At 46.7% G+C, this 288,358-nt stretch overlaps 2 protein-coding genes and 1 long non-coding RNA gene across 7 annotated transcripts; 1 reads left to right on the forward strand and 2 right to left on the reverse strand.

The window, feature by feature from the left end:
• Nucleotides 1–2,335: 2,335 nt before the first annotated feature.
• PLCG1 (phospholipase C gamma 1) lies at nucleotides 2,336–39,781 on the reverse strand. Of its 4 annotated transcripts, none has more exons than XM_070420962.1 (33): nucleotides 39,708–39,781; nucleotides 39,025–39,354; nucleotides 17,801–17,953; nucleotides 17,591–17,684; nucleotides 17,401–17,448; nucleotides 15,256–15,340; nucleotides 15,077–15,160; nucleotides 14,816–14,850; nucleotides 14,554–14,626; nucleotides 14,340–14,441; nucleotides 14,001–14,119; nucleotides 13,832–13,917; nucleotides 13,638–13,758; nucleotides 12,672–12,840; nucleotides 12,411–12,533; nucleotides 12,221–12,322; nucleotides 11,948–12,135; nucleotides 11,516–11,716; nucleotides 11,320–11,439; nucleotides 11,059–11,239; nucleotides 10,224–10,301; nucleotides 9,407–9,510; nucleotides 9,146–9,242; nucleotides 8,804–8,873; nucleotides 8,212–8,369; nucleotides 6,881–6,977; nucleotides 6,515–6,739; nucleotides 6,293–6,441; nucleotides 5,464–5,578; nucleotides 5,200–5,361; nucleotides 5,024–5,112; nucleotides 4,749–4,933; nucleotides 2,336–4,565 (listed from the first exon to the last, which is right to left on the reverse strand). In XM_070420962.1, the coding sequence occupies exons 2-33, from the start codon at nucleotides 39,239–39,241 to the stop codon at nucleotides 4,523–4,525; spliced, it is 3,873 nt and encodes a 1,290-aa protein (XP_070277063.1). In that variant the 5' UTR covers nucleotides 39,242–39,354; nucleotides 39,708–39,781; the 3' UTR covers nucleotides 2,336–4,522. The 4 variants fall into 4 exon arrangements, with proteins under 4 accessions (XP_070277063.1, XP_070277062.1, XP_070277064.1 ...); XM_070420961.1 differs by having other exon boundaries at nucleotides 4,749–4,936; nucleotides 39,708–39,780; XM_070420963.1 differs by lacking the exons at nucleotides 39,025–39,354; nucleotides 39,708–39,781 and adding an exon at nucleotides 20,389–20,503 and having other exon boundaries at nucleotides 4,749–4,936.
• LOC139014152 (uncharacterized) lies at nucleotides 39,584–46,590 on the forward strand. Of its 2 annotated transcripts, XR_011472199.1 has the most exons (6): nucleotides 39,584–39,748; nucleotides 40,220–40,376; nucleotides 41,067–41,148; nucleotides 41,260–41,395; nucleotides 41,575–43,424; nucleotides 45,280–46,590. It is a non-coding gene; the product is annotated as an uncharacterized lncRNA (long non-coding RNA). The 2 variants fall into 2 exon arrangements; XR_011472198.1 differs by having other exon boundaries at nucleotides 41,575–46,590.
• Nucleotides 46,591–48,631: 2,041 nt separating this feature from the next.
• Nucleotides 48,632–134,760, reverse strand: TOP1 (DNA topoisomerase I). Its single transcript, XM_070420972.1, has 21 exons — nucleotides 134,482–134,760; nucleotides 134,158–134,182; nucleotides 104,944–105,046; nucleotides 89,921–90,044; nucleotides 88,252–88,307; nucleotides 85,470–85,565; nucleotides 84,390–84,465; nucleotides 80,913–81,019; nucleotides 74,075–74,190; nucleotides 70,600–70,721; nucleotides 66,754–66,876; nucleotides 65,240–65,427; nucleotides 64,829–64,973; nucleotides 58,782–58,925; nucleotides 57,647–57,832; nucleotides 56,651–56,719; nucleotides 56,004–56,118; nucleotides 54,908–55,035; nucleotides 51,441–51,535; nucleotides 51,063–51,212; nucleotides 48,632–49,930 (listed from the first exon to the last, which is right to left on the reverse strand). The coding sequence occupies exons 1-21, from the start codon at nucleotides 134,512–134,514 to the stop codon at nucleotides 49,828–49,830; spliced, it is 2,304 nt and encodes a 767-aa protein (XP_070277073.1). The 5' UTR covers nucleotides 134,515–134,760; the 3' UTR covers nucleotides 48,632–49,827.
• Between the last annotated feature and the right edge of the window lie 153,598 nt (nucleotides 134,761–288,358).

Raw genomic sequence — 288,358 nt, forward strand, 5'->3', positions numbered from 1 at the left:
CATGCTGTCACAAAAGGTAAGATTTCATTCTTTTATTTTTTTGTCTGAGTCATATTCCATTGTGTAAATGTACCACTGCCTTTTAATCCACTCATCTACTGATGGGCACTTGGGCTGATTCCAAAGCTTGGCTTTGTAAAAAGTACTGCAATGAACATAGGGGTGCATGTATTCTTTCCAACGAGTGTCTCAGGTTTCTTCGGATACATGCCCAGAAATGGAATCACTGTGTCATAAGGCAGTTCCATTTTGAATTTTTTGAGGAAACTCCATATTGCTTTCCACAGTGGCTACACCAGTCTGCATTCCCTGCAACAGTGCACTAGGGTTCCCTTGTCTCCACATCCTCTCCAGCACTTGCTTATTGATGATAGCCATTCTGACAGGGGTGAGGTGATATCTTATTGTGGTTTCTAATTTGCATTTCTCTGAAAAGATGTTGAGCATCTTTTCATATGCCTATTGGTCATCTGTATGTCCTCTTTAGAAAAATGTCTATTTGGATTCTCCGCCCATTTTTTAATTGAATTTTTAAAAAAGGTTGAGTTGTATGAGTTCCTTATAAATTTTGGATGTTAATTCCTTATCAGATGTATCATTGGTGACTATGTTCTACCACTCAGTGGATTGTCTTTTCATTTTGTTGATGGTTCCCTTTTGCTATGCAAAAACTTCTTAGTTTGATGTAGTCCCAATTTGTTTATTTTTCCTTTTGTTTCCTGTGGCAGAGGAGATACGTCAGAAAAAAATATTGCTAATGGAAATGTCAGATATTTTACTGCTTATGTTTTCTCTAGTTTTATGGTTTCAAGTTTTACATTTAAGTCTTTAATCCATTTGGAGTTTATTCTTGCATATAGTGTAAGAAGGCAGTCTAGTTTCATTTTTTTGTACGTATCTGTACAATTTTCCCAACACCTCTTATTGAATAGACAAGCGATTTTCAACTTTTCCATCCCATGACAGACATAAACTAATTACTAAAATTCTGTGGTATAGCAAAAAATATATTTATTGGTGATCTGACAAAAAATATAGATATAATTTTGACAGATTTACCAAATTACGGACCCTTTTATCTCTGAAGTGAATTTGTAAAAAACCAAGTGCCTATACTTGAATATATGATTTCTGGTACTAAGAATTAACCAATTGGACGCAACCTTATGCAGTGTGACCAATAAGATGCAATCTATTATATGAGCTATATGTTATGGTTCAAGGCAGCGTATTCAGACCTGATGGCTATTGTGTTGGCTGTTGTCATTTTTTTATTTGACAATCTAAGGGAAGAGGTCAGTGCCCCTGAATAGTCAGGTATTGCATATTTTAAAAATAATTCTTGTGGCATACCGGTTGAAAATTGCTAGAATACCGTCTTTACCCCATTGTATGTTTTCCTCCTTTGTCAAATATTGACCATAAAGGCATGGGCTTATTTCTGGGCTATCACCCACTACCCTCCTTCCTCTGAGAAGTACCAGGAAGCTCTAGTAGGCGAGCAAGAACCTGAGCAGTGGCAGTTGGGTACTGGCTATCATACCTCGTTCAGTGAATGACAGGAAATAGTTCAAATGATGAGCCCAGTTCTTCAAGTGGGTGATACTCAGAGGGGCCTACAATGAACCAGGACTGACCCCACATCTGTGAACTTGAGAAATGTATGTCTTTGGTCTGACCTGTCAAATAGGAAAGGGATGTTTTGAACCTACAACTCTAAATCCACATTGGGCTTGTCTTAAAACAATCTTGGTCCAAAGCCACCAACCATGCTTTGGTCTATGCAGCAGGGGATGCTAATTACCATCCTAAGAACCAACTAATTACACTTACCTGTCTGTATCCCTTCGATGACAGGTCTTCTCGGGCTCCCTGGGATGTCTTCATATGCCTGTCTCCACCCATCCACCCACCAGGCAGGCAGGCACTCTGTATGGTATGATTTTTTCTCCCCACCAGCACAGACCATGATAAAAGCAGCCACAGGAGGGGAAGGGGAGGAAAGGGCCTTTTCATCCATATTCTGAGCAGATTTTGGTTGCATGCTCCAGAGGCAACCAGCATGGCACCTAGCACCCTACGTTTAACACTGTCTTTTTTGAAAGGAGAGGTTTCTGTGGAACTGCCCACTGCCATAGCTGGCTGGCCACACTCCACCCATCAACACCCTAGGTGAGAGGGTGGCCTCATCCTCCTTGTAGCCCAGAGGAGGCAAGTTCTGCTTGACTGGGAACTTCCCACCTGCTTCTACTGCAGAAAAAATACCAGGCGATTGTCCCTTGTCAACAAGCCTCCAGAAACCTGGCTTTGCTAAGCCCACAAAAGAACACACAAGTTAAAGGAGAAAGGAGACAAGGATGATTTATTTGGTAGTCAGATCTTAAGAGAGCAGCAGAACTAGCAATGGCTAAACCTGAGCCCAAATGCAGGCAATGGGGTTGCGTGTGTGAGGCACCTAAGCACCCTCGGGACTGGCCCCAACCTGCCCTTCGGGATGGGGCTGCCTTCCATCTCCTTCCTTGGACCTTTCAACCAGCTAGACAGAAGCTGCCATCAGCTCAGAGGCTTCATTCAGCACCTGATTGCCTGTCCTGTCCCCCCACCTCCCACAAGGCAGGCAACTCCTTGATCCCTCTTCCAGTCCTAAGGGAAAGCATATTAAGTCTTTTTCACCTTAAAAAAAAACCACCTCACCAGAATAAGCTTTGCTATTTCCTCTCTTCCCACCCACTTCCTGTCAGTGCCTTAACACCCCAAATTGAACCCCCAATAGGGCAGGCCACCCCCTGCTGCTCTCCCTCAGAGGCTTCTCCATGGTGAGGAGTAGGAGGAGTAAGTTAGTTACACCATCGAGAAAAAAAAAATGCCTTTTTAAAAAGTCCTTTTTAGAAGGAAAGCTTTCCCAATAAAATTTAAAATTTTTAATATTTATATTATAATATTATAAACCAAATGTTGGCAACCATATATAGACATGTTTGCTATGGACAAATCAGGATTTGAGGTCATCCTTTCTACATTTCCTCAGAAATTGTATGATTTCCTTCAGTTTACAATTCATGATAAGGAGAGTTTAACATAATGTTAAATAATTGACCACCTACCCTAAAAGTAAGCTATAGAAACTGAATCAATATTGGGACCAAATAATAGCAAGGCTTTAACGGCTCAGTGGTTTTTCTTAAGAGTAGATATAAATCGTGAAAAAGTCACGCTGTTAGCTGAGCTGGAAAACCCATAAAAATAACAGTTCTGCCACAGTGCACAGCCGAATTCTTTCACTTGGCTTCCCCGATCCCTTCACCAAGCAGCTGTCAGGTTAGACATGGAAGACATAGAAGAATCATACATCCTATGTGAAATAATGAAGATAGTGAGAAATAGTGTGCAAAAAATAAACTTTAAAATTCTATACTCCAACATCATGTATGTCTAATAATAGGGTTTTCAGTTGACTGAACACTTGAGATCATCCCAGGCAGCGCCCTCTGGCAGGGTGGCTGGCACTCAGACCCCAGGGCTTCCACTGTAACAGGGAAAGTGGTCTTCAGGACGGGGTTTCATATCCGATCTGCTGGAGAGCCTTGTTGAAGGAGGGCATGTGAACTGTGTGCAGGAATTTCCTGAATGTGCTAGGCAAAGTCCCTAGCTGGGCCTCTGCCTTAGCGACTTGCTCCTCCATTCTGGCCACACTGGTGCCGATCATCCCGACAAAGGCCTCAAGTATATCCACAAACTTGTCTACCTGGTAAGCAGGTCCTCAGTGATGGGCAGTGGCAGACAGTGTAGCCCAGTGGTGTGGTGCGCCCAGTTCTGGGCCCTTGTCCTTCCATGGCCCTGAGGCGCTGCTGTGGCTCTGGGACACGTTGCTTCAAGTGGTGCCCTGTGGCTCAGCCTCCTCCACTGGCCCCTTACAGGGCATCCTTCCATGGCCTGCGACGCCCAATACTGCTTTTAACATGATCCCCTTATCTTTCAGGCTGGGTCATGTTCCCCGCCATGGGCAATGTGCCCTTGTGCTGTGTCCTCCTCCTCGGGCAGGCCCTGTGCTCCTGTGCCCTAACTCCAAGGCCAAACTGGGGGGCATCCACCCCCCACCCTGCCCGGCTATGGTTTTAAAGCTGCAGGACAATGTAAACTTGGTTTCCCTGGCCCAGCAAGGCTGCTGCTGCTCCTCAGAGCCTCCTGTGATGCCAGCTGAGGCAGCCTCTCTCTCCAAGGGGCTTCGGACATGGTCCTGGCCCCACAAGATGGTAGGATCCACCTCCAGAAGTCAGGCCAGATGTGTGTGCTTAATGCGAGACACAGTACAGTTTTTGCCTCCACTCAGGCTGGGCTGTGGAGGCCCCAAACAGGAATACATCTTAATGGCTTGGTTTTTGTCTAGCATTCTCTGCTGGAATTCAGGCTCCAGGGTGCGAGACCAGGAAGGGTGCCATGGCAGGCCGCTTCCAACGAACCCAGTTCACGGCATTCCAAGAGGCACGCAGCACCTGCTGCTCTCCATGAGGCTGGGGCACAGCTAGAGGCGATTGTCTCCGTTGACCCGAGTCCTTCGTGGGGCCCTGGACAGAAGGGACGAGTGTCCTTACTGGCAGTAGGGCCTTGCAGCCCAGCCCCAGGACAGACAGTTACAATTTTTATACCCAGGAGAAGAGGGTATCAAAGGACGACTGACCGAGCCACTTCCCATCTCTCTAGCACCCCCTCTGCTGAGATGCATAATGGCACCCACCCCCACCCCTCACCTTCTCTCCCGGCTGTCAAAATTGTCTGGGAGATGCTCCTGGGAGATGCGAAAGTCTTCAAATGGCTGCTGGTAGCGCGCTTCAAAGGAGCCTTCGCGGGCCCGGCCATGGAACAGCTGGCCCGAGGCATCGGAGCCCCGCTCCCGCAGGGACGTACCACTGAAGGGACTGAGGTCACCGTTCTCCTGCTTCCATGAGGGAAGTGCACCAGAGGTCAGTGACTCCCCTGCACCTGCGAGGCTGCGCCCGGCCAGGGTCCCACCCCCTGACGTTACCTTGGCAGGGAAAATGTCGACCTTGACCAGCAGGGAAGCCAACTCCAGGTCCTCACTGTAGTTGTTCTTCAAAGGCACTGCTCTGTACCCTGGGAGGAAAGCCTGGCCCTTAGCCTGGGAGGGAGCTGAGGAAGGGCCTCCACCCTCCCACCCCAGATCACAGGCAGGGTCCTCACCTGTCTTCAGGCCTTTCACCGGGAAAGTAGCCTGAGCCAGGAAGTTCTGGTCACTAAACATGTCTTCCTCATACACCACAAAGCGCAGAAAAGCGAATTCAGGGTTACTGATTTGGAAGTGGAAGGGCTTGGCCGGCCACACGGGGTTGAGGCCATTGTCCACTGCGAAAGCAAGGATAAAAGGCCTTAAGCCATCACCTCAAGAGGATAGGGCCGCTGGTGCAGAGGGGAGGATGAGGACAGGAGTGGGGAAGGAAGGCTCACCCACAAACTCTGTCTTCTGCTTGTTGTTGTCATACTCAGCTCCAGCAACCTCAATCTCCACAAAGGGACACACAATGCCTCGGCCATTCTTTGGTAGATGCCGGGCGCCCAGCACCTGTAAGGCAGGCAAAGATGGGCCTGGGATTGTCCTTCCTGCTCCCTCCAAGTCCCCACCATGCAGTGAAGGCAGTGCGCCCTCTGCTGGGCCCCCAGGACACTGCCCCTTAAGTCCCTAGGAGTAGCTGCTGACAGCAAACCTTCATTTGAAGATGTCTTAGCTTTAACCAAAATTTTCATGTGAGTTTTTGCAATCTACTTCACATTAAATCCATGTCTGTTTTAACATAGAAATCTTTCAAATTACCTCTGGGGGGAAAAAGAAATCTCTTCTCTCAGAAGCAAATGCTCACCCCATACTCTCCTCACTCTTCCTCCAAGACTCTGCTCAGGCCCCAAGCACCCTGAACCCCACATCAGCAGGGCAGCAGGGTTGTTCAAGAACTGCTACGAAGGCATGCGAGCCTGGGCCTGGGGCGAGTCACTCTCCTGAGCACCGGGCCCCTGGTTCACCACTGGCACTAGCTTCCTGCCCTTCTCCTTCCAGACAGTGGTTACCCTCGGCTTGGCTTCAGGAGCAGCCTGACTCCTTAGTCAAGAGCCAGCCCCGCTGCTGAGACTGCTATCTGCCTTTCCACCTCAGAGGACAATTATGTCTTCCTCAAGCTCAACAACAGAGCAGTGCCCTTCCCCAGTCTTGTTAATCAGCATCCCATCTTTGACTCCTGAAACGAGCCCAGTGGAGCAGTCCCGTTCCCACTCAGAAGCGCACCTCGATGCAGATGGCACATGGCTCCAGCCCACGGAGGCTGCTCTTGTCAAAGGGGTCGAAGGCCTCGTCCCGCATGGTGCTGGGCTGCAGCACGTAGCCGCAGTGCCCGCCAGTCATGAAGAGGGCCTGGTTCATCTGCATGGGCTTGTCTGCAAAAGCCAGGTGAGTGACCTCCAGCCCCACTGCCCGGGGGCTCCTCCCCACCCCACAGCACCTCCTCACCTGGGGTCTGGAAGTTGAGGGCCACCAGCTGACTGCCACAGATCCACATGGGCAAGGGGTCATAATTGGAGGAGTCTAGCCGCTGGCCCTTGGGGTAGATGCGGGAGAGCTGCAGCCGGTTGTACTGCAGGAACTTCTTGCCTTTGGCCTTGTTCACATACTTCTCCGCCTTGGTTTCCGGGAAGGACGACATATCCCGGTAGCAGGCACGTTCTGTGCCAATCTCTGGGCCAAACAGGGAGGACACTTACAGAGCCTGCCCACCCAGGCATAGCTGGGGGGCCAGCACCCAATCCCTGCATAAAGGGACTAAACACTCCTCCTGCACCCCCCATGGAGAGCACCCCGCTGCGCCTCAGCCCTTACTCTCTTCATCGAAGGGAACAGGCCGGCAGTAGACGACAAGCTCGGAGAGTTCAAGGGCGATCTTCTTCCTCCGCTCCATCATCTTCCCCTCAGTGAGCTGGTGGCACACACAAGGGCGCTATAGCCCCAGGCGGAGCCCCACCGAGAAGAAAGCAGCCCCCGCCAGCCTTGGGCAGTCCACACGGTAGGTCCCCTGCACCTTCCAGACCCCATTGGACCACACACAGAGCCCTCTACTTCGGCCTCAACCCAGAACTGTCCTTCCTCCTCTCTGCCTGAGGAGAGGGTGGGGTCCAGGTTGGCTGCACTACCCAAGGATGCTTTGTCACCATCTGTTACCTAGCTTTTCTCAGGCCAAAGGGCCATCACCTCCTGGTTCCCTGTGACTAAACTGGGAACTTGGGCCTCTGGCTTGGTCTTCTGTACCCCAAGGACCATCCTTCCACCACCCCGAGCCTTACTGCCTCAGCTCCCCCAGTCCAACGCAACATCTACTGCCACAGCCACATTTTGGCGACAGAAGCCCACTCCTGAGATCCCCCATCCTGTCCTCTTACCCCTGGAGGTCCACTTCCACCAGGGGCTCAAGTATTCATAGCCTCTTTCTTCCCCTTTCAGCCTAGACCCTGGGATCCATCCCTCCAACCACCTGCCAGTACCTTATCCCAGGCCACACTTTTGGCACAATCCTCAGACCCGTCCCCACTATGTTCAGCTCACAAATCTGTTTTGAGGCCACTCTACTCCACCCTAAATGACTAGGGCAAATGGTCACCAAGTAGTAACTCCCTTATCCTTGCGAGTACTTCCTTCTCTCCGTTCCCCCAGAAGGCTGATCTTCCAGCCAAGCTCGGGCTCCATCCCGCTGGCTCCTGAGCTGTTGGCATTAATGCCCACCCAAATCCCAGCCCTCTTCTATAGCCAGATCCTAGAGAGCCTGGCCACTGCCATCCAGTACCAGCCCTGACACTGACATGGCTCTTGTTAGTGTCACCAAGGCCAGTATCTGCTGCCAAACCCAACGGGTACTTTCAGATTCTTACCATGCCTGTGGGTGACTCCACAGCCCTGTCCTTCCCAGGCTCCTCTTCCTCCTTTCTGGTCCTCATGCCTCCTGAGCACCCACACCTGCTTCCAGCCCAAGACTTCTCCTCTAACCTCTGCCCTGTGTATCTAATTGCCCCACTGAGAAGACCCACCTGGATGGCCTCACGTATCTCAACACACCCTAACAGGCCACATCGCTAGCTCATGTGGGTTTCCTCCAGATCCTTGCCTAGAGGCTCACATGCTGCCCACCCAGCACCCCGCCGACTCCGGCAGGCACTCACCCTGGCATCTGCGGTCTGGGCCACTTCACGGATCTTTTTCACCCAGTCCTGCAGCTCCTCCTGTGAGTCAGCAGCAACATCCAGGGACCACTGCGCCACCGATGCCATACTGATGGAGAAGACGAATGGCCGATTGTTCTTGCCCTCAGGACGGATGGCTAGGGGGGCAAGAGAAGAGCTTGGTCAGACACTTTTCGGTGCCTTCCTCAAGTTTTCTCATCACCTTTCTTCCTCCCAACACTTGGAGGGAGGCAGCGCTACTCTGCCAGGCCTGGGGAGGCCAGGGCTTGAACCCGGTCTGTCTGATACAGGCCTCAAATCTGGACCCTGGGACCCTCCCCAACCATCTGTCAAACCCTGTGACTCAACCCACTGGAACTGTGGATGTCAGCATCAGCGGCTGTGCCTGGCCCAGGGTGAGCATGCAGAAAGGAGCCTGGGTGGTGTCAGGGGGATGTCTAAGTATGGGAAGAACTCAGAGTGAGGGCAGCCTTTGGGGCCACCACTGCCCCCCCCCCCCCCCCCCCCACTTGGAGCATGGAAAGAGCCTGACTCTGAGGAACAGTGGGTGAGAGAAGAGGATGGGGCTCACCAATCTGACAAGCTGGAACATCCAAGACCCCCCGCAGCAAGTCCCCCAGGGGGCTGTTCTCGTCCAAGTGCTGTGGGAAGCAAAGCCCACAGGTTCGTCAGCAGGCCTCCTGTATACATGCGTGTGAGGGGATGTCTGTTGCATACGACAAATACATCTTATAAGTGTGCACATGATTAAACAGACGTGGCATGTATATGTTGGAGACCATGGACACCACAGCTGTGATGACCACACATGTGGGGTGGCTGTGCATGCGCAGGCACACCTGACTGTGTGATGAGTGTGTGCACAGGGGAGCTGGTGGTGGGACTCCTGTTCTGCCAGCAGTTCTAGCCTCACCTCCCTCTCAGGCTCCAGGACTGCTGGGCTGACCATCTCCTCCACGTAGTTTGACGGGAACCAGAGTTGCTTCTTCCCACCATAGTCTCCCCGCCACCTGTGGAAGCCACAGGCTGCTGACCCCCAGCAATCACCCCAAACTCCCACGATGGGGGTATCCTTTGTCAGGGACCCCACACCTAAGCCAAGGCAGGCACTGCGGAGACACACGTGGGACAGACGGGCACTTGTAGGGCTCTCCAGCCCAGGGACCCAGCTCACCAGCCTCCGTCCTGCTTCTCCACATTCTGGATGATGGCGCTCTTGGTGAAAGTCAGCTCGTCGTCTCTCTGGGCCTTGTAGTCAAAGAGGGCTTTGACTGCACACTGCACGGAGAGAAGCAGTGGTGAGAGCACAGTCCCTGTCCTCCACTCTCCCGACTGCAGCCTCACGTGCACACACTAGCGCCTGGGCTTCCCAGCTGGGGCTCAGGTAGCAGCCCGCCTAGTTACAGTCCTCAACACTCCCTGCAGGAGGCTCCAGGACAGATGTCACTGGGGACAGAGCCACACCTCTACCAGGGAAGCTCCTCGGGGTCCAGGTGAAACCTTGCAGGCCCCTGCCTGGGCCCCTGGAACCACATCATTCCTCATCTGAAAATAAAAAGGAACCTTCTCCCAGGCTCCCTGGCTGCTGAGGAAAAGGGGGTGGGGGTGGGGAAGGGTTAGAGCACAGGTCTTACCCCTTAGAGAAAGATCCTGTATGAAAGATCACGAGGTGAGGGAGTAGCAAAAACAAAGTTTTCTGACAAGTGTGCTCCCCTTCCCCCCACTGCTGCCAAGGAGGAAACCAGGGTTACCCCGGGGAACAGTCAACAGGGTCAGTGCCGACCCCCAGGGACAGGGGCTGGGAGGGGTTGGCCCTGAGAGAGCTGCGGCCACACACCAACCACACATTTCTCATAACCTCTCAGGCCTCAGAAAACCACAAATACCACTTCTCCACAAAGACCACAGATGGGCCCTGAGCAGAGAAATGTAAGCCCTAAGCAGCTGGGGACTCTCCCCAGCTTCCTGTGGCCACAGGCCCGAGGCTGTACCTTAAAAGTCGGCATAGGGTTTGCCTCCACATAAAAGCCAGGGTTGCGTCCCTCATACAAGGCCCCATAGTCAGGCTCCTAGAAAGGGGACAGAATGGGGACATGTTAACACCCAGAGATGAAAGGGGTGCTGGCTGCCACATGCCCCTTTCCTAGGGCAGCTGGTCACTAAGTCTGCCCTCTTCACTGGTGCCTGGTCTTCCTACCTCAGTGGGCATGGCCTCACCCCTTCCTCTCTCCACACTCTTAGTTTGAGACCCACCCCATTAGCAAGCTCACTGCAGTGGAGCTCTGTTTGGCAGTTCACTCACTCACTCGGCTGAGCCTGGCCCCCAGCACGCTCCTTTCCTCCACCCCAGCTCCAGTGGATGGCAGTCTTCTCCCTGGCCATGCCATCTGAGTCACTGATGACAAAAGTCTCAAGTGGCTCTCCCGTCCCAGACTCCTTCCTTTTATCCAGACCCTGGTCCAGAACCCTCACTGTCCTGCCTTTTCACTAGTCTCCTCCCCCTGGAGCTCTGTTCTCCACGATCCACTTCTGTAGCCTACTCTCTCCTGCCCCAGGAACACTCTAGTCCACACCCGTCTGGATAAGCCCCCAGCCTCGGGCCCATCCTCTCCACGTGTGGATTCCAGGACCTCTTCACCCACACCTTGGCCCACAGGGACCACTGCTTGAATGGCTGTCCCCCACCTCATCTGCCTAACTTGTGCCCAGTCCTGCCCCACACATCTGGATTATCCCGACTGGTAGATTCTGGGCCTCCCAGCAGCGAGCCCGGGAGGGTCATGCTGGTCTCTCCCCTGCCTGCTGCACCCCTCAACTGGTCCTCACAGCTGTTCCTATCTTCTCCAGTGCCTCCTCATTGATGGGATAGCGCAGCTTCATCTTTCGATACAATGGATGCTTCTCGTAGTAACTGATGAGGTCGACAAGGCTGTCAAACTCCGAGTTGCCCAGCATCACCGTCTGGCCCTCCTGCTGGACGCGGCAATGCTTGATCTTGCCTTCAGCCCTTGACAAGGACAGAACAGTCACACAGGGGACCAGCTGCAGGCCAGCACCACCTCCAGCATCCCAGGCCACACGCCTCACCGGAAGGAGATGGCGTAGGAGTTGGGCTCATTCCGTTTCCGCACCAGGAAGGCCCCATCACGGGGGACGCGCATCAGCATGTGCTCAGCCTGCGCTCTGGTCAGGCTCGCGTGGTACCATCTGAGGACAGGCCTGAGTCAGGACCCTTCCCTCCATCACCACTCAGGTCCCCACCCGCCCCCATCCCCGCCCTCACTCTTTGCTTTCGTGGGCATTGGTCTGGGGGACAGGCTCCGAGAGGCGCATCTCAAATTCATTGCAGCGCAGGGGCACCTGCTGGTAGTGCGTGATGAGGTCATAGAGTGAGTCAAATACAAGGTTGTCTGTCAAGAAGAACTTGGGGGTCCCAGCATCCTGCCGGGAGTGGATCCGGCAGTGTTGGACCTTCCCGTTCCGCCTGAGGGAAGAGGGGAAAGCAGTGAGCACAGGCCCGAGTCCCACAGAGGCACCAAATCTCAGAGGGGGACAGGGCAGCCCTGCAGGAGGGAGGCCGCTAACTGGGTAAGTGTATGTAAGCTTGTGGGTGAGATTAAATGTTTCCCCTGAAAGCCTGGAAGGAAAGAAAATGGATCACAGCTACCTCAGGGTGGTGCTGCACCCATGTGCACAAGCATAGGGAGTGGGTTACCAGAAAGAGAGGGTGTAGTCGCCAACGAAGGTCTCGCTCTCGCGCACTAGGAAGGAACCATCAGGGGCCCCGGTCTCAATGCAGTACTCAGTCAGCAGGCGCTCGGCGATGTGCCTCCCGTCCCGTCCTGCCCCAAGCTTCCCATGGAACCACTTCTCATTGGAGTGCAGCTCGGTGCTGCCACTGGCCTGCACGGGGGAGGACGATAGCAAAGACACTCAGTGACTCTGAGCCCAGCCCAGCCCAGCCCCCAGCCCTGAGCTGGCCCCTCACCTCCTTGGGCTCTTCCTCATCCTCATTGCCCTGGTCACTGCTGGTCTCCTCAGAGTAGTAGATCTTGCTGCTGGTCAGAACAAAGTAGTGGGGATACCACTCCTGGAAGAGACGGACGTGGGGCCGTGACAGGGTGCTCCCACCACCTGTCCCACCCTGCCCAGTCCGGCCCAGTCAGTTCTGCCCTCACATGGTTCACGGGGTCTTCCAGGTAGAGGATGCCATTCTTGATGGAGTTGCTGATGTCGTTCTCAGAGTACATCACAGACGAAGGCACCTCCTCATAGGCACTGCCCTCAGCCAGCTTCTTGTGCTGTGGGTAGCAGGCCAGGATATGGCAGTGCCAGCCGGAGTCCCAGAGCCCCACTGCCTCACCGAGGCCCCAGACCAGCAGCCGGACCAATGACCATGGAGAGGTCCTGAGCAGGGGGTCCCCAGCCCATCTCCCTACCTTGATAAGGATCTTTCTCTTGAGCTGGTTGGGGGAAGGGAGCCCGTCGGCGGCAATGTCCACGGGCTTGGTGAGGAGTGTGTCCCCGAGCACCTTCTTAAAGTGCTGGGCCATGTTCCTCTGCTGAGCAATGCTGCAGTGGTCCTCGATGGACAGGATGACCGGGTACCTGTAGGGTAGGGGACCACCCTGTCACGGCTCCGCTTCGGACTCTTCCAGAAGTGGTATCCCCACTACTTCGTTCTAACACAGACCCTACGGTTCTGCAGGGTCAAATCTCAGTCCAAACAGCCCTCACCGTGAGGTGTTAGGAGCCAAGGGCCTGGGGTCCCATCTACAGGGAGCTATCCCAGAGAGGAGGCGGGTTCTGGCCACTGGAAGGGTGGAGGGGTGTAAAGGGGCACTTGGAGACTCAGATCTGCTGCAGTCCCATGAGTTGGTTCCACGGTGGAGGCTGCCCCAGCAGGAGAGAGATCCCACACCAAAGAGGTCAGGAAAGAGGAGAAGCAGCCTCCAAATTCAGCTACTGGGGGGCCCTGGTAATCCCTTCAATGAGGCAGCAGAGACCAGTGCCCTGGTCACTGCTGATCTCCTCCCGTCCCACAGTGACCACAGGTGAGGGTGAATAGGAGTTGTAGAATGGGACACGGGACAAAACAATTTTCTGGGCTGTGAAGGGAAGAGTTGGCAGGACAATGGTCAGGGTTAAGGAAGTATTTTTTTTTAAGGACGGGAAGAGCTTGACTGTGTTCCACAACCTAAGGAGAAGGACCCACAAAAGGGGAAACAAGGATGCAGGAAAACAGGGAGTTCTGTGGGAAGCAATGGCTCGCGCAAGCAGCAGGAGAGGAAGGATGAAGATGAAAGGCAGGTGGAATGGGGACAGGGCCTCTGAGGGCGCCCTCTACCTTTTGCCATAGGAGAGAGCTGGAGCCCAGCCGAGCCAGGGTTCCTACCCACACTCACTCTGAGGCCACGAAGGCATGCTCCTTGATGGTGTGCAGGACGTCTGAGAACTTGATCTTGGTCGTAAGGGTGTGTCCATGGTAAATGACTGGCATCCCGTCTGGGCCATCCCAGCAGTCCACTGGGGAACAACATGAGTATGGTCAAGTGGACAGGCCTCCCATCCTCCTCCCCCAGCCCTGGCCCCAACGCACACTCAATACAGCGACAGCCCATGCGCAGGCAGCGAGCATAGGCTTCCAGGGAGGACTCGCTGGAGAACTGGTCCCCAGTTAGGTACCTAGATGGGGAAGGAAAGGCAGGGTGGTCAGGTGAGTCCCTCCCTCCCCAGGTCAGGCTGGGTGGGGTCGAGGGCGCCCTCACGTGTTGTGCGAGGAGGAGATCCAGTAGTGGGAGAGAGGGTTGTTCATGGTGTCCGGGCACACCACATCCAGCTGCGAGTTCCACACACTGTTCTCCTTAGAGAACAGGAAGGTGACAAACTGTCCAGAAACACATGGGGAAGGGAAGAGAAACTGAGCCCCAGGCCTAGCCCACTGGCAGGGGAAGGAGAGAGGGTGCTCAGTCTTAAGTGGGGTGGGCAAGGTAGACAATGAGGGGAACAAGGTGGCACCCCTAAGGCAAATCGGCTCCTGGAAACCTGGTGGGGTTCTGGTCAGCCCGACCCATCTCTCTGACAGAGGGGTGAAAGGCAGGCCTCACCTCATCCAGGGAGAAGTATGGCTCCTCAATCTCTCTCAAGGGGTCTCGGAGGAAGTCGAGCATGAACTCCTGCACCTGGAGTCGGTCGACAGCCCACAGCTCCTGATAGGGGTGGGCAGGGTGGGGGCACATGAGAGACTCCAGTCAGTGATGAGCCCAGCCGCCCTCAGCCGGGAACCCTGGCCCAGTCCCAGCCCAGCCCAGCCCAGCATACCGCCTGGTACTCGAGGAGGAACTGCTGGAACTCCGGAAGGGACATTCGGCAGAGCTCCGGCCGCTCCCCTGCCCTGCAGGAGTGAAGGGAAATGCCTGGCGGCCAGCTGGCTCACATGGTTCACAGACAATAAGAGGCCCCTTGGAAGGCAGAGCCCAGCTCCCAGCCAGCACATTTGCCAAGAATGATCCAATATGGGCTCACCCCCTCCCACTGCCTTCCACTTGCATAAGGAACCCCACCTCCCCATTTCAAACCAAACCTTGGGGCGCAGGCTTCCAAGAAGGGGAGGTCCATCTGCAGGAGACAGAACCTGGTCAGAGCGGGAGCCCTGGGAGGCCATGTGGGAAAGGGGCCCTCAGAAAGAAAGGCTGGGGTGACAGATGGGGGTAGGCTTCAAGAGGAGAAGAGCTGGAGAAATGGCACCCAAAAGCCCCCAAGCAGGGCAGCAGGGCTGACGCAAGCAGGGCTGGGGCAGGAGAGCAGGGGCAAGGGCCGTGGGAGGGCAGGTAGCTTCATGCACCGTCTTCTGGTCGCTGTACATGAGGCTGCGGTACACCTGAGCAAACTGCCCATAGGTGATATCGCTGCTGCGCAGCTCCAGGTCCTGCAAGGTAAACCGCAGGACTCTGGTCAGCCCCACCGGCCATGGGCTCCCGGCCTCCCCGCCCACCTACCGCAGATAGACCAGGAGGCCCTTACCGTCAGCCGCTCTCGGAGGGAGCGCATGTTGGGGACCCGGTAGTTAACCTGGGACAGCATATTCTTCAGGTCCTTGGCTGATATACTGAAGAAACATGAACATCTCCAGTGGCCTCACCCAACCTCTCATGACCTCTGACCTGTAGGCTGAGTCCACCTGGGACTAGACAGGTAAACAGCACTACTCTGAGACTTGAAGTCCTGAGGATGAGGCTGGATCAGAGCCCTTTCTCTCAGTTTGGTTTCCTCATCTGAGCAAAGAAAAGCCCAGGGTTCTGGCAAGGAAGGAGTGACCAGTCTCAGTAAAGTGAGGCCTCCTCCCACCAGCCCTGATCCAGCCCGTACCTCTGGCACCCAGCTCTCTGGCTCCCACCTGGACAGAGGAGAGCAGCCAGATGCTGCAGGTCCAGCTCATGCAGGGCCCACCCACCATTGCCTCTGAGGGGAAGTTCAGCAGTGCCTCCACCACCACCCCAGGGAAGCTGGGAGTTTGGGCCTCCGCACAGGCAATGGGGGGACCAAGTGAGGTCACTCAGTCAAATACCACTGCCGGTGACTTGGCACCCTCCTAGGCCTGATGGGAAGCATTCCCTGCCCTCCAGGGGTGCCCTGCCAGAATGTGGGGCTAGAGGATACTGCTGGGCCTAGCAACAGGATGGAGAAGATGGGGGAAAGGCTTTCTTTCCTGGGAGGTGGTATCAGGGAGGGGAGGATGGGAACCACTACTCTTCCTGCTCAAGAGCCTGGCAGTCAGCACCCAAACTCCTGAGCGGATCCTGCTCTGTATGAGGGGTCGGCCTGCTACCAGCAAGTGCTGTTCAGAAGCACTGGCTCTGTCCAGATGCCAGCTGTCTGACCCTGTCAGCAGGAGGTAGGCCGTCACTTCGCAGGTAAGAAACCTGCTGCATCACTCCACATTCGCTTCGTGGACTCTGCCATCAGCATTGCAAACAGGCTGTTCTCTCTCTCACCCAAAACCTGTCTTGCCCCTGTGTACCTCTCTAGCTACTGCCCACCCACCCCCTTGTCTGCTCCCCTTCACAGCAATGCCTTGAAGGAGCCATCCATTCCCTGAACCCTCTCCACTGCCTGTCTCAAGGTCACCACAACCTCTGTGCTATGAAGTCCAAGGGGCACTTCTCCATCTTCACCACACCTGGAGGCCTGGCACAGCTGACTGCTCCCTCTCCCTGGGCTTCCAGAACAGTGCCCCCTCTTACCTCACAAGCTGCTACATCGCTTGGCAAGTTCCTCATTACCTCTCCAATCCCCAACATCCAAGCAGCCTGGGATCAGCCACTGGCCCTTTTCCCTTTTCTTGTTACGCTTATCCCCAGGTGATTCTAGCCTCATGGCCTTCCTATCATCTAAATGCTCCCCAGGTTAACATCTCCACCCCAACTTCTTCCCTACACTCCATCTGCCCACTTACCTACTAATGTCTCTACCTGAACATCTAAGGGCATCATGAAACTTTAACACACCCCCAAATGAACTGGTAAGCCCCCAGATTGCTCCTCCCAGGCTTCCCATCTGTCAAGGGCAGCTCTGCCTTTCCAGATTCTCAGGCCAAAAAGCTGTCACCCTCGACTCTCTTTTTGTCACACCCACCTCCACCCTGACCCAAGCCCTCCCCCGATCTTTCACCCACATTGCTGGAGTTGCTGTCCTGGACTCTCCACTAGCACCCAGCAAGCCTGGGTAAGTGAAGTCAGGTAGTGTCTCTCTTCCAAACCCTCCCTGGCTTCCCGTCTCTCTCACAGAAAGTCATGACCTGGTCTTTGTCCCCCATCTCTCCGTGGCCCCTCTGGCTATCACACTACAGCTTCAAAGTACCCCCTGCACACATTACAAGCCACCTGGCCTCTTTCCAGGCGCCCAGAGCAAGTTCTGCACTTCCTGTCTCTGAATAAAGCGGCAGGGCACATGGCTTCTTGTCCCTGGCCTCTCTTGCCAGCTTGCACCATGGCCACCAGAGGGCTTTCTGCAGGAAGCTACTTGTGCCAGAACCACCTGTCACCCCAAGTCCCTCGGAAATAGGTCCCCTGAGTCCATTGGTTCTTCAGGCAGCTACCCTGAGGCATGGTTACTGTTATGGGTGCCCCAGCTCACCCTGCTGGGCTAGAGCCAAAGCTCAGAACCTACCGATCCTCACGATTCCGATCCACCGAGTAGAACTGCTTCCGCAGCCACCTGGAGGGAAAAGCCTGCAGTGAGGGCCACTTTTCCAGCCAGGGCCAGGCCCAGGCCCAGGGAGATCAGCATGTTGTCCCTGCCCTGCTCCCTAGATCCCAACACCCCCAACTCTAACCACAGGGTCAGGGGTTGTTCTTACCTCTCAATCTGCAGGGGTGTGGCTGCCTGCAATGTGTCCTCCATCAGCCAAGTCAAGCCCTTGATCCACATGTTCACTTCATCCTCAGATGTAGCTGTGAGTGAGGGGTGAACAGCTGAACTGTGAGGACACACACCACCCACGGAGCCAGAGACCAGGGGACATTCCCCTTAACTATTCCCCTGCCTCCGCCAGCCCCTCGACTCCCACCTTGCAGACTCAGGGTCTTCAGGCGGAATTCCATCCCATACAGGATGACAAAGCAATGTGACTGGTCTGGTCGGAAAGCAGGGTCCTCTTGATAGCGATCAAAGTCCCGTGAAGTCTTCCCTGGGCGGATCTCCTTGATTTCTCGAATGTCAACTAGGAAGGTAGAGAAGAGGTCAAGGTCAGGCTGGGGTCTCTGAGACAGCACTGAAACAAGGGCAACTTGGTTTCCTCACTTAATACCACACTCTCCCTCAGGGAGGGACCACAGAGAGACTCCCCTCCTGGAGGGCAGACAGCTGGGTGACAAGAGAGAGCTGAGGTGCACCTAAGCATACCTCTGTTCAAACCCGAGAGGTCTGAGCGAGCTGTCTGGGGAGAGAGAGCTCTGTCTTGTGTACCTTTCCCTTGCTGAGAATACAGCAGGTTACTCTGACCTGAAAAAAAGCTCGAACCTAGAAAGAGAAACAGGCTGTTCTGTGAGGACCATTTCCTTACACAAAGTACACAAACCAAATTGCACAGTCCCTTGGGGAGGGCAGGGCTGGGCAGGATCAGGCCCAAAGAACTGGTGCAGCCCTGAAATGGCTGACCCTCTGAAGTCACCCACAAGCAAGTGTCAGCAAGAGGCCTCGTCCCCCAAAGCAGCAGCTGTCCATGGGGTGTTTCCTATCCTGGCTATCAGACCTGCGCACGCCCCCTACCCTAACACAGATGGGGAGCACAGGCCTGAATGGCAGACACCTGCCTCGGCCGCTAACTCCAGAGATGATGCTGGGTGACTCGTTTGACTTTCAGTCTCGGTTTCACCATGTATAAAGAAAGGGCTAGACTGTGCTTCTCTAGAAGGCAGGGTGGTAGAAAACCATTCATGGGCTCTTGGCTGGAACCCAGCTCAGGTCATATTAGCTGTGTGACCTCAGCAGAGTGACAACAGCTCTGACCCCACTGCTGCTCCGTTGGGAACACAGTAACCAATAACAGCATCATGAGGATGATGGTAAGATCAAAAGTCTTGAGAGCCAAAGTACCCAGCCCTGTAGGCAACGTGGCAGGAGATCATCCAGTGCCCACTCCTTCACCAAAGTTGGCTCAGGCACACAGGTTCTGAACCCAGGCCTGGAGAAGGCTGCCCAGCCACACTCTCCCCTGGTGTTAGCTGGGATCCTGGACAGAAAGCAGACTTACCAGGCCAGATAAAGGAACTTAGGGAGGATCAGGTCAAATGAAAGAAGCCTGGCTTAGCCATCAGAGACAACCCTCTCTGAGCACTCCCTTAGAGCCCCTCTCTCCAAATGCGCTCAGCCCAGACAGGCCTGGAAGATGTGGGGCCAGGAGCAGTGCCAACATGCTGCCTGGCTGGCCTCCGCCCCAGGAGCCCTCCCAGCCCAAACTGCACACCACCCGGCTGGAATGTCCCAAGGGGCCAAATCCCCAGGCTCTTTCCCTGTCCCTCTAGCCACAGCTGGGATACATCCATCCCACCTTGAACAGTATGGCAAGGCTTCTGACCCCAACCCCAGCTCCCCCTCCACACATTACTGGTTCTACCGGCCCGCTCCATGTCTTCAGCAAGCCCTCGGGCCTGCTTCTAAAGCTAAAAGCCCTGACTTTCCTGCTGGCTGCCCTGCCCCCAGTTCTCACCAATGAGCCATCCTTCCTGAGTCTTCAGAATCTTTACAGAACATTGTTCTCTGGTCCCTCCCCAGGTTGCTCACTAAGGAGAACATGCTTCTTTTCTGGCCTTTAAGGCCCTTCGTGATGGGGCTCAATGATTTACTACCCCCCAGCTTCTGTCCTCCCATCTTCTCTACTCCATCCAAAATAAGCTGGGCCAATGGCAAGAACAGCCAGCATCTTCCTGTCCCCCATTTCATCTTGGTTCCTAGCCTGGGACTGTCTACCTCCTGGACTCCAATTCTACCAAGACCCAACTTGGAAACGCCTTCATGCAGTGGCCATACCCTTGACCCCCAATGGCACTATGCATATACACGCCTCATCTCCCCGTAGGCCAGGCAGTGCTTGCTCAATGACCAAGAGAACAAATGAAAAAGACAGTCACACAGGTGGGGGGAGGGGCAATGGGGGTGGGTTGTTTTTTTTTAATTAGGAGTCATACTCAGGTAGAAACAGGAAGGGGGAAAATTGAGTCACAAAGACCCAGCCCCGAAAGACAGAGTTTCCAGGGATGGAAGGAGGAGCTGAACAGGGGAAATGCCCAGATGAGAAACTGCAGAACCACCACAAAAATCTGCCCTTTGAAATAGAAACCAGCATGCTTTTCCGGTGCAAAGCTGCTGTCATCCTCCCACATCTCTGACAGAGGCACACAACCTCACACACACAAATGCATGTAGGACAAGGCCTGTGTGGTGCATACCTGGGCCCTTCCTCTCAGCCTCTCCCTTCAGCGTGACAGCTGGGAGGTCAGTACGAAGCCTACTGCGGGGCTACACGGAGCCACCCCATACGCATGCACATGTGCACAACACACTGATGGACGGTAGCCCTGAGTGAACTCCAGCCATGCTCTATGCTCCTGGGCTCACTTCCACTGAGACCAGACTGGAGGCAGAACAGGCTCTCACCCAAGACAGGTAGGCACAGAGCAGCTCCAGGCCAGGCGTCCAAGTCTCCCAAGCTCCTGTTGGCACATCTGGTCCCTCGTACTTCCCTCATAAGGAAGTGCCAGCCTGATGCCCTCCAAGGCCATCCAGCCAACAGCAGGCTGAAAGGACACAACACTAGAGTGAGGCACCCTTCTAGGTTCTTCAAAGCCACATCCTGTGCGATCTCGTGCCTCCCTTCCTTCTGCCTCCCAGAACAAATAGAGCTGGGTCCCCTTTCTTGAGAGAACCAGGTCCGGTCCCCCAGGGACTATCATCATTAGAGGAGACTCCCTGGGTCGGACACAGCCTTGGCCCTACTTGGGGGGCTGGGGGCTCGGGCCACAGTCAGTCTGGGTCACACCTGCAGTGGGACAGGAAGGACAGGAAGAGAGACCCTAACAGGGGTCAGGAGGGGAATTGCTTAGAGGAGCAGGAGAGCAGCAGCACCCTGTTCCCAGAGACCCATAACCCAGCATTCATACCCACTCAGAACCACAGGAGAACACGCTCAGGGAAACACGAGGGAAAAGAAAAGCCAAAGACACGCAGAGGTCCCTGCTAGGCTGGAGATGGGAGGGAGACCGGTATCTCTGTCAGGACAAGAGCTCTAAGTTCAGATCAGTGCATGCAGACGTGGCCCAGGCCAGAAGCTGCTTCCTGAGCCTGCGGCAGCCACAGCACCCCACCTGCACACGCACCAACAGTCTGAGGCATGTGCACACCACCGCCTCTCATAGGGTGGGGTGCCAGAATGGGAGGCTAACATCTGAAATCACAAAGACCAAGTTTCAAGTCCCATTTCCAAGCTCATAGCTTGGGCCTTAGACACGTCGGCTCTCCTCTCTGGTAAGCCATGGATAAAGGGAAGGCTGTAGTGGGATGGGCCTGCCAAAAACCCTTCACATGCAGACAGACTGCTACACCAAGAGCCACATGGGATAGTCAGCCTTAATCTGCCCTGACTGCCCCAACCTTGGATTGTCTTCTGTTGTGGTCTTTATGCAGAAGGAAGTGGCTCACAGCCTGGCGGCAGGGGCTCTAAGCACTGAATTTGCTTGATGATCAAATAGGGAGATGCTCTCTTCTTTCCTCTCTTGGCCCAGGGACAGGCTCCTTGCCTGAGACCACAGAGACTATAGGCCAGCAGTTACTCAAAGCCCAGTGCCCAGGGCATGCAGACCTGAAGAGCAAATATTTTCTGCATATATAAGCAATGGCAGTCACTTTCTCTTTGAGAGCCTCAGGTTCCTCATCTGAGCCACAGAACTGACCCCAAGCACTCTGGGAGCTGTACCACTAGATAGCAACAAAAGGCAATGCTGCTCAGGACCAGCTTAGAACTTGCCTCCACAAGAGAGCAGGCCTCCACCCCTCAAACAGTACCCGCTGTCCTGGGTGGGGGAGGAGAGGGTGCTGTGAAGGGACAAGCTAACTGGCAGGCAGCCAGTCTGGAGCCTGGGAAGGGTAGAGGACAATGAGCACAGAGGACCTGCCTGTGCTCAGCCCCTCTGAAGGTAGGGCTACTTCCTGTCTTGGAATCCTGCTCCCCACCCACTCCCAGACATTAGGCCAACCCATGAGGGCCCCACCAGTCCTGCTCCTGCCCAGGGCTTCTGGAAGCCACTGCAGGGCTGTGCTGGGGCAGCATTCCTGTTGACCAGGCAGAGTCCCCAGACAAGAATCCCAAGGAAGAGAAAGGGGTGGCAAAAGTGGGACATCAAGATTTTTAGGGCTCCTCAATGAGCATGGCCCAAGAAAGCCAGCCCATGCTCATTGCAGAAACATGGCTTCACCCTGACCATGGTGGGCTCTGGGAGTGGGCGAGGGTGTCCAGAATCACATCCAAGACCCTAAGTTAGATCCCAGTTTCTTGATCAGGAACCCATGTCCTAGGGTCCCCTGCCCTCAATTGAGGCCACTTTCCAAATTGTCCATCAGGCAAGGAAGACATATGAAAAGAGTCATGAGCGAAGCACCACCTCTGAGCCTCTTTCCTCATCTGCAAAATGGGATCAGCACTCCTGGCACCTTCTTTATGGGCTGTGGTGAGATGTCAGTGCGATGACAGACACTAAGTGATCTTACCAGGAAGGGACGGGAGAACATACCGAAAATTGAAACCCCCAAATGAAGGTATTTCCAAGAAAACCACCATGACAGAAAAAACAAAACAACAACAAACAAACAAACAAATAACACACACACACACACACACACGGAAATGGCACAGATTTCTGGACATGAAACATGCTTTTAGTGCAAGTTTCTTAAGTTTTCCCTTTATAAGGTAAAGTAATTTTAACTGTGAGTTAACTGATGTAAACTATAATAGAAACTGTTCACATAAAAATGCATGTAAATATATTTTGCAACTTAAAAATATCACAACTCATGATAAATATGCAGGTTCTTTTTAAAACCTGACTGTCCGACAGAGGTAAGTGAATATTAACCCAGACAGGCCCCTTCACTCTGGGGATTGTCAGTATACCCACCTGTGGGACCTGAACGCCCTGACCAGTCCTGCAGAGGGCACTGGAGGAAAGTGGGGAGAGCCCGGTCCTTCTAAAGAGTGCAAATCCAATCAAGGCAACGAAATGCAGAGCCCAGCCTCACACTGGCTCCCAGCCCTCCTTCTTACCTCTGAGCCTGTGCACGAGCCAGGGCCACCACCTCACCTGACTCTTGCAGGCCCAGGCCAGCACACACTCAGTGCCCGTGACTCTGTCACACCAACTAGTGCTTCCTGGTGTCTGGGCCACAGGCCTGTGTGCTCACCAAGGAATAAACCACTTTGGGCTCTTCCATCCATTCCCCAAACCCAGGTCCTGGTGAAGCCTCAAAATGCTTTGCAGAGTGCTTAGAAGCAAGAATGACACCCTGGGGTTAGATTCCAGAGCTGATTATCTAAGAAGCAGCAGAAGACCCCAGGTACTCAAAGATGGTATAAGGGATGAAGAGGCGGGGGGGGGGGGGGGGGGGGGGGGGGGGGGAAAGCACCAAAGCCTGGGGAGCTACACCAAATAAGCCAATGCAGTGGTCAGTGAGGTGATTCTGGGGGCAGGAAAAAGGACCAGGCACAGGTGGGGGGATGTGGCCTCTGGGGGCCAGTGTAATCTGGAACAATGGGAAGTCCCCGCACAAAGGCTCCTACAGCCAGTGGGAACCATGGGAAGTCAATGGAGCTATGAGGCAGCTGGAACAGAAGAGGCAGGGCTCCTTTTTTTTTTTTTTTAACTTTAGTTCAATATCTTTTTTAAAAAAATTATTTTTATTGATTTCAGCAAGGAAGAGAGAAGGAGAGAAAGAGAAACATCAATGAGAGTCATTGATTGACTGCCTCCTGCATGCCCCATAATGGGGATGGAGCCAGCAACCTGGGCATGTGCACTTGCCTGAAATTGAACCCGAAACCCTTCAGTCCGCAGGCCAACACTCTATCCACTGAGCCAAACCGGCTAGGGCATGGCAGGGCTCCTTGAGCACCACACCCTGCTTAGCTCTAAGCCAAGGCCACCAGGGGATTCAGAAGAGTGGGTCCCAGGGGTCAGGAGAGGTGTGCACATCTTCCCAGAAATGCTCTCATCAATCACCTTCTCCATGCACAGTCTGTGCAAACAGATGGGCCATTCCCAGTACCCCCACCCTTCAAGTCAGCCAACCACTTTATCACCCTCCAAAGAAACTACATGCCAAGGGCCTGAGGGAGCACAAATGGAACTTAGCCTTCTCCCCCAGAGAATGCTGAGATGCAGAAAGGAAGCCTCAAAAGGAAGTGACTGTCCTCTAGCCAATTCCTGGCCCTGCACCTCTGCCATCCCTACACTCAAAGGCTCAAAGGTTCCCTCATGGCGGCTCCCCCAGGGTAGGGCAGGCACCTGAAAGCATCTTCACATGGAACCAGGGGCAAAGGGGCTCTGTACCCCAGGACACCTGTCCTAGCCAGGAATATCAGCTTCAAACAGAGCCTTCACAGCTCTAAAGGCAAAAGATGGAAGTGGCCAAAGAGGACACAGACAGAACCTGGGCATGGGCGAGAAAGGAACCTGATGCTGCAGGCCAGGTGCCTGGGATGGCCAGCAATTTCCCAGATGTCTGCCCACTGAATACCACAGCCTCCAGAAGTATGAGGTCCTCTTCCCTTCCTACCTTACAACACAAACAGAAGCAGCTCCCAGCAAAAGCGGAAGCTATCTACCTCGATTTTACAAATGAGCATCCAGGCTTGGAGACTCAGGATCACAGGGTTGCACAGCAAGAGGAAGGTACAGCAGTTGCCTTCAAAGCCAACTAGCAGGGGTGAGAGGAACAGAGCCCCTCTCCAGGATGCACACAGGAACACCCTAGCTGAACCCTGCAGTCTAGGTATACCAAGGGCAGAGGTCAGCATCTGCCCCTGGCTGGAGTTTCTTCAGTCACTATTCCCTAAACACCTGACTGAGGAGAGCTGCCAGGCCTGACTCAGCATCCGGCTCTCTCCCACCTCGATAAACAGGAAAAGGCCATTCTGTCAGCTGGACAGAGGACTCTGGATCCTTCTACATGGAAACCTGCACCCCTATCTACTAACTGCCTCAGGCCACGGCTGTAAAGGACCCTTACCAGTACAGAATGTTATCTAGAGTCTAGATTCTAGGTGAAGCTCCTCTTTGGAGTCATGAGGAAATGGATACTCCACATGGTAGGTCTTGGCAGAACGGGACCCTCTGAAGTGACTCCACAGCAGCCACCATACCTGAGAAGCAGCAGGACAGCCCCAGCGAGTCTTCACACCTTCCAGGTGGCAGCTCTCTTTCCTAGGATGCTAGATGAAGCCCACCCATTCTGGAAGTAGGCACAGTATGTCCAAGCCCAAAGGAAGGAGGGAAAGGAGCCTCACCCAGAAAACTAAAAGCTAAGAGAGAGAGCTGAGCAGTTGTCTATCAGTATTATTCACTCTTTCCATCATCCGATCAAACATCTACTCACTCTGAGCCAGGCCCTGGGGTGGGTCCTGGCTAAATGGAAATCAATAAGGCACTGCAGTTCCTGCCCCTGAGAAAGCCCATGCCTGGTGGAGGAAACAGGGGAAGCAGATAATTATGATGTCATGCCAAGAGGGGAACAACAGGGAGACCCATGTCTCTGGTGCTGAGAGCAAAGAGAACGTGAGCAGTTCTACTTGCAAAGTCTCAGACTGCTGCAAAGACAGGGTAGAGGGCTGGCCTGCCCACGCCACACAGAGGGAAGCACGGGGCCAGAGCATCAATGCAGTAGTCTGGTTGTTCAGTTCACAGGACGCTTGTTCAGAGTTCTGTGGACGAGAGAGAGAATAAAGGGGCCTACCTGGCCTGCACCACCACCGTAAGGGAAAACACTATAAGGGAAAGTGTAACAAGAATCAAGGACTTGTATGCATGCATATAAGCATAACCAATGGACACAGACACCAGGGTGGTGACGGCATGAACCGGGGGTGGAGGAAGGGGCCAATGGGGGGGATAAGGACACATATGTAATACCTTAATCAATTAAAAAAAGTAAAATTTAAAAAGCAAAAAGAAGGAGCTTGTCCCAATTTTTCTGCCCAAGAGACTAGATGACTCCCCAAGCAGCCCATGGGTCAGCTTCAGGGCAGACAGAGGTCCTGTACACTTTGACCTCTGCCCCCCTGCAGGCTGATGCTGCCTAAAGTCTAAATGGCCTGCCTGCCAGGCCCCCACCAAAGGAGAGAGCCGAGGGCCTAGCAGGGCCAGGTCCCAGAGCTGTCCAGGATCTCAAAGGGCCCAATGAAATGCCAATATACTCAGGCCATCTGAGAACCAGAGTGCTCAGCTTAAGTCACTTTTCTATCCTCTTCTTTCCAAAAACTTAGCACTCAACACGGCTAACTGTGCCTTCCATCTTGCTGGAAGCTCTGCCCTTGACTGCTCTCTCCCTCACAAGCTCTCCTGATTTTTCTGCTTCTCCTTAGGCTCCAGGCCTATCCCCATCACATGCAGGCTTTCAAGGCCAAGGTCGTCTCCTCTCCTGATGCTCTACCTTGTTCCTAGTCAGTGTTACCCACAGCTTTAATTATCTCCTAGCACAAGTAATTCACAAACATGGCTCTATCCTCATCCTGGACTACAAGCTTCAGGCCCTTCCATCTAACTGCCAACTTGCCATCTCCACCTGTTCACCTCAAAGAAACCCCTCTAAACCAGAGGTCGCCAACCTTTCGGACCTCATGGACCACCGGTTGGCAACTGCCACTCTAAACCAAACACTTTTCTCTCACCAAAACCCTCTAGCCACAACTCTTGGGTCAGCTATCAGCATTACTTTCAAACAAGTGCATAAACTTTAAACTTTAGAATCATCCTTAATATCTCCTTTTCTCTCACACTCCTTTCTCCCAATCTAATCTGTGAACAAGTCCAACTGGCTTTATTTATTATTCACAACTATATTTACTGAGCACCAGATGAGTGGTAACCGTACTTTAAGGCAATTTCACTGACAGTCAATACTCTCCATTGGACTGTAAGCTCCTTGAGGGCATGGACCATGCTGTCAGCTGCAATACCCCAGTGCCTAGCAAGAAATGGAATGAGCCCTAACTGGTTTAGCTCAGTTGATAGAGGGTCGGCCTGCGGACTGAAGGGTCCCAGGTTCGATTCCGGTCAAGGGCATGTACCTTGGTTGCGGGCACATCCCCAATAGGGGGTGTGCAGGAGGCAGCTGATTGATGTTTCTCTCTCATCGATGTTTCTAACTCTCTATCCCTCTCCCTTCCTCTGTAAAAAAGTCAATAAAATATATTTTTTTTAAAAAAGAAAAAAAAATGGTATGAGTTAGGAGAAGAAATATCTGGGGCCTCCCTCCTTCAAGGAAACAATAGGGGCCTCTGACTGGGGTCTCAGTGACAGGGACTGACCCGACGTGGGGGGACAGCAGAGGCTTCCTCATGTGGAGCTTGCTGGGCCCAATGCATTCATTCTCAGTACCCAGCCCTGGCTCCCCACCTCTTTGGTTTCTGTGTTACCACCACCATGAGCCCTGCTCCTTCTTGAGGGGAGATGTGAGGCAGCCTTTAAACCCCAACAGAGTCAAACTTGACTAGGAAACTGGAGATGTTCTAAGTCAGGGGTGGGGAACGACTAGCCTGCAGGCTGAATAAAGCCAGTGAAATCATTTGGTCAGGCCCTGCCAAGGCATTAGGGGTGAATTAATTAAATATTTGACCAAATACAGCAAGCTAATTTTTAAGTTCATAATTTTATATGGTCTGAGAACCCTATATAATGAAACTCTAATATGCAAATTGACTGAACAGCGGAATGATCCGTCACTATGACATGAACTGGCCACCAGGGGGCAGATGCTCAATGCAGGAGCTGCCCCCTGGTGGTCAGTGTGCTCCCACAGGGGCCTCCGTGGCAGCACTAAGGACCCCTTGGGGGATGTCCCACATGAGGGAGTGGGCCTAAGCTGGCATTTGGACATCCCCCAAGGGGTCCTGGACTGCAAAAGGGCTCAGTCGGGCTGAGGGACACCCCCCCCACCCCCCCACCCCCGCTGCACAAATGTCATGCACCGGGCCTCTAGTGATGTTATAAATATCCAAATGACCCGTGACAGAAAAAAGGTTTCCCAACCCTGTAATCTATATATATAAAAAGCCAGCGACCGGAACATTGTAACAACTGGTGGCTATGATGCCCACTGTGGCCAGTGAACCTGCCCGATGGGGGGTGGGGTTAGCTAGCCAAACTCCTGCGGCCCCTCCCCGCCAGCCGGCCCTGCTCCCAATTGGCCTCTCCCACCCCGATCAAGGGCGGGGCAGCGGCCAACACCCACACGGCCCCTCCCCTCAACCGGTCCTGCCCCCAATCGCCCTCCTTACCCCAATAGGGGGCGGGGCTGGCTAACCAACCTCCTGAAGCCCCTCCCCCTGCCCAGTCCCACCCCAGATAGCCCCCCACCCTGATTAGGGGAGGGGCCAGTCAGCCAACCACCTGTGGCCCCTCCCCCCCAGCCAGCCCCACCCCTAATCATCCCCCACCACCCCGATCAGGGGCAAAGCTGGCAAGGCTGGCGGCTACCACCCACGGCCCCCCCACCAGCTGACCCCGCCCCCAATTGGCGCCCACCCCCCACTGTCTCCTCCTCCCGACAGGCCCGGCCTCAATCTGCCCTGATCATCTAAGTAATAAAAGGAGTCACCCTCAGAGGTCTGCCACTAGGACATCCACTCCTGCCACCCCAGTAGCCTCTTCCAGAGCTGCTTGGCCCAGCCTCTTCTCAGCATCTGGCCACACTCCCTTGGGCCATGCCAGACAAAGTCAAGCCACTCTCCTTGTCCTCCTTTTGCTTCCGGGGGAGGCGAGGCCCCAGTGCTTGTCTAGACTCTGACCTCATTCTAATGTGACAGGGAACCCACCTACCCACTCATTGCCTCTCTCCCCAGGAAGCCCAGCTCTGATTCTTAGGGATGACCTCCCCTTCCTTATTTTAAGACAGCATTTGATCTCACTTCTACTAGCATGAATCCTAGACAGCTGCCTCTCTGCCTCCCACCACCACCTGCAGAGCCTCACCCTTCCAGTGTGGGCCAATCTCAGGCCAGGGACTAGGACAACCTTGAGAGAGCAGTACAGGCCCCAGACACTCTGTTCTCACTGGATGGGGTACTCTCTATATGTCACTGCTGGCCTCGAGGCCCTGAGGAACACCCCTCATCAAGTGACATGTGCTCCCTTTTCTAATCTCCTTGGTAGATATGTTAAGAGCTCCCAAGAAAAGTCACAGTCCCATTTAGGAACCGACAAGTGAACATAAAGCATTTTATACCCAAATACTGTTGTGGGTAGAGGAAGTGACTAGGGTAAGAAGAACACTGCCTCCAGCTGGACTACCAGGTGCAACGAGGGGAAGTGGTCTGCAGAGCCTCAGAGAGAGACCACCACCCCCACCACACCCTTGTCACTGCCCAATTTCCCAGCTGACCTCCTGCCCCCAAGTGGGCTCAGAAGCCTTTTAGACCTGTGGCCAACTCCTCGCCTCCTTCCTAGGATTAGTCACTCCATGAACACTCTGGGCCTGAGGCTAGAGTCAATCAATCCCATGGGGTTAGAATTCCCCCACCACACACCCACCCACACCACCAGGGTCCCAGTGTGGCCAATGCCTTACTCCCCCCACTGACAAGGCCAAGCCAAGGACACTGTGACCTGGTGGCATCCCTTAAACAACTACTTCCCTCAGGACATTTCAGCTCAGCCATATCCCCAGGTGTCCAAGAAAACAGGAAGCCAACCCCAAAGTAGACGTCCCACCCCGACTGAGTTAGAATTAGATCTCACACAAACAAGTGGTCAAGCTCGCTGTGGCCCAACCCCTCACCAGTCTGGTCAGTTGTTTGCTGCCAGGCCCTGAGTTTCGGTCAGACCATTCACTCCTCATCGTGCCCACGTGCCCACGCCTTGCTCCCAGGCCCCTCACGACCTTTGCAAAGATCCTCTAATTGACACTGGTGTGCCAGCCAGTAGGGGAAAGAGCCTCCAGGGCAGGATGGGCTGCTGCAGAGAGAACAGATTCCGTCTGGACCCTTGGGCTCAGCCATAGCACTTCAGGCATGACTGCCTCCCGCCAGCCCTGGGCTTTCATGGTTTTTTGCTTGTTCCAGATCTAAGCTTCCCAGGATCAAGGACTGGGTCACCTCCTTTTCTTGCTTCCTAATCTCAGCCTCCTCTGTGCCAGGCCTGGGCTCAGCAAAGGAGATGCCCGTCTTTTGCAAGAGAAGAGCCCCGCCCCATTTATTCTGCATCCTGAGTCTTGCGAGGCCAGGGCCACCTGCCAACACCGGGAAGGGCCCGGAAGGAAGCAGCAGAGCCTATACACAAAGCCTACATGTGGGCTATAAAAAGGAGCCCTCCCTGCTTCCCCCAGAATGGGCCCGGTTCCTAGGAGGTGATGAGTGGGGAGAGCGCTAGTACTTGGGCCTGGGCACACAGCCACTGCAGCCTCTCAAAGGCTGGCCAAGCACCACCTCGAAAGGAATGAGTCTTACAAGGAGGGAGGAAGAATATTAAGAGCCGAGCCAGGAACGCAAGCAGAGATTCTCTGAGCCCCATCTCATGGGATCACAGCCTCCCCCCAAAGTAACTAACTCCACCTTCCCTATTGCCCCCCGCCCCAGAGTATTCTGGGACCAGGCCTTCTCATGCCTCTTTCCCTCTCCTCTGGGGACTGAAGTTCCCTCTGAGGTTCCAACACACCAGCAAAGGAGCTCTGGGAGCTATGATCAGAGGTTGTAATTCTGGGGTGATAGCAGGGCGATGTGGCCACAACTGACTAGGCTCAGGGGCAGCTCAATAGGGGCACATGTGTTGGGTTGAATGTAGGGAGGTGACAGGCAAGGGCACAGGTATAATACCTAAGCCTGAACAGAAGATACCTATTTCAAAGACCCCAGCCAAAGCAGCCTCTTGACCTACACAAGCAGCCGTCTCCTCTGCCACAGCAGCATCGCTGCCCTCACGGCACCCTGGCACAGTCACAGAAATTCATCCCTCTCCAGCCTAGTCTGCCCAGGTGTGCAGGGTGGTCAGGCTCTGCACCAGAGGGTTGACCCAGAGCTACTGAGACCGCTCTCAGGGACAGTGGTGTGGCTTGTCATGGACAAGCAGCAAAAGGGACAAATGAGCCCTGGTTGCTGTCACCCCAAGATTTGAGGCTGTGCTTTATCCCAGCACACCCTCACCTCTCCTGACTGACAAAGGCCTCTGGCTTGTCCCCTTCAGAGCACTCCCCACACCCTGGAATTATTTTTTCCACCTGGCTGTTTGTCCTTTCTGGCTGCATCCACCATAACCTTTTTATGGTCACTACTGTGTGGCATGTCAGCAAATGCCAGAGTCCAAAGCTAGAGAAGCACAAGTGGGGGTCTCGCTTGTTCAGTGTGCCACGGAGGCACAAGAGAGCTGGGTTGTTCTCTCTTTCTTTTTTACAGAAAGCATGCTAGGATAGAGATCTACGGCCACCAACAAGTCATAAGACAGAGTAATAATGTCCACACCAGAGGCTAAACCAGGGGTGGGCAAACTTTTTGACTCGAGGGCCACAATGGGTTCTTAAACTGGACCAGAGGGCCGGAACAAAAGCATGGATGGAGTGTTTGTGTGAACTAATATAAATTCAAAGTAAACATCATTACATAAAAGGGTATGGTCTTTTTTTTTTTAGTTTTATTCATTTCAAACGGGCCGGATTCGGCCCGTGGGCCGTAGTTTGCCCACGGCTGATCTAGACAGAAGCACGGAGTCCAGTTTGTCCAGAGAAGCCTAAGCTGGTCAAACCCATCTGACTGGAGGGCAGAATAGATATCAGTTCTGTCTACATTAAAAAACAAATAAAAAACAAACAAAAAACCACACAAAACTCTGGCCCAGCCGGTGTGGCTCAGTGGTTGAGTGTCAACCTAAGAGCCAGGAGATCACAGTTTGGTTTCCAGTCAAGGCACATGCCTGGGATATGGGCTCAATCCCCAGTAGGGGGCGTGCAGGAGGCAGCCAATCAATGATTCTCTCTCATCATTGATGTTTTAATCTTTCCCTCTCCCTTCATCCCTAAAAATCAATAAAAAATATATTTAAAAAACAAAATCTCTGGTCCCATAGAACAGCCCATCTTATTGTCACTTTCTCCAGAGAGGGAGAATTAACTGAATATTGTAGCTGGAATCAGAAATGCTAGGCTCTGGACCCAGCACCGCATGAACTTGCTGTATGATCTTAACCTTGGTGCCCTGGTTTCCTCATCTAGAAGAGAGCTAATCATTCCTGCCCTCCCTCAATTCATGGAGCCAAATAACACAGTAGATGAGAAAATGGTCCAGAACTCTAATGCACTATTTAAATACCCGATTTTTCTCATGTCCCAGGCGTCTGTGTCCAGACTCAAAGCGGGAACACAGAAATCAAAGCAGCACTGGTGGCCAAAGTTTGGTGATGGAACTGGAGCTGTCACTAAAGTGAAAGCAAAGGAAACAAACTCTTATTAAGTGACCCAAAGTGCCAATGCTGTGCTGAGCACTTTCACATAAAACCTTACTCTCATATAATCTCATTCGACAATGGGTAATACACTCTGTTAGAAAGGAATTACTTTTACAGCTGAAGATCCGTTTCAAGCAGTTTAATGTAGCTTGCCCAAGGTCACAGGAAGAGCTGAGACTCAAACCCAAATCTAACTGATTCTAGCCACAAATCTCTGGTCACTGCAGCCCAATTAGCAACTGCTGCTGGAGACCACTCCTCATCCTAGTCATCTGTTACCTTGCTGCTCTCAAAGATCCCCCAGGAAGCACGGGTGCCATGCTTCTCTGAACAAAGCACTCTTCAAGAGGAACCAGAACAGTCCCCTCCTATCCCACACCCATTTCTCCTAGGACTCTCCTCAAAATCCCCACAGACTTCTCCAGTTCTGAGAGAGGGAGTGGAGAGGGGGGAAAGTCTCTTATCCTTTACTAACAGGTCTTGCGACATTATCTCTCTCTGGCTTCCTTGAAGCCATGTCCCAGAGGAAAGGGTACAGAGTGGGAAGAGATGCTATGAGTTAATGGAGACAGGCAGGGACAGTGACAGTAGATGGCACAGGCAGGCTCTACCACAATGAGGCGGTGGCATTAGAGCACTTCCTGGAAAACAGAGGTCTCACACTATGGGCTCTGGGATGGGCACTTAGAAATAGGCCAATCTGATACCTTCAGATGATACCAAAGCAGATGCTTCCAGCCAACTGCCCAACCACCCTACAAAAGTCAGCAGTGGGGAACAACCCCGACCAACAGAGGAATGCTGAGAGCTTGGAGAGAGAAGATGGGTGGGCCTCCCTGTCTCCGAATCAAAGGGCTTAGTGGCCAGGCACCAGCCCCCTCTACACAGCTGTGGGATTTGCTCCCGTCTGCTATCAAGTCCTCCTGGGGAATTTCTCCCTCATCTTCCTCCTTGTAAGAGTTCCCACACATTAAGCACTTACGTTGTGCCACACTCGATGCAAGCACTTTACACATATTCTCATCAAATCCTCACAAAAACCTTATGAAATAAATGTAGTTTGCTACTATCTCACTTTTATAGATGAGGAGCCCAGAGAGGCAAATCCATATGCTCAAGGTCACAGAGCAAGTTGCAGACAGGGTTTTTAACGTAGGCCGTCTGAGTTCGGAGCCCAAATCCCAGACTGCAGTTGATCCTTGAACGATAGGGCCCCTGCACCACCTCGCCCCATGCTGTTGAAAATCCGTGTATAACTTTTGACTCCCCAGCCATCCCTCACTAACCTGAACATTCCAGGACCCCACCCCACATAGATGCCCAAATTCAAGGATGCTCAGGTCCCTTATATGAAATGGCATAGAACAATACATACAACCTGCCCTGAAAATACTATTTTCAATCTGTGGTTTGTTGAACCCAAAGGACCTAGGGATACAGAGGAATAATTGCATATATTTTTTAAAGATCCAAGTATAAAGTGGACCAGAGCAGTTCAAATCCATGTTGTTCAAGAGTTATCTATCACTGTCTCATTCCTCCAGGCCCAGCCCCATTCCTCCATCACCACTGCATCTCTCCCCTGCCTCAGCGAGGAGGTCTTGCTTTGCTCATCCACTGTCTCCTGTGAATTGCAGTAGCTCACTGGTCTCCCTCCTCAACCTCTCCCAGGCAAGCTCAGAGAGACAGACTGCAGGACAGACTGCAGCCCATGAACACAGCACACCAAAGTCCTCCCTGAGCTGCCCCCACCAGCCCTGGCCTCATCTCTACCACACCTAACACATTCCCAACCCTGGCACATGACTTCTAGTGCCTCAACCAGGGCATGGGCAAGTTCCCCAATCACTCAAGGCCCAGTGCACAGGTCACCTCCTGCTCTCTCCCCTCAACCCCCAGCTTGCTAAGCAGAGCTCTCGGTACAGACCTTTATCATAGTATGCATCACTCAGGGTTATAATTACATGTTCCCAAGTCTGTCTTCTCCAAGGGTCTGGGATTTCCTCAATAACACAGACCATGTCTCACTCATCTCTGAACCCTCAGTGGAAAACTAGATGTTCAAATAATACTTACTGAATAAATAAATGCCCCTCATTCCAAGGGGCTACCCAAAATAAGGCTAGTAGCCAATATCTCTAACTGATGACACACACGAGAAGCTGGAGGTGTTGGGTGTGTGCTCAGCTCCTCCAGCCAGCTATGCAGCAGGCCCCTTTCCTAGGTTCACAGGAAAGAGAGAGCCCCAGATGGACAGGAGGCTTGGCAGGGCTGGTCTGAAACCCACACATCAGCGCAAGCCTGGGGTGCTGAGGAAACACTAAGAGGTCTCACTTCCCCTGGAAAAACTATAGTCAGACAGGAAACACAGGCAGGGATGGCTAGCTCTGGAGATTCAGACATGTGCTCTTGCCTCTCTCCCATTGGGAGCAGGCAGCCAGCACAAAGAAAACCCCTGATGACACCAGGCCTGAGCAGGCGCCTTGGGCCTAGCCGTTAGTGCAGGCCTCGTGGTCTGTCTCCTCGCTAGTCTGACAGTCATAGGGGTCAAGCTCCAGATAGCTGTCCCAACATCATCTCTTGTCTGAGCCTGACTGCCTTGTCCAGACTGTTTGCTTTCTTCTGCCACCCCCAACCCTTGGCATCAAAGATACCACTAGGAATTGTCATTGTCTATTTCAGTTTCCTTGAGGGCAAGAATCTGTTTCCATTCACTACAAGGGGGCCTAGCATCTAGAACAGTGGTTCTCAACCTTGGCTGCACATTAGAATCACCTGGGAATCTTTTTAAAATCCTGATTTCTGGCCCTCATCCTCCGGAAATTCTGTTTCTTTGTTATGGGGTGGGGCCACAACATTAGTAACAAAGAGAGAATTTCTGGAGGATGAGGCCCAGAAATCAGGATTTTAAAAAGATTCCCAGGTGATTCTAATGTGCAGCCAAGGTTGAGAACCTCTGATCTAGAAGATTAGCTCCAGAAAAATCAAAGACAAAAGCCTAGGGCTCCAAAATCCCCACAGATGTGCTTGACCGGCATGCAGAGCTCTCCAGGGAGCCTCCACCTGGGTCACTTGCCCATAACCTCCCTTCATTGAACCATCTCATCCAGAAGACACCAGAAGAAAAGTATGCAGCCAGAGCCTAGAGAGGCTGAGGCTGTCTGTCACCTAAGGTCTGAGCACAAAGGTTTCTCCTTAGAGGAGAAACAAAGATCACAATGACATGGGCCTGAGGCCCATTTGCAGCATAAACCTAAGGCTTAGAGTCCTCTTGGGATTGGCTAGCCAGCCACTGCCTGGAGAGTTGGGTAAACTGAGGCTGTCCCACACCAGCACTATCACCCACAGCAAAATTCAATCCCTGCATTTCTATTTCCTTATCTGTAAAATGGAATGGTACTCCAAACTATTCCCTAGAGCCCTTGTGAGGATTAGCCAAGAAAACATGATGAAAAGTGTCTGTAGCACTCAGCAGGAAGTCTGTAACTGCTTTGTATTCACTTATGTCAGTATCTGGAAAAAAAAAGTATAAACATCACCCTGGTTCCTGTCATACCACCATGACAACTGGCACCAAAGCACTTCTCCACCCCTCTTAGGGCCAAACTACCACCCTAAAAACCAGCCCTACTTCACAAGTGGTGAAGTGAGAGGGCATTGCTAGGCCAGAAGGAGGTCTACGAGAGTGCTGTGCACTTCCCTGAACCACAGCATTGTTCCTTTAGGGCCAAGGACACCCGAGGGTAACAAATGTGTGTGTCTCTCTCTCTCTCTGGCCCAGCTACAGGCACTGCATGGTATCCTGGCAAGGCCAGACACCTGAGGCACGGGCAAGAGGCCAGGTGGCAGGGGACCCAGCTGGCAGCCCAACCTTCCCCAGAGTCCACAGAGCGGGGCTGCAGGGATCAGAACCCATCAATGAGGTGCACCCATGAATGGGCAGAAGTGGGCCAGCTTCAGTAGGGGGCTCCATTTACAAGATCTGAACTCCACACAAGTGTCTACTAGTCTTTTTACCCAGACTCATTCAGTCCTGGTCTCCAAAATCAAATGGCCAGGGCCCCTTCTCTGTCTTTTACCTTTGCTCCAGGCCTCTCAAATCCCAGCTACTTAATGAGATCTGGCTGACCCACCCTCAGGGGCTAGGGTTATCAGGTCCTCAGCATTCCTGCCTCCATCCTTCAAAGACCTGAGACACCATGGACTAGGCTCTTGCCTTTACACACCACTTCCTTCTGCTCAGGACCCAACTTACAAACAAGAAGTCAGGCATCAGATGTGCAAATCTCCATATACTTATTCTATGCACTGTTCTACACGGTAGGAGGGTGGGTGAGTTAAGTGGGTTGGAGCAAAAAAAAAAAAAAAACACACCAAAAAACAACAACAACAGAAAAACATTTCTTCCCCTTTTCCAGGTAGTGACCTAAAAAAAAAATTTTTTTAATCCTCACCAGAGGATATGTTTTGTTTTTTTAAAATTGAGTTTAGAGAGAGAAAAAAGGGAGAGAGAAACATTAGTGTGAGAGAGAAACATCAATTTGTTGCCTCCCATATGCGCCCCACTGGGTATATGCCCTGACCAGGAATTGAACCCACCACCTTTTGGTGCACAGAATGACACTCCAACCCGGCCAGAGGTTGGGTAGTGATCTAAGTGAAATGTTAACTCGGTCTGGTCCCCATCCTCCTCTCTTCCTGCACCCTCACCCTCTCCTATAGCCACATTCCACCTCTACAACATTCACAGTTCAGGGCCTAGGCGGACAGTCATAATCTATTGTTATTAATAACAGTTCACATTTATTAAACGTTCATGTGTCAGACACTGTGCTAAATGTTTCACATAAATTGCCTCATTTAATCTTCATAGCAACCATACAGTATATATATTGGATATATTATTACTCCCATTTTAAAGATGATGAAAACGAAGGCTCAGAGAAGATAAGTAAGGGGAGGGGGGTGTCCACACACAACTAAACCGTGGGCTTCAAAGCCTTCAATTAGTGCTGCCTTTATTGCCTGCTGGTCACATGAATGGTTAAAATGCAGCCTGTTACCCAGGAGATCTCTATCTGGGAACCTCCAGCCAGTGCCACAAATTCACAGGGAGCACCACAGAAGCAAGGACGGCACCACAGAAGCAAGGACGGGGCTGTGCCTACTAGAGTCTGACACCTAGGTGATGCTCCCAGAACTATTTCAACCCTTAGCAATGTCGGTCCTTTCTCCACTCTGAAATCCTGTCTCTCAAATCACTAACATTTTCACCCAATGGCTGACAGGACCCATGGGGGCATGTGGGAAGGCGGCTGCCGTTTCTAAGTTCAGCAGCTGTATCAGATCTGGAGTTTGTAGTTGAGGATGGCTGCCTCACCACAAGATTTCCTTCCTCCCCATCCCCTCACCCCTCTCCGAGCACATACGCCCAAGGAGGTCTGCAGGACCTTCCCCTGGGGGTGTCACTTCCTGACCACCCTCCTCCACATGGACCTAGTTCTGAGCCTGGCTCCCTCTAACACTAGTGGGGGCAGGGAGGGGGCACGGGGAAACTTGCAGGAAGCAACCCACAGCACAGGGCTGCAGACACATCATCTCTCACACTTGGAGGCGGGGAACGGAGAACAGAGCTGGGTGCCCGTCGGGCCACAGCACAGGCATGCACCAAGTGGAATAATGCTCTGACTGATCTGCGATTTTTCAAAATCTCCCAACTCCCTCCTCCCACTGAGACCGGTGCAAAATCAGCCCTGCACAGGCCTGGGAGGGCAAAGCAGCAGGAAATCAAGAGGAGTTGTCCCTGGTTCCCTGCAGCCCCAGGAGAGGACACAAAGACCCCAAACTGGCGGCCCATTCTTGAAAAGCGGACCTGACTCCGAGGCTGGCCATGCTGGAGCCAAGCTTTCAGAAGGCGCTTCCAGGGGCCGGGGGGGGGGGGGGGGGGGGGGGGGGGGGGGGCTGAGGGCTCTTCACCTCCCACACAGACCTCCACAATCCAGCTTCAGAACAAAAGCAGCCGCAGGAAAAAGCAGCCACTGCCTTCTCGCAGGCTGTGCCCAACCAAACGGGACCACCAAGAGGGAGATGAGCGGACTAGGTTCTGCTCCAGAACAGCCTGACCCCCACACCTACCCAAGTTCTCCTTAGAGCACCCCAAGGTTCCTTTGCAAGGAAGAGTCCAGCCCGGGGGCCCGAGAGTTTCACCACGACTGCTCTTTGGGGAGAAAGGGTTTGGGGAGGCGACAGGCCTCGGGTTCAGGGGCTGGGTGGAGGCTCTGCCTCGGCTCCCCGCACCCCCGAGACCACCAGCATCCCCGGTGTCGGGGGGACCCGATGCCTGCTCCGCCGGCCTCCCACCCACCAGGGCTCTGAGGCCTCCGGGCCAAACGCCAGAACACTCCCCCCGGCTGGGGGAAGGGGTGTCTGCCAGGCGACCGAGGGCCCGGATGCCCCCACCGGGGTGACCCCCGGGGCCGAGGCGGGGGCGGGGCCCGGAGGGGGTGGGGAGGCCCGGAAAGTTTGCCGGAGTGGCGCCCGGGCCCGGGCCCCCGGGTCCCCGCGTGCGGCAGGCCCCGGGCGGGGGCGCACTTACTGGCCCCCTCGATCTTGTCGGCGCCGCGGCTCCACGTGATCTGCCGAGTCTCCAGCTTGACCTGGAAGGTCTTCCGCTCGGGCCGCTGCGACTTCTTGGAGTAGAACAAAGTCATGACGGTGCCCACCTCGAGGCTGCGGCAGAGGTGCAGCACCTCGGCGTCGGAGGGCGCGCCGGGCCCGCAGCCGTTGGCGCAGGGGGACGCGGCGCCCGCCATGGCTTCGGCGCTGGGGCGGCGGAGGCGGCGGCGCGGGCTCGGCCGGCGAGACGAGGCGGCGGCGGCGGGGGGCTGAGGCTGGGGCGGCCGGCGAGTGGGCCCGGCGACGGCTCCTGCGGGCGGAGACAGGGCGGGGCCTGAGGGGAGGGCGGGCGGCTCTGCAGGCCCCGCCCCGGCCCGCGCGCCGGGAACAAAGACGCCCGCGATCCCGTGGGGAGGACCCCCGCCCGCCGCCCGCCGCGCCTGCGCCCCGCGACCCCCGACAGGCCCGGGCGGGGACAGAGGCGCCGCGGCGGCGGCGGGGCGCGCGCGCCGCTCGCGGTCCAGCCCGCGGTCCCCGTCCCGCAGCTGCCTCACGCGGCCACGACCGATCTCGTCACGCGCGGCAGCCGCGCGTCGGCCCGGCAGTCGGCCGCAGCCGCCCCGTCCCTGTCCCGCACAGGCCCGGCCGCAGCCGTGTCCTCACCCCCGCTCCTCGCGCGCCGCCCGCGAAGCCACCGGAGAGAGGTGAGGGCGCTGAGCGGCCCCCGCGCCAGCCAGTCAAACCTAGTCGCTGGGCGGGCTGCCCGGCGCGGTGAGCCAGGCGGGCCGCCTCTCCCGGCGGCTGCGGGTCCTCCCGCCCCCTCTCCCGGGAGGGGTGGGCGGGGCCGCCTGCGGATTGGCCGCCGGGCTCTGATGGACAGCAGGGCTGTCCCGCCCCGCCTTTCTGGCCGCGCAGGGCTGGCCCACAGGCCGCAGACCCACGCTTGTCCCGCCCCTGCGGCCAGTGGGTCCGACCTGCAAGGGTCTGGCCGTGGGGAGAAGCATCCCAGGACGAGCAGCCCCTACGGGGCCTTTGCATCCGGTCTCCTGGGATGTGTGTGTGTAGCAGTGACCGCTCAGGCAGTCCACCCAGCTGGGTGGTGATGGTGGCGCGCTGTCTCTGTGTCTTGTAGTAGTAACGTGTGTGTATGTGTGTTTTGATTCCCTCGAATGCAGCCCCTAATGAAGCTGAGTATTCAGCCTGACGTCCAGTGCCTGGTGCTAGGAGGCTTCAGCCACCTGAGGAGGAGGCAAGCTGCTGAGATGGACTGCCACCTTGGCATCAGCCGCTGCCCGCCACCCCGCGCTCTCCGCGTCCGCGCGGTAGCACACGGTACAGGTCCTCCTTTAAGGCGCCCCTCCTGCAAATGCTCCCCTGCGCCTTGGCCTTCCCGGCCTGACTCCCTTGTTGTCCTCCTCTCACTCCGGCCGCTGCCTTTCAACCTCAGAAGCCTCCTGCGGGCCGGGTCCTGAGCCAGTTCCCAAGACGCCCTGACCTTCCCCGAGGCTTCGCAGCCCGCCCCCGCCCTGGCCCTGGCCCCCGCAGCGCCCCATCTGTGTCTCCCCTGCATCCCACTGCCTGCTCCACGTCCCCACTTAACAGGCACCTCGCTCCCTCCTCAAACTGCTCCTCTTACAGTCTCCACTTTCTTAGCACATGGCACGAAACTCTAAGGTGCTTAGGCCAAAACCCTTGGGGGTGTTCTTGATTCCTCTCTGCCTCAACCCCACAGCAGTTCATCGAGTCCAGTTCATTCTGCTCTCAGGTATCTCCACTCCACCCATAAGCCCAAGGCCCATCTTTTCTCACCCAAATTTGACCCTCTTTGGTCTTCTAAAGGAAATTAAATGATTTCCTAGCTCCAGCCTCAAACCCTCTGTGACTTCTCATTGCTCCTAAAATCCACACTCCCTACCTGGCCCAGCAAGTTCTGTGTGGCCCGGTCCCTTGCTCTCCCACTTCCTCTCTCACCACCTCCCCTTCACTCTCCATCTCCAGCCACAAGGCCTTTTTGTGTTACAGGTGGACCTCATCTTAGTGCACTTGACTTCATTGTGCTTCACAGGTGTTGTGATTTTTTTACAAACCGAAGGCAAGACCCTCGGTGAGTCACTTTATCATGATACCTGCTTTATTAAGGTGGTCTGGACCGGAACCTGCAATATCTCTGAGATATACCTGTATCTGAATAATTCATACTCTTTGTCTTCCTGAGGCCATTCTCTAGATTCGCCCCTGCAGTCTAGCTGCCCCTGTCCCAGAGAACTGCCCAAACCAAAGACATCTGAGATCACAGTGGAGCCGGACAACCAGAGATTGAGCCAAGCAGGATTATTTACCACATTTCAGAGGTGAGGCCCAGCAGAGCGTGCAGCAGATGCCAGAGAAAGATCCCGGTCTCCTGGGATGTGTGTGTGTAGCAGTGACCGCTCAGGCAGCCCACCCAGCTGGGTGGTGATGGTGGCGCGCTGTCTCTGTGTCTTGTAGTAGTAACGTGTGTGTATGTGTGTTTTGATTCCCTCGAATGCAGCCCCTAATGAAGCTGAGTATTCAGCCTGACGTCCAGTGCCTGGTGCTAGGAGGCTTCAGCCACCTGAGGAGGAGGCAAGCTGCTGAGATGGACTGCCACCTAGCGACAAGCCTTTAAAGTGGGAGGGAGGGAACTGAAGTTGACCTAATGCCGGACCCAGTGCAGCAGTGCTTTCACACGTGTCTCACCTGATCCTCATAATTACCTTTTAATCAGGGATTATTGTCCCCAGTTTAATGATGAGGAAACTGAGACTCGGAGTTCTGTAACTTGCCCCAAGGCCACACAACTAACAAGAGGTAATTTGAACCCAAGTCTGTCTGACTCCATGCATTTGCGGCCTCAAAGAGAGCCACTGGCTTAAGTAAGTCAGTAGTCAGTGGGCATGGAGGCTAGCTGGCTAATCGGTGTAGGTGAGGGGAGGCCTTGGGTATGGCTGGCCCAGGGCACATAGAACTCAGAAAACATAAGTGCTCATAAAGTGTGGCTTGAGGTAGCTTGGGTTTAAGATGGTGCTGCCCCTGTCTGCAGCCCCTGAGCTTCCCTGTGTGGCCCTTGGTGGCATAAGTTGGGAAAAGAAGAGAAACCCAGCACCAGCCCTCCAGGAATTCATAGGCATTAAACAGACAAACACTTGTTATGTAAGGTAAATTGGGATGAGAGTTACAGAGGAAAAGAGCAGAGGGCTATGAGATAAACATTAGAGAGCCCTACTTCAGATCTAGTAGGTAAGGAGGACCTCTCTAGGACTGAACAAAGGCCCAAAGGATGTGAGTAGATGGCCAGGTGAATTTTTAGGGGTAAGAAAGTACTTTCTAGAGGTAACAGCATGTACAAAGGCCCTGAGGTTAGAAAGAGCTTAGTGGATTGAGGAATAGAAAGAAGGCAAGAGTTTACTAAGTAATGGGGGAGCACTTGGCGAGCATTTGAAGTAAGGAAGACAGGTGCGGGCTGAATGGGGACCCTCCCTGCCTATCTGACTTTGTCCATTTTTCTAGGAGGACCCCTCCTAAGTGCTGCAGCTCTCCTCGAGCTTCTTATGCCAACTTGGCAGCCTGTGGGCTGTGATGTACTTTTAAAGTCGGCTTTTCTGTTTTCTGACGCTTCCATAATGCAGCTCATGCTTCCTCGCTTTTACTTGTGTTTTGGTCTCTGGGGCCGGGCCCCCAGGGGCTTCAGAAATGCCTGCCAACAGAAGCTCATATTTTCAGTCGGCTGCTAGGCCCTCCTTCAGGAAACAGGGCCCCACTTCCTCCTGGGACTTCTGAGCCAGCATCCCAGGCCTCAGGTGCCTCCCTCCACCAAAGCAGTTTCAGGAAAATCAGGGCGCTCAAAGGGTGTGGCTGATATGGGCTTTCCCCAGCTCAGCATATACTAGTATATGGGTACGTGGGTGTCATTGGCAATGCTTGCAGCTGCGCTGGCTGGGAGGGAGCAGCCTAGCACCCACTCAAGGCACATGCCCGTGACATCACCCAGGCTAGTCCTGCTTGGGCCTGTTTCTGCCAACACTCATGCTTCAATATGCCCGGCCCCCACCAATACCTGTGCCTGAGGTTTGGGGAGGTGTCTCAACCCACATGACCCTCTGGCGTTGTGGGCCTGACCTCCCAGGTATTCACTTACTAAACATTTAGAACAGTACTTAGCATATAGTAAGCCTAATAGAACAGCTGTACTCACATTGTCTCATTTACTCCTCATTGAGGTAAGTACTCTCATTATCCCCATCCTACAGATGAAAAACCAACACACGGAGAGACATGTCCACAAACACAGCTAGGTGGCAGAGATGGGATTCAAACCCAGGCAGCCTGGCTCGAGTCAATTATGTGTTACCTCCCATGTAGGTATGAACATTCTATTATATATCCTCACCCCTTTGCATAATACCCATACCCGCTGTTTTCTATTTTTAGTTATTTGGTGAAGTGCTGTCACAGGTTGGGTTTCTTTGGGAAGCAGATTCTACAGAGGTTAGTGTGCAGAATGTTTATTAGGGAGTGCCCTTGGCTGGGATCAGCACTCTGGAATGGAGCTCCAGTGGCGCAGTTGGTTAGCGCGCGGTACTGATACCACACTGTGGAAGGAAGAGGCACAGGGAGAGTCCCCAGGGAGCCCTGGCCAAATGGCTCTCTGCTGCTGAGGTGACCTTAGGGAGCTGACAGCACTCTCAGCAGTTGGAGCAATAAGTGCTTCCTTGTTGGGGAGTCTGGGTGGTACACATCACTGTGCCCACCACAAATGTATTCTTTTCCAGCCCTTTAAAAAAATTTAGGGTACTTAAAGGGCAAAAATATTGTAGTACAGAAATGGGGTTTGCAGTTATAAAAGGAGAACTATAGTATGGTTAATATGGGTTAACATAGCTGCTGTGACTGAGAATCAGATGTAGCTGAGCTTCCTCGTAGCCAAAGCAAAAATTCTTTCTATTCTGATAACTTAGGGGAGAAAAATTCTCCTAGGGATAAACTATAAAAGAAGTTTCTCATATGGACACTTATTTGTTTGAAATAGTGGAGAATGTTCTCAACAAATTTACAGCAAATGCTGCCAGTTTGTTTCTGGTAATAACCTTGAATAAATATAGAAGGTATAATATAACGGTATAGCTTAGTGGAGCCCCTTCCACCATTGATTTATAGATTGGCAGTGACTAATTTGATCCATACATAAAACTTTATCCCTTTTCTTTAAAGTAATCTTTAAATTTTACTCAGTAGTTTGTTAGATGTCTAACCAGCCCTTCTCAAGGGTTTTTGAGCCAGCCTGCACCTTGGTGTACAGCCAGTACTTACTTAGTACGTACTCACCTCAGTGCACCTTGAGCTCCAGCCCACCTTTGGTCTAGGCTCCTTGACCTCTGGCCCCAATATCTATCTATGCCTCCTACTTAGTCGTTGGACCTGACACTTCTTCGGTGATGTCCTGCTTTCCTCCTCACCTGGAATGTACTCTCAGCCCCTTAAGAACCTCATGTTTTCCATCATTCAAGGCAAAACGAGGCCTGGCCCAGCCACTTCCAGGGACTCTGTTCTCTCTGCAGACCCTTCGTTGCCTCTGCTGATGGGTCTCTATACTGGGACCCAGAGAGGCAGGAGAACTGGGCTCCAGATGTACCTTCTTCAGGGAGGTGGCAGGGATATGTAATTGCTTCACTAAAGGAAGAGAAGGGGAGAGTCCTTGCTAGCCACTGGCCCAGGCCAGGGCAGACCTATTTTTCTGCTTTTCTCCTAACAAATACTCCTGGTGCCTCCTCTATAGCAGTAACACAGCAGAGATGGATCAGACTAAGTTTCCACTCCAGTAGAGTCACAGAAATGCCAAACAGGACAGTTCATTGTGATAAAGGCCCCTGGAACCTTGAGAAGGGACACAGATCTTACCTGACCTAGCCCTTTTATGGCTGAGGGGTTGGAGAAAAGTGAGAGACAGAGTATATGCCTGAATATATGGCCGGTCCAAATATAAGGTGATCACTTGTTTTTCCAAAAATGTCACTTCAGGTGTTCTGTGGCTTTTTTGCAACTAAAATATAAACATTTTTAGAGATGCAGGATTCAAATGACCACATATAAGTTTTAGTTACACATATCTTAAATCACATATTATTTGAAACAATATATTGTGAATGTTACTTTCTTGCTCTTATTTTTGCAGTAATAATGTTCGAACTCTTTATATGAATCTTTCATTTCTTTGTAGAAATCACTAGAGCCACTTTTGAGTCATCTAATTTCTGAAAGCACATCACTTTGCTGCCTTCTAAGTTGAGAGAGAGCACTTTTGAAAAATCAACTTTACTGAGAAATAATTTACCTATAATAAAATGCATCCATTTCAAGTGTAAAGTTTGGTGAGCTTTGGCAAATGTATACCACCCAATCAAGATGTAGAACATTCCTCTGCCCCGATTTGGCCATCACTAATCTACTTTCTGTTACTACAGATTAGTTTTGCCCATTCTAGAATTTCATATACATGAAATCCTTAGTATATGCACCATTGTGTCTAAGTCCAGCATAAAGTTTTTGAGATTTGTCCACATTGATGTAGAGAGAATACTTTTTGAATTATGTGATGCTATCACTGGGAATTTTAACTAAGCCTTTTTGTATAGCATTTGTACAAAACAGGTTTTTTTTCCATCCTCCCATAGCTATATATTAGTATTCAGTTGGTCAGACTACCCACAGACCCCTTCTATAATGTTTTAACACAAATTTTAACTCTATGTTATCCATAAATATTTCAGTGCTTTTTTTCTAAGAGTTTTTAAAAAACTATATATAGAACTATAGTACTATTATCAAACCTAAAAAAAATCAACACCATATTGCTATTTAAAATGACCGTTGAGAGGTTTGTTTACACGTAATACTTATGATTGTGAGAAATAATTACTAAGTGTGTGGTCAATTTCTTTGCCTCCTTGTTTACTGATTCCGTCATGGGACTACTTATAATTATCCAAAAGTAGCTTGGCTGAGGTCATTTCAGGGTAATGTGTTTTCTCCAAAAAAGTGCTTTTTGGTTCACAACAAGTTTAGAGAGCATCCTATTATAGGAGGGATTTTGTAAGGACCCAAATGTAAGTAAACTCTTTTCTCAGATGATTTCAGAGTCATTAATTTATTGGACTTGTGAGAAAGGAATGAAGGGTGATGGCTCCCCTGGGTTCCGGTTGAGGGACAGTGGATGGGTTTCACCATCCGGCTTGTAGTAGGTACTGAGCTCAGTTCTAGAGATTTGAGATTGAGTAGCCCGTGACACCCCCGCAAAGATGTAGTTGGCAATGTGTCTGGAGCTCAGGAAAGGGGTCTAGGCTGGAGCCTTCACTTTCAGGTGTGAATGAAACCAGGCCGTGTGAGAAGAGGAGTAACTGAGAAGCAACAGCCTGATAGAGGTAGGAGCAAAACCAGAAGATCGTGTTGTGGAAGCCAGAGAGAAGTGCTTTAAAGGGGGGTGGTCACGTATTGTATAATTTCACATTATGTGAGATGTCCAGTAAAGATAATTTACAGAGAAAGTAGACTAGTGAAGGTTGGAGGTGGCGGGAGGGGAGGGATCTTATTGGGCAGATATTCGAAAACTGATTTATAGTGATGTCTGCACCACTCATTTGAAATAGGTGTATTTGGTGTTTTTATGATACGTAAAATATACTTCAATAGAGCAGTTTAAAAAATAGTAGTCAACTGCCCATTTACTGGTTTGGTCCCTTATTCATTGGTGAATGTGGTCAGATGGAGAGGGGAATTGGGGGCAAGATGGAGCAGAAGCTAGTTGCAGTGGGTGGGGAATGACAGGGTTGTGTCCATGACTCATTCCAGGTGCTTGTTTATGAAATGGAGAGGGAGGAGGTGGTAGCTGGAAAGGGCTGGGAGTTGTGGTTTCTTTTTTCATGTTTTAAATGTGTAAGAGGCCTCAGGTAGATTTGGCAGGGAGAATGGACAGGACCTGCTGACCAGATGTGGGGGGTAAGAGGGAGAGTAGCCAAGGAAGCACCAAGCTGTCTGGCGCGGGAAACACAGCACATAAACGCAATCTCCCTTTGCTCACAGCCGGACTCAAGCATCACAGAAAGGCCTGACAGGAGGAAGTTGTTATAAAAAAACATAACTGGGAGGAGGGAACCAATCAGTGGGTAAACAGGCAAGGGAGGCAGTCTCCCGACTCCATGCTCAAGCATCCTTCAGGGCCCTTCACATCTGGCCTTTCCCTACCTGTTCAGCCTCTTCCCTCATGCCCAGTAGCCAGGCCAGCTTCCCATTCTCTGGCTTCCTCTTTGAGGCCTGTTGCCACCATTCAGGATGCTCTTCACAGTTGTTCTTAACCAGCACCTAGTTGCCCTGCACCTGCCCTCAGAAGACTGGAAAAGGTAGGCACAAGTTCCTGCTCATTAATAAAATCTTCTGCCTGCAAGGCCTCCTGTCCCTGATTTCTGGTTGTGGACCAAAGTTTGTGTCCTAGTTGTGGCAGGTCCTGCTCAAATCCCAAACTTGAGGTCTACTTTCTCATTACCCACCCACCAGTCATAAAGCTTAAAGCTTATCAGTTGGGCACTGAAAGATCCTCTCTGTTGCTGTTCCTTACACTCAGTGGTCTAGCTACACCGCCAAATTAAAAAATACCTGGCTGGAAAAACAAACAAAAAACCTGGCTGCAATCTCTAGCTCCAAAGCCATGGTGGCTACTTAACCTCCTTTATTCCCTGGGGTGAATGCTACTCCGGCCCTCCCCCCCCCCCCCCCCCCCACTGGCCAATGAAATGCAGGCCGACAAAAAAGGAGCCCCGCCCTCCCCCAATTATCTGCAGTGGGCCCAGCCCCTGGGAGTTGAGAGACTATCAAGGAGATGGCTCTGCTCCAGAACATACTTGCACTTGCTAGCAGGAGGGCATACAGCTAAGTGACCAATTCTGACCACTCTGGCCTTCCTGCTCCATTGGACCCAGAGATCTCATCCTTCACCCTGAATTCCAGACTTCGCTGTAACCTAGGATGAGGAAAGGAACAATTTTTGTAGGGTCCCTGGTCAGCCTGGGTACCAGAGCACTGGGAAATGGTCACAGATCACTCTGTCTTTCAATCAATCAATCAATCAATGCAGGGAGAAGTCTGCATTCCACCAGGGAGAGGGCTTCTGGGATCCAGTGTCCTAACTGGCTTAGTACCCTCAATTCCTGCCTTCCTGTTAAGTCTAGCCACACAAGCAAACGCAAAGCTCTCTACTGCTTCTGGCCAGCACACATGGAAAGTATTCCCAAAATCTGCCTCCCAAATACACTTGCTCTAGCCTTCTAATACAGTCCCTGCACCCCATCTGTTCTTGTAAACTTTCTGCACTCTCCCTCACTTCCTGGGCCTGCCTTCATTCTAAGGGTGTGGACTTTGACTCTCCTTTGACCTACACCCATGGCAGCAGGACTCCTGGGGAGGGACCCACCCTTGCTGACCAGAGTAGCCAGACCAGACCACTTCCGTACCAAGTAAGTCCCAACCCCAGAGTCCCACTCTGGCCTGGAGCCCTAGGTAACAAAGAGGCAGACACTTAGTTTCCGTTAGGTTGTAGGAATTTATTTTAAATAACCTACAGTTGATTAAAAGGGAATTCATGATAAAAATAGAAGATACTTGAGGAGAGATGTGGGAAATGACTCTGCACGCACACTAAACTAACAATGCCTCTAAAACTAATGATTATAGCAAAAAATGTTTTCACATTAAAATTCTGCTTTTTATGTGTTCTTTTTTTCCATTTTTTTTACACAATTACAAAAGAAAAAAATAAAAGCCCTAAAATCTTGATTATTTTTCTTTTTTTGGACCAAATACTCATTTTCCTCTAGACTTATTGACCTGTGACACTTTTTATACAATAAAATCTTTCAGGTGAAAGACTGGGGTTTAAAATGAAAAAGATGTTATCTGAAAGGGTACAGAAAATGCTCAGAACAAAGGATGATGGGAAAATGGTTTCAGTCACTGATTATTTCATTATCCTTAGACTCACTCACCCCTCATCCCTCCCCGACCCCAATCTACACGATCTTTAAGATCAAGAAAAAGGTTTAAATATTTTAAAATAATTAAAAAGAAATAAAAATTCACATTTAAAAAGGAACACTCAAGTCAGGAAATATTTTCCCATCATGCTTTTCTGTGAACAGGTGTCTGAACCAAAACACTGCCGATGTCACAACTGCTTCAAGTTTAATGAAAATTGATTCCCATGACAATAGATATTGACAACTCTTAACAGGTGCGCCGGGTTTTTGTTCTACTTAATTTTAAATTCCTGAAATGGGGGAGAGGGGAGGGAGTTTAGGAATTCATTTCTATTAAAATATAGAAGTTATTGCAAAACCCTAACTGTAAAAACGCACCAATATAATCGGATTTTGTATACAGTAGCTAAGAGAATCCAAATGTGTCAGTGAAACAGTGAATTTGCCTAGCAGAACTCTGACAAATTCCCATCCACTTGCCCTCTTGAAAATAAAAACAAAATTCAAAACAAATCATACAGCTAGAATTTTGATATCTGAAATATTTTTAAATAAGTTGTCCATAGGACAACTGGCTCAGCTCTCCCTTATAATATCTTCAGGTTTATCTTTTCTCAAAGATGTTGGTTTGTTAAGACTTGCTGCCTCTCCCCCATCAGGTGTGAGGGCAAGCGAGGCTCACAGTTTATCCATCTTCTCCAAACCACACTGTTCCTTTTCACAGAACTGCTCCTCAAGACTGGCTAGAACTCATAGTCCTCGTCAGCCATGTCGATAGCCCAGGCAAACTTCTCCCGCTGGGTTTTGTTGTAAATTTTCTCAATTGGGACCCCCCACTTCTTGCACCTGCAAACAAGGGAGAAAAAGGGGGGTTTAGTGTCTCTGGGAGCAATAGCCCAGACCTGGGGCCAAGGCTTGGATGTGCTGCCTTCTCCTTCACATGCATCTGATGAGAACGAGAAAGTAGCTGCTACTACAAATGCACAAATGAGAAAGATACAGATAAAAAGACCAAGGTAGAACAATTATGTTCTCATGCAGCAAATGAGCACAGAGCTGAAAACTGAACCCAAGCATCTGGCTCAAGTCCATAGTGCCTTGCAAACTAACCAATCCCCTGACACCAAACAGGGCAAAAGAGTAGATAGGGTACAAGAGTAGGATGGAAAAAGGCCTAGAAGAGTAGGTGCCACAAGGGATGATTCTTCTACCTAGTCCCAGAACTTAGCAATTCAAGGTAACTAATAAGCATCTTCATAAAAGCCACTTATTTGGGGATATTATTTTATGAGTGAGTGAGTGAGTGTGTGTGTGTGTGTGTGTGTGTGTGTGTGTGTGTGTGGTAGGGGATGGAGGAAGTGAGCAAACCATAGAAAATTTATCTGCCTTTGTTAAAAGGTCCCTCTAACTCTTTGTATAGGTTGCTCAAATCTGTGTTCTCATTTTTGTTTTTTCTCCTTGTTCCTACCTTTCTTCCTTCACTTGTAAATTATTTTATTGAAACACTAGCTGCCCAGTGCATGAAATTTGTGCCCGAGTAGGGTCCCTAGGCTTGGCGGACAAGCAGGGCCGATCGGGGCCTTGCCTTCCTTTGTTCCACGCCGCCCCCTGGTGGTCAGCGCACATCATAGCGAGCAATTGAACTCCGGGTAGAACTCCTGAGGGAACACTTTTTATATTAGCCTTTTATATATATGAGATTTTGTTGAAGTGAGGGGCTCTTTTATATTTTTCCTTCAATACAGGTGAAGAGTTTCTATTCTTATCTAGGATGGGGACTGCACCTGCCTTTTTAAAACATACGTAAATACACTCAAAGGCACTGTAACAGCATTGACCACTGAAGTCCATCCAGAATGTTCTGATGCCTTTGCAGTATGCACAGGCTGGCAGAGGTTTCCCAGAGCACTAGAAGTGCACAGTTCTCTCATAATCCCGCCACCCTTCTCAAGCCAGTAGCAAAGGGCTCAATGCTTACCAAGCCACTGAGATCCTTGGGTCCAGATAATTGAGTTTGGAGGTTCCCAAAGCAATCTGTTTATTCTCCTCTCGGTCTGTGGCCTGAACTTCAAGCTTCATCAACTGTTCCTCCAGTCTCTGCACAGCCTTCTTCTTTGACTCTACCACCCTGGGAGAATGGATGTCATCAAGAACCAGACCTGGCCTCTGGCAAGAACACTGCAACCCCACCCTGCCACTTAGGGGGCAGTAAAAGCAGAAAAGTCCCAAGTACAGAGATTTCCAAAAAGCATCATTCTGAAACCCTAGAAAAGCTGGAGCCCAGAAACCTGGCCCATATTACACATGCTTTTTTCTCTCAACCAACCCCCAGCTTTGCACACCACCAGGCACATACTTTTTGGTCTTTGTATCCTTCATGACCTTGGCATCAGCTTTAGCACTTTTCAGGTCTCTCCGGGCATCTGCCAGCTGTTCCTTCTTGGCATCAATCTGGGTGGGGGAAAAACATCAATCAGTTTTAGGAATACAAGACGCCTAGAGAGAAGAAAAGAACTACTGTATCACAGAAGATGAAACCTAGACGTCTCTACCAGGCAGGCAGTCTCTCTTGGTGGTCTGCCAGGTAAAAACACCCAAGGGTGGCTTCATGAAAGCACAGAGTAGGTGCACAGTGACTGCTGAATTCGACTGCTACTTGGCCATTTATGTTCTTCAGTGACCCACCAAGAAATGAGCATTCTATAAGCAGAGATCCAGGGCTCCATTAATCCAGATGTTCAGGAAGAGAACCAGCTGGGGCTAGGAATGTGGGTGCTAATCTTTTAGATGAATGTGGCCATAGACACCTGACAAGAGGGCTATAGACAAGCTGTTTATCCAATGGAACCTGAGCCAGGCCCCAGCCTTCATTCCAAGAATGCTGCAGCTGAGACAGAATCCTTGCATTGACTGAGCCCACTTCATTTCTTAGATTCTGCCAGCACTCTGGGAAGGAGCTGTCAGCTTCTAGAGAAAAAGGATGTGTGGCCGAAGCCGGTTTGGCTCAGTGGATAGAGCGTCAGCCTGCAGACTGAAAGGCCCCAGGTTCGATTCCGGTCAAGGGCATGTACCTGGGTTGCGGGCACATCCCCAGTAGGAGATGTGCAGGAGGCAGCTGATCGATGTTTCTCTCTCGTCAATATTTCTAACTCTCTATCTCTCTCCCTTCTTCTCTGTAAAAAATCAATAAAATATATTTAAAGAAAAAAAAAAAAGGATGTGTGAAGAGAATATCCAAGGGACTAAAAAATGGCAACTAAAAGGTCAGCTAGTCCATTCCAAGCTGATATATGGCATGTCCTGCCTTTGGCATTCTGTTTTCAAAAGGAGAGGGAGCTGAGCCCTGGCCAGGTGGCTCAGTTGGTTGGGGCGTTGTCCCATACATCAAAAGGTCACGGGTGCAATTCCAAGTCAGGGCACAAACCTAGGTTGCAGGTTCAGGGCCTATACTGGAGGCAACCAATAGATTTTTCTCACATTGATGTTTCTCTCTCTCCCCTCTTTAAAATCAATAAACATATCCTCTGGTTAAGATTTGTAAAAAAAGACAGAGGGAGCTGAGACGGGAAGACAAAGTAGTATTTCCGCAGAAACAGAGATTTGAAAACATTTTTAGCAGTGGACCTCTTTTTCTAAATGAATCTCATGGAGTCCCAGTCAATAAAAAGACCAGGCAGTTGCAACTTTTCTTGCTTGATAGAGCCCTTGAAAAACACCTCGAGAACCTAAGCTTTTCTCTGAGTTCCTATTTGAGGATGGCAGAAGGCAACACCATGGAACTAGAACCCAAACCTGTGAGCTCTCGCTGCTGAGGGCAGGTACCCGAGACCTGCTCACCTTGCTTACCTGGAGGTCGAGGGGACCGCTGCAGAGTAAATGCATGCCTGATTCAAACACACTGGGCTGTTGCTCTCAGCCTAGAATTGCCTATTAGATGCACATACACAGCCCCAGATTGGAAACAGAGGCTACCATTGTGAGACAATCATTAAATGCATTTTACTATGAATGGCTTACTTCCAACATTTATGTTGTCCAAAGGCAAGCTGAAGGAACTGATTCTATACACAAAAGCATCACAGACACCATTAGCCAGATTCTTCTTAGGCTAAAAATGCCACACACCACAATCTTTTAACCATTTCTGTGAATGCTAAGTTGGCAGACTATGTCAAATTCTCTCAAAGCATCAAAGACTCCATTGATTCACTTGGCAAAGGGGCGTGTGTTTGCTTTGTGGGCACACAGGAGAGGGTTCCTGGGCTTGGAGGGCTCGTCTGGCAGGCAGCCTGGGCTGCCCAAGCAGTGGTTCCAGAGTGAGGTCAACAAAAGACCTCCTCATACTCCAGGGAGGGGTCTCCTGAATTAGGTAAACACCTGAATATTCATGCTTTTATTTCTGGCTCAGAACAACATGAGGAGAGTAAATGATACCAGGTGACAGCCATTTAACAGAGTGGCAGGAAACGGGAGCTGCTAGGAAGGGTGGTCTGTAGGCTTCTTTGCCTGCCAACCATATGGTCCAAGGATTTGAGAGCTCTGTGGACACATTAATTTACTGTGGACGTATGCATCCCTTCAGGTAAGCTAGATAGGACCATTGGTTGTGAGTATCTTTTGACTCAAATGTACTACTACTAGGTATTTATCTTGAAGACATTTCAACAGAACAAAACTTCATGATGGGCCTGAAAATATGTATGTGGTCTCACTCTATAGCAGTTTTTAAACTCCACTTGTCCAAGTACAGAATTCTGTGAACATGAATGGAAAAATATCACATCTGTAATTTCATCACCTCTAGTTGAAATTCATCATTTCTCCTCCAATTATGTGGGCAACAAACTATAGTGATGTGATACAAGTAGTATCTATGATTTTATCAGCAAGAGATAGTACAGATATTTTCATATCAATAATTATTGCAGATCTCTTAGTATCATTTATATTCATGACTACCTTGAAATTTATAGGTTATTAGAACCACCTTATGATTTTAATAAGTTAATAAGGAAGCACATTTATTACTATATCAGACTTTAAAATATATTTGGTAAGTATATTTCATGATAGTTGGTTTCCTTTATAACCCTATGTGTCTGTCAGCAATGAAAATTCTCACTGTGGGTTAGTACATAAGAATGAATTAGATCTGCAACCACTGCTCACACAAAAAAGCTCATCATCAAATGTGCAGTGTGTCTTGTGGCTTAAAAGCTCAGTACCAGGCAGAGTCAGAGGAAGGAGAAAGGCACATAGAAGAGAAACAGTATCTATTTGTTTGCATGTCAGTTTCTCCCTAGCATTCAAAAGATGTTTGAAGAAGAGCTACATAAAATATGATTCCCTGTGGAATGTGCAAAAATAAAAATCGTTGTGCTGGAATTGGGGGGAAACTAACTATCATTGTTTCATCTTTTCAATTTGATACAATCTAATTTGGAAATAATTGTATTTCTGGGCTGTGGCAAGGAATTGTGAAGACTTTATCTATTATCCTCGTGTATAATACAGACAATTAGCAATATTTCAACCTGAGCTTTTCAAAATGGGAAGTGGCCAATGCAGAACTTGTGCACACAGAATGAGCACCTTCTGAACAGTGGGTACCAGGCACTCAGTGTCTTCCTCAGGGATGACTGCTATCAGTAGTTCCATTTGTTTAGCTCTAGTGTAGACCTTTCTTCCAGAACAGACCCAGAACTGGCCTTCTGATATCCCAGCCTGGAAGGCTGAATTAAAAATGCCTTTTGTTTTCAGAATATCAACTCATGGCAGACAGTTCTCTTCATTTTGCTACTCCACCATCCAGATTCAAAATACCTTAGATTGCAAGTTCATCATGGACTTCTCAAAAGTTTTTGGTGGTGCCCTCTGATGGTTACAAAGAATTGCAACAGCTCGGTTGGCACGGTTATAAGATAGGATCTTTGCTGGGATGTTCTCATCCGCTGTACAGAAAGAAACGTGACAGTAAAAAAGAGTGAATTTGTACAACCAGAGAAAATACCCATGTGCCTTCCCTAGTGCTCCATCCTCATGATTTTACTGGCTCTCATGTCACTCCAATGATCAAGTTTCCCCAAACCACCAATCAGTTCAAAATCAAAAGTCTACACACTCATCTGCTTGCTGCAATGCCCGCTTCCCAACCTACCCCACCCAATGTAACCTGAAGAAAATAGGGACTTGGGACAGAAAGAAGCCAAGGTAGAGAAGACAAAGGGACCATAAATTTTACATTTTAAAACCCCAAGGCAATATATTTTTTTAAGTACAATAAAAAGTGTTAGCCAAGGAATTTTCTTACTTGTGTCATTCTTTATCCTGACCTAAAATACTGACCTTCTACATATCCATCTTTGGCTTTTCTGGCTCATATTCTAAAACCATTGAACATATTTATAGAGGACAGTAGGAATTTAGCAGTGACTGGGCTCCAGGAAAAAAGCTTGCAGAATGTGGTGATACCTTCTGCAGCTGGTTTTTAGAATTCAACCTACTCATAAGGGAAAAAATTGACAGAAACCTCAAGGAAAGGATTTGCTCTGATATTATTTTTAGTAACCATGACAACCTACTCTCCAATTTAACAGAACATTACAACACTATGTCTTTTCTCTGTGAGCTTTAAAATAACATACATATAAAACAGAAAGTGCAGGCATTTTCAGAGCAGATAGAAAGCCCCTGTCAGCATTCCATAAATTGAAACTAGAAGCTGGGGTAGGAATGGGGGAAATGGCACTGGTCTTATGTTTATACAGACTAAGCCTTAGCTCTCTACTGGAGGGATGGAGGGAAAGGTTTCCAGTCACAATGTTAAGAGAAAATGTGGAACAGACCTAGGATTTAGTGGGACAAGGGCACTGGACATCACCAGCAGGGTGTGGGACCTGGGTGGCCAAGCAGTACTTACGGGCTGTGAGTTCTTTTAGCTGCTGCTGTAGCGTGATGGAGGCATTGTAGGTACGGAACACCTTGGCAGTCAAGCCCTCCATGAGATCCTGAAGATGCTTATTTAAAATAGCAGTCTGGATGAGATAAAGCAACGAGGATGTTGGAATTTATGGTAAAAGCCACACAACCCCACCCATTCTGGCAAGCTCGAGGACACTGATGCCAGTGCATCACGACCTTGCCAAGTTTACTGCTCTGCCAGACGGAAGGTAGGAAAAGTGAAATAGAATTCTGGAATGTAGAGTTCATGATACCTCCTTAAGATGTACTTCAATCTTAAGCAGGCCCATAAAGCAAATGTGTCCTTCCTTGTTAACATCTTCCCTGATAGGATATGAAGGACAGGTCTGGGGTCTCCAGAGGTGGCTGGCATCTAGCCAAGGGAAGGCTTGCAGGAATCAGAGGAGGATAAAAGCAGGGTCTGTTTACCCTCATCTTAGGGCTTTGGCCCTGGATTCACTGTATGCCCCGAGGGAGGAAGAGCATAGAGGACGCCACAGGATAAGCTGAGGGGAGAGCCCAAGTCACCCCAGGCAAACCTCTCCTTTAGGAGCTTGTGGGCTCTGGCTGGGCCCCTCTTCAACCCAGTGCACTTTGTCCACTCACATTGAGTCTATCAAAAAGATCATCCTCAGGCTGTTTGTTCTCCATAAATAGTTGTAAGTTCTTAAAAACCTACAAGAAATAATAATTTTTAAGACCTTTACTTTGGAAACAATTATAACTTTAAAAAAAACCCACAAAGCACTAGGGGCACCACATTCTTTACCCAAACTCATTTACCATTTGTGCAGTGTGCATGTCTGCTGGCTCCTTCTCTCTACGTGTGCGCTAATTATCTGTTTTGAACAATCTGTGGGTACTTACACAGGATGGAGGTTCACAGTATTTATCAGCTTCATAAATTTAGTGATACCTTTTTATCTAATCTACTGTTCATACTCCAATTCTTTCAGCTGACCTAATGATATCCTCACCCTCCAACCACTCCCAATGTGGAATCCAATCTAAGCTCAGGATTTACATTTAACGGCCAGGTCCCTTTAGCTTTATTTCATCTGGAGCATTGCAACCGCCAGTAAAGCCCACATTACTGATGAAACCTCAGCCCGAAGGGCTGTATTACTTGGATCCTACACTCTAGGTCTCTGGTTAAAGCCCAATATGGGGGGAGGGGAGGTGCACTGAGCTGCAATACCTCTTCAGCTATAGGCTTAGAGATCTAAGCACCAAAAGGCTACTTTTTCACTCAATCAGGACCTGGGGAGAAGTTGAGCCAAGCAACAAATAACAAATGTGCAACATGACCAAGGGATATGGAAATGTGGTTACATCATTAAAATGACATCGTGGGTTCAATCTTATGCTGAGTTTGTTGTGAGGGCCAACCTCTACAGCATACTCTATTGAATACTGCTATGGGAGATGGCCCTCATTCCCAGGAATTGGGGGTGAGGGCAGGGACACCAAACAATACCTCTCTCCTCTCTTTTGAGTGTTTTTCTAGTGCCCAGCAAAGCACAGAGCACACAAAAAGCACTCAACAAAAATGCTTGTTGAATGGATGGATGAACGAATAAAAAATAGGCCACATTAACTTACTCGTTTCTCAACAGGGACTTTGTTATAGTATCTGATTGAGTCCTTCCCAAGGAAGTCAAACTCGACCACATATTCCTGGCCATCCAACTCCGGGTGCAGATTGATATGCTCCACGCGCAGCGAGCAGCAACCCACAGTGTCCGCTGTTTCTCCTTCCTCTTTCTCATTGCCTGCTCTCAGAGCAAGCTGTCCCAGGAGGAGAAAGTGAGAGAAGATGTAAAGATTAGCATGAATGAAGAAACTTCAGTCTCACAGGATCTCTATGAAACCAAAATCAGAATCCTCTCAATTCTATTTGGGGACAGAGCATTATTCTGCAAGGCCTGGGAATTCTGGATTCTGCATTGTTGCTTCTTTCCCTATAAAATGAAGTATGAAGAGTCACGGGGATATTAAACTTCCCTATAAATCCAACCTCTTTACTGTGTCTTCTCAACTGGGAATGGAGGAAAGGAAGGACTTTTTTTTTTTTTTTAAGCAGCAACTGAGGGAGTGTTTCTAGTCTTGGCAATCAGACTCAAAAAGTTAGTTTCTTAATTTTGCTTAATTTTTGAGACAATTTAGAATTTGTGCTCAAATATATAAAGTATAAAACTTGTGGGGAAAAACATGGAATCTTTTCTTCTGAAGAATACTGAGAAACTGATCTCTAGAACAGTCTCTCAAACTGTAGTTGTGACATATTAGCAGAATTTTAACCCATTTTAAGGGTTATAATCTTATTTTTTTACAAGAAACAGGAAAATATCAAAATTCATTGCTCATAGGACAGCAAAAGCATTGCTTTGTGCAACTTTTGTTTCAGTTACACAAACACAAATATAATTGTGTTGGGATGTGATGCCAATTATTTTTGGTGGCTCATAGAAAGAGTTTGAGAATGTCACAGCATTTCTGGCATAGTCAGGTTCAGGCAAACTCTCCTATCAGGCAGACTGTTCAGACAGCACCAGACATGGACTGACTCTCTCTCTCCATTTCTACCCTCCCTATTGGACCAGAGACTGGATGAGCAGGACCCCGGGTGTTGGCTTGTCACTCTCCAGTACTTAGCATGGGGCCCAGAGGAGTAAACGCTCCCTACATCTTTGTTAAGCTGAACACATCAGGCAATGTGACAGGCAGATGCTCTCACCTTGTCGATGAAGTACAGGGCAACAGCTCTCTGCCTGACTTTCATCTCTTTGGACTTCCAGTCTTCTCGATACTGGTTCCGGATCTTGTCCACACACTTCTTCAGCCTCCGAGCGGTCTCATATTTCTGCCAGTCTTTCTCACCCTGCAAAGACCCAACCCCAAAGGTGGATTGCTTAGGGATGGTGAGTAATGATAGACTGTAAATACCAAGTTCAGGGCTCTGCACCAAAGAGAAGAAACTTGAGATTTTAAGCAAGGGAGAAAAGCAGGGTACTAAAGAAAAATTTTCAGGCCTTTAACCTGATGGGAACTCATGCGGTCCCGTTTTACTATCAAGCTCAACTGACTCCTAATTACTAAGGAAGCCTCTGGCTTTCACTTTTTGAAATGTTTACATTCTTGGGAAAGGCCCACATGGCATGTCCCCAAACTGACTTCTGTCAACACAAAGGGTATAAACACCCCCATCACAGCTTTACTGTGGAATCTGTGACCCAACAGCAGTTTTCCACTGGAACTGAATTTCATTAAATTCAAGACAACCATTTAATTTGATGGAAGAGACTGTGAAGGAAGCAGAACCAAAGATTACAACATGTAATTATGAAGGAACACAATGATTTCTAGGAAGAGCCGTAATTAAGCACCATTTTCTAACTTCTGCATTTAAAAGTATTCTTGATTAGACTGAGGGAAATAATGTTACTGGGAAGTCTTTTCTTTGTAAACATTAGAGCTTTTGTGGAAGGTTTAAAAATTGAATTCTAAAGCAAATTAAAGACTTTTAAAAGGGTGTGAAAAGGCTGAAATCTTGCATCAATTAGTATCAAGTCAGAAAGGTAAGGAGAGGAGGAGACCAAGATGGCGGCGTAGGTAAACACCAGAGACCGCTGCCGCAAACAACCATTTCAAAAATACAACTAAAAGACTGAACGGACATCACCCAGAACCACAGGAAGGCTGGCTGAAGAGAGACTCTACAACTAGAAGGAAAGAGAACAGCAAATCGAGGCTCAGAGGCGGCGCAGTGTGGAAAATACAAAGGTACCGAGGTGCGCGCGCAAAGCGGGCTGGTGGCTGAGGGCGCGGTTGTCGTTTTCTGTCGGGAGTGAGTCTCAGACTCTGGGCTCCGGATCCGGGCGAGACTCTAGGGACCCAGACTCAAACGGGAGAAGCGGGATTATCCGGCATCAGTTGGAACCTGAGGGCAGCTTTCTCTCTGAGGTTTGCAGCGGCTGCCGGGGTTCTGAGAAGCAGAGCCTCTGGGAACGGGACTGAGCGCGGCCATAACTGCTCCCTCCGCCTGCCCTGTTGATCCCGCCCCGCCCAGGCCCTGCGCACAGCCATTTGCCGATCGCCTCAGGCAAAGGCTGGATTAGCGCCTCCCCAGAAGGCAGACGTTTTCCATACAGCTGATTCCTATAGCCAGTCGGCCTGGAGGTCAAATCCCTCTAGTGTTAACTACAACAATTAAGGCTTGGCTAGAACAAGACTGTGCACCGAGACCACAAAGGGGTGCACCAAGAAAGCATAAAAGATGCGGAGACAAAAAAACATGACAGAAATGGAGGATATGGAGCTAAGAATCGCAATTTTGAGGGCTTGCCATAAATTTGTGCAGAGCCTCACGAAAACTAATGAGACCCTCGATGCTACGATAAAGAAATTAGAAAGTAAGCATACACGGACTGAAATAAAGAATATTATACCCAATAGCAGACCAGAGGAGCACAATAATCAAACCAAAGATTCCACAAAAAACACCCAATTGGAAAAGCAAAATGAAAAAAGAATCCGAAAGTGTGAAGATAGTGTAAGGAGCCTCTGGGACAGCTTTAAGCGGTCTAATATCAGAATTATTGGAGTGCCAGAAGATGAGACACAGCAAGATATTGAAAACCTATTTCAAGAAATAATGGCAGAAAACTTCCCCCATCTGGAGAAAGAAATGGACTTACAGGTCCAAGAAGCGCAGAGAACCCCAAACAAAAGGAATCCAAAGAGGACCACACCAAGACACATCATCATTAAGATGCCAAGAGCAAAAGACAAAGAGAAAATCTTAAAAGCAGCAAGAGAAAGAGGCTCAATTACCTACAAGGGAATACCCATACGACTGTCAGCTGATTTCTCAACAGAAACTTTGCAGGCCAGAAGGGAATGGCAAGAAATATTCAAAGTGCTGAATACCAAGAACCTACAACCAAGATTACTTTATCCAGCAAAGCTATCATTCAGAATTGAAGGTCAGATAAAGAGCTTCACAGATAAGGAAAAGCTAAAGGAGTTCATCACCGCCAAACCAGTATTATATGAAATACTGAAAGGTATCCTTTAAGAAGAGGAAGAAGAAGAAAAAGGTAAAGATACAAATTATGAACAACAAACATGCATCTATCAACAAATGAATCTAAGAATCAAGTGAATAAATAACCTGATGTACAGAATGAACTGGTGATTATAATAGAATCAGGGACATAGAAAGGGAATAGAATGACTATTCTTGGGGGGAAAAGGGGTGTAGGAGATGCGGGAAGTGACTGGACAAAAATCATGCACCTATGGATGAACACAGTGGGTGGGGAGTGAGGGTGGAGGGTGGGGTGGGAGCTGGAAGGAGGGGAGTTATTGGGGGAAAAAAGAGGAACAAATGTAATAATCTGAACAATAAAGATTTAATAAAAAAAAAAAAAAAAAAGAAAGGTAAGGAGAGAAAAAATATCCAAGAAATCTAAGAGCATCAGAAGTATTACCAGGCCTAAAACACACTATATGGACATGAATGCAAGGATGGAATTTCAGAACCCAAGAATATGCTCTTAATTCCCCTACCCCACAACAAAAGAGGAGTAGTGATTTTAAACCACATATGCCTGCTTCCTGCCTATGACACGTGGTCCTTGAGATGTAAGAACTGTGATCAATGTAACTGGCCCGAGCACGTAGGAATGTGAGGTACATAGAACAAGAAATGTCTTCTACTTCTCCTAACAAACACTCAGAAATGAAAGCTCACTCAAGTATACTAAGGAGTTGTCAGCACCCTCCCACACTGAGTGTGGACTAGCTATATGTATTTGTTTGGCAATAAAACAAGAGGTTAGTAGCTATATGTTGTTGTGGGTGGGTGATTTAGTCGTTTGGTGATACAGAAGAAATATCTAAGTTCTATTTCCAGACAATGGAAAGCTGAAAATTTCTCACAGATTTTTCTCAGTACACTTTGACATTTAAGAATAAGAACAGGTGTGATAAAAGCTGTCCTTGTGAACAAGTCAGTAATACATCTCCGTGACATAACACATAAGATTAGACATGTAAGGCTCATCTACAACAATACAGTCTCCAGCTCAGAAGTGGGCTTCTCTCCCCATACTCTAAAAGGCACAGAGGCCCACCACAGCCTGACTCTGACTCTTCCAAGTCCTGTAGAATTTATTTCCTCAGTCCCTTAGTCATGCCACTGAAACAAGGTTTAGAAAACCCAACAAATAATTCATTCACAGAGGCTACCACAAGACCAACTTTTCCTCATATGTTGGTTGGGCTTCTGGTACAGGGATCCAGGATTCTCTCAAATAAGGACCCAGCGATGGGGATGAGGCAGAAGCCACCTTGTCTAGGTCCAGCAGGGGAGGGCGGGCCTCCAGGAAGTATGTTTATACTTGCTGCCTTCAGTGTCCCTGAACAGAATCCAGAGTAAAATGCACTTGAGCAAGTTTCAGAATACTTGTAAAAAATAAAGTATCTATTTTGGTCTTCCAAGCCAAGGTTTTTATCAAAACCATCTCAGTAAAACAAGGTATCCACTGTAGAGGGGCTGCCTTTAACCCCCTGTCCTCTTCCCCTACTCAGTCAACCCTCTGTAATGGAAAAGAATCCATTGCCCAGCTGGTGTAGCTCAGTGGCTGAACACTGACATATGAACCATGAGGTCACAGTTCAATTCCTGGTCAGTGCACGGGCCTAGGTTGCAGGCTTGATCCCATCTGGGGCATGCAGGAGGCAGCCTATCAATGAGTCTCTTTCATCACTGATGTTTTTCTCTCTCTCTCCCTCTCCCTTCCTCTCTGAAATCAATCCTATCCTATATAATAAAAGGCTAATATGTAAATCAACCTAATGGCAAAACGACCAGTAGCTATGACGTGCACTGACCACCAGCGGGCAGACGCTCAACGCAGGAGCTGCCCCCTGGTGGTCAGTGCGCTCCAATAGGGGGAGCACCGCTCAGCAAGAAGCTGGGCTCATGGCTGGCGAGCGCAGCAACAGTGGTGGGAGCCTCTCCCGCCTCCACGGCAGCTGACCATCAGTCGGACATCCCCCGAGGACTCCCAGACTGCGAGAGGGTGGGCTGAGGGACACCTCCCCCCATCCCCAGTGTACACATTTCGTGCAATGGGCCTCTTGTAAAAGCTGAAGGATTCACATTTCTTTTCCCCTCAACAAATACCACTTGCCAAGTCTTTAACCATCTTCTTGACTCTTAGGATCACAACCCAGCTGACTAGAGTCAGCCACTGGATATAAGGTTCTAGGCAGGACCTACATGGGGGTGACTTCTAGGTTCACTGCCATAACCATCATCCAGAAACCTGCACAAATCTCTGCCCTTGAAGTACTGCCATCACTTATTTTAGGTCATCACCATTTCTTGCCTGGAATACTAAAGAGTCTCCCTACTTGTTTGCATCTAATCCATAGAGCAGCAGTCAGAATGATCAATTATGTCACAGGTTCCTAAAACACAAACCTGGTATTACTCACCCTCTTTAAGACCCATTGGCCTCCTATTGGACTTAGGATAATATAAAAAACCTTCAGGAAATGTCTGAAGATTTGGCCTGCATCCCTCTCTAGCCTTCCTTGAATATCCTTCATAAAGTTGTTCCTGGCCTCTTAACTGCTGAGAATAACTGCTCTATTTATCTAAAGCATTTAATATATGCCTTTCTTCTAGTATAACTGAATTCTTACTGAATTTGCCCACCAGACCACAAGTTCTTTGAGGGCTAAAACCGCTGTTTATCCACCTGTGTGGGATTTCAAAAGGGAATACAATATAATACATTTTACATGAATTCACTTTTGCTCACCATGAGGTTCTCTTTCTGATTCTCTACTTACTCTAAACTAGAAAAAGTGACATTTTCAAAATGAAGAAAACATAAATGGGCAATTTTCATTAGAACACAGGATTATGAGCTAAAAACGGTGCAGTTTAGTCTAAGATACATGGCCTTTTGAGCTATGGCCTTACTGGTTAAACAAACGTTTAATGACCTATAAACCAAGATTAAGAAGGTCTTTAGTCCCAGTCCCCTGCATGTAAACAGTCACAGTCTACATGGAACTAATTCCTTGACTGTTTTCTTATGGAGCTCATCTCTCTTTCAGTCTGCTGATCACATTTCCATAGTATATCTAAGGAAGGAAGTTTGTGGGACTCTCCCAAGCAGGGTATTCCTGCTGGCTAACAAGAACTGACTGCCCTTCCCAGTTTTCCCCTTTCAATAACAGCATGTGCGTGTTCAGCAGTTGGTGACAGGCTTTCATATGCATTATCCCACTTGGTCCTGGTGGAACCTACTCACCTGAAACCTTGACAAGTCAGATTATGTAAGATTTTACAACTTTTTTTGGATTCAGAGCAATTACATTCCCTTCTTCAGAGCCAGGAAAGGTGAGGAAAAGGAAAGGAGCTGTAGAAGCCCATATACATGTACATTCTGAACACTGGCTAGCAGGCAATGTGAAGGCAGCTACCTTGTTTACTAATACCATTCCTAGCACCATGTACATACTGTGTCAGGCACATACTGGGATTTCAGCAAATATTTGTGAATAAATGAGCAAGATTACAATGTGATGCAAAAATGGATACATGTTAGGGAGGTCACTGGATAATGCTAACCATGAAAGTACTTGCTTTCTTTTTGTGGGGAGGGTTTTTAATTTGTCCAAGTGATTCTAAAGTCTGAAAACATTACATTTCAACAAAAAGAAACTACCCACTAACTGGGGCAGCTCTGAGCCACCCCTTACCTTAATTCTTGAACTGGGGTTCAACATGATGTATTTAATGGAACCCTGGATGTTCTCTGTCCAGGAGACCAGCCAAGTAACCTTATTATCATGTCGGACTTCTTTCCATTTATGACCTGGAGGAGGAGAAGGAACCTTGGCATCTCTGTGGAAATAACAAAACAGGAGGGCAGTGAAATGAGGACACATGAGGAACAATTTCACCTTTCTTGACCTAATGTGGATTAATCTGCTGAGCATATACGTCCAAGTTTCTTCCTCACCAATCAATACATTAAACACACTTGGAGATGTACACATGGAAATACTGAGCTGCCCTAATCAGTTCTCTAACGTGGGAAATATTCCCAACTACTAAGAACAAAGGAAGCCCCCACTTCATTTCTGGCCCAAAAGATGAACCGGGCTCACTTGCTACAGTTGATGATTATGTCCTCAGGCATGATCCGTCTCTTCAACATGCCCATCTTGGGGTGGTTGCCACGGCCACGGAAAAGCCCAGGCGGTTCTATCTTGAAGTTGGCAATTCTCTCTCTGTGGTTATCCATAATACAGAAACCATATTCTTTTAGTATTTTTTCATTCTCCTCTTTGATTTTCTGGAAGACAGAAAGAAAATACTCAAAATGGGTTCAAATGGCTGTTCTCTACTTATTCTAATCTCTTGTGTGAGAACAGGTCAAAGTAAAGTCTAAAAGTTGCTAAGAAATGAATTCAATTATGGAAAAACCTCTAATAGAATTTTCAAACTTAAATACAATAAAATTTCTCTAAATATCTACCTATAAGGACTAATTCAACTGTAAATTCAAAACTGATTCTGTCATCTTTAAGGATATATGTTTATAAATATACCAGAGGCCAGATGCATGAAATTCATGCAAGAGTAGGCCTTCCTTCCCCTGGCTGCTGGCACCGGCTTCCCTCTGACACCCAGGACCGGGGCTTCCCTTCGACCACTGGCTGGCACTTGCAGCCCCAGCTTTGTCAGGAAGGTTGTCCAGAAGGACATCCGGTCTAATTAGCATATTACTCTTTTATATATATAGATTACCTTGGTACTTTGTTGTTGTTGTTGTTAATCCTCACAGAAGGATATTTTTCCATTGATTTTTAGAGAGAGTGAAAAGGAGGGGGAGAGACGCACATCAATTGGTTGCTTCCCGCATGCACCCCAACTAGGGCTGAGATGGAGCCTGCAACTGAAGTAGGTGCCCTTGACCAGAATCTAACCTGTGACCCTTCAGTCCACAGGCCGACACTCTATCCACTGAACCTATGAACTCATTTTTTTGGTTGATTTTTCTTTGTTAAATGGCATTTAAAAATATAAATATAAAAAATATCTTTGTTTTACTATGGTTGCAAATATCAAAAAATTTCTACATGTGACACTGCACCATAGTTAAGTTAGGGTTTTTCAAAATGCTGACACGCCGAGCTCAACAGGTTCGCCATCACTGCTCTAGAAAAAAATGACATCCCAGCTGGATACTGAAAAGATCCTTCAGGAAAAAGGATGGTCAAGGCTGGAAGATGCATATAAATAAGCATGGCTAGATTCCAGCGTAAAGTAGATCAGAGAAGAGGGAGGTACATGGCCAGTAGTATTTGATCTATCATAGCTCTCTAACATCCAGAAGCCACTGTGAGTGAGACAGATCTGTCAATCCTTAAAAACTATATTGTTGGGAGTTTTTAGGTCAGCAGCACCAGGGTTTTTATACTGAACCATCAAAGTGCTTATTCACATCAGTCTACACAAAACCCTGAAGAAAATCTACTCCATTAGGTTGAGAATCCTAAATCTTTAGTACAGAGCCATGTGAGATTACTCAAGTCAAAGCTGTCTTATAAGAACCAAGAAGAAAAATGGCTGAACCAATCCCTATTCCAAACTCCTCAGAAATTTTAAAAAATGGTACCAGTTTCTCTTCCTTGCTCATCTGTTTCCGAGCTTCTGATTGGGCTTTGAAATACTGGCTCATCTGCGTAAAATCACATTTGCTTAGGTTGGTGATAATATTCTTCTCTTCATTAGTCATTTCCTAGTCAAAAGAAAACGGGGAGATAGAAAAAGGTAAATACTCTAATAAGCCCTCAGATTTCCCTGCAATTATAGCAAAGCATCATTTCTTCAGTCAAAGATGTCTGGATAGGTAGTCGATCTAAATTAGTGAGATTTGAAAAAAATATATAATTTTATTATTTCCTTTTATTATAAAACTAGAGGCCCAGTGCACGAAATTCGTGCACTGGGGCGTGGGGGTCCCTCAGCCCAGCCGGCCCCTCTCACAGTCTGGGAGCCCTCAGTGGATGTCCTACTGACGGCCACAGTCTGGCAGCAGAGGCTCGGAGCAGGCGCCCCATGTGTGTGTGTGTGTGTGTGTGTGTGTGTGTGTGTGTGCATCTGCTGGGGACATGCCCCCAGCCACACTGTGGAGGCTCGGAGCAGGCGCCCCTCTGTGTTGATCTCTCAGGCTCCTGACCTCGCCTGCCTGTTGTTCTCTCCCTTGAGCTGTGGCCAGGGTGGGGTGGTGCCTGCAGGCCGTGCTTGCCTGCTCGCAGATCGCGGCAACGACCCGGGAGCAAGCCCTGCTGGGGGATGCCTGTGGGCAGCGCTTTCCTGCTCATGGATCGCCACGGCAACCCGGGAGTAGGCCCTGCTGGGGGCTGCCTGCAGTCGTGCTTGCCTGCTCGTAGGTCGCCGACGCAATGCCTGCTGGGTTCACGTTGCCAGGGTGATGCCACCAGTGTCCTGCCCCGCCGCTATGGGTGCCGCCATCTTTGTCGCAGAGTTACGTTTAATTTGCATATTACTCTTTTATTAGATAGGACTAGAGGCCCAGTGCACAGATTCATGCACATTGAAAAAAAAGTTAATTAGAAGGTGGCCAGCGGGCCAGGGCTGGGTGAGACGGGCCTGACACACCCTGGAGCCAACCTCCCACGGTCTCTCCCTGGCCTGCCACAACTGGGGTGGCGCTGGGGCTTGAAGGGCATCTATGGAGTGAGTGGGGTCCCTCAGGCAGGTGGGGTCCCTTGGCCTGGACTGCAGGAATTGGACCAAAACTGGCAGTCCGACATCCCCCGAGGGGTCCCAGAGTGCAAGAGGGCACTCTGCAAAGTTGCTGTCGCTCGGCAGCTCCTGCATTGGTCATTGCACATCATAGCTACCAGACGGTCGCTTAGGCTTTTATATATATACTAGAGGCCCGGTGCACAAAAATTTGTGCACTCGGGGAGGGAGGGGGGTCCCTCAGCCCGGCCTGTGCCCTCTCGCAGTCTGGGACCCCTCAGGAGATAACGACCTGCTGGCTTAGGCCTGCTCCTGGGTGGCAGAGGGCAGGCCCAATCCCTAGGTGCAGCCCCTGGTTGGGCTCAGAGCAGGGCTGATTGGGGAGTTGGGGCGCCGCCTCCTGTCATGCACAGAGCAGGGCGGATTGGGAGGTTGTGATGCTACCCTCAGTCACACTCAGGGTAGGGCCGATTGGGGGGTTGGGGCACCGCCCCCTGTCACACTCAAGGCAGGGTCGATGGGGAGGTTGTGGCGCCACCCCCTGTCACGCACAGAGCAGGGCCAATCAGGGGGTTGGGGCGCTGCCCCCTGTCACGCACAGAGCAGGGCCCATCAGGGGGTTGGGCGCTGCCCCCTGTCATGCACAGAGCAGGGCCGATCAGGGGGTTTTAGGAGCTCCCCCGTGTCACGCACAGAGTAGGGCTGATAGGGGAGTTAGGGCACCGCCCCCTGTCACACACAGAGCAGGGCGGATCAGGGGGTTGGGGCGCCGCCCTCTATCACCCACAGAGCAGGGCCGATCAGGGGGTTGGGGCGCCGCCACTGTCACACTCAGGGCAGGGCCGATGGGGAGGTTATGGCTCTACCCTGTCACACACAGAACAGGGCCTGTGTGTGGGGGGGGGGGGTGGCGCGGTTGGGGCGCGGCACCCTGTCACACACAGAGCTGCAGGGCGATCAGGGGGTTTGGGCGCTGCCCCCTGTCATGCTGATCCAGTGCCAGGAGGCCTCGCTGCTCCGCTGATCCCGGTGCTGGGAGGCATATTACCCTTTTACTATATAAGATAGAGGCTTGGGGGCCGGCTTGTTTGCCCTGAAGGGTGTCCTGGATCAGGGTGGGGGTCCCTACTGGGGTGCCTGACCAGCCCGGATGAGGGGATGATGGCTGTTTGCAGCTGGTCACACACCCTTCAGGGTGAGGGTCCCCACTGGGGTGCCTGGCCAGTCTGGGTGAGGGGCTGAGGGCTGCTTTCAGGCTGGCGGTTGTTGACTGAAGCTCCCAACCACTCCTTTTTTTTTTTTTTATTCTGGGCCAGCTTTAGCTCTGGCTCTAGCTCTGAGGCTTCTGCTGCTGATTGCATTCTATAATCGAAACAATGTATAACTCCAGCTCTGAGATCCCGGCTGGCTGAAAGCTGGTTTCTGGAGTTTTGTTTAGCTTCTATATTTGTTACAAAGTTTCTTAGAGTTGCAGCTCAGAGGCCGGCAAGTCAGGGGGGGAACGTTGGAGTCTGCAGTCACTGGAGCAAGCAAGCCTCATGTTAGCTTCCAGCTGCCTGGCTGCCGGCCGCCATCTTGGCTAACAGTTAATCTGCATAAGGATATGCTGATTAGCCAATGGGAAGGGTAGCGGTCGTACGCTAATTACCATGTTTCTCTTTTATTAGTGTAGATGTATACTAGAGGCCCGGTGCACAAAATACGTGCACTGGGGTGGGGGGTGTCCCTCAGCCCAGCCTGCACCCTCTCCAATCTGGGACCGCTCGAGGGATATCCGACTGCCCCTTTAAACGGGCAGTCAGACATCCCTCTCTCAATCCAGGACTGCAGCTCCCAACTGCTCGCCTGCCTGCCTGATTGCCCCTAACTGCTCCTGCCTGCCGGCCCGATGGCCCCCAACTGCCCTCCCCTGCCAACCATCTTGTGGCCACATGGGGGCAGCCATCTTGTGTGTTGGAGTGCTAGTCAATTTGCATACACAACTAATTAGCATATCCAGGCTAATTAGCATATCCCTCTCTTATTATATAGGAAGGAAGGAGGAGGATATAGATAAATATTTATCTGATAGTAAAATGTTTAAAATCAGTTATCATTAAAAAAGGTAACTCTTATGTAGTATCTTGGACTCCTTGGCACATCGCCACAATCCTTTCTAGGCATATGAATACCACAGTTGAAAAAACAGAAATGAAGAACTATTCCCATACCCAGTCTCCTTTAGAAACATTATCCCTACTCTATTCACTTATTAAACCTTATTTCCAGAGCTATTCAGAATGTAAACTTCAGCTCGGCCTCTGCCTACATTATCCAAATTGAGAATAAGATTGTTTAAAATCACCTAGGCAGATACAGGATACATGGTTTTAAGAGCGGAAAGTACCTAACGCAAATAAGAATCAAGAAGGATGGGGCATCACACTAACATCTCTCTGCAACAGCAGACAGAATGCAAGCCTCTGAGACAAATTCTCCCTTGCACAACTGGAGCTGAGGTTTCTTTTGGCCAAATCCAATTAACTCCCTCCTGCAGCCATATGACAGTGGGAGGGAAGAAATGTAAGCATTCTTGTTGGATAGAAATCCTATATAATAAAGTAAATGAGTAGAAAAAAAAAAACCTTTAACATAATACAATTCATAAACTCAAATGTTATATCCAGGGATGTGCTGTAAAATTAGTTTCTTACTTAGTATTTGATCAATATTTTTGCAAGATGCTAGGATATTAATACATGAACTACAATACCTTTCTCCAGTCTTTAAAGAAATTTTTCCTAAATATTTCCTTAGTAGTATATTCATGGTCGAGCATTTTTGCAAAGAATGTAGCTACTTCTTCTGCTTTGGGGCTCAGCTTCATGACTTTACCTAGAAAAAAAAGTGGTTCCAAAAAATAAGGTATAACATTCATGTTCTGAGTATAAACACTGAGCTCTGGAGAAATCTACTTTAATAAGGGTTTACCTTCCCAAGATATCTAGAGGTCTGGTGACACATGGAACAACAACAACAAAGATAATATTCTGACTTATATCTACTTGTATAAATGTTCCTTCTCTTTAGCAGATATTTACCTGAGTCATTTTTCTGGAGACTATGTCAGTCAGTAAATTGTTCCCAGGGGCCTGCTCAAGACTGGGATGACCTGGGGGAGGCCCAGTCACTCTTCCTTTTCCTTTCAGCAACCAGGGTCCTTTACACCTCTTCAATGATTTTTTAAAAACGAAATCCTCAAGGGATACCTGCCACTGCTAAGCTAAGCAGCTTCTGTTCAAGAAGGGGAGGAAAGGATAGGGCAGGGAGCAGAAGAAAGGAATTGTGGAGAAAAGAAATAGGCTGCTTTCTTCTTTCAAGTTAAGTGGGTGGAATATGAATAAAGAAATATATCCATAGCAGGCAAGCTCACAGACCTACAGCATTGGCATCAAGTGGAAGTTTGTTAGAAATACAGAATCTTAGGCCCCACACCAGACCTACTGAATTAGTAAGTGCATTTTAACGAGACCCAAGTGGCTTGTGTGCACAGCAGAGTTTGAGATGCATTGCCCTGGAACAGGCCTTATGAGGTTGCCTCATTCAGGGCATTAGGACTCAGTGAGAATACAAGGGATGACTGGGTCCTCGGCATATTGCCCACGTTTAATAAAAGCCCTTCTAAAGGAGTCCTGATGTTATACAGCGTAGAGTAAATCTGAATGGGTTCTTGGGGTTTTGTGGACCTCAAGTAGTTAATAAAAGTACTTGGGAGTTTAATCTACTTTTAAAATAGAGTACTTTTAACAGTACTCTTAGGGCCCATTTCCATTTTCTCCCTTGAAAATCCAACTTTACAATGCTATCCATGGCATAATTTGGCTATACTTAAAAATTGAGTTAAATACCATACCACTACGTTACTACTACATAAGTACTAATAATTCACCAGGGTTTTTACATGTATTATAGAAAACTAACTTAACTAGAAATCCAGTCATTTCAAAAGTCAGAAGACATCTCATCTCATGATGATTGGCAGGTTATTGTTCCTGATTGTAGGGATACAAGGAATCATAGCACAAAATTGAAACTGCCATGGTAGACAGAACCTACTTGGAATCTGTAACTTAAAAGGCCGACAGGTGGCGCTGCTTCCCCATCAACCTCCCAAGCTCCAGCCTTTGGAAGAGAGACTGAGGGCAACAAATAGGCTGGCTTTCAAGGGTTTCCTGCACTTCTTCAGAACTCCCCCATTCAGGTCTGAACCAGATTTGCCAGTAAAGGTGTAACATGCTTCCAATATAAAGGAAAACATTAAGTCACTAAAAATAAAATAAATGGCAAGAAAGAATGTGAACTGTTCTCTCGGGTCTGTTTGGTATAAACTAAACAAACAACAGTATTTTCTGTTAAATGAAGACTGAACAATTTTATTGAATTCTATCTCATTAGAGAAAGCAATTTTGACACCTCCTGTTTTAGATGAGCTGTCAAAAGATGAAATGACAGCTTCCAGCAGCAGGTGGTGGAGGATGACTCGAAGGTTCCTGGCAATGACAGCGCTTTGTGGAAGAGGCTGAGCTCCAGGAAGAAGAAATTGCTGAGTCAGAGCTGAAAACGAGGTTCTTAGAGGCAATTCACTGCTTCAGCCAGCCCATGCTCCACCTCCCTGGCAGGCTAAAAGAATCTGAGAATTCTCTTCCCTAGAGAGTAGGCAGGACTTACAGAATCAATTTGGACTAGCAAGAGAACTGTGACTTCCTGGCTTACTGCAGTGGGAGCTTACGTAATCAAAGGAAAGAATTCCAGAGAAAGACCAACTGAGAAAATATTATAGCCCTGGAACTGGAGCTCCTATAACGGAGAACTGGGCAAGAGGTGGGGGAGGGACATGGTTACAAGTGATGACTGTTCAGGCCCTGGCTTCCAGTCCTGAGAAAAGAAACACAAAGACTAAGGAATCTAGCTTCCCTCAAATCACTGTGAATCTCAAAGTGAGGCTTTACCAGTTGGCCCTTCTAAAGCCCTTGGTAAACCCAGACTAGGGCTACAGAATAACTATTTTTATGACGGTCTTTTTCAAGGTCATTGGCTCTTTCTTTCCTTTGTATTTTTGGCTTTGAGTCACATTTAAGAATCTCCAGAAATGACCCACTGTGAGGGCTAACAGAACTTTGTCCTGTGCTCTCTGGTGAACATAGGTCAGAATGTTTATTTGAAGTAAGCATTTGTCATTGAGGCTATGAGGTCCCAGTAGACTGCATACACTACGCGATCGAGGAATAGTCAATACTGGCCACTGCTGATCTCGGTATCTGAACACAGACACATTGAAGAAACATAGCTTTTAAAAACAAATTCCAGTTTACCAAGTTACTTACTTGCAAGACCCAGCCTTTCCATATAATCTACTGCCCTGACCTGTAAGCATCCATGGCCCTGAGGCCACTGCTAGTAGAAAGAGATGCATAAGAACTTTGAGTGTTCACTACCGATGCTTTCAGTTCTTCTGCTGAGTGTTTCTCAAAGTTTGGTCAGCAGACCAACTGCTTCAGAAGCACCCAATACTACTTTCACACCTATTTAATGGCCCAGATCCACCTGGGGTCAAGCACATAAGGGTTTGAAAAATAATGCTCTAGCCACTTCTGGATATAAATCTTGGAATCAGGGAAATCAATTGAACATTATTATCTTCATACTGCTATACTGCCAATAGAAGGAGAGTCAAAGACTATTCTCAAATTCTTCAACCAAAGGACAGAAATATCTATGAGAGTCAACAGACACTTCTAAGGGTTCTATGAGAACTAGGCAAGGCATTTTTTCAAAGCAGCTCATCAGACTAGAATGCACATATAGCAAAGGCATAGTGTTCTGCTATGTAGAATGAATGACAGACACCTACCAGGCCTACACCTAGAGGTTGATGACACACTAATCCTCAACCAAATATTAGTACTATTTCCAGTGATGCACAGCTTGTCAAGTTTGCATTATATTGCTAAAATAAAACACTATCATTCAAGTAAGGCTTTTCTAATAATTTTTGCAGAGTGGCTCTTTAGAAATAAAGTTCAGATAAAAGGTCAGACTGTGGGCCCAGTGCTGTGAGCTATGTAGAGAATAAAACACAATGAAATACACAAAAGGATATACAGCACAGGATCCTTCCTCACTTTCTATTCCTAAATAGAATCAGTCTCTTTTCTTGTCCAAGAATTGGATAACCTGGAACAACTCACCATCATAGTAAAACTTGACACTCTCTGGAAGAGGCTCATATGGTGGAGCAAATACAGGACCTTTATGTTCTAGGAATTTCCACTTGATGCCCTCAGGATAACGCTCTTCTTCCCACCTTTAGAAGACAAGGTACAACCTCATTTAGTGGCCACTTTATCTATTATAGAGATTATCACCTATTAAAAAACAAAAGTATTATCTGCTCAATTGACTGGTGCTTTAGAATGACTCGGAGCCCTATATTCAAGGCCTAGATTAAAATAACCAGTGTCTTTCACTTTGAAAAACCCAATACAACAAATAAGATGAAATAGAGGAAAATATATTTCAACAGTTCAGTTTAAAGATATTAGATACAAGAGGTCATCAATAAAGAAGCTTGGCAACAAGTGGGGAAATGGAAATAAAACCGTTGTTTTATCACTATGGTATGAAAGTAAGTAACAATGAAATATATAACATTTATGCTGCTGGTACATAGGAAAAGGCCTCCTGGGAGTGGAGATGCCAGTTGGAGGTTTAGGGGAAAACAACCATAAGAGAAAATACATAATGGAATAGAAGACTGGGAAATAATAGTTCAGTTGGGTTATACTGGATTGGCATTGGATTATCTAGAGCAGCTGTCGCCAACCTTTCAGACCTCACGGACCACCAGTGGTCCGTGGACTACCGGTTGGTGACCGCTGATCTAGAGCTATCTCGCAGACAATGATAACTAAAATGTAAAACTTAGTGGAAACAGCTTTTAAAAACCTTATTTTAAAAACGATCAAACATGGGGGGAAAACAGAATATATAGAACACCATATACCATCACCTATGTAGAACTGTTAATATTATACTAAATTTTCATTATTTTGCTGAACCCTTTCAAAATAAATTGCAGATATACCACCTCACCCCTAAATATTTCAACAAACATCTCTATAAAAATAAGGATGTTCTCTTATTTAGCTATAAAACAGTTACTACAAGTAACAAAATTAATAATTCCCTAGTAGCATTCTACTATCTGGATCATATTATAAATTTCCCAATTAAATCTAAAATATATTTTATAAACTTGAATCTAATTAAGGGCCAGGTACTGCAATTGGTTGTTTATGTCTCCAAGTCTTTCCTTCTCGAGAATTAGACAGACCTCACACTATCACTCTGTTTAAGAGTCACTCAGTTGTCCTACAGAGAGAATATTTTAAAACTTCATATTTTAATCTTCACTATTTCTACCTTAAGTAAAAAGCCCTACAGTTCTACAGAATCATTCCAAAGGCCAATTATTCACATTCTATTACTTCCTATTATCTTCCAACTCCAATATTTTAAATGAAGATTAGAAATATCAAATAAAAATTACATGTATCAAACCGTGCTGTAATAGTAGTATACTATATAACCAAAGTCAACATATATGGTCAAATGATTTGTGATAAGGGTACCAAGACCATTCAATGGAGAAAGGACAGTGTTTTCAGCAAGTGGTTTTGGGAAAACTGGATATTCACACCAAAAGAATGAAGTTGGTTTCTTGTCTTATACTATATACAAAAATAAACTCAAATTGTATCAAAGACCCAATGTAAGACCTAAAATTATAAAACGCTGTAAGAAAACATAAAGCAAAAGCTTCATAACATTGGATATAGCAATGATTTCTTAGATATGACACAAAAATACAGACAAGAGAAAAATTAGGTAAACTGGACTACAAAATTTAGGACACAACCAACAGAGGGAAAAACCAACCCATGCATTGACAAATAACTTGCAGAGCAAAAATTTTGATAAGGAGATAATATCCAGAATATATAAAGAACCACAAACTCAACAACAACAAAATAAACAACCCAATTAAAAAACAGGCAAAGGACATGAAGAGACATTTCTCCAAAGATACACAAGTGCTCAATGAGCATCTGAAAAAATACTCAACATTACCTATAATTAGGAAAATATAAGTCAGAGCCATGAGATACTGCTCACATCCATTAGGATGGCTTTATTTATTTATTTTTTTTAAAAAAACAACTACAAATAGTAAGTGTGCACGAGGATGTGGAGATATTGAAACTATTGTGCCCTGGTAGGAATGTGAACACGTAGAGCTACTGTGGAGAACAGCATGGCAGGTCCTCAAAAGTTAAAAAAAAATTACCACGTGATCCAGCAATTTCACTCCTAGGAATATACCCAAAATACTTGAAAGCAGGTATTCAAGCAAATACTTGTACATGAACATTCATAGCAGCACTGAACTGCCAAGAAGTAGAAACAAGTTAAGTATCCATCAGTAGATGAATGGATGAACAAAGTGTAGTATATACTAAAATTAATTATTTTTCAGCCTTATAAAGGAAAGAAATTCTGACACATGTACAACATGGATGAACTTCAAAGACAAGCTAAGTGAAATAAGCTTGTCGCAAAAGGACAGAAACAGTATAGTTCCACTTATATGAGGTACCCTAGACTAACCAACTCAGAAAGACAGAAAGTAGAACGGTGGTTACCAACAGCTAGGGGGAAAGGGTCACATGAGGGAGAGTTATTGTTTAACAGTTTCAGTTTTGTGAGATGAAGAGAGTTCTGGAGATGGATGGTGGTGGTGACGGTTGTACAACAATGGGAATGTACAACCACTCAACTGAACACTTAAAAAATAGTTAAGATGATACATTTTATGTTATTTTACTGCAATTAAAGATAATTAAAAAAATAAAAGTCAAGGTCAAGATGTAATAAAATGTTAGACCTAGAAGGAACATTAAAGATCCTCTATGACCAACCTACCACTTTTATAGATGTGAAACTGGCAGGATCTCCCAACTCTTCGTTGGCATAGAAGCCGAACCCGTCCAAACCGCCAAGTCTATTACTCTCCAGATAGAACGTATACTCCCAAAGGCTGATATTATTAGATCAGCAACTCACCTTGTCCAAAATGTCTCTGACACTACTGATGCCCTTTATTCCCTAATCAGTGGTTCATCATCAGAATTAAGAAAGACATGTAGGCCCGGCCAGCATGGCTCAGTGGCTGAGTATCAACCTATGAACCAGGAGGTCACAGTTCGAGTCCCAGTCAGGGCACATGCCTGAATTGCCTGCTCAATCCCCAGTGTGAGGCATGTAGGAGGCAGCCAATCGATGATTCTCTCTCATCAATGATGTTTCTATCTCTCTCCCTTCCTCTCTGAAATAAATAAAAATATATTTTTAAAAAATAAAGAGGAAAACATGTAGACATCGAAATGACTTCTCTATGGCAGACTTAATTTACTAACTCGTTAGGTATATATGTGACAATAAAATGTGCTTGAGTAAACAAAATGGAAAAGTGCTAAAAATGTAAGACAGGAAAGTAAACATCCACATATTCTCTAAAATCATATTCCCTTATAGTTAACGAACACCTCATAGTACACTGTAAAATGAACATTTAACTTTTAAATGTCAGAAATAAAGGTCACATGCTACAGCTTTCTGGAAGCTAATCTATGGAATCAAGGACAGTTTCTATGGTTTGAGGATAATGTCAATCCATATTTCATAAATTTCTTATCATTAATACTGATTGTATTCATGAGTCCCAGTCTTTCAACACAAATTCCCTATATTATAATCTTTTGAGTTTCTTTGCTAAAAAACCCCTCAAAACTCCATTTAAAGTCACACCTAACACCAGCAACAAACTCCAGTCTCAGGTCTTCTGGTGAAGTCTTCTTTGTAGTATAAACATGGGACCGATGTTTCAACAGGTCAGCCCTGACACAAAAGTGTACTTAACTGAGGACAAGCTGAAATCCTATACAGCTACAATGGGTACCAGTTAAAATAGGGGGATCTGGGTTAAGAGATCCTCATGGAACTAAGCCTGAGCATATCGCCCCCACTTGTAACATTTTTTCTATGGGGGAAATGCAATACAGTGAAGAAACCTAGAGGGATCCTGACCATTTCCCCATCACAATTACCAAAGAGAGGGAAATAGGGATCAAAGTTTGTTTTCAGCAAGATGAACAAGTCTGTAGGCTCTGGGTGGAAACAAAAGATCTGGACACAAGCCAAGCTGGTAAAGTGTGTAATTCTTTTAGTGGAATATCAAGAGGATAGTACAAGTGAGAGTATCTGTCATCAAAGTTCCCTGACTACGCTGTGAGAGGTCTGAACCACTAACTTCAGGGTGTAATAGAAGCCAATAGTTACAGAAGGAAAAGGCAACCTCTCAGGTAAGAAACTAATCATTCCTGTTCTCTACTTCTAAAACTTACACTGCACCACCATAAAGCATTGTGCTTAAGAATGGGCAGGACTTAACAATCAGACTTGAGAAAAGCATGCAAGGAGACTATAGCAAACATTGCTTTCCTCCAAACCAACCATCTTCAGTTCAAGACTAACCAGTCCCACTCTTGAACAAACAAACAAACAAACAAACACAGAAGCTAGTCTCTCAGAATTAATGTGTGGCAACACCAATAAGGATTTCAACCATGGAAGCAAAATTAGGCTATTAGACTTTTCCAGGGTACACACACACACACACACACACAAGGCTGAGCCAGGAAAAGAATACATTAGGGCCCAATAAGAACATTAGGGCCAAGTAAGGGTGAAGACAGCAAGGAGCTAGTTATGACAAGGAACTTGTTCATTCAACAAATACGAGCTCCCATCACAGAACCTGGAGAGACAACAGACTGATGAATCACTAACCCTTCTTCACAATTCCCAATAATAACCCCCGATTTACAAAATCGCTTTATTTTATCTAAAAAAAAATCATTTTATTGAAGGTCATAAAACCTTTTCAATATTCTATCACTGAAAATTTTCAATTAGCTCCAAAGAAAAAAATGAAAAGAGCAAAAATACATATTTTGCTTTCTGACTCTGACCTCTGCACAGGCCCAGGATTTCTTGACTCTAATTTTTTCCTACATTTTCCTTTTACTGCCATGTTTTCACACCCACAATTACATAGCAGCAGTTCTGCTACTGCAGCTCTGCTCCTCTCCGCCACCACCTAATCACTGATACTTCCCCATCTCTCAGGTTCAGAGGATATTATTTTTCTAAGTCATAAAAGCCATAGAGTAAATGCATATAAATGGGTCTGGAACTCTACACACCAAACTACAAACAGTGGTTGTCCCAAAGCTGGAAAGGACAAATGGAAACAGGAGAGAGGGAAAGAGAACTGTCATTTTTTTCTGACTCCTATGCCTCTGGATCATTTGAATTTTTCAACATAAATACAAATCATATACTACTGATGTAGAAGTTAAATATACAAAGTTTTGCCCTGGCCAATGTGGCTCAATGGTGAGAGCGTTGGCCTACGCACTAAAGCAGAGGTTCTCAACCTGTGGGTCGAGACCCCTTTGGCGGTCGAACGACCCTTTCACAGGGGTCGCCTAAGGCCATCCTGCATATCAGATATTTACATTACGATTCATAACAGTAGCAAAATTACAGTTATGAAGTAGCAACGAAAATAATTTTATGGTTGGGGGTCACAACATGAGGAACTGTTTTAAAGGGCCAGAAGGTTGAGAACCATTGCACTAAAGGGTCGTCACCGGTTTGATTCCCGGTCAAGGGCACATACCTGGGTTGCAGGTTTGATCCCCATCCCTGTTGGGGCATACTCAGAAGGCAATCAATCAATGTGTCTCTCTCACATCAATGTTTCTCTCTCTTTCTCTACCTCTCCCCTTTGCTTTCTCCCTCCCTTCCACTCTCTCTGAAGAGCAATAGGAAAAATATCCTCGGGTAAAGATTAATTGGAAAACAAAACAATACACCCAAAACCAAGTTTTAAGTAAAATCAGTATTAAAAATACATGTTTATTTCAAAATTATAAATGCCCAAACTTATTAAGTAGAAAATGAAATTTCCCATTTAAATACACTTTTCAAAAGTAACCTGTTATTGCTAAATTGTCCTCCATAAGACTGCGTGGTTCTTTATCCATAGTGAAGGGGAATGCCTGTTTTCTCATACTCTCAACCCTAGATATTTTGATACTTACTAATCTTTCCCAGTCTGAGACATTAAATAAAAAGATGTATCACTGATTATTTCTCTTTGTGCCTTTGTTACTTGTATGGTTGACCATATTTTAAGACATTTACTAATCATTTATTTTTTTTAAAATGTTTTTATTGACTTCAGAGAGAGGAAAAGAGAGGGAGAGTTAGAAACATCAACAGTGAGCGAGAATCATTGACCAGCTGCACGCTACTGAGGATCGAGCCCACACCTGGGCATGTGCCCTGACCAGGAATCGGACCTGCAACCTTTTGGTGTATCAACTGAGCCACCCAGCCAGGGTAGATTTAACTTTGATGTATCAAATTTATAAAGCTTTTCCTTATGGCTCTGATTATGACATGCTTTAAAGGGACTTTACTATTCTATAATTATAAAAATATTCGCCCAGGTTTTCTTGGGGAGATTATTTTTTTTTAAACAGGCAGTTTCACCGGCACTATTTATGTAATAATGCATCTTATTTAAAATAATCCCTATCATTTTAAATGCAGTATTCTTCATATGCTAAGTTCCCATATATGCATAAGTCTACTTCTATAGTTCATTCTGTTCAATAGACTGGGACCTAAGTTTTGAGATTCAATAGGTTAAGAGCTAGTTAATGCTTTCACTAGGACCTGGGAAACTTATTTCAGAATGTTATTCTAGAGAGATTCTTTTAAGTACTTCCCTCTTCCCTCAGATATCAAGGTATTAATTTTAATAACTCAACACTATTGCTTAATTAGGCTGTGGAATCAAAGAGCTGACATTTTAACCCCGTGCTGAGATCTTACCATTTCCACTTCTGCTCCTCTTCTTTCTTCGGCTTCTTTTTCTTGCTATCTGGCTCAGGAACTTTTTTATCTTTATCTTTATTCTTGGGCTTTTTCAATTTACCATCCTACAAAGAAACATGGTGACAAAGCACTTAAAAAAGGAAAGGACTAGCTGCTTTTCTAGAAGAAGTTTTGGGGGACCATTAGAAAGAAAACTGGAATCATAGAACATTAGAACTAGAGACTTTCTTAGGTCCAATCCCCCCAATAAAAATTTACTAGTACTTTTCTCTAGAGCAGTAATTCCCAAATCTCCGACATATAATTGCTCAAGAAAGCAGTTAAAAACATTCATTCTGTGGAGGAAGAGCCTAGGAAAGTGAATTTTTTAACCTCAGGAAAGACTGGGAAAGTACTGCTTCTGTACAGAGTAATCCCAGTGTTCATCCTCACTTAGTTTTAATCGACTCATCTTTAAACCTCTTCTAACACCATCAAATAATGAGTACATGAAGCTATTAGGTGCTTAATATACAAATGGAAAGGAAATTCCTGATTGAGTCTAGTGGGGAAATTTCTATTACTACTGTTTGCATACACACAGTCACAAAACAGTAAGCAAGTATTTGGAAGGTCCTAAAATGATTACTGCTTCTTATGGTGGCATTTCTTTATGGCTCTGACCCTAGATGACTATCACAGTATCACAGAAAAAGATCATCAAACATAAACAAGGGCAATTCACCAATACAGGAGGAGATAAATATCAAAACATACACACATCAGGCAAATATGTACTGTTCAAGGTGGGGCTACCACTCAAGAGAATTGAAACTCTTCTGAAGAAAAATGTTCCTTTGTTCTACTATTCAAGATAATTTAAGTCAACACATTTTATATGTAGCTCTGAAAGGTGGTTTTGCACTATCTTAAAAGCAATTACAGAATGGGAGAGCGTGAAAGAGCTCTATAGACAGTTTGGTTTGACCTCTTCCAGTTATTATTAAGGAAAGTCTGAAACAGAGGTTTTGTTACTTCCTCAACGTCATATTACTAATATTGACCATGATGGAAGCCCAAGTTGACCAGAAAAATAAAAGAATGTGACTCATGGGAATGACTGGAATAGATACTATTCCGGGACCATGTGATAAGATGGAAATCAAGACAAACTCAGCATCGCTAAGCAAATGACCTTTGGGGTAGAAGAAAAGAAAGACTACACACCATATATATTTGAAAATAGGAATGTATGTTTGTGAGTAGAAAGTACTGGAGGATCACATAATTCAGAGAATATTCACTATTTAGGCTGAAACACACCACAGGAAAGGGAAATGTTTTTCAGTGAAGACATTCTCTGAATAGTTTCTGAACAGGCATGCACATCTGAACAGGCAGGTCCCATCGGTGAACTACTGTCTACTGTATGCGCTTCAAGCCTTACAATGGGATAATCAGAGACTTCGGACCAATTCCCAGAAATGAAAAAAACATAGCCAGCAAATGGTTTCATGACCGGTCTTGCCATTTGGGGTCCTTGCCACAGTAAGACTGTATTACTTCAGTCTTTCAGCCTGAAATTGTTTTCTCCCCGTGTAGAGAGAGGGGTTGCTAAAAAACAATTTTAAAAAAGAAGGGGAGAGGAGGAGTCAATTGTTCTTTTTTTCAAATGGCCTAACAGTTATGACTAACCTCTTCCAAGCTCCAAGAAAGGTACTACTGTGCATAAATGCAATATCAGCATTAAGGCAATACAGAAAGCACAGAGAGCTAAGTTTTACAACTCTTTATTGACTAGTCTAATGATCTACACCAGGGGTGGGAAATGTCTGGCCTGCACTGTATAAGGCCCATGAAATCATTTGGTCTGGCACTGAAAAGGTATTAGGGGTGAGTTAATTAAATGACCAAATATAGCAGGCTAATTTTTTAACTTGATAATTTTGTGTGGCCCTCAACTGATGTTATAAATATCCAAATGGCCTTTGACAGAAAAAAACGTTCCCCACCTGATCTACACGAAAGTGGAGTGACTACCATAATCACTATTCAACACCTCGCTCTTAATTCCTTGAGTTGGCTCTAAACTTCAACTTCTGCCAAGAACAGATTGTCAGAAAAACTACAATACCCTAAAAATCCAGGACCCAATCATCTCTCTATGGCTCACTTACTCATTAATATTCTTAATATGATTTCATTAAAGACGTTTCTTCTCCTTTCTTGTGGGGAAAAAAAGTCCCGCAAGAGGCCGGATAATATGGTAGCTATTGTGCTGGCTCTGGAATCATACTGCATGGGATCAAATCCGGCTTTACCACTTAGTAGTTGGGTGAACTTAGGCAAATGATTTGACCTCTCTATACTTCAGTTTCTGCATCTGTAAAATGGAGCTAATAGTAGCAATATTTATCTCTAAGGGTTTTTCTTAGGATTAAATGAAATATCTAAAGAACAGTGTCTGACACATAGTAAGCACCTATTGCATTTAACTTTAATTATTACTTTTATTCTTATTGCTATGATAGATTACACTCTGAAGAGTCATTGACCCTCACTATCACTATCTTTACTGGTGATGCTTAAAGCTATTGTCTTTACACTTGTGAATCCATTCTGCCTAAGACAATGGCTAACGTCAAATGCAGCATAAAAGTGAAAAACCACTCACCTCCTTCTTATAGGAGAGTGGAGGATTAAGACCCCTGTGAAATGCTGGCAGGTTTTACTTGAATTACTTGCTAACCACTTTTTAGTATAAGAAATACAAAGTGTCAAAAGAAGGAACCATAACATCATATGTTTAATCTACCACAAACATCAATGGAACCCTTAGAAAAGTATTTGAACTGAGATTTTTAGGGGAGGTTTATAAGTCAGGAGAAGAAGGGAGGATGAGCATTGGTGTTCCTGTCACAGGGAACAGTAGATGCTACAGAAAGCTCCAAAGCACAAAAACTGTGTGGAAAAGAAACACAAGAGATCAGTGTGGCTGGAACAAAGCAAATGAGGGAAGAGGAACAAGATGAACAGAGGCACAAGATGCAAGAGCCAGACTGGGTGGAACTATGGTAAAGAGCCTGGATTTCATCCTACATCCAAGCGGCACCAATTAAACGTCGCTAAATAGCAATGGTTACCCAAAGTGAAGAGATGAGCAAGCCTTGTTATATATAGGAGAGCACTAAGAAACATTCTTAGGGAAAAACTATTCTGGGTTGTAAGCAAATATGATTTCTTGTTTACACCTCCCTCCGTATGTATGATGAGGGTAGTTTCCCTAAAAGGGTCAGTTGGCACCATAGCTATGGACAGACACCCAGGAAGGCTAGGAGAGATCTTCACACCAACAGTGCACAGTCACTGTACACATGTAAGAGTTTTTCCTCTACAGACCAATTAAATCCCTAAAACCCATTTGCCTTCAAAAGTTTTATGTAAAACTCCCTATTCCAAACTCAAGCCCCAAAGGGCCTAAGTCTCTTTACTAACCTCTTCTTCCTCTAGTTTTCGTTTCTTCTCTTTCTTGATATCTTCTGTTTTAATTTTCTTAGGTTTAAAATCAGCACTAGAAAGGGGAACATGAATATGCAATTAACACAACTGTGACTCAATAGTTCTTACCAATAGGATTAGGACCTCTTAACTCCTCCTGGAGGCTTCCAAGGTAGGAGTGTTTGCTATTATTCTAGGCTGAGCATTCTTATCAAGAATGGGACAGAGAAAGAAGGCCAGACCAAGGCCCAATTATTATAGCCCTAGATAGAACAAAACAAACAACCATATACTACACGCAGGCCTGGGAGGGAAGTGGAATGGAGGGACATATGCATAAATGACAGCACTAGAAGATGGAAATCTGGGAACCTACAGTGCAACAATGACTGCCACAAAGTAATGACTGGCTCAAAAGGACAGAAAAGAAATTCTGTATGAATTCTGAATGAACACAAATGAGTTCACTAAATATTTCCTCCTTCTCTTCCCACCTACAACTTTCTACCATAAATCCTTTGTAGATTCCTGGAACATAATAAGCTATACAAGATCGAAAATAATGAACAGAATTTAACATCACTGATTGAATCTGAGAAAGAGGTACCTGTAAGTCTCAAATACCTGTCTTAATTCAGAGCAAAATCCTACACACGGAAACTTCACTTAGAATGTATTGACAGGAACAGATCCCAGGAGGAATTGGTTTACCAGTGAAAACTTATCTGTGATAAGTGATGATAAACCTAAATTAATTTAAATAATTTAAATATTCTTTATGAATTCTGTTTTATTTGACATTCCTACAATATGCACTCCCTTTTTAATAAGAAAAATAGAAATATATATTCTCCATTTAAGCCTCAGGTACACTACTTATTTGCTCAGCAAACCCTACTTCTCATAATTCAAACAGAAATCAGTCACCCAGTCAGTCCATTAATCACAAATTCCAAATGAGTAAAAGTCAATTAATGCAGTTTCTCTGTGTACTGCAGAGACATACATCACATTTATCCTTTAAACAACTCCTTTTTTGTTTAAAAAAACAAAAACAAAGTAATGAGATATACTCACTCATCCTCATCTCTAGGTCTCTTCAACGGCTTAATATCTTCTTTAGGAGGAGCAAAATAGCCATCATCTTCAGGTTCATCTTTAATTCGTGGTGGACTAGAGAGAAAAAAATTGTTAATGAGTGTTGGAACATCTACACATCAAGTAATCCAAAGCAGGGATAAATTACTGCACTGACAAGCAGCTAATATAAGAACAACAACATACACTTGTATCTATTATAAAGGTTTTCCATGAGCACTTTTCTCACTTAATTCTCACTTCAACCCTGTGAAGTAGATAGTATTGTCCTCACTTTACAGATGAACAGGCACATCAAGATCTGGGATCAGGACTCCTTACTCTAAGTAAGTCTTCATCTCCCCTACGTCTTAGCTGTCTTTGCCAGCATGACCCAAACCATAACAGGAACAAACTTAAACTGAATTGTTTCCTCACTTCATATGAAGGATAGACTATGTATCTGATTCTAGGAATGATTCGAACTGATCATTCTAGTGCTCCAAAACCTAATATATAGTTTTTATAAGGAAAGGAATAAAATTTTATTTCCCAAACTTGGTACCTTAAAGGTCTAAGGAAAATAACCTTAGTTACATGGGAAAACAACCAAGATGACATCACAACAAAAGAAGGGCACATGCTAAATGAGAGGCCCAGGACAAATTCAATTCATTCTAAGCCAAGTTTAGACATTTTTCAATGTCCTCCTTAGTTTTATTTACTTGACATAAAGAAGAGTGCCTTGCCTTATCTTTATTAAGATTTTGTCTTTTGAATATAAAAAGATAATTCTGTTAGACAACTATGTTGGACCAAAAAGCAGAAGGAAGAAGAGAGAAAGCCATGAAACCAACAATCACCACAGCCTTGGGATGTTCCCTGGCTTAACACATCTAATCAGAACCTCACTGCTTACAGCCAGAAGCACACAGAGCTAACTAACTTGGTACAGGGAATGGTCTCTGGACATGAAGCTTCATCTCTAAGACACCCAGGGGATAAGCTTACACAGACTCAGCTGCAAAGAAAAGTCAGGATATTCACAGGGTTTTAAGAGTAGATAATGCCACCTCCACATTACCTCAACCCCTTAAGCATACTGGATCGCCTTGCTTGCAGAAGAATTTGAATGTTTAAAGCAATTAGCTTTCCTTCCTTATTTCTGCACACTCCCCAAATGCCAGCCTTTAAAGCTGTTCCACCCAACTACAAAAGTGACTAACATAGATCCAAGAGTCCAAAATCTCCACAGGCTTTGTGCCAGAAAGAAAGAAACACTGCCATTTACCCAGCCAGTAAATGCTAGATCCTATTATCATCACAGGTGAAGTTAAAAATAATGTCTCAGAAAACTGGGTTCCATCCAGTGATTCTCTGCAGATACAAATGCAAGCAAATAAGCAGTCCAGCAAAGCGAATGCAGAGCCCACTGCCTGAAAAGGTGTGTTCCTAACCTTCTAACCCAGAAAGTCTGAAACTGAACCCAAGTTTCAAAGAATCCATTATTTTCTTAGTACGTATTAGTTTAATAAAAATCCACTCAGTCAGTTTCTTGGCAGAAAATAGCCTCCCTGTGCTCAGTCACTTTATCTAAGAAATCAGAATGCCTAGGGTAGCTTATAGTGAATTGTATTATTCAGCATTCCTAGAACAGTTATAAAACATGCCTGAAGAGGGCTCCTGTTGCTCCTAGTCTAAAGGACCTCGAGGACATGCCACAGTTTTCAAAAATGTTCTCAAACGAATTGGAAGTTCGAAGTTTCAAAGCAGCAAAACTCTCAAAACACTTTGTCCAAGTCAATAATGTTTACTTCCAACAACTCCTAGTAAATCCATTCTGATGTTTTGTGGAGGCGAATGAGAATATATGACCATAAATTTGTAGGGTTTTTTTTGGGTGTTTTTTAAAAAAATATATATTTTATTGATTTTTTACAGAGAGGAAGGGAGAGAGATAGAGAGTTAGAAATATCGATGAGAGAGAAACATCGATCAGCCGCCTCCTGCACACCTCCTACTGGGGATGTGCCCGCAACCCAGGTACATGCCCTTGACCGGAATCGAACCTGGGACCTTTGGGTCCGCAGGCCGATGCTCTATCCACTAAGCCAAACCAGTTACGGCAAATTTGTAGTTTTTTGAAGCTAGAGGGAATTCTTAGACTTATTTTAAAAAGTTGAGGTTGATAAGGAAAACAGAATCATAACAACAAAATAGCACAGGAAAAGTGACCTCTAGACTGTGCAGATTGTATTTCCAGTACTCACAACTGTACATCTACTTTTGCCACACCCTGTATCTACTCAAGTCTGCACCCATTCCTAAAATGTAGGTCAAGAAGGCATCTATATATGAACCTCAGAATACTATTAATTACTACTGATTAAGTATGGCGTTTCTTTTGGGCTGTTGAAAAGGTTCAGAAATCAGATAGTGCAATAGTGGGAAAGATGCACAACTCTGTGAATATACTAAAACCCAATAAACTATACACTTTAAAAGGGTGAGTTTTATGGTATGTAAATTATATCGCAATTTAAAAAAATTTCTTCCTGTCAACCTTCTCCACTCAAAATAACTTCTGGAAAATATCCTGGTCAGACTCACTAAAGGGCACTCTGGAAATGCTCAGAGGACTTCGGCCAAGTCCTCTCACTGCCAACTTCCTGGGAAACCTGGAGGTGGCCAGATCAGTGTGTGTTAGGTACAGGCACACTTCTGCAGCAGACACATGGGCAGCTGGCCTGCAGGGCACCCACAGGAAGCAGAGGACTCTTACCTCGAGAAGCCATTTTCCTTCTCCTTCTTTACTTTTGCATCCCCAGAGGCTCTAACCTGAAAGGTCAAACAACAGTAACTGATTAGTACCTTGAAAACTACATTTGACTCTAATAAAGAAGCCTCTCTCTTTATTAGAGAACATTTGACTTCAGTCCTTGGGGCACCCTGATCACAGATGGACTTCTTCTTTTTTTTTTTTTTTTTAAATATATTTTATTGAATTTTTACAGCGAGGAAGGGAGAGAGATAGAGAGTTAGAAACATCGATGAGAGAGAAACATCGACCAGCTGCCTCCTGCACATCTCCTACTGGGGATGTGCCCGCAACCCAGGTACATGCCCTTGACCGGAATCGAACCTGGGACCTTTCAGTCCGCAGGCCGACGCTCTATCCACTGAGCCAAACCGGTTTCGGCAGATGGACTTCTTCTTGCTGACCAGGTGAACTGAAGGTCTTCATATTTTTCTAAGACTCATTTTATACAATTCTTCAGGATAAACTGTCCAATACACTGAGAAAAGTTTCCGTGCAAAATAACAGCTTTTTACCTTTAAATTATGGCAGGGCCCCCTCCCTCAGTAAATATACTCCACCTCTCAAGGATTTGCCCTTCGCAGTGCAGAGAGGAAATAAAAAGCAAAACAAAATGAGCCTGGCCTGTGTGGCTCAGTGGTTGAACATTGACCTATGAACCAGGAGGCCATGGTTTGATTCCTGGTCAGGGCACATGCCCAGGTTGAGGGTTCCAACTCCAGGAGGGGGTATGTGGGAGGCAGCCGATCAATGATTCTTTCTCATCATTGATGTTTCTATCTCTCTTTTCCTCTCCCTTCCTCTCTGAAATAAATAAAAAAATATTTTTTAAAAAATAGTCTATTTCCTGCTTTCTCTGGTTTGGAAAAGTGTATTCACATTCCCCTTCTTCAAATTCCCATTTTCTAGACTTGTCAGAGGGGTATTTCAAAAATCTTCACACACACACACACACACACACACACACACACATACACACACACATCTCTGGAAAAATACAAAAGAATAGTTGGCATTGGGGCTGCCTCCAGAAAAGGAAAGATGGAGGCTAGTGAGCCATAGATAGAAGGGAAATGTATTTTTCACTATATTCGCTATTTCACTTGTCTGAATTTACCAAATATAAATGTTACTTTTTTAAAACCTAAAATTAAAACAATTTTTAAAAAGTCTATGCACAGCACTACTCATCTGCAGCCAGAGGAGGCCAGCTGTTTCAAGACGGCTACACTGGTTCTGCTAGAACCAAAAGTCAGCAAAGGCACCAGCATCACCACATTTTCACTCAAGAACTTTCATCCACCAGAGGACCAAGGTAGCATTAAGCCCTTCCCCCAAAACAGAATTAATTTTCCCCATGAAGGAAAACTGACATCTCCAGAACACTACATCTTCAATTTATCCACCTGCCATATAAAATAATGACCTGAATAGATATGCTATACAGTGGCAACAGACCTTGTTTTCATAGTTTAAGACTATAATGGACTCTAAAGTCTCCTGACTGAGACCTTTTCACTCAAAGGCCATGGGATCTTTCTACACAATGAAGGTACTTTCATTATCTGTTTAAAAGGTAAACAAAATGAAAAGTACATCCCATCTCTTCCTCTCTCACTGGAAAGTTGGGTACCTTTTCCTCCTTTCGTTTTTCCTTGTCTCTGTCTTTATGTTTGTCTTTATGTTTTTCTGAACTTCCATCTTTGTGCTTGGTTTTTTCCTTCTCTTTGTGTTTCTTTTCAGAATCTTTATGTTCACTGTGAAAAACAAGACACAAATGGTTAGCCCAGAGGAGGGAACAGAGAGGGTTCATTTCACAAGATAAACTCACAAGATAACTTAAGGTCATATGAACCATGGAAACTTACAATGGTTAAGTAAACAGTCCTGACAGAAGGTTCAAGTAGATGCTTTTGTCTACACGGGACTTTATTCTGATATTTTTATTTTTTCAAAAGAGCAAAGGAACCATATAGAGAAATACAGTCATTCTAAACAAACCAGGACATTTTTTTTTTACCAGTGACTAAAAATACACAGCAAGCTCCTTTGTACTTCTACAATATTCTACCAGCAAAAAACCTATAATGAAAACTTCAACTTGAGCATTCACATCTGATGTGAGGAGTAAAGACAATTCACCAAATATGCACTTGGTAGCTCTGAGCCAGACTTAAGATATATCAGATATGTAGCCAAGCCAGGGCTTTGTGCAGTGAGCAGTCCAACAAAATAGATCAGTGGTTCTCAACCTTGGCTGCACATTAGAATCGCCTGGGTATCTTGTTAAAATCCTGATTTCTGGGTCTCATCCTCCAAAAATTCTGTTTCTTTGTTACTAATGATGAGGCCCAGAAATCAGGATTTTAACAAGATTCCCAGGTGATTCTAATGTGCAGCCAAGATTGAGAATCACTGCAATAGATGTTTCCTGCTAGTTTTTACTAGAAAAAGTTAGCTACTACTAGATGGAGCTGCTTGGTCCATTCTTTACAATAAGAAAAGACGCATCTAAAAGCAAGGCATGAAAAACGTTTAAAAGCCTTGCTTTTAAAAGGGGTTGTAAACACACTGGCAGCCGTGTAGAAAGGCACTGAGCCTCTGGAAAACAAAATACGACATCACAAAGCAAGAGCCATTACAATGTCCACACCCTGACATCTAGCTCCTGGAAATTTCTCTTTGGAAAATAACATTACAAAACGATGTTTATTTTGATGCTTCCCATAACAAGAAACAAATAAAAATAAACAAACCACCAAAAAACTACATATAACCTTAGTGAGTAATAACAGGAAAAAACTGTGATATATCAAATTAGGTAGCTAATATGCTATAATTTATGAGTCCTACAAATATACATGGGAAATGTTTATGACACAAATGGAAAAAAGGGATACAGTCGTCCCTCAGTATCCAAGGGCGACTGGTTCCAGGAACACCATCTCTTCCAGGCACAGATACCAATCCTGCAGATGCTCAAGTCCCTATATTAAAGGTATAGAACAATACATACATACACATATAAAATGACTGCAACAACATAAAAAGCATGATGTGAACAAAGACAGACGGGCAAAAAGCAAAAACCACATGCTGTAGTTTAAGGTGGAAGAACACTGGATGACTGTTTTTTTCAGTGCACCAGGCAGATGATTTAGGATCCTTGCTTACATCACCAATATATTCCACAAGTTAACAAAAGGAAGTTTGAACTCAAGTGCTATGAATTGGTGGGGTTCATCCCACACACAAAACAGCTGACAGGGACAATCAGGCCTATGGGCACCTTGCCTTTCCCACCACAGACTGCATTTCCCATCTGTCACATTTAACACCTTCAGCCCAGAAAAAAAGATTTTACCAGCAATGGGCTCATTAGGTTATTTATGTTCACCCCATGAATTTTGTCCTAAAGAGATTCGGCCAGCTTACTTAGCTACACTGAAGGCCAAAAATGGATAAACAAATGATAGCATCTAGTGAGGTGAGAGCCAAAGAACCTGGGTCAGGAGAGCATCTGCTGTCACATACATTTCTGTACACAAAAGGAGCCCCAAATGGATATAGGGGGTCGAGTAATAAGGAGAAACTATGAAATCTAGCCAGAGGATATGGGGCCTAATAGAAACACACAACTACAGGATAGGGAAGATCTAGGATATGTCTGGGGGGAAAAAGTCCATTTTCCCTTGTTTATATACTATGCCCTCCTTAGGTTATTCAGAGGTGCCACATATTGAAATAACAAGTTTCCACCTGAGCAAACTTTTCTTTTGAACTCATAACAGCTGAGTCTAGTTCCTGTGTGCCTAGAGGCACATGGCAACCAAGCTTTCCCACCGGGCTTTTTATTCTCAGCATCATTATGATGTCACTCTCTATGCACTGTGCTCTCATAATCTGTTTTTACCAAAATGCAATGTTTTATCAAAAAATTTATTCTTTACTCTGTACAAAAATAGCTCTCAATTGCATAACACTCCAGCTTTAGAATGACGGGTAAAATTGCAAAGTTGCCAAAATTGCAACTGATCCACTTCAGGAGTTTACACATGATTTTAATATTATCAGCAAAATGTATGGTAATTATCACTATTCTATTCTACAGGCATTGTAGTTTTAGTTGTCTGTGTGTTTTTTTTTTTTAACATTAACTGTAGGAGATATTTATGGACATCTACACAAGTTTTTGCCTAAAAGCAAAAAATATGCAACAATTACATCCATGATATTACTGGATGAATATACTTCCCCCCACAAAGTGAAAAACTCTAAGCAAGCAATGTGCTTGGTATGTTCACATACATTGTTTCATTCAATCCTCACACACATTGTTTCATTCAATCCCTTCCAGCGGTTCTCAAACTTCTGGCCCTTTAAATACAGTTTCTCATGTTGTGACCCCCAACCATAAAATTATTTCCGTTGCTACTTCGTAACTGTAGTTTTGCTATTGTTATGAATCGTAACGTAAATATCTGATATGCAGGATGGTCTTGGGCGACCCCTGTGAAAGGGTCGTTCAACCGCCAAAGGGGTCGAGACCCACAGGTTGAGAACAGCTGCCTTAGACTGATTTAGAAACAGAGGAGCCTGGAGTTCAGTCTTATTCAAAGTTATATGTTAGAAAGAAGCAAAGTTAAGATTTAAACTCATGTTTCCATCTCCAAGTTCAGAGTGCCTCCCACTAAATCAATACCATTACATTTTCATGAAGTTAATACCTACCACTAAAGGCAGATTAGAGCAGGAGACAAATGCACAGCCAATCTGAGATATATTAAGGGCAAGACTTTATTTTTACCACCAAATAGAAACTTTCTAGAATAGAGATCTTGGATAACTGAAATGATAAAACCTTTTGAGATAGCTGCTCCTCATTTTGTCTTCCCACAAAACTATAAATGGCCAATTCAGGAATCTAAATGTAGAAACACTCTATCCTCCTTTATGTTCCACTGTTCCCCCTTGTTCTCTTCCTCAATGAAGGCATTTCTTAGAACATTACTCTATTTCACTACAAAACTGGCTTTCTGGCCTTTTGGCATTCACAGCACAGGCAATTTGTAAGTGCACACAGCCCTCCAGCTTTCAGCTTTGTTGTTCATTATCACACTGACCAGAGATAAGGGGAAAGAAGGCAACAAATGACAAGACAGTGAGACAGTATGCAGGCCACCCAGGAAAGTGAAAAAAAAAGTCAGATACTTCCTCTGCCTGCTACCCAGAGGGAAATCGATTCAGGAAATTCAAAGTCCCTGTTAGAATAGTAACCCCGTTGTAGTCATAACCAAACACAAAGACCAGAATGAAATGAAACTATCAACTTGACTTTCCAAAGGAAATTCTCTCCCAATGTTTAGATGTAAGAGAACAGGTTTGGATTTTTATATTAAGTGAACTCAGATGATTTAGGAGTAAGGACATCTTGTGGTATACAAGGCATTTCACTGGAACTGTTAGAAATTCGAGTTTGTGGAGCCCTACTAGGCCTCTTAATACAATGTTAATATATCTACTTGTCAGTTGCTGTTCCTGTCTCTATCTCCCGAAATAGAGAGGTCTGAGGTCCTACCCCTCATCCATAACCCCTACAGGGGCAGAAGTGCTGGCAAAGGGCAAACCATGGTGCCAGTGCTTCCTAGGAATCTACCTGAAGGAGCAAATGCATCTGGGAGACAAAGTCCTGTGATAGACACATGTCTAATTAGGGCTGTGCCACAGAAATTAGGAGCAGGATTTGGCCAGTGGTAGAAAATGGAGCAAATCTGGGATCAGGCCAGTGGTCGGCAAACTCATTAGTCAACAGAGCCAAATATCAACAGTACAACGAATGAAGTATCTTTTGAGAGCCAAATTTTTTTACCTTAAACTATATAGGTAGGTACATTGTTAACTTAATTAGGGTACTCCTATGCTGACCTTTGCTAAAAACGTCCTCAATCTGATTGAGGTACGTTCGCTGAGGTTGACCCTTTCCAACTCTCCCATCCACACTCGTCTTTTTTTTTTTTTTAATATATTTTATTGATTTTTTACAGAGAAGAAGGGACAGAGAGAGTTAGAAACATCGATCAGTTGCCTCCTGCACACCCCCCACTGGGGATGTGCCCGCAACCAAGGTACATGCCCTTGACCAGAATCGAACCTGGGACCTTTCAGTTCGCAGGCCGATGCTCTATCCACTGAGCCAAACCAGTTAGGGCCACACTCATCTTGATTGGCTCACTCAACTCGTGCATGAATCGTGCATGCCTCCCCCACGCAGTGTATCCCGCGGCCTGCCTGCCGCTGTGTCTCCCGCCGCCTGACCGACTGACACCCCCACTTCCGAACCAGTTCTTCAAAATAGACTCGCCCAGGCAGAAAACCGATTTCTGCGCATGGGCCACGAAGTTTCAATCGCACTGTATGTGCGCGCCCGCACGTGGTATTTTGTGGAAGAGCCACACTCAAGGGGCCAAAGAGCCGCATGTGGCTCGAGAGCCGCGGTTTGCCAACCACTGAGTTAGGTCAACTCATCATCACTCAGGATTTCCTAGCATGTACCTCTTTTCCAAAATGTTTAGAACTAACTTGGCTTTTATGGTGGCTTAAAGAGCAGCACCTTTCCCACTGATAGATGATGGAAATTTAGACCAGTGCAGGAGTTCATGTGTTGACTGCCTGTTTTAAGAGATGTTACTCTTGCCTTTATACTGATCCACTACTTTTACATATACAATGTCAAACTCACTAAATACCACTGAAGGCTACAAATACCAGCCAGTTCAGAGGCTGTAGAACAGATGTTGGAGAAATTGAAGAAACTTCACAGCAGGGATAAATAAGAAAAATAAACTGGAAGAAAGGCTTAAAACTGGTCATAGTATGGAACCAAAAGATTTGAAGAACATGTATTTTAAAAAATGAATTTAGACTGAGATACACTGAAGGTCAAAGCACTGACGGTAGCTAATATTTCAGAACCTTTGTTATGGTCACACTTTGGGATGAAATAGGAACTTCATCATCAGCAACTCTGAATGAGAAAACACCCAATTAGTGGCTATGCACACATGCTGACTCCTTGGGGCTCAAGGCTCATGTCTGTCTGAGGATAAGATCCACTACACCAGCAGAGTCTGGATAAGCAGAAGTCAATGCCAAAGAGAACAAATGGCAAGAGTCAAAGCCACCTCTCCAAGAGTGTTCATGCCAGTCTTAGGCTTCAATTAGCTAAATTCCACTAAGGAAAAAGTAACCTACACTATTTTTAAAGTGACAACAGTGAAATCTTTGTCTGTGACCCTTGCTGGAGCTGAGCAGACAAGTTTGACCAGGGTTATTACTCTTAGGCACTCGGGCAGAAGATGGAAGGGAGATGCATTTATTTTCCTTCTGCCCCGGGATAGCATTTGCTATCTCTTCAGAAAACAAAACAAAAAGCCCGTGTGTGATATTCTGGGACGCTAGGATGTTGGCTATGGGAAACCATTTAAATCTGTTAAAGAAAACAAACAAACAAAAAAACACCCCAATCTGTCCTCTATCGTCAATAAAAGTATTTAACAGATACTTGAATACCACTAAGTGCCTGGCACTCTTCTAAGCAATTTAATTCCCATAAAAAGACTGAGATAAGTTCTAGTATCTCCATTTTACAGATGTGGAAACTGAGACATGGCAGGTAAGGTTAAGTAACTCACCCAAGGAGACATATCTAAGGTGAGATAAGTAGGATTTAAACTTAGGCAGTGTGGCTCCAGAGTGGACAGCTGTGTTACAATACTTCCCAAATAAAGCAAAAACGCAGCACTGCTAGCCTTAGCCGGTTTGGCTCAGTGGATAGAGCGTTGGCCTGTGGACTGAAAGGTCCTGGGTTCAATTCCGGCTAAGGGCATGTAACTAGGTTGCAGGCTCAATTCCTGGCCCTGGTTAGGGTGCGTGTGAGTGGCAACCAATCAATGTGTCTCTCTCACATCGATATTTCTCTCTCTGTCTCTCCCTTTCCCTTCCACCCTCCCTTCCACTTTCTCTAAAAATCAATGGAAAAATATCAAGTGAGGCAAACAAACAAAAAAATGAGGCACTGCTAGGGGGCAGAAGGAGCCTCTTTATCTTCTGACAGGACTTAGCCACTAATGGCTAAGGGTAGGCACTCATCTCAGCTACCTGACTGCTCAAGGCAGCAAATCCTTCACTGCAGGTCAATAGAATCCCGGTGGATTTCTAAAGGAGAGCTGAGAGCTGAGAGAGAGAGAGCTTCAAGGCTGTGAAAGGAGGAAATACATAGCCCCTTGAAAGCAGACAATTAAAGCTTAAATGTTTGCTAAATAAAAATTCTAGGTAAATTAAGTTGTTGCCTTGGGGGGGAAAAACACAACAGCAGTTTCTGAAAGACTCTTCAGAATTAAAGATTTCTTAATGCTTATCACTAAATGCTCAAAATCACGAGAATTATTGGAACTTTGAGTTGAATGGAATCTCAGAAATTATTTAATTCTTTGTTTGCAGGCCAGAAAGGATAAAGGGATGTGCCAAGCCAATACATACATTCAACTTCCATTTCTCCCCTATCTCTAAGTTCCTTACCTCTATTAATAGGGTAAACAGCCACCCAGTTATCCAAACTAGGAGCCATTTTTCTTAGACCCCTCATGCCATTTGTGGCTAAATTCTTTATCTCCCTTTCTCAACTATTTTCAGTGGCCTCTTGTTCCCTTTAGAATCAAGTCCCGAACTTTTTTTTTTTAATGTCCCAACTTCTTGCCCCAAGTCACTTTTATAGCCTCATTTTCTACCATTCCATCATGTTAATCCAGGCACCCACCCAACTGGAGTCTTCTCAGAGCAAAATATATTACACAATGCTTCCATGTTTTGTTCATGCTTTTCTTATTGTCTGAAATGCCCCTCTTTCTAGCCATCACCTTTCTTTGTCAAGATTTTAACCATCTTGCCCTGGCCGGTTTGGCTCAGTGGATACAGCGTCAGCCTGCGGACTGAAGGGTCCCAGGTTTGATTCTGACCAAGGGCACATGCCCAGGTTTCGGGCTCAATCCCCAGGAGGGGGTGTGCAGGAGGCGGCCAATCAATGATTCTCTCTCATCATTGATTCTTCTATCTCTCTCCCTCTCCTTCTCTCTCTCTCTCTCTCTCTCTCTCTCTCTATATATATATATATATATATAAAAGATTTTAACCATCTTTCAATGACTAACTCAAATGCTGTTTCCACCATGAAATCTTTAATAAGTTAGATTCAACTAACAAAATTGACAGCTCCAATATATCTCATTGATACTCACCAGGCTTTGTGGCAATCATCACTGTCATCACCACCACCACCACCACCACCATCATTTCAATTGTTTAGTACGTTATAACAAACTCGAAAACATGACTGGGCCAGTAATGCTCTCAACACTTGACCAAAATGGAAAATGAGACCCGGAAGTTAAGTGGCGTGGATTAGGACACACAGCTGGTAAATGTGAGGCACACAGGTTAGTAAATGGGAGAACCTGGCCTTGAGTTCTACTTTAGTGTGCTTTTCACTACATCACATTAATTCCCATGTGAATGGTGGTGATGTACTCAGTTTCCTCATTTCTAAAGTACCCAACCCTCTTCTCTACCCACCTATGTTAATTGTTCATTTCCCCCAGACAGGTTGATGATACAGGGACATGCAGATAAATAAAAGGCTTCAGCAAACAGCTCACCAAAAAAACCCAAAAAACAGGAGTAAACATCTCTTTTTAAATTTGATTACCTTCAGCCCGGCCAGTGTGGTTCGGTGGTTGAGCTTCGAATTATAGACCAGGAGGTCACAGTTTGATTCCCGGTCAGGGCACGTGCCCGGTTTCGGGCTCCATCCCCAGTGAGGGGTGTGCAGGAGGCAGCCAATCAATAATTCTCTGTCATCACTGATGTTTCTCTCTCTCTCTCCGTCTCCCTTCCTCTCTGAAATCAATAAAAAAATATATTTTTTAAAAATTTTGATTACCTTCTGAAAAATTTCCCTAATCTGAAATTCCACTAATACAATTGCTTAATTCCAGTACATCTTCCTAAGATCCTACATTCTCTTAATTCTACTTCAAGTAGGATCTGGAACTGAAAGGAAAGCAGAACCCAAAGCATCCTTACTCTCAAATGTCTCTCACACTGACTGTATGGATCAGCAAGGCCAACATGGCGGGAAAAGCACTTGTTTACTATTTCACAGCAGTGCTTTTCTGTCTTCCCTGGCTTTCCAAAATTTGTCACTTCAGCCTAAGTGTCGGGTTAAAAACTGGCAAGAGAGGCACACAGTCAAAAGCCAGCAGGAAGATATTCCTAGAAGTGGTATTACTGGGTCAAATGGCAGTTCCATTTTAAAATTTTTGAGGAAATGCTATACTGTTTTCCACAGTGGCTGCACCAGTCTGCATTCCCACCAGCAGTGGAGGGTTCCTTTTTCTCCTCATCCTCTCCAGCACTTGTCATTTGTTGATTTGATGATACCCATTCTGACAGGTGTGAGGTGGTACCTCATTGTCGTTTTGATTTGCATCTCTCAGATAATTAGTGACTTTGAGTATGTTTTCATGTGTCTCTTGGCTTTCTGAGTGTCCTCTTTTGAAAAGAGGCTATTTAGGTCCTTTACCCATTTTTTGATTGGATTGTTTATTTTCCTTTTGTTGAGTTGTAAGAGTTCCCTGTAAATGTTGGAGATTAAACCCTTATCGGAGATAACATTGGCAAATATGTTCTCCCATGCAGTGGGCTTTCTTGTTGTTTTGTTGATGGTTTCTTTTGCTGTGCATAAGCTTTTTATTTTGATGTAATCCCATTTGTTTATTTTCTCCTTAGTCTCTATTGCCCTAGGACAGGGGTCCTCAAACTTTTTAAACAGGGGGCCAGTTCACTGTCCCTCAGACCGTTGGAGGGTCGGACTATAGTTTAAAAAAAAACTATGAACAAATTCCTATGCACACTGCACATATCTTATTTTGAAGTAAAAAACCAAAACAGGAACAAATACAATATTTGTACTTGCATGTGGCCCGCAGGCCATAGTTTGAGGACCCCTGCCCTAGGATCTATGTCTGTAAAGATATTGCTACAACATATGTCTGCAATTTTGTTGCCTATGGAGTCTTGTAGGATTTTTATGATTTCCCGTCTTATATTCAAGTCCTTTAGCCATTTTGAATTTGTTTTTGTGTGTGGTGTTAAGTTGGTGATTTGGTTTCATTTTTTTGCATGTATCTGACCAAATTTCCCAGCACCATTTATTAAAGAGGCTGTTTTGACTCCATTGTATGCTCTTGCCTCCTCTGTCGAATATTAATTGAGTATAATGGCTTGGGTCAATTTTGGGGCCACTATTCTCTTCCATTGGTCTATATGTCTGTTCTTGTGCCAGTACCAGGCAGTTTTGAGAACCGTGGCATGGTAATATAGTTTGATGTCTGGTATTGTGATCCCTCCAACTTTGTTCTTCTTTCTTAGGATAGCTGTGGCTATTTGGGGTCTTTTTTTATTCCAGATGAATTTTTGGAGAGTTTGTTCTATATCTTTGAAATATGCCATTGGTATTTTAATAGGTATTGCATTGAAGCTATAGATTGCTTTGGGTAGTATGGACATTATAATGATGTTGATTCTACCAATCAATGAACATGGTATGTTCTTCCATTTGTTTATGTCTTCCTCTATCTCTTTTTTCAATGTCCTGTAATTTTCCAAGTACAGGTCTTTTACGTCCTTGGTTAAGTTTATTCCTAGGTATCTTAATTTTTTTGGTGCAATGGTAAATGGGATTGTTTTTTTCATTTCTCTTTCTGTGAGTTCATTATTGGTGTATAAAAAGGCCATAGATTTCTGGGTGTTAATTTTGTATCCTGCTATATTGCCAAATTCATCTCAGAAAGGATATATGCACCCCTATGTTCATAGCAGCACAATTTACAATAGCCAAGATTTGGAAACAGCCTAAATGCCCATCAACAGATGAGTGGATTAGAAAACTATGGTACATCTACACAATGGAATACTACGCTGCTATAAAAAAAAGAAGGAATTCTTACCATTTGCAGCAGCATGGATAGAACTGGAGAGCATTATGCTAAGTGAAATAAGCCAGGAAGTGAAAGAAAACCACCACATGATCTCACTCATTTATGGATAATAAAGAACATTATAACCTGATGAACAAAATGATAGATACAGAGGCAGAGAAGCATTGAACAGACTGTCAAATTACAGTGGGAAGGCTGGGGAGTGTTGGGGGTGGGGGGGGTAGGTAAGAAATCAACTGAAGGACTTGTATGCATGCATATAAGCATAACTAATGGACACAAGACACTGGGGGGGGGGGCGGAGAGGCCGGGGGAAGGTCAATTGGGGGGAAAAAAAGGAGACATATGTACTACTATCTATAAAACTTTAAACAAAATAAAATAAAATAAATAAAAAATAAACCAACAGGAAGAATCTTGTTTTTCACATATGTGATAGCCTTTATTTTCTAATACCACCATCCATTCCCCAATTGCCTTAAAAAAAAAAAAATAGTTTCAAATGGCAAGAATTCCTTCTTTCTTACAGCAGCATGAGTGGGGCGGGGGGCAGGAGTAGGGGGGTAATAAGGACACATATGTAATACCTTACTCAATAAAGAAAAAAATAGTTTGATTTTTAGAGAGAGAGGAAAGGAGAAGAAAGAAACACTAATATGAGAACATAACATCGATTGGCTGCAACCCAGGCATGTGCCCCGACCAGGAATCAAACCAGCAACCTCTTGGTGCACAGACTGACGCCCAACCAAGCCACACTGGCTGGGGCCAAAATTGCTTTTAATAATGTTGTTCACAGAAGAGGTCTAGTATTAAAGATAATTTATGGCTAAGAATGTAACCTTTCACCGTGGGCAGTTGGTTCACTTGATTGGAGTCTCTGCATACCAAAAAGTTGCAGGTTCAATCCCCAGATGAACGTGTGGGAAGCAACCGATTGATGCCCCTTCCTCTCTCTCTAAAAATTAATAAACATAGCCTCAAGTGAGGATAAAAAAAAATAATGCAACCTTTCAAGAGAAGTGTTTGGTGAGAGCCTACAAGCCCAGTGATTCCTTAGCATCTAGTAAGAGTATTCCTGCCCTGGTCAGTGTGGCTCAGTTGGGTAGGGGTGTTGTCCCATGCACCAAAAGGTTGCCAGTTTGATTTCTGGTCAGGGCACATGCCTGAGCTGCAGGCTCAATTGCCCCCTCACACTCATCTTGGTGGGAATGGCATGCAGGAGGCAATCAATGATACACTCTCACATGAATATTTCTCTCTCTCTTCCCTTCTCCCTTCCTCTCTCTCTAAAAATCCATTTTAAACATCTTAAAAAGAAATAGTATTCCTTTTGGGTTTTTTGGGGGAGGATCTATATATACATTTTTTTACAAGGATCTAAAGTGCTAAATATTAATGCTAACAGAAAGAAGCAGTGTCAGAGATAAACAGAAGAAATTATTTTTACTTGACTTTGGTATAAACTCTTCCTGTGATGTTACAGACAAAACAGGAGATAGTCAGAGAAGGGGTTTTCATTGGGTCAGAATTTAATGAGACTAATACAACTAGTGCCAAAAACTTTAGAGATTTGGGGCCCAAAGTGAGAGGCCGTACCTGAAATGCTCTGGCATTTTAAACGCTGAGCTGCTTATGACATGCAAATGAGAAAGAGGTGCTTATTATTTAAACACAGACAGTTGAGTTACACAACTAACCTTCCTTGGGGGGGGAGTTTTTGTTTTGTTTTGTTTTTGACTGGAAAGAATAATGTAGTGGAAGAAAAACATGAGGATTCAGAAGCCCTGGTCTCATCCTCTCTCTACTACCCTATTGCCCTGTGACTATGAGCATATCACCTCAGACTCCTGAATACACAAAGAGATAAGATGAAAAATCTTTACTACCCTTTCCCTTATTTTCACCTTGAGAACAAAGGGAAAATCACAGGAACAAGATGGGATCCCTTGAGGGGTGGATCCACATCCCATTCTCTCAACAGAAAGGCTGGTTTTCCATTCTCTGACATTCCAAGTATGCAGCACATGTTACTACACAGCAAAAAGATGCCTCCTGGATATGGGTCCTTAGTGTAACCCAAGGAAAAATGACTGATGCTAAAATCTAACAGTCGAAAGGAACACACAAACACATTACTGTTAACAAAGTATCAGAATAAAGTGAAGCATTTTCAAACAGAATATATGAAATCTTAATTATTCTGAGCTTCACAGGTGTCTTAACAAGCCTCAAGGTTTCCTTAATCTGCTACAGAAGAAAAATGAAAAAACCCAAAACTACTTGAAAGATTAGAAGCCACTTAAAAAAGGAACACGGTGTACAGGATTTTAATGGACTATAACCAAGACACTTCCTTTGTTGCAAAGAGGTAGTGTGTCAATAGAGGTCAAACAGAAAGTATTTAAAAGTCTGCTTACAACACATCATCCACTTAAACTGTCTTAAAGTTATTCACATGTGAATTAGAGATCCAGGGCTAGATTTAGTCATGTAGTCATGTGTAAACAGAAACTCAGGCCAGGTTTTCCAATGCCTCTTGCAAACAGGCTATTATTTTCTTAAGCATTTTGAGTAGACATGAAGAAAATATTAAAAGACACAAAATTGCACAGGACAAATTCCTGAATTTGCCTATACTATAATCTTGGAAAGTATGCTAGGATGAATGTACAAAGTATCTCCCACATTTGTAGAGCAGTTCACAGTTACAGTGCTTTTATGCTTATTGACTGGTCCTCTCTGAAGCATGTAATATGAGGAAACTGAGGAAGGTGAGAAAGCTGAGTCAAGAAAGGCTATTTAACCTAGCCAACATCACATGAGACCAAAGCAGGTGGACCAAGATAAGAGGCCTTCTGCCAGATAGAGGTAATTAAGCTACTGTAGATTTTTCAAGAAAAATAAAACCAAAATCACATCCTTTATTTTTAAAAAGGAAATTCTGACGTCACAGCAGGACCAAAATTATGTCCTAAAGCCTTTTATGCCACTTTTACCCAATCTTTTCTCCCACCACAATTGCAAATCATGATTGGTGAAGTATGTACCAGAGAAGAAGGGATCAATTTTTTCAAGTTTTCAATATTAACCTCTATCTTTTTAAAGTCTTTATGGACAAAATTTCTGGTAACATGAAAATGAGCATTTCTTCATCTAATCTACTAAGATTAAATTCACTAGAGTAATGAAAATGGAAACTAGATGATCAGGTAGCAAGAAATGAGCTAACAGTGGAGAAAAAAAGACCACAGAAGTGGTAGATGATTCATGAAGAAATATTCCCACTAGAGAAAATTAACCTACTTATTTTAATGGTTCAGAAACATATTCATAAAAAGAAAAGTATTTTTAAATTTTAATGATTCATAAAAAGAACATACTTTAAAAGCAATTCTCACTTTAACTTGTCTACAGCCAATAAACCAAGCTAATGAAGTATAACTGACCCTTGAACAATGAGGGGGTAGGGGTACCAACCTTCCACCCCATGCATAGTCAAAAATCCACGTATAATTTTTGACTCCACAAAAACTGAACTACTAATAGCCTACTGTTGACTGGAAGCCTTATCAATAACACAAACAGTCAATTAGCACATATTCTGTATGTTATATGCATTATATACTTAGTGTTATAATAAAGTAAGCCCCCAGAGGAACGAAAACGTTATAAAGAAAATACATTTACAGTATTTATTGGGAAAAAAGATGCATATAAGTGGACCAAGAAGTTGTTCAAGAACCAAGTGTAGTTCTAAGAGATTCTAGGCTGGAGGCACTAGTTCTAATAAATGTTTAATCTTTACATTCCCTTCTAACAAAACTTAAGCTACCATGGGAATACCATACAACTTTCTCACCAACTGCCTTTAACTCAAAATAGAAGCCTAAGTCCTCATTTTCAACAAGTAGTACTATATCCAAAGATACCCTACACATCTTTGAGCTTAACTACTTGCCTCCTACACCAAAAATATGGGAGCAAAACAAACAAAAAAACATATTGCTGAGGCTTGGATCCCAGAGGGCAGCACTACTGAGTTTCATTTATATTGGTGGGTCGTCGGCTTTTGTGAGAGCTGAATTCCTCTGATAACCTGATGAAAGCTAGGAATGCCCTCTCCAGGAGAATCTCATATATTCAATCTTTTGCATATGATTTCAGGAGCTCACAGACCATGGAAACCCAAGTTAAGAATTTTTAATTTATACCCTTTTAAAAGTACAGAAAGAAGGAAAAAATAGATCATGTCTCCAATCTAGTCACCTTTAATCAAGACAATTTCTCTGGACACTTGATTAAATTCCATCATACTACAATGAAGCCATAGCTGACTTACTTAAAAATTATACTTTTAATGAGGTATATATATTGAATGGAAATTCACTATACTTGCCTTACACCTCCTGATCTGAACAATGGAATCACCAGTAAAGCCTGAATTATCAAGGCTATCTCTTAAAAACTTGAATCAAATACAGTCTCTGCTTACTTTGCTATCCAGGATGTCTAACTGTAGCTCAAGTTAAAGCCTAGTCTAGGTGAGCCAAGCCACAGCCAACCAGCTGAGGAATGAAGGATTTGCTGGTTCAACCCTTACCTGTTGCTATGCTTGGACTTTTCTCGGTCCTTCTCCTTGTCCTTCTTGTGCTCTTTGTGCCGGTGTTCCCGATCTTTGTGTTTATCTTTGTGTTTATGAGAATCTGCAACCATAAGAGATGAGTCAGTTAAGAGGAGTCATGAGTTATCTCCTGCCTGCCCACCTTGACAGGCCAGTCAAGAAGACACCCGGCTACAGTGGCTCAGTGGGTTGAGCTTCATCCTGTGCACTGAAAGGTTCCATCCCTGTTCAGAGCACGTATGGAAGGCAACTGATCAATGTTTTTCTCTCACACCAATGTTTCTTCCCCCCACCCCCTTTCCTTTCTCTAAGCATGTCCTCGGGTGAGGATTAAAAAAAAAAAAAAAAGCACAGCCCTAGCCAGTTTGGCTCAGTGGATAGAGTGTGGGACTGTGGAATGAGGGGTCCCGGGTTTGATTCCAGTTAAGGGCACATGCCCAAGTTGTGGGCTCTATCCCCAGTGGTGTGCAGGAGGCAGCCAATCAATGATTCTTTCTCATCATTAATGTTTCTATCTCTCTCTTTCTCTCTCCCTTCCTCTCTGAAATCAATCAATATATATATATTTTTAAAAAGCACAATGACAAGATTCTAATGGCATTTGTAACACGTCTTGGTTTTAGAGGCAGGGTAATGGGAGGCCTTGTCTGGGCTGCTTTGTGAAATTTTCCTTGGAAGATTCCATTAAATGATGAGTATTTTCTCATGTGTTTATTGGCTACTCATATATCTTCTTTAATGTAGTATATCTTCAAATCTCTCCCCCATTTTAAAAATATTTGTCTTATTACTGAGTTGTAAGAGTTCTTTATACATTCTGGATTACGACTTATTTGGTTAGCTATATATACTGTGAATAGGTTTTTTCTAAGAGTTTTACAGAGGTAAGGGACACACAGGGCACATTTTTTAATCTATAAAGATACCCAGTTGCTCTTTCACCATTTTTTGAAAAGATAGCCCTTTCCCCATTGAATTGCCTTGACCTCTTTAATGAAAATGAAGTGACCATATAATCACAGGCCTATTTCTCAACTATATCCTATCTTTACACAGACACTATCTTCTACTATAGCTTCACAGTAAGGTTCTTGTTCATAGGAAGTTTTGAAATCAGATAACATTAATTACTTTAGCTTTATTCTTTTAAAAGTAATTTTGGCTATTCTATGTCTTCTGCATTTCCATATAAGTTTTAGATTCATTTTGTCAATTTCTTTTAAAAAAAGAAAAGGCCAGCTGGGAACTGTGTTCATAGGACAATTTGGAAACACTCTCATGTCTTTTAATCCATGAACAGGGTTCTCTCTCTCCACTTATTTAAGTCAGTAAATCTCAAAATTATAGGGTATATCAGAATTAATCCAAGAGCCTACTAAAAATGAGGTTCATTGGGGTCAGGTCACCCCAAAGTTGAATATTTATCAATTGGAAGTTTATGTACGTAACACATGTGTGGCGATTTTAAAATATGTTTAACAGATTCTTTGATACTCTTCCTTTCAATAAGTGTAGCCTAATTTCCTTCTTGAGTAGACTAGACTTGAGATTCACTCCTAAAAAAACAGAATAAAATGGAAATGTTGATATGTAACTTCTGACACCAGGTCATAGAAGACACTGGATTTTTCTTCTTGCTCTGAGGGAAGCCAGCTGCCATATTGTTACACTTAAGCAGCCTATGGAGAAGCCCACATGGCGAGGACTTGAAACTTCCGACAAGAGCCATGTGGGTGAACCATCTTGGAGTAGGCCCCCCAGTCTCAGTTAAACCTTTAGATAACTGCAACCCCACAAACACTCTGAGCTGAACCACCCAGCTAAGCTGCTCCTGGATTCCTGGCTCACAGAAACTGTGTGAGAAAACAAGCGTTTGTTGTTTTAAGCTGCTAAATTTTGAGGTAGCATATTTCATAGGAATAGATAACTAATAATGGATAGGCAATGTATGTGTTCATCCCATTCCTGGCTCCCAAAATGTGTCAAAAGAAGCTACATTTGGAATAATCCACTAAGTATTCTGTGCCAGGCCCTATGGGGACAGAAATTTACATGATCGTACCCTTACCTGTAAGAATTTCTCATCCCACAGAGATGGGAAGAATAAAATGATATGGTATCAGAAGCAGGACTTGAACGCAATCCTCCATGCAATACACACAGAAGACTCCAAACTTCTAAAAGTCTCAAGTCTAAAACTTTAAAATGCTGAGTCAATCCAATGTACCAAGTTGGTGGCCCCCAATACCTGACAGTAATAAAAACCCGCAATTACTTCTGCTCTAAACTAAGCACTTATGGGTAAAATCATAATAATGACAAAACATGCCTCCAGCAGTACAACCTGGAATGATGTCTGTATTGTTTGATTTTGTTTATGGGCCAGATTTAGCAAACAGGAAACAGAATATTATGATCTGCTATTATGGTTCAAGAGTATGGCAGGGACATATCTTTTTCTAATTACTCTTTTGTATAATTCAACAAACACAAAAACAAACTTGTAAGAAAAAGATTAGAAGACAGATGCCAAAATGTTAAAAGTAGTTAACTTTGGGTAGTGAATTTCTGAGCAAGTTGATTTTTGGTATATACTTTGTCTTCTTTTCCAATCTTTTCCCCATGTGAATCACTTTTATAATAAAAAAGTTATTTTTAAAACTACCAAGCTATAATTTTTTACTTTGACAAGTACTAGTATAGTTTAATTCACTAAAAAGCACTAAATTTAAAGAATAAGGAAATTAAATAAAAAATAAATTGAAAGTAATTCTAGGTAGGTTTCAAATACCCACAAGTGAAAAAAAAAAAAAAAATCGGAGTGGGGAAGAGATACAGAGATGGATAAAACAAGATTGGCAAAAGGTTGAAAGTTATTGAAGTGGGCAGATATGATACACAGGAGTTCATTACTCTCTCTACTGCCATATATGCTTGAAACTTTTCATAATAAAAAGTTTAACCTTCTTCCCTTCTAATCTGGTATTTTTTTTTCATTATATAAGGGAACATCAAGGAGAAGACTAGCAAAGAGATAATTTGTATTAAGGAGTAGAAAGAGATACAATTTGATAGATAAAATTAACTCAAGAGTCAGGGCGTCCTACACTAAGGATAACAAGGAGCCACTTCAAGCAGAAAAGGAAAAACACACACACACACACACACACACACACACACACAATAAAAGCCATACTTAAGAAAGATTAATTGGAGGACAGTGTGGGTAGAAAGGTAAAAGCAGAGTAACTAGCAGATGATTTTTGAAGAAGTCTAGAAAAAAATGAGAGCAGCAGGGTTGCGAAGGAAGGAAGAAATGTAAAAAAAAAAAAAAAAAAGCATGTTAAGGAAACTGGAATTAGAACTCAGTTTCAGGAACTCACTGGCCATGTGTAATAAATAAATCCAGAAGAGTCAAACGCTCAAAGACTTTGGGTCCCTGTAATTAGGAGAACAAAGTGGCTTTGAAAACACAGGAAAGTCGTGCAGACAAAAGGTGGGGAAAAAGAAAAAGACTGGAGAAATAATGCAATTAACTGAAGTCATATTGTATTTAAGGTAACAGTGGGACATCTAACTAAACATGTTGGTCAGAAGAGAAGCCAGTAGGTGAAAAAGTGAAGCCAATAGGGCATGTGGATCTATATCCCTCATGGTGAAAATATTTGTAGACAGCTTACTAATGGCCTTGAAGATTACTTTTAGTACATACCCTTTCCCCTTAACTGGAATTCATCTAAGAATAGATACTGTTAAAATGTTTTGGAGAAAGGACCTTGCCATTTCAAGTATCAGTTAAATGCAAAAAGAACTATGCTGAACTTGACTGACAGATTTAGAAATGAAAGATGAAAACCACTGTATATTAAATCACCAGGAAACCTCATTCATTATGAATTCAGGTCACCTAATAACAATTGTTTGAAATCCTAGCATTCAAAAATTTGAGATGAATTTATGGGAGGAAGACCCCCTGAAATAAGGCAGTCTTGAGAAGACAGCGGACAGGTAACAACTAATTCCTTTCATTCTAACTTAACTGGATAAGTGAGTTACTCCATAATGAAAAGAGAGAATAGGAATCAACATCTTTTGTTGTTGTTACCTAAAGCGTTCTTCGAGACTAACAAAGATTTTAAGTAGAGATTTCCAAATGACAAAAGAGGAAAGTATCAATAAGTGTCTTCTCTGAGTGCTCTAACAGTTGCTGGCTAGCATTATGCAAGCACTTGGTTAACATGAAAAAGAAAAGGAAACCTTTTACTACTCAATTCAGAATTATATTCTGAGGTCTAATTCCATTTACAACCATTTAAATATATTCTTAAATCCAAAGCTCCCTGCAAAAGATTTATCAGACGCGAACTCTGCCCTCAATGAATTTACAATCCAAGAAGGTCCTAATTAAGGTGGAACCCAAACAGCCAGGGCCCAAGGCATGCAAGAAAAAAAGGGCACTAATATAGGTGCCACACCATGTTAGAGTATTTAACAAACATCGTCCCACATTCAATTTTCTTACCAGTCTCATGATAAGGAAATATCATCCCCATTTTACAAATGGTACTAGTAATAATTGTCCCTTATTTAGTGTGTACTCTGCAAAAGGTAGTAGTACACTTTCGTATTACCTCTAGTTTCACAACTCTCTGGGTGGTACCAATTTCATCAAATCTAAGACACAGTTTTGCCTTTTAACATCTCTGAAAAGGTGCATGTAGTTCATATAATCCCCATGGAGGGGGAATTTAACAGTATCTAAAAAAACCAAAAACCTAATTTAGTCCTAGCCAGTTTTGCTCAGTAGATAGAGCACTGGCTTGCAGACTAAAGGGGGGGGGGGGGGGGGGTTAATTCTAGTCAAGGGCACGTGCCTTGGTTGCAGGCTCCTCCCTGGGCTGGGCCCTGGTGGGGGGTGGGGGTGGGGGGGCGCGTGCAGGAGGCAACCAATCAATGTGTTTCTCTCACACTGATGTTTCTCTCTGTCTTTCCCTCTCTCTTCCACTCTCCCTAAAAAAAATCAATGGAAAAATATCCTCGGGTGAGAATTAACCAAAATAATAATAATAATAATAATAATAATAAAATAAAATAAACCAATTTACACACTCTTTTGACCCAGCAATTTATATCTAAGAATTTACCTTGAAGATACACTTCTAAGGTAGAAAATTTAAACTGGTTTATATATACATGAAAGCAGAGAAAATTAAGTCAGAAGAAACTGTTTTAATTTTAGCCTTGCTGGAATGGATTAAAATTCTTTTCCTACTCCCAAAATCTCAAATGTCAAATGATTGACATTAAAGTAACAGTGTTTTTATTGCATCATGATGCTACTATTATTTAGAAATTATGAAAAAATTTTTATGAAGGTAATAGGCATTTTCTCAAATGTCTACACATGAAACATGTGGGTGTCATTTATCTCCATCTCTTTCAAGATGGCAGAATTTTCTACTTTCCTGCCCTGTTATTTTTTCAGTAAGGGTAGGAAGGCAGCAGGATTACTTAATTTATAGGCATTTTTTAAAAAGTCTTAAGAGTAAAAACAAAATTAATATGGGTTAGATGCCTCCTTGGTTTCCAAGTGAAAAGTAATATAACAAGGGAAAACAACCTGATTCCACCAGAGAACAAAAAATAAAGAGCCTGTATCTAAGAGGGCAGTGAGGAGCCAACAGATGCTCCCTGGAGGAGGCAGTGTTTGAGCTAAGTCTTACTAAAGGTTAAGAGGGAGTCAGCAAAATAGGGGAAGGAGAAAGGCATCCTTGGCCATGAGCCATGAAAATCAACTATCTATAATTATTGTTGCTGCTAAAAAAATCGATCTTGTCATGACTGAGCAAAATTAAGTCAGATCTACTTCCTGCCAGCTAGGAAATGGTCAAGTTGATTTTTGTCAGGGGCATATTAAGAAATGAAATCCCAAAATTATATTATATTTGACTCTAAATGCATGTATTCCCAAAAGCAGTTCCTTTTAAAAAGATACAGATAAACTCATGCTTCTTGTAGCTTTGGAGTCCTAATTCTCTGCTTAGATAGACGAGAAATAAAACACCTAGGAATAATAAACTTCAGTATCAAATAAGTCCAGCAAAATTTGATCCAGCTATTATAAAGTCCCTGTAATCTGGTATAATGCCAGTATGACAATGAAGCTGCAGGTTTGGAAACCAGGTAGAGAGTCAACCCAAAGTAGCCACCAAATCAGTGTCAAACCAGGCATAAGGTGGCCAGTTCACTCCCCACAAGGGAACCAGACACATACATAACAGGAAGTCAAATCCATAAAACACTTCGTTAAACATGTTCAAGAGTGATGCAGTTAGCACAAAAGACCATGGCTAAACCCTAATGTCAGTTAGAGACAGTATAGAGTAGCACAGGATGCTATAAGACCTCTGAAGGAAGCCGGCTGGTTCAACAGAGTGAAGAGGATCTAATTCAAATCCTTGTTCTACCACTTACTATGTGACCTTGGGTAAAAGTCACTTAACTATTGAGTCTAAAAGAAGCAGCATAGGTCAGTGATTAAAAGCTTCAAATCTCTGTTCATCATTGATTTGATAACTGTGACCTCTCCTCTGGATGGAAAAAAAAAGCTCAGAATATTTAAGTGACCTTAAGGAATTTTATTTCAAAAGTCAAATTCTTTGTGTATGGTTGTAGAATTCCTGACTAATCTCTACAAAATGACAAACATGTTGACAGCTGTCAATAAAGTACAATTATTACTGAAACCCTCTTCATGATTAATTTACATAGAACTGAACTGAGACTACCCAATTATTCCAAATAACTTAGGAATCATGCATTTAGGACAGCAACCATGCCCATTCACCTTGCCCGACCAGCCAACCACAGATAAAAGACCACCTGATTTTCTTTCCTATACACCAACCCAGGAAAGAAAAGCACTTGTGAAGAAACAAGTAAAACTTTGGCCTGCTCTAACAATCATACCAGAAGCCTAAAAAACCTACAGGTTTTAAGGGATTCACTGGTAATCAATTTACACCTCCTACATAAAAAAACACTTGCATTAGTTTAGCTGCAATCAGTAGGTAGCTAAGTAATGCTGCCAAACCTATTCCACCCATGGTCTCTATTGCAATCACACTTCAACCCAAGTACTATAAACATTCACACTTCCTTAAGAAAGAAAGGTTAAGGAATGGCAAAGATTACTGATCATTTTATCAACTAATCTTTGATCTTATGCATTTTGTTACTCCACCATTCTTCTAAATGGTTAGGGGCAATCAGATCAGAGCAAGAGAGAGGAGTCTTTTGCTTCCTTTTAACAAAAGCAGAGAGAGAAACTTTTCTGGTATAAAGGAGGGGTTCTTTGCCATGTTTTGAGCCAGACCTCTTTACACTGACTTCTGACAACAGGTTTTTCAGACTTAAAGAAGATGTGTAATATGATGGGCTCCTCCTACAAAGACAGTCATCAAGTCTTGTGTGGAGAATGGGGAACAGAATTACTCAACCAAAGCTGTATTTCCCAAAGAGGCACTCACAACACAACTCTGTCAAAGATAACTCCTGCTAATCTCTGACACACAAATACACAACCAGTGCATTAGGAAAGTGAAAACACTGGGTGAAGAAATTAATTTTCTAAAGAAGATATCACCTACTCATTATTAAATCACTTCTACTGGGATAATGCTTGCATCTTCCTCCCTGACCTTCGACATCCCCAGGAGCTGGAGTTTAAACAAAATCAACATTTCTACTTAACACTCTACACTTTAAAATAAGACTGTTTTTGTCTAGGACAGATAACAAGCTGGTCTCTGTGATAAAGATTGGCATCCGGGAGTGTGGTCAGTATCAGGAGTGTGCAAATCTCCCCAGGAACTTAATGCCAAACTAAAAGCAGTCAGGAAGCCTGAAAGCCCATAACTGGAAGGGGGATGGGTTGAAGGGTGAAAGAATTCTACCCTTCCCTCTTCCTCTACACAGCTGCCTAAATTTAGACTTTACCTATGTTGGTCCACTTTCAATCCAGGAAACCCTTTCTATGTCCATCTTAATGGTGGATGACTTTAATTTGTGGCCCACAGAAGAGTACTTACCACTATTCCACAGTGATTCTCAATGAGAACACTTCCAAAATTCCAGAGCATGGTTAATAGCCTTTCAAAGTAAGCAGGACAGAGGCTGTTCTGGCTAAAAGCTCAAAGAGCTCCACAATTTAAAAGAAAAATGCTGGTAGGATTCAGCTCTTAACAAAACAAAACAAACAACAAAAACCTTAAAATTCAAGAATGAGAGAAGGAATTAGTAACATTTCCAAATTTCAAAGCCCAAATTATCATCTGTTCTCCCCAAATGTGTTTTTTATATAAACAAGACCCTTTGTCATGGATAGACCTGACCTGTTCATTATTAAAACTAATGGGGTTCACCCATTAGGGACCTAGTACTCTCAGGCTAATAAAACAAACAAAACCTCCAGCTGAGAAGACATCTGGAACTATAAATATTTCTTCTCTCCTTAAGGAAGTTGGGTTCACAATATTCATTCAAATACCTGTTGAGTGCCAACTCTGGGCCAGACATTGTTCTAAGTGTAGGAATACAGCAAAAAACAACACCAAGTCTGCCCTCATGAAGTTCCATAATAAAGCATTAATACCCACCCCAACAGCAGCAGCTGTTCAATGAGTAACTTTGAAAAAAGAGGGAAAAAGGGACTTCCCATAACTGCCCATTTCCTTGGACTTGGCCCCACTTAAGTTCCAGAATCAGAGTTTAATGTTGTAGTTAGAAAAGACCTTCATAAGAACTTATGGAAGCCAAGTCAAAGAAAGGGTCAAACACAATCACATAAAAGTTGCCAATTATTTTGCAAAGTGTTCAAGTCTTTCTCCTTAATATTCAATGCTTGGTAAAATTTCAACATCAGAAACTTAGAAGTACATTGCATTAAAAGACTCAGAGTTGCTCTAAGATAGAAGCCCAGCATTTTCAATTTTGTTTTTATCAGCTCTGCAGCACAACTTCAAATTTCTAAAACCTGTCACATTTTCCCAAGTGTCTACATATTCAGAAGAAATGCCACAAACGGACTAAAAAACATTTGAGAACCTACCTTGGTTTCTAAACATTAGCAACCCTGAGATTAGTGGCCAGATGTTGTCCTAAGGGCCTTGACAAGCAAAAGACACCACAAGAAGCAGCCAATTTGTTTGTTTTAAGGCCTCAATCCCACACAAAAAAGGTTAAATGGTCAGGGGATGTTATCTCTTCCAATACACTTCCATATTTAAATTTCTTTGGCTCCTTTTATGCTTTTACAACACTACAATTAACTTAATCTTTCTTTTCAGCCCCTCCCAGTATATGCACCCTATTTTCATTTACTTTACAACAACCTTCTCTCCCATCCCATTCCTTCCATTATTCTCCTGAAATTCAAGTTCATCTTCCTTTCTTCTTCTGGTTCTCATTCCCAGGAACCAATTAATTGTATTTTTTTTTACAATTTAAGTGAGGGACCACCAAACTGTCTTCAAAAAAAGTATGTTATCTAACTATAAGGTCTTCTGAACTGATGTTTCTAGACACAATTACAGGCAGGAACAAGATGCTCACTGTTATTTAATTTTGCCAAGAACTAATTTTTTTTTTTAAATCCTCACCCGAGGATATTTTTCCATTGATTTTTGAGAGAGGGAAAGACAGGGAGAGAAACATTGATGTGAGAGAAACATCAATTGGTTGCCTCCTGCATGCGCCCTGACCAGGGGCCGGGGCAGAGGAGAAGCCTTTAACCAAGGTACTTTCCCTTGATCAGAATCGAACATGGGGTCCTTTGGTCTGCAAGCCGATGCTTTATCCACTGAGCCAAACTGGCTAGGGCTAAATGACATACTAATATTTTAAAAGTCAATTCCACTAACAGTAAGAAGACATCCTTAGAGCAAGTCCAAATCTTTTATATAAAATGTCCTGATGGGATCCTAGGTTATTCATTTTTCTGCTCTGGTCTCAGTTTTCTAATTTGTAAAATGATCTCCACTGGCCCCTTACACTTCCAATCACAAGAATTCTATGCCCTTAAAAAATTGTTTTATGTCAGCCCAGCCTGCATGACTCAGTGGTTGAGCGTTGACCTATGAACCAAGAGGTCATTTTTCAATTCCCAGTCAGGGCACATGCCTGGGTTGCAGGCTTGATCTCCAGTGTAGGGCGTGCAGGAAGCAGCCAATCAATGATTCTCTCTCATCATTGATGTTTCTATCTCTCTCTTCCTCTCCCGTCCTCTCTGGAAAAAAAAAAAAAAAATATATATATATGTATATATATATATATATATGTGTGTGTATATATATATATAAATTTTTTAGTTCAAACAAATTAAGGTAAAAAAAAATTGTTTTAATGCTCAAGAGCAGTGGTTCTCTAACTTTCCAGTGTATGAGACCTGGGATTTACCAGATATGTGCATTTTACCACATGCTCTCCAGGTGACTATAATCTACATCGCCCAGAATCCCTTGTTGTTTCTTGGTACTTTGAGCAGTAATAACAAATACCAGCCACATGCAATAATAAACATGCTACTAATTTCATTTTAATGTTTCTACCTCAATTATGTCTCTCTCTTCTTTAAAAGGCAGGCACAAGGTGATGCCTGAGGATTTTATTTTTAATTTACAGCTGAGAATATTGAGTCTCTACAATTGAGGAAGGAAGAGGTGTTTTCACCTATTATCCCAGGCCCTAATTAAGAGAAGCAAGATCTACACAGCTACCCCAACTTAGGTAAGGAACAGGGTAGTCAGGCTCTTTAGAATAGAAATTCTGTTGTTTGTGCATCAGAGGGCAGAGCCATGCTTAGACAGAAACAGTTAACTTGAGTCCTACTAGTGGAACTCGGTTGGGGAAATGACTAGAGAAAAAAATGGATAAAGACTTAATGAAGCTGCAAACTCACAGTCCACTTTTGACACTTAACTTACAGATTCCTTTGGGAGCTAGAGGCTACCAGATAATATGGAGTGCTGTGAACCTCCAGTGATACACACAAGCACCACTCAATCAGGTAAGCAACTGGCACTTCTTACCAATTCAAAGGTCAGTAAATTTTTCTGTAAAGGGACAGGTAGTAAATAGTTGAAGCTTTGCTGCACACTTGATCTCAGTTGCAGGCACTCAACTCTGCCAGTGTGGCACAAAAGCAGCCACAGGTTATATATAAATGAATGAGCATGGCTGCATTCCACTAAAACTTTATTTATGAACACTGAAATTTGAATTTCACATCATTTTTCCATGTCATGAAATAACATTCTCTTTTTAAAAACTGAAGTGTAATTGATATATAACATTGTTAGTTTCAGGTATACTTAACAGTATTCTTTATTTTATTCTTCCCCGCAACCAGTAAAAACTTTAAAAACCATTCTTAGTTCACGGGCTATACAAGAGAGACACCATTTGCAGGACACTGCACTAATAGACTAGAAACTAGCCCTTGTGTCCCCTATAAAAAGAGGTGCCTTTCTCAAATCAGTGTGAGTGGAAAATATCCTTCCTGCTTTACCTATAAGGCAGCGGTTCTCAACCTGTGGGTTGCGACCCCTTTGGGGGTCAAACGACCCTTTCACAGGGGTCGCCTAAGACCATCGGAAAACACATATATAATTACATATTGTTTTTGTGATTAATCACTATGCTTTAATTATGTTCAATTTGTAACAATGAAAATACATCCTGCATATCAGATATTTACATTACGATTCATAACAGTAGCAAAATTACAGTTATGAAGTAGCAATGAAAATAATTTTATGGTTGGGGGTCACCACAACATGAGGAACTGTATTAAAGGGTCGTGGCATTAGGAAGGTTGAGAATCACTGCTATAAGTCCTCTCTGACTCAATCGTTCTCCTAACCAATATCCAGGATAAGCCTGGCTCCCAACCCTCGCCTTCCTCCAAACAGCTCATGAGCAGCCATTCATCAACTTGAATTAGCGGTTAAAAATCTACTCCTGCTCTGCAGAACTAGAGAAAGTTAAGTCACATGAGTGCAAAGGGAAGGCCAATGCTGAGCCCACTGCTAATTCTGCTTCTTAAGCAGCAAGCTGGTTAAGTTTGTTATTTATCCCCCTTGAAGTGGAAACAACATCATAGTTGTTCACATACTGCTAAACCACCTCCAATGAAATTCCTTAGTAAAGTATACAGACTTCAAAGATCCTTCTGAAATGGGGGGTGTTAGTTAATCCCTGGTTAACGAAAAGATCCTTTTTCTTGAGTACTTAGATAAAGAGAGGTTTCTCGGATTTCTGAAATAACTGGCTCCAAGCTGAAGTGCTAAAAAATAAATTATCCAGGGGTCTTTGCTGCACAGGCAGGCAAGCTTTCCTCAAGAGGGAAAAGATTACACACTGAAGTGCAGCAGAGCCTACTAGTTAATGGTAGTAGTTTGGTAAGGATCCATTGTAAGTACAGACAAGTGCTCTATGAAGTGAGAGCCTTTAGGCGGATACTATATTAGTAGTAGCTCCACTACTCATATATTATCAGACTAACCCAGAATTCCCAGGAGGCAACTGAGTCACCCAGCCTCCCCCATTGACCTTGTTTTGTGTCACATTTAAGAACTCAGGCTGTGGCATCAGATAGGCCTAATCAGCCTCCCATCTCTGTGGGTTACTTATAACCCACACAGCCTTGAGCCTCAGATTCTTCAAAAGTAAACCAAATAAACCTCTGAGCCTCAGTTTCTTCAAAGGTGAAGTGGAGACAGTAAATATTCAAATTATCAGCTATTTCATTCCTTTCCCTTTCTTCTTCCCAATCTAAAATAACTGATCATAATTTGAAGCTAAAGCCGGAGGAAAGTGGACATTTCCTGGTCTTGAAACAGTTTACTTAAGGTGTTAAGGCCAACTATATCCACCATGTCAGTGGTTCGCACAGTGGCCAAGGATACAATCCCATTTGTTCCGTCAGACTACTGCTGTCTAGCTAACTGTGGGCTAGATGACTTATAAGAGGCAGCCTACATTCACTTCAAGCATGCAAATGAGAGGAAGACCCCAGGTTGGGTGTAAAGCACTGTTCTGACCTGCTTTTACTATCAGCAACATCTTGGATGAGTTAACTTCTTGAGTGTGTCTGCTTGCATATACAATCTTAGATTCTTTATCCTTATAGTCATTCACTCATTACTTGAGTACAATTTAACAAATACATATTTAACTTGTTATAGCAACATGCTAAAAACTTGCAATTTTAAATGAAGTTGTGAACTAATATCATCCATCCACTTTAAAGGATAAAGGTGCATATAAATGTAAGTTAATCTGTTTTGTCACCTACAAAATGGACATGGCCTACCTGATAGGGTTGCTAAAATGAAAATTTATTCAATCCAAAAGGCCTTAAATGTTCATCTTTGTGTAGTACTAAAGTACAATGGAGAACTGTCTGGGCTTCCAACTGCTTTAGTAAAAACAACTTACCAGTCATAAGTCCTCTTAGAATGTCACCCAAGCTAAGGTAATGTATGCACACAGAAGGAAGACTGTTTTTCAAACTTATAACACACTGAATTTACACCTGTTTTGGATTTTTAAGTTCCAAGAGCTCCAGCCATCCATATTCCGAGCAAAATATAAACCTGAATCTCTCTACTCTTACCTAAATTTTATCTAGAACTGTGCTATCCAATATGGTAGCTACCAGCTACATATGTAGCTATTTTAATCTTAAGTAAAATGAAATTTAAAAATTAAGCTCTTAGGCCACACTAGCCACATTTCAAGGGCTCAACAGTCTCATATGACTAACAGCTACCATATGGGACACCACAGGTACAGAACATTTCCATCATGACAGAAAGTTCTGTCAGTGAAAGTTCTATTTCAATCAGTGCTGACTGACAAGCACTTGGATCCAGGTCAACACCTTCCTTTTACTGGTAGGGAGAAGGAGGTACCATGTAGTGTGATTTTGCTCTGGTCACAGCTGATAAAGTCCAGTTGAGACCACCTTTGTCTGAATGCCTTGCCTACACCAACTCCCCTGCTGGACCCCAGAGGCCTTTTGCCTACATGGCAAAGCTCTACATGGTGTGTAGTTCCTTATGGCCAGCCAGAAGTTTGCCTGGCTAAAGTGGCCATCTCAAAAAGCAGGCCACTGCTGCACAGGGCTCCTGGAGAATCACAGCCTCAATGAGTGCTGGCCACCGAGGTAGAAATTAAACCTAGATAGAACAATTATTTTAAGCTTCAGGAGTATGGCAAACAAATTTCATTTTACCAACACATCTTTGTTCTCAAATAGAAGACAAAGTTGGAATTTTTTACTCTTGCCTCCTAAAGTAATTAAGCAGTACAAGGCCCTTATGAGGGCATTTGCATTTCATATACTCTTTTGTAGTGAGTCACAAGCACACCCCTGCACTGAAAATGCTTCTGCTTTTCCAGGAGGCAGAACTTAAAGGGGAAAAAGGACTTGTCTAACCTGAAAATGTACCAGCTCAATTAGGACAAGTTCATTCCTGCCAACTTGTTCTCCTTTGCTTGTAATTAAGTGAGGCCTTAATGCCTGAGAAGTCGTGAACGTGAGTACAAACCTTGTGCCAAAGCTACACAGAAATCCACAGCTCAGCTTAAGCAGCTTGTTTCCAATGGACATAGGCCTCAAAATGCCAACAAGTCCACAAGTTGTCTAGCCATAAAGGTGTCAAGTGTGTTGATGTGTTGCTTCATACATCCTATTACTAATTCAAACCTGGGGCCTTCACTGCCTAGAGTACCACTATGGAGGGTGCTTGACATGCACAGGACAGTCTCTGGAGGACAAGTGTAGAATGACTAAGCCTGAGCACAGATTGTTTAGAAGACTTTCTGGTGCTATGTAACTGGCTCCTTTTTATGTTGCAGAGGACCCTCCTACCATTATGAATTACTCCAACTTCATAATTATAAGGAAGTACAAGTACTGAACAACTACTGAGGCCCAGCTATCCACCTTGTGAAAAAAATAAACAAAGAGCACTGCTTAAAGAGGCTGAATCACTATAATACTAGTTCTAGGCATCATATAAATGTTGTGACTAAAGAATTTGATCAGTCAACTTATCTTATTCTTGTCAATTATTTGACTTTGGGGAAATAGTAGGACCAGGTACTAGGTGCTCTTTCATATGACTCTGAGGTAGCTATTATCCCTATTTTTACAGATGAGAAAACTAGGATAGAGTTGTGATTTGCTCAAGGCCACCCAGCTAACAAAAAGTTGAACCCAACGTTATATTTCACTGGGGAGCATGTGGACTTTGCCAACTGTCTTTCATTCTTCCTAAAAATGTGAGGCTCAACAGGAGAAAGAACTTCAAATCTTACTCTATTCTATTGGTTCTGAAACTTTAGTGTGCATCAGAGCACCTACTTGACTCCTTAAAACCTAGATGTTTGAGCCCCCACTCCCAGAGGTAGGTATGGATGAAACTGCATTTCCAAGTTCCTAGACAATGCTAATGCTAGTGATCAGGAAACCACACTTTAAGAATCACTGCTCTATTCAAATACTACCATTTCAATCACTGCCATCAATAGTTTAAAGACCCCTAACTTAATCTCAAGGGAGTGAGTGACCTACAAAGATTAGATCCTCAGCATTCCACTAAAGCCCCGCCTTAACCATCCTAGGAATACAGTGGGGCCTTGACTTAAGAGTGTCCTAACGAGTTTTTTGAGATACCAGCTGTCTCCCGGCTGATTTTTTGCATTGAGTTGAGAGAGTAATTTGAGTTAACAAGCTCCTTAACGAGCTCGGTCTCAGAACAAATTAAAGTCAAGGCCCCACTGTATTAGCATGAAAACAACCTCTCACTTTGTGCTCCATTTAGTCACCCAATCCTAAAAGATGACATCAGAATCAAATAAGCTTGTTAAACGTGGAAGTAGGAGAAAGGATTCAGATTCTGACAAGACACATAGTAAACAGCTGCAAAGACAGTTAAGTATCTGCTATTTAGGTAAATGCTCATTGAAAGGTAGAAGATATTTATTTAAATTAGAGTGGGATAATTATCAAGCTTTAATAAACATATTTTGGAAAATACTGTTCTGTTCCTTTTTTAAAAATCCTATAAGCTTAAGAGCTCAACCAATTGAGTACCTTAATCAAATGAGGCAAAACACCCATCTTAGCCATTTACAACAGTAAAATCCAGATAAATCAGATTCTCCAAAGGTCACTTATGATCACCTGAATTAATCAGTCACCTAAGATTGTTAACATATATTTAAAATGCAGATTTCTCAGTATACTTCACTACAGAATCAACTTAGAGACATAAGACTAGGAATACAGTGAGGCCTTGACTTACGAGTTTAATTCGTTCCGAGACCGAGCTCGTTAACTCAAATTACTCTGTCACCTCAATGCAAAAAATCAGCCGAGAGACAGCTGGTATCTCAAAAAACTCGTTAGTCGGGACATTCGTAAGTCAAGGCCCCACTATATGTATTTTTACTAAACACTCCCAGATGATTCTTATACATGTTACAACGAAAATTTAGTGGAAAGCTCTCAATGTTTCTCATTTGATCTTCAATCAGCTAAGGGCTTCCCATTTCACAATATTTGTTGAAGGCCTCTTTATTGAACATACAGAATGAAATAATAATCTTTTTTTTAATATATATTTTATTGATTTTTTACAGAGAAGAAGGGAGAGGGATAGAGAGTTAGAAACATCCATGAGAGAGAAACATCAATCAGCTGCCTCCTGCACGCCCCCCACTGGGGATGTGCCCGCAACCAGGGTACATGCCCTTGACCGGAATCGAACCCAGGACCCTTGAGTCCGCAGGCCGACGCTCTATCCACTGAGCCAAACCAGTTCGGCTGAAATAATAATCTTGCCCACTTCCTAATAAAGTAAGAAAACATGAAAATTTCTCCAGACAAGAATGAAAAACTGGAACAGGACAAGGACTCCATGAAAGCCAGAGAAAAGTGGTCACTTCTGGCATGGGGTTAAGTGGTGACTGCAATAGACATCACTAGAAAGGAAACAGAGTATCTATGACTATGCCTTCAATACTAAAACAGGCTCTGAGATATTTCTAAGGAGCTTAGAATACTGGCTTCCTTCCTAAAAATAGGTGATAAATTGGAGAAGTCCTGGGTATACTTATTTAAACCCAAGAGGCACTCCAGGTAAAAAGAAATACTTGAACAGAACAAAACAGGATCATAGATTTGTGGAAAAAGAATGCACACTGAACTTTATTTTCAGGAAACAGGGTGGCTGGAGAAGACCTTTAAAAAACAACAAAATGTTTTCAATAAAAGCACTTAGCAAAGTATCTCCACTTTTGTACAATAGCACCTACTGGCCTACATATTTTCCTATGTGCAATCAGTGTGGATTCTGCTTGATGTTCTTCCAGTCTTATGCAAACACTTTTAGTATGTTTTCAGTCACTTACGGATACATTTCATCATATTGTATTATAACTTTAAAACTATTTCCCTAAAAATCTGAGCTCAAGATTATCTGACATCTCAATTCTAGAGTTACCTCAGGTCCTAAAGGAGTTCTATAGTATTTTCAGGACTATAAGGAGAAAAAAACTATTTTTTTTGTTTGTTAATCCTCACTCAAGGATATTCTTTCCATTGATTTTGAGAGAGTGGGAGGGAGGGAAACATTGATGTGAGAGGGACACATTGATTGGCTGCCTCCCTAATGGTTGCTTCCTGCATGCATCCTGACCTAGGCCAGGGACAGAGCCTGCAACTGAGGTACGTGCCCTGGACCAGAATGGAACCTGCAACCCTTCAGTCTGCAGGCTGACACTCTAACCACTGATCCAAACCAGCCAGGGCAAGGAGAAAATTTTTAACTTCTTGTTTGCCCAACTTGAATCCATTTCCCCACAGAGAAAACAACATACTTCTGCTAACTGACAACTTTCCCAACATTCCGAGTTTAGGGTAGTTGGTGCTAACATCTACAAAGGATTAGTTCTGCTGAAATGCCTATTTTTATATCACACAAGGGAAGAAGGTGATTTGATTTTTAAGGGGAAAAAGTAATAACTATCGTCAAACTATCACCAGCTGAACCTCCACTGAGCCCACCCCATCTGCCCAGGACTTCTGCACTGCTAAGGGAGACTTCACAGAGTTGGGGTATATGGCTTTGGAGAGCTTCTTGTTTGGAAGTGTAACAAGTGGCAGTTACAAAGACTAGTCAATTGTGTTCATCCTCTCCTTTTTTGGTTCCTTTTGGGTTAACTGAAACCATGAAAAATTATGAAACAGGTTCTGAGGTATGATCAATTCCCCGAGGCTCTTGTTTCTTTATTTCTAATGTTAAATAGCAAGAACTACCGACATTGCATCCATTCCGGTGAAAACACACTGACTGTAAGAATAAGGTACAGTTAAGTCTAACATTTAGTCTCAATCACTTTTCCAGTACTCAAATCACTATATAGTAATACCTCTATGTACTATGACCCTTCCTGAGTTTAACAGCTTTAGTGTATTGTCCATATCAAAATATTGCATGATTAGGAAGGAATTATAATAGTAAGTATATCCAAAGTGTTTCATAAAATTAGTTTCCCAGGAGTTTAAGTACTGAGTCTAATCCCTAAGATTTTAGTTTCTCAAATTTATAAAGATGGTGATTTCACACTCTTTATTACATTTCTAGTCACTCTGACAAATCTATCTGAAAACTATTCTAAAATTCATTCAGTACAGGTGTCTAATACAAAGAAACACTGAGAAATAAATGTATAGAACTTTAAACTATTCTTCTATTACATGTGAAAAAGTTTAATGAGCTTATAGGCATCCTAAAAATAAAGATTTTCTAGAACAGTTATGAATTTGAACATCTTTGGAAATGTAAGAACCTAGGTTTCCAATTTTTTAAGGAAAAAAACAACAAAAAACCTCCTAGTACTGGGAACTACTCTCTCTACATCACTCTTTCACTAAAGCATTAACTGCCAGAAAGTACCTTCCATCCCCATTCACCCTGGTATGACAGGAGCCTTTGTCCCATGGCCCAGTGAAAAATATGGAAATCTCAATGGAGAAAGTGACTGTACAGACCTACAACAGACTAACTTCAGAATGTTTGTTCTGAGAGCCATATGGGTTTATCTTGTTTACCTGTGTCTAGTCGTTACTAGTATTTACGTTCTGAATGTTTGAATTAATGAATATAGCAACTTAAATTTTCCATTTGCAATGAAACATGAAATTCTTAGCTTATAAGTAACCTTTTGCACTATCCCAAATTCAACGGGGAGAAAGTTACTCACTGCCAAAGATTTTTAAACTGTAATTTAACTTACAAGTAACAAGTGATTTGTACAGGGCCACAAAGTCAAGGCAAGTCTGTACCCTGAGCCAGCCTGTCTCAGATTCAAAGCAATAGTAGCATACTCAGGCTCCCTAGTGACCCCCCCCCCCCCCACTTGGGTACAATCTCACAATACCAAAATTTCAAGAAATTAAAGAAGTTTCCTTTGTACAAAAGACTAATGAAACAATCTCTGAAAGAGGTGTTTGGGGTTTTTTAAGGACTGACAAGGAACTGAAAATTTTGTTCTAAGCTTTACCTTTCTACAGTGATCCTCACATGCTCTTTAATCCTCAACCTTGTGAGGTTAAGTATTAGTTCACAGGTGAAGAACTAAGACTCGGAGGTTAACTTCCCCTTGGCTCAGAGTCTCTATCCTTTCCACTATATCAGGTTGCCTGACTTGGGGCAGTGCGGGGGGAAAGGGGTAGCCCCACCCAAATCCCCCCAAAACTATTAACATCCTGAATCAGAAAAATTATATAAAAGAAAGAAGCCAAAGTTTTGCAGACTTTTAAAAATCCAATTCTATCCAGCTGGTGTGGTTCAGTGGTTCAGCGTGGACCTATGAACCAGGAGGTCACGTCACAGTTTGATTCCTGGTCAGGGCACATGCCTGGATTGTGGGCTTGGACTCTAGTAGGTAATGTGCAGGAGGCAGCCAATGAATGATTATCTCATCATTGATGTTTCTCTCTCCCCACCTCTCCTTTCCTCTCTGAAATCAATAAAAATGTATTTTAAAAAATCCAATCCTATTTTGGACTCATACTGAGGGCAGTATAGCCATGCAATATTAACAAATATTCACATTCCCACAGGTTTTTCCCCATATACTTTAAGAACCATACATTCCTAAAATGTTTATATATTTTTTAATTGATTGATTTTTAGAGAGGAAGGAAGAGGGAAACATTGATGTGAGAGCACATCAATCATCTGCCTCCTGTAGGCCCCCTACAAGGGATTGAGCTGGCAACCCAGGTTGTGCCCTTGAACAGGAGTCAAACTGGCAACCTTTCATACATAGGACAACACCCATCAACTGAGCCACACCAGCCAGAGTCTTGGAAGACTCTTTAAAATTAGACTCTATTCTGTAGTTTCTATTCTACAAAATTAAATTATCTGGCCTACCTTTGATTGAATATTAATTTTGAAGTCTGCTCCTATTGTGATGCTTATCTGATAATCCTTTGTGTAAGACCTCTACTAAGATCCTTTTGGCTTCATCTAATGGACATTAGTGAACATACCCCTGACTCTGGTTTATTTTCAAGTAGCACTTCCAAAATAACATGTTCAAGGCAATTAAATACTCAACGTTAGATAGACTTATGAGCCATTACTGAAATGTCTGCTGACTACATTTTTTTAATCTCTCAACAGTATACACAACTGTTAACATGGTGTTCACTACTTAAATTCTCATACCTACCTCAGCTTTATTTAAGGCAGCGGTTCTCAACCTGTGGGTCGAGACCCCTTTGGGGGTTGAACGACCCTTTCACAGGGGTCGCCTAAGACCATCCTGCATATCAAATATTTACATTATGATTCATTACAGTAGCAACATTAGTTACGAAGTAGCAATGAAAATAATTTTATGGTTGGGTCACAACATGAGGAACAGTATTTAAAGAGCCAGAAGGTTGAGAACCACTGATTTAAGGGGTTCTTTTTTCCCAGGAATTACTACTTCATGGGAAGTTGAGTTGGTCACTTTAACCATATGGATAAATGAAAAATTAAGGTAACTTGGATGCTTTGAAAAATAGTGGCCTTTGAAAAAACATGTTGACACAAGATACACTGTATTTTGTGGTTAAAAAAAAGTCACAAATAATGAATTTGGCATTTCATTTATTAAATGTATCTAAAAGGTAAAGCTCTGGGTATCTTTTATTGAAAATCCATAGGAAAGGACTGAGAAATTAGTCACATCAATATACTTCTTTCATTTCTACGCCCGTCTTCTCTATAGCTGGAAGAGCTTCTTTTTAGCGATGACCACCTTGCCTTAGACTTGATCTTATAGAAAAGTAGGAACCATATATACATTGGGCTCCTACTTTCCCAAACCTAGACATAGATACACCACCTCTTATTTCACAGTGATTGCTTGATAGGTGGAAGAGATCAGTGTAGGCTATGCAGTTCAGTTAGGTGAAGATTCAACCAACTCTTGTTATATGCTACTGTTTACTATGTAAATGCCAGAAAGAACTGAAAGCATTAACAAGGAATACCAGTGAAGGAAGGAGTTACCAACATCACCACTTCGAACCTAATATTCAAAGTAAAGATCCATTTCAAAGTAGAAGCTGTCTGCCAACGTTTAAATTTTAAAATGTGAATAGAGAGGCACGTTCACATACTCATTTATTTCTCAATAGTCTGTGAAAAATAGAAATAACATCCTTGTTTGTACATGACAAAACAAAGTATAGTGGCCAGGGCAAGTTTCATAGTAAGAACAGGGATTTATCTAGATTTTTCTGATTTCTATTCCAATTTTCTATTTTACCACAGCTGCTCAAGAGTATGCTATCTCCTCATAGCCTCCCTCTTCATCACTTATACCCTTCAATATCAACCTGGTTCCAGCCTTAACACCAAAGCATCTCCTGAAAACCTAACATTCCAGGTGCAAGGGGTCTAAGATATCTCTATCAGCAGATAATTAAGGGCAGGCTGTGACATCTGTACTAGAAGCTTACAAACTACAACCTGAGTGGGATTTCTGGAATCTGAAAGGCAGTATACTACCAAAAAGGGGAGGTGAGAAGGTGTAAAAAGAAAGTTTCCTTTCCTGGTCCCTGGTTCTCCCACAAACCTATGTAATCTGTATTATTTGCATTAAATTCAGATTTGATGAATACAAAAACGTGGTGTTTGCTAAACTCTCAAAATTAGTTCCTTTCCTCTTATTTCCCCTTCTGCTGCTATGCAAGAGCTCTGACAGCTAACTACAAAGAAATAAAGGGGGGCGTGGCTGGTGTGGCTCAGTGGTTGAGTGTCGACTTATGAACCAGGAGGTCACAGTTCCAATCCCGGTCAGGGCACATGCCAGGTTGTGGGCTCAATCCCCAGCAGGGGGCGTGCAGGAGGCAGCCTATCAATGATTCTCAGCATTGATGTTTCTCTTCCTCTCTGAAACCAATAAAAATATCTTTTTTAAAAAGAAATAAAGGGGGCCATAACCGGTTTGGCTCAGTGGATAGAGCGTCGGCCTGCGGACTGAAAGATCCCAGGTTCAATTCCGGTCAAGGGCATGTACCTGGGTTGCGGGCGCATCCCCAGTGGGAGGTGTGCAGGAGGCGGCTGATCGATGTTTCTCTCTCATGGATGTTTCTGGCTCTCTCTCTCCCTTCCTCTCTGTAAAAAATCAATAAAATATATATTTTTAAAAAGAAATAAAGGGGGTTATAGGAATTGGGTAAAGTAAGGGGGTCTTAGCCAATGAGATCCCCTAATCCACCTATCCTGACACCTGCTAGGTAAGTCTTCTGCCCAACCAGTATTTTGCCTATGAAGCTTTATGTATCTGGGCATTCATATATAGTAGCAAGATCAAAATCTGAACTTTTACTAAACAGCAAAGGGTGCATTTCTAATGTATTCTGTTGTAAGACTAACCTTCAACATAAAATTTCCGGGTGGGGTGTGAGGGGAGGGGACCAAATCGCCAAGGATATCTCCTCCAAGAAATCTCCCAAGCATCTATCTTTGCTGGGCTGTGCTAAGAAAAATACAAAGACTACTGGGTTCAAGGGTTGACTGATTTGTTTTTGTTGTTAAAATACATACAGGAAAATGTCAGAATACCCAGGAATCTACTTATCTTGTTCTCAACATATTCAACACCAAAGAGAAATAAAGTCCCCAACATCCCTGATTGCTTTAACACCTATTGTGTTAGTATATTTATGTAGGTGTTTCAGAAATGCTAATGAACTGAGTCCTTTGGCTCCTTAAATCCAAAGACACAAAGTTAACTTCAAAGGCTCAAAGAGGAATTGAAGGCCTGGTAGAGATGCACCTTACCCCAAATCTAATCAGGAGGGCAGAAGGGAGATGTAAATAAAAATATCTGCCCAGCCGATGTGGCTCAGTGGTTGAGCATCAACCTGTGAACCAGGAGGTCACAGATTCCCCGTCAGGGCATATGCCTGGATTTTGGGCTCGATCCCCATGGAGGCTGTGCAGGAGGCAGCCAATCAATGATTCTCTCTCATCATTGATGTTTCTATTTCTATCTCCCTCTCTGAAATCAATAAAAATGTTTAAAAAATAAAAATTTGCTAGACATTTCAGAAAATATTTCAAGAATAATATATAAGGTAAAAGTGGCAGGGAGATAACTGAATGGATCTAAAAACTTAAGACAACAAATTAAAAATGAATAGCTACCAAAAATAAATTTAAAACTTAAATTTCCTAGCTCACTTGGAGTTTCTTTTCTAAAATATGGAGACATAAATGACAGCCATTAATACAGATTTTGATAAGGGGTGATCTAGCTTGATGATATTACAACCCATAAACCATAGAGATATACTTGACTTAATCAGCAAAGTCACTTCTCTCCCAGTTTAAAGAAAATTTAGAATCTTTCCTGAACATATGGAATAAAAATCATGTTAAACATTTATTTGCTATTAAATCACCTCAGCAAACTATTAGTCACTTTCTATAACACTACCAAAAATACCATTAATACCTAACAGATATTCCACTATAAACTATAAAGCTTTTCCCACCTAATATAGTTGAGGCTACCGTACTCCCCATATCTTTATCCCCCGTTCCCAGGACTTAGGCTATCAGCACAGAGCACACTGCAGACACCTAGATAGGCAGGTTGTGGGGAAAGGGAGAGGGTTGGCAAAATGCTAATCATTCCATGCTATTTGCCTCTACTTTATTTTAGATTTCCTACTTCAACTACTGGTGTGGAACCATGGAGATGGAAAGCTGCTTCTCAAACTTCAGATTTACTAGGCATGGAAATAGAAAAGACTTGTCCCAACTATTACTGCTCAAAGTTTAAACACAATTGAAAACTTCCTTTAAACACAGTAACTCATTCACTTCTTAAGGACCAGTTAGGAACTTCTCCCATCCCCAACTTTTTACCTTAAGAAGCCAAATTCTCAAACATTTTTTCCAATGCCTTTATTATGAGAAGTTAATGGTTTCAAATTAAGGGCAGTCAGATCATCTAAACCACAGGACACAGAAAAGTCACTCAACTGACTTTCTTCCACCTCTAAATGCAACGAATTGATTACATTTTACCTTTCAAGAGTGTTTTAAACTCAGGGTCCCAGATCAAATACTCATTTCAATAATTTCCCTAGCTTCATTCAAATGTAAATAATTACAATTTTGTCCACTTTCTAAGTGAACCTAAAGCTTTACTGGTGCTCAATGTAGTTTCATATGGAAAGAATGCAATCCCTCACAAAATATGCTTCTGGGGAAACAACTATGGGTTTGAGAAAAACCAGATTTTGCACTGAAAGTACGGCAGAAGTTGTTAAAAACCTGTAACATACACACCCACTGCACACCCAACTAATGTGAAATAACAATTTCAGTATAATCTGAAGGCTCCTAACGTGAAATAACATCTAGAAAGTACAACAGAATCATTTCCCATACCATCAGCAGAAGATAACTGTTATTATAATTAATAGACAACACAAAGCTTTCTCTAACATACTTACAGGCTAAAAAGGCAGGCTTTTTTTTGCACACCTCCCCATCCCCACGTGCCAAAAACAATAAAACCCAAGAGCTTAATTTTGGAATATAAGCTTTTAAGATATGTTAGGAATCCTTGGCACTGTATAATGTATAAATGAATACTAATTCACTAAGACCCAGAACAAATGAACAAATCCCTTTTTCAAACTCTCACAATTACCCATTTTTATGCTGATGTTAAAGAAAATAATCAGATTCAAAAAAATTTTTTCTACTATTGGTTAAAATGAGATTTGGGGACTGACCCCGGGTTCATATTTTCCATTTTACCTTACTTAGCAAAGAAAAGTGTGAGTTGATAACAATTAGCATTAATCCAGTATTCACCTTTCAAACCATGAGGTATTTCAGATTCCTTTAGTAACTCCTAGATTATCTTGTTTTACCACAGAACATCAGAATCTAAAATTTGTTTATGAGTCCTGATATACTGGTAATATAAAAAACACATGTTAACAGGCAACTTTAGTTTTATATCTAAGTGTGGTATAAAGATTCTACAACAGGTTGCTAATTCTGAAATTAGATTGCCCCAAGTAATCTACAGCGCTGGGAAAAGACGACACTGGAGCCTGATGCTTAAGTGTTTTTGGATTGAGGAGGAAGATGTGCCAGACTTCTCATTAGAAGTTTGTCGTTTTTAAAATGTGATAGGACCTTTCAGATAGCTACATCATCAGTCATCCCCCACCCCAATCTGCACCCAACAGCACGGAAGTACAACTATCTGCTAGCATCAGAAACAATTTATGTTTCATTCCCCCATCCCATTTGAATCCATTAAGCTAACCAGAATCAACACAAGATGATGTCAAACTACAACCCCATATAACATTCCTCAGAATAATCACTGATGGAATCAAGCATCTTACTTTGCTCATGCTGGGGAGGGAAGAACCCCACAACTCCAAAATAGGCAGACTTCAAGTCTTTGAAAGAGCAAAAGGATCACTACCCCTACAACCTGATGTTATCACTATCAACTCTACTGATAGCCTGACAGTACTGTAACCATGACTCAGCCCATTACAGTTAGAAGGGAAGTCTTTTAACTTAGGTAAAAGAGAATATAGTTTCTACTCCTGAAACTCCCAGCTCACGGTCAATATTTTAAATATAAATACATTTCACATATAAAAGATTTTCTCAACAATTGAGTATGGGTCAGAATGTTCTAAATCTCTAAGAACAGCCAATAGTTTTAACTAATGTAAAGAATGCGCTCCAAAGGGCAAAACCTTCTAGATCTTAGGGGATGAGGGCAGGAAAAATGAGGGATGTTTGCTTTAATATATGAACTTGCATAGTTAATCTGTAAGATGGCTTTAAGTTAGGTCCACTTAAAATTGAGCTTAAGCAAACTCTTAATACAAAGTTCAATAATGACATGTCATGAGCATAATTAAACATTGATTTTTATTTTTTCAAAACTGTCTTTTATAGTTACATAAATCAATTGCTAATTACCAGTGTTCCTTAATAGAGCAAGCACAGTGTTACTAACTCTACATCTTTCTTCTACACACTACAAGATAATCATTCCATTGTCAGACTCTTAGGATGGGGAGGCAATGAAAGTGCTTTTTCTCTTGAAGGAGCAGATTTAGATGAAAAAGTAAGCAAATGACGAACTATCCAATTCACCTCTCGCCTTTTTCAGCTCTGTAAGAAAGTAGAGCAGCTTCAAACAGAATCATCAGAATCATCTCAGAATCACATATATAGCATTGTGGCTAAAGCCTGTGAGCTTTGGAGTGCTCAACTCACTGCCCTGAGCAAGCTAATAAATAAACTTAAGCCTCAATTTCCTCATCTGTAAAATAGAGATTATAGTACCTAACTCATAAGTGTCCTTCTGAAGATTAAATTAGATGCTCCATAGAAAGAGCTGCAATTTGCGCCTGGCAAATAGAATGTATTCCGTAAATATTAGCAATTATTGTTATTACAAGTCAACACATTCTAAAAGTCAATACAGCCAGTTTACTCCAGCCTCTATAAAAATGGCCCACAGTCACTCACATATTCAATATTTCCTTTGTATAATTTAAGTGACGACCATGGAGGTTAACTTTCTGAGAAGGTACTAAACTCTGCTTCATTACTAAATATATTACCTACTCAGCCCCATTCTGAAAGTCAAAAGAACACTCTTTCTGTATTAAGATCCTTTCTCCAAGAGTTTTAAAAGGACTTCTTACATCCTTACCTGCCACATCCTTTCTTTGCTCCCACATCCCAAAAAAGCATATTTATACTCTGAAGTTTTCTGAACTCCAGGGGTCTCATCGCCCTCTTTTAAAATCCTAGGTTAGCTAAACATAGTTAAGACACTTAGCATCTATGTAGTCTTGCATAACACCCAGCTCGGAAGTCACCTTCTGGGAAACTTTCCCACCCCCAGACAAAATTAAGTCCCCTAGTCCCCAAAGCCTTTTGGGTATACATATGCCCCAGCACCTACCTTATAATTAACTAAGTATGTCTCCCCCAATAGACAGAATTGAGGGCAGGCGCAGCACTATGGTCTAGCACTGGGCTTGGCACATTTTAGGTGCTCAAGAAATGCCACATTTTTACTTAACCGGCCTATCTCCTGCCTGAGTACCATCTCTTGCTGGACGCCCCACTTCAAAATCTGAACATACAGCTGCTCTCAGTAGAGCAGGCTAACATGATGGGCTGCTGATGACAACATCAGAAAACCTACTCATCAGCTTCTCCCATTGGAGAGGTTCCTGGAACCCCAACTCAACTGAACAAGATTATGTACCAACAGAATTTGTGGGAATTCCCAGCACACCAGATCTCCTTAACCAAGAAGGCTGAAAAGGCTCAAAGAGTAAGCCTTTTATTGGGAGAATCTTCACTGGGTAACTGAAGTGAAAATATTCAAGGAATAAATGCCTTGCTTTGGCTGAACCGAGTTCGAAAACATAAAGATCTGGGGGAAGCAAATAGCTCTTGATACCTGAAAAAAAAAACACAGCGGCTTTTGAAAAAGAATGAACAGGAAGCAGGGTGGGTTGCTGGCCACTCTTTGTTTCAATAAATAAAATTTTTTTTTTCCTTCCCCACAGTCCAAAAGAAAAAGCCAATACCCCAGGACCATGATGAGATGCTCCACAACCTTTCCCCCTGACAAGTACACTAAACTGCATTTCTTAAAAAGCACTGCCTTAGGAACCTCAGCCACTTGAAAAGTTCTAGTCAATCACACTTTACCTTCATTTTTTTTAAATCAATATGCCCGAGTTCAACATTTACATTGGGTGGCCCATAGAGAACTTGTAAACTTTTTGAAGGGAGGTACTACTACTTACTACCTTTGCAAACAACACAACTTGGGAAAAACAATCTCAAAATAGGAAGAACTCCACAAAGGGTGGCTTTAGTTTTACAGCCATAATTCCTATCATAAACATCTTACAAAAAAAAAAAATCAACAGTTGCCAGAGGGAAGCTTTCATTCTGGATGCAGAAAAGGAAACAAACAAGCAGCAGAAAGGGAATTACCCCCAAAATAAAGTTCACTTTGGGGGAAAAAAAAAAAGTCACAATTCCGTCCCCCACCCTTCCCTGCCCGGCGAGGGCTGTGATGTACACGGCTTTGCTCTGCAGAGAGCTCTCTCTGGGCAGCTCAGGGAAGGAGCCGAGGGAGGGAGAGAAAGGCTCAGGCACTGAAAGGAGAGGAGAGAGAAAAAGAAAATGGCGCAGAGACTAAGTCCCGACTGTCGACAAGGCGACTTTCCCGGGAGAAATCCGGACCCGCACAGGCTGCCCGAGGCCTGGCTGCAGGCGACACGGGGTCTCCGTTGCCCCCTCTCGGGAGGGCTGCGATCTGGGGGGGCTGGGATTCCCGGAAAGCAGGTCTAGAGGCGGCCCGATGGGAACAATGGGGCCGGTGAGCGAGGAGCCCGGACTTAGTCTCTGGGACGCCATGTCTGTCCTCTGCCGGCGCCGGCGGGCGCGGGGCAGGCGGCCGGCGACGGGGGGAAGGGGGGAGGGGGGGGGGGTCCGGGGTCGGGGCGGGGGGCACACTCACCATTCAATCGGAAATCCGCTTCGATCTGGAGGGAGAAAAGGAGAGACTATGAGACAACAGGGACATGAACCCCGCGGGCGGCGAGCGCGCGCACCGGGGGCCTGGCCCTCCCTGCGCCCCCCAGGGGTGGGGGCCCCGGGGAGGGCCCGAGGGGGCAGCCATCCCCCCACACCGTAACTTCGGAGCTTTCGTCCGGGGCCTAGAGGTCAGATGTCCTCTGGCCGACCGCCCCTGGCCGGGGGCTCCGGCCTGTCAAAGCCGGAGGTCGGGGCCGGGGCCGGAGACCGCGGGGGGCCGAGGCGGGGAGCGGAGGTCGGGCTGTACCTGGGAATCGTTGTGCAGATGGTCCCCACTCATTTCGGCCGGAGCGGCGAGCGCGGCGGGCGGCTAGGGGCGCCGAGGAGACGCAGGCGGTCAGGACCGGCCTGTGCGGGCGGACGGGGGCTCTCGGAGGCTCCCGGAGGCGCGGGTAAGCGGGGGCGGGGGCGGAGGGTCTGAGCCTCCGGGAACGCTGAGGCGGCGGCTGCGGCGGCGGCGACGCTCAGACTGCCGGGCCGGCGGCGAGAGCAGACCCCAGCAGTTGTGTAACAGCCTAAGTTCGCATTTCGACTCACTGCGCCTGCGCGGCCGCTTTTAAACGGGACGTCTGCGACGTCAGAGACTCGTGGAAAGAGGCCGAGCGTGGCGGGGACCGCCCCCTCGCGCTTCCAAAGGAGTACCTGGTTTTGCATCGACTGCCCCGCCCCTAGCCCACGCGTGACGCTATGATTTGCATAAGGAGCCGGCTCCTCCCACGGCCGCCCACCCTCAGCAACCTACACCTATTCTTCCTCTCCCGGAGCCTTTTCTCGGAACCCTGGTCCCCGCTGATGGCAGTGCGCAGGCGCAGCCTGGACCCGCCTCCGACCCGGCGGGCCGCGCGGCCACGTGGTGGGCCTTTAAAGGCAGACCGCGCCGGGCGGGCGGGAGGCGATATCCCGCTTCTGCACCTCCCCGGGACTGCTCTGCCTTGGTGACGGGGGTCCCAGGGCTCCCACCAGCGCTTCCTCACTCATTCACCAGACTCGGAGGCCGCTTGGCGGGAGGAGCCCCCGCCCCGGCCTTTGTCCAGGCTTTCCAACTTCTGTATTATTTCATGCACACTTCTTAAAATTTAATTTTACAACCAACCAAAGATCTGGTTCAGCTCCCGTTTTCAGCCGGGTACAGGAAGCCCTGGGGCACAAGAGGCGCAAAATCCTTTCGTTCATTCTACATTGAGCATCCACTGTGAGCCAGGAATTGTGACGAGAAAGGGGGTGGTGCAAGGGGTCAGGGGGAAGGAGGCCTGGAGTAAACACAACCGCAACCAAGCGTTGACCACCGCTGGAACACTAGCACGCTATGGGACAGAGGGGGGCAGAACTGCAGTTTATGGAACATTGACTGTGTCCTCTGCTTTCTGAGTGAGTATACACACTAGCTCTGTGAAGTCGCCTATTTTACGGAAGTTTAACTATTACAGACGTGTGACCTACACCCACCTACTTGACATCTACACTTGGATAACTCACCATCTTCCTCCTCCATTAGGCTAGAAAAGCTCCACGCTGGACATCTTCTTCTCCCTCATTTCTCATTAGTCCAGCTGGTAGCATTTCTTTAATTTTTCTACTTCTCTCCCCTGCCCACACACCTGTCCAAGTAGGCATTATCTCTTGCTTGTATTATTAAAATACAGTATACGTCTAACAGGGGTGCCCGCTTTGGTCTGGCCCTCTCACATAGTGCTCACCAGCAGTAGCCAAAGTGATCTTCTCAACACCAAAATCCCTTTCCCACAATACTTCCTATCATTTTTAGTCTAAAGTTCAAAATACTTAAAGTAGCTGCCAAGGCCCTGCATAGTCTGCTTAATTCAAGTGTGACCTTTGTGACTTTTGTCCTATCTATTACCACTTCCATTATTATTACTTAATATTTAAATTGTACCCTTCTTTATTTACTTTCATCCTAAATGATACTATATGAAATAATAATGTCTGTGAAATCAGCCTATATAATAAAAGGGTAATATGCAAATTGACCCTAACAGCAGAACGACCAGAATGACGACTTGACTAGTCACTATGAGGCACACTGACCACCTCTTGGTCCCTTTCCCCGGCCAGCAGGCTCTGATCGCCCAATGGTGAACAGGGAACTGGGGGTGGGTGGCGGTGGGGGGGAGAGGTGGGGCGAGGCTGCAGGCAGCCAGGGAAGATGGCCCTGATCACAGGCCAGGCCTAGGGACTGTACCCATGCATGGATTTCATGCGCCAGGCCTCTAGTTTATGAATAAATACAAAAATGTTCACCCATGGACCATTGAAATTGTCCCTATCACATCTACTGGTAAATACTTTGGGATTAATTCGTATGAATGCTTTAAAGCTCAATTTTAATATCATTTCCTCAAAGTGATCCTCCTCCCCACCCCTACTCTCTGTCTCCCTCTTCCCCAGGCTGATTAAGAGCCCCTCATGGAGAGTCCTTTTCTTTTGCAACATTTATCACAATTGCTATTAAGTTACTAATGGGGGTAATTAATGATTTTATTTCTGTCTCCCCTATTGAAGGGTGGGGACCTTATCTATCTGGCTTAGTACTCAATCCTCAGCACCCAACAACAGGGCCTACAGAACAGATGTGTAATCAACAAGTAAATGAAAAAAGAGAAGACACTAATGGAGTTTAGAGCCCTGGTTCCTACTGCCCCCTGGGGCCTTATTTCACTCCTGCTCCTGTACCTTTAAATAAATCCCCCCCTTTTATTTGATGGAGCTCTGATGGGTCACTTAAGACCAAGAGCTCTAAGTGATGCAAGTCTAATCTATACTTGACTCCTGGGCATTCTCAAGGCCTCTATTTTCCTTTTGGCCCTAGCCCACGGCCCCTCGCGTAATGGCACCTGGATACCTCCTGGCATTTTGACCTTGGATGCTGGCACAGTCTCGAATTTGCCAGTTTGGGGGCAGCAGTACTTCTGGCAGTTGTCCCTGCCTGTGGTGCCTAGCCTAAGGACCTGCTGCCCTTTTGAGATTTGGACACCCTCAGAAAAGAATCTGCTTGACACCCAGAAAGGAGGCTATGGCTGGCAATCCCAGAAACAACCAGAAATGCCCTTTGCCTCAATGGCTCAGCAAAGATTAACATTTGCCGAAGAAGAGAACCAACAGGAAAGCTGGCAACCCTTGAGTCATGGAACAAGAGGACAGGCAACAAGGATGTAGGAGCTGGCATGTAGCTCAGAGCAAGGAAGGGAGTCCACTTTCACATACCTCCTTTGTCTTCCCGCCAGAAGACATCCTTTCTGCCCTGAGGACATTTATTCATTCAACCAATATTCCCTGCGGAATGAGGGAGGGGGAACTATTGTGGTAGATGGGTACTATGCTACAGACGTTAAGAAGACCTAATCATCATTTTGAAAGAGCTTCTAGTCTGATCAGAAGATAGACATTTCCCAACTATTACCATACGGTACAAGGAATAACAGGCATGAGATGGCCAGCCATCAGTTGCTATGGGAACACTGGGGTGGGGGAGGCATATCCAACTCACCAGCGGTTGGGGGGGTGGGACATTAAGAAAGGCTTTCAGTTTGATGCCATTCTTGAAAGATGAGGAGGGGCTGGCCTGTGAAAGAGAATGGAAGGCATTGCAGGAAGAAGAGCATCCTATGCAAAGGCAAAGTCATGGGCATGAACAGAATAAAGGGAAGTGAGAAGATAAGGAGGCTGGAAAGGTGGAGAGGCCTCCTCAGTGACAGCAAGCAACTGCAGGGTAAGCTATGCCAGGGGTTTGAGAACAACCACGAGTTGGGGACAGTTCGAAATGGGAGGATTACTCAGGAGGCCTATGGAGACTGCTGGAAGTGTTTCAGAAGCATCATTAACCATGGAATGACTGTGAGGATGCAGACTGTGAAGGGCACAGAGGCTATTGGCCTGTGTCCAGGGTACAGCCCAAGGAGATGCTATGACAGCAGCTCTCTCTGAACCAGTGGTTCTCAACCTTCTGGCCCTTTAAATACAGTTCCTCATGTTGTGACCCAACCATAAAATTATTTTCATTGCTACTTCATAACTGTAATGTTGCTACTGTTATGAATCATAATGTAAATATCTGATATGCAGGATGGTCTTAGGCGACCCCTGTGAAAGGGTCGCTCGACCGCCAAAGGGGTCACGACCCACAGGTTGAGAACCGCTGCTTGAAACCTTCCTCTCACAGGGTATGCTGCTGGGACATCATACTGCTGCACAGATCCCACTGCCTCCAACTTGAGAACCAGTGGGCAGGGGAAGCAGAGAGGTAGGAACTGGGGCTCCAGGAAATACTGTAAAATTCTGGGAGAGGAACCCCAAGCTGACTCAGCATGACTCTCCAAGAAAATGGAATAGAAGTGGCAGCTGCACTTAGTAATCAGCAGGTGACAGCTTAGCCAGATCAGGTTTTGAAAAGCTCTACTTCCTTGTACCCCAAACAAGCCCCCCAAGTCCTCAATCCCATCGCCTTCACCTCCACAGAGCCTGACTCACTACAGCATCTTCTCTTCCTCCTGCATAGCAACTTCTCCACTTGCTTCCTCTCCCAATTACCCCCTTGACCTTCTTAAAAAAAATAACATCTCACATTAATTATCATGTGCTCTGCCCTATGCTAAATACTTCACCTACATTATTTCTCAATAACCTTATGAAGCAGGTACTACTCGTTCTACCATTATACACACCAGAAAACTGAAGATTAAGAAGACTAAGTTAATTTGCCCAAAGTCACACAGCTATTGAGTGGTAGGGCTATGATTTGAACCGAAGTAATCTCACTGTGGAGCCCAGTCTCTGAGTCCCTGTACTGCCTCCAAAGTTGCCTTTAGGTCAGTTTCCCTCGCCTTGTTTGAAATATTCAGAAAGGATAGTTCGTCCACGCTTGCTGCCTTTTCTGCCTTATTTCCCATCTCTTAAACACTGTTGATGTGACTTCTATTCTAATCAGAGACTGCCCAGTTTCCAAATAGAGCAGCCTTATCCTCCTGGGCCTTTCTGCAGCACTCAAGGATGTGGATGGCACATTCTTTGGGTCCTTTACATTTGGCTCAAATGACATGAATTCTCTTGGTTTTCCTCCTACCTCCAGAAATGCCTTTTTTTTTTTTCCTGCCTCCTCTTCTCCCAGCAGAATGTAAACAGTCCCAAAGCTTCTGTCATCAACCTTCTTTCTCTACACACCTTCCTCTTGGAAGCTTTATGGATTCTATATTGACTTATGTAGATGGCTCCTCAAATGGATGTCTCTAGCCTTGACTTCTTTTTGGAGCTACATCCACCTATTGCATGTGTCCACTTGATGGCCCCCAGAATCCTCTGCTCCTGAGTTCAACTTTTGCCCTGAACCTACCCTTTCCTTCTATGGTCTCTGCTCGGTGAATAGCTCTACTTACTCCCAGTCTCACAGGCTCAACTCAAGAGACAGAATTAGAGCCTCCTGAGTTTACCTTATCCTCCTCCATATCCCATTGTGGCTACTACCTCTGAGAGTCTGCCAAGCCTCCTTCTGTAATTATCTCTCCTTCCTTCCCTAGAGTTCTTACTGCACCAACTGTAAGCCAGGTGTCATGTCTGGTGCTAGGGATTCAGCAGTGAACTCAACAGACAAGGTGCCTGATCTCAAGGGCCTAGTAGGTGGGACAGACACAAGAACAAGTAATTGCCACTTAATATTAGAAGTGCTTTGGAGATAAAGTAGTGTGTTTGCTAGAAGAGCCCTTTAGAGGAGCTGCCATCCCAGAACTGAGGAGTCCAGCCAGACTTCCAAGTGGAAATAACATTTAAACTGAGGCCTGAAGTGGGAACAAAAGTTAGTCAGGTGAAGGTTAGGGAAGACAGAGAAGGCAAGTGAGGGAGATGAGCACTAGAGGTGGAGGGCACAGACTTGGAAATTGGGTAGAGCATGGCTCATTGGGGAACTTGCAGTATGGCTGAGGGTTAGAGTGTGAGAAGGAGTGATGAGAGATGAGGCTGGAGGGGTAAGCAAGGCTCAACTCACTCAGGGCCTTTTGGTTAAAGAGTTTGGAGTTCATCCTGAGACTAGTGGGGAGCCACTGATGAGTTTTGAGCAATGGAGGAACATAATATGCATTTTAGTAAATATTACCCACAATGCAGAAAATGGGTTTGAAGTAGTCAAGACTAGAGGCTTGTTAGAGCACAGTTAAGAAGGTTGATGTCATTTAGGCAAAAATGATGGCGATGACGGCCCTGATTGGCAAAGAAGCTGTAAGGATGGAGAGCAGTGCATGCATCTGAGGGATATTCATGACACAGGGTTGAAATATTCATCATGATTGAATATATATATATATATATATTAGGAAGGAAATATATATATATATATATATATATATATATATATATATATTAGGAAGGAAAGCCTAATTTTAGAGACAGGCCCTCCTGTTATTTGGGGGAACATGGAGCACAATCTATTTCAAACTGATTTTCTTTTTTCCTTCCGCAATATATATATATATATATATATATATATATATATATATATATATATAGTATGTCAGAGAAAGGAAGAGAGGAGGAATCGAGGCTATGGATAGACATGCTATTCACAAAGGAGGGAATACTTGGGGATGACCTGACCTGGTTTTGGGGAAAGATGATGAGTTCAGCTCTATATATTCCAGTTGGAAGTATCTGTGGGTTAGCCAAGTCAAGATATCTAGTTGGCAGTTGTATATATGGGTTTGGAGCTCTGGAGAGGGACTGGAAAGTTATCAACATCCTGGTGGTACCTGAATTACTTAGACTAGATGAGGTAACTTGGCAGGGCCTGGAAGGAAAGCCTAATTTTAGAGACAGGCCTGAGTTACGAAGTAAATAGGTGAGGAAGTAGAGGCTAGCAAGTTTAGACAAGTTGTTCAAAAGTTTGGCTATAAACAAGAGGAGGAACATAAAGCAGTAGTTAGAGTACCCTGGGGTTAAGAGGGTTTTTGTTTGTTGGCTTGTTTATTTGTTTGTTTTCTGATGGACAAGACATGCTGATAAGAGGGCCTGTTAATTTCTAGTTCAGGGTCTTCTGGATAATCCCAACCCCTCTGACCAAGTGCTAGCACAATGGGTTGACATGCCAAGAATTCCAAATAAGGACATTTCCAGTAAGAGGTCCCCTTGGAGGAGACACTCCTCCTTGCCTCTAAGAGGCCACAGGCTGCTTCAAACCTCATCTCCAGGGTGAGGACTGACTCAGGGAACTCGTTTTGCAGGATGGCTTATCAAGGCCCCTAGGGATAGTCTCCTCCCAAAGGGCAGAGTCCAGCCCTTCAGAATCTGTCTCTGCCTTTGCAGGATTCAGCTGCATGTGTCAGGGAAAGAACTCGGCAGAACAGACACCAGCTCATGGTGAGCCAGAGAAGGACATCCAGAGCCCGGGGGGATGGGTGTTCCTTCTCAGATTCTGCAATGTGGTTAAGTTCCACTAACATTTTCTGATGCCTGTTGGTGCCAGGCCCTGGTAGTAGCAATGTGATGAATTAGACAGAGCCTCCACCTGGAGGAACCCACAGTCCAGGAGAGGAGATCAACACGTTAACCATCAATTACAAGACATGGCCTGGCAAATCGGACAGACTCTTCCATGGGAGCCCAGCCTCCAGGGTTTGATGGCAGAAAGTTGAGGGTTTCAGATCCTCCTCAAGACCCAGAGCTTAGCCCTCCTGTTATTTTGGGGAACATGGAGGACAATCTATTTCAAACTGATTTTCTTTTTTCCTTCTGAAAACTTTTTTCTTCCTAGTGAGCATGTGTATTCAGAACTGGGAGATAGAACACTGAGAAAATATTTACACAAAACTTTACAGAATGTCCAAGACTAGCCTTGGAATCTCCAAATTACAAGCAGGTGAGGCCACCATTGCCGGATGTTGGAGAGCCCCTGGGCTCAGTCCTCAGATCTCTTTGTTCTCTTTATTCACTATCTCATCCACTCTTGTGGCTTTAAATACCCATTGCATACTGAGGAGTCCTAAGTTTATAACTGTAAACTTCAGGCTTGTATGTCTAACTGCCTACCCAACATCACTATTTGGATTTCCAATGGGCTTCTTAAACACACCACCTCAAACCAAGCTTCTGTCTTTCTTCCCAAACCTTGCTTACCCTTAGTCTTCCTTATCACAATGAATGCTCAGGCCAAGCCTCAGAATCATCCCTGACTCTTTCTCTCACCTGCCTACCCCTCATATCCAATCTGTCAGCAAACCCTTGGACACCATCTTCACATATCCAGGTGCTAAACATGTCTCACCATTCCCTCTGCTTCCACTTGAACCCAAGCCTCATCATCTCCACCTGGCTTAACCAGGAGCCACCCCATTGACATCCCCTGTTTTGATGCTTGTCTTCTCATGGGACATCCTCAGAACAAGTGATCCTTTAAGACCGTGATCCTTTGAGAATGTGAGATCTTGCCACTCTTCTGCATAGACCTCTCCAGTGGCTCTCATCTCACTCAGGGTAAATGTTTAAGTCCTTACAATGCCTTAGAGGCCACCCTACCTGTTTCCCCCATCCCTGGTTCCCCAGCTTCATCTGCTAAAGCTCTCCACCTCCATCACCCCTCTCCAGCCACCACTCACCACTCACCCTCCAGCCTCAGCACCTTTTCATTGGAGGACCTTTCTACCTAGAACATCCTCCTTCCAGATATTTCCATGGTCTACTTTCTCACCTCTTTCAGATCCTCCCTAAAATATCTCCTTTTCAGTGATACTTCTTCTGACTACTCTATTTAAAAATTACAAACCCCTTCCCTCATCACGTCCCCACCTTTTATTCCTGCTTTGCTTGTTTCCAAGGCACTTCTCAGTATTTAGTCACAAAATACTGAATGTTTTACTTATTTATTGTTCATTTTCCTCCTGCTGAAATATGTTTGATGAAAGCAGGGATTTAAAACAAGTCTGTTTAGTCTCATGCTGTATTTCTAGCATCTATAGCAGTGCCTGGCACACACACGATGCTCAATGAATACTTTTTAAATATAATAATGGGTTGCAGTGAGCTCCTCCTACCATGTGTTGAGCATTGGGCCTGGAATGTGCCAGGAAACTTGTCGTGAGTGACACGATTCACTTCTCCTTGCAGTGAGGGGCACATTTTGCAGAAGAGGCTGGAGATTGGAGAAGTCTGAGTGCCCTTCCTCTCTGTTCCCATAGCAACCAGTGCAGTCCCTATCATTCTGCACTGTCATTGCCCATTTCCTCAACTAGAAGCAAGACTTCTGAGCTCAAGGACCATTCTTACTCATTGTGGCATCTCCATCACCCGGTGGAAAGCTGGGCACATAGTTGGTGCTTAAGAAATCTTTGCTGCGTGAATAAATGTATGAAATGGCCAAATCGGGATACAAACTCACAATCGTTAAATAGCAAAGTCTCTGCCTCTCCCCACTCCACCCTGGGGTGTCCTTGAGACAGCCATAAAATAGCAGTTAAGAGTCCCTCCTCCCCCACTCTGGCAGTGTGCCTTCTTGCACATCCTCATCCACAGAGCCAGAAGTATTTCAGGTAGAGAACACTGTACACTGGCTGACAGTTTTTTCCCATCACACCAGTCAAACGGAAAGAATTTTCCACTCAATCCCTTCACAGTTCCCCAGACACACAGCCAAGGTCACTTAATTCTACCCGCCACCCACCACCACCACCACTAGTTTCCCAATCTTCAGTTGCTGGGTTGGGCTGCCTGCCCATCCATTCACTTACCCAGCCTTCTGGGGGCTGCAGAGATGATTGAGCTGAACCCCCACCCCCATCCTCACTGCCCCACTGTGAGTTGGCTGGTTCTCTGCGTCTTCATTCCAGCAAACTCTCTCTCCTTTGCCTCCTCTTTCTAGATTCTCTTCCATAACCCAAACCTGGGTCTTAGGTTCATGGAGGCGCCTCCCTCCATCTATGGATGGTGGTGGGCCCCTTGCCTCATCTGCTTTCCTCTCGTGTCCCTTCATTTCTCTAGATCAGTCATTCTTAAACAACTGGTGTGGTGGTGTCATAGACCCCTTTGAGGACACTGATGTGGACCATGGGCCTTCTTCCTTCAAAAAAATACATATACTTGTGAATACAGCATTTTGCATGGAAATGCAGGGGCACCTTAATTAAGAGCTTCTCCTCTAGGAGGTCTTTCTTCTTCCCCCCTCCCCTCTATTTCTGGTGGTTTGTAGCTCCCAGACCAGTCCACCCGGTTTTCTTTCAGAAGCAGAGCTTCTCCCTGCCATGCTCTTGCCAATACCATTGTTATGAACAGCAGCTACGAGATTTGTACCATATTTTCACATGCATCATTGATTTCATCCTCTCAACAACCCCTAGAGCAGCAGTTCTCAATTTGTGGGTTGCCAACCTGTGGGTCTCGACCCCTTTGGGGGTCTATCGACCCTTTCACAGAGGTCGCCTAAGACCATCGGAAAACACATATATAATTACATATTGTTTTTGTGATTAATCACTATGCTTTAATTATGTTCAATTTATAACAATGAAAATACATCCTGCATATCAGATATTTACATTACGATTCATAACAGTAGCAAAATTACAGTTATGAAGTAGCAACGAAAATAATTTTACGATTGGGGGTCACCACAACATGAGGAACTGTATTAAAGGGTCGCGGCATTAGGAAGGTTGAGAACCACTGGTCTAGAGGATGGAACTATTATTGTCCCATTTTTACAGATGAAACAACTGCTTAGTTAGGTGTTTCGCCAACACCACAGAGCTCTAAGTCCAGGGTCTCTTTCCTCAGCACCATAGTGTATTGCCTATTATAAACTGCTGTTTATTTTGACATTTCCCACCTGAAGCCTACCTCCCCCACCCCCAAACCCATGGTGTGTTATCTGCTATTCTTAACTGCTGTGTGTTTTTTTTTACCTCCCCCCTCTCTATCTCCTGAAATGCACATTCTTCATCACCTTCACCACTTCTCTGAAGCTCTGTCTTTCTCCCCCATCCATGCTTTCAACTGACCGCAGGTGGCCTCTTTGCAGTTACTTGAGCACATGTGAGCCATGCAAGGTTTCATTTCCTCTTCTACTGTCAGCCCAGCTGTGCCCACCTCTGAGATCGTTGCTGGCTCTAAATGGGACCTCCAGCTTCTTCTGACAGAAGGCCTTGGCACTGCCATACCTGAAATCCATGTAAGAGGAAGGAAAGGGACACCTAGTTGAGCACCTACTTTGTGCCAGGACTCCTGCATGGCATGGGGACACAGAACCCAATCTTTAAAGCTCCAGTTTCCAGACACTTCTAAGTATCCTATTGATGGTCAACTCCAGATCTAAAACAATTTATCTGAATTCATATGCTGCCTGTCTGTGGATGGGTAGGGGCCACCTCAGCATGGCTAACCTTCAGCTGCCCTCTGAGCCAGCAAAACTGCTGCTCAGACTCTATAAGAGAAACATCTGGCTGTTGGTTAACCTCTTCCTCCTCAGCTCAAATCTCAGACCAGCCTGATAATTTTTAGTTAGGTTAATCGCAATTATACTTTAGTTCTTAGTGTGATTAAGTCGTATATCATCACAAAAGCAACTTCTAAAACTGTTGACCAAAGTGTGATATACACAGAAATGTGCACATATCGAAAGGATGCAGATTCGCAGATGGTGAGAGTTCACCAGCTGAACACATCTGTGTAACCTGCACCTAATCAAGAAACAGAATTTGCCACCCCCCCGAAAGCTCCCCTGTGCTTCCTTCCTGTCATTACCCCCAAGTTAACCGCCATTCTGATGGCTTCTCACAGCACAGATTGGCCTTGCCTGCGTTTGTCCCACAGAAACAATTTTAAAACAGGCCATCCTCTTGTCCACCCCCCAGACATACATACATTTTGATTGGTTGATGATTGATAGATTCGAATAGTCACTGACCAGATGTTGACTGCTTATAAACTAGATAAAAACTCTTCTGAATTCAACCAAGGGCCTGTAGCCTCAAAGGAGCTTTGGCTGTAAACTGACCCTCCACTGGGCTGCCAGAGTCTCAACGTGTGTTCTTAATAAAGGGCTCAGACATGTCTGCATGCACCTCTGATCACTTCCTCTGAAGTTCAAGTTCTTGTGCCCACTGCTGCTTTTCTTTTTTCTTTCTTCCTCTCCTTCCTTTTGTTCTGAAGGAAGGAAATTGGAAACTCAGGGGAAGACCCTTCCCTTCTCCCTCCCCCAGAACGCCAAGCCTGATCACTCCCAGTGAAGGAGAAATCAGCATCTTCCAAGGCCACCAATTGTATTTTCCAGACAGATCTGGCAAGTTTGCTTTAAACTGTTGAAAACACTCACATACACACAAAACCCCCCAAAACTTTCTTGTTTGAGCTCAAATATGCTGCAATTTTTTTGGTTGCTGATTCTCAGCTTGACTTTTACAGCTGCCAAGAATTAGTCATTTCAATCAGGTTTTAGGTGCTTCCTCTGTACCAGGTTCAGAGGCACATGAGGTGGGCTCCCTGAACCCCAAGTTCTTCCCATGGGGATCCCAGAATTGCCTGGGATGTGGCTAAACCAGCATTTTCCAGGGCACATTCCACTGGACACTGATCCCCAGCGATGCTTTACGAAAACAGAGCTCTGAGCTCAGATGAGTTGTGTAAAGGCTGCATGCTCTGTGGTCAGTGTCTAGTATCACATCGTACATTAGCACAGATAAGACTCTGGGAGGTCCTGAAGCATAAAATCCCTGTTTCGCTCTGTTGGTGTTTTCAAGACTTATTGGACATAGAACCCTTTTTTTTTTCTACAGAATGCCTAGGAATATTTCTTAAGATTAGTGTCTCCCACAACATGATACAGGCCAGTTCATTTTTAAGCATCCTTTAAACCAGTGGTCACCAACCGGTGGGCGGTGGACCACTGGTGGTCTGAGAGGTCCAAAAGGTTGGTGATCACTGCTCTAAACCATTGTCCAACCCTGGCCAGGTGGCTCAGTTAGTTAGAGCATCTTCCTGATATGCCACGGTTTTGGGTTCAATCCCTGGTCAGGGCACATATAAGAATCAACCAATGAATGCATAAGTAAGTGGAATAACAAATTAATGTTTCTCTTTCTCTCTCTCTCTCAAATCAAATTTTTTAAAAAGTAAAACTTCACCATCTAATCTTGTAGCTACTAGCACATGGTAATGCTGAGCATTTAAAATGTGGCAGCTCCAAGCAGAGACATGCTGTGAGTGTAAAATAGACACTAGATTTGAAGTCTTAGTATGAGAAGAGAAGAAAATAAAATATTAATACTTTTATATTGATTATATGTTGAAATAAGACTATTTTTTGAAATATCAAGTAAAAACACGCTATTAAAATTAATTTTATCTATTTCTTTTTAAAATGTGGCTACTAGAAAATTTATAGTTATCCATGGCCCTGGCATGCGTTCCATTTCCAAGGCTTTGTTGGCTGATGCAGGGCCGTGTGAGAGAAAGGGGGCGGGTAGCCCAGGGCAGGAAGGGCAGGGGGCCTGTGGGAATTCACCAGAGTGACAGCTCACAAAGCTTAATGGAGGGTAGTCAGGAAGTGGTGACTAAGCTGAGACCTGAAAGATGAGAAGGAGTTGGCCAGGGACGGCAGAAACAATGGCATGTGCCAAGGCCCTGCGTGAAAGAGGAACTGAGTATTCCAGGACATCCGAGTCTTGGGGGCTGGGGACTCAGGGGGAAGGGAGCCATCCAACCTGAGACCAAGGTGAGCAGCAAGGGCCACGATTTGGGGAGCCTGGTAAGCCCATGTAAGGGGTTTCTCTTGAGGCCACTGAGAAGCCACCAAGGTGTTTTCATTGGGTGAGGCTAGGAAGATTGGCATTTTAGAAAAAAATTACCTTGACATTTGGGTGAAGGGTGAAGCGCACATGAGCGTAGGGCTAACCTGGAGGCAGAATGGCCTAAGCCCTAATGAGAAGCCGTAGGAGTCATCAGGAGTGAGGCGATGAAAGTCTGGACAATGCAACGAACCCTGGAATTAAGGAAATCCAGTGTCTGGGAAATAGAATCGGAAGTGGGATCACTGGTCCAGGCGACTGCTTGGAGAAGGGACCAGGGGAGAGAGGGTGGAGTCAAGGCTGAACAGTGAACAGTGATGAGAGAAAGCAGAGGTCTGTGGTTAGAGGTCATGAGTTCAGGCTCGTTCAAGTTGAATTGGAGAATTGCGTGGGGTACACAGTTGGGGATGCCCAAGACAAAGTAGATAGCTGGGTCTGGGGCTCAAAAGATAGTTATGGGGTGGAAGTAGAGTTGGCAGAAATATCCCTCCCATCAGCCCCCGGTTTCGCATATGCAAAATAGGGATGTGATCTACTTCCCACAGTTAGTGTGATGATTGAATGTGCTTGCACTGTGTAGGCACACAGTAGGTGGTCATGGAGTACTGGTTCTTTGTTTCAGAGAGTCTATCATCCCCATTTTCTACGTGGTCAAACCCAACAAGATTTTGCAGTCCCCACAGGACTCACACCTGTTTTTTTTACTAGTAAGTGTCCCTCGAAGTTATGGAGAGATGTTGCTGGGAAAATCTGTGGGAAAAGGGGAGTGGCGACAGCTACCCTGCCTGGTTAGCCCAAGAGCAGGAAGGGAGTGAGCACTTGGTTCTGAGCACTTGGAGAAGGCTCAGGACTGGGAGGCAGGTGTATACAGTAAGCCCTCACTTAACATCCTCAATAAGTCCTTGGAACCAGGGCAAAATGACGTATAATGAAACCAATTTTGCCATATGCTGATTGATGTAAACAGGAGTTAAGTTCCAAGGCATCTCAGAGATGTTATAACAAGAGACCTTGTATGAGATGGAATTATTCGAGGACCTGCTATAGGCTACATCCCCTGCTCCTGCCACCAGCAAATGACTAAACCTTGCCTGTTCTAAGCCTCGGTTTCTCCACTGATTCAAGGAGAGGCCTGCCAGCTGGGCCCTCCCCTTGTTCTGCCCCTGCCTTCCCCTCTCTCCCAGAAAGCCTCTTCCCTTCTCCTGACCCAGAGAAGACATCACTTCCTTAAAGACTTGGCTCACTGTGGGCCTCCTGGCGACTCCTTCCTCGGGCCGAGGGCCAAAATCCTGACAAGATTAAGAAGAGGCTTTGGGACTGCGCCAGACTGGGAAAACAGGAAAGATGACGAACCAACCTCCTCCCCTCCCCCTTCTAGGGATTGTTTATTTCACGGTTCCCTCAGCTGAGTTTTCTGAATACACAGTAACCCTTGACTTTTCATCCTATGCCCAGCCCCGGCCTCACTGCACCTCATGCACCCCCCGGTGTAGAGCTCATGGGACGGGCCTGCTCCCAGGTCCACTTGGCCAGCGGCACGGAACTTGTGGAACATGCCTGCCATGATCCATGGGAGGAACCGTCCTCTCACACGAGCCTCTTCAGCTCCCCCGGGGTAAGCAACATTCTTCCCATCTTCCGCTGTGGACACTGAGGCTCGGGGAGCGTGTTGGTGGTGTTGGATCCAGAAGTGGGGAGGGGGAGAAATGGAAAGGGCATCTGATCACTGAAGAGCATACTTTATGGAGGCTGGTTTGGATTCTGACTCTGCCACGTCCGGCCTATGGAATGTGGGCAGACTCCTCGGGGAGGCGGTGTGGGGTCATGGTCAAGAGCACAGGCTCTGGGCTCAAATGTCAGTTCTACCATCTGCCAGTCTGTGACCTTGGGTAGGTTCCTTCGCTTCTCTGCACTTCAGTTTCCACAGCTGTAAATCAGGATAATTATAGCTCCTACCACATCGACTTGCTGTGCAGATTAAATGTGCTAATCCATGTGGAACACTTAGCACAGTGTCTGGCCCGTGGGCCAGCCCTATTCATGTCGGCTATGGTATGAAGGCAGACCTCACTGACTCGGACTGCCACCTGTTCCCCAGCTTGTCACTCGTCACCCTGGTGGCTCACTTAGCCCTTGACGCATGGTAGGTGCTTACTGGCTTGTTGACTGAAGGAGTGGTTGGGAATTGACTCAGTTCCTGAAAACAGGCTTCTAACAACGTGTGGGAGGAGGATTCTGAAGGAAGATGATTTTCAGGGGTTTCCCAATCAACCAGCGAGTGATTGCTTTTTTGCACGCCAGTACAGACTCTAAAATATTTCCAGACTGCTTTGTCCTCACTGATTACAGAAGCAAATTATGCTCATTGTGAACTGTGCAAATGTTACATAGAGATTTAAAGCAGAGAGTTAAAGTCCTAAGTAAGCCTGTTTCAAAAGAAGTGCCACTGTTTATTTGAGGCATGTCCTTCCAGACTTTTCCTATGCCAGTACCCAGATTTTGAGCTCTGCTATGTGCCCCATTCTGCGTTAGACACTGCAGAGCCCCTGCAGAAGTAGAGATGTCTGTCTGTACCCCAGGGGCAGGTACAGTCAGGGTGGGGCACAGAATTTCAGGGAACACATAATCAGCAATTACAGCCACCATTGTACATATGACTCATTTGCTTAGCATGCACTTACCATCTGGGACCCGGAAATGACAAATCAAGATCCTACCTGCTTTGGAGGGAGACCTGAGATTGAATTAGCGGACAGACCCTCCAGTGTACTTGTCCCCTGACTGTGTGCATGTCAGCCAAGCCTCAGAGTGGGCAGGATGGGTGATATGGTCCCCCTGGCCAGAGAATGGCATTTTCCTGCCTCACTGTGTGTAGGGAACTGGGCCGACAGGCTGGGCTTGCCACAGGTGGTTTCTGTGACCCCGGCGAGTGACTTCCCTTCTCTGAGCCTCAGGTTCCTCATTTGAAGAGTGAGGAGAATCTTCCTGCCTTGAAAGGCACATTCCCCCATTCATTCATTCATTCATTCATTCATACAGGATGGTGAATGTACTGGGATAACTCAATAAACATGACCATATAGGAAAAAAAGAGTTGGGTCTTGTGGTAGATTGTTCAGCAAATATTTACTTCCCTTAGCCCTCCTCATCGTGGGAGGAATATACTTCCCCACTTTGTTGATATTGGACCTAGCCATGTGACTTGCGTTGATCACAAGAGTATGTGTGGAAGTGACAGGAGCCAGCTCCAAGACACCAAGTGTTTCCATTCATCCTTCTTGAGCAACTGTCCTCGGCCATGAGAACCACAAGTCCCCATTACTGGGGCTCCTTCAGGCTGGACTCAGAGTGAAAGACATGCAAGGCAGCCCTGTACTCCACCTGGAGCCTGGAGCCGAGCCCCGCCAGCTCGGAAAACCCTGAGGAACCCAAGCTGACCTACAGACCCCTGGGTGAGAAATGAATGTGTACTGTTGAAAGCACGGAGTTTTTAGAAGTTGTTTTTTATGTAGCATTGTCACAGCAAAATCTGACCAGTGGGTCCTTTGCTCACTCCTTGTGCTGCCTTTAGCTTGGGTCCGAGGAAGGAGTCTCTGATTAGGCGATATTTGACCTAAGAGGGAGCTAGTTATATGGCCATCTGTGGCGTGAAGTGTTCCGGGCCCTGAGGCTGGAGGAAGCTTGGCCTGTTCAGGAATGGAATCAAGGTCAGTGGGCTGGGTTGTTTGGTAAGGGAGGGCAAAGTGGTCTGAGGTATGGGCACTTCACATTTCCACTTGGCTGTCTCTCAGACACTTCAAACTCAAAGCATCAGATCCAAAGCTGAACTTATGGTCTTCTCCCAAACCTGTCCTTCCCTTTTTATTTCCAACGACAGTGCTGGACCTCACCGTATCTTCTCCTTCTCCCTCCGTCTCCACACCCCATCTGTCTTCAATTTCTGCCAGTTCCATCTGCTCATTCTCTCATATTTGTCCCCTTCTCTCCACTTGCACTCAGACCACCCCAGTTGAAGCCTCTGTCACTTCTTGTTTGGATGACAGTATTAGCCACCTCCCTGGCTTCCCTGCCTGCATTCTTAGCTGCCGGCCAATCGGTCCTCCATCTGGCAGCCGGTGTTTTTATTTAAACACAAATACTCTCTCAAGAATTGAATGGATAAAGAAACTGTGGTCTGTCCATACAATGGAATATTATTCAGTGATAAACAGGGATAAGCTAAGTTCTGGAGATGTATGGTGGTGATGGTTGCACAACAATGCAAATATACATAATTCCACTGAAATGTACACTTAAAAATGGTAAAAAGGATAAAATTTGTGTTATGTATATTTTATGCCCCCTCCCACACACAAAGAATGAGCTATCAAGCCATGAAAAGACATGAAAAAAAAAAAAAGACATGGAATAACCTTAAATGCATATTGCTAAGTTGAAGAAACCAGTCTGAAGAGGCTACATACTAGATGATTCTAACTACATGACATTTTGGAATAGGCAAAACCATAGGCGACAGTACAAACATCAGTGGTTGCCAGCAGTCGAGGGGTACAGGAGAGGGATGAATAGGTGAAGCACAGGGTATTTTCAGGGCAGTGAAACTATTCTGTATGATACTCTAATGGTGAATTCATGTTATTATACATAGTAGAGGCCCGATGCACGAAATTCATGCAAGGGGCTCGGCCCCGCAGCCCCGGCTTCGTCCGGAAGGTCGTCCAGATGGCCGTTCTGCTGTTCGGTCTAATTAGCATATTAGCTCTGTATTATATAGGATGTCAAAACTCAATGAACTGTACCACACAAGAGTGAGCTCTAATGTAAACTGTGGACTTTAGTCAAGTAAAGCAAACCCCTCACAACAACAACAACAGATCAAGTTTGATGACTCCTCTGTTTAGACCTTCCACCCAACCTGGCCAAGAAAGTTTGTCCTTCCTTCCTGTGGCTTACCCTTGTCATTCTTTAAGGCTCAGCTTAAATGCCTCCTCTTTAGAGAAGCTTCTCTTATCCCCCAAACCAGATCAGGCCCTTTTGTCCTACCTTCCCCAGAGATTCTGTTCTTCGTCTCTGCAGCATCGGCACCTCTGTAATCAGACAGTTAATGGTGTGTATTTACTTGCATACTGGCTATCTCAGAAGCCCCACCACGGCGGTGATCACATCTGTCTTCTGCACCATCTTATCTCTAGCACTTAGCTAGGTCCTGGTACATAACAGAGCTCAGTAAATCTGTGGTTGGACATAGTTTGAAATAAAAGGTCACATTATGTATGATTCTATTATAGGAAATATCCAGAATAGGTAAATCCTTAGAGACAGAAAGCAGATAAGTGGTTGCCAAGGGCTGGGGAGAGGGGGGGAATGAGGAGTGATTTCTTTTTTATTTTTTTTGTTAATTAATTAATTAATTTATTTTTTAAATGTATTTTATTGATTTTTTACAGAGAGGAAGGGAGAGAGATAGAGAGTTAGAAACATCGATGAGAGAGAAACATCGATCAGCTGCCTCCTGCATATCTCCCACTGGGGATGTGCCCGCAACCCAGGTACATGCCCTTGACCGGAATCGAACCTGGGACCCTTCAGTCCGCAGGCCGATGCTCTATCCACTGAGCCAAACCGGTTTCGGTGAGGAGTGATTTCTTAATGGGTATGGGGTTTCCTTCAGGGGGATGAAAATATTTTAGAACTTGGAAAAGGTAGGGTTTGTTCAAAAACGGTGAATGTACTAAATGCCACTGAACTGTATACTTTTAAATAGTTCATTTTATATTATGTGAATGTCACCTCGGTTAAAAAATAGTTTGAAGTATTTTTTTTTGTACAAAGACTTTTATCCCATCACCTTTCTAGGTTCAGACTAGTACCTTTGGCTTTAGAGGTGTTTTTTACAGCAGGAATGTAGAAAGAATAATGCTAGCTTAAAAAAAAAATTAAACATTGTTATATAGAAAAATTTAAGTTTATACAATACCTGCATGTCCCCATCTCCTAGCTTGGATGTGCCCATTTACCTCCTTCCTCTACTGGGTCGTTTTGATGCAAGTGTCAGATATGCCATGTTATCTGCAAACAGTTCTTTATGTCTCTCTAAAAGATCAGAACTTTAAACCACAGTACCACTGTGTTTAAAGATCAGCAACGAATCCTTAATATTACCAAACACCCAGTGTTCAAATATACCCAATTTTTCCATAATTTTAAAACGCATAATGTGTTTGTTTGAGTCAAGATCCAAACAAGGTCCATATACTGCACTGGTTGATACATCTCTTAAGTCTAAAGGTTTTCCCTCTGTTTCTCTGTTTTTCGAAGCCTGGGAGGTGAAACAGACAGGACTTGGAGCGATTCTCCCCTTCTGTCTTCAGTTTATTTATTGAAGAAATGAAGTATTTGTCTTGTAGGGTTTCCTGTCTTCTGGATTTTGCTGACTGCATCCCTGTGGTGTCATTTAACATATTCCTCGACTCCTTCATTTCATGTTACTAGTATCTTAATAGTCAGGTGAAATGTTTTTTAGCAAGAATATTTCACAGGTGACTTTGTGTATCTCTACCAGGAGGCACATCACATATATGTATCTGTCTTTCTGTGAAATTCCTAGCTATTGATGATCATGGCTTAAATTTATTATTTTGTTAAAGGTTACAAAATACGAAATGCAAAATCCTAATTCTTGCCCTTGGCCGGTGTGGCTCAGTTGGTCGAGCATCTTCCAGTGCACCAAAAGCTTGCTGGTTTGATTCCTGGTTGGGCACATGCCCAGGTTGTGGGTTCAAACCCTGGTCAGGCTGTGCATCGAGGCAACCAATTGATGTTTATGTCTCACATTGATCTTTCTCTTTCTCTCTCTCTCCTTTCCTCTCTCTCTAAAATAAAAAAAATTTTTAAACCTAATTCTTTAATTTTTTTTTTATTTCCTAGCAGAAATACTACTATGAAGAGAAACTTCCTCTAACCAATTATTTGGTTACAAGATCCAGTACATATAGGAAAAGTAGGAAAGAATGGTTAATTCTTTCCCTTTATTTAGCAATTTCCAAAATGTCGAGTCACTTCCCTAACACACGCAAAGGGAATCCAATGAGGTTTTCTTTTTTCTTTCTTTCCACTTTTAAAGAATAATTCTGAACTTAATGCTTTTAAACCTGTTTGATTTTAAACCTTATTGATGCTCAAATCATCTCATCTTCAGCCAGTTAGGACTTCTTCCAAGTGGCTTCTGAGCCCTGTTGACACGACTCTGTTTCTTCCTTGCTTTCTGGAAAGGCAAGATGTTCCAGGTTCATCTAGTACATTTTTCTGCTCCAGACCTTGAATCAGCCATTTCTCCCAGGAGCCCTGGTGTATCCTGGGAAATAGTATTTAGCATTTTCACCACCTTTTCTCTCGGGGTGCTTGTAGCTATTGCATTGGTAATTGCTTCTACACCTTTTCAATAGATAGAGATAAAAATGTTTAAGAGGTTCTTGAGTTCACACTGATATTTTCAACTTCAGTTTAGATTAGAGTTTTTACTTAACTTCTTTTATTTTATATTTGTATTTCTTTTCTCTTAGGCCAAGAGTCTTGGTTTCTAGTGGCAATCACATTAGATTTGTGCTGTAGAATTGTGCTCCTGAAACCTGTATAATTTTGTTAACCAGTATCACCCCCCCAATAAATTCAATTAAAAATTAGATTTATTTGCTTTATCCTATAATGCATAAAATAACAATTTTTGCTAATAATAGCATTAACAAGAATATTTTAAGATTAAAAACGTGTGGGTTTTATTTTCAGTTCCTTTTGTCCTTTGAGTATATCCTGATGGGAATGTATAATTAATTTACTGTGTCTAAGATCATTTGAAAAAATTCTTCTCTGAGTGGGTACACTATCAACTTAATTCATAGTTTGATACATCGGTTTCGTTTTGCTATCAAGTTTTAGGGATTATTTTATTTAATATTACACTTTCTTTAATAATTATTAGAATGTAATAATTAGAATTTATTATACCATTCCTAGCCAAATCTTCAAAATAAAGTGTATTCAGATGAATCTAGCTTTTGTACCTGTTCTTTCCATTCTAGTCTCTTCTTCTCCCATAAGTAATCATTTTTTTTAAAAGTTTTTAAATATTTTAAAATATATTTTTATTGATTTCAGAGAGGAAGGGAGAGAGAGAAAGAGATAGAAACATCAATGATGAGAGAGAATCACTGATTGGCTGCCTCCTGCATGCCCCACACTGGGGATCGAGCTCGCAACCCAGGCCTGTATCCCGACCAGGAATCAAACCGTGACCTGGTTCATGGGTCTATGCTCAACCACTGAGCCACACTGGCTGAGTCCACAACTGCCTTTAACATGAATTTATTTAGGGTAAATCTTTGCCAGTAGGCAGGATGGGCACTTGAGATAGGCATTACACTCAATTATAGAAAAATTGAATATTTTATACATTTATTTCACATGAGTTTATGGCCTGTGAAATTCACACCCATTACAACGAATTTTTTGACTGATAGCTTGAGCTACATTCCATGTGAGAGAATGGAAGGAGGAGGATGTGGCTTTGCTCATCTTACCCATGAGTCTAGGCTGTGCTGTCCAGTTTGGTAACTGCTGGCCTGTGTGGCTAGTGGCTATCAGATCGGAAAACCTAGCTGTAGAACATTGTCATCACTGCAGAAAGTCCCAGTGGTCAGGGTGTACCTGCATCCACATGGCCATCCAAGTCTGTGTCTCAGGCTCCTAGTCCCTCTCCCTCTTCCAAGGGTACCTGCTTTCCATCCCCTCCTCTCTGGCCTGTTTCCCCAAAGTCATGCCCAGCTCTGTTTCCCAGGGTCCTCGCAGGCCCCAACCATTATCTGCCAGGTTGCTGGTAGGCTGCCTAACGGTGGAGGCAGGCAGGGCACCCCCAGCTGGTTCCTACCTAATCTCTGTTGCCTCATCTTTCCTGTTCCTGTTGCCAAGTCTCTGGGCCTGTCATGTGATGGGGAAGCCTGCCCCATCCCTCCCCCACTGTGTTTACTTTATTTTATTTTTATTGTTGACACTATTACAGGTATTCCCTATTTCCCCCGCTTTGCCCACCTCCACCCAGCCCTCGTCCCCCCTTCCCTCTGGCCAGCACCACACTGTTGCCTGTGTCTATGGGCTATGCATATATGTTCTTTGACTAATCTCTTCACCTTCTTTTATCCAGTCCTCCCTATCCCATCCCCTCTGACAGCTGTCAGCTGGTTCCATGTATCCAGGCCTCTGGTTCTATTTTGTTAATCAGTTTATTAAATTCCACATTTAAGTGAGATCATATGATATTTGTCTTTCTCTGACTGGCTTATTTCACTGAGCATAATAATCTCCAGGTCCATCTATGCTGTTGCAAAGGGTAGGAGTTCCTTCTTTTTTATGGCCCAAGTAGTATTCCAATGTGTAAATTATCACAGCTTTTTTGTTCACTCATCTACTGATGGCCACTTGGGCTGTTTCCAGGTCTCAGCTATTGTAAATAACGCTGCTATGAACATAGGGGTTCACATATTTTTTCTGATTGGTGTTTCAGGATTTTTAGGATATATTCACAGAAGTGGGATTGCTGGGTCAAAAAGCAGTTCCATATTTTAAAAAATATTTTAAAAAAACTAATTTCAGAGAGTAAGGGAGACAGAGAGAAAAAAAACATCTATGATGAGAATCATTGATCATCTGCCTCCTGCCCACCTCCCACTGGGGATGGAGCCTGCAGTCCAGGCATGTGCCTTGATCAGGAATTGAACCATGACGCCCAACCACTGAGCCACACCGGCCAGGCAAGGCAGTTCCATTTTTAATTTTTTGAGGAAACGCCACACAGTTTTTCACAGTGGCTGCAATTGTCTGCATTCCCACCAGCAGTGTCCTAGGGTTCCCTTTTCTCCACATCCTCGCCAGTACATGTTGTTTGCTGATTTATTGATGGTAGCCATTCTGGCAGGTGTGAGGTGACACCTCATTGTTGCCTTAATTTGCATCTCTCTGGTGATTAGTGACAGTTGTGCATTTTTCCATGTATCTGTTGGCCTTCTGTATGTCCACTTTAGCTGGTTCCTACTTAATCTCTGCTGCCTCATATTTCCTGTTCCTGTCGCCAGGTCCCTAGGTCTGTTGTACGGAAGACTGCCCGACCCTCCCCCACTGTGTTTACTTTTGAAAAAGGGGAAGTGGATCTGCCCCAGGGTCGGTGAGCTGGGCTGACAGCTCATTCTCCAGCAGCCCTTGCCCCTGAAACTTCCAGCTCTCAGTCCTACTCAGGTGCCCACCCACACCCACCTTACCAAGAGCCCTGTTAGAGGCCTCCTCCAGCAGTGCCAGGTCTGGGGAGCCTGGCGCCCCGACCCAGAGGCAGCCCCCACTGCCTTATTTTCCTTGATTCTGCAGGGATGATGTGATCACCTCACCACTATCCCACTTCCACTTAACAAATATTTATTGGTCATCAACTTTGGGCCAGACCCTGAGAACACCTAGAAGACAGATGAGGCCCCTGCCCGTTGGACACCCATCCTAGCAGGAAAGACAGACAGATAACAGGAAAAGGGGTCCTGCTGAGGTTGGGAGGTAGATTCTCTTTTATTGTTATTTTTGTTAATCCTGACCCGAGGATATTTTTTCATTAATTTTTAGAGAGAATGGAAAGGAGGGATGAAGCTTGAGGGAGGGGGAGAGAGAGAGAGACAGACAGACAGACAGACAGACATTGATGTGAGAGAGACACATCAATTGGCTGCCTCCCAAATGCATCCTGACTGGGGCTTAGGATCCACCTGCAACCCAGGTATGTGCCCTTGACAGGGAATCAAACTGTGACCCTTTGGTGCCTGGGCCAAAGCTCTAACCATTAAGCCACAGCAGCCACAGCAGCCACAGCAGCCACAGCAGGAGGTGGATTCTAATGCTGGAGGTTCTTTTGGGCTGGGAGGGTGCTGTGGATGCTAAGCTGAGAGGTGGGCTTAGAGAAAAGGGAGAAGGTGTGGGTATGACATGAGCTCCATGAAGACAGGGATTCTGGCCTGTTTGCCCTCCTCGAATCCTCAATGCCTGGCCCAGAGCAGGGGCTCATTAAACAGTGAATGAATGAATGAGTGAATGAAATAATGCTGACTGAGATAGGGGATGAAGCTGGGGGCTTCTGAGCTGGCCTTGCTTCTGTGGTCCCCTCTGCTGCCCACTGTTCCACGGGCCTGGACCCCAATCCCAGACGGGCCACCTCTACTCCACTTGGATTCACTCTCTGATGTTTCCCAGTCTTTCCTGGAGCTGTGAGCTCCAACCTCTCTCAGTGCAGGGCCATCAGCTCTATCCAGCCCGTTCCTCACTTAGCAATTTGTCCAGTGGAGACATCAAGTGGTCAGACCCTGAAATGACAGTGGTCAAGCTGCAACTGAGCCCTTATGCCAGGATGAGCTGGGACCCTGGGCCCACACCGACCTCTATCCTGGCTGATCCCAGATTCCAGCCCTAGAATAAGCTCCAACTCTGGTAATAGACTGGGGTCCTGTCTCCCCAAACAGCACCCCTAATTTAAATTTTGTGTTATAAGGACCTGTTTTAAAAACTTTAAAAAAAATACACTAAGAAAAGTGCTGATATCACAAGAATTTTCACACACTGAACACATCCATGTCATCAGCACTCATTTCCAGCATCCCAAGAGCCCTCGCCAACTGCCTTAGAGTCATGACCTCCAAGGTTAACTGCTATCCTGGCTTCTAGCTATGTATGTCAGTTTGTCAGCTTCTATATATTTCGCATCAGCAGTGTATACTTTTTGCTATCTGGTTTCTTTTGCTCAACATTGTACTGATGAAATTTATCCATATTTCCGTGTGTAGGTATTGACAGTTCATGCTCATTGGTGTCTACTGCTTCTGTGAGCTCACTGAGAAGCCAGCCAAAGGAATTGAATCCAACTCTGATCAAGTCTCTGGATCCAACTGCCGACTTGCAGGAAGCACAGAGGCAAAAATTTATACATCTCCCAAACTCAGGATGACTTGCATCGCTTAGCTTCTTATTCTTCGTAACCCTTATTTGAACGGGTATTTGGTAGCATTTAACCTTGGAGGATTCACCAGGAGGGAATTGTTTTTACTAAACTGGGCTTCAGCATCACACTGAACACCCACTTCTCCTGGTTTTGACTCAGGGATGGGGACTGCTCACGGGAAGAGGGTGTGCTGGTCGGGCCATTGAGAAAATGCCAGTCGGTCCCTACTACTCACTGCATGTTCCAAGCCGGCCCTCTGGTCCACCTCAGTCCGTGTTTTGATGATAATAGCCAACATTTATTGAGAACTTACTATGTGTCAGCACTTCTTGTGGGTTAGCTCATGGAATTCTCACCAGGACGCTGTGAGGCTGGCTCCGCTTGATCCTGGGCTGTCAGCGTGGACTTCAGAGGGGTGATCCTGAGATTTGATCACCTGATGGGGGCTCTGTGCTGAAGGTCCTCAGGGTACCAGCATGAATGCCCAGCTTGGGAGCATATTCACTTCCATCTCGTACTCTTGATTTCTGCAGTTGGTATTCCTAAAGGCTGCCTTGAGTCTTTCTGGAACAATGTGGGGATCAATTAACAAATACATGGTTAATGTAAAAATCTGCAGACTGGCCACAAATTGGTCCTCTAGCCTAATCCCAGACTAAACTAGCTCGCTCTGCCGTCTAACCTCTGACTCTGGCCCCAGACTGACCCCTAATCCACATCCACTGGGTCCTAACTTTGAACAGACTTCTCTCGGTTTACAGGAATAACTCACTGAGGGTTTAGTATGTGCCAGACAATAGTCTCAGGGTTTTACATTCATTAAGTTATTCAATCTTCCCAATGACTTAGGGGTAGACATTAGTATAATTCCCATGTTAGAGTGAAAGATGATGTATTTTAAAAGTATTTTTTGATCATTGGATTCTGAGAAATAGATAAAAAGTGGTACATCTACTCTGCTGTTGACTCCCCGTAAATTATTCTTTATTTCAGTGCATACTTAATTTCTGACTGGTCCTTTTCCATGACTTTCTCACTAAGATCCTTGAAAGTCTACCTAAATCCCTTGATGCTCTCATTAATTCCTGTGAAGCTCTCATTAAGTCCCTTGAAACTCTCATTAAGATCCTTGAGTAACCTTATAACCATTGTTTTGAACTCTGTATCCAGTAGTAGAGAATTCTGAGAATCAAATCAACAATTTGGAATACAAAGAAGAAAAAAACAACAACACCCAACCAGAAGAGCAAAAAGAAAAAAGAATCCAAAAATATGAAGATAGTGTAAGCCTCTGGGATAACTTCAAACATACCAACATTCCCATTATGTGGTGCCAGAAAGAGAAGATAGAGAGCAAGATATTGAAAATCTATTTGAAGAAATAATGACAGAAAACTTCCCCAACCTGCTGAAAGAAATAGACTTACAAGTCCAGGAAGCACAGAGAGTCACAAACAAGAGGAACCCCAAGAGGCCCACAACAAACACATCATAATTAAAATGCCAAGGGCTAAAGACAAAGAGAGAATCTTAAAAGCAGCAAGAGAAAAGCAGTTAGTTGCTTACAAGGGAGTGCCCATACGACTGTCAGCTGATTTCTCAACAGAAACTTTGCAGCCCAGAAGGGAGTGGCAAGAAATACTCTAAGTGAGACCAGCAAGGACCTACAACCTAGATTACTCTACCCAGCAAAGCTATCATTTAGAATTGAAGGTCAGATAAAGAGCTTCACAGACAAGTAAAAGCTAAAGGAGTTCATCACCACCAAACCAGTATTACATTAACTGTTGAAGGGTATTCTTTAAGAAGAAGAAGAAAAAAAGATAAAAATATGAACAATAAAAAGGCAATAAATACATATCAATCAACAATTGAATCTAAAAATAAAAATAAGCAAACAAGAAATCTAATAAAAAAATAAATTGATGAATAAAATAGAATCAAAGGCATGGAAACATGGAAAACTGATGAATCTTAGCGGGAAGGAGAGTGGGGGTGGGATCTTATATATGGATATACTAGTATGCATTACCTATGGACACAGGCAATAGGGTGGTGAAGGCCTGGGGCGGGGCAGGAATTGGGTGGAGGAGGGCCCTTGGGGGGAAAAAAGGGGACATCTGTAATACAACACTCTCAACAATAAAGATTTAAGAGAAAAGAAAAGTTGTACATATTCATTCATTCATTCATTCATTCAACAGACATGTATTGTGCTCCTGCTTTTTGTGAGACCGAGTGCCAAATGCTGGGGATACCAGAGACCAAGGCAGATGAGGGAGGAAATCTGCCTGCAGAGCTGAGGGCACAGTGTCCTCTTCTCCCCATTTGCCCCAATTCATTGGTGCCCCACCCAGGAGGGATCTCAAGGCTGGGGGGAAGTCAAATGACCTTTTAACTTCAGACCAGGACCCTTTCCCAGACCCTCCTCCTCTCCATAGGATGACACAATCTGGAAGGTGTTGAGAAACAGAAGTGAAACTTCATCAAATGAGTTGCCATGTCCAGGGTCCCGGGCCAGGGCGTGGGCGCAGCTTCTGAGAGCACTGCATGAGCCCTGCACAAGGGGCCCTGCGGCGGGCTGTGGCTGTACTCAGCTGGTACAAAGACCAAGAAATACCTCGTACACCTGCCCCACCCCCAGGCCTGGGCAAGGCAGGTGGATCTGGAGTCAGGCTGCTTTGACTCAGCTGGCTGCAATCAATTCAGCAGGTGTCAGCAACTGTCGATAGAACAGATGAACCTCACTTGGGTTCAAGCTCAACTGGGCAGCTCAGCACCTGTGTGGCCTTGGGGGAACTGCTTTTCTCTTGGAGTGTTCCCTTTGTCATCCATCAGAAGAGACCAGCAGAGACCTGCTAGGGCAGTGGTCGGCAAACTCATTAGTCAACAGAGCCAAATATCAACAGTACTTCTTTAAAATAGACTTGCCCAGGCCGAAAACCGACTTCTGCGCATGGGCCATGAAGTTTCAATCGCACTGTACGCGCACCTGCACGTGGTATTTTGTGGAAGAGCCACACTCAAGGGGCCAAAGAGCCGCATGTGGCTCGCGAGCCACAGTTTGCTGACCACGGTGCTAGGGGCTCTTCGTTCATTCAGTCATTTCCGTCTTGTAGTTTTAAACCTTTATCCTAAAGTAAACAGATGCAAAAACCACACAAAACAAATGGGTGTTTTAATGAATTATCTTAAGAGAAACACCTTTGTAACCATTACCAAAGTGAATAAACTAGAACTTCCCAAGCACACGTCTCCCCAACTCCCTCCAGGTGCCCCTTTCCCACCGAGCCCTCTCATTGCCTCTGCAGTTGACCAGCAGGTCAGACTTTGTAATCATTTTCTTGCAATGCTTTGCTTTATCACCTCCTAGTAAGTGTGTACCTCTAGCGACTATGGTTTAGACTTGCCCATTAAAAAGAATAGATATCTCTCTAAAGTCACTTGGAATCAGTAGGTCCCCCTCTGCCCTTTACTTCCTTACAAGCTATTTGTTGAAGGACCCCGCTGTTGGGCCTGCAGAGTTCCCCGCAGTCTGGATTGTGCTGACTTCGTCCTCAGGGTGCAGTTCAGCATGTTCCTCTGTCTTCTGTGCTTTCTGCTAGTTGGCAGCTGGCTTGACCGGACTCAGGGTCCACACCTGTGGCGAGATCCTCGGTGGGCTTGTATTGGGCGGCACTTTATGTCAGGTGATCCCTCTTTCTGTCTTAGTTGATGGTCAATATCAATTACCAATAGTCCATTAATTCCGTGGGGGTTGCAAGTGGCAACATTCCAATCACATCCTTCCTTTTTTCATCTAACGATTGGAAAGAGACTTTTAAGAGGAGATGCTCCCCCCAGCCCCCCACGCCCCCCCCCCCGTTACTTTGTCACTCCGTGGTGTGGTTCACATAGGAAAGGCAGGACACCTGCCAAAGGCTTTCCCTCTATTTACTAGTTTGTAAGAAAATCAATTGGTTCTTTACCATCCTTTTAAGGAGACCATTACATTTCTTCTCAATATCGTTATGAACTCTCGGATTTAAACACATCTGATGGGCCACAATCGATTACAAGCATTGTTTATTCTGAAGCTCAAATGGTCCCATTTTATTGTGCCACACCAGTGAGCACTTTTGATATAACCTAGCGGTCTCTGAGAGCTGCTCTCTTTAGACAAGATGTACCAGATTCATCTCGTACATCTTCTGCTCTAGACCTGGAATCAGCCTTTCCCTCAAGAAAGCCTTTTATTTATTTATTTATTTTAAGAAAAGTGGGAAATGGTATTTCATGACCACAGTCTCAGTGCTAGGGGTGTCCATTGCTACCTTTTGGTTATAAGGAAATCTATTTTACTACACACACATCCTTTAGCAAGAAACCAAGTAGATGGCATCTTAAGACCCAGCTGGTTTGCTCTGGTGTTCCTTCTATCTAAGTCTTCCTTGCTAAAATGATTTTTTTTTATATTTCTAATTCTTTTCTGAGTTCTGTCACCTTACTAATAAGGTTTTCTAATTCTGATTTATGTTGTCCTTTCGCATCCTGCACAATTAAAAAACGTCTTTTAGGTCATTTTGAAGTCAAAGGCTTGGTGTTGATCTGCTTGGAATAAACATCTTGCTGGCACGCTATTACTCTTTGTTGGCATGCTATTTTGCTCCCAGTTCTCCTTTCGTTTAAATTAACTCTCTATGGGATTTGTCCTTCAGACGTCTCTGATGCTCATTTTTATGTGGAGTTAGTTTTGCTGAGCTCAGAGGTGATGTTCAGGAAGGCATTTCCAACCTCAGGAGCTCCCTCTCTTCTTGTTTTCCCGTGGTTTCCACAAACGTGGTGGCCTGCATGCCGAAGTCTCCAGCTCCATCTCCTTCTGCCACTTTGATCTGGATCTTCTCCTTCCTTCCTCTTGATTGTCTGGACTGATCCTCCTCTATTTTGATCCCGCTCCAAGCAGTGTCTCCTCAGCAGGGGCCCCTGGCCGGGAAGGGAGCCGGAACAGGTGGGTGTCGAGTTGGTCAGGCTGGAGTGCTCTGCCCCGCAGTCCTTCCTGAGGACTCGACCTCGCCCGCTGTGGCACCGGGCAAGACTCCCCCCGGTTTCACTCGCTCTGACCAAATTGTCGCTCCGCGTTCTGCAGTGAATACCTCCTGGTTATTTTGGGGTTCTCTTCTCAGGTCTATCAGACATACCCTTGCTTCTCTCTGCTGGCCAGTTGGGTGGGTCTTCAAAGGCCAGCCTGGTTGCGGGGGGGAGGGGCACCCCAGGGCATCCAATAACATGCAGGTGCCCCCCCCATTCATTTTGGTGGGGGCATTGCTATGTTGCCTAATTTTGTCTGTGGTTTGGCTTTTGCTAAATTTATCTGTTTATTTTTATGTGGGAATTGGGAGAGATTAAAAAATGATGCATTGCTACTACATGCCAAGCCAACCCACTATTTTTTCCTCTCTCTCTCTCTCTTTCTTTCTCTTGTTGGCAGTTGTCCTCCTTCACCCTACTTTTGATGCCAGGCCCCATTCTGGGCCACAGGGAAGATGAGATGAAATACTAAATGTGTGTGAAAGTGTGTAAGGTGCTTGGCCACCCTAAGCGTCCTGTAAACTAGCTGCTCCTCCCTTCTGGTGCCCTGCAACCAAGCTTGACCTTCTCATTCAACTCCTGCAGGCTTGACCTCTGCTCCTTGTGCCTGGCTCAGCGGATGGGACATGGGGTGGTGTAGGGCCCCAAACGAACTGCCTTGAGGCCGGGTGAAACCTCTGGACTTTATGCCCTTGTTTTGCCCGACTAGGCCCCTCTGGGCATTTCCTCCAAGAGCAGGTTTTGGAGAAGAGAAGGGAAAGACCTCAACACCTGCCACCGACCCTGCCACCCATTCCCTTCCACCTCTCGCACCCTCAGCTGTTGTCCAGGCGGCTGAGAAGCCGGCTGTGAGCCTGTTGCGCCATCTGCTGGCCATTTGTTTAATTGCAGAGGAGCAGTACAAAGTGTAGTGGTGGGAGGTTCCTGCTCAGCGCCCTCTCCACCCCCACCCCGCCCCCGCCCCGGCCTCACTCACTCCCCAAGTGAATGAGGTGGGTAAATCCTTTCTTCCCCTCATTGAAAAAGGTGTCTTTATGTTTAAACAATGACAATTTTAAGAAATAAATAAAAGTTTTTTTCCCTAAGGGGGCTGGGCTTGTGTGTCCTGCCCTTCTGGTTCCTGAAAAGGGGTCCAGAAGCCCTGGGTATTCACATAAAAGGGCAACAAGGGGAGAAGGAGCTCAGTTTCTGCAGCCAGAGAGACTGGGTTTGAATTGGTCCCCCTTCACCACTCACAAGCTGGGAGGGGCGGACAAGTGAACTCACCTCTGTTTTTGAATCTGTATTTGCTAGAGGCGCCCTGTGGGTTCCCCACCCCCAAAGATGCTCATGTCCGGATCCCTGGAACCTGTGAATATGTTGGAAGATGTGATTAAGGTTACAGACCTCGAGATGGGGAGACGATCCTGGATTACCTCGGGGAGCCCAATCTAACCACAAATGCTTAAAAGCTGAGAAGCCTTCCTGGCTTCGGTCAGAGCTCTGCGTCCTGGCCGGCTTTGAAGATGGAGGAAGGGGCCACAAGCCAACAACTGCGGGAAGCCTAGAGGCTGGGAAGGGCAAGGAAATGGTTTCTCCTCAAGAGCCTCCAGGAGGAATGCCGCCCCGCTGACACCGAGATTCTAGCCGTGGGACCTCTGTTGGACTTCTGACCCCCGGAACTGTAAGATAAGAAAGGTGTGTTGATTTAGTCACTACGTTTGTGGTAATTTGCTACTGCAGTGGTAGGTCATGACTACACTGTGTAACATGGGGGTGATAACAGTACCTGCTCTGTGGGTTGGTGGGAGCATGAAATGAGAAGTGCCTTGTCAAGTATAAAACAATTTGCAGGTGTTAGGAGTCTCTTTTAGGAAGATCCATTTGTTCTTTTACTTATTCCACAGTTATTTTCTGAGCACCTACTATGAGCCAGGCACCGTGCTCAGTGCAAGGGTTCTAGGGGTGAACATGGCCCCTCCTTTTATGGGGCTTACAGGTTAGGAGGGTTGCAGGGCATTCAAAGGTCGCACATGCGCAGGTCATGGAGATATAACCGCCGTGCGTGTGATGTAGGGATTGTATGTGGAGCTGGGAACCTGCCAGGCCTCAGGCTTCGATCTCAGGCTTTGGGCAGTGTCTCCAGGTTATGGCTGGTTCTTGCCCACCTTCCCAGAAAGGCTGGTCTGCCTTGACCAAGGAGTGGGGTTGCCAAGCGCTGGAAGCCATGCCAGAAACAGCATCCTGGGGCTGTGGGATCGATCTTTGCTGGTCCAGATATCTGGGGTTTCACAGGGAACCCCCTGTGCTGATGCATGGGATGTAGAGGTCTAAGGCCAGGGCTGCCTGGAATGGTGGGCAGAGAAGATGGAAGTGCTTGGAATGTGGCCACAGACCACTGACCTCTGGGCTTCCATCTACCTTCCCAGGTCAGTCTGGGCCCAACCCAGGCCATGGCTTCAGAGAATGGAGCTGACCTGCGTTCAGAGTCTTATGGCCACAGAGGGGAAGGGTCAGAAGCTGGGACCGGGAGCAGGCTGCTTTATTGGGTTCTGGAAGTCCTCTCTGTGATGCACACTGCGTCTCCTCCTGTCGCCTCCTGGGTTTTGCAGGGCTGTCTGGTAGCCCTGCCCTGTGCCTCCTGTGTGATGGAACCAATGGGCTCTCTGTGCCTCAGCTGACTGCTGGACCTTATCTAGCTGGAGGGGCTTTCTGATTGGGGGAGGGGGACCCAGAAGGAATCGCAAAGCTGAGACAGGCCATGGAACTGCAAACAGGGATTTGGATGTAGCTCTGAGTCCTAGTGGACCCCCAACCCAGTGAGTGACCAGGTCCAGAGTCATTGCTCTTCTGCCACCTGGTGGCACATTCTGGAATTGCTGCTGGATCAGATGCCCTGTCTTTTGCGGCTTCCTGCTCAGCTCAGCTCAGCGCCTTAGAGTGGACCAAGGAGAGTGCCCAGTGAATACACCTGGTAGAGAAAGTGGTAAGGCCTGGCTGTAGAGTCCGTTTCACCTTTCACTATCCTAGCATTTCCCAGGCGGCACCATAGTTCTGAAAATCAGGGACAATTTCAGAAAAGGGAGTTGAGAAATGGGGAGTCACCCTTCACTGGACGGACACACACACACACACACACACACACACAGACACAGATCATCCTGGGCCTCAGGGTCTGTGCCAATGGTATCTTCCTCTAGTAACCTGGACTATGGATGGAGTTTACACACGCACCTGGAGCCAGGTGTGGGGCATCACACATGATGGGGATCAACAGGAAGCATGGTGTTGGCTACCTCAGGTTTTCTCACTAGTTCCTCACAGACTAGACAACACGAAAACACCTGCATAGGAATGTAAGCCCCTCCTCCCAGGTGCCACCTATCGCTAGGGATTGTACTTCTGCTGGTCACATGGTGCAACTTCTCCGGGTGGGGGGACCAGCCACAGAGCACTCAGCTGAAATTCTGAAACCAGGCTTGCAAAAGATAGTCCTATTTATGAAACACGTGATTTAAAATCCCCCATCGTTTAAAACCCTTTAAGTATGTGTCCTAAGAAGTTGTCTGTGATGGAAACATTATAAAAGAAAAGGGAAGAACGAACAAGATCCACAGAAACGTGGGGGACATTTTGGCAACTATGTTTCAGAACCTTAGCTTGGATTCACTCAGGGTAAATGAATTAGCACACGAATTTGTTTCTGTGTACGTTTTTAAAAATAGAAACGTATTTCTCCCCACCCCCACCAAAATGATGTTAAAAATTTAAAAGACTATGGGCACGTACCCCAGGGGAACTAGGACATATGTGCACCTTGAGATGCACATGCGTGGAGGATGTGGGCTGTAGCACTGCTTGTGGGAGGGGAAATTTGGAAACCACCCAAGCGTGGTCAGCAGGGGCATGGATAAACCCGTCACGTGTGTGTGGGAGATGTCCGTGGTGTGACGGTCTCCTTGGTTAAAACTAATGGTCCCAGGTGTTGACCTGAGGAACAATGTGGAGTGAGGAAGCAAGTTGCGAAAGCACATATTCAGTATATTATTTATGGATTTATATCAGATACTGTTTCCATTTGCTAATGAATGCCTCTTTGCCCAGGTGAGACCCGGTCATCTTTCAGATCTCAGCTCAGTGCATCACTTTCCAGGCACCCTCATCTCCTGCCTCAGAACCCCTTCCTTTCCTTCCTGTGTCTTGCCACTGTGGCATGTTTATTTGTGTAATTATTTGATTATTGTCCATTTGGACAGGGACCCTGGCTCACCACAGAGTCTCCAGCCCCTAGCCCAGCATCTAGGGCACAATGGGTGCCTAATGAATGAATCAGTGGTTTCCGTTCCCCCCTAGGCTGCAAGCCTCATGAGAAAGGCCCACATGTCTGTTTTCTTTCTCCCCGGATCCCCTGAGGCTTAGCGATTAGGAGGGAAGGCTGTGTGGCTTCAGAACTCAAGTTCTGGCTCTGTCACTTGCTAGCTGTGTGCCCTTGGGCAAGTCACTTGTGTGTGACCTTGTGTCTCTGCACCCCAGTGTCCTTATCTGTAAAAAAGGATAATGATACTTTTGAGAGTATTATTAGAATTTAGTGATGTAATACAGTGGGGCCTTGACTTACAAGTGTCCCGACTAACGAGTTTTTTGAGATACGAGCCGTCTCTCGGCCGACTTTTTTGCTTTGAGTTTCGAGCTAAAATTCGGGTTACGAGCCAGCTTCAGATACCCCACCGCTAGTTGGCGCAGCGAACGTCACAGTGAACGCCACAACATCAGCCCAGCATCACGTGTCTCACTCGTTCACTTCTTGATTTGACATACGAGTAATTTGAGTTACGAGCTCCGTCACGGAACGAATTAAACTCGTAAGTCAAGGCCCCATTGTATATGAAAACAACCCGTCAAAAGTGCTTGGCATTAATTAGGACTTCCATCAATATGTCCAGAATGTCTAAAGGTATATAAATGCTGAGTCCCTATATTGTACACTCAAAACTAATGTTGTGTACCAACTATACTTGAATTAAAATAAATAAGTGAATAAGTAAAGAAATACCCCTGCCATGAGAGGCACTTGGCTTCTGGGATGAGCTGGGCCATCTTCCACTTTGCCACCAGATGGCGCTGTGATCATTCGCAAGGCGATGCTTAGCCCATTAGCCCAATGAAATCACTTCAAAGTTATTTCCGGTCTTCTCCAGGCAAGACCCATCTTCTCCAAGATGACTGGGTCTCGCCTGTGGGTCTCCAAGTGGCCATTCGGCCTTTGCTTCAAACTTCCAGTGATGGGGAGCTCACTGTCCCCAGGCTGGAGACCCTGGCAGGGCTGGTCTGAGAGCCCCCATCCTCGGGGTGGGGCAGCCAGACCCTGGGGAGCCCGGATGGAAGTGGTGGACAGAAGAGGGTCAGGACTCGAGGGAGGCAGGGCGAGCCAGGCTGGACGGTGCACGGTCCTGGTGGAGTTGACAGTCCCTCTGGTGGGGTCCTGGCTCTGCCATGTCCTTCTCGCATGACCTTGGACAAGTCACTTAGCTTCGCCGAGCCTCAGCCTCAGGGTCTTCATTATGAAATGGGTCTGACGGGTAGTCCTGGGCTCTGCCAGCTGTGAGGAGGGTGGATGACTCAAACCTGCAGAGAGCCGCAGCCGGGCACACGGGAGGGCTTGGGAAGTGTCCGCCGGAGGAATCATTATTGGTGTCATCGTGTGGAAGCTCCTTCCAGGCCCCGGGCCTGATCCTCGCGAGCCAGGGGCCTGGCGCCCGTGGGGGAGAAGAAGAGGCAAGTCAGAGCCCACACGCTGGCCCCGAATCAGGGCTTTAGCGCTGTGACTGCCCCAGACTTGGGATTTCAGAAAGCCGCTTGGCCTTTCTGTGTTTTCCTTCTGCAAAAAGTCATGATTCATATCAACCTTGTGGTGTCCTTGTGGTTGGTAGACGAAGTAACAAGGCTGAGAACTTGGCACCGGATGGGGCCTTTGTAAAAGTTCACTTCCCGTCCTCCAGGGGAACCCCAGGCCACAAACACCCAGGGCCCAGCACACCTGGAACGTGGGCACCTCCCCCTCTCCGAGGAAGGCGCAGGCCCGCCAGGCTGCAGGGTTTCAGCTTCTTCTGCTTCCTTTCTTTGTTTCTTTTTGAATTTTCTTTGAGGAACATGTTTCACAGTGTCCCGTGCACAGGGCTCCCTGTCGGATGTCCTGGTGTCCGGCTGAGGGCTATGTCTTGGTCTCTTGTCACGTAGGACAGTTGGAGGGTCAGTGGGTGGGTGTGAGGGTCCTGGGGCCTCCTCTCTGCACCCAAGGCCCCTGAGAAACCAGGTGGCAGGTGGGAGCTGAGGGCAGAGGGGCGGCTCTGCCTGGCCCAGCCTCCTCCGAGGTGCCTTCTCTCCTCTCCCACGCTGCTCTGCCCAGGGACCAGAAGAGGGGGCAGAGCTGTGGCCCTGTCCTGGGTGCTGGGACTGGGCAGGTGGGCAGTGTGTGGTGCCCAGGGACCACAGGGAGGGCAGCTGGCCCTGAGAAGTGGCCTAGCAGGAGACGTCATGCTCGCTGCCTCCTTCCACTAACTCCCCACCAGGGTCCTGGTGCTGGGAGCCAAACGGGAGGATCACCCAACTCTTATTCCTGGCTGGATGCTTCCACACACATGGCCACTGATGCCATCGTCACAACGGCCTGTCCATTTCCGAGATGGGGACACCGAGCCTCAGCAACAGGACCACATGTGACCGGCCCAAGGTCCTGAGGCAAGGAAGTGTCTGAGTCCCCTGGGGGATTCTCCCCAGCTCTGCCGCCCAGGCCCATCCTGTGCCCTCCCCTTACCCCCCCCTTCTGTCCTCCCTCCTCCAGCGCTTAAATTTTAATGGCCCTTGATTGCACACCTCTTCTCAAGGAGAGACTAATCACTGTGAGTGAATTTGGGCTGTTCCAGCATAAATGAGCCAATGGGGCCTGCGGGTGGGGAGCCTTATGAGCAAGGAGCAGGCAGTGGGCCTGTCCCTTTGGGCTACAGAGAGCCGGGAGCAACCTCTTGTCAGCTGTTCGTTTCTCTTCCCAGTTAATCCAGAGGCTTGGCTTAAAGGGGGTGCTGGAGCCTTACTGTTCTTCTGTTGCTAGGCCCATGGCCCTACCCTGGAGAGGGGGCAGCTCACACAACCCCAGAGGTCCCAGCCGGCAGCAGAGGCCCCCAGAACTGCCCGGGTCCCCACCATCCAGCAGCCCCCTGGCCTGGGAGGGTGGGGACAGGGCAGAGGGTCCCACCTCTCACCCCACACCCTGCGCTGTTCTCTTCAGGGCAACAGATCTTAGGAAGGCTCATGTGACCAGCTTCTGATTTCAAAAGGGAAGGAGAGAAATAGTCCCAGTGGGGAAACAAACAAACAAAAACAACCAACAAGCAGCACCCAAAGTCTCTCTCAGGCTCCTGTGGTCTTGAGCCTCATTCGAGTGGGCTTCTGGCACATGATCACCTTCAGCACCAGCCCCTGGAGGTGGCGGGTGGAGCAGGACTTGCCCCTCCCCACCCCTGGGTCCTTGAACCAGCCCCAAACGCTCCGAGCCTCAGTTTCCGCAGCTGCCGAGTGAGGATTATGTTGTATACCGGGTTTGGGAGGCGAGGGAGTGAGATGGGGAGATGGATGCGTTTTGCTAATGAGGCCTGAGGATGATAATTTTTTCACAGGCGGGAGACAGCCACACGCCCCCAAATCACTAATGGGGCCTCCCTCTGAAGGTGCTCCGTGCTTCTGGAGACGCGTGATTACTGAGTAGGTGCTGTGTAATTATTTAATCAAGCCCCGCCGCCGCGTCCTCTGGGTGGAGCTGGGCGGCTGACCAGCCGTCCTCCCTCCTCCCAGGAGGAGTAATCAGTTGGAGCTGGGAGAGGGGGTGCCAGACCCCAAGCCGTTTCTCTTTGTGTAACAGCTGGGCTGTGTGGGGAGGACGGTGGAGGGAGGGGCCAGGTCACCTTGAGGCTCTCCTGGCCTGAGGACAGGGCAGCCCCTTATTTCTGAAGACACTGAGGACCGGAGAGAAGAAGGCAGCATGGAGGTCCCATAGCATCTCAGCCCAGACCTGGCTCTGGGGTTCCCTCCCTCCCTCCTTCTCTCTCCTCCCACTCTTCCCAGCTCTCTTCTCCTTTTCTCCCCCTCCCCTTCCTCCTCCCCCTTCCGTCCCCTTTTTTCTTCCTCTTCTCCCTTCCCCTCTCCCTCCTCCTCCCCCTTCCTCCTCTCTCCCCGCCTCAGTCCCTTCCTCTCTCCTCTCCTCCCCTCCCTTTCCCTCTCTTCCTCTTCCTTCTCTGATTTCTTTCCTCTCCCCTCTTTCCTTTCTTATTACATAAGCAATGGACAAACACATACATTCTCCCTGGCAAACATGCAGACAAGACACTCAGGGCCACACTCTCCCTTGACCCTCCTGTCCTGGGCCCTCCCCACCTCCCCAGAGGTAGCCCAGCTCCCAGTCTTGCCTTCCAGACGTTCCCTTATGCTCTCACGAGCTTCCCTAAGGAAGGACTAGCTTTGGTGTTTGCTCTGTTCACATAAACATCCCTGACGCTGTCCAGCCCAGTGTTCTCAGGCAGGCTGACTGGCAACGCGGGAGACTGTTTGGTCATCTCGGCCGGTGGGGAGGCTGCTCCTGGATCCAGTGGTGGAGGCCAGGGAGGCTGCTAAACGCCCTGAGGGCACAGGGTGCCCCACAGCAGAGAACGATGGGGGCTGGGATACCTGGTCTAGAATGCTCTTCAACTTGCTGTGTGTGTGTGTGTGTGTATCTTCACAACCTTGGCAGATAAGTAAATATATTTCCCTCATTCTTTTTACTTGCTATAATCTGACTGCATCCCAATCTACTTATCTAATTCTCTCCCAACAGATTCGGGTTGCCTCCAGTTTCTTTGGGTTAATGAAATGGCGCTGCGGGGACGCCCTTGTCCCACAGCAGGTGGATGAGCCCCTCGGCTCCCTCCCCGACCCCTGGAGGAGGACTGGGGTCACTGAGTGGGAGGGGTGGTTGCTGGCTCACCCACTTACCAGCACTTCTGTGTGGGGGGCTCTGTTTTAAGCAAGGCGGACACTCCTCCTCAATTTCAGGAGGCACCACGTCATGCTCTCCCATAGAGGCTGTGCCAACGTACCTCTGTCTTCTCCCACCACAAGCCTGAAGTTTCAGGAAAGGTGAGAACAAGTTTGGGGTTGAGTATTATGTCCCCAAGAAGACTAAAGGGAACCTGACCTTCACAGGTGGGTGGGCCCATGTCATGGCAGCCCAGCCATGCCGGCCATGCGACCCTCATGCGTAGCTGCTGAGGGACAGCCTTGCCCACTCCCACCAGCCCCGTGTGTCCTGAGGGGAAGGACGGGCCGGTGGAGGGCTTTACAGAGGAGGCTCAGTGAGGGGGGGCGGCTTGCCCACCAGCTCTGCGGAGTCATGTCCTCTCAGAGCCCCCAGTCGGATGCGCAAGGGACCCAGAGAGAGACCACAGGGGGAGAACAGGTGGACACAGGGTAGCTGGTGTGGTAGTGGACCCTGGGGTTCTCTCGGTGCCCCTCAGCTGAATACCCTCCCAAACCCCTCACTGTCCTGGGGCTGAGGTTGCCTGATGTCACAAAACACTCGTCAGTGTCTGGAACATTGTCACACTACGCGTTTGTTCATTGCTGATCTGAGATTCAAACTGAACTGGGTGTCCCTGGCTTTGCTGCAACCCTGCCTGGGGCAGTAAAGAAGAAGAGGGAGCCCTCTGGCAGGCTCTCACCAGCCTAGGTCTCCTCTTGGGCTGTTGGCTTTTCCTCTTTCCTCTCCCTAAACCGTCCATACCCTCTCGATCCTGTCTGAAGGCACCTTTCCCTCCAGAGAACTGGGAGGAAGTGGGGGAAGCAGACCTGCTCACTGCACTGTCTGTGGGCCCCAGGGACACACGGGGGGAAGGTGTAGATGGCCGGGCAGCCCCCCTGTTTCTCTCCTCTCCCCTTCCTCTGAGATCCTGAGCACCCACATTCAGAGGGCCCAGTCTTGCTTGTGTGTGAGTGGCTAAGGCTGGCAGGGGCGGGCGGTGGGCGTGTCCAGGGCAGCACTGATGACCACATCGACCCTGTCTCCCCCTCCTTAGAACCCGAGGCCTGCTGCAAGTGTAATTAGTTAATAAATCACCTGGAGTGATAAATAGGATGATAGATGTGGGTTTCACTTGATCACTTTTTTATTAAGGAGAAATAAATCAGCACCACATTGTTGCTATAAACCTTTCAAGCCGGGCAGATCCTGGCTGGTAGAAGCTGATTAACATGGCCACATGTAGGGACCATTTGTAGCTGATCATCGAGATCAATCAATCCCTGTCATTTCCCCTGCTTGGAGGAGGTGGCAGAAGCCAGGTGCTGTTCCATCATTCGCTGCTGCCCAGCTTCTTGCTGCACAGTGAGTGCGTCTCGGTGCCAGGCAGCCCAGATCGGATCCCAGCGGCGCCGCTAGCAGGCTGTGTGGCCTGTCTCTGAGGCTCAGCGTCTCCCTTCCTAACAGGAGGCGGCCAGCAGCACCTCCCTGAGGTGGTTGCTCTGGGCAGCTGATAGACTTCCCAGCCTCAGGACCCCTTTCCAGGCCTACACATGACTGAGGACCCCAAAGAGCTTTTCTTTATGTGGGCTCTCTCTACCAATCTCTACCATATTAGAAAGTAAAACAGAAAGTAAAAAAATATTAATTCATTAACAATAACAATAATACATCTATCACAGGTCAATGTGAAGCACTTAAAAAAACACAAACAAACCAGGAAGTATCTATAGTTTACAAAATAAGCAAAATGTGAGAAGAGTGGCTTGGTGCACATGTTCCCAAATCGTTTGCACTTCTGGTGGAACGGGAGACTGCTAGGTTTTCATCTCTGCTTCTGCAATCAGTCCACTGTGGCGAGTTGTTTTGGTTCAAAGTATGTAGGGAGTCTGGCCTCGCTCAGACGTGCAGTAGAAGAGGGAGGAGCTTTTTTGTTGTTGTTTTTGTTGTTAATCCTCACCTGAGGACATTTTTTCCATTGGTTTTTAGAGAGAGTGAGTGGGGGGGAGAAAGGGGGTGGGGGAGAGAGAGAAACATCGATGCAAGAGAGACGCATTGATTGGTTGTTTCCTGCTTACACCTGGACTGGGGCTGGAGATCAAATCTGCAACCAGGTACGTGCCCTTGACTGGGAATCGAACCCGTGACCCTTCTGTGTGCAGGCTGATGTGTCAACCAACCCGAGAGAAGCATTTTAAGAGTCTTTTCAGGTCATTACGACTCTCATGGAGCCTCTGGAAAATCCCACTGCACACCCCTGTGAGAGCAGGAGGGTAAAAAGGAAAATCACTTCGTAGTATTATTATGAAAATAGTTTTGACACTTGACCCCCTGAAAGGATCCCAGAAACCCCTAGGGTTCCCCAGGCCCCACTTTGAGAACCACCAGAGTGACGACTGCATAGAGAAGGGGCTAAATGCAGGGGGGCCGTCCCGTCCCTGGCCCATATCATGTCAGGTCCTGGAGAGTCTGCCTTCTCCTCCTGAGGCCCTGAATGCTCTGGGAGGTGGTGCTGGAAATCTCCCCACAACCCTGCTCTGACCTTGGGCCGCCCTCCCTGAGGACAGCAGTGTGGGCTTCGCTGCCTCCCACCTTCTGGACGGGCTCAGCCAGTGGGAGGCTCTGCGGAGGGGAGTGACTGGGGACCCCGATTTCTCCCATCCCTCCCCACGAGGTTGGTGACAGGAGCCACAGCTGCGGCCAGTGCCCATCTCCTTCTGGGTCTCTGCCCCTGTTCCTTCCTCTGCTTGCCCCTCAGGCTGCCGTGTAACCAGGGCTCCCACTGCATCTATCCCGGGGGGACAGCACCACCCTAGTTGCCCTCTCCTCTACTGCCCTCGGTTTCCTGTGCAATTCCAACGGATGCATTGCTTTCTGGGAAAACTCCCTTTCGGGGGTAAAACGGGAGGAAATGGGCAGAATGAGGCATGGGAGTAACCCGACCCCAGTCCAGGGCTTGCGTGGACTTTCTGGTTTACAAAGAACCTTCCCAGACTTCTTCCATGATCTCCGTGATAGAAGCTCTGAGAGGCCAGAGCGAGACTCTTCCACTCGCTTGGCTGTGGAGGAGCCAGGCCCAGCGAGGACGGCCTGCCTAAGCCACACCACGGGGAGAAGGGCTTGTCTGGTGGTTGGCCCAGGGCCCCTGGGTGACCTCCCTCACTTCCGGGAGCTGTGAGGGTCTAGTGGAGGGACGGCGTGTCCTTGGCCCTCCTGCCTGGACTCTGTCTGCCCTGGAGCCCCACCCCGTCCAAGCCCCTTGCTCAGCTTGTTGTTCACACTCAGCTCCCTCTCCTCCCAGCAGGTGCTCCTCTGCTCTGCCCCCTTCCACGTCTAGAGGAACCTGGAGGCCCCTGCTCTTCCCAAGCCTCTCTCTTTTCATGACTGTGTGCCCCTGCCCATGTTTTTTCTTTGGGGGGTTCCTCTCACCTACTGTCCCTGAACACACATGTGCTCCCTTCTCCTCCTCTGGAAAGCCTCCTCTGACCGTGGCTCCTTTCTTCCCCACAGAATAAGCCCTCCCTAAGTGCTCTCATCACGCCGCACAGCTTGGGTGTGCTCCCCCCCTTCTTACCAGGCTCACCCCGACCCTGCCCAGCCTGTGCATCGGTTGGCGACTGCCGTGTGACACACCTTCCCAGAGCGATTCCTCTAACTCATAATTCTGTGGGTCGGCGGGGGTTCTGCTGGTGGTGTCTGGGCTCGGCGGAGCAGTTCCGTTTCTCTCAGCTGGGGCTCCCTCCACGTCAGCTGCTTGTTGGCTGGTCTAGAGTGGCCTTGGCCGGGATGACTCAGTTCTGCTCTCTGCTGTCTCCTGTCCTCCAACAGGATACGCCAAACTGTTTCAGTGGGGCCTAAGCAGAGTTCCAAGAGAACGAGCAGAAGCGTGCGAGGCTGCCTGAGCCCTGGGCTCAGAACTGGCACAGTGTCACTTCCAGCATGTTTTGTTGGGCACAGCAAGTCACAAGGCCAGCCTGGATGCAAGGGATGGCGAAGTATACTTCATCTCTTGGTGGAAGGAGTTGCAAAGTCACTTTGCAAGGGATGTGGATACAGGGAGGAGGAAAATGGGGGCCACATTTGCAATAAAACTGTCACAACTGAGGCGAGTGGAGGAAGGAATATTTCTAAGACTTCTGTGCACGTGGGTACTTTTTTCAGTCCAAACTCTTGACCAGGATCTACATGGCCTGGGTCTGTCACCTTCCTCATCGTTAGCTTGCACTATGCTCCAGCCACATGGCTTTTGTTCAGTGCTTTGCCCTTAAAATGCTTCCTCCTGCCACAGGCCCTTTGCACATGCTTCTTTCTCTGCTAAGACCTCTTTGCTTTAGTGTTTCCTTTAATTAATGACTTGCCTTCCTTCACTTTTTAGTTCAAGCCTTTCCTGACTCAGTTGAATCCTCCTTTTATAGGCTCTCAGAATACTACACACTCTGCTTCTTACAGTTGCAGTTTCATATTTGTATTTATTTGGCATGTCCATGGAGATTCCCATGCACCAGGCACTGTTCCGAGTGTGTTAAAAGTATTAAATCATCTCATCCTCATCACGAGTATGAGGACAGTATCAGTGTCATCCCTGTTTTACAGATGAGGAATGGAGAGGTTGAATGACTTGGCCAAGGTCACCCAGTTATTAAGGGATGGAGCAGGGACTCAAACTCAGGAAGTCTGGCTCCCCTCCCTCTCCTGTCTCTCTCACTCTGCTGTGACTACTTGATTCAAATCTGTTTATCTAACCACAGTCTGAACCTGAGAAAGCAGGGACCACCATTGTTGGCTTACTATTTTGCAGCCTCGGGGAGAGCATAGTGTCTGGCACATAGTAGGTGCTCAACAAATATTTGTAGAATGAATGACCTGCAGACATCAGTTGCTTAAAGCCACAGATGAGGAGTGGCAGGGTCCTGTGCTCTCTGAAACTTGATGCCTCCCTGTGGGGGTCCATCTCATGCCCTGGGGGCCCTCCCACAGCCTACAACTCCATTTTGCAGAAATGCCAACCCCCCCCCCCCCCAACCTCCCTTTTCATCTGCATCTCTGGCAGCTCTTTTCCCTGCAGTGGCCCTGAGGACATTTCAACGATGCCAGTTTCCACGCGTCCCAGCCACCCCGAATGAATGACCTGCTAAGAGTGCAGTTTTCGTTCCCTCGCCCTCACTTTGATTTGATCAGGCCAAATCTGAAATGATGTGTGAAAGTAATGATATTTTGTAATTAAATCTCTGGTGACGGCCACTGCAATTTGTGCTACATGCATTGTTCATAAGGAAAAAAACCCGCATCAATTCATTTTCTGACTGGCTACTCCAGGGACTGGCAATTAGGAGCAGCTCATCTCTCCTTGCCTCGCATATTAAAGAGCCACTGAAACGCAAAGAGAATTTGGGAGGTTTTTTTTTTCTTTCTTTCTTTTTTTCAACCTTCTAATAATGTTAGCTTAATTAGGGAGCCTCAGTGATAACCGGAAAGTTTTGGATGATTGGAGCATATTGTGGTGGAAGGGAAAGAAAGAGCAAATAAAAAGAAATGAAGGTGTTGGGCAGAGTCTGGGGTGGCTAGAGAGCAGGAACACCTCACCCTGAAAGCCATGGCTTAGCTGGACCAGGCCTGGCTGTGGCCGAGGACAGAAAATCCCCAGAGCAGACTGGGCCCCTGGATCTAAGCGAAGTGTTGCTGTCTTCACCTGCTGGCGGGGCACTTTCCATTGTATCCTTATTTTTTATGACTGGGCCTGGGAATGCGTCGTTTTCATTTGCCCCCCACGTGGCGGCTCTTGCTCTAAGCTGGTTATTGCTGTCGGCATCGGCTCTGGGCCAAGGCACTGAAAAACTGTCCCCTCCTTAAATAGACTTTATTATTATTATTTTTTTTTAGAGCAGTTTTGGGTTCACAGCAAAATCGAGCAGAAAGTAGAGAGTTCCCATATCCCCTGCCAGAAAGAGCCTCTCTCACCATCCACATCCCCAGCCGAGGGTACATCTGTTACAACTCATGACTCAGCATCAGCACCCAAAGCCCATGGTTTACATTAGGGTTCACGCTGGTGATGTACGACCTATGGGTGTGGATAAAGGCATATGACATGTTTCCATCATTATAGTATCATAGGGAGTAGTCCTGCCCTAAAAATCCCCCGTGCCCCACCTAGTCATCCCTTCTTACCCTCGACCCCCGTGGCCACCACTGATCTTTTACTGTCTCCATAATTTTGCCTTTTCTAGAACATCTTATAGTTGGCATCATCCAGTATGCAGTCATTTCAGATGGGCTTCTTTCACTAGTGATATGCATTCTTCAGGGTCACTTCCCAGAGCCCAGTAAAGCCATTCTCCCTGGTATGCACCCGCCAACCCCCATGTCTGAATTCTTGGTTATGTTTCTGCAGGCCCCTGAGATTGCTTGAAGGTGTGGGCACAGAGGTGGGCGTGAGGGAGTCAGAGATCATGGAGGATGGGCTGGGGAGGTGGTGCAGCCAGGGCCACGGATCTAAGAGGAAGGAAGGCAAACTAAATGGTGATCAACATTGTTTGTGCTTCTAGGGTCGTTCTGACAAGGTGCTGGTCTGGGTGGTTTTCTTTCTTTCTTTTTTTTTTTTTTAAATATTTTATTGATTTTTTACAGAGAGGAAGGGAGAGAGATAGAGAGTTAGAAACATTGATGAGAGAGAAACATCGATCAGCTGCCTCCTGCACATCTCCTACTGGGGATGTGCCCGCAACCCAGGTACATGCCCTTGACCGGAATCGAACCTGGGACCTTTCAGTCCACAGGCCGACACTCTATCCACTGAGCCAAACCGGTTTCGGCAAGGTCTGGGTGGTTTTCCATATAACTTTTAATCTGGTGCTTGGGATAAACCTGCTGCCCAGGATGAGAGGATTAATACAACCCATTTCACAGGAGAAGAAACTGAGGCTCAGGGAGGTCAGGTGCCCTGTCCAATCTCACAGCAACAAGGGCAATGCCAGGTCTGTCTGAGTCAGGCTGGGGCAGAATTTCCTGTGATGATGGAAATATTTCTCGTTGTAGCCTGTTTGGGCTGCTGTAACAAAATACTGTGGCTTAGAAACAACAGACATTTTTTTTCCCTCTCTCTCACAATTTAGGAGGCTGAGAAGTACAAGATCAAGGTGTGGGCCTTGTGTGATGAGGGCCTGCTTCTTGGTTTATGGACAGACTTCTTCTCAGTGTCCTCACCTGGCAGAAGGGATGAGGGAGCTCTCTGAGGCCTCTTTTTATAAGGGCACTAATCTCACTCACGAGGGCCCCATCTTTGTGACCTAACACCTCCCAAACACCTAACTCCAAATATCATCACACTTGGGATTAGGTTTCAACATATGTATATTTTGGGAGGGAGGGCACAAACCTTCAGTTTAGAGCAGGTAGTCACCAGCCACATGTGGCTCCTGAGCACTTGAAATGTGGCGAGGGCCACTGAGGAACTGAATTCAATGGTATTTAATCTCAATTAACTAAAGTGTAAACAGCCATACGCATTTAGTGGCTATCAGATTGGACAGCATAGCTCTAGACTCTTGAGTTCCCCGGTGCAGCCTCCTAGCTGACCCCAGCGGGTGAACGGCAACATCATGACTGAGTTCCTGGGAGCAGCTTTGCATACCCCTCTGTGCCAAGTCTCCCACCAACACTTGTTAGATAAACAGCTGCTGTACCAAGGGCCTAACCTGCAGGATTTCAATGAGTCTTCGCAGCTCTGTAGTGGGCCCATTATCATTCCCATTTTATAGTAAAGGAAAGAGAGGCTCAGCCAACTCACCGATTTCTCCTGAGTCATGCAGCGAGCAACTGTCGGGGCCAGGTTTAGGGCCCAGGTATCTTGTGCTCCAAAAGCCCGTTCTCTTTCCTGTACAGCAAACTTGGGGGTGGCACTCCACTGCAACTGCCAAGCTGATCACCCCAAAGATGCGTTAGTAGACATGGACTCAAACGCAAGCAGTTTATTTGCGAGTTGAAGACAATACGGGGAGCCAGGATGTGGATGGGGAGGGAAGATGGCTAATAAAGGGGGCATGGCCGCTCTCGTTCCTACGGAGGGACTGAGCTTAATTCTGTCAGGAGACTCGGGGGGCCTGCCTAGGATACCACGGAGTTATTTCCCCCAAGGGGTGAGGGAGCTGGGGTGTTTATCCACCAGTGCTCCCTGTTCCTTGGTTGAGAGCTGCTCTGATGGTGAGGATGGCACTTCTGGTCTGAGTGGACAGAGCAGACTCCATGGCCAGGGCAAGTCCTCAGGCCAAGAAGGGGCAGTTGGCAGCAAAAGCAGAACATTGTGGAAGTCCCTTGAACTTGCGAAGATCCTGGCTCACCATGGCCCACCCCATTTCATCAGAAGGTGAGATGCCTGTCTTCTCCGGGTTCCAAGAGACCCCCAAGTTGCCATTTAAGGGGTGTACCCACTAACAAAGCAGATGGGTGCTTTGCTGATGATCTCTGAAAACTGAAATCTATTTGCAATTCAGAAAGGGGGCCTGGGGATCTTTGCATATGTATCAAGAAGGTGTTTTCTAAGAATCTTAATGGTGTAAATAAAGTTTAAGTGCATCTATAAACCTACTTTGCAAGTGTTCCTAAGGTATTTAGAATTGCTTGTCAGCATGCAAACGACTCATGGATTACAAATTATTCTCCTAATTCATTAAAGCATGTCCCCTACTCACTGATCACAGGCAGCCCTTAGCTTCGTTTAACTGTAAGCACTTGAAAAAAAGTGGGGTTTTGTGTGTATTTAATATGCAGGTTTGGTTGAAGCCAGCACGGCCTCTCCATTCTGAATTCAAATTGGAACATAAACACCCCTTGGGACCAGATTGTCTTTCCTGTTAAATTGTTCAGATTTAGTTTTCTTCCCAGAGTTTAATGGCGTCAGAAGCGATAGTTAAGGCCGGCTGGACATTTCAGCTTGGGTTCTCACTGGTTTCAGATTTCTATTTGGAAACTAACATTTATTTAGCATCTATTATGTGCTCAGCTCTGACTTAGTCTGTTAGCCCATTCCATCCTGGCTGTAACCTTGCAAGGGAGGGTATTTGCACTGTAATTTTGTGGTTGCCCCCCAGGGGTAACAGGCAGGAAGATTTCAGGGCATGTCCTGGGGGTAGGGGGGTGGGGGAGGGAGGAGAAATGGGCCAATGATCAGAGGTTAGACCATTGGGTCTCAACTCTGGATGCACCGTAGAGTCATCTGAGCAGCTTTTCGAAAACACTGATGCCCAGGCTGCCCCAGACCAGTGAGGACAGCGTGTCTGGGAGTGGAGCCTGGGGAGAACCACAGCATTAGTGAGCACAGGTCTTTCCCGATGCGGAGTCCTCACAGCCAGTCTAGTGGAATCGGCATGGACACCAGAGCCAGGTGGACTGGGTTCGAATCTTAGCTCGTCTATATATTAGTAACTGGGCAAGATTTTAGACAAGGTATCTTATCACTGGAAATCCCTTTTGAACTGATGCTGATAATATTAATAATAATTAATAATGAGACTTGACTTGCAGGGTTGTTCTGAAGATGCAATGGGTCACTCAGGCACTCAGAATGAGGAAGTAAAACTCCTCTCCTTAACTGCCAGGGCCCCAACCTCTGCCAGCCTGGTCCCAGGTGCCCTGGCTCTCACCCCGAGCCCCAGTGCTGGCCACCCCATTGGGAGCTGTCCTCTTCACCGATGCCCTCGACGTGCTCAGCCGTGCCCATCTCCCGAGAAGGATGGTATCGACATTTCAAAAACAGTTTAATTATTCTGCGGCTGTCTGGCTATTAGCTGCGACAAGAGAGCTCAGGGCTATTTTTCAGCATTAATTTTCCATTTGAAATGAATTCCTTTTGGTTACACTTTTTAAATGTTTCTTTTAATTAGACGCAATTACTTCAGAAGAATTGCTTTTATTCCTCAGCCTGAGATCCCAGTGATAAAGTCGCTATCTGGCCCCACCGAATGGCTGGGACGGCTCATTTAGTCGCTGCACTAAAGTATATTGAACTAGGAAATTATACAGCGAATCAACTATTAATTCCTTTTATGATCGCTCACTCTAACATCTTGAATGAGATCTTCAGGGGGAAATTTAGTCACAATAGGGATGATTGTTCTCCACCTCCAGCCGCCGGCCCGCGTGAGAGGGACTGGCAGCTGAGGGCTGCCCTGGCCCTGGACCTGTCGTGGGGGCAGGATGGCACGGGGGCTCCGGACTTTCTGGGGTCTGTGGGCAGAGGACAGTGTGGGCAGTGCAGCAGAACCCCTTGGCCAGGCTGGAAGAGGCCCCCCTCGGCTCTGTGCCAGGGATGGGGCTGTGGCGATGCAAAGGGAGAAAGCAGGCAATTGCTCCCGGGGCAGGTTGCAGAGTTTGCGGATTCCTTTTGTGGTTCGGTGTTCTGGAGGGAGCCTGGGACTCAGTAGGTGGCACTCTTCCCTCTGTGTTGGTAACTGGGCCTGAGCTGATGGCAGGCCCCAGAAGAGCTTTCGCAGCCAGAGTTGGAAGAACGCTTTCTTTACAGGCTTTGGCCCAATCCACTCTTAACAGACGGGGAAACTGAGGCCCTGAGGGGTACACAGTCGTACCCAGAGACAAATGCTGCACCAGGTCTCTTGGTCTCTGGCCAGGTATGCGACCACGGCCCCTGGGATTGTCTTCCCTCCAATCCTGGTTGTCAGATGGCTTTTCCTGGAGGGGTGTTGGTGAGGACCACAGCTCTCCCCACATAGGGTTACTCTGCCATCCAGGCACCCAGAGGTGCTGCACTCCCAGCCTGTGGACGAGGAAGGGATGGGCAGGACCACAGGGCATTCTCGGCACTTGGAAACCACGGGGCTTCAGGGACTTAAGGGTGGGGTGGGGCAGAGAGGGCCCTGATACTGGCAGTGACCTCAAGGGAGTCATCTCTCATTCACAGACACTGTGGGACAACTGTGCTAAGTGGGCACGGGTGGTGGCTGGAGGGGTGAGAATGAAGAAAACACGGCCCCTGACCTCGAGGAAACACTAAAAAAATGACAACATGATGAATGTGTATAATTTCTCTTCGAGGAGCTGGGCTTTGAAGGACGTCTAGGAGTTTGCAGGGGAAAGCGGTTCTGGGTAGAGGGCAGGGCAGGGGCAATGGCGTGGAGGTGTGAAAGCAAGAAGGCTGGCGCATGGAGGGGAGTGGCAGGAGGTGTGCTCCGGATGCCCGTCGAGGCCTGTGTGCCATGCCGAGGGGTTTGGGCTCGGTCTTGAGGGCACGGAGAACCGCTGAAGGTTCCCAACAGGGAGGAGCCACGGTCAGATTTGTGGTTTTGACAGACCGTGCTGGCTGCATGTATAGAGGTATATGGAGGATGTACATGAGGATTTGAGATAACAGACTGAGGGTCTTGCTGGGAGGGTCATCCCACTGTTTCCGAGAGGGGTGAACATGGCCCTAATTGGGACGGGGGCAGGCGGCGATGCAAACAGGCCAGCCCAGGTGACTTTCAAACAGGGCTGCCTTATGACTTCCATGGGCCCTACACACTTCTGCCTTGGTGAGCCCTCCCACAATGATAGATTGTGGTGGATCCTCAACATCTCATTTGTTTCTGATAAAAGAAAAAATTCAAAAAATTTTGCCTACTTTAGAAGTTATTATTTTTCTAATTTTTAAAGAAATAAAAAATATGGCATAGACATACAAAAGAATACTACTATTCAGCCTTCAAAAAGAAGGAAATTCTGCAATATGCAATAACAACATGGGTGAGCCTTGAGGATGTCATGCTAAGTGAAATAGCCAGACACAGGAAGACAAGTACCGCATGATTCCACGTACAGGAGGTGGCTGAAACAGTCAAATCCATGGAATCAAAGAGTGGAATGGTGGTTCCCAGGGGCTGGGGGCAAGGAGAAGTGATAAGTTACTGATCAAAGGGCAGAAATTTTCAGTAAAATACACCTTAAACTTACATAATGTTATATATCAAATATATTTAAATAAAAAAGTTCCAGTTAAGCCCGGCCAGAGTGGCTCAGTTGGTTGAGTGTCATCCTGTGCACCTAAAAGTTGCCGGTTTGATTCCCGGTTGAGTACACACCTGGGTTTTAGGTTTGATTCCCGGTTGGGGCACATACGGAAGGCAACTGATCCCTCTCTCTCTCTCTCTCTCTCTCTCTCTCTCTCTTCCCTTCTCTAAGCATGTCCTCAGGTGAGGACTAAAAAGAAGTTTCAGTTAAATAAGATGAATTAAATACTAGAACTCTACTGTACAGCATTGTACCTCTAGCCAGCAACACTGTGATGTTCTTACCACAATGAGATTAAGATAAAGAGAAATTAAGACATTTTTGGGCCTTAGGCCTTAGGCACAGGGCTCCCAAGCCTCCTGGTCTGAGGAGGAACAGATAGGATTTGGAACTCGGGTCTCCTGCTTCTTGGCTAAGGGAGGATGTGGACGCTCCCCTCCCCTTCCTCCTTCAGCCCTTCCAGCGCCTGGGTGCCCAGCAAGGTGGGGGGTGGGGGGGTGGGGAGGATGATAGTCATGACACTTACTGAGCATCACTGTGTCCCTGTTTCATTTACTGCTCACCACAGTTCTTTGCGGCCGAGATGATTCGTCTTCTCCCTTTGCAGATGAGAAAACCGGCACTCAGAGAGGGTACCTTGGCCAGGAGGGGAGTTCCTACCCCAGCGTTATCCCAGCAAAATCTCTCTTGAGTTTATCTGAGGGAGGGGACAAGGTCACTGCTCCGTTTTCTTTCCGTCCCCAGTACCCTGGTATGGACTGAATGCTTGAGTCTCTCCCCTTAGCCCCAAATTCATATGTTGATGCCTATATCTCCAATGTGATGGTATTTGGAGGTGGGGCCTCTGGGAGGGAGGTAGGTCATGAGGGTGAAGTGCTTATGGATGAGATCAGTCCTTATAAAGGGATGAAAAGACCAGACGTCTCTTCTCTCCACCACGTGTATAATTCTTCACACACAGAAAACAGAGGAGCTAATGTAAATTCATCTCATTTAAACAAAGAATTGTAAAAAACACATGGGCTGATGTACTCTCGAAAACCTCCAGGGAAAGCAGCCCCTGGTAGCAGCATTGTAGGCATGGTCTCAGCCCTGCCTGTGCATTAATATCACTTGGGAAATTAAGAAAATACAGATGCCAGGGCCTCCCCCTCAGAGATTCTGCTTTCATGTGTCTGGGGTGGGGCCTGGACATGGTCCTTTCAAAGCCCCCCTGGGGATTCTAATAGACCAAGAACCATTGTTCTATGTAATCATAGGTCTCTTTCATGTCTGTCTGTCCCAGAGGGACTGTAAATATTTGTTGAATCAAAAATGAATGAATGAAGGAGGCTATTGTAGGAAGCCTTCTATAGGGTGCTGGGGAGGAGGCCACTGGAACCCGATGGCTGGCCCTGGACTCCTCAATGATGGGAACTGGCTTTCTGTTGGAAGAGATGGCACTTATGAGGGCATGGAGGCTGCAGTATGCACCATCAGTTAGTCCGGACTTTGGTCTAGGGAGCAAGGAACAGCACTGGGCAGAGGCCTGGAATGCCAGGGTGAGAGTTTGAACTTTTCCCCCTGCTTACCTCTTCTGGGATCATTGATTTTCTCAACTCTCTCCTATTGGAGCCCAGCTTCCGGCTGGAGAGGGCTTGGGGGCAATTTCTCCTATTGCTACCTGCCCAGTCTTGCGCTGAAGCCAGCCTCCAGCTGGACTCCTGAGACCATATGGGCCTTGGAAATCATAATAAGAGAAAGCCATCTTCTTCATTAATTGATTAATGTAATTAAAGAAAGATAAGTACGTCGATGCCGACCACATTAGAGCTAATTTGTACAGGCAATTAGCTGTATTCCCTCCTTCTTGCTAACTGCCTCAGATGTGCTCCTGCCCTGGGGGGCACAAGTGGTTTAAACCTGACCCCCGTGCCCAAAAGGAGTGCTTGAGTCCCCAGACGTGGGTTGTACATGAGCTCTGTGACCTGAGGAGACATCCTAACTTCTCTGAGCCTCGGTTTTCTCGTCTGTCCCATGGGGTAATGACACTGATCTCATGAGAGTTGTGAGCATTCAACATGGAGGTGTAGGGGCCAGATCCTTGGGAGGAGCAGGGCATCCCCTTCCATCCCGTGTCCTCCAACGACGTTTCCTTTTTCAGGCCTGGTTTCCAGTCCCGGCCACTGGGGACGTTGTGGGTCTGGTTCTTACCTCACTTCTCTCCTACCCTGACCCTGTCTCCATCCTCGTTGTTCTCTGGGGGCTGTCTCCGAGGGGCTCTTGTCCTTGATCTCGCCTCCTACCAGTCTCCCTCTGGACAGAGGCACTCACTCCCAAGCAAACTCTCGATCTCTTTCTCCAGCCCAGATCGCTCCTTGGTCATCCAGGTCCAAGGACCCAGCTGCCTGTGGCATGTTCCCACCAGGTGCAGCAGCTCTAAAGCTGACTCGACTCATTTTCTCCTCTCCTAACACCCCAAATCAGTTCCTTTTCCAGGGCTTCTGATTTTTGTCATCTTCCCTGCTTTGGCTGTGCATCCAGTGGGTACCAAGGAGGCCACCAGGGTGCTTCTCTCACAGCCATCCACCTACCTGCCCTGCAGAAGTCCTCCCCCAAGGTGATTTCTGCCTTGCTTTCCCACTCCACCTATCTACCCATTTCTACATCTGCCTGCAAGGCCCTGCTCCTGCCATCATCCGTCTAGCCCAGCATGGAAGAAGTCTTGTCCCAGGATTCTCTCCTCCTTGCTCCCATCCTCCACACTTGGCTCAATGTTCTTCCCACATGGAGTACCTTCTCCCTCCTTGAACTGTGACCTCTCTTTCAATTACAAATTCCTATGCACCTTCTCTACATTTCCACTGTGACATCAACTTTAACATGTCAAAAACTGCGTTCTTGAGCTTATTCTCTCCCACCTCACAGCTCCCCCCCCCCAACATCATCTCTCTTGAGTATTCCCATGTCAGATAATGTCAGATGATGGCACCTCCCTTCATCAGTGGCCCAAGTCAAAAACTTGGGGGTCATGCCTGACATTTCTCTCCCCCTCACCTACCACATTCAATATATCAATAAGTCTTGTTAATTTTTAACAGTTTTTTGAGGTATAATTTACATGCAATAAACTGCACTTTTTAAAAGTATACAATTTGTAAAGTTTTTGCATATGTACTAGTATACACCTGGGAAACCATCACCACTTTAAGACCATGAATATAGCCATCGCTCCCAAAAGTTTAATGCTCCTTTGAAATCCTTCCTTCTGCCCCTTCCTACCTTTCATCCCCAGCCAATCACTGTCCTGCTTTCTGTCAGTATAGATTGCTTTGCTTTTCTAGAATTTTATATACATGAAATCACACAGTTTGCATTCTTTTTTCTGACTTCTTTCACTCAGCGTAATTATTTTGAGATTCATCCATACTGTTGCATGTGTCATAGTTCATTCTTTTTTATTGCTGACTAGTATTTCATTATATGGATACTAGTGACCAGGTGCACGGATTCATGCACATTGAAAGGAAATTAATTAGAAGGTGGCCATGGGGTGTGACTGGGCAAGATGGGCTGGACATGCCCTAGAGCCAACCTCCAGTGGTCCCTCCCAGGCTGGCTGCACCTGGGGCAGTGCCACAGCTCGAAGGGTGTCTGCAGAGTGAGCGGGTTCCCTTCTGCAGGTGGGGTCCCTCGGCCTGGCCTGCGGGGATCAGGCCAAAACAGGCTCTCCGACATCCCCTGAGGGGTCCTGGAGTGCGAGAGGGCACTCTGCAAAGTTGCTGTCGTTCTTAACCCACAGCTGAAGGTGGAATCGCATGGCCCTGTGAGGAATTGGGCTCCCTCCTCTCTGGTTCTGGGGTGCGTCACCCGAGAATTGCTGCTACCAAGTCACGGCAGCTCGGCAGCTCCTGCATTGAGTGTCTGCCCCCTGGTGGTCAGTGCGCATCATAGCTACCAGTCGAATGGTTGTTTAGGCTTTTATATATAAAGATGCCACACTTTTTATTGATTCATTTACCTGTTCATGGAGTTTGAGTTGTTTCCAGGTTTTGGCTATTAACCACTAATGTTGCTGGGCACATTCCTGCACAAGTGTTTGCAAGGACACAGGCTTTCATTTTCCTCAGGTAAATACATAGGATTGAAATGTTGGGATTGGTATATGTTTAACTTTTTAAGCAATTGTTAAACGTTTCCCAAGTTTGTATGAGAGTTCCAGTTGCTCCATCACCTCATCAGTATTTGATATGGTAGTCTTTTAAATTTTAGCCAGGCTGATGGGAGTATAGTGGTATCACATTGTGGTTTTAATCATTCTCTTGATGAGTAACTATGTGGAACATTTTTCCATATGCTTATTTGCCACCTGTATGTATTCTTTGGTGTAGTGTCTGTTCATAATTTTTACTCATAAAAATTGAGTTGTTTGTTTTATTTTTATTGAATTTTGGAATATAAATTCTTTATCAGATATGTCATTTGCAAATATTCCCCCCCCTCCAGTTTGTAGCTTGTCTTTTCATTTTCTTAACAGTGACTTTTATTTATTTATAAAAAATATGTTTTTATTGATTTCAGAGAGGAAGGGGGAGGGAGAGAGAGATAGAAGCATCAATGATGAGAGAGAATCATTGATCGGCTGCCTCCTACATGCCCCCTACTGGAGATTGAGCCCATAACCTGGACATGTGCCCTGACAGGGAATCCAATCATGACCTCCTGGTTCCATAGGTCGACACTCAACCACTGAGCCAAGCCAGTCAGGAAACAGTGACTTTTAAAGATCAAAAGTTCTTAATTTTTAATGAGGTCTAGTTTGTCAATTGTTTTTCTTATATGAGTCATACTTTTGGGGTCATCTATAAGAAATATTTGCCCAACTCAAAGGTACAAAGATTTTTTCCTATATTTTCTTCCGAAGCTTAATAGTTTTAGGTTTTATATTTAGTTCTATGATCTTTTTTTGTTGTTAACAGCTTTATTGAAATAAAATTCACATAAAATACAATTCACCCATGTTAAGTGTTTAATAATTTAGTGGTTTTTAGAACATTAAGAGTTATGCAATAACCACTTTCTAATTCCAGAACATTTTCATCATCCCAAAAGAAAGCTCATATGCATTAGCAGTTAGTTACTTCCCATTCTCCCTCTGTCCCCAGCCCCTGGAAACCACTAATGTCCTTTCTGTCTCTACGAATTTGCCCCTTCTGGACATTTCATATAAATGGAATCATGTAATATGTGGTCTTTTGTGACTGGCTTACCCAGCATAATGTTTTCAAGGTTCATTCATGTTACAGCATGTATCAGTACTTCAACAATTTTTATTGCCAACTCATATTCCATTGTATGAATGTGCCACATTTTGTTTATTCATTTATCAGTTGGTGATCATTTGGGGTGTGTCCATCTTTTGGCGATTGTAAATAATGCTTTTATAAGCCACTGCATACAAGTTTTTATGAGGACTTATTTTTTTTGTTTGTTTCTTATGTATCCATTTACTGAGAAATGGAATTGCTGGGTCATGTGGTAACTGTACGTTTAACTTTTTAAAAACTGCCAAACTGTTTTCCAAAGTAGATTTACCAGCAATTGTGAGGTTCCAATTTCTTCGCATCCTCACCAACAATTGTTATTGTTTATCTTCTTGAATGTAGCTATCCCAGTGGGTGTGAAATGGTATTTCACTGTGGTTTTAATTTCTATTTCACTAACGACTAACGATTTTGAGCACCTTTCCATGTGCTTATTGGCTATTTGTATATCTTCTTTGGAGAATGTCTTCTTGTGCAACCTGCTCGGTTGTAGTAATAAATGAGGCAACTTCATTTCTCTCAGCCTTTTTTCTTTATCTGTAAAATGGGGATCATAATCTTCAGATCACTCAGTTGTTGAAAAGTTTCCATTTAAATGAGGTTTGGGACAAGATAGTCATGGGACATGATTCTCGAGGATCCCAGGGCTGCCATAGCTACAGGTGAAGAGAAGGCTGCCCACCTCCAGGGATCATTTGTATGCAATGAGCTTGAACTTTATTCATGTGTCACAGAGACCAAGACCCCAGCATGCTGACAGACTGAGTCTGGGTTCTGGACTTCTCAGAAACACTCAGCATCTTCATTGTTGTAAAACTCAATTTTTTTAGAGTAGTTTAGAAAAAATTCCTAATGTGAAAGAAAAAAAGCTATGTGATAAAAAACACACACACAACACACCAAAAAACATCTGAGAGGCAGCTGTTACCATCTGCTGCCTGTGCAGCTGCTTCTAGGTTGCAGACCATCCCCTCACTTCCCCTGCTCCGCCTGGAGAGGGCTCCAGGCCCAAGGATGGTGTACAGGGCCCGGACCTAATACTTCGGAATAGGAAGCAAGACCAAGACACCCATGCAAAGTGCTTTGAGAACCCCCATAGTGAGCCCTGCCCACCTCTCAGCCACCTCTCCCAGCTCTCGACCGGAAGTTCTTGACATAATATAGTCAAGTCTTAGTTCCACCATCTGTAAAATGGGATAATATTTGTATATACTATTGGCCCAGAGAACTCAGAGATGGGGACCAGCTCTTGCTTTGGATTATAAAGCCAAACTTCTACCTGCCTTCAGGTTTCTGAACACATGGGTCCATCATTCATTCCCCTAATGTAAGCTACAGAAAGAGGGGTGATATATTTTTATAACCATAATTTGGAGGCTTCCTATCATAGGAAGAGGAGGCCACAGAGAGAGAACTCAGTGATAACTTTTTTTAAAGCTGGATCTCTTCAATTATATTGAAATAGAGTTTTCTCTAAGGACTCCTTGGAGTTTTGGACCCCAGGTGAATGTCTGCTAGAGTGGGGTTTCTGTGCAGCACCAATATTGACCTTTCGGACGGAATATGTATTTGTTGTTGGGAGCTGTCCATTGTGGGGTGTTTAGCAGTGTCTCTCTTCTCTGCCCACTAGGTGCTAGTTGCATCTTCTTCCCCAGTTGTGACAACCCAAAGTCTCTCTGGCACTGGAAATGTCCCTGGGGCTTGGGGTGGGGAAAACAAAATCTCTTCCAATTGAGAACCGCTGTGCTAGAGGATGGTGGAGCCACAAGATGGAAGGAGCTTGAGCTGGGTGTGTGTGAGTGAGTGGACTGGGAGTGAGAGCTAAGGGGTAAGGACTTTTTTAAAAAAATTATTGACGAGAGAGAGAGAGAGAGAGAGAGAGAGAGAGAGATTGAGATTTGCTGTTCCACCTATTCATGCATTCATTGGTTAATTCTTGTATGTACCCTGACAGGGGTTAAAGAAACCCTCTAGGCATTGCTATAGGCCAACATTTCATAACAATATCTTCCCCATAGAACATTAGATTTGTAGGATGCTAATCGGTGTAAGGGAAAGTTCTGTGGTTAAAAGTGGGGGACATGCTGGTTAAATAGCTTTAACTGGGTTTTTATTTGCAGGACTGCTCAGTGGCACTGCCATGTTAGTATGCACTGAGCTCTCCCCTTGCAGGCCCATGGGAGCGTTCTTCTCCCTGGATCACACTGTGGGATTCTGTGTTGTTGCCCACTCTTTGGGGAGGTGGGCATCCACATTGGGCGGACCCTTGCTGGCAGATACTGGAGTCCAGTGGGGCTAGAACAGATCAGCAGCCTACTTTTGAAAGTGGGCCAGAAGCAGGCTCATTCTTGTCCAGGCACATCCCACTTATACAGGAGGAGGGCCTGTCCGCAGTGCCCCGAGAGCACAGGGGAGGAGGTGAACGCTCCTTGGGGAGCTCTGGGAAAGCCACACTCTGGGAGTCATGTTTGTTTTGGGTCTTAAAAGCTGAATACACTGTCTAAGGCAAACGAGGGCACAGGGGACATTCTAGACACAGAAAACAGCAAGTGCGAAAGCCCGGAGGCATGAAAAAGCATGGTGGTTTGTGAGAAGTGAGGAATACCGTGTGCTTCAAGAGGAGTGTGCTGGGGGTTATGTGTCAGGAGTGGAAGGGGCATAGGCTTAAGTCTAACCATGCAGGGCCAAAGGTGTCAGGTCAAGAGGTTTGATTCTTGGGCAAGAGGAACCAACAGAAGCTTAAAAAATTATTACTCATCAATTAGAAAGGGTTATACAGGCACATGGCAGACAGTGAACGATAAGCCTCCTTCCCAATTTGTCCCCAGCCTTTTTCCCTCCACAGAACCAAATATTGCAAAGATTGTCATCCTTCCAGAGGAATCCTCGGTGTCTATAAGCATAGATGTATATGTCCCCATCCTTAAAAAACCCTCATGAATAGCAACACTCTAATCACACTGTTCAGCACTTTGCTTTTTCGCTTAACAATATATCTTGGAGATTGTTTCATATCCGTACATAAAGAGCTGCCTCATTCTTTTTTAACAGCCGTAAAGATTTCCATTGTATTGATGTATGGCAATTTATTTAAGCAGTCCCCTGTTGATGGACATTCCGGCTGTCTCCAATCTCCCGTTATTATAAACCGAGCTGCAGTGAATAGCCTTGTACATCCAACTTTGCATACATATGTGCAAGCATGTCTGTGGAATACATTCTAGAGCAGTAGATTTAACGGGTCAGTGGGCATGTGCATCCAACGTTTTGATAGAGTGCCAAATTGCCATCCATGGAGGCTGTGCCAATTTATACTCTCACCTACCTTGGAGGGTGTGGGTTTCTCCGCCTGCTGGCCGGTTCAGTGTGTGATCAAACATTCTCATCTTTCTCAGCCCAATAGGTGAAAAGGGTACCTCATTGTCATTTTCCTTTGCATTGCATTTTTGTTAAGACCAAGGTTGAGCATCGTTTTGCATGTGTAGAGGCTGAATTTCCTAATCTGAGAACTGCTTGTTCATATCCTTTGCCCATTTTTTTACTGGATCGTTGGCTCTTTTTCTTGGTGAATTGTGACACTAGTATAGTGCTTTAACTCTTGCCTGTTGGTAAATTTCCTGCAGCCCATGACCCATCTCAGTGGTTACACGTGTGCATACAGATATCCTTCCTCTAGCTGAGGCGGCAGTGGCAGTGGTCAGGGATGGCGGAGGGTAGGAGCATGGGGATTCTGTATACTCTTCCATGGAGACATGACTAACGGGATGGAGTAATTCTACTCCTTGGCAGAGGAGCAGACCCTTCCAGCAGCCTCCGACTGAGGCAAAGCCCCCTCCTTCTGCTCCCCAGCAGCTTTCTTCCTTTCTCCCTGGTCCAATTCCACTCTCCTTCCTCATGTCCCAGGAGTCCTCTCTGCTCAGCTTCCCCTTTCCTAATATTAGCACAGGCGCAGCCCTGCCCCCCTGTCACAGGCAGTGATTATATAGCAAATTAACCACAAGCTGTTCGGTGCTCGTCCGGTGGCAGTTGGGGAGATGCTACTCTGAGTAATGACTTGTGTAGTGGATGCTCTCATCTGCAATTGCGTGTGCAATAAATGCAGAGATAAAACCCCCACCCATATGAAAAAAGGGACCAAGGAGAAGGCGTGGGGGCGGGGAAGGAATCATGAATTTTTGTGGACTGCATCTTACAGTCTGGCTTCCATTTCCTCTTGAGTAATGCAGTCATTGTCTACGTGTGATTGATGGCTGTGTTTGCCTAAAGGATTGGAGGCTGGCAGAGGGAGAGTCAGAGCAGGCCTTGAATCCCGACTCCTCAAAGGAACAGTTATTCCCAGAGCTTCAGTTTCCTCATCTATAAAATGGGAATACTATTATTTATCTCCAACCAGGTGTTAAAGAGCCTGGATTCTGGAACATGGTAAATCTGTAGTAAACATGACTTTTCATCCCTTCCTCCCCTCCCTTCTTCCCTTCCATCATATCAGGTATGGTTTAAAAAAACACCTAAACTTTTTATTTTGAGATAATTGCTGATTCACATGAAATAGTGAAAAGAAAATCTTGCTTCTAAGACCAGAAGGGCCCAGTGTGTTGGCCTTTCTAGGCTTGGGCCACCGTTTTGCATGGAGCCCAGAGACAAAGGAATAGCTGTTTCTAAGACCTCTACTGACCCAACACCAGCCTCCAGCCAGAGTTCTAGGCATCTTTTCAGCTACCCCTAATGATTCAAAAATATATATGTTAAAATGTTTCACATTCTTCACCCTCCATAGTATAATACCACACCCAGGATATTGATATTGATAGACTATACAGGTAGATCTTACTAATATTTCACCACTTTTACCTGTACTTATGCGTGTGTTTGTTTAGTTCTATACAATTTTGTTACATGTGTAGGTTCATGCATTCACCACCACAGTCAAGACAGATGAACAGTTCTGTTACCACAAGGATCCTTCCTGTTGCCCTTGAATAATCACGCCTGCCTCCCTCCCATCCTCCAGTCCTAGTCTCCATCTCCCGGCAACCACTAACACAAGTGGGGAAGATATCAAGGGGCTAGCACTTTTGTTTTCCCTCCTCCATCCTCACATGAATCTCAAGGGACTGAGATACGGTCCTCCAACTGGGCTGCCTGAGTCTTTCACACAAGACTAGGCTGGTCCCCAAATAATCCCCCAGATTAAATGAACCTGGTTGTTTAGTTTAGGAAAGGCAGACCTAAACCCCATGAAAGGTCTAGAGAACTTGGTAACCGTCTCAGTGGGAATTTATTTCTTTTTATAGTATTACTAGGTCAGCAGGAATTATCTCCTTTGCATAAAGCAGTTAATGCTTTTTATTAGAAAAATAATATTTCTTCGTAAGAAATGTGTCCTTATAGAAAGTATGGAGAAGTGAATGCGAATTATCTGCAAATCTACCACCCAGAAAACACGGCTGCTAACATTTGGAGAAAATCCTCTTTATCTCATAAACATTTCCCTGTATCTCTATGTGTTTGAAAAACCCAGGATCACACTATATAGATTATATTGTACCTAATTTTTTAATAATATATCATGATCATTTTCTCATGTCCTAAGTCATTCTTTATGAATGTGATGTTTAATGGTTTCAAAGCAATCTGTTATACGGATAGACCATAATTCATTGAAACCAGTCTTCTATTATTGGACACTGAGGTTGTTTTCAGTTCTTCAATATTACGAGTAATATTATAATAAATATTTTGGAGCCTAACTTTTAGCACCCATCTCTGGTTAATTCCATAAGATAAATTTCTCTAAGTGTAATTGGGCACTTTTAATGAACAATTTTAAGTGTTTCATTTTGAAAAGTTAATACATACATACACACCTGATAAAAAATATCCAAATAGTTCAAAAGTATATATATTAAGTAAGTCTTGTTTTGTATCTTTCATTCCAATGTCCTATATTCATTCCCCAGAGAAAAGCAATGTGACCAGTTTCTAGTGCATAGCTCCACAGGAATACGGATACGGATACGAAAAGCATATTTGTACATTTCCTCCTTTTTCTTACTATCCTCTACACATCTGGCACCTTTTTTTTCACTTAACAATATATCTTGGAGATCATTCCTTATCATTACATGTTCTACAGCCTTCCCATCATTTTAAATTGGTGCATAGGATTTATTTTCTCATGACCTAAGCCATTCTTTCTGGATGTGATTTTTAAGGGGTGCACCATAATTAAGAAGTTTGTAGTGGTGGACATTTAATGTATTTACAGACTTTTGCTATAAAAGAATGCTTTAATAAATAATCTTGCCCACATAGCTTTCCACACATATATGAGAATACCTATGGAATAAGTATAAAAAGTGGACTTACACATTTAAAATCTAATACTGCCAAAATGCCTTCCAAGGGGCAGCACCGATGCATGCATTCCCAGCAGCACTGCCTGTGTTTCCTTCTGCTCTTACCGACAGCGCCTTCTTAAACATTTGCTCTTTGCCTACCTGACAGAAAAACAGAGGTTCTAAACTATGGTTTTAATTTGTATCTGAGTGAGGTTGACCACTCTTTCATGTTTAAAAGCCATTGTATTTCTTTTTTTGGAACTTTCTGTTCACTTTTTTTTTCATTTTAAAAACTCAGTGTTTTATTTCCCCCCCCTTTATTGATTTGTGAAAGGCTCTTTATGTAATGGAGAAATTAGTCTTCTATTTTACGTTGCTTATATTTCCCCCTGAGTTTGTCACTCTTCTTTGTTCTATTTGCCATGCAGAGAGTTAAACGATTTTAATGTAGCGAAATTTCTCCAACTTCTCTTTTTTTAGTCAATGGTTCCTGGATCTTGTGTCCAGAAGGCAACCCCCAAACCTTTCCCATTATGGAGTTCCACAAATGATCCCATATTTTTTCTAGTACTATTCTGATTTCATTTTTATATTTAAGATTTTTGATACATCTGGAATTTATTTTGGAATGAAGACTGAGAAAAGCATTCAACTTGCTATTTTTCCAAATGCCTAGCCGGTTTTTATAACTGGGTAATCTGAGAATGGATTATTTCTGAAGATGGCTTAGGTCTATTTAGTAATCCCGGTGGCCACAGGAAGCCAGCACGGGTCACTCAGGGCCCGCAGGTGAAACTCACTGGATGCCTTTTTGGAGAGAGATTCTGGGCAGTTAGGCCAGGGGCGGGTTGCAGTGAAGTGTCTCTGGGTTTTAACCTCACACCAAGCAGAAAATGGCATGGCAGGATGATAGTGTCTAGATCCTGAAGAGTTGCCGCTTTAAAGGTACATTGTAGGGTTATGTCTTGATTCCTTCTATGCGTGCTGCAAGAAACAGCCTCCTAGAACCTCCTGGCTGCATGACCCGAAGGGTTATATTGAGAGCATTAATGGAGTAGCTATCAATCAGAGGTGTTTTTTTTTTTTTTTTTTTTTTTTTTGGTAAAAAACTTGTATGACTTATTTGCAAGGTATTTCGAAATGGAGTTTCACAGTTAAAAAAAGATATGAAACAGAAGACAAACTGTTGTTACATATAAACAATTAGAAGCACTGAAGGAAAACACATTTTCACTATTTAACACTTAAAAAAAATCTGATGTAGGGAGTGGGTACCTTGCAGTGTATCATGTTTAAAAGGTCCCTGAGGATCCTATTCCCACCAGATGGCATATATGCCTCTCAGAAGGGGTTACTTGATCAAATATGTGATTCTCAGTTATTCAAAATGATTACTTCTTTAGTATAAGTATGTTCCAAATATTGCGTGGGACATACTTATACTTAAATATTATTTGCTGTTTATCCGAAGTTGAAATTTTACTGGGCATGCTGATATTCTATTTGCTAAATCTAGCAACCACACCCCAGGGAACATTGACAATGTCTGGAGACAGAGTAGGGGTAGTGCTATGGGCACCTCATGGGTAGAGGCCATGGATGTTGCTAAATATCATACGATGTGCAGAACAGACCCCCACAGCAAAAATGATCCAGTCCACAATGCCAGCAGTGTCAAGGTTGAGAAACATTTTAACTGGCTCAACACAGCCTCACATTAAGAACTCTCTAGTATGAAATTTACTTTAGAATCAAAATCGAAGAAACCCTAAGAGTCCCCCGAGGAACTTTTTTTCATTCGTTTATTGATGACAGTAAGACCTAAGTAACTAATTTTATTTTCCTTTCTCTCTTTGACTATCAGGAAACTCAGACTAAATTAAAGGCTCTGTGGGATCTTACTTGCTGCATATACATTTTATTTTATTTTTTTTCCTTTTGGTCTTGGCCTTCTGGGCTGATTTGTATTTCACTAGTCCTGATTCTTATTCCTTATACATTTTCACCTTTCCTGTAAAATACTCAAATTTACTAGTACAGGATAAGTAAAATTTACAGGGTAAGGTGTGATACACACACAAACAGACATATTAAAATGAATATTTAAAATGGAATTAATTGGACATTTGCCAGGCCCTGTCCTGTGCCCGTGGGAACCAGATAGAAACACGGGGGCTGCCCAGTCCCTTCCCAGCATCCCGCAGGTCTCAGGAAACACCTCTGCTCTCTGGTTTTCTCTTTTCCCTCCTGCCCAGGCCTTAGCACACCTGTGGCGGGTGCTCTGGAAAACCAGACCTGCAAGGAGACTGGACTTTGGACACCAGGAGAGGGGACCCTGGCTTCCTGCAACTTGATCTTGGGAGGTCCTTCCTGCTGCCCAGAAAGTGCGGGACCCTCGAGAGGCCAAGCAGGCAGGGCCCTGCAAGGCTCTGAGATGGCCCACGCAGACACACACTGGGAACGAGATTGCATCTTCCCCCGGACCAGCGAGATTCTATAAACATAATCAAAATGTAATAGAAACTTTTTGGAAATGCTGTTATGAGGAGAAAGCATCAATCTTGATGGAACTCCGCTCAACAGGCTTTGCGGAGCTAATCAATCATGGTCAGGACTCGGCCTCCCCATCTGTCTGCGCCGGGGACCTCGCGGAGCTTGCTCACTCCCCGGCTGGGGCCGCGTCCCCTCACCAGGCAATCCATCATGCTGCAGGGGGATGGCGGGAGGGGAATAATAGCACGCTAATAAACTAAGGGCTTTTTTCATTCCCAACTAATTTTTAGTAAATGAGCCCAATCCAGACAGAGCAGGAAAAAGAGCCCGGGGAGATGGTGCTTCCGAGATGCCTCACTGGCTGGGGACAATGGCTCGTGGGCCCCAGGGGAAGGAGAGAGCCCGCCCAGCCCAGGGTGACTCTCTCAGTGTTCAGTGGAGGCAGGACCTGGCCCTTGGACACACAGGGAAGAATGAGGCTGGAACAACTTCCGGACTGAAGGCGTGGACTTCTGGGGCTGGCCTCTAGTGCTGATGCTGAGGGTGTGGCTGCAAGACCTGGGTCTGGTCTGGGCTTGAACTTAGGATGGAAGCCAGAAGTCAGAGGGCTACGTCCACGCAATGGCTCTGAGTGCCGATAACCAGAAATGGACCCCGGGGTCAGAAGCCAAGAAGTGGAATGAAGAGCAGAGTGCAGAACAGGCTCTGTGGATAGTCAGAGGGGCAGGGGGCCCATTCCCACCTGCAGTAGCTGCCTTCCAGGCTTCACCCCCAGGACAGGGCTGGACAGGGCTCAGAAGGGGATATTCTTAGAGAGGCCCGTGATTAGGGGGACCACGTCTGTTTGTACTCATGCTTCTATCTCTAGCACTTTGCTTAGTGCATGGCACATGGTAGGCACTCATAAATATTTGTTAAATGAATATGTGCATGGGAATTGTCCCTGAGAGAGAAGATTTTGAAGAACTGGTCTGATAAGTTCCTTAAATTGTTCAAGTTCCTATCCTGAAATATATCACAGGCTCAGTCCCTGGTTTCTTCCCACCCAGGCCCCTGTCTTAGATAGAAGGACATTTGGAGAAGGTGTATATAGTGATAATTTATCACTGTGTAATAAATTACCCCTAGCTGAGCCCAGCCTTCTAGTTCCCACCAAGGTCCAGACATGGGAGTGATGCCATCTTGGTTCCTGCAGACCAGACAAGCTATCTGGATATCATCAAGTGACCACAGTTAATGCCACATAGAGCAGAAAAATGGCCCAGGTGAACTTTGTCACAAATTCACGAGACATAATAAAATGGTTATTTTAGGCCACTAAGTATTGGAATGGTTTGTTTTGCATGAAGAGATAACACCAAGAATACAAGAAAAGATCATAGCTCATAGCTGGTCCAACTGCCCATTCTGTGTTTGAATCATTTCTGTGATATTTTCCTTAGACATCATTGCTTAAATACCTAGAGGGGCTAAACAATTATTACCTTTGGGATTAGCCCCTTCTATAGTGGGATGGTCATGGTGCTCCTTCTTCTTTTTCTCCCTCCACCCTTCCTTCACCCTGCCTCTTTCCTTCATGTCTTTCTTTTCCAAATATTTATTGGGGTGAGAGTCAGAAAATGGTTCTAAGAGGAGGTCTTAAGTCAGGATTCTCCAGACAAATATATATATATATATATATATATATATATATATTCTCAGAGAGAGAGATACGTAAGAAGATATTTATTAAATGAATTGGCTCACATGATTATTGAGGCTGGGAAGTCCCACGATCCACCATCTGCAAGCTGGTGAATCAGTCCAAGGTCAAAGCCTGGGAACCGAGGTGCTACTGGTGTAAGTCCTGTAGCCCTAAGACCTGAGAACCAGAAATTTTGATGTCAAAGGGCAGGAAACGGTGGACACCCCAACACAAGAAAAGAGAGAGAATTTGCCTTGGCTCCACCATTTTGTCTCACCCAGGCCCCCAATGGATTGGCTAAGGCCTGCCCACGTTGGTGAGAGCGATTCTCTTTATTCAGTCTACTGAATCAAAAACTAATCTCTTCCAGAAACACCCTCACAGACACACCCAGAAATAATGTTTTACCAGAAACCAGGCATCCTGAGCCCAGTCAAGTTGACACATAAAATTAATCATCTCAGGAGGTGATGCTGGAGCTGGGTCTGGAATGGAGTGTAGGAGCTGAGTGAGCACATGGGTCAGAGCTCATTAGGCAGGGCTGGGGTTGGGAGTGCACGGTGTGGGGAAGGTGGAAATGGTGGGACTTGAAGGGAGAGGCAAGGTAGTTGTGGCCATGCCATATAGTCCTTAATGCCACTTAGGAGTTTAGACTTTATGGCCAGGCTGAGCAGGAAGAGATTTCTCTTTTAGAAGTCAGCTTCTGGTTGGTGTGTGGGTGGTCAGTGTGGCAACAGGGGACCAGTTAAGAAGTAGATCAGGGGAAAGATGGTGGTGGTTTGGATCAAAGTGGTGGTGGTGGAGCTGCAGGAAAGGGGGTGGTTTGGAAAGTATAACATTTGCTGTATTCCTGGAGAATATGTAATTCTACATAAGGACAAGAAAAACAAATAGGATGGGTGAAGCTCCTAAGAAGTGTTTGGCATGGATAGTAAGTACATAAGCCAGTAGCTTATGCAGCAGAGGTGAAACTCAGAGGATGTGTTAAGTAGATACAATGAGTAAGCTTGTGAGGCTCAGGCAGAAATTATAGATGTGTTACATATAGACAGTAAGAATGTTAGTAACCTACTAATCATATAAAGATTAAATGGCTCATATGGTAAAACAAATAAGATTATATGTAGAAATGGGTGGAAAGATCAACTACTTTTGGTGCTACTTCTGGTCTGATAGCTAAGTCACCCCTAATTTGGCCATCCATGGATGTAACCTGGTCTCATCAATGGCTGGTTAATCTTTTGTGTCTTGTGTGCTCTAATTGTATGAGTTTGTAATGCTGTGGAACAAAACACCTGAAAACTCAGCAGCTTAAGAACAATCATTTATCACTGCTCATATTGTGATCATGTTTTACTGGGAGACTGCCCTCAGGAGAAGGGAAGTTAAGGAAGCATGATAAAGCAGAGGAGGAAAGGTAAGTCAAGTTTGATGTTAACTTGAGGTAAGTTTCAGCCTGGTTCTATGTAAAGTTCTGGTGCAATAGGTGTATCCCTGCATTGGTTCCACCTTAAGGCCCTGTGATACGTCCCTCCCTTGTCAATCGATCACTGGTATAAGCTGGCAGATCATGTTTAGACAATGTTAATTCTCCTGAGAGGGGTGGAGGTGAAAGCTATTTGCTGCCAATATGTACATATGCATATATCTCTCTATCTCTATCTCTATCTATCTCTATCTCTATCTCTATCTCTATATATATATCTCCTCACCCGAGGATATTTTTCCATTGATTTTTAGAGAGAATGGAAGAGAGAGTAAAAGGCAGAGAGAAACATCGATGTGAGAGAAACACATCGATTTGTTGTCTCTTGCACACGCCAAGACCAGGGCCTGGGCCAGGAAGGAGCCTGCAACTGTGGTACGTGCCCTTGACCGGAATTGAAACAGGCTGATGCTCAATCCACTGAACCAAACTGGCTAGGGCTTCGCAGCCAATATATATATATATATATTTTAATAATTGTCTTAATTTTTTTAAAAATATATTTTATTGATCCTTTACAGAGAGGAAGGGAGAGAGATAGCTAGAAACATCGATGAGAGAGAAACATCGACCAGCTGCCTCCTGCACATCTCCTACTGGGGATGTGCCCGTAACCCAGGTACATGCCCTTGACCGGAATCGAACCCAGGACCTTTCAGTCCGCAGGCCGACGCTCTATCCACTGAGCCAAACCGGTTTCAGCTTCACAGCCAATATTGATAACACCCTGGTGAAAGAGAAAGTGGCAATTTTTTGTGTGTACTTTACTGCAATTAAAAAATTAAAAAAATCATTGGAGTGGGGATGTATGCTTCATCTACAGTGGGAAGCCCTGCAAAGTTGCAAGACAAAGGGTGTGGATGGATAATGCTGATACACTGGAGTAAGACTGGGAGCCAATAATCCAATCCAGCACATGCTCAGATTGGCTTGGTGGGAAAACATTTCCGGCTGTCACAGCGGGGAATGGATTGACCCTCAGTGAAGAGGCCAAGATCCAGATGGGAGAGGAGCCCTGGTCAGGGCAGGGACAGAGTAGATGGAGATGGGATAAAAGATGTGACAATAGCTCTGTGGTTGAGGACTTAGTATGTCTGAAATACCATGCCCAAGGCTTTGCAATGGTGAGCTCCTTTAAGCTTCCAACAATTTGATGACAAAGGTCTACTGTGAAACCCATTTTACAGATAAGGTAGTGGGATGGGAAGTGTCTTGCTTAAGGTCATACAACTGGTAGGAGCTCAAACTGGCCTCGAACCCACATCTGCTTGCCTCCAGGACCTCAGTCTTTAACCACCATTCCCCAAGACCTTGAGTAAGGGAAAGAGACATTTGATTTTGACCTCTAATTGTGGGTGACAGGTGGATAGTGACCCCATCAGCTAAGGCTGAGCACCACAATTTTGAGATCAATTGAGGACAGCGATGTGGGAGAGGAAAGTGGTGGGAGACCGATTTTGCAAAGAAAAGGAAAACTCTTGACTCCAGAAAAGCAGTGTTTTCCTCTGGCCTTGCTTTTCTCCACTGTTTACCTGTAACTTCTTCCAACTCCCACTGCCGGGGACAGAGAGCAGGGGAGGACGGGAATCCTCCAGGGGCTCAGGCTGTGCTCAGTTCGCAATGGAGCCTGACAAATCAAGTGGGTAAAACCCATTAATTAGCAGTTTTGGAAACAGTTGCAAAGTTAATTATTCCATTTTCTGATGAAAGAAAGCTAATTTTTGGCATTTACACCGACAGTGACATGAACTAACATTTTTCGAGTTGACATCCCTCAAGATAAATGATACTGTGAAGCGTTTGTGCAAACATCCTGACCCACAGCTCACTGCTGAAGATTGTCTGCAGTGGGTGCCTTTGCCACAGTTTTTGCCTGGCAAGTTTGGGGGGGTGGGCGAGCCAAGAAAGGAGGTTTATCTGGGTGGGGGATAAAGAGGAGAGCTGGTGACACACAGGCAAGACTCAAAGTTAGAGAGATGTTTGCATATTCAGAAGGTTTTGTTGTAACAGAGCAGGGGAGCACATGAACATCTCTGTTCTTCCCGGTCTGTCTGTCTGCTTGTGATGAGGCACCTAGTTTTTCCAAATGGTTGCCTCCAAATTTAGATCTTCTCGCAGACTCTGTTTCTGAGTACTAGGTCTGTATATCTGACTCTCTGCTTGACACCTCCACTTGGCATCTTACAAGCATCTCAAACTCAGTGTGTCCCAAAGGAACTCGCAGCTCTCTCCTCTGAAAGTTTCCCCTCCCCTATGTCTCCCATTCAAGGAAATGACACCATCATCCATCCAAATGCTCAAGCCAGAACCAACGCTATCATCTCTGACAGCTCCCTTTCCCTCACTAATTCCCGACATCCAATTTATCAGCAAGACCTGCCAATGCTGCCTCTGAAACACATCTCAGCGATGTCTTCCCCTTTGCACTTTACTGCCCTACCCTGGTCTAAAACCACCATCCCTGTAACTCAGTGCTATCTTGTAGAAATATAAGGAGAGCCGCACATGGAGATTTACATTTCCTCGTGCCCACATTAAAGAAAATAAACAGCCCTAACTGGTTTGGCTCAGTGGATAGAGCATCGGCCTGCAGACTCAAGGGTCCCAGGTTCGATTCTGGTCAGGGGCATGTACCTTGGTTGCGGGCACATCCCCAGTCGGGAGTGTGCAGGATGCAGCTGATCGATGTTTCCCTCTCATCGATGTTTCTGGCTCTCTATCCCTCTCCCTTCCTCTCTGTAAAAAAATCAATAAAATATATTAAAAAAAGAAAATAAACAGAAACAGGTGAATTTAAAATGTTAAACGAATGAACTTTATTGGTAAGGGCAATTTTAGGATCATAGCAATGTTGAGTGCAAAGTACAGAGATTTCCCTCTGCTCTGTACATCCAGCGATCGTGGCTTTCTTTTAGTTCTTCAAACACGTCACGCTTGCTATTGCTGAAGTGTAAATTGTGAAGGGTTATGTGTGTGGAGTAGGTCCTCAGGCACCTTGCAGGCCAGATGGTCCTGGGGGCACATGGGAGCCCCACGGGTACAGTGGAGGGGAGTGGGTGGACCAGGATCTGTGTTAACTAACCCTCGATGGCTGCCTTCCCCTGCCTCTCAGAACGGAGCTTGAATCCTGTGCTCCGGGCAGCATCCCTCTTAACACAGGCGGATTAATTGGAAACAGATGTCAAGTGGTGGGAGTTAAATACAGACATCTCACCAAATGTCAGCCTTCCCCTGGGCCATGATGGAGTCCTCACTTCTCATCCTCGCCAGGGAACTTGGAAAAAGCCTTTTAGATGTGTTGGTGGAATTCGTGGCCCCAATAGTCTTTTTAGCTCTTCTCAAAAGCTCAAGGCAGACCATGACTCTGGAAACCAAAACCTGCTCATGAATTTATTCATACCAGATGCACACAAAGAAAAGGTACTCTCAGAACAGCTGACTCTTAAAATAACCACAGAATCCTCAGATTGTAAGAACTGGTATGATCTCCCCACTTCAAGGCCAGTAAAACTGAGGCCAAGAGCACGGAACAGACTAGTCCAAGGTTACTTAGTTAACACCTGTGGTTCCCTCCTGCCTGGGTTTCCCTCCTACCTCGCTAACTGTTCTGTTTCAGTCTACTTTTTTGGGCATCCTCTCCTCTGTTCATATGCTCTAGACTACGGTTTTTGAGGATCTGTCCTGGACCCCTCCTCTCCACCTCTGGATAGCCTTCTCTATCTGGGTTAAGTGTCATGGGATTCAGGGCCTTCGCCTATGCTGTTCCCTCTCTCTGGGACACTCTTCCCTCATTTCTGGCACGACCAGTTTCTTTTCAACCTTCAGGTTTCAGCCCGAGGGTTGCCCTCTCAGAGTTCTTCCTTGAACACCTGTGCCTATAAAAGCACCCAGCCTGGGTTTGGGCTGAGCAGCTGGCAGGATTTGATTGATGGATGGATGGGAGAGTGAAGGAGTGGGCAGGAGCTGGGCAGAGCAGAGCATGGGGAAAGACAATGGAGAGCAGGCATCTTTAGCAGAAGTGCTAACAGCTCCTCCACAGTCACCAGCTGGGCATTCCACCAGTCTTCAACCCAGAGACAGGCAGGCCCAGTGTTTTTGGGTTATTAACTCTCCTCAGTAAACTTCCAGTGATAAAACACTCAACGGAATACAGAAAGAGCTCATAAAAGCAGGATTTAGTGCCATTTTATAGAAGTCAGGGCTGACTTTCACACTCAAGCTAGTGTATATTTAAAATTCATGCCTGACTCACTGCCTTTGAGGGAGGAGGCCTGAGGCCGGGAGAGGAGATGACATGGCTCCCGTGCTCCCCTCCCAGGCCTGGGACACCTGGAGTGAGGCTCTCCAGCAGGGGTCAGGCCAAGCCGAATGGACCTCCATGACCTCCTTCCTAATGGGTGGTGAGAATGGAGCCAGGCAGACATGGGCTTGAGTTCTGGCTGGGTGACCAGCCGGCCCTGTTTCCCATGACAGAGGTGTTTCCCAGGACGTGGGACTCCCAGTGCTAAAACCAGACAAGTTCTGGCAAATGAGAATGAGTTGGTCATCCTAGACACGGTTCCATTATTCCTTTGCTTTGTAAACTTGGGTGGCTCACTTCCCTTTCTGAACCTCATTTTTCTCAGCTGTCAGAAAGGAACAATTAAAGCTACTTTGTTAGTCAGGTTAATTAACATGAGCTGCTGTAATAAATAATCCCCAAATCTCTGTGGCTTAACACAATGCAGGTTATTTCTTGCTTCAGTCAGGGCACGATATGGGGAAGGTGGCCCTTTTAAAGCAGTGATTCAGGGAGACGGGCTCTTCTGTTTTGTGGCTCTGTCATCCCCAAAGGCCTTCTCAGGGTTCTCTGCTGAATTCTCTGCATTAAGTCAGCTGAGAGTGAGGATTCAGTGGGATATTCTAGGGCAGAGGTTGGCAAACTACACCCATGAGCCAAGTTGAGTCTCTGTTTTTTGGTAAATAAAGTTTCAATGGAAGAAGCACACCCATTTGGTTTCTTGCTGTTGATGGCTGCTTTTGCTCTACAATGGCAGAGTCGAGGAGTTGTGACAGAGACCACAAGGCTTGCAAAGCCTAAAATATTTACTCCCTGACCCTTTACAGCAGACATTTGCTGACCTCAGTTTTGTGGCTTAGGCCTGAGTGTGGCACCCATCATGTTTCCTATAGTTCACTGGCTACAGCTCAGTCTGATAACTCCAAACTAGCTGCAAGGGAGGCTGGGAAGTGCTGAGGAGCACTTGGATATTGGCATTCAGCGACAGTCCCTGTCACACTTACCTCTCAGGTTCATCATGAAAATGTTATAAAACAATGCCTGGAAAGTATTTACCAGAGGGTCTGGCACATGGTAACTCTTCCTTAAGGACACCCATGGCTCCCCAGGTCTCAGGGCTATCCTAAGTGGCTGGGACACAGGATTGTGTGGGAGGACCCCCTTCCTACCCTTGAGAAGAACTTGAGGCCGGGGAGAGGAGATGACATGGAACTTGGTTGCTCAGGTCCCTTGGTGCTAGGACATGAGCTGAATGCTTGGTTCTATTTGATCTGGAGTTGGGACGCTGACTATTTTCATGTGGTCAGCTGGAGGAGGCATCAGGAAGAACTCACGGATGCTGGTCTGGGTTCTAAACCTAATACATCCTAGCCAGATATTTTTCCTGTGGGACAAGCAGGGTGGATACTGCTGTGCTGAAGTCCGTCAACCTGCTATGTGTTTGGTCTCAGTGTAGCTTGACTGGCCATTCACGATTTGACTTCTGTTCATCCCCACCCTTCCCAGCCTTAATATTATTTTTTAAAAAGCAAGTTTGGAAAATTAAAAACAGCAACACCTCTTTTAGTTGCAGTTTATGAAAGATATACTAGTATAACATTGAACATAGGTTATTAATGATATTTTTACTTCAGAAAGTAGCTATAATAAAATTTATTTAAAGCATCGATTGAAGGTTAATAAGTAGTTAAGCTTAAATTTTAAAGTTAACTCACTAATGTGAGGATGATTATTCACTAATAATAATGAGATAATTCTCATTTTATATTCAAGTTTGCTAAGTTTCCCCCTTTTCGTATTTGATTTTCATAACAGTTGAGATCTCTAATGTATAGAAATGTGACATTGAAATCACATAGCAGAATTGTCAGGGCTTTTTTTTTTTTTTAATGGAAGATTTCTTTTTGTGATAGAAATATAGAACTACTCATCAAGAGATATGCCTGAATATTTCATTTTAAGGTTCATAGTCTGGAAATAGAGGTAAATTATTCTTATAGAATAAACCAAAATCAGCAATACCAATACTCCAATCATGACTGCAGTCACAGGGTGCCTCACAGTGCCTATAACAGCACCCACAATGACCGTGTAGGCATTGGCTTGCCCTTCCGCACCGAGTCACCGTCTGAGGAGACCCACCCGCTGTCCTGCCCCAGACCCTCGTTTCCTCAGGAGGAGGAGATGTCCTGTCTGACCCAGCAAGCACCCCTCTGCCTGGCGACTGAAAGCTGAACCCACTCTCCAACTCATTGCTCCCAACTCTGCCTAAGGACAAATGCGATCCTGATGGTTGACGGACTTCAGCACAGCAGTATCCACCCTCAGCCTGAGAAAAACGCCTGACCTGCAGCAATCTTGACGCTCTGACCAGATCCCTTCAGGACGCATTTTACTGTTTCTTCTCTCTCTTTTTTTTTTTAGAGTTACAGTTTTGTTTAATTTTCAAATTTTTATATTTCTCAATTACAGTTTACATTCAATATTGTGTGTTTTGTATTAGTTTCAGGATTCAGACTAGTGGTTAGACAACCATATACTTTACAGTGTCCCCCCAGTATTTTCAGTACCCACCTGTCAACAGACATAATTATTACAATACGAGAGGCTCAGTGCATGGATTCGTGCACCTGTGGGGTCCCTCGGCGTGGCCTGTGGGGATTGGGCTGAAACCGGCAGTCCAATGCCGCCTGCCACTCCTACTTATCCCAGCCCCGCTGCGCCTGATAGGGACAGGCTCATGCTGCTGCAGCGGAGCTCACCAGCCGTGAGCCCTGTGTCTGGTGCCGGTAGGTAAGCTGAGCAGCACTCCTGCTGTGGGAGTGCACTGACCACTGGGGAGCAGCTCCTGCATTGAATGTCTGCCCCCTGTGGTCAGTGCATGTCATAGCAACCAGTCGATCGGTCATTCGGTCGGTCGGTCGCTTAGGCTTTTATGTATATAGGTTATTGACTATATTCTGTATACTTTACATCCCCTTGACTATTTTGTAACTGCCAATCTGTATTTCTCTATCTCTTCACCTTTTCCATCCAGCCCCCCCAAACCCCTACTCTCTGGCCACCACTAGTCTGTTCTCTGTTTTACAGTTTCACTGCCTCTCCCTACCTCCTGCCCTGGCAATGGCCAGCACTGTGTCTCTTCTCTTCTTTAGAGAACTGCCTTTAGGCTTCTGGAGTCACGTTGTCCCTGTGAACGGAGCCAGCACATCCCTTAGAATTTACAGTTTAGCTCCTCACCTCACCTCCACCCATTCTCCTGGTGGCGCTCTCCCTCAGGTCAGGGCTGCCCTGAGTGCGACTTACGCTCTGGAGCTGCAGACTTAGGCTGGCGCTGCCCTAGGTGGGACCTTTCTTTGTCTGCAACTACACCCTTGTGTGGCTTCCTCCCCTTCCCTAAACTGCTCCTCCCGATCTTTTGTTGGTTCCTCCTGGGAACACTTCTTGCACCCAAATTCTTTTTTTTTTTTTTTTTTTTTAAATATATTTTATTGATTTTTTACAGAGAGGAAGGGAGAGAGATAGAGAGTCAGAAACATCGATCAGCTGCCTCCCTGCACATCTCCTACTGGAGATGTGCCCGCAACCCAGGTACATGCCCTTGACCGGAATCGAACCTGGGACCTTTCAGTCCGTAGGCCGACGCTCTATCCACTGAGCCAAACCGGTCTCGGCTCACCCAAATTCTTGTCTCCAGGTCTGCTTGTGTGGAACCCGACCGAGGGTGGAGCATTGATAGATCGGTGCCACCTCTGTGAAGAGTTTGTGTTATTTGAGCAGCAGACTCCCAGCCGTGGGGCAGAGGTGGGGGGAGTTAAGGGCTCGACTTCCAGTCATGGACAATTTTAGACTTAATGCTTATGACTGCAGGCTTTTGTGTCTGAGAGACCCCTGTGGGTGTCCCAGCTCTGCCGCATACATGCTTCCTGTGGCCTTGGGCCATTTGTGTCACTGCTCTGGGTCTGAGCTTTCTCATGTGCAAAATAGAGACAATGGTAAGACCTACTAGATGGGACGGTTATGAGGATGAGGAAAGAAGACACATGTGAAGTGTTTAGCCTGGTGCTGGTACACGGCAAGTACCCAATGAACACTAGCTGTGATTATTGTTTGCCTTGAGCTATTATTACTTTTTGCCTTGAAACTATCTCAGATTTGTAATCAGGAACTAGTCCCATCAACTGCCCGGTGGCCAGTTGTCATTACTCGGTGGAGCGTGGTGTAGTCTGGGGGGAGAATTCCCTTTCTTCCTCAGGAGCAGGGGAGATAGTGAAACACCATTTACCACACGTTGGCCTTGTATCCATCAGGTCAGATTGTTATGACACAGTGTGGCCAGTGCCCGAGTCAAAGTATTCACGTAGTGTTCCGCCAAATGAGGTACTTACTGAGCCTCCCTGTAGGGCTCATTTTTAGCTCCCACAGGCTGATGGGCTTTCAGGCTGAAGAGGGCGATGGCAAAGATGTGATGTCACATGGCCATTTCCCACTCCCATAGCAAAGAGCAGCTCTCCCCGCTTCCGGAGTGTAATGCAATGCTCCTTCCTGTGGAGGCTCTGGTCCCTGATTGTCCTCAGCTGTGCCCTGTGGCTCCCTCTTATTGCTATTACTAGAGGCCCACTGCACAAAATTTGTGCACTCAGGTGGGGGGGGGGGGTCCCTTAGCCTGGATTGTGAGAGGGCACAAGCCAGGCCAAGGGACCCCACCAGTGCATGACTGGGGCTGGGGAGGGACGCGGGAGGTTGGCCATCTGGGGAGGGACCACGGGAGGGCTCCAGGGATGTTCAGCTCACCTCGCTCAGTCCCTATCAGCCGGACCCCAGCAGCAAGCTAATCTACCGGTTGGAGCATCTGCCCCCTGGTGGTCAGTACACATCATAGGGAGCAGTTGAGCAGCCTTAGCATATCAATAGCATATTGATTGTTTGAATGGCCGACCAGATGACCTGACACTTAGCATATTAGGCTTTTATTATACAGGATGGCCTCAGGCTTGGGGGGTATCTGTCCCAGCTTTGATATCTGCAGCGTGGAGTTAGTTTGGGGTTTCCAGTGCTGCTGGACCATCTTGGAATGAGCAGAGCCTCCCAGGGGCTGGTGGTCCACTTTGGAGGATCTGATGGAATCTTGGATTCCTCTCCCCAGAGAAACACAAGCCAGACCCACATAGAAACACACCCCCGGCATTTAGGATACACACCCTCGTATCAGGGCACTGTGAGCCTGCTCTGTCGTCATTTACCTTTTGGAGTCCCTGCTCGGTTTTGCCTCCCTTCCCTTTAGGATGCATTTATGGTGCTGTTGCCAGTGCAACTCCACCGAGCTTAGAGAGCGATGGGGAGACAGTGATGGCTAGTTCCTCTGTCTGTGATTGGCTGTCCTGGTGGCAGCAGCATGTATGTTGAGGACAAGAGCATGAGCTTCCCTAGTCCCGAGCCTGGGACAGAAAAAATTAAGGCTGGAGGAGGGAGAGTGGGGAGAAGGGCAAGAGGAGGGGTGGGAAGAGGAGAGAGTCTGGGAAGGAGGAAGGAGAGAGAATAGAGGAGGGGAGGGAAAAACCCTAGAGGAAGGGGGGAGGGGTAGGTGGGAGGCAGGGGCAGAGGGAGCAAGGGTCCCTGACTGGGGGGCATTCAGGACAGGGTGACACGTGAGTGACACCCGTGACTTAAGAGAGAAGAAGTTGGCGGCCTGAAAGGGAGGGAGACAGAAAGCAGGGCTTTTCAATATGAGCATTCATGTCCTGGTGACAGCAGTCATTTATCACGCCCTGAATGGAAGCGCAGGGCCCAGTGCTGCCGCCAAAGGCCCCTGGTTAAAGTTTTACCTGCGTGTGAAAGGGGCTGGGGCCTGGCCAAGGCGGCCCTTCTGAGACTGGGGGGTGGGTGGGGGAGTGGTGGCCCCTGGGGGCCCATCCGTTAGGAGCAGAAAGACTCTGGCATCAGAGGAAGGACCACAGGACAGGATGTTTCTGGGTATGGGGACCCCTCCAGGCATCCGGGGGCCAGCAAGGGAAGGGGTCTGCCTCACATAGGGGCCTGGAAAGGCCTGCTCCAGGCACCGAATTAGGAGCCTCTTCTCAAATCAATCTTGTGAGCCTGCCAGGGGGCGTGGGATGGGGCAGGTGGGTCACACATATTGGCAAGTGATGTCAGTGGGGCCCACCTCACGTTTAAAAAACATTATTTAGTACTTAACATGTGTCAGACATCTCTCTCTCTCTCACTCTCGCTCTTGCTCTCTCTCTCTCCATCTCCATCTCCATCTATAATATAATTAGGGTGACAGCCCCTGTTTGCTGTCTGAGAACTGAGGGGTTTCCTGGGACACAGGACTTTCAGTGCTAAATCTGGGATCGTCCCGGACAAACAGGACAGTTTTGCCCTAGTATTAATTTGTTTGATCTCACAGTCGCTCCTGGAAGGAGGCACGGTGTTTTCCTCCACTTACAAGGTGTTTTCCTCCACTTACAAATAAGCGCACGGGCTGGGAGAATGAAGTCATGTACCCAGACCACAGAGCCGGGAGGAAGAGCTCCTGGTTCCCAGGTGGGAGCTCCCTCCCCCTCCCCTTGCTGCCTGGACCCTGGAGGAAACCAGCGTGAGGAGCAGGTTTGCTACTGAGAACTGAGAGCCAGGATAACAGGTCTGATGTGTTCACTGGTTTTTAGGACTCAATCTTTGAGACGGAGCCTGTCCCCGAAGTTTTGGTCTGTTTGGTCCGCATGGGGCCAGCCATGGGGAGCTAGTCTGTCCTTAAGGTATGCAGTGCCTTTGTCCAGAGCTGTGGTCGGCAAACTGCAGCTTGTGAGCCACATGAGGCTCTTTGGCCCCTTGAGTGTGGCTCTTCCACAAAATACCATGTGCGTGGCTCTTCCACAAAATACCATGTGCGTGTGCATGTACAGTGTGATTGAAACTTCGTGGCCCATGCGCAGAAGTCGGTATTTTGGGAAGAGCCACATTCAAGGGGCCAAAGAGCCACATGTGGCTTGCGAGCCGCAGTTTGCAAAGCCACAGTTTGCCGATCACTGGTCCAGAGCATTGTGTTTGTTTAAAAATTTTTTTTCTAATCCTCAGCTGAGAAAATATTTTTATTGATTTGAGAAAGAGAGAGAGAGAGAGAGAGAGAGAGAGAGAGACATTGATCAGTTGCCTCCCATATACGCCCTGACTGCAACCTAGGCATGTGACCATATGTGTCTTCATGGGGAATCAAATCTGCAACCTTTTGGTATACTATTGGATGATGCTCCCACCAACTGAGCCACCGGGCCAGGGCTAGAACATAGTGTTTTTGTCCAGAAACACAGCTAACGACCCTGAGGTCCTTGTCAAAATTCCCAAGTCAATGAGGACCAGATGGGGAGGACAGTGAGGGGACACACGCATTGGAACTTGAAATCCCAGGAGACCTGGGAAGATGGGGAGCACCCAGGATGCTTTGCCAAGAGGCCCTGCACCCCAGCCACAGCAGGCATCTGGTGACAGTGGATGAGCGGGGACAGGGGATCAAGTAGTGATTCTGGGCGGGAACCGCTTTGGCCTGCTTTCTATCCTGGGCTGTGGGACCACTCAGTTGTCCCTGTGCCAGGCTCCTTCCAGAGAGAGGGGCTGCTAATCAGATCCTGTGAGTCAAATCTGCTAATAAATTAGAAAAGGAAATATCCCCAAATTCTCACTTTTGGGAGAACCAGAAAGCTTTCTCCTGTGGAAAACATGTGTGTGTGTGTGTGTGTGTGTGTGTGTGTGTGTGTCTCGGGGGCAGGTGTCGAAGGGACTGGAGCATCTCTTATTTCTGCTGAGAGGGCAGCATAGCTAGGAGCATGGAACCATTAGCAGGTTTGTTGCTGGCCACTGAGGATCTGGCTGGTCCCGGGCTCCCACCCCGAGCTGTGGCTTCTGTCTCCTGCCATCCCATCTCATCTCCTACTAGAAGCCCTGGCTTGTTGGCCCATTCCAGCCCTGGCACAGACCCCTCCCCTCTCTGCATGATGGAGCGACTTTGCTGGGTTAGGTAACCACATTTGGAGACTCATGAAGCCACATTGTAACGTCCCAGAGCTGACTGACGGGGGGTGGGGGTGGGGGGCGGGGGGGTGGGCGGAGGAGTGATGGGAATGCACATGTCTTGTGGGGCCGAGAGAAAGGCCACTAGGAGGAAGTGTGAACCTTCTTAAGGACCAGGTGATGGGGATTCAGAGAAACACACGATGGAGCAGACTGCAGGGAAGACATCAAGCAGGACCCAGGGCCAATGCTGCTTACCATTTCTCTCTCCCTGATAGAGTCATCCATTCAACACATACTCACTGACAGCTACTGTGTGTGTGTTCTGAGTTGGGCTCAGGGTATACAGGAAAAAGCACATGGTCCTTTCCCCAGGGAGCTTATTCCCAGGCAGGAGGTAGTCACGAACCAAGCATGTTATATATTGTTGTTAGTATGGTGAAGTCGATAAATGTGATACTGAGATAGTGAACACAGGGGGGGACAGGGAAGGCCTCTTGGAGGAGGTGACATGTAAGTGGAACCTGAAGGATGGACAGGAGCCAGCCAGGGAGGAGTGGGGCAGTGTCCAGGCAGAGGGAACAGCATGTGCAAAGCCTCTGAGCTTCTAGTGTCTGAGGAACTAAAAGTCAGCTCGTGAGCTTAGAGCCCAGAGAGAAGCACGGGGCTGAGATGAAAAAGTAGAGGGAGACCAAATCCTTTGGGGCCGTGAGGGCTGTGCCGAGCAAACGGGCTGGTGGATAGATTATTTCACTAGAGCAGGGCCATGAGTCTATTACTAGATCCCAGTGTTAGGGTAACAGTAGGTGCTCAATCAGTGTGTGTTGGAGAATGAGTGGAGGTATTCCAGGGGCCTGGGGCAGAACAGAGGGGCAGTGGGATGTGAAAATGGCCATCTTGGTGGGTGGGGGCAGGGGGAGCACTTGCACCAGCTCCGTCCCCTCAGCGCTGCCCCTGCCATTCTCCCCACACCCGTCCTTGTCCCTCTGCCTGTCTTAATCGCCGTGGAGGAGCTGAACAGGGAGCGTGCGAGGGGCCTGCATTTGTGCCTTGCACAGGGGACATTAGGTGAACAGAGTCCCTCCCGGTTTTCATGTCATTAATTGGTGATCTTCAGAGTCTGAAATCGCGTTTTCTCTCTCCCATCCCTTATTTCATTAGCCTCAGTTCAATACACACCAGTGCCGCTCGGGCAGCCTGCTCGGATATATTAGGAATTATTTAAATGAGATGGGGATGTATGGGTAGTCACAAATGCAGTCTTCTATTCTGCCCTAATTATGTATCAAATTACGTTACAATTATTCCCAAATATAAACTTGCTGAGAACCTCAAAAAGGGAGGTTCTGGGAGCATGAGGAGAAAAGTGCAAGAGGGCAGAGTGGGAGTGAAGGCCCCAGGCCCCGGAACCCAGGCAGTGTGTGTGCGTGAGTCTGTCTGTCTCTCTATGTCTTTGCTCCTGTCTGTGTGTTGTCCACTCCACTGCCATGCTGTCCATTTTGGCAGCCATGAGTGGAGCAGAAAAACAGTCTCATTCAGCCTCTGTGCCCTGTGACCTGCTAGGACTCGACCATTCTCCAGCCAGGCCTGTCCCTACCTGTCTCATTCCCAAATAAGGAACTTCTTCCCAATGATATCTCCTCCCCCCCATTACCTCCTGGATTCCACAAGGTAAGCTGGGGCCCCCAAGCCTTGACCTTAAAGACTCTGATTTGCAAGATGCTTGTTTCCATTTTAAAGGAAGCATTTCTAATTAAGGGAACCAAAGTCCACCACATGCTATTTTGGGATGCAACTTGCAATTTAAAAAAAATTATTTTTGGTTAAGACAATTTGTGCTAATGAGATGTAAAAATAATTCCTGGGAAAATTATATAATTTACATGCAATTTACAAAATAGACCTTCGATATTGTTTGTGCTGCTGCTTTGCTGTGAAATTAGGAAACAGCATAAACACTGGCCCGGGGGTGAACATGCGCCAAGGGAAGAAGGCCTGGTGGGTCCAGAGCTCGGGCGTGGCTCTCCAGGTTCTCACGGCGGCAGAAGCCTATTCTCCCAGGGGCAGCCCAGGCAGTGCCAGCGGACACCAGCCATACCCCACTTGTGCAGTTTCAGGATGATTCACAGGTAGCTCGTTTGATGTCTCAGCTCTGATGTGCTTCAGGAGCACACAGGTGTGAGGAAGGCCTCTTGGGAGATGCTGTAGGGGCAAGGGAGAGGCGTTCAGTGGTACCCAGATGCCTCCATCCTGGGTGGTGTTTTGATGAGTGACTCGTATAAGGGCCCTTGGTTGTTGATCAAACTGGTAGATGATATGAAAGTAGGAGGGAGAGTCCACCAGTTGGAAGACAGTGAGGATCTGACACTCTGGACAGGTGGGAGCTCTGTTGACACCTAACAGGAGGAATCTAGCAGTTACACCACTGGGTAGGTATACAGTGGGGGAAGCCCTACCAATTGAGGTCTTATCCAGAGACAGGGGCCATACCAGGTATTTTAACAAAAAGTATTTCATAGACAGAACCGTTAGTCATCAGAAAACCAAAAGGGTAAAAGGGGAATGCTAAGGTATCACAGGGGAGAAGAGTAACTGCAGAAACAGCCATCTAGGGTGGAGGGGACACAGGGAACGGGTGGCGATGATTAAAAGCTAGAAGCTGGGAGGAGGAGCCCAGGGAGATGGGGCTCAGACCTCCAAGGAGGCAAGGCCAGCTGGCAAGTGTGGGTGTCTCTGAGGGGACGTGATGGGACTGGTTCTGCAGGTGTTGAAAAAAATGACAAAGTGGATTCCGTTTCTGTTACTGGGAAGAAGTGCCGCTGCCAGGGTGAGGGAGCATGATGGGGCGATGCTACCCAGAATGAGGACTAAAACAAGCACGGAGAGGAAACGTGAAGGAGCATGTCCTGTTTTGCTCCTGCAGCCTGCCAGTCACTCTCTAGGGCCCCTGCTGTCAGAGTCTCACGGGGACCCTTCTGAACAAGGAGAAATGTGGTTTGCACAGTCCCAGCTTCAGGATCAAACTCAGAATATGTGGTTTTGATAGTGATAGACAATAGCTTAATAACTGACACACTGTGAGTAAATCAAAATGTCATGTAGCTATCGGTTGCATTATTAGAAGTATGGAGCCTAGGTTGAGGAAGGTGATAGTACCTTTTACCTTGAACTGGTCAGACCCATTATGTTCAGGTTTGTCTAGTACAATCTAAACCGGATATAGGCCTTCTGAAGCCGACCTGGAGAAGGGGGCGTAACCTGGGAGGGAGATTCAGAATCAAGGCAATATCAGGAACACGTGATCAGAGGAACTACAAGTCAACAGAGGAAATGAATGCTATCTTCACACCCTGAGGCTGACTTTGTCTGGATTGTTCCAGGTGGGTAACAATAGGGAGTGGCTCCAAAAGGCAGGTTCCAGCTTGGGATAAAGAAGACTTTGTTTTCTTCAAAGAAGAAAAAAAACACACACAAAAAACCAAAGACATTTCGCCTCTCTGATCGTAGAAGCAATACCTGTTATCGTAAAGCGCTTGGGACGTACAGGCTACCGAGGTGTCAGCTGTGCAGGGAGAGAGACATTATCTCTGAGTTGTGGGTGAGATGAACTAGACCCCTGCGTTCCATGAGTGGCGGGCACTGCAGGCACTTGCCAGGAGTTCTGTGCGTTCCCCGCTGGCTCATGCTCTCCAGGCCTCCCCTGCTTCTTAGACCCCTGCCCACAGTGCTGTGAGATGAAGCTTGCCTGGCATCAGTGTCTCCCTTGGGCCGGGTCCCTCAGGATCCAGCTTCTAGCTCACATGCCTATCAAGGTGTTACTCCAAAGCCAGATGCCTCCTAAGAGGGATTTTGGCACCAGCTCTTAAGGTAATTACATTTTTCTACCTTGCTGCATGCATGCAGAAAAGTTTATAAGAGGCAAATAAAAATCCTTTGTAATTATGCCTCCCAAAGATGAGCACCGTTAACATTTTGGCCCTTTCCCCCATATGCAGATATATTCATTTTTAAGATAATTGGGATCATAGTCAATATATAATTTTGTATTTTACTCCTCTCCTCCCTCTACCAAACCCCCCCCCCCCCCCCCCCCCCCCCGCTCACTTAACACATGAGGTATTTTCCAAAGGCCAATATGTGTTTTAAAAAATATTATTTTTTCCAATAGTGGCCTAATATTCAGCTCTTTGACTATATCATAACTCATTATGGGATATTTTGCTTTAACTGATTTTTTCCTTTTCCACCAGTTTTCTTGTTGATATCTTTGTACATAAATCTTTGTGCACATCTTTGATAATTTCCTCAGGCTAGAAGCTCAGAAAAAGATGATTAGTGCAAGTGATACAAGACTTTATCACTTTATCAAGTGATAAAACATCTTTTACTAGGGAAACATTTCAAATAAAAACAAGAGAGAATGGTGTATTGGACACTCCTATATTATTCCCCAGATTCCATAATTACTAGCATTCTGACAATCTTGTTTTACCTATTCCTCCCACTTTTGGGGGACTATTTTAGAGCAAGTCCAAGATGTGGTATCATTTTCCCTATAAACGTGAGGTCTCACTTCCCAAGTAGGTAAAATAACTTCTTAAAGCATAATTTGAATGCCATTTACACACCTAAAAATGAACAATAATTCCTAAATATCACCTAATTCCTGGCTAGGTCCAATTTTCTCCGATGATCTCAAACATGTTGCCTCACAGCTCAAGTCCACAGTTTGCATTTGGTTGATGCATCTTGTAAGTCTCTCTCAATTGATACCACCTCTCTCTCCTTTTGAACCTATGTTCTTTGTGTATTGAGGAATCTGGTAAAAAGGATTTTACAGTTCTCCATACATCTTAGAAAACTGATTTCTAGGAGCGTTGTAACAATTCGCACCTCCCCTAGCAAATGAGCGAGTGCACATCTCATCCTCAACATTGAATATCATTAAGATTTTTAACAATCAATTTGATAGGTGGAAGATGACACCTTATGGCTGCTTTAACTTGCCTTCCTATGATTATGAGCAAGATCGAACATTTTTCCATATGCATGTTAGCTGTTTGTATTTCTTCTTTTGTGAATTATCTTCTTAGACCTTTGCCCCTTTTAAAAGGTGGTGTTAATGATCATACTTGAGTCTATAACACAGTGAAATTAAAAATTTAATCAGTCATATTCATTATTTTTTCCTTTGTGAATCCTTGCATTGCTTTTATGCTTGGAGAATTCTTTCCCTACCCTCAAACTCCCTTCGCCTACATTTTCCCCCCCTAATTTTCTTCTCTGATTTTTACTGAGATTTTAAAATCTGAGCTCTCATATAATTAGACCATTGATATAGTACCATGGATTGAATAATCCCTCATTTCTTCACTGGTTTATGCTATGTCATTCTCATGCTCTATTTTATTCACACACACACACACACACACACACACACACACACAAACACACACACACACACACAATGGCTGGTGACTTGCAGTCACCAGTTTTCTGGGGCCTTGAGTGGTGTTGAGTGCCTCAGTGCAGGGGTGAGCAAGTAGGGACTGGTCAAACATCAGATCAGGCTGGGATCTGTGCCCCTGGCATTCTGGGGTTTCTGATTTCCCTGTGCTGGAAGGCCTGTGTGCCCCTCACCAGCTCTGGGTTGTAGGCCTCACCAGGGAGGCCTGGTCTGTAGGACCCACAGGCCTCTTGGTTGGATTGGTCTGCTGCTCACTCTGTGGACCCACAGGGTGACCGGGATCTGGGCTCGACTCTGCGGAGAAGTGGGGTTTGTCCACTTTCCCAGATATTCTCGTCCTCATAGCATTTCCCCCAGTTTATAATTACAACCAATTTTGTTGTTTGCCTCTCCACTAGACTGCAAACCCCCAAAGCCAGAGGCCTGTATTCCCACGTTGGCACCTGGTAGGTACCCAGGAGCTGAAGGACTGGGTAACTGTCCTTTGGAATGAAGGGTAAGGTCTAGAGTGACTTTATAACCAAAGCAAAAAATGAGAGACTGTCATCTGAGCAGAACAAAAGCTCTTTTGGGAACAAAGGGACAGAATGTATGAACTTGGGGACCATCCCAGAGGATCCAGAACAGCTGGTGGTCCCAGAGAAGGCTGTCTCCCGAATCGCAGGCTCGTATGGAGCTGTGAAGGTCACCCGTGTTGACCCCGAGCTGACATCTGACCTCTAGAGCTGATTATTTCTTCTCTCCACGAACACATTCCCCACAAAATGGGGTCGGGAGATATTTGCATCCAAACCACCAAGCTCTTTAAATGCTGGGGCCCAGAGGCCCGATGGGTTTATTAGATTATCATTGCGGAAGTTAATAAAGAATTAATTTCTCTTCATGTGACATCCAAAGGCAGTTATTTCAGGAGCCTGTCCATTTACACAAAGCCAAGTATTTGTCAAGTGTCAGAGGCAATTCCCAGGTCCCAGCCCCCCCTCAATAATTCTGGATTAGGGACAGCCTGAAATGACATTACACAAATTTTCTTTCAAGATGCATTGAGCTCTGGGGACCACTCAGGAATTTCAGGTTCCTGAAGGTTATTCTGTCAGCAAAAGGGCTTGAGGGTGGTGGGGCGGGGGTGGGGGACAACTACAGCTTTCCAGCTGCGCCAGCTCTGGAGGGGGGAAGCGTGGGAGAGAGGGGGAGGGCCGTGGTCTGCCATTAGTCTGTAGGGGTTCATTTGCTCCTGCAAACAACTTACTGCCATTTGTATCGCAACCCTCACTCCCAGCCTGATGGTTTTTTCTTGTTCTCTGCTCGGGCCCAGGGAGGGGCTGTGGCCTGATGGGGAGGCAGGACTGGCCCACGTCACCTTGGGGCGATATATTAGGGAAGGTCAAGACACCATCAATACCTGTCTTAGAGTTAAGTGCTGGAAGGGGGGGGCATTGTAGGGACAAACTGACTACAACTAGTTCCTAAAAGCAAGTCATCAAACAGCCGTAGGACAGGAGTCTCTGGGGTTGGGCTGGTCCAGGCTGGGCTCTCTGGAGCGGCAAGACTCCTACACACCTCCCTGTGAATGTCCAACAGGCCCCTCAGCGTCTACATGTCCCGAACTGAACTTGACATCTCTGAATCTTCTCCAAATGATGCTCCAGCCGGGTGGGACTTTCTCTTCCCCCAAGTGCACCAGGCTCTTCCAGACTCCTCTGCTGTTCTTTTTCCTTGGGATGGCTCCCCCTTCCTTCCACGTTTGTTGTTTAAAAATCTAGCACAGATGTCGCCTCCTCCATGAAGGCCTTCCTGACTACCTCAGGAAGAGTCAGTCTCCTGCCAGGGCCTCAGTTATGCATGTTGTCCCTTTGTGCAAATTAGAGAACGAGCCCCCTACCACTTCCTCAGTTGGTTACATCTTTTGACAAAGGGAAAGTGTCTATGTGTGAATTAGGAAAAGGTGTCCCCATGCCGCCGAGCCACAGTCCTCACAGGGCTCACTTGTGGCTTGGTAAGAGGAGTGTGGACTAAAGTTTAGCCCCAATGACCTTCTCAGCTGGCTATTTTTGGGTCGTGCGCAGCCGCCTGGACAACCACACATGCATGGTATCCCTGAGGCCCCACAACCCTGTGTGCATAACTATGTGACTGTGTATAGTAGTTTCCCTTTGCTCTCTAACAAATTACTGCCAACGAAGTGGTGTAAAATGGTACAAGTTATTTATCTTAAAATTCTGGAGGTCAAACGTTTGAAATGGGAATTATTGGGCTAAAATCAAGGTGTTGGCAGGGATGCATTCATTCTGGAGGACCTGGGGCAAATCTGTTTCCTTGCCTTTTTCAGCATCTGGAGGCCACCAGCATTCCTTGGCTTGTGGTCTCTTCCTCCACCTTCAAGGCCAGCTGTGTAGCAACTTCATCTCTCTCTCACCTGGATCACTGCTTCTGTCCTCACATCTCCTTTCCTGACCGTGACTCTCCCACCTCCCTCTTTCACTTATAGGAGCCCCGTGATTCTACTGGGCCCACTCAGACAATCCAGGGTCATCTTCCCATCCGAAGATCCTAATCCATCGGCAAAGTCCCTTTTGCCGTGTGAGGCAACATAGCCACATCTTTGGGTGTCATTATCCTGCCTGCTCTACCATGTGATCTCATTATATCAAAATCATTTCTTCCACTAACTGCAACATCCCTGAGAGCTACAACTGAGGTGCATGCCCTTGACCAGAAGCGAACCTGGGACCCTTTAGTCTGCGGACTGATGCTCTATCCACTGAGCCAAACCGGCTAGGGCTGACCTCCTCTTTCTGCTCTCCATCAGTGATCTCGATTGCCCTCCTTCTGGGACAGCTTTTAAAGCTTTGCTTTAGCAAAAACCTCTGTCCTGAGCTGTGGCCCCACACTTTTCATTGTCATGTGGACTCGCCTGCTCTTGGCATCAGCACAGCCCAGCTCTGATCATGACACCACTCAGCCCCCTTCCATGGCACCTAGAACCACCACCTAAGCCCAGCATTCAGGCCCTGCTCTGGCCAAACTGAAATGCTCACTGTTCTGCAAACCCACTTTGCACTTCTCACAGCTCTTATCTTTGCCCAGTCTGTCCTCTGCACCCTGAATGCCACCCCTCTTGGTCCTTATCTTTATTCTCCTGGTGCCCTCAGGGGTGGCACAGACTCGCATTGAGCCTGCGGGTCAGCTTGTGGTTTTGGGAGAAGCAGGAGGTTGAGTAAATAATGACTTTGTTTATTTCCTCAGCCAATGCTTACAGAGCACGACTATGTCTCAGGCCCCGGCCTGGAGTTGGGGCATATGGAAGTGGATGAGAAAACGGTCATAGCTGTCGTTAAAGCTTGCAGCCTGTGGGGGAGACAGACACGAAACAGCTATTTTTGTAATTCCATTAATAAGTTTCAGTTGTAGTTAGGGTGCTGAGGAGGCGTTCTGGAGTGGGGGTGGGGGCTGTGGGAATCAGGACGGCAAAGGTCCCCCAAGTGCCTGCTGTCATTGTCTGGACCGAGTGGCAGCTTGTCTGCAAGCACCGGGAGCACTGAAGGAGGGGCTCTCTGTTGAGAGGACAGTGTGGCTGGGGGCGATATAAATCAAGGAGACTCTGCAGGCCCCTGGGCTCTGTGGAAAGGTTACCCCGAGCTGTGGTTCCTGGCCAGACTTGCTCAGACCTCATTAATCGTTTCCAGGAAAGACATCAGGCAGGGGCTGGGGGGCTGGGGGCAGCATGGCTCCCGATGGCTTGGACAGGAGGATGTGAGGGTGGGTCACTGGACAGAGGAAGAGCTGGGAAAGCCAGGAATGGCTCTGCCTGGTCACGACGGCCCAGCTTGACGTCCCGCCTGCAGTGTGCCCTGGGTACCTGCTTCTAGCTGCCCATGCTTCTGCTTCAAAGTTCCCACCACGGTTTGTAATGGGACATTTGCTTGTGTGATTGATACATGCTGGCTTCCCTGCCCTCTGTTCACTTCTGGGGCAGACACAGCTCTTCATTGTACCCCGGTGCCTGTGCTGGGCCCGGTGGGCACTCCATACACATCTGCCATGTGAACTGGGATCACGGCGCCTTATTTCTCTTTGGCTCAAAGCGGGGTAATCGTGGGCTGAATTATGTCCCTTCCTCAAAGGCATGTGTTGGGGTCCTAACCTCTAGCACCTCAGGGATGATTACATTTAAATGAGGCCATGAAGGTGGGCTCTCATCCAATATGACTGGTGTCCTTAGAAAAAGGGGAAACCTGGTCATAAACACACACACGGAGAAGACCATGTGAAGCTGGGGCTATGCTGCCGCAAGCCACGACCTAGCAGAGGCGTGGACAGAGCTGGGACCAGATCCGTCCCTTGCGCCTGCAGAGGGAGCTTGGCCCTGCAGACCCCTTGATCACAGACATCCAGCTTGCAAAACTGAGGGGCAATAAATATCAGTAGGTTAAGCCACTCAGTTCATGGCAGCCTGGCGAGCTCAAATGCTAATCCTCTGAGAACCCCGTGTCCAGGCTGTGGTGTGTGCCTAGCTCAGGTGGTGGGGGCTGTGTGTGTGACGGAGGCTGAGCCTCAGCCCTGGGGAAGCCAAGCTTCCTCCAGGCCTGGTGGCGGCCCAGGCAGGGCAGGGTAAGGCAGAGGCTTAGCATTCTCTATTTCCTAGAATCTGGATTTGCAAATCAAAGGGCCTATTCCAGGCAGGTCCCTGGGCCACAGGGGGCTGAGGTGACAGTGTCATTCTCCAGGCCCCTGTCGGCCTTGCCTGGATGGATTTCGGGTGCCAGGGAGGTGGCCTGATAGGGAGCTCTGCTAGCAGACAGGAGCCAGGTGCATCTGACAGGGGCCTGCCCGGGGCCTTTAGTACCCTGCATGGTGGCTGAGACCCCCACAGACAGACATCCTGGACCAGGTTAACCTTTAACCAGGCGGCTAGGCCTCAGCTGCTGGGGCCTGGGGCTCCTGCAGGCCCATGAGCAGGCCTGCTTTTCTGTTCTTGTCTCCGGCGAACCAGTCTCTGATGAATTGCCCACACCCCCCCGCCCTGAGTCCTGCCACCATGTTGAGTGCTGGTGTCCCCAGCAAAGATGAATGGGACCCACTAATGAGCTGAAGGTGGCGGCACTGTGACCCCTGACCCCACGCACTCAGAGCCAGCAGCCTGGGGAATGGCTGCCCCAAGCCTGCTTAATGTGTCGGGCTGGCCCCTGAAAGGAAAACACATTTATTGCTACTTAGAGAAAATTGATCTAATTGGGCTGGAAGCATTCTGCTGATGGAACATGGAATTTTTATTAGGAGGGTGACTCAAGTTCAGCCAAGATATCCTGGCTGGGCGGAGGCAAGAGCGTGTTTCTAGGGATTTCACCTCAAAACCTCTTTCCAGCTGATACCGACTATGTGGGTAGGCCTGGGTTGGAGGTCCTACAGCCAACATTCTGGAAGCTTCTCCCAGGCCTGATGCCTTAACTGTAAAATGAAAAACATAATTGCAGCATTCTTGCAGACTTGTGAGAAGGACACAAGATTATGCATGCAGCAGGGCTATGTCACTGTCCTCAGCAGGAGACTGGGTCCCATGCGACCTGTTGGAGCCAAGACTACATGTGGTTTCAGTCTCTTTGGCCAAATCCCCTGCAATTCAGTAACAAACCAGCCAAATCCTTGTTGGCTCTGATTAAGGTGACTCACTTGAGAGCTATTTTTAGACAGAGCTTTGGTCTCTGAAATGTGGGGCCACACCCCCTGATAGCCTCAAAATCACCCTCTAGTTTCTTCTCCTCCATCTCTGACTATAGCCACATCTGTTTAATATCTCCTACATTTCCCTAAACTTACCTTGACCCCATTACCACTGTATCGGCCTCAATACAGGCTGTCATGGTCACTGACCACTCTGGCCGAGCGTCTGTACCCATCTCTTCTCTGGCATCTCATCTTGTTCCACACTCACTCTGCAAACCAGTCCACCCTCCAAACCAGTTCATCCTGCACACCGGTGCACTCTGTGCAAATGGAACTTTCTAAAACACAATTTGAAAGAGGCCACTCCCCAGCTCAAAACCTTCCATGGCTCCCATTGCCTCCAAGGTAAAGACCAAATGCCTTAGCTTGCACACTGGGCTCATCAATAGGGTAACCATATCTAACTTACCATCTACATTGAGATGATTTTACCCAGGACAAATAGTAAATTGCCTGAGATGCCTGGTCAACAGGCATAAATCAGGACCATACTGGGCAAATTGGGATGTATGGTCACTCTGTTCATCACGACCTGGCCCCTGCTCCATCTCTAGCCACTTCTTAGGGTGCCTCCTCTGCTTCTGGAAAAGTCCCCGAGTTCCAGCTCACTTCACTCACCTCTGCCTTAGCACATGCTGTCCTCTCCACCTGGAACGAATGCCTTCTCTCTCCACTTTGGCCTGTGTTCTTCAAACCCGGGCCTAGATGTCATTTCTGCAGCTTTTTCTGATCCTCATGGACCGTGAAAGTTGTTCCCTTGTATATTAGTCATCCTCTGTTGCATAATGAGTACCCTGAAATGGACTTAAACCAACAAACACATTATCTGACAGTGTTTGTGGATTTGACTGGGGGGTTGTAGTTCAGGGTCTCTTATGAGGTTGCATCAAGATGTTAGTTGGGGCTGGAGGGTCCAGTTTTAAGAAGGCACAATGGTGCTGGCTGTTGGCGGCCTCAGTTCCTCTCCACGTGGGCTTCTTCACGGGGCTGCTGGGTGTCCTCATGGCGTGGCAGCTGGCTTCCCCCACATTCATCTAAGAGCAAGGAGGGAGCTGCAGTGCTCCTGGGACTTTAGTTTCTTGTATGCCACCTGGCTAAAGGGCCAGCCCTGTCCTGCCCTTTCCTCAGAAGGCGGTCCTCAGGACACTGCATCAGAATCACCCGGGACATGTAAAAAATGTAGGTCCCCAGGTCTCACCTCATCTGATTGAACAGGGATCTGAGGGTGTTGGGGAGCGGGAGAGTGAAGGAGGCCAAGCATCTGTGTTTCTGCGTAAATCCCTCTGAGATTCAGGAATCCTTGCCGTCAGGGAACTTCGGTTAGAAGCTTGAAGTCCGACGTCCGATTCTCTGGGTTTGAATCCTGTTGCAGCCATTTCTTAGATGTGACTTTCCACAGTTACTTAGCTCTCTGTGTCCCAGTCTCAGTCTCTTCATCTGGAAAAGGGGCTAATAATAATGGTACCTGTGTCACTGTTGTTATGAGGGCTAAATGAATCCAATTTGTAGCGTGCTTAGATTATTGCTTAGCAACTGGTGACAGAAATTTTTGCTAAATTAAAAAAGTAACAAAAAACCAATTACCTGGAAAGTCATTCATTATTATCATCTGTTCACTGTCCTAGTTCCCATATTAGGTAGAAGCTTCCAGAAGGCACATCCCTGGTGTTCAACCAGTGCTCCATATGTGCTTGTGGATCAACTACTAGTGGTTCTCAATGACGGCTGCTGTTAGAATCACCTGATAACTTTGAAAATCAGAGAATAGCCACGCCCAGCCTGCTACAGGCTAACAGAGTCACGGTCATTAGGTGTGATTTCTCAGAGACTTTCAGGTGCAGCCAGGGCTGAGAAGGATGAGAATGAGCAATGGAACAGAGTCTCCACCCATGAACTTGGTTGGGCTGAGACTCTCCCAGACAGTGACTGGTGCAGGGCTGCTGGGCAGAACATAGGTGCTGAGAATTGTCCAAACCCGCCCTGGGAATCAGAATTGACAAGATCTCTCTCAGTGGCTGGACATGGTGGTCAGTGTGCACATTCCCTCAGGAGCCCAATGTTTCCACTGGAGAGTGAGCTGAGACGATAGGGTGACTTTATCTTCCGGTTGGCATTACTTGGGTGCCTTGCTGGGCTGGGGGTGAGGGTGGTGAGAGCTGATCACATTGCATGGTGTTGGCATCTCATGATTGTGCTCCCAACCAGCCTGGGAGCTTGTGGGGTGTAGGAGCCAGATATTGGGGATCCTTGCTGTGTCCCCAGCACAGGGCCTGGTCCTGAGCAGGTAGGTGCTCAATGGAAGAATAAACACATGTCTGAGACATCCATCGTGTATGATAAGGCCCCTCTTGGACAAGGCACTGCCTTAGTTTAGGTTCCTGTAGAAGCAGCCCTGAGACAGGGAACTGAGTGCAGGCAGTTTGTATGGGAGGTGATCCCAGGATGCACGTACAGGCACAGGGGGCATGAGACAGAGAGAAAAAGGAAGCCTATAAGGCTGTGTTATTGCGCAGGTGACCACTGTGGGCCACAGGAGCCCAGTCCGACTTGGGACCTCTGGGGGAAGGTGCAGAACATGTACCCCTGAGTTAGCCCACACGAGGGGCAAGGAAGCTGGGGCTTTTACACACCAATGCACAGTCAGTCTGTCATTGGTCTAGGTTTGCTTTAGGGACATTTTCTCCCTGGCACTTCCAGCTCACCATGTGCCCACTGAGCAGGCTCCTGCAGCCAGAAGAAGCCTCTGGCAGAGATGCAGTGAGGTGGGGAGCAGCTGCAGGTGGTGCAGGAGAGATGGGTGGGCATTGTGAAGGCTCCCAGGCCCTGGTGGCTGATGAGGGCTCTGGTGGTCTTTGGATGAGATGTACTGCTTCCCCTGACCTTCCTTAGACACCCGCCCCCTCCCGACCCTGAAGGTGGCTGAGGGAGGAAAACCTTTCTAGGGTTCACCTGGGTCTCAGCTCCAAGAGTCCCTGGCATAGGTCCTTGTCACTTTCCATCCCAGCCTGTGCCTGGCCCCACACCTGGTGAGAGGGGAGCGGCAGGGAGGAGGGACAGTGTTAGGGTGTCACACTGGTAGACTTCGGCTCTCCCCAGACCAGAGCTGACTTGAGTGCTGAAGTGGGGATGAAAAACGAGCAGCCTGGTGTGCATTAAATATTTAATATTCTCTCCCTGGGAGGTGTCAGGGAAAGGACCCTATAATAAATACCACACGGGACAATCCCCTCACACAGCTCGTCAGTTAATGGCCTCGTTTGCTCTGACAGAGGCATTACGGATGCCGGGTCTGTGGCGTGTTTCAGGCGCGTGCCTCTCTCAAGCCCGGGCCTAGAAGAGGAGGTTCCTCCAGGTGCCAATTTCCATCCTAATAGTTAGAGAATTAGTGAAATTAGGGTTGGACAGAAGAAAGATTCACTTCACAAACGCACAGCACTTGGTACCGGCCAGGCTCTCCTATAAGTGTTCTACGGGTATCAATAATTTAGTCTTCATTGCTACTACATGATGATAATTATTTCCTTATTATAGATAGGGGAACTGAGGTACAGAGGATGTGCTGAAGAACTCATCCAGACTCACACTGCTGGTAAATGAAAAGGCAGGATTTGAAGTGAGGCAGGCTGGTCCCTGAGACTGTGCCCTGCTGTGGGCTGGGATTGCAGCTCCATTGCCTACCAGCTGTGTGACCCTGAGCAATGTGGCTCCACCCCTCTGAGCTTCAGTTGCTGTACGTTCCAAACTGGGTGATACTAGTCCTGTCTCACTGAAGTTGTGAGAATTGTATGAAGAATTGCATGTAAAGCTGTAAAAGCCGCATGGATGAGATTTAGCTCTTGTCACTATTTGAACTCCAACTCTGTCATTTACCAGCTGTGTGACCTCCTGGCAAGTGACTTGACCTCTCTGGGCCTGTCAGTTTCCTTATGTGTACTTGGAAATAAAAGTCCTCTCTCCCAGTGATACTGGGAGTGCCCTTTGGCCTTTGAGCCTTGTGGTAAGCAGCCAATTGCATGCCTCCGTTGGTCATCACCCACAGAACCTCAGCTCTGTGCCCCTTTGTTGGTACCAAACTGCCCCTGTGCTATCTGATGGGCAGTTTGCATCCCCTGAGTTATAACTGAACTGCCGTGGTTGGGGGCTGGGGTGCAGCCTGACTCAGGCTCCTTGCAGGGAGAGGATTCACCACACCATGTGTTCAAACAAACACGCCGAAGTCCTGGGCAGCCCACTGTCCCAGCAATATCCTGGGAGCCCAGACACCAGGCATTAATTTGTTGTGACCTGGGCTCAGGTTGAGAGTGCGGGATGGAAAAGCCAGGGGTCTGGCTGAGCTCAGGATGCCCCCCTCCTCTGGATGGCAGTGATTCTCTGGACGGCAATGTTCCAAAGGTTGTTCCAAAGGTTGCAGGCTCTGGGGGCTGCCCTCAGCCCAGGGGTGCCATCAACAGCCTTTTTCTTTTTACACCTCCAGCGTCTGGAGCTGCTGTGGGGGCAGGGAGGGAAGGAGGGAGCGGGAGGCAGGGAAGAGTGCATGGTCAGCAGCAGCTTTATGGATGGCCGAGTGAATGTGAGGTGAAAGGGACCTCCATGCCGCTCCCCGGCAGCCCTATGCTCTGCCTGACTGGGAGCAGCCACGATGAGCTCGACTAATTTATATTAATTCAAGGCCATTAATGATGAGCTATCGTCTCTTGTCTCTCTTTTCTCTCTCCTGCCCCTCTCCTAGCAAGAGTACAATGCTCAGATTCAAGTGCTGGGGTTTGTGGGTCCCCAATTCCTTGTATAATAAGCTCAGGATGGGAGTCCAAATCAGGCAGCTCCAGCCCCTGACTCCCTCCCCATCCCTCATCATCACCCCAAGAAACAAGTCCCCGGGGTTCTTTTCTTCCCTGAGTTTGACCAACTCTTCTTCTAACGAAGAACAGAGCCCACAAACTATTGTGAGAAAAGTTCAGTGCTGATCTGGGGGGTGGGGTGCAGGGTCTCCAAGGAACTCAGGTGGATTTGCAACAACCACACAGTACAGCCTCCTGAACAACCTCCTTCCTTCTTCTTGCTTGTGCCTGAAACTGCTGGAGGGGTGAGAGGGCCTCCTGTTGCCTGCTCTGCCAGACCACAGCTTTTATTCCTGACCTATTTGGAATTTCACCGCTGGCCTGTGAAGCAGAGGCAAAGTTGATGGAATTGTCCTCATTTTAGTGAGGAAGGAAGTGCGGCCTAAAGGAAAACACCAAGCTGAACCTAGGACTCGAGACTCCTGAATCCAGGCACACTGCCTCTTGAGGCCTCAGGGGAAGTATTCTGACTACAGTCCTCCCCTTTATCCTCACGGTATATATTTCAACACCCTCGGTGGATGCCTGAAACCATGGGTAGTACTGAACCCTATATATACTATACTTTTCCCCGTACATACACACCTCTTCACTTAAGGGAAGCACTTTCCGGCTTCCCATAGGTTATCCAAATTGCCTGCATCACTACTCTTGTGCTTTGGGGTCATTATTAAGTAAAATAAGAGTTACTTGAACACAGCACTGCAATACCTCAATGTTGATCTGGTAACCGAGATGGCTACTAAGTGATTAATGGGCAGGCGATGTATACAGCGTGGAGACGCTGGACAAAGGGAAGTTTCACGTCGCTGGCAGGACAAAGTGGGAAGGCACGAGATTTCACCACGCTACTCAGAATGGCATGCACTTTAAAACGTAGGAACTGTTTATTTCTGGAATCTTCCATTTAATAACTTTTGGATGGTGGTTGTCCACGGGTAACCAAAACCACAGAAGGCAAAAATTCAGATAAGGGGGAACTATTGTAATTATCTGACACAATTGTTCAGTTCCCACAGGACCTGGGACAAGGCCAGGCCACCGAGCGGCCTGTCTCCAGGGCTGGGCACGACAGGCACTTCATTTGTAGGGTGTCTCCAGAGGCTACAGGTGGAGGTATAATAGTTGCCCAGTGCTGTCCTCAGAGGGCAGGCCAGGTGGTGGGTATGCAGGGGCTGTGGGGAGAAGGTGTGTGGGCAGGATCCAGCAGGGTGCAGGAGAGGGCAGGGGCTAGTACAACCCCTTTGGCAGTGCCCTTCCTCTTTCAGGCCTCAGTCTTCCCATCTGGTTACTGGGAACTGTCCGGGAGGCCTCTGTGAGCACAGCTTGTGGACTACTGAGTGGAGCCTTAAGCATTGGTCCTCCAATCACTGTGCCTGAGGGATCTTGGTGTGTGTGTGGGGGCTCCCCAGCTGTCTGAGTGCTGGTGGTTATAGAGTGCCTAGCCAGGTCAGGGAGGCTGCAGAGGCCCCACCCAGCCCCAGCCCCAGCCCCAGCCCCAGCCCCCTCAGGACTCCCCTGAACAGTGGTGGCTTAATTCCGCTGCTTTTGCCCTTTGCTCCTGGTTGAAGATGTTGAACTTGGGGATGACAGAAACACTCACTCACAAACCCACACAAATGATTTCTCTCAACATTAACATACTTCTTTTTGAAATCCTATGAGGCTTTTCTCCAAAGTAATGGGTTTTTCCCCCCCACCCCCTTGTCTGGGCCAAATGTATTCAAATCTGGTCAGAAAATTCCTATCAGCTCAGCAGGGCTTCCCTCCTGTTTCCTGGCAAATCAGCATCCTTTTTATTCTCCCCTCAGATCTTTTCGTAAAAGGGAGGCTTTCTATGAGAAAGTTTTACTGGGACAGACAGACAGACCCAGTGTTGCTGGGGCCTTTGATAGCCAAGAACACAAGATCTGGCTTCAGGGGCTCAGAAACTTCATCAGCCATGGAGGGGGATGAGGAGGGCAGGATCCTGCTGAAACAGCCCTTTGAACCCCCCACCTCCCCAAATGATGTTTGATGTGCCTGCACCTTTCAGCCTAAGCCATACCTTTGGCATTAAAAGCACCTTTTGAACAAAAAATTAGCTAATTTTTTAAGGCACAGAAGGAGTAAATTTAATATTAAGTCCTAATGGCAGAAGTCTTTGAAAAGGCATTTCTGACCTGGAGTCATTTAATACTCCCCCTGATCTAGCAGCACAGGCGTTTTCTTTTTCTTTCCCCACCTCCTTTAATTCTTAATCCTCCTCTTTCCTAATCCCAGGCCTTTGTGAGAGCAGGTCAGGGCCTGGTATCCCATCGGCGTGCAGTGACTTCCAGCAAATGGAGCAAGAGTTGTATTCCCCTGGCCACCCGATTCCCAGCTTTATAAAGCGCTAGATAATCTCTGAGATTTTTTTTTTCTGGTTTTAAAGTGAATAATTTAGGTGTGGAGAGGAGATGCTGAAGGCATTACTAGTTCTGGAAGCTGGAGCCAGAGCTTGGTGTGAGCACTGATTGCTCAAAGACCGCCAGCCTGGAGGGATGGAGTGGGAGATGGAGAACTGTCCCCTGAGGGATCCGGACCTCCCGGGGCTCAGGGCTCACCCAGCTAAGTCTGTCTGGACTCTCCCAGCTCAGACTGGCCCAGTTCTCCAGGGAGTGACTTGCCAAGCCCTGATTCTGGTGGTGGTGGTGGTGGTGGGGGAGGAGCTCTCCTGAACCCACACAAGAGTTTCTGACCTGCCTTGGGGAGCAGTTTTCCTTACCCTTTCCCCAGACCCAGGAAGCCAGGACCACGGACAGCTCTGGCACATCCAGGTCTGGTTGCAGGGGATACTTAGCATCCTGGCCTCCCTCGGGGAGTGATAAGGGGACCTTGTTGGACTAAAGGGAGCTGACCTTTTTGGAACGAGATGTTATGTTTTCTGTACAGGACCCAGTGTTCAAGCATATAGATGGTTCCTGAGGGAGTCTTAGGGATTGTGAGGAATGGAAAAGGAGAATGTGCAGAAGGATTCCTGGGTTTCCTGCCTGGTGGCATGGAGACACTATCATTGGAACAGAAAGGTTGGGGTGGGTGGGTGTGTCCAGTGTGGGGAGAGGGCAGCTGGGGGGATTCCTAGGTGAGGGGGGCTGTGTGGTGCGACCACTGAGGCTGCCATCATATCTCATCTAAATCATTCCAACAGCCCCATCTCCACCAGCCCATCTCTCTTATGGCCGACTGAACTTTCTCCAGTGCAATTCCCATATCAGGCCCCTGATTAAGACCTTCATGGCTCCCCATTTCCCTTAGAATAAAGGACAATCTCCTTAGCCTGGCAAATGAGCCCTCTAAAGGTTCGACTTAGTCAACCTGCCCTGTTCCGTTTCCTGACTCTGTTTCAGGCATGTCATATACCTCGCATGTGCCATTCCTTGTCATGCCTCCATGACTCTGAACTTGCAGTCTACTCAGCCCAGAAATCCCTCCCCATCTCTTCCCACCTGGCAAATACCTGCTCTTTGATCAAGGACCAGCTCAAGGGTCACCGCCTTGGTAAAGCCCCTCCGATCCCTCGGGCACTGTGTTTCCAGCACTGGATTAAGGTATCCCCAGCAGCATTAGCTTCTTGTGTTGTGGCTGTTTGCACCTATCTCTCCCCAGTGCCTGTGAGGTCTTTAAAGATAGAGCCAGGTCTTATTACTCTTTGCTTCCTTAGCACCTAGAATCCAACCCAACCTCTTTCCTCTGAGCTTTAATAAATGCTATCATTCCCATTTTGCTGCTGAAGAAACTAAAACCCAGAGACCTTAAGCAACTTGCTTGAGGCCACATGGCTAGTAAGTTGAATACCCCCAAGAAAAAGAGGAGATTGGTAGGAGAAAAGGGTTTCTTGCAGCTCAAAGACCATTTTTGAAGACCAAACAGAAGCTCTTTCAAGCAGAGCCTACTTCTCTTGGACATTTTCTCCACTGAGGTGGCTGCCCCAAATGCTCTGTGTGTGAGTGTGATCATCCAGGTCCAGGGCACCCCTTGTCCCTGGCTGGTGGAGTTGGCAATCAGAGACTATAGAAGGGAGAGGAACCTGCAGGCAAGCAGACACGAGGAAGCGCATTGGGCGTTTTCTGGGTCCTGAACACGTTGCCCATGCCTGGTTTTGAGAAGGTGTGGAAGCTCCAGGCCACGGCTCCTACTGACTCAACCCCCCTCCCAAGGCATTAGCCCTTTATGACTTCATATTAATCTGCAGGCACTTATTGCTCTGCAAGGCTGTTTTGACAAAAGTTCATTATCAAGACTGCTAAATGCTTTTAAAGCATTGATTGGGCGAATTATTACATCACTGGGGTAGACACTGTGTTTGAAGATGGATGGTGTTGCTCAGACCATCTGAAATTTTCCTTCTTTTAATTGGATCGATCCCCAGAATAAACGAAGTTTAATTGAATTTTGAGGAAAATTGAGCAGTTGTTTGTGAGACTCTGTCGATAAGCATTATTTCAATTACACGGTGATAAGTGAGCGGGGGTGGGGTGGTGGTGGCAGGATGGGGTGGGCAGGACTGAGCTCTGCTGTACGCAGGACTGGATGAAAATGTCCCTGAAGCAAAGCCCACCTGTGGTCCCATTCATTCAGCAAATCTTTATTGAGCATCAGTTTGTGCGCAGCCCAGCGTTGGGTCAGTTCCCTCCTGTGTGGCCAGGAAGACAGGCTCTGGAATCTCATATGCCCGTATTCCAGTTCGGACTCAGCCACTCACTAGTGATGTAGCTCTGGGCAAGTTACTATTTTCTAAGACTCAGCTTCCCCTCCTGTAAAATAGGAAGATGGTGGCCCCTATCGCTTGGGGATGATATAAACATGAAATGATATGATGCAAATGATATTCCTCAGTTATTTCTACAAGGTTGTGAAGATTTAGTCCCACCCAGAAGGAAAGCAATCGTGAACATACATAGAGGTTAGAGCGTGAGAAGAACCTTATTGTTATCATTGACTTGTTTTCTAATCTCTGCTTTAAAAACTTCATCATGGGATTCTTTCTCTCCTTCTTTCTCTGTCTCTTTGTCTCTGTCTCTTTCTTGGTCATGCTCTCTCAGGCTTACTTCTTTTTCTCTTTCTCCACCTTTCCCTCAGCGTGCCCCCGGCCAATACTTACTTGATTGTGAATGGTACAGGGTGCTATACATTGTACACCACTGGAACGTAAAAGTCCAGGGCATCAACGAAACATCTGTGAGGAGGCAACATTTAACCTGAGACCTGGAGAATGAGCAGGGTGAGTGAGCAAACTCTGTGTGTGTGTGTGTGTGTGTGTGTGTGTGTGTGTGTGTGTTTTAGGCAGAGGCAACAGCATGCGCAAAGGCCCTGAGATTGAGTGTGAGATGTATGAGGAGCTCCCAGTAGACCAATGTGTCTTGAGCCTGGTAAGGAAGCAAGGGTCCAGGTCTGTGAAGGACAGGCCACACATCATAAGTTAAGGAGCCTGGGCTCAAACCCAGCTCCACAGAGCTCTAAGCACACATTTGCTGCATGACTCCATGCCATCTGATCAGTTCTTCTTCAGTCTTTTATGAAGTCCTTGACAGATTAAAACGGAGGAACTCTCTGCCCCCCTGTCCCTGGGGTCCAGTACAAGAGGACAGCAGTGGGCTTTGCTGAAGTAAGATGAGGACCTTTAGATTCTTCAGAATGGAGCATTTCTCAGCTGTCAAACCTTACTCTCTAAATACTTTACCCGTATTTCAGCTTAACCAAGGTTCAGAACTGGTAATCAAAGTCTAGGCCGGGGTGGGAGGGGTGGTGTCTCAACTGAAGTCAATTTGTCTCCATGGGAGCATTTGGCAATGTCTGGAGACTTCCTTTTTTAAATCTTTATTGTTGAAAGTATTACATATGTCCCCTTCCCCCCGCCCCCCATTGACCACTTCCTGAAGACTTTTGATCATTGTAACTGGAGGGGAGTTCTAGTGGCATCTAGTGGGAAGAGGTCAAGGTTGCTGCTAAATATCCTTCAATACTACTGTGCATTGTCCAACCCAAAGATTATCAACTCAAAACGTCAATGGTGTTGAGGTTGAAAACTCTGTCCTAGGCGATACTAGCGGTCTCTTGTGCCAGCCATAGCAGTTTTCTTCCCAAAGTCGCTCCTGCTCGGTGTCTGGTCCGGGCTTCCTGCACCCCCAGCTGTCCTGTCCTTGGACAGAACTTCCTTTACTGGTTTCCTCTATATCCCAGCAGCCAGCTGTACGTCTTGACTCTAGTGCCCCTGTTCTTGTTAAGAGATTGGAGATGCTGTGTCTTTAATCTCCTTTCTGGCATTCAAGTTCTCCGTAGCTGCATCCCTCAACCCCCATCCTTTCATCAGAGCTAAGTACTTGTATAACACATGCCCTGTGCGAGGCGGCACGATTTGGATATTTTTCTCACTTGTCACTAATTGCAAACAATAAAATAAAACATCAGATTGCCACCAAGACTGCGTTGCCATTTGAAATCAAGTCCATTTCCATTTAAACAAGTTTGAAAAGCACACTCATTGAAAACAAATGTGTTCCCTGCACATGAATTCAGATGATGACAAATGTTTTCTTTCTTTCTTTCTCTTTTTTTTTAAATTCTGGAGTGCATCTTTCTTTTCATTGGGAACTGTGAACTTCTTGCAAGCGCCTTTGTAATCTCTGGCATCAACATGAGGCCCGATTCTGTTTCCCCTGGTCACGGTTCTGGGGATGGAATCCAGAAGAGGCAGATTTTAGGGGCTGCAGCCTTCCTGGCAAGGGGGTTGAGTGACTATGACCCCACAGATATGCCAGTCCCATGTTCAAAACCATGGCTCTCTGTTGACCACAGGGTAAAGGCTGAGCTTCTCCTAATGACTTTTGAGCCTTTCCCCACGTGGCTCCTGTCTACCCACTGAGCTTTTGGCTTCTTCTTCTCCCCTCCAGACGTGTCACATTTCCCGGGGACACCCTGTGTCTTTGCAGAGATTATGTCCTCCAATCAAAACATCCTTGCAATTCACGCATGTAAGGTGAGCATATCCTCCTGGATCCACTCAAACGTGACTGCCTCTGGGAAGCCTGGCTTCCTCTTCTGGGAGGCCCCTCTCTATATTCTCCAAGTGCCGTCCACACCTCTATGGGAGCGTGTTTCACAGTGTATACTCAATGCTATTTACTCATGTAACCCCAATGGCACCAAGGCCCACGTGGTCCAGTCTCAGCATGGAGTTGCACTCCAAGAATCGCACAATCAAAGGGATTTAAAGCAATTTAAATCTTTTATTGGTGTGTCTCAAAGATGTCGGAGAAGATCCGAATCATAATTCACAGCAACACTTAGAATTCTCTTTCCTTACTCCTCTGGCTTTTAACTTCCGCCTCCTCCCACAGCAGCCCTCATAATTAACTCCCTACTAAAATTCTTTCCAAGACAAACCACGCATGACACCTAATTTCCTGGTTACTCCTCTTCTCTCTCAAGTCCATCTTTTCTCCGAAGTGGGTTATCCTTATATTTTCCCCCAAATGAGAGTTTAAAAAAAAAGTCCCAGGAAAATTACTGGTAGATCCAGCCTCTCCCAGAAATAGCAGAGGAAAAGAGGGTCAAAATGGCCAAAGAGAAGCTTCTCTTTAGCAGTCTGGCAGGTGGGGAGGTTGCAGACACTTACAGTTTAGTGTCTCTCCCCACCCCCCCAACCCCCGCCCCTGTGCCCATGTGTTGCTACTGGTAGACTTCAAGGCTAGACCTACAAGCCATTCATCTGGGTCTCAAGTCCTATGTGGAGGGCTTCCCACCAAATAGTTACTCAGTGTTTGCTACTACAACTCCCCTCCCATGGAAAGCTAAAGCATCAGATTGGGCAGACTGCAAAAGCTACACGTCAGCCCAGACCTGTATATTGGGATTGCATATTGGGATCGCATATTGGGGCGTGTGGGCCATTGTGTGTGCTCTGACACACGTTCTAGTCACCATCCACTGGGTCCTGCATCCGATGGAATTTGCTTTCTTTTATTTATATTTTCCCTAGGCTCACACTTATTTGTTTTCATTTTTCATCTGTGAATGGGTAAAGTATTTTTACATGTTTCTGCATTTTGAAACAGATTTTTAATTATCTATTTTCAACTGTTTAATGTGAACATATGAGCAGCTACCAAAAGTGCAGATAAATGCATCATGTTTCCAATTATTTGTCACAATATTTGCTTTTTGTGTGTGAAGCATCCTGGGGATGTGGTCTCCCCCACATCCACACTTTGAAGGCTGCTTTGGAATTTCTGCCAACCACATGGCCAGTGTTTGGGAAGCTGAGAAAGAGGGTCTGGAGCCTGTGTAGTCATTGGTTGTGCGGATGGGTTCCGGAGTATGCTCTGATACCGCTGGACAAGCTGTCCAGACGGCAGAAATAAAGGTGGGGTTGGCAGGAATGAAGGTGGCCTCCAGTAGACTTGTGAATGGTGGCCAAGGGGTGGGCTGGGGATTCATTCATTTACTCACTCACTAAATGATTCTTACACATCTACTCTGGGCCTGGAAGCCCAGATCAGGTTTAGAATGGTATGCACTGACTATCTAAAACTGGAAACAGTACTGACCAGGGACATGGCAGCTTGAGTCCTCGTGGGAATCAGGTGTGTGCAGAAAGGCTAGGAAAGGAAAACATAAATAAAAGAAAGCAAATCGAGATACACAGAATTGAGTTCTGAAGCCTAGACTCGTGCACGGAATGAGGGGAGGTCCCCCGACCTTCCTCTGTATCCCAGGGAGAGAGAAATACTCCATATCCCCAGACAGAGTTTTAGGATATATGATGGATTTCATGGTGGTCAGGAATGTCCATGGGAGGAGTATATTTATCTGCTCCATCGAATTGGATTTTGCCACATGTCTAGGTTTGGAGTCATGAAGTGTGGAATACACATATTTATTCCTTAACTTTGGCTTGGCTAAATGGCTTGCTTGGGTCAATGGAATGTCTGCACAACTCAGTCTCTGGCCTGGAGCCTCGCTTAGGCAATTGCAGCCTAGAACAGCCAGATCCTAGAGGATATGCTGACCCATAAGTAAAACATAAGTAATTATTACATGGGTGGGCAAAAGTAGGTTAAATTACCAGGCATCATTACCTAAAAGATGAATCATAAGTAAGGATATGAAATAATAGCAATAATAATAATACAAATAAATAATATAACAATTAATAAGTAAATAACAATACAAGAACAAACTCTTTTATGTAGTCACAACTGTAAACCTACTTTGTCCACCCCTGTACTATGTGCTATAAGAGTTTGACTTTGTTTGTTATACAGCACTAGCTTGCTGATACAAGGGTCTGGCAGACACAACAGGCTACTTGGAAGGCTATACAGAAAGGCTGCACAATGATTTTAAACCCATGCTTCCTTGATAAATACACAAATTTCCTACTCCCTTCCACCTAGCTCAGAGATGATGATACATCCTCGAGGGACTATACCCTCTTTTTTCTTATGAGCATTACTGTCTTCAGGACATCTTCATTGGCCAGAACATTTATATCAAGCTTTACTTATGGTTTGTACTGTGAAAGGAATACATGGGATTTTAAATTACCAAGAAATCACATTAGGAGATTGAGGATACTTCCAAATCTAGGTAAGTCTCCTGACAAGGTTTGGCCTTATGTTTGGAGTCAAATAGGGGCCTAGCATCCCAGAGATAGACTCACTCCCAAAAAACTCAAAGCCACACTCGATCATGCTACCTCCTACTTGGGCTTCCTGTGGCCAAAACCTCTCTACCTTCCCAGGACCCACCATGGTAGGCATCTCTATACCTTCTACCTGGACTGAGCTCCTTGCAGAAATTCCAGAGGCCTGAGCATGACCCCAGAGGTATAAGCAGAGTTCTTCCTCCCATAGCCCAGAAGGGACCATGCTCTTGTGGTCCCAAAGGATCAAATATGCTCAAACTTCTGAGGGCAACTTCCTCCAGGAAGCCTTCCCTGACCTCCCTGATGGGACATATCTCTCCATTCTGTACGCCTGCAGTACCTCTCAATCTTAGCAATTGTTTGGAGGATTATCCAATATAAATATATTCTTACTAGAAGCCCATTGCACGAAGATTCACGCAATAGGTCTTTTTCCCCCTGGCTGCTGGCACCAGTTTTCCTCCGGCACCTGGGACCCAGGCTTTTGGTCCGGCCACAGCGGAGAAGCCAAACCTCGAGGCTAGGCTTCTCCCCTGCAGCTGCAGCGAGGCTTGGCTTCTCCCCTGCGGCCAAGCCTCTTCAGTCTTCACTCTTCACTCCAGCCAGAGCTGCAGCGGAGAAGCCAAGCCTCTTCAGTCTTCAGTCTTCACTCCAGTCAGAGTCTTCAGTCTTCGCTCCCGTGCCTGCGTCTGCAAATTAACCTCCACCTTTGTTGGGTTAATTTGCATAGTTGCTCTGATTGGATGGTGGGTGTAGCAGAGTGACACCAATTTGCATGTTTCTCTTTTATTAGTGTAGATAATATATAATATAATTGAATTATATAATCTGACCCATCTCTCCTGCCATATTATAAACTCCTTGAAGGTAAGGGCTGGGTCTCTTTTTTCTTTCTATTTTGTACCTTGCATACAAAAGGTGATCAATATTTGATGAATAAATCAATCTTCAGTTTGTCCTATTAATTTTATCCTCACTGACAAGGTCTCAGGATGAGCAGCAAGGGAAAATGATGACAATCACACCCACAACAAGTGTGATTTATTGAGCCCTTACTGTGCAGTGGGCACTGAGCTAAATCCTTTTCAGGCATTTGCTTATTTACTACTAGAGGCCTGGTGCACGGATTCGTGCACTGGTGGGGTCCCTCGGCATGGCCTGCTGCTCCTGCCTGCCGCTCCTGCTCATTCTGGCCCTGCTGCGCCTGTTGCCACCACCACTTGGTAGGCTTGCTGCCGCTCCACTGTGGTCTCCTGGCTGCAACAGCCAGCCATGAGCCCTGTGTCTGGTGCCTGTCAGTCAGCTGAACAGCGCTCCTACTGTAGGAGCATACTGACCACAGGGCAGCTCCTGTGTTGAACGTCTGCCCCCTTGTGGTCAGTGCACATCATAGAGACTGGTCGAATGGTCACTTAGGCTTTTATATATATGGATTTGAACAGCCCCAATATATAGATTCTATTATCCCTGTTTTGGAGATGAAGAAATTGAGGCTAAGAGAAGTTCAGTCACTTACCCAATGTCACATAGCTAGGGTATGGTGAGGCCAGGCTGAGAACACTTGGACATTGTATCAGTTTCCTATTGCTGCTGTAACAAATTACTTAGTGGCTTAAAACAACACAGGTTTATTAGTTTACAGTTCTGGAGGTCAGAAGTTTGAAATGGATTTTGCTGGGTTAATATCAGGGTGTTGGCAGGGAGGATCTAGGGGAGAATTTGTTTCCTTGCTTTTTCCAGCTTTGAGAGGCTGCCTACATTTCTTGGCTTGTGGCCCCGCCTCTATCTTCAAAGCCATCAGTGTTAGATTGTCAAGTCTCTCTTTGACCCTCTTGTCTCCCTCTTATAAGGACTTGGTGATTACATTGGGCCCACCTGGATTATCCAGGATACTCTCCCCATCTAAAATTCCTCAGTCATATCTGCAAAATCCCTTTTGCCATACAAGGTTTCTGGGATTAGAATGTGGATGTCTTGGGTGAGAGACAGAGCCATTAATCTGCAGGCCACAGACTCAGCTGAGTTATATCCTTTTGAATTCTTCTCCGAGAGTCTCAAACAAATCCCAAGGGCCCTTCCTCTCTCTGTCTGAATCCATAAGACTTAAATCTCAGAAAAGAAGTCTTTGAACCTGTTGCTAGGATGGGTCGGAGGTCACAGGGTAGCCCTCACCTCTTTCTTGGGAAGGAACAGGGATGGGGGGTCGAGGGAAGGTGGCAAAACCCAAAAGGCAGTGAGCCCCTCTCTTCTGCATCAGCCCCGTACGGAGGCCCTAGCCCTGGGACGACAGGTTCCTCTTTAGACCAAGCTGATCTTTAAGGTATCATTTGATAATTTCTGGCTGACCCCACTGGGCTGCAAGTCTTGAAGTGTAATTTAGGACAATTGAAATGAAGCGTTAGCCAGCAGTGTGTTCCCCCATGATGAGGCGTCTCTAGCACGTGGACAGCTGAGCAGCCTGGTCCCTTGATCCACCGGAGGTGGCCAGTGCCAGCCTCCAAGCTCATGGCTGATCTCCCACGTGGAACGAAATAACGTGGCAGGTATAGTTTACCTGGGTCGATGTGCTTCCCCTGCAGCGCTGTCTCTGATCAAGCTCGGGGAAGGCTGACTGTAGCCACCTGCTTGCCTGGCCTAGGAGACCTTGTCTGGGCTGGGCTGACCCACCCCACCCCCCCTGTCTGCTCTGCCTGAGTGTCCCTCTCTGCAGTCTCATCCCCAGGGGGAGGGGAACACAATCAACTTGGGTGTAAAATTCTAAAGTCCTTTGGAAAATGCAATTGGAACATAATCCTGCCTGTTAACATTTCCCAGTTAATTATCATGGGCTGTATTTTTGGCATCAGGGCTGAGCTGGTGGGAGGGAGGGTGGCATCTTCATCACAATACCAGTTTTAGGAGTCGTTTATCTTGTCTTTTAGACTAATTATCCCAAACTCACCACTAGGCTGTCACACTTACATGCTCCAATAAATGTAGTTTTAAATCAGCTGCAGACTTTGCAGCAGGGCTAGCAGCGTCCCTGGCTCGTGGCTAACTAGGGCCATCCATCTGTAATCATGGCACTGAGGGGAGGTGGCACCATTCGGGCTTCCGTGAATGATCATGCTTATTTATATGCAAATACGCTTGACAAATCAATAATGTATGATTTAACTGTATGCAGGCTGGCAAGCCCAGGTGGGGGTTCCACAGAGGGTCTCTTTTGGCCTCTTCCCCATCTCCTTCCCCACTACCACCAAGTTCCAAGGTTTCCAAGTTCAAGGTGTCTTTGTTCAGATCAAGAATCTTGCCCTTGTGAGGGTCTTCAACCATATCTCAGGCTCTGCCCCAACTAGGACTTTGTCCCTTTCTTAAACTCTGCACATTATTAATTTATCAAATATTTATTGAGCATCTACTATTATGTCTAAATCTCTCTATTTTTATCTATCTATAAAAAGACCTTTGTTTCAGCTCTTTTCTCATTGAATCCTCCTAATGAGATAGATACTATTGTTGGTCCCATATTACCGAAGGAAAAACCAAGGCATTATATTGTCTAAAGCTAGAGAGTACCACTTCTGAAATTCACACCTAGGCAGGCAATCTGGCCCAGACGCTGCACTTTCACCTGCTAGGCTTTGTTGTCAAGTGCTGTGCCAGCACTGGGGCCAGAGCAGGACACAAGGCAGACAGTCCCTGCCCACCTGGAACTTTCATTCTGGTGGATAGACTAAGAGCAGAGGCAAAGTATCAAACAATACCAAACAGCAAAACCCACACAAGTGCATGACTAACAAAAAGTTCCTTAGTTGTGATGATTGCTATAAAGGAAAATGACAGCATGAAGAGAGTAACGGAGTCTGCAAACTCCCCTAGCTGAGTACAGTGCTGTCAAAGCATTGTCAGTCCATCTGGAGGGTGTTAGTGTGGCTTTGCCCACTCCTGGTGACTTCTAATCTGGTGGGGGAGCCTGATAGTAAGAGCTCTTAGGAGCAGTGTATTAGGTAGCGTTTAAAAGTTTGGGAGGACGTTGATGGTGGGGAGACATGGGGATGTCTAGGTCCCAGAGAGAAGACCTTTGATACAGGTGACGGCCCCATTCAATCCACAAGCATTGACTGATACTATGTGCCAGATGCCTTACCTCAATCAATATCCACAACAACCTTAAGATGCACATGCTATAATTATCCCCACTTTACAGAAAACTGAGGCTCACTGAGGATAAATGACCTGCTCAGGATCACATAGCCAACAAGTGAGTTGGGGGGAGGGGGAGTGTCTGGCATTTGAGACAGAACCTATGTCCAGTTCTCTAGTTCTAACCTTAACTCTAAATTAACTCTAACCCTAAATGCAATCATCTAGCACATGCTACATCCCAGGGCTGACTCAGGGTTCTGTCCCCATGTCTCTATCCCACCTTTTCCAACTCACCCAGGCTCAACCACCATTGCTTGAATGCAGCAGAGCTGGGACCAACCACATGCAGAGGGAAGTCTCAAACCCTTCAGAATCTCCTCAGGGCCCTTAGGATGGAGCCTGTCAGTCAGCACCCTCTCTGAGCTCCAGCCAAATTTTGCATTTTAGTTCCCTAGGGTCCCCATGCCCCTGACTCTGAGCCATTGCACACGTTGTTCCCTCTGCAGAATGCTCTTCCCTCTTCCTCTTTGAGGAGATAACTTTGTCCTTCAAGTCTGCAATCACATGTCATTTCCTCTAGGAAGCCTTATGGGATTCCCTTCATCCCTCTTTAGCCTTCCACTTGCTGCAAGTGGTAACCATCCTCCAAGATGGACCCCCTGCCTCTTGGTATTCATGCCTTTGTGTAGTGCCCTCTGCATGGTGTCAGGGTTTATCTGTGTGCCCAACAGAACACAGTGGAACAATGGTTTGCAACTTCTGAGGGTGGGCCACGAAAGTTGTTGCTGCTCCATCTCCCTCTCTCGGATCACTCACCATGGGAAAAGCCCCGTGGTGTGGGCACTGAGTAGCCTTATGGAGAGGTCAGTGTGAGGAAGAACTGAGGCCTCCTGCCAACAGCAGTACTATCTTTCCACATGCCTGAGTGAGTCGTCTTGAATCAGATCTTTAGACCCCAACGAGTCTTCAGATGATTGCAGCTCTGGCCAACACTTTGTCTGCAACCTCATGAGGAATTCTGAACAAAAAGCACCCAGCTAAACCACTTCCAAAGTCCTGACCTGCGGAAGCTGCGATTGATAATAAGTGCTATGGGTTGAGGGGTAATTTGTTAAGCAGTAACAAATATATGTGATCAATACAATTTCCCATCTTTTGCACTTGACTCTGAGCTCCATGAGGGCAGAGTATGTGCCTTTTTCACAGCTGTGTCCTCAGCACTGAGCGTGGAGCCTGGTGCATGGTGGAGAATCATAGGATAATTGGCCAGTGAATGACTACAAGGGTGGGAGCTCCCAGAAGCGTTTCAGAGGGGAAAGGGCCTGGCTGGGCCTCCTAATAAATCTTCCAGCATATCCTGAGAGAGGGTGAAGGCCTCCCTGGGCAGACCAGGCCATTCCCACCGTCTGCTTGCTTCTGTTCCATCCACGTGTCTTAGGAAGTCAGTGTGTGATGGCTTGAACAAACTCCCTTTTCTGTGGAAGTTTCAGGAACCGGAAGGTAGAGGCAGGAAGCAGATCTTTTGCTGACTTGAAAAAGCAGCAGTGCCTGTGTCCAGATGATAGGGGGCTCATCAAACCTAGTCAGTGGCTCCCCTCCTGGCTCGGGAGATTGTTCTTGCCTCGTCTCCCAGACTATTAATATCAGCTCTTCCTAGCGCACGTGCGTGGCCAGGCCTAGTTCTGGGCCCGGAACAATCACTTCCTGGGGTGGGGGTGGGGGGGGGCATGGCCATGAAATATTCAGTGCCAGTGACTTCCCCTCTCATAATTCTTCATATTCAGAGTGGCCACTCAATTGATATGTAAATAAAGCGCACCAGCACTGAGCCTGCCCCCAACTGCATTATTTAAGCCACAAACCGATGCATCATCCGTCATGGGGCCCATTGGCGGGACCCTGCTGGGCGCTGGGCAATAAAGCCCGCAAGAGCCTCATCAGAAGCAGCGGGTGGCCTAGTGGAAGTTCATTTATGCATGAAATATTCAGCCAGCAACAGTGCCAGCCTTAAACATCAGTAATTGGGGGGGTTTCTATTGCTCCTAACTAGTGCCTCTAAATTATTGTAAAAGACTGGCCAATTTTCAAATTACATATATTTGTCATGCTCCTATACCTTTCCTGAACTAACTGGAATGGCCCCGTGTTGTGCCTGTTTGCACACTCACCATGAGGAGACGTGCCCAGGGGAGCCAGGCTCCTGGGCAGAGTAGAACCAAGTGAGGCCGTACCAGCACAGCAAGCCCTGTGCTGCCCGTCTGATTGTTGGCAGTGCCCCTCACTTGGGTCAGCTTCAAGCCTAGGCCAGGTGTCTGAGGCCTTGGGGAGCCAAAGCTTCCCCAGGGCTCACCTGAGAAGGGTTGAGTCCAGAGTCTGCCCTTGTGGGGACTTGCTTAGTTCTGTGAGGTCAGTCTCTTAGTCAACATTCATTGAGCACCCTCTCTGTCCCAGGCCCTGTGTGAAATGTTGGGGATACAATAATGACCTAAAGTACAGGCTGTCCCAGCCTTTCGGAGCTCACAGTTCAGTAGCTCACACTACCATTTAGATTCCTGAAGAATCTCTGAGCACTGTCTTGTGTTACCTCCTCTCCCCCACCCCTCAAGTGCACCCTGAGATGAGATTGTGAGTGCAGATCATTTATTTGGGAGGTGGGAGTGGGGAGGTGAGGCAGAGAAGGGAAGGAGGTTAATATAGGAAGTGTTCATGAGCCAGCAACTGGGGTTCAGCCCATTGGGGACCTCTGAGAGACAGCGTACAACACCTCAGAGTTATTCCACCCAAGGGATAAGGGGGGTCCTGTCAGTGTCTTTGAAGGACATTTCAGAGAGGTGCCCCTGCCCTGGAGTGGGAAGGACGCAGATAAAGCCAGCGTTCTTGGCATCCTCTCCAGGGTCACCACTGGGAACTGGCAGCATCTTACAACCTTCTGATAGGAGCGTTTCTCATTTTCCTCTCTGAATTCTGGCACAGCTTCTGTGTGTGCAGGGATAGAAGGTGTGGGGATTCTAAGGGAGGGCCTAGCCCAACCTGCCCAGGAGGCTGCTGACCTTTCGGACAAAGTGGCCTTGCCCCTCAGTTTAATGGCTGCCCACATTGGGCAAAGGTGGAAGGAGGGGGTGCTAATCATCTCATGATCATTTCGGAATTATTTCTAATTATCTCGATTATGCCTTTCACCTCTCTGGTACCTCTCAGCCTTCAAGTCTCAGTCAAGTGTCACCTCCTCAGAGAAGCGTTCCCTGACCACCTGTCCACGTAGACCACCAGGCCCTTACTCTTTGTCACAGTCTGCCATTCTTTCATCCACAGCGCTTGTAACAGTCTATAAGGATCTCACTACCTGGTACTTACCTGCTTGCTTGTGTGCTGTCAGTCTGCCCCACAAGTGGGGAAGTTCCAGGGGATGTGACCACGTCATCTCGATTCACTCCCCTACTCCCAGCAACTTGCCCAGCTTCTGGCTCACAGAGGGTCCTCAGTAAATGCTATTGAGTGAGTGAATAAGTAGATGAAGGCTGTGAAATAAGGATTATAATTCCTCCTGTCACAGATGTGGACAGTGAGGCCAAGGGAATCTGAAGGAATTATTCTAGTGGTGGAATCAGGGCTGAAACCCATGACTTTTTAAAAAATTAAATATATTTTTATTGATTTCAGAGAGGAAGGGAGAGGGAGAGAGAGATAGAAACATTAATTTTGAGAGAATCATTGATTGGCTGCCTCCTACATGTTCTGCATTGGGGCTTGAGCCCGAATCCTGGGCATGTGCCCTGACTGGGAATCGAACCGTGACTTCCTGGTTCATAGGTCGACACTCAACCACTGAGCCATGCTGACCAGGCTGGAACTCACATCTTGACCCCCAAAGCCCTACAGCAATAACTCCCCCTTTCTAAACCCTTGACATCCCCCCAGTTTTCAGCATTAGCATCGCCTCGAACCATACCTAGGGAGCCTTGAGGTCAAATTCAGCCTTGAGATTCCAAGAGCTGAATTGCCCATGCATGGGGCAGGCAGGAAAGGGTGGGTTGGAATTCCATACTTTCAGTGGCCATGCCTGGCAGGCCCAGAGAGAGGCCACATGCCTGCCAGCTGCTTCCTGCCCCTGCAGGGTCGTGGTGTCAGGCATTGATTCGCAAGGCTTAGCTGCCAAAGGACTTCAAGATCCTAAGGAGAATAAAATATCCAAATATTCAAGAAACCCTTCAGGACCTAGACCCTTTTCTAAGCTCCTCTGTGGCCTCTCTGTGCTAATAATAACCATTTCTTTGTAACAGACTGCATTTATTTTTATTCCTATTTAAAAAACCGAGGCAGATAAGCCTCCACAGGATTAGGTGATTTAAAAAAAATTTTGAAGTGATCTCAGATTTATAGGAAAGTTACAAAAGTAATTCAAATAATTTCTGTATACCTTTTACCCAGATTCCCTCAAAGTTAACACTTTACCACACTTATTTTCATCGTGTGTGTGTTATGTGTGTGTGTGTAACATATAACGTTTTCTTCCTAAACTGTCTGACCATAAGTTGTGGACATAATGTCCCTTTGCTTTTAATATATCAGTGAATATTTTCTAAAAACCAGCAAATTCTCATATAACCATAATTGCAGTAGAATTTTCAGAATCAGGGAATTAGCATTCATACAGCAGTATCATCTCATCTGTAAACCTTACTCTCCCCATTCCTCATTTCAGGGATCACCTCCCAAGTAAACTATTTGCATCTAAGTTCTTGTCTTAACTTCTGCTTTTGGGGGAATTCAATCTAAGGCAACAGCTCCCTGGAGCTTTGAAAATATCTGTTAAGTCCCTCATTTCTGCAGCCCAGCTTCCAGCTCCAGGCTCATTGACTCTGCCCCTCAGTCCCTTCTTCCTTCTATGTTCCATCTTCTGGATGTGGTCAGAGAGGGAAGCCAAACCCCAGGTGGGACCTCACCTTTGAATCTCCCTCTTGGACCCTGGATGTTATCTCTCCCCTCTAACCTTGAAGCGACTACCTAGCTCAGACCTCATCATCTCCCAAAAGGACTGTTGAAAGTGTCCTAGCTGCCTTCTGTCCCAAATCTCCTTTCTTCCATCTATTTTGCACAAGGCGTCTCAACCTGCAATTCTATTTTTATGTTTCTAATCTGCTTAAAGCACTTTTGAACCTATAGAATGAAGCCTCATTCCACAGCCTGGCACGTAAAGCTCTGGCAAACTTCCTCAGCTGCTCCCACCCCTTTTTTTTTGGTTCTGTGTTTTCCAGGTTTCCCAAGTTCCTGCAGTTCCCCAACACACCAGCCTGTCTCATGTTCCATACCTTTCCATCTGCCATTCTCTCTGCCAGGAAAGTGCATCTACCCTAGTGGGTTAAAAAGTTCCTATTGACCTTCAAGTTTCTTTTTTTTTTTTTTTTAATATATTTTATTGATTTTTTACAGAAAGGAAGGGAGAGAGATAGAGAGTTAGAAACATCGATGAGAGAGAAACATCGATCAGCTGCCTCCTGCACATCCCCTATTGGGGATGTGCCCGCAACCCAGGTACATGCCCTTGACCAGAATCGAACCTGGGACCCTTCAGTCCGCAGGCCAACGCTCTATCCACTGAGCCAAGCCGGTTTCGGCAGACCTTCAAGTTTCATCTCAAGCACCACTGCTCTTGGGAGCCCGGGACCATGTCTTCCCTTGCTTATTTCTAGCATAACACTTATTGCCCTGAACTGAAACTGCTTCTTCATTTATCTAGACTGGAGCTCCTTAAGGGTGGACCTGGTCTTGTTCACACACATCTCTCAAGCCTAACACAGTGCTTGGCTCAGATGAGCACCTGGGAAGTGTTTGCAGCATGAATTAGAATGACAGTTTTTCGATCCAGTTAAAAGATCTGGACTCCTTTGATTCGAACCCCCACGCCTAAGTTTTATGCTCATTGGTTTGCTCACAGGTCGAGGGGTGGGAGGAGCCCTATACAGAGAAAGGGAAACACAGTTACATTGGTCTAATTTGGACCGAACTTTTGGTTGTCATTTTCTTCCCCCATATTTCTCCAGTCTCCACCTTTGCGTCCTTTTCAACTGTTCTGGCCCCAACCACGATGCCTACTTCTTGATTCCTGAGCTTCCCAAACAAACTTCCCATTAATGCTTGTCTAATGCAAATGTTGAATGGCCGATGTGGATGCTATTAAAATAATGAATGCAGAAGGGGATAGATGAACAAGGCTGGGAATCGATCTTGGACCCCTGATGAGATCATTAAGAACTGGGGGAAGGGGGAAGCATCACTCGCACAGGTTGAGCTCTCACCAGGCCTCTTCCCCGTCCATCAACTCCTTTCCCCCTTCCCATCTCCCCTTGGATTTATGGGCTGGAAGCCTCTCCCTCCCCCATCCATTACCCTCAATGCAGCACTAACTCACCATGGAAAATCTATTTGAGTCAAATGGAATTTTTATCTTTGCCTGGGAATTAATGCATTTTCTACAAGATATTTTAATCATACTTTTCTCTTGGCAAGAGTTATTGCATAAAAATATCTGTTCCAAAGACTCAGTCAGGTGCCACACAGGAGATGCACCTTGGCTTCTTGATAGGGGCACTTGGCGAGGATTCTAGACTGGTTATACCTGAGGACTAGCTATTGAGGAGGGAAAAGGAGGCTGCATGGGTGGGGAGTTGGCTGGGTGATGGAGAGGGGCTCGGAGAGCTCCGTAAACTCTTAAAAGCAATCACCTCTTCCAGTATTGTCAATAAATTCTTTTTGGAATCATGTTCTCACATTCTTATAAAAATAAAGATTTAAATTCTGATTATTTTATTCAACTAAAAAGAGATTGAGGAGGGAGTATAATATGGGGATAAGGACCACAACTGCATAGGTCCAAATTTTAGCTGTACCATTTTCTAGAAGAGTGTATGTGGGGATTCCCTGAGCTGCAGGAAAATGGCAATGACCTTGATTACTAGCCCCCTGCTGTATTGTGAGGATCAAGTGAAAGAATATGCATGAAATTGCATAGCTCATGTCTGGCACATAGTAAGTCCTCAATAAATGTTATCTTCCTTTACTTTATTATTTCCTCCCTCATTTGGAGTTGGAAGACATTAGGTTATTTAAATTTTTTTATTTTTTAATATATTTTTATTGATTTCAGAGAGAAAGGGAAAGGGAGAGATAGAAACATCAATGATGAAAGAGAATCATCGATCGGCTGCCTCCTACATGTCCCCCACTGGGGATTGAGCCCACAACCCAGGCATGTGCCCTGACCGGGATTTGAACCGTAACCTTCAGGTTCATAGGTCGATGCTCAACCACTGAGGTATGCCAGCCAGGCCATTTTTTAAAATTTTAAATAATTTTTATTTTTCTATTACAGTTGGCATACAATATTGTATTAGTTTTAGGTGTATGATCCAGTGATTAGACATTATATAACTTACTAAATGTAGGCCATACTTTAATGTTGCCAATTTATAGCAGCCAGGCACATGGTAGGTACTTTGTAAATATATGTTGAGTGAAAGAATAATTTACTTTTTGGGTCATTGACAAACTTAGCTATTTCTTTGGCTCATGGAGATAAAAATTCTGCCAAATAGACTTTCCAAGTGGGCTATGGATTTGCTATTCTCTCTGCAGCCTACCTGGATATATTTTCTATCCAGTCACTCTCTTTTATGTCACCTTATTTAAATTTAATTATTTTATATGTTATTTTCTTTTTAAAAGCATTTGTTTGCTCATTGCCTGCTCTTCCACTGGATTATAAGCTTCATGATGGCCCATGTCTTTCTCACATGCCATCGTATCCCTAGAGCATGGCACATAGTGGGTACTTAATAAAATACTTGTTGAATATATTAATAAATAAGTGAATAAATAGAATAAATAAAATCATTTTTTCTTTGTTGATTCCTGATAGATTGTATCGCTGCCAGGAAAGCAATATTGGGTCAGTCTATTTTCAGAATAGCTTGCACACAGGACTTACAACTATGGGAGTGGGGGTGGCTGTGGGGGACGCTAGAGGAAAGAGGTACCCTCTAATGCAAGACCTCTGAACATTGCAAAAACTTGCTCTCTTCTCTACTTTGATCTGGGAGGCAAAGAGGGTGCTTTGGTTTGCAAAGCCCAGCTTCTTAGTGGGAAGAGGGAAGAGGGAAGGGGCTGACCTCTGGTAGCAAGGTAGGAGAGGGTGTCCCAGAGGCCTTCCTGAGAGGGGTACCCTACATACCAGCCTTGGGAAGATGGGGAGGAAGGAGTGCTCTTCTCCCACCTGCCCCTTGTTGATGGTTGAAGGGGAGGAAGCATGTGCTGCTTGAGCTCCCCTCCCTCCACTCACTGGTAGAATCGGGTGGCTGTCAAGGCTAAGACAGGGTGTGGCAGGGAGCCCTCTAACAGATGGTATAACTTCCAGAATTACAAAAGCTCTCATCAGAGATTCTCGTGGGCTCCCAGGGGTTCAGGTCCTGAAGGCTGCTGGGCTCCAGGGTGAAGTGTCAGCTGTTCTGACTTCATCTTCTGCTGTGAATTGCTTTGGAAAACAGCCCTGGCCTGCCTGTTAGGGTAGTGGGAAGAAAAAGGCTGCAGGGGGAGAGAGAGGGTGCACGCATTTATTCATCCATTCAACCACTCAATTAATTCACTCAGTGAACTCTTTTTGAGCTCTTCCTATGTACCAGGCACTATGTCAGGCCAAGGAATTCAGTAATGTAAAAGAGAGCCACGGCGTCTTTACATTATGAAGCTTATAGTCTAAGGAAGAAAAACACTTATAAGATAAACACACAAATTCTTAAATAATCACAATTGTGACCCAGTAGAAGGGAAATTTCAGATATGTATCAGTTCTCTATTGTCACAAAATTCTGGGCAACAGACCATCCCAAGCATTGGTGTCTCAAAAACAATGGTATTTATTTAGCTCAGGAGTCTTCAGGTCAGCCCCATAGGTCCAGTCTTGGCTTGGTCACTCCTATGTCTGGTTGTTGGCTGTGGGTTGGCTTCAGTTAGGATGACTGGGGTGGTTCATTTCTGTTCATATATCTCATCACCAGCCTGGGCACATTCTCATGATGAAGGCAGATGAGCAAGAGGGTAAATGAAAATGTACAATGCTTCCTGAGGCCTAGGCTTGGTACCAGGATACCATTACTTCTGCTTCCTTCTGTTGGCTAAAGCAAGTCCCAAGGCCACGCTACATTTCAGGGCTGGAGAAATAGACTCTATCTCTTTAGTGAGAGAGGCTGCAAAGTCATAGGCAAAGGCTGTGGATAAAGGGGACAAGGAAGCATTGGGGCATCAGTGCAAATAATCTATCACAGGTATGTAGAATAGGGCACTTGATGTAAATCCAGTGGCCACAGGAGGCCCTCTGAGGAGGTGATGTTGCAGCTGAGCTTTGCAGGATGAGTAGGAGGTAGCCAAGTGAAGAGAGAGGAAAAACATTCCAGGCTGAGAGTACGTGCTCTCTGAGCTCTGAGGTGAGCGGGAACTGGATAGAATCAGGAAACCAGAAGCTGAGCAGCATGGCTGGAACGTGGGGAGGACGGCTTTAGTTGCAATGAGGTTGAAGGGGGTAGCGGAGGCCAGCCCACACTACTCCGGAGCTGCCCTGCCAGGAACAGAGGCTTTATTTGAAACGGTAACCATAATAGCAAATCGTCTGAGCTCTGATTGATTGAGCTGGATCTACTGTGAGCCCGGCTGAGTCTGGATGGTAGGTGGAGAGCAAGATACCACCCTTATCCTTGAGGGACTCACAGAAAAGAATAAGTGACCACTCGTGTTGAGGGGTGAGATGAAGGGAAGTGCAAAGTGTAATATGGGGTCCTGCAGAGGGAGCAGCCGCCTTGGTGGGCGAGGCTCCCGGGAGGGAGCTGGGTCAGAAAGATGAACAGGTGTGCTGGTGCTGAAGGAGAAGGGCCTTCTGAACGGAGCAAAGGGTCTGAGTGGCCCACGTGTGTGCACGAAGTGGCTTGAGGGTCAGTGTGGCTGAGGTGTGAGGGCAGGAGTTGGGGCTGAAAAGGGGTCAGGCCAGGTATTTGAAGGCTGCTGGGTTGGTGGAGGGGTTTGGGTTTTAAGTTGGGGTCAAGGGCTCCAGCTGTGCCCGAAGTCCGATGGAGTGTGGGTTTTACGGGGAACCACTCTGGTTCATGCGTGCATGCGTGTGTGTGTGCGAGTATGCATGTGAGTGCGTGCGTGTGTGGGTGTCCGTGTGCTTGCGTGCGTGCGTGTGCGTGTGCGTGTGCGTGTGTGTGCATGCGTGTGTGGGTGTTCGTGTGCGTGCGTGCGTGCATGTGTGTGCGTGCGTGCGTGCGCGCGCGCGCGTACGTGAGGCAGCAGAGCTGCCGCGGGAGTCAGGCCTGGAACAAAGCCGGCACTGGCAATGGTGTGGGTGATGCCGCCGAGGAGGAGGAGGAGGAGGAGGAGGAAAGGTAAGTTCGCTCAGGGCCTGCGGTTGGCAGAGGCGGTTGTGCCGGGAGCAGTGGAGGCGTCACGGAGCTGGAGGCGGTCCCTGGGGCCCCTGGAGCAACAGGAGCGGGCAGAACCTTCCTCCGCCTCGATCTGTCCTCTTTGGCCTCAGCTTCAGGGAGTGGAGGCGCTGGAGCCAACAGGTGTCCTGTCTGGTACGTGACTGTATGGCGGTTGGAGGACCAGAGTGGGGAGGAGGTCGAGGGGGCCAGAGGAGCAACCCCAAGGAAGGTCTTTCTGCATAGCGTCCGGGCAGGGAGGGACTGAGGAGCTGAATGCCCCTGGGTTCCCGTCCCACTGTATGGCCTTTGGCCAGTGAGTTTACCTCTCTGACCCCGAGTTTCCTCATCTCCAAACGGGGACTCAGAATGGTATTGACCTTTCTCACAGCTGGTTGGGAGAAGTCCGTGGAATCGTCAAGTGCTTGGCAAAGTCAGCTGGTGGACGCCATCTGCAAAGGCCTCAGGGCTGCCGCTTTGCCCAACGCCAGGGGGCGTCTTTTCTATGGAAAACAGGTGAATGCTGCCTTCGAATGATGCCATAAAGACAGTCAGGATGGGAGACAACGACAGTTGGTCCTCAGGGCCAGGTGACTTGGTGATCCTCAGCTAGGCCTTCGGAGGGATGCTGGGACACTGCTCTCCCATTCCTGCAGGAGTTGCCCATCCGTCAGGGGCTCAGGCTGTCAGGCCGCTGAGGGGGCCTGCAGGCGAGGGATGCTTCCCCTGACAGGGGAGTCCTTCACTGTCAGCAGCTTCGCCTCGGTGGGTTAATAAAGCCATCCATCACCCTTCTCCACGCCAGGTATCTAAATGCCTGCTTAATACTACCCTACGGGGCAGGAGCCTGCAACAGGGCTGCTCACCTGGCATCAGGGTGCCAGGACGGGAGGAACCTGCCTGGCGACTGAGGCCTTGCTGCATTCCAGATGCAAACCCAGACCAGGGCCTCCCTCCGCCTGGCTGGCGTGGGCCCTCTGGAGCTCACTCAGCTCCCGGGCTGTGAGGCCGTGCTCTGACAAACAGCATTCAGGCACACTTGGAGTAGATGCACCGAAGTTCCCATTTGCCATTGTACTGTTTGCAGAGGATAGATATTGGAGTGGGACCAGGTGTCTGCTACCCACACCTGCCTCTGCTGCTCTGTACCACACCTCTGCCTCTGACATAGGGTCAGCGATGTGTGGGCTTCCTAGGAGCATTGCTGCGTGACTCATGTCTGGCTGTTCAGAGAAAAGCACTTGAGAGGCACTAGTGGTGCTTTGGTGCTTGTGGGAGTTTAGCAAGTTCGGGCTCCTGGAGGGAAGGTGAGGGAACTTGAGTTGATGAGCATCAGTCAAGTGACCGGCTCTTGTTTACTGAGCACTTACTGTGTGCACTTAATCTGCATCATACCAGGAACTGGGTCAGTGATGGTGAACCTATGACACCTCTGACACGCGAACTCTTTTTTTTGGTTGATTTTTCTTTGTTAAATGGCATTTAAATATATACAATAAATATCAAAAATATAAGTCTTTGTTTTACTGTGGTTGCAAATATCCAAAAATTTCTATATGTGACACGGCACCAGAGTTAAGTTAGGGTTTTTCAAAATGCTGACATGCCGAGCTCAAAAGGTTCGCCATCACTGAACTAGGTGCAGTTACTGTTCCCAGTGTGCAAACAGGTCCAGAGAAGTGAGCTGTGTATAATTATGCAGTTAGAGCTGGGATTCGAACCCAGGTCTGTGTGACTCTGGAGACCCACTCTTAACTGAAGCACTTGCTGGCTTCAGGGCTGGGCACTTTCACAGTTGTCTTAAAATCATCCCAACAATCTGAAAATCAGTGTTATTCCCCCCCCCCCCCATTTTATCTATCAAGAGAAGGAAGTGACATGAACAGTTCAAGGTCACACAGAAAGCTCAGAGCTGCGATTCAACCCAGGTCTGCCTGACTCCCAACTAGTCTGTGTGCGTGTGTATTTTTCTTCTCCACCAGACCAGGTGTTTTCAAACCTTTGCAGCTACAGACACCCTTCTTTTTCTAAAAAAAAAAAAAAAAAAAAGGATGTGAGATTTCCAAATGTAGTGGCTTAAAATACAGTAACCATTTAAAATGTCTCATGGTTTTTGCGAGTCAGGAATTCAGACAGGGCACAGAGGGGATGGGGTGGACTCTGAAGGGTCTTTCACAATGTCAGTGGATGCTGGCTTTAGGCTGGGGGCCTCGGTTCCTCCGGGAATAGTTTCTCTGAGGGAGCTGGTTTGGGTTTCCTCATAGCATGGAGGCACCCCCAAAGAGAGCAAGAGCTAGACAGGAGCTACATTGCCTTTTATGAACTAGCCCAGGGAGTCATGCAGTGTCCCTTCCCCTCTGGTTCAAGGGGAGGAGAAAAACTGACAGAAATGTGGGACTGGAAATGTTGCTGGGGCTATTTTTGGAAAATGCCATCTGCCACAGGGCCAGACCAGGAGCTAGGTGATCGACCCCCTTCCTCCCCCTTTGGCCCCTGAGCAACCCAGGTGTCCAAAAAGTAATCAGAAAACTGCCCCATGACGTGTGGCTTGACACATAGGTGGCAATCAATTCATCAATCAACAGTCAAATCACTTCTTGATCTGCCAAGCCTCATTGAAGGAATCCAGCTGCATCACTGAGCTCAGTAGGCAAGTTCATCCTTCATTTATTCATGTATCAAGGTGGGCACTGCGTTACAGCCTTTGGAGGACTTTTGGTCAGGGAGAAGAGACACATCCTATATGCCAACAACTCACTGTAGGCAAAATGCTGAATAACTTACGTGCGTCTCCTCAATGCAGCCCGAGCAGGAATGAGCATACCTGCGGGCCCCAGGAATGCTGAGGACCTTCTCCTGCGTTTAATCTCTGCATCCTGGCCTCCTGGTTTCCCTAGGGCCCTTCTACTGTACCCTGCATCATTATGGGGTTGGTGGCTTCTGCTCTGCCTGCCCCCTTCCCTTCCTCTGGTAGTGCCTCCTCCTGGTCAGCTCAAATATAGCCCCTGACGCTAGTTCTCCTCAGGGGATCTCCCAACCCAGTCCCTCCTCCTCCCTGATGACTGGCTTTTTGACCAGCAGCTGTGTTAGTTGAGATAATTCCTTCAACTTGCGCCTTTTGTACCCAGAATGTGCCTGGTAAATTTGTTCAAGTATACCCCAGGCTAACACGTCATTACACTCCCAAACTCATCTATCTTTTACTTCGGATTAATTCTTTTTTCCCCCCTCTCTCTTCACCTCCTCCATAAATCCTGGTGCACTTAATTAATTTCAGTTCCACTGCAAGGTCCATAATACAGAATTGTTCAAGCAAACACAAAATTAATTATTCTATTTACAGCCTTCTCATTGAGAGGAGCATTTCATCTTTCATAATTACATTTTGGAACGTCCAATTATGAATTCAGGCGCCTGCTATTTTGCATACCGGGACAGTCCCCAAGTGTCCTCATGGTAGGGGAGTCAGCCTGGTGGCCTTTTGTACCTTCCGCCACTGACCCAGCTACTGTTGGCTCAGCCTCTGAAGGACCTTTTCAGGAGATGCTAAGGCAGGAGAAGGATGACAACAACCAGAAGGCGTGGAGCCCAGAGAGGGAGTGAGGGGAAGGAGGAGGAGGAAGGGTGGGGGGATGTGCCAATTTAATTGGGATCTTGTCATAGCCAGAGCCTTCAAATGGGAGGAAACAGGCCTTTTCATCTTGCCAGATCATCAGGGAAGATACTTGGCATTTCTGCAAGTCAGTGAGTCAGGCACAGGAGAGCCATTTCATGACTGGCCTTTGCCCTGCTCTTAGGCACGGACCCTGGAGGCCTGGCTTTTCCTCCTTCTCTCTGCCTCATGGCCACAGAGGACCATGTTGGTGGCGTGGGTTCACTAAGCATCAGGCTCTCGGTCAGGAACATACAGCAGAGTGGGAGAGCCACTCCTTCTGCTCCCCAAGGGCTGCTCTCTGCCTCTCAGACGGGGTGGGAAGGACACTTGCTCTCTGCTCAGGGGCCTGCTCTGGGCACCCCAGGGTTTGCCCCAGAGAGCAATTACTTGGCTGCATCATGGCACTTTAGGCTGGAGTTTTAAAATACGACAAGAGCCCATGTTTAAAGGATTTACAAAATATCAGTTTCAACTGACCCATATTGAGATGAAATTAAGCATGTCTGTTTAAAAACAAGTCAAATATTTTCAAAGCATTTGTTAAAATCAGGTCAAGTTTTTGGAGTAGGGTATGTTCTGCTGGTTCTCATTAGTGAATAGCGAGGGGATAGGTTCCCTTCCTCCCATCTCATTCTCCATCCTCTTTAACATAGGTAGAGGGTTTTTCTTTCCTTCAAAAAAATCTATTGAGTTCCAGCTAAATGCTAGGCATCATGCTGGGCACTGTGCTGGGTGCTTTGCATATGATGCTTATTTAACCCTCACAGCCACCCTATGACATTCAGGGGTGAATTCCTGACACATGGGAGCCTCATCTTGGACAGGTATGTGCAGGTGACCATGAAGAGACTTGAGTTCCAGGCCTGAGTGGGCTGTGAAATCCCAGGGGGATAATTTACACCTTGAAGCAGGGAGGTGTAGTGTCAGAACTAGACTCTGGGCTCTGACTGCCTGTGTTTGGATCCCAGCTCCGGTACTTTCTAATTTCTTAGGTAACTTATGTAACTGCTCTGTGCCTTATGTGTTAAATTGGGGTGATAGTACCCACCTCATTGTGCTGTTGAGAGGTTTCTCTGAGACTATTCATGTAAAGCCCTGGCTCCTACTGGAAAGCTTCTCACTGAGAGGCCATGTCTTCGTCTCTCTGCCTGTGAATAAGTAAAGTTCGAGTAGAAGGTGACAATGATGTCTTTGGAAAGGACTGCTCTGTCATAGTTCACAAAGGGGTGTGCTAGGACTCCTCCACTTAGATTTCTATCTGTCATGTTGCTCCATGATTAAATTCCCCTAACAGTTGCCCAGTTCACTTACCATAAACATATGCCCGTTATGGTGACCTAGAAGGGCCAACCAGATCCTGTCTCTACCTGCTCTCAAAACTTACTTCCAACTTTCCTCTTTACTGTCTATGCTCCAGCCACATGGCTCTTCCTCAGTCCCCGCTGCTGACATCTTTCCTACCTCAGGGCCTTTGCACTGGCCATTCCTCTGTCTGCATGCACATTTTTCCCTCTGCTCTGAGCATGACTGGCTTGGTTCTAGTGTCATCTCTTCAGAGAACCTTCTTTGATCATCCTACCTGTAAAGTAGCTCTTTGCCCAACACTCCTCATCATATCACCTATTAATTGTCTTCGCAACCCTTATCACTATCTAAAAGGTCTTGCTTGTTTTCTTGTTTATTGCCTGTCTCCAAAGCGCTACAATATGAAGATGTATGAGAGAAGGAGTCATGTTTGTCTTCTCTGTTCTCTATTTCCAGATTGAAGGCAGGTACACAATAAATATTTAAGTGAACACTTTTCCTCCATCCCCAATGTGACTATTGCAAGCCTGGAAAAATGAAGACTTCGGGACATCGTGGTTTGTGACTAGCAGTAGAAGAAATGGACCAAGCTTAATTTTTCTTTAAATTAGTTTCCAGATCTTGAGAAGTCTTCTTCCCTCCTACCAGATCCTCAAGATGGGGGAGAGCCATTGATTTATCTCATAAGTGATTTTTTTTCAGACCTGCCCACACTGAATAATTACTTGCTTTTGTGGGCTGAGAATGTCTTTCTGCTGTTCTACCTGGTAGGCTTGTTTTGTTTGTTAATTAGCTATTAATTGCGAGGGTTCCTGGGGACTGGAGGTGAAGGGAAGGCCCCAGAGGTGGACTGGGGGTCTGGAGCAAGTGAGGACTACAGACTGGAATGAAGATGACCTCACTGGGCACTGGGCTAATTTATTTCAAATGCTGTCATGTCCAGAGTCATTGAGTTCCTGAGATGATGAGTGATTTTATTAATTAAGTCCCATAAACACTATAGTTTAATTTCCAGCAGTGGGGCTGCAGCTGGTGGGTGGGAGCTGCCGGCAGCTGTGACAGAGGTTGTCCTTGAAGGAATGGGCCATGGACAGTGGGAAGGCTGAGAGGGCAGGGAGAGTGTTCAAAGGCAGGAGCCTCATCCTGGATGCACTTTTTTGCCTCCTTCTTTTGTTCCTTCGCTGTCTCTTTAGGCCAGGCTTTGATCGTGGGAATACTCCAGTTTGGTGAAAAGATAATCCCCTAAAGTTATTGGAAGGGAATTTCAGGGAGATGACCCCTGTCCCCCCAAAGGCCTGAGCTGGAAACTTCCATTGTTGTTTTCATTTTCCTGTATTTCATCTCCCTCTGGAGCTCACTTCCATCATCTCTCCCATCTCTAAGGCCTACACAGTTGGTCTGTGAAGCATCTTATGCCTCGCCTTTGCCCATGTATCTCCATGTCCTCCATCAGCCCTCCCCAGCCCACCACCGTTTCTCTCCTGGAAGATTTGGTTATTATCTTGTGGATCTCTTTGTGCCACCCTTGGCCCTACAATTCTTTCCCCACACAGCACCCTGCATGATCCTTCTGAAATGTACATCTGACTATCTCACTCCACTGCTTAAAATTCTCCATGGCTTTCAATTTCCTTTAGATAAGACAAAAGTCCTTTCCAAAACTGATAAGACCATGCTGAACCCATAGCCCCATTTCTTACCACTCTCAGTGCACACTTTGGAACCAACTTCTTTTTTCTGCACTTTATATTTTTGGGACCAATCAGATAAAAACAACAACAAAACTTCAGGTTTTTGAACAAGGTATCCCTTCCTTTGGAACACTTTGCACAGCCTCTACCAACTACCCTCCAGTGCCTTTGGTTGGCTCGCTCCTCACTGTGTAGGTTTCAGAAATCTCTGTCAGCTCAGGGGAGCCTCCCTGGTCCCTGTAGCTGAGTGAGGCACCCTTGGGTGGCTGACAGCCTGGAGGACCTGGCCACATTAGAATGCTCACGCTGTGTGTAATAATGTTTATTGTCAGACTCTTGTCCTTATAGGGGAGGGGCCGTGACTGTCTGTAACAGTGCCTGCCACCTCGTTGATACTCCACACATATTTGTTGAAGTGCATTAATTCAACATTGAATTACTCTGATGGGCAGAGGATAGTGGGGTATGAAGGTGGCGAGTGGTTGTGTCCATGGGGGGCTGTGAGGAAGGGCTTCAGAGAGGAGGAGGTGTGGAGCTGAGTCCTGAAAGAAAGGGCTGCAGGGATGACTGGGTCCAAATGACAAGGCTTATTCTAGATGACCAGTTCCCCAGCAGTGAGGGGAGTAGGAACATGAGGCAACAATGTCAGCACTGAGAGTCATGCAGGTGGTGGGGGTGGTGGTGGCAGAAGTGGGGAGGACCCATCTGAGAATTATCCCAGATGTGGAAGCCAGGGATGGCCAGGCCTTGGGGAGCTCTCCCCATGCTCCCCCACACCCTACCCCCATCACCAGGGCCACACCTTGTCACTCCTGGGTTGGATTTCCTGTTTTCTGAACCTCATCTTTCTCTTTCTTGGTGTATATACTCATTTTGGTGGAGTACCTTCTCTAGTTGTGTCTTAAAAGGAAATACATAAGAGGTAAAAAACTAAAGACTTCTTATGTCTGAAAATATCCTTATTTTATTCTCCTACTGGATGACTATTTGGGAGTAAATTTTGTGTGTGTTTAGAATTCATTTTCTCTCATAATTTTGAAGTAAGTCTTTGGTAACCAGCTTCTAAAATAGCCACCAATAATTCTCGTCTCTTGGTATTCATGCCCTGTAGAGTCCCTTCCCACGTAATAGGGATGCTGTGTATAACCAGTGGGATATGATAGAAATGATAGTCATAAACGACATGTGGCTTCTGCCTTGCTGTCTTAGAATCTCTCTTTCTAAAGGAAGTCAGTTGCTGTGTCATGAGGACACTCAAGTATCCCCCCCCTTTTTTTAATCCTTACCTGAGGATTTTTCATTGATTTTTAGAGAGTTTGGAAGAGAGGGAAAGACAGAGAGAAACATTGATGTGAGAGAAAGACATCGATTGGTTGCCTCCTGCATGTGCCTTGACCAGGGTCCGGGTGGGAGGAGCCTGCAACCGAGGTACGTGCCCTTGACCCAGAATCGAACCTGGGACCCTTTGTTTCACAGGCCAACGCTCTATCTACTGAGCCAAACTGGCTAGGGCTCAAGCAGCCTTTTGGTGTGTGACTGAGACCTCCCAGCAACAGTCCATATCAACTTTCCAGCCATGTGAATGATTGAGGCATCTTGGAAGTAGATTCACCAGTCCCAGTCAATCCTTCAGATGACACAACTCTGACCAACATTTTGACTAGAACTCATGTGAAAAACCCTGAGCCAGAACCACCCTGCTAATCCACTCCTGAATCTCTGATCCACAGAAATTATTCATCACTACTTAGGCCTAGGCAATCACTCATTTACCTTCTGTCTCTCTGCATACTTAATATAAATGGGATAATGTATATTTTTTGAATAGAATATTTTCTGATTTCTTCTCATTGCTTCTTGTCCAGCATTTATTTGCTTCAGTCCCTGTCAGGGGTCTTTTTCAGATGTCTGTTGATCCTTCCTTGTCTTATTAAAGAATGAGGGTACTAACTAGTCGATTGGACACTTTGAGTGTGTGAGTGGGACTTGTTGACTCTGGGCTTTCCCATTTGGTGACTTGTGGCTTATTTGGTAGAGCCAACCTCAGAGGTCATCAATTTTAGGTCTCTCTTTTTGGGTTGACTAGATTCCCAGAGAAGGTCCTTTCAGTCTCCTATGTGGAGGTAAAGTTTTGGCTGTCAGTGTTCTGAAAGCCAAATAGGAAAACAGCATGGGGAGGTCTCAACATCTGCTGTGTGTAAGTTCACGTGATGCCCCTGTTTTCAGAAAGAAACCCTGCTGTCAACAGTGCCTGCTCAGATTTCCCCGAATACCCCAGGAATTGCCTGCTTACAAGGGGGGTGTTGAGAAGGGAGGGGAGTCAGACAGATCTGGTGCTAATCCTGGTGGAGGCGCTTACCTGCTGAGTGACCTTGGGCAAATTCTTTCTTTAATGAGCCAGCATTGGCTGGTGCCCTATCTGTGCACAGCTGTGTGCTGGGTTCTGGAGAAGCAAGATGCTCTAGGGGAGACAGGCAGACCAGGGGGAATGTGTGAGCCTAGGAAGACTCAAGCCCTCCCTTTCCTTGAGGAGTTGAGCACTATGATCACAGTTAAGGTCTTGTGGTTGGGACCATTAGGGCTTCTAGTCTTGGCATGTCTGACCAGTGGGGCTGGGCGTGTGTGCTGGGCTGTCAGGAAGAGTTATCTCCAGACAGCCCCTCGGCCTGCCTGCTTTCTCCTCCATGTTCCCCTCCTAATTCATTTTCCGCCTTTAATGTACTGTTGTGGAGCTTCCTCTCCCATTAGGGCCTGTAATGTGCACCGATTCCCTTCAGCTTGACTGCCCTTAATAGGCAGCGTAAATAGAATTTAGTGTGGCGTGCACTAACATCTCTATCCATTGTCCAGAGATTAAATACTTGCCACCGATGGTTCATGCATCATCAGCCTCGAGCCCAGTTTCATAGCTCCCAACCAAAGGAGGATATTAAATTAATTTGCAGGTTGCTTTAGCAAAACCTAACAAAAAAACCTCTGTGGGAGAGGAAGGGGGGCCTGATGCATCTGCCCACCATCAATCATGGGGTGGGGTGGGAGTTGTTGGAAACCAGGGATGGGGCTCTTGTCTGTCCAGGGCTGGGTTTCTCTGAGGGCCACACTGCTTGGCTGTCTAGGTCCATCATAGTCTCCAAGGCTTGGTCCATGGCCAGCCCTTCTTTCAGCTTTGGAATTGGGTCTGAGATGGAGAAAGGGATGCAGGAACTGTGGGGCCTAAGTCCAGAACACAGGGTCTACTTCCTCCCTCTTAGGCCAGAGCATGACATATGAAATGCTCCTGTGGTCTTGGTTAGGGAGACCCCTGAAACCTCCCTGTGAGATGGCAGGGGTGGGGAAAGGGTCAGCACAGGCCCTGCTTCTAGGATCCAGCTGGGCATTTACTGGCCTTTTTGCATTGGATGGTGGTTTGTGTCATGGGCCAGTCATGTGGGACCACAGACCTGCAAACAGACAATGATGACCCAGATCCCTATCCCATGGGCTCTGTCTATCCGGGAGCAAGGCTCGGGATAGGAGGAGGCAGGTAGGAGGGCTTGGCTCACTTGGGCATAGTTGAAATGGAAGTTCCAGCTAGTGAATGGACCAAAGGGGATAGTCACTCTCCCAACAGGAATGGTGGATACTCAACAAGTGTGCCACATCTTCCACATCATTGTCCTGGCAGACATCACTGTCAATTCCTCCACTTTCCCCAGTGAGGGACAAAAGCCTTAGGATCCTTTGTAGCAGGTCACTAAGGCAGCTGTCACTCCTGGGCTGGAGGTGGCAGAGGAGAGTTTTCAACTGTCTGTTAAGTTGGAAACAGTTGTGTTTAACCTGGGGTGTCCCTGGAAGACTGGGCATGGCCCCAGGGTGCCCTGAGTGTGGCCATTTTTTCCTGATAGGAACTGATAGAACAGCTAATTGCTTGTTTAACTCCAAAGCAGGCTCTCGTGATTCCCAGGCATGGTGTGTGGGGGAGCCTTTCCTTTTCCCAGATCTTAGCAGATGCCCCCAGTCCACCTTCCTGCCCTTCCCTGCAGTAAGGGAATGTGGCGGGTTCCTGTGGCTTTGGAGGCAAAGTGAGGCGAGGTGAGGGAGGGGCCCTGAAGCAGACTGTGGGCTGCCAACTGCTCCCTGGTGAACCCCTACACCAGTGGCCTCCACTCACTGTAGTTTATTAATAGCTTTTAACACGATCATTTGGACTAATTGAAAATTGGAGCACTGCTAATATGCCCCTTACATTTCACTCATTTTTTATTTAAAAAAGATGCTAAAAGCATTTATCGAGTAGTTTCTGGGGAAAAGAAATAAAAAGGTCTCCCCTCTGGCCATTGCAATAGTGTGGTCTCCTGCCGGCACCCCATGCCGGGGGGTTCTTGTGTTCATTAGTGTGATTTAAGGCGTCCAGGTGACCCTGTTATAAAGCCATCAGTGGGAGCTACTTGGAGACATCCTTCGCTCACTGTGAGCTCTGCCTGGTCCTGAAGATGGAAATGGGTGGGGCAGGATGAGGGCTTGTTTGGCTGTCCCTTCACTGTGCCCCTCTGGGTGTGATTGTGGTACAGGCATGACATGGGAATAAATGGATTCCCCCTCCTCTTCTGTCTTTCTGGTGGGATTTAAAGATCTGATGAGCCTAGTTTATGGTTAGTGCCCATCTCTTGGTCAAAGAGGATGAGGTGCTGGGTATCCTCCATTTGCCCTCCCCTTCCCCAGACCTGTCTCTGCCCTTCTCTGGATCCCAGATGGCTGACCCCAGTCTTGCTCATGAGCCTCCCATTGGGTGTGGCCAATGGGAGGCATTGCAGGATATAGAAGGTGGGACTGTGTGTCCTGCTAGACAGTCCCTCTCTATATATAGTCCAAGCTCTCCTTTTAGCCCTAATCCCACTGCTACCTCTGTAAACAGTTCCTGCATCAAAGTGGTGGCTTTGATTCCAGTTAACATGATGGAAAATTATCACAGTGCCCCGAAAGGTGATTCTGATGTCATTCTCCAAAGAAAGGAAAACGGGTGCTCGGTGGTCCCCAAATCTTCAATTGTCCTTCATATCCTGCCCACTCTTGGCAAATAGGCTGAGCCACAGATTTGGCTTCTTCTTTCCTTTGGGCGTGCGGCTTTTTAAGGCCTGGCCTTTGTCTCACTCTGCTTCTGGCCATCTGGGTAATGACTGCTCAACCAAGTCCTCCTCTTCCTCCTAGTTCTCCTGCCCTGTTTCCAGCATGGGATCCTGTTCCTGTGGTTCCAGTGGGGACGGCCCTGGCTCCCCATCAGTCACCTCCAGAGCCACTTCACAAAAACCTTTGCCTCCATATATGACTTCCTCTTAGAACTCTCCTGAGATGGCCAGGTCCAGCTGTTTTCCCATGGAGCACACCAGAATAAATACTAGTGGCCCTGAGCTGTTTCCAAAAATCACTTCTACCCTCAGAAGATCAAGGTTTGCCCTTGACTGGTCTTTCTGAAAAAACTCTGAAGGCCTCGGGTAGCATAGTCAGAATAAGGGCAGGGTTTCCCAAGCCCAGCATAGGGCCAGGGCTGGGATATGGATGAACTGGTGGTTATTAACCATGTAGCCACAGTTCAGGCTGTGAGTTGTGTGTACATGTACCTGAAAGTATGTGTGTGTGTGTGTGTGTGTGTGTGTGTGTGTGTGTGTGATAGTAGGTGTTCTTGTCAAGAGTCCTTGTAGGGAGGGGAGAATGCATCAAAGGAGCGCTCTCTGGACTCTTCCAGATCTCACCTCCTCCTGGCCTTTAGGAGCAGCGAGAGGCTGGGTCAAGTCAACAAGCATCTGCCCTGTGCTGTGCCAGGTGCTATGCTAGACTCTGAAGGTAAAATGCTGACTTGACCTTGGATCTTGGCTACCTCTGACTTGGTAGTGACTTTGAGATCTTCCTGGGGTTTCAGTATCTTTATCTGTAACAGGATTAATGTCCCCAGAGAGTCCTGAGATTCTGTGGTCCTCTGAGTGGGGAAACCTGGGTTTCTTAACCTTGGCACTGTTGGTATTTGGGGCTGGATAGCTCTTTGTTGTGGACCGTCCAGTGTATTGTGGGAAATTTAGCAGCATCGTTGGTCTCCACTCACTAGATGCCAGAGAACCCTACCTCCCCTAATTTTGATAATCAAAAATGTCTCTAGACCTTGCCAAGTGTCTCCTAGGGGGCAACATTGTCCTGGCTGAGAATTTGTGGTCTGGAATGATGATTGAAGCTCATATGTGCCTGGCCAGGGATTTCCCAGGCCTCTCTTAGTGAACAAACTTGGACTTGGTCTTAGGTCTTATAATGCTCATTCTGAGGTGTGGGGCCTAGGCCAGCACCACCCTGGCCTCATGAGGCAGTGGAATCTTGTCCTTTCAGCCTTTCCTTTAGGGGCTGAGGGCTCATGTATTCAATGATCAGGTAAGTCTGAACCTAATAGCTGGAAGCCCAGTCTGTGGGGTGAGAGAGGCCCAAGGGAGGGGTAGGCAAGAACAAGGCCTGTGTGTGGAGGGTCCCAAAGGGATGTGGGTGGAAGTAACTGGGCCTTTGGTGACAGGGAGTGGTCACCTCATGGTGTGCCCTTGGCCAAGTTATTAAACTCTTTGTATCTCAGTTTTCTCACCTTCAAAGAGGGAAGATAATGGTAACCTGCCTCATAGGATTCTTAGATCAGTCAGGATCCCGGAGGGACATGAGTAGTGCACTCAAAAGGATTCCTCAGAAGGACACACTGCAGGTGTTATTTACACGGTGTGGGCTGGATTAGGGATGGTGAGGCCACTGGGCTAGCCAGAGCAGAAGACAATTACCCGCCTCCCTCAACACTCTGCAGGGCAGGGGAGGGAGAGCAGGAGGAGCCTTGGAACCCTCCTCCTCCCTCAGCTAGATCTGCAGCCTTAGAGGATGCAGCCCCGGCTAGAATCCCTACGTCCCTCTGAACTCTTACCGGTGCTGCCCATTGTCAGACCAGCCCGCAGCTGGAGGGCCAGGGAGTGGGGTGATACTGCAAGAGAGGGCAGCTTCCTGAGGCGCTGAACATGTCGGAGAAGGCTGGAGATTGGATCAGGACGTTGGGTGAGGGTGGAGAGCCAGCCCGCAGCATGTTTGTCAGGAACATGAACTTGTGGATATTTGTAAAACACTTAGAACAGTGCCCAGCACACAGTAAGTGTTTGCTCAGCGAAGCCCTGTGCTAGCCTCCCGGGGCACAGCACACATTAAATAAACCTCTGCTGCCCTCCTGGGCCCCAGGGCAGGGCTCCCTCTGGAAAGGTGCCAGGCTCCTCCTTTTGGAGTTGGTAGGACTAGCCTGGACTGGCTGTGATGTGCCCCCACCTCACCCCTTGGAAGATGTTAGCCCAGGCTGCCATCACCCACCCCCATCCCTCCCTGTCCTCCCCCCACCCCTGCTAGACACATCAGTGAAGCTTACCTGGGCCTTTCAGCCCTTGCCTTGACATGCCATCTGGCTTTGCCGTGCATTCCTCAGCCTTGCTTGTCCCATGCCTCCCCTGGTTCCCTTTGGCTCTGACCCTACAAGTGGGCTAGAAGTTGGGAGACCTTGAAGGCCCCGTCTGGGGGAGGTGGTGGCCTAGCCTCTGTCCTGCCCTCAGAGTCCCCCTGGCACTGGAGTGTCATGATGCCAGGTGGGATTCCCCTTTGCTTGTGTGAGTGCCTTTGTGCAGCTCTGCATCTATGTGATAGTGAGCCCCAAAGGGTGCCCGTGGGGCCTGTGCTCCTAGCTGTCTACTGGGGTGCCCCATCAGGGGACCCAGGGTCAGAGGGGATGTTGCAGAGGGAGAAACAGTCAGAGGGAGACAAGGAGGCAACATGCTGCCTTGCAGGTGAAACATGGGCTCCTCTCAGTCCCAGGGCCCATTCTTCTGAGGGGATCTGGTGGTGCTGGGAGCTGGGCCAGAGTTATTTTCCACTCAGCTCGAACAGAGGTGCTGTGGGTGGGCCTGGGTTTAGCTCCTGGGGCTAGCACAGGGTTCCTAGTCCTCTCCCTGGCCCACCCCTACCTCATCCATGGCTCAAGGTTTCCCTGGACACTCTCCCAGCTCCAGCTTGTCCTGACTCTCCACCCAGAGCTTCCAGATAAAATAAAGGATGCCCAGTTAAATCTTTCAGATAAACAATGCAGCATCCCAGATATTACTCGGGGTACTTGTGCTGGACAATGACTCCTTATTTATCTGAAATTCAAATTTAACTGGGTATCTTGTTTTATTTTATTGTTTGTTTGCTAAATCTGGTAACCCTGCCCCTGCACTATCTCTGGCCTATGCCCCTCCCTCCACTGGCCCCCGGAGTAGGGGTTTCACTGTGTCTTCCCCTTCCTCCACGGTTCTCTCGCAGGTGAGGTCAGGATCTGAGCTGACCAGCTCTGAAATGGGGCCCGCAGTGCAGGTGGGCTGAGTCCTGGCACCTGCTGACCTTGTCTGGGTTAGGGGTGACAGAAGTGTATGGGTACCACATGCTGTGGAGCTGTGGCAGCGTGCTGACCCCCACATTGCAGCCTGCTCCGGAGGTCTGACCAGGCAGACTTTGACGTGCCTTATTTCATTCCACCCTCCCACAGCTCTGTGAGGCTGGTGCCCATGGTATCTGTAAATTAGAAAACCAAGGCACAGAGAGGGTAAAGGCTGGCCCAAGGGCACGCAGCAGACACATGGTAGAGCTAGGCTTGAATTCAGGTGTGACCCCAGGGCTAAGATCTCAGTTGCCAGACCGCACTGCTTGCCTTTGCAGGTCCTGGCCTTCTTGCTTCGGAGGGTGTCATCAGGCTTGGGCTCGCTGTGTGGAGGGGGCTGCAGCTCAGGAAGGAGGCTGGCTTGGGAACGTTTTCCACCCCCCGCCCTGTGCAGCTGTGTAATGAGCCCACATCTGTTACCACCACATGTTGCTCAGCGCTACGCAGATGTAAAGTCTCAATTTTTCTAATTAGCAGCAACACAAAGTCTATCTTAATTTTCTCCTCCCCTCCCTCTAATAAACGTGATATTAACAAGGTTACACATCTGAGTTTTGCTGGGTATAATTGAATCAGGTTGCAGATTTGATTAGTGGGTGTGGGGCATGGGGGTCTGGTCAGGCTGAAGGGCTGGGGGAAGGAAGGGGCTGGGTCCCAGCGATGGATGGGCCTCAGGATGGAGAGAAAGAAGGAGAAAGAAAACAGAGGGAGAAAGATGGAGGGAAAGAGACAAGTAGAGAGTGGGAAAAAGAGATAAAGGCAGAGAGGCAAAGATGGATGGTAGGTAGAGAAAAAAATAGAGGAAGGGGAAGAGAGAGAGAGGTAATAGAGAGAGAAGGAAAAGGCAGAGAGTGGGAGAGCCACAAAGACACAGTGAGATGGGGGGGGGGGGGCGTGAAGACAGAGAGGGAGAGGGAGAGAAACACACACACACACACACACACACACACACACACACACACGGCATATGAGTGAGTGATAGACAAAGAGAGAGAGAGGAGTGGAGAGGCAGTCAATGGCTGCCCCTGCTCAGAACTTTCTGCAGAGGCACCTGGGCAGAGCCCCACCCACAGGGCTGGGGTGTGTGTGTGTGTGTGTGTGTGTGTGCGCGCGCGCGCGCGCTGGCTTGAGGAGGGACAGACAGACACAGAACCACCCCCACCCCTGCCCAGCCTGCCTTGCTACCACTGAGCTTGGGAGCTGCAGGCCCTAGTCCTGGTCCTGGCTGTGGGTGGCCAAGGGTCAGTCAGCTCCCCCTCCCTGCATCTCACTTTCTCCATCTGTGAAAAGTGGTCCCTGCTCTGAAAGTCTAAGAGTCTCTGGAGGTGCCCCCCCTCCACCCCAAACACACACACTTCCACGGGGAAACCTTAGAGGGTAAATGGCAAAAGCTCTGCCACTTGCAAAAGCCTCATGACTCATGACTACAGCTGAGATGATCCCTAGCACATCCCTTGCCGAGGGGCGCCCTGGACAGAATGAGGTGTGTTTGTGTCTGGAGTGGGACCCTCTTGCCTCCAGTGGACCTCTAAGCCTTCTGCACTGTGTGATGCTCATTCTGGCAAAGGTGTCCCTCTGGGCACCCCCACACTTCCAGTGGTTTCCCCTGGTAACCCCAAGTCTCTGGTCTTCCAGTCTGTTCACTGCTCCATCCCTCTTCACCATCCTCTCACATTTCTACACCCTGGATCACTAGGTTGTCTGGGTACCTCCACCTTCTGCTCCTGCAGTTCCCTCAGCCTGGAATGCCATTCCCTCCCCTCTCTGCCTTGTCTTCTGTCAAATCTTAACGCTGATGGACTGAGGAACTGGCTGCTTCCCGGGTGTGATCACACCCTTCTTGGTGTCAGATGTTTATCTGTGCGTTTATGGGACTGTCTCACTCACTGTTTCTGCTGTTGTACCTGGTTGGCACCTCACGGGTGCTTTGTGTGTGTGTGAGGGAGTGTGATCGGTGCGTGCAGGAGGAGGGCCATGAGGCTGCAGTGGCAGCGTGGAGGGGCCGCATTCCTGCTGTGACAATTTCTCTGCGGATGACTCAGTCCCCAGGGCTTTGGGAGGTGCTGAGAGCTTCTGTCAAGGGGCAGTGGCTTTTCCCCCCTCGCTTAAATGAGATATGAATAATTGATTCATCTCCTGAATAATTAATCAGATATTCAATAAGGAAAGTAATTGTTTGGCACATCCCCCATGGATGGCCTGGATCAGCCGCTGCCCCACTCAGACTAGGAGGCTGGTGGGGGTTATGGGCCCATAAGGAACCCAGTGCCAGTGAGGGAGGTCACCTTGCCCAGCACTGGCAATCCTGTCTGGCTCACCATCCCCTGGAGGCCACTGCCTGCCTCCCTATGCCAGCCAAGACTTGGGCTTACTGTCCTCTTACCCCACTTGTCTCTTGTCATGGCCTCTTCCCAGCCCCTCCCAGCTCTTCCTCTGATGCTGGCACCTCCTGGACACCACCCCTCCAAAGGATGCTCTGGCCCAGGTGCCAGCAGAGGTGACGGTGGGCAGGCTGCACTTCCCCATCGTGTCCCCTCCTTCCCCTTCTTACTAGTCCAAGCCTGGATGGTGGTGTCCACTTCCTGTGTTGTGGGGCCAGGCTCCTCAGAGCAATTACCATGAGGAGGGGGCACCTGGATGGTTAACCAAGTACAGCTGTGTGCCAAGCCCAGGAAAACCCTGAGCAAAGCCACCAGTGTGGGCCTCCGTGGGCTTGCCCCTCTCCCAGACAGCCCTCTCCTTCTGGGTTCCCTGTGTGACTCCCCACGGCCTTGCAGGGACCCCCACCTGCTCTCCGTCTGGAGGACCCACCCCTCTCCCCAGGAGTGAGTTTCCCCGAGTCTGAGTTTCAGGAAACAGCTTCCCTGGGGGCTTCAGTCCAGAGTGACCGGCTTCGATGCTCCAGTTCTCACTAAACAATTTGGGGGTGTCTTGGGGCCCCAGTTCCGTCCTTGGCGGGGTGGACTTTCCTAGTGGAGTCCTCTTGTGATTCTCTCTATGAGTTGCAGGTACTTCTGTGCATTGGGCCAAACACATGTACATGCCACACACACACCACACAAACCACACAAACACACACACCAAACAGGCACAGGCAGATACACATGTCATACACACCACATACACATCACACAAACATATGCACAAACACACACACCAGATACACACACCACATACGCAAACATACCACTCATGCCTATGGCTTCTTCTATGGAATCAGTTCATCTCAAGTTTGGTGTTCTCTTTCTGCTGCCTTCTATTTCCCCAGCATCACTGTGCCCTCCATGATCATGGAGGTGCTGCCTGTTAGGCCTGCTGAACCTGCCTTCTCATGATGGGCCTGAGGTAGGACAGCTTCACTTTTGTCATCTTGCCTCCAGCAATGTTTCAGGCTTCCTTTGGTCTAGGACAGGGGTGGGCAAACTTTTTGACTCGAGGGCCACAATGGGTTCTTAAACTGGACCGGAGGGCCGGAACAAAAGCATGGATGGAGTGTTTGTGTGAACTAATATAAATTCAAAGTAAACATCATTACATAAAAGGGTACGGTCTTTTTTTTTTAGTTTTATTCATTTCAAACGGACCGGATCCGGCCCGCGGGCCATAGTTTGCCCACGGCTGGTCTAGGACCCACTTGTCTGTCTTTCTGGTGGTCCAGGGTATCCATAGAGCTCACCTCCAACAGTGTGTTTCAAATGGATCAGTTTTTCCTGTCAGCCTCCTTCACTGGCCAGCTCTCTCAGTGGGAGTGTGAGAGGGTGGATAATGCTAGCCTGGTCCCCAATGACACATTTTCGCTCTTGGGGATCTCCCCTAACTCTTCTATTGCTCTGTTTCTGAGTCTCAGCCTTCTCTTGATTTCTTGGCTGCAGTCTCCATTTGAAGTGATGACTGAACCAAGGTAAGCAACCTTCAGGGTACCCCCGTTTAAGTACAGTAAGTGTCCCCGCCTCAAATAAATGTCCCCAAACCTGCAACCCTGGGACAGTCATGAGCAAAGGATCTGCCTGGGCATATGCTTGGTGACAGTCCCGAGGGAACATTTTAGCTCTAATTCTGGATGCACCTGGCACCTTCCATGGTGATGGCAGTTGGCACACTGAACGGAGCAGTGGTTTTCTGAGGTGCTTGGTTCTTCTGCAGGAAAGGCATGGGGGCGGGGGTCAGGCAGGCATACAGCTGCGGCTGCGGAGGCCAGAGCCTACAGAAGACGCTCCTGTATCTCCTGGGCCTGCGAGAGTCCCCCTGCCGCTACACATGATTCCCTTTGTCTCTCCAGCTCTATGTCTCTCTGTTCGATGCTGAAGGCTCTCTTTGGTACCAGAGGGACTTGCTCAGCCTCCCAAAGAAACCACTTTAAAGTGTGGGGAGACGCCTGGGCACGACCTTCAACCTGCCCTTCTCCTATTGGGTGACTCTCAGGCATGTTCCACATGGTTTCTGGAGGCCCCAGTGGGACGGTAGCACAGTAACCTCAGTGACATGCCAGGGGCAGGTTTTTCTCCCTCACTGTTGATTTTTTGGTTCCCCTCCCTGATAAATGGCCTCTTTCCAAGTCCTTGTCTTAGGCTGGGGCTCTGTTTAGGGCAGTGGTTCTCAACCTTCCTAATGCCGTGACCCTTTAATACAGTTCCTCATGTTGTGGTGACCCCCAACCATAAAATTATTTTTGTTGCTACTTCATAACTGTAATTTTGCTACTGTTATGAATCATAATGTAAATATCTGATATGCAGGATGTATTTAGGCGACCCCTGTGAAAGGGTCGTTCGACCCCCAAAGGGGTTGTGACCCAGTTTGAGAACCGCTGGTTTAGGGGAACCCAACCTAAGACAGGCCTTTCTGGGAGACAGAGGGGTCTAGAGCTTGCCCGCTCCTTGACCCGAGTCCAGAGGCAGAGACAATCGCAGTGCCCCAGAGAGTAGAACATGTTTGCACCCACGCTTTTGTCCCCAGCAGGAGGACGAAGTTGCTCTGCTAGACCTTGAGCCTGCAAAGACTCTGGTCAGTGTAGCTGCAGCTCTGCCTGCATTCCCCGAGGTGGCTGTTCTCAGTCTTTTTCTTTTCTGTCAGCAGAAACACTTCTCGGTGCTCCAGGTTCCTCGGGTTTTTAGAAACCCTCCCAACCATGTAGACCCCTGCTTGGCCGCCTGGTTACCCCCTCTGATTCCAGGTTGAATCCCCTGGAAGGGCTCAGTGTTCCCTTCTGTGGGTGACTGTGCCCTCCATGATCATGGAGGTGCTGCCTGTTAGGCCTGCTGCACGTGCCTGTGAAGTTTGCAGGCTGCACAGCTGCAGAGGGTGCCATTTACACAGATCGTGACTTGAAGGGCATCCTGAGACGCGTGCGGTGGACAGCCTGAAGGACAGAGCACAGCGGTCCTGCTGTAGAGAGCAGCAGGCTGTCCTGCTGTGCTCTCCGGCCTGTCTCTGTCTGCCCCGGCTCCTGTTTTGCCCCGGATCCTGGTCATTGACAGGGTAGAATAGCAGAATAGCAACCTGCATCCTGACAGATGGGCTTGGTCAGAAGTCCTCCCACCACCTTGGCATGTAAAGCTTTGCTCTTAGTAAGGACAGGAGGGGGGAGGATTAGAGGAAGCAGGGACCGCAGAGTGATCAGGAGGAGCATCCAGAAGGCATCCCCCAGCCCTTAGACCCCAAGCTCAGGGAAGGCTTCCTCTGGACCTACTTTTCAGAGGCCCCTCACCTGCCCGAGTGCTGCCCCAGACCCTTGGCCCCCTTTCTGGGGTCTGGGCTCATTCCTGGCTTGCTGACCCTCCTTGGATCTGAGGGTCTTTTTTTAAAATATATTTTTATTGATTTCAGAGAGGAAGGGAGAGGGAGATAGAGATAGAAACATCAATGATGAGAGAGGATCATTGATCAGCTGCCTCCTGCACTCCCCCCACTGGGGACAAAGCCCACAACCCGGGCATGTGCCCTTGACCAGAATTGAACCCGGGACCCTTCAGTCCGCAGGCTGATGCTCTGTCCACTGAGTTAAACCGGCTAGGGCAGATCCAAGGGTCTTGGTGCAGACCTGCTTCCTGGCCTTTTTCAGAGTTGTCAATAATGGCCAGACCAGGAGGCCCTTGGAAAGATTGAGGGGAAACGTGGCTGCTGGAACCTTTCGGAAGTGAAGGATGCAGGGAAAGGAGGGTAGCCGCATTTAAACCAGAGAGAGGAACTGCCACCCGATCACCCTCTGGGTTATTTATGCACGTTCAGAAATGGCTTCTGCATCCAGGCGCAATCCAATGATTTGTCAATGAGGCCTCATTGCGCCCCCTGCCCCCACCCTGCCTCTGATAACATTTACAGTAAATCTATTGCACTGACCATTAAATCTGAGACCGCCTCCGGCGATCGCTTCAATGGGGTGCTGACAGGCCGAGTTAATAATGACGCAGACGCTAACCTGTTTATTGATTTGCTTTTTGTTCCCTTCATCCTCGCTCACTCCTTCTTTCTCTCGGAGGAGAAATCTTGGAATTAGTAATCAGGTGACAGCCTCGCCCCTCCTGTTCCCAACCATGTCATCCTGCTTAAATTCTCCGAGATAAATTACTCCTACCTCCCAGCTCCTGCCAGCCATCCCTCTCCAGTTACTCAGCGCAAGATGCCGCTGCCTCTGGAGCCAGCAGACAGGAAAAAAACATTAACACAGACATGAAAAGCTTTTAACTTTTACAAGAGGAGCAAGCGAAGTTGTATGTTTAGCCCCCCCAGCAGAGGCCACAGTCAGTCCATTAAGGTGGCTCGTCAGACTCAGGGCGAGGTGGGAGAGGGCTGGGTCCATGGGCTGGGCAGGCAGGGGCATGGCCATGGGCCCAGGATGGCTGCTGCCCTGTCCTCTTCTGACAGCTGGAGGGTTAAGTCATTAGGTGCTGAGGAAAGGACCCAAATGGGGGTCTCTGTTTCTGGGTTAAATCGAGATTTAAACTTCCATTTTAAGATTTGAAGTTGTGGCGTAGCATAAAGCTGACCTGTGTTATGGTTGTGGTGTTGTCAATATACACAAATAACATGAATCTTCTTATGGAAGCCTGAAAAAACAGCAAATGGAAGGCTTGTTTCACAAGTGGCAAAACTTAAAACTCAGCGGGGAGATGAGTAAGTCTCATTTTCTCTCCAGCAGCCAGTCATTTCGGGCTGAGAGTGGCCCCCAACTTCCCTCCTCTTCTGTTCTGTTCTCTTCTGTCCTCTCCTGTCCTCTCCTGTCCTCTCCTCTCCTCTCCTCTTCTCTCCTCTCCTCTCTTCCCTCTCCCTCCTTCCCCCTTCCCCTCCCTCCTCCTCCTCCTCCTCCTTATTCCTCTCTCTCCCCCTCCTTTCCTCCCTCCTTCTCCCTCTTCCCACACCTCTCCCAACTCTCTCAAACTGAGCCCTTGATGGCTCTAGCCACTTCTCGCCCTCTCCTTTCTCTTCCTCAAGAAAGGATTTCAGAAGTAAAGAAATCATGTGTTTCTCAGCATTTTTCAATCCCACCCCCATGCCTTTTTTTCAATGTACACAACAGGGTCTGGGACCCAGTTGGCACAGAGAGAGTTCTTTGCAAGCAGGGAAGGAGGAAAGGCAATGAATGCGCGCACACACGCACACACGCGCACACTCCTGCATTACTGCTCCAGGACAGCTGTGGCCACAGTGGCTTCATGGAACAGACAACTCAAATTTGCCTTGGTGGAAGTAAAGAATTCTTTTGAGCAGCATTTGGGAGTGGCATGGGGAGGTTGGGATAGAGGCTCCAGGCTTGATCCACTGCATGGGCCATGCTTGAGGCAGCACCCTTAGCATGTTTGAGGAGGAGGATGTAGCCAACCGGAGCAGAGGGCTCCTGGGGGGTGTGGTCTAATCAGGAACTTGTGGGTGAGGACCAGAACGTGGCCATGGCTGTGAATGCTGCTTTAGGCTGGGCTCGTCCCAAAGCTGCTCTTGAAAGGAGTGAAAGTGGTGAATGTGGGCAGTGGTCCCAGGAAGCACTGGCCAGCCATTGTGAGGGAGCCAGGGAAGGAAAGGAAGTCAGTACAGGGTGCGGTAATGAGCAGGTTGTTGCTTTGGGCACTTTGGGGAGACCATATGGAACACACCTCTAAGTTTATTGTAGTGCCTATTTGACAGCGTCTGGCTCATAGTAGGTGCTCAAAAACATGCTCAACACTACCTCCTCACTGTCATTATCTTTATGCTTATCTCCTTTATGAGTTTAAGGGCTTGTGGAGGGCAGAGAAGGGCTGCTGGTCAATGTTTACCTTCAGAGCTGAGCATGGGGCTGTGTACAAATCAGGCATTTGGAGAAGATTTTGTCAAAGGAGTGAAGGAAGAACATCCAGGACTTTCCGGGGGACTGTGGGTTCTGGCTGTGCGTATAAAAGGAGGATGTCTCAGCCCCAGGTGAGCTGAGGTCCTTTCTCAGGCTGTGGGGGAAAGACACAGGGGAAGGGTAGAGTATCTGAGTGCAGAGGGTCCAGGGCAGAGGTGAGCCGGACACAACCTCTGCACTGTTCAGGGAGCCCGACAGTAGGAACCAGAATCCCGGCCCCAGGTTGAGATGGAGTCCCAGGGCGGGAGGTCAGCTTTGGACAGATGATACCCAGTGGCACCTGTTTCATGCCTGTCTCCCCGATTTCCTACCCCCTTTCATCCAGCCTCAGGGTCCCAACCAGGCTTGGGAGGGTCCAGGAGGGTCCAGGTCAGCTCTGACTGGAGCCTTGCATTTTTAATATTGGCACGAGAATTCCAAGTTTGGAGCCAGCACCTGCCTCCCCAAGGCAGCCATTCTCTCCCAACTTGCTCAGCGACCTCCTTCTCAGCAGCTGCTCAAACTCCCCAGGGGCTTCTTCAGGAGGAAAGGAAGGAGCCAGAGGAAAAGGCCCCCCCTCCCCTTCTTAAAGCTCAGGCAAGCCTGGAGGGGGCCCCTGTCACAGCCTTCCCTGTGGGGTCTAAACCTCGCTCAGTTTCTGGAAGGGCCTTGGTTCTCTGGCAGTCTGGATGCCCAGGAAGGGGTCTGTCCTGGCTGGGAACAGCTTTCCTGGGCAGGGCAGTGAGGCTCCCAGCAATGTGAGTGTTGGGGGAAGGAGGCGTCTGGCCACCCTGGAGGCTGGGGTATCATTTCACCAACTCCAGACGAGGTGGGTCCTTGGCCGCCGGACAGGGCGTAATAGCTCCTGCTCTTTGTATGGTGATAAAGGCCGGGAGAAATCAAGCCGGTGCAGATCTGTGTCTCCTGTAGCAGCCGCAGTTGCTGAATCTGCTGTTTCTGAGAAAGTGAAATTTCAGTCCCTCCACTCGCCTTACAGGCTGGCGGAGCGGTCAGGGCACGTGGACAGGTGCCCGCCAACCTCTCAGGCTTCTTAGGAGAAAGTGGACTTCCCTGTGGAGGCAAAACCTGCATTTCCACTGATACGGCCAATCTAGTGACGTGGTCTAGACACATCTGGACCTGGTGTTAGGGAAGCTGCAGACAACCTCCCATGTGCCCAGCCCCTGGCTTGGCGACATTGGGTGCAAAGGGCCAGAGCGGGCATACTTCATGCCCTGTCCTGATGGAAAATGATGCCACCGCCCCCTCCCTGCCCTCCCACTTTGATTCTAAAGAGAAGATCAGATTTGCATGGGAGTCAAGATGCAGAGAAAATGGGCTGGAGGCCTGAAGAGAAGGGGTTCAGGGGAGGAAAGAGTCCACTCAGGTGATACATTGAAGAGGCTTTTGATGAAGTCCAGAGACTTAGGTGTTGACAGGAAACCTTGGGGCCTTGCCAGAGTCTGCCGCGTGCCTCCTAAACCCATGTCCTTGACCTCACAGCTTTCCCTGCGGTCAGGCGGGCTGGTCTGATTGGGGCTGATGGAATATGGACAGCAGGGCTGTGCCACCTGGAAACAGCCTGTGAGGTTTTCCTCTCTCTCTTCATCTGCTGGCTGGGGAATATACACCAACATAATAATAGTGATTGTTCCTGAAGGTGATGTAATGGGGCACCAACACCCACAATATTATATATATCTTATCCCCATTTTATAGCAGAGGAAACTGAAGCTCTGAGAGGTTGTGCAACTTGTCCAAAGTCATGTTTACATTTCTTTTTTTTACAATGAGCATGTGTTACTTTTGAAATCAGAAAAGAAATAAAGTCAAAAAGATTAAAAGAAATAGCATGCTTGAATTTCCCTAGTATAGTGCCTGGCACATAGTAGGTCTCAATAATTTTGTTTCTCGGATGCAGACTCTTCTTTTCTCCAGGGAGGGAGAGGATGAGGAGAACCTCCCTCTGAGCACAGAAAGCCATATCCAGACAGAGGGAGGAAGACATTCGAGTGCTGGTACATAGAATATGCTTTCAGTAAATAGTAGCTATTATAATTTTCTGTAATAATTTTTGTGCCTTCCATCTTAGTCCCCTCCCCATACTCCCAATCCTGAATTCCTCATGGGCTTGGCCATGTTTTGTCTTTGTCTCCTATGTCCCAGCAGCCAGCACAGGGACTCTTACTAAACAGGTGCTCAGTTTTAAATTTTTTGTTCATTTCTTTATTCTCTTTTATGGTGCAAACGTTTGTGTCCCCTTACACATTCATATGTTGAAATCTTAACTCCCCAAATGATGGCATTAGGAGGTGCTTAAGTCATGAGAGAAGAGTCCTCATGAATGCAATTAGTACCTTAAAGCAGAGGCTCCAGAGAGCTCCCTCGCTGCCCCTCCCACCGTGTGAGGACACAGAGAAAAGGTGCAGCCTATGAACCTGGAAGCGGGCTCTCACTAGAGAGCTCGCCCACACTGCCACCTTGACCTTGGACCTCCAGCATCCAGAACTATGGGAAAGATAGAAACTGCAGTTGTTTTTAAATGACCCCATCTGTGATATTTTGTTATGGGAGCCCAAACGGACTAAGACATCCTCTGCTTTGTTACAGAAGTGGTGTGGAGGAGGAGGTAAATAGAATGATGAGAGGGAAGGCTGGTAGAAACAGGAGAACCAGGCTGATTTTTTAGAGGCTTAACAAGAGCCATATATCTGGGCGGGGAGAGAAAGCACTGCCTACCTGGAAGGAGCAGAGAAGTATGAATGGGCAGGGAGGCAAGGGTAGAGGTGGCCGCAGAGAGGGGCAATGGTGTGAACCCTTCTGCACTCCTCCTAGCTTGTAGGAAGGGAGGGTGCCTGGGGGTTGGCTCCCTGCCATTTGGAATGGAAGCCTGGACAGTGTTAAAGAGAACACTCTCTGGGATCCAGTTTTTCTCTGGCCTTTGTCCAGGGAGGTGACAACTGCTGGGTTTGCTCCATCCCTTACTAGGGTGACTAACTTGTCCTGGTTTGTCTGAGACTTCCTCAGTTCTAGCACTGAGTGTCCCCCTCCCAGGACTCTGCATGCCAGGCCAACTGGCACGGCTGGTCACCCTGTGTGCAGCTGTGTGTGGGATTAGAAGTAGAGAAGACACCAAATTCTACCAAGAGTCCAGAAAGACAGGTCACAGATTTCGTGAATCTTAGCAGAAAACCAGAGCGACAGATGACAGAGGCTCTATGGCATTGTCTTCTGGAGTACTGAGCCTTATGCTTTTCAGAACATCCTCCCACGTTTACTTCACTTGATCCTAACAGGTTTTTAATTATAAAAATATTATATATAAGTAAATATTTATGAAAACGTGTAAATGTATGTCTACTTATTGAGTATTGGGTAATATACATATGTATGCTTAATTACATAGAGTTTGATACTTAAGTTTCTTTTCCCACCACCATGCCCACAAGACTGCCACAAAAACGGCATATAAGTGTTTATAATGGTAAGGAAAATTGGTTTTAACTTAGAAGCCAACCATGATTGATAGGTAGAAGCTGCCTATAATCCTATGTAGAGATGGTGGCTCTATAATGTGAGAGCCATAGTTGATTAGAAATGTCTTCCATGGGTATCAGTAGGTTTACTACATACTTGGTATTCCTGGTCTAATGCGAGGGCACACTTAGATTTTCATCACTGTCTCTCACCTCTTTAACCAGCTTCTTTCCACAGTGTACTGTGTCTTCTGGCCAGATCTTATGATTTTTTTTATTTTTTCAATTACATTTGACATTTAATACTATCTTCGTTTCAGGTGTCAAGATTCTTGATCTCATTCGGAAGTGTGGGTTTCTATTTTCCCTGAAGGACTTTATCCCAAAGTTACAGTTCTCTCTGCTTTCCGTTTTCCTATAAATGAGCACCCTACACCTTCATCTTCTTTATGGGAGTCAGAGCTTCTTAACTCATCTTCTCCGTACGAGCTTGGCTGGCCGACTGGCAGCAGCAGACTGTTGCTGTGATATGTTCAGAAACTTTGAGATCTCTTTAGTGTGGCCGTGCTTCCTTCTTACCCTGTTCTAACAGGGCTCTTTCTCCCAGTAAAACATTTAAAGTGACTGGTTCATTACGACATAATAAATGTTCATTAGCCATTCAGTTTGTGCTCTTTGCATTTAATCTCTACTTTGTCCATTTTTTTTCTTGTTTTCTGTAGCTTTAAAATATCCTTCTAGAGATTTTTGCTCTGGTCATGATCTGACTGGATTTATCCTCTTGTCTTAAATAATTAAACATTCAAGTAAATGAAGTTTTCCAACTTTGGAGGGTGCAGTACAGTATCCCTTAGAGAAGGGAAGCAAATGAGGTGAGCCTTAGATTCCTCCAGCTCACTTCCTGGAGAGCTCCAAGCTGGTGGGAAGAGACAAAATCAAACTGAGCCAGTGAGCTTGCTGAGTTGAGAAGACAGATGGCAGAGAGTTCAGGGAGGCCACGTTTGCTAGAATTTTCAGGGAAAAATACCAGAGAAGGGAGAGCTGGAGAGAGAGAGAGAGAGAGAGAGAGAGAGAGAGAGAGAGAGAGAGATTGTGTACTTGATTGTAGAAGGAGCCCCTTGAATCTTTGATTGAGTAATAATCTATAATAATAAAAGCGTAATATGCTAATTAGACTGGATGTCCTTCCGGATGACCTTCTGCACGAAGCTGCGGTGGTGGGGGCTGAGGCAGAGTGCATCGGGCTTCTAGTCTGCAAATAAGCATGAAGAAACTACCTGTGGCTGGGGAAGAAACCCTGGAAGCAAATACAGTAGTATTAAATCCTTATAGCGTATACAAGGTTGGGAATAGAAAGAATTCCTATTATTGAGTAGACCTTTCAAAAAGGTTTTATCTCATTTGAGTTGTTCACCTTGATCTGGCATATGACATAATGTTTCTTAAAACAAGGACTAAAATTGTTGCAAAGACTTACTATGTATCAGCATGGATGGGCAGGGGGGCTGAGAAATTTATGTATATTTATCTAATTTAATGCCATCTCCTGTGCTTTCACATGAGGGTTTCAATTTTGAGTTGTTTTTTTAAAAATAAAATATGTAAGCATTTTCTAAAAAACTTCTATTCAGAGGAGCTGTCCTTTTACCCATCTACAGTCATGAGCTGATGGGATTAGAGGATTTCCCCTTAATCATTACCAATGTTTGCTTTCTTATCCTTGAAATACTAAATAAAAAATTATGGTTTAGATAAACAATCCAATAAAAAAATGGGCAATGGACCTAGATAGACACTTTTCGAAAAAGGACATACAGAAGACCGAAAGACATATGAAAACATGCTCAAAGTCACTAATTATACGAGAGATGCAAATCAGAACAACAATGCGGTATCATCTCAAATCTGCCAGAATGGCTATCATCAACAAATCAACAAACAACAAGTGTTGGAGAGGATGTGGAGCAAAAGGAACCCTTCTGCACTGCTGGTGGGAATGCAGACTGGTGCAGCCACTGTGAACATTATGGAGTTTCCTCAAAAAACTAAAAATGGAACTCCCATTTGACCCAGTGATCCCACTTCTAGGAATATATCCCAAGAAACCAGAAACACCAATCAGAAAGGATATATGCACCCCTATGTTCATAGCAGCACAATTCACCATAGCTAAGATTTAGAAACAGCCTAAGTGCCCATCAACAGATGAGTGGATTAAAAAACTGTGGTACATCTACACAATGGAATACTACACTGCAGTAGAAAAGAAGGAACTCTTGCCATTTGCAACAGCATGGATGGAGAGCATTATGCTAAGTGAAATTAGCCAGTCAGAGAAAGATAAATATCACATGATCTCACTCATTTGTGGAATATAGAGAACAACATAGACTGATGAACAGGGACAGATCCAAAGACAGAGAAACAGCGATCAGACTATCAATCCCCAGAGGGAAAGTAGGGGAGGGTGGGGGTAAGGGGAAGAGATCAACCAAAGGACTTGTATACATGCATATAAGCCAAACCAATGGACATGGACAACAGGGGGATGAGAACATGAGTCGGGGGGGGAGGTTGGGGGTTAATGGGGGAATGAGGACACATTTGTAATACCTTAACCAATAAAGAAATTAAAGATTGAAAAAAATTATGGTCTAGTGGATAAACCATTTGAGCACTTACTATGTTTTAGGTCCTGTGCTAAGTACTTTATGTGTAATACCTTGTCATTTGCTCTGGGAAACCTTCCCAAATCCCTCCTGGTTGGCTCAGAACAGGCTTTAATCAGCACTTACCACTGAGCCCTCCAGTGATGTTTCTCTCTGCCTCCTCCTCTGGCCCGGCAGCTCTGAGCGCAGCACCTAGCACAGCGTGTACACCAGCCAGTGTTTACGGAATGAGTATGTGAACCTGGGTTTGAGTCTACATCTTTGTTCTGACCTGCCTCCTGGGGCTCAGCTCATTAACTCAAAGCTGCTAACAGTTTTGCTCCAGCTTTTACCTTATTTGCTAGTTGGATATTGAGCAGATGGAGGTAGTTTCACGTGTTTTTCCCTTAGGAGCCACTATCTTCCTTCCTTTTGTTCGATGTAACATATGATACATACACATGAATATATGTTATATGCAAATCATAAAACACAAGGCTATACACACACCTATGGACTCACACCCACCTTAAAAACTAGATCTAAAGATCTTTTTTTTCATCTTGTTTTCTCCCTAACACCCGAAACAGAAGCAGGTTTACCCAAATGTGATCAAATTCTTTTGCCCTATACCTTTTTTTCTGCACCCTTTTTAGGTCTTAAAAGCCCATACGGCTGAATACCACCGTTTTTAGCATTTGAGTTCAATTGTTAGCAAAGCATGATTAGAAAGGGGGACATTTTCTATTTTATAGATGACAATGGGTATTTGGGCTTACTCTGGAATTGGGCCAGCTCTGTCTTGGTGATTCAAGACGCTCAAGTTGGACAGGGATTCCAGCCAACAAGTGACTTTCCTCCTTGCGTTCTCACACATCAGGCTGAGTGTGTTGGAGGCTTCCAGCCACTTCTCTTTTCTTGGGATGGAATGAATTGTCTCAACGAAAGTCAGAAGACGCGGAGAGCAGCTGGAGAATAGTGTCTTAGGAGGAAGGACTGTGTTTAGGACTTTTGTGCTGATCCAGTTTGAACGGGGGCCAGAGGAATATGGAGCTTACATCATGTCCTATTGCTCCAAATTCAGCAACTTCTCTCCACCAAACATGGCCAAGCCAGCATCACCTCTTGCCTTGATGACTGCAATGGTCTGCTAATGCGCCACTCACCACACAGAGCCAGTGATCGCTTTCAAAAGTAAATCAGATCTTGTCACTCTATTGCTTAAATCCCTCCCAAGGCTCCCGGTGGCCTTCAGCACAAAATCTAAACTCCGTACTTTGACACGGCCTTGCATGACTGAGCCTCTGCTTCTCTCTCCAGCCTCATCCCAAGTCCCTTTTTCCTTCTTGTGTTCCACTCTAGCCTCCACGGTTATGTCGTAGTTCCAGACACGCCTAGCTCTTTACTGCTTTGAAAATGTCACATGTCTTTTCTGTGTACCTGGAATTCTGTGTGCTTAGGATTCTGGCCCCGCTCACCCCCAGTTTCCATATCTGGCTCCTTCTCATCCTGCAGGGTGTTACCATTTATAAAACTTTAAGTGGTCCATCCCTTCCTACCATCACAACGCTGTGTTCATCCTCACCACATCTTTCTCATTTTGTAATTTCATATATATTTGTCTGTCTCTCTTATATTAGCTGTCCTGAGGGCAGAGACTGGGTTTGCTTCCACTGCTCCTTGCATCTCGAAGTACCTTAATACGTGTTTGTCAATAGAATGATGATTCTATCTGAAAGGCCAATCTGGTGGTGAGCAAACATATACATTGGGGAAGGAAAGTTATTCATTCATTTACACACTTAAAATGTATTGTCTGTTAATCATGTTAGGATCTAAGCTGTGTGTTCAGGGCCACAGAGGAAAATTCGAGATTGTTGTTTCTATTCTGAAGAGGCTTATAGCAACAACAACAACAACAACAACAACAGACTCATAGCAATGCAGTAAGGGCTTAATGGAAGAATGTAAAAGGTGCAGGGGGAGCATTGGAGAAAGAGCACTTAAATCTATTAGGGGAGCCAAGAAAGGCTTCACAGGGGTCACTCTTAAGTTAGGTTTTGAAGGATGAATAGGAGTTTGCTGTTTGGGCAGGTTGAGAGAAGCTGTTCTGTGTAGATTGGTAAGAAAACATGGAGTGTCTTAGGGAAATAAAAGTAGTGTAGAACTTCTGGGGTTTAACCTGTAAGGGAAGTGATAGGAGATGAAGCTAAAGAGAGAAGCAGGAGTGGCTCATGAAGGGCTTTGTGTGTTGTTACTGGTGAATTGAAGGGTAGTGAACTGGAGGATTAATATATCTGTTAGAAAGACCACTTTGGCAGCTTTATTGAGTGGGTAATTTGAAGGGGCTAAGGGAAAAGGGGGAGATTGAAGGTTAGGAGACCACTGAAAAGGCTTTCGTAAGCCAAGTTGCTTTCCTGCCTAAAGCAGACATTGCTAATAGAATACTATACTCTTTGCCACTGAGCCTAGATCCTACCTCAGAATCTTTCTTAACAAGTCCTCAGTCCAGTAGGACTTGGTTCACTAGATGTACCCTATATGCTCTTCTTGGACTAGATCATTCTGAGCACTCTTTCTAGTTCTGGTAGTATGAATTTAAAAAATATGTTAACCAGGAGTCTTTTCATTTTGACATGGGGTCATGCCTTAATTCAGAAACGTGTAGCTCTAATGGTAAAGTTCCTGGCACTTGAAGCGGGGAGAGGAGGTGCTTTGAAGGGTCTTGCCAGCTCCCTGTCAGATGCACACTCTTTATGGTGTTGATTTTCTTCATGCAGAGCATTGTTCCTTTATCCCACGTATACGCAGGAGGTCCAGCTCTGCACTTCCTTAAGGAAACTG

The sequence above is a fragment of the Myotis yumanensis genome, unplaced genomic scaffold, assembly GCF_028538775.1.
Source record: "Myotis yumanensis isolate MYYU_CA2020_CCGP unplaced genomic scaffold, mMyoYum1.0.hap1 SCAF_7, whole genome shotgun sequence".
In the NCBI taxonomy this organism is placed as follows: Eukaryota; Metazoa; Chordata; class Mammalia; order Chiroptera; family Vespertilionidae; genus Myotis; species Myotis yumanensis.

What these genes read in the sequence shown, in the direction of transcription:
- TOP1 (XM_070420972.1), bottom strand. Translation starts at nt 134,514, where the DNA reads ATGAGTGGGGACCATCTGCACAACGATTCCCAG. An exon ending in TCTTTAAAGACTGGAGAAAG is followed by an intron (nt 66,877 to 70,599) that starts GTATTGTAGTTC and finishes TCTTTTGACTAG; the next exon opens with GAAATGACTAATGAAGAGAA. An exon ending in TGAGCAAGGAAGAGAAACTG is followed by an intron (nt 65,428 to 66,753) that starts GTACCATTTTTT and finishes TCTGTCTTCCAG; the next exon opens with AAAATCAAAGAGGAGAATGA.
- PLCG1 (XM_070420961.1), bottom strand. Translation starts at nt 39,241, where the DNA reads ATGGCGGGCGCCGCGTCCCCCTGCGCCAACGGCTGCGGGCCCGGCGCG. An exon ending in AATGCCCACGAAAGCAAAGA is followed by an intron (nt 11,440 to 11,515) that starts GTGAGGGCGGGG and finishes GCCTGTCCTCAG; the next exon opens with ATGGTACCACGCGAGCCTGA. An exon ending in CCTCAACTTCCAGACCCCAG is followed by an intron (nt 6,442 to 6,514) that starts GTGAGGAGGTGC and finishes TGGCTTTTGCAG; the next exon opens with ACAAGCCCATGCAGATGAAC.